This window comes from Anguilla anguilla, chromosome 12, assembly GCF_013347855.1.
Source record: "Anguilla anguilla isolate fAngAng1 chromosome 12, fAngAng1.pri, whole genome shotgun sequence".
In the NCBI taxonomy this organism is placed as follows: domain Eukaryota; kingdom Metazoa; phylum Chordata; class Actinopteri; order Anguilliformes; family Anguillidae; genus Anguilla; species Anguilla anguilla.
The window spans coordinates 15961320-16231319 of record NC_049212.1 but is presented as its reverse complement, the minus strand read 5'-3'; the positions used below and the strand labels follow the sequence as shown (position 1 = coordinate 16231319).

General features: G+C 44.4%; 18 protein-coding genes and 1 long non-coding RNA gene across 45 annotated transcripts in view; 10 read left to right on the top strand and 9 right to left on the bottom strand.

The window, feature by feature from the left end:
* LOC118210202 (diacylglycerol kinase delta-like) overlaps positions 1–2763 on the top strand; it is a 27719-nt gene extending 24956 nt beyond the window's left edge. For all 3 annotated transcript variants that reach the window (XM_035386192.1, XM_035386191.1, XM_035386193.1), the window contains 4 exons: positions 149–265; positions 352–469; positions 1525–1655; positions 2143–2763. In XM_035386192.1, the coding sequence (XP_035242083.1) occupies positions 149–265; positions 352–469; positions 1525–1655; positions 2143–2232 (456 nt within the window). In that variant the 3' untranslated portion in view covers positions 2233–2763. The remainder of the gene's footprint in view (positions 1–148; positions 266–351; positions 470–1524; positions 1656–2142) is intronic.
* A 1415-nt stretch (positions 2764–4178) lies between these two features.
* Positions 4179–9214, top strand: LOC118210210 (coagulation factor VII). 3 transcript variants are annotated; one of them, XM_035386211.1, is made up of 9 exons: positions 4179–4305; positions 4687–4800; positions 5108–5265; positions 5619–5643; positions 5942–6055; positions 6326–6460; positions 6686–6975; positions 7748–7862; positions 8155–9214. In XM_035386211.1, the coding sequence occupies exons 2-9, from the start codon at positions 4728–4730 to the stop codon at positions 8727–8729; spliced, it is 1485 nt and encodes a 494-aa protein (XP_035242102.1). In that variant the 5' UTR covers positions 4179–4305; positions 4687–4727; the 3' UTR covers positions 8730–9214. The 3 variants fall into 3 exon arrangements, with proteins under 3 accessions (XP_035242102.1, XP_035242103.1, XP_035242104.1); XM_035386212.1 differs by having other exon boundaries at positions 4185–4305; positions 4684–4800; XM_035386213.1 differs by lacking the exon at positions 4179–4305 and adding an exon at positions 4480–4597.
* Positions 9215–9348: 134 nt separating this feature from the next.
* On the bottom strand, positions 9349–18900 carry LOC118210206 (protein IWS1 homolog). Its single transcript, XM_035386201.1, has 15 exons — positions 18631–18900; positions 18040–18128; positions 16906–17560; positions 16500–16562; positions 16207–16408; positions 15681–15738; positions 15471–15583; positions 14704–14854; positions 14433–14515; positions 14183–14312; positions 13951–14068; positions 13637–13748; positions 12158–12214; positions 11560–11671; positions 9349–9752 (listed from the first exon to the last, which is right to left on the bottom strand). Exons 1-15 carry the CDS (start codon positions 18671–18673, stop codon positions 9627–9629), a joined length of 2112 nt encoding a protein of 703 aa, XP_035242092.1. The 5' UTR covers positions 18674–18900; the 3' UTR covers positions 9349–9626.
* A 605-nt stretch (positions 18901–19505) lies between these two features.
* zgc:162872 (BAR_ACAPs and ArfGap_ACAP domain-containing protein) lies at positions 19506–33030 on the bottom strand. 5 transcript variants are annotated; one of them, XM_035386197.1, is made up of 23 exons: positions 32342–33029; positions 32073–32220; positions 31841–31898; positions 31630–31749; positions 31335–31388; positions 30224–30282; positions 28651–28834; positions 28110–28154; positions 27577–27672; positions 27270–27344; positions 26718–26821; positions 26283–26334; positions 25406–25506; positions 24787–24898; positions 24467–24660; positions 24135–24204; positions 23774–23868; positions 23187–23263; positions 22347–22531; positions 21518–21627; positions 20562–20672; positions 20295–20356; positions 19506–20153 (listed from the first exon to the last, which is right to left on the bottom strand). In XM_035386197.1, the coding sequence occupies exons 2-23, from the start codon at positions 32129–32131 to the stop codon at positions 20026–20028; spliced, it is 2151 nt and encodes a 716-aa protein (XP_035242088.1). In that variant the 5' UTR covers positions 32132–32220; positions 32342–33029; the 3' UTR covers positions 19506–20025. The 5 variants fall into 5 exon arrangements, with proteins under 5 accessions (XP_035242088.1, XP_035242089.1, XP_035242087.1 ...); XM_035386198.1 differs by having other exon boundaries at positions 32073–32164; XM_035386196.1 differs by having other exon boundaries at positions 32749–33029.
* A 225-nt stretch (positions 33031–33255) lies between these two features.
* On the bottom strand, positions 33256–39401 carry ilkap (integrin-linked kinase-associated serine/threonine phosphatase). Of its 4 annotated transcripts, none has more exons than XM_035386220.1 (10): positions 38691–39401; positions 38072–38173; positions 37826–37943; positions 37469–37575; positions 37107–37200; positions 35884–35971; positions 35095–35228; positions 34365–34484; positions 33860–33941; positions 33256–33715 (listed from the first exon to the last, which is right to left on the bottom strand). In XM_035386220.1, the coding sequence occupies exons 1-10, from the start codon at positions 38731–38733 to the stop codon at positions 33575–33577; spliced, it is 1029 nt and encodes a 342-aa protein (XP_035242111.1). In that variant the 5' UTR covers positions 38734–39401; the 3' UTR covers positions 33256–33574. The 4 variants fall into 4 exon arrangements, with proteins under 4 accessions (XP_035242111.1, XP_035242112.1, XP_035242114.1 ...); XM_035386221.1 differs by having other exon boundaries at positions 38082–38173; positions 38691–39400; XM_035386223.1 differs by lacking the exon at positions 38691–39401 and having other exon boundaries at positions 38086–38173.
* Positions 39402–39491: 90 nt separating this feature from the next.
* Positions 39492–42279, top strand: polr2d (RNA polymerase II subunit D). Its single transcript, XM_035386239.1, has 4 exons — positions 39492–39817; positions 41499–41679; positions 41766–41861; positions 41977–42279. Exons 1-4 carry the CDS (start codon positions 39739–39741, stop codon positions 42053–42055), a joined length of 435 nt encoding a protein of 144 aa, XP_035242130.1. The 5' UTR covers positions 39492–39738; the 3' UTR covers positions 42056–42279.
* LOC118210221 (dual specificity protein phosphatase 18-like) lies at positions 42152–44722 on the bottom strand. Of its 2 annotated transcripts, none has more exons than XM_035386238.1 (2): positions 44332–44722; positions 42152–43781 (listed from the first exon to the last, which is right to left on the bottom strand). In XM_035386238.1, exon 2 carries the CDS (start codon positions 43761–43763, stop codon positions 43248–43250), a length of 516 nt encoding a protein of 171 aa, XP_035242129.1. In that variant the 5' UTR covers positions 43764–43781; positions 44332–44722; the 3' UTR covers positions 42152–43247. The 2 variants fall into 2 exon arrangements, with proteins under 2 accessions (XP_035242129.1, XP_035242128.1); XM_035386237.1 differs by having other exon boundaries at positions 42152–43768.
* A 1393-nt stretch (positions 44723–46115) lies between these two features.
* si:ch211-117m20.4 lies at positions 46116–48760 on the bottom strand. Its single transcript, XM_035386650.1, has 5 exons — positions 48412–48760; positions 48068–48214; positions 47584–47751; positions 46678–46878; positions 46116–46331 (listed from the first exon to the last, which is right to left on the bottom strand). The coding sequence occupies exons 1-5, from the start codon at positions 48629–48631 to the stop codon at positions 46318–46320; spliced, it is 750 nt and encodes a 249-aa protein (XP_035242541.1). The 5' UTR covers positions 48632–48760; the 3' UTR covers positions 46116–46317.
* Positions 48761–57868: 9108 nt separating this feature from the next.
* LOC118209003 (transcobalamin-1-like) lies at positions 57869–60820 on the bottom strand. Its single transcript, XM_035384080.1, has 4 exons — positions 60661–60820; positions 60147–60321; positions 58528–58664; positions 57869–58049 (listed from the first exon to the last, which is right to left on the bottom strand). Exons 1-4 carry the CDS (start codon positions 60740–60742, stop codon positions 57988–57990), a joined length of 456 nt encoding a protein of 151 aa, XP_035239971.1. The 5' UTR covers positions 60743–60820; the 3' UTR covers positions 57869–57987.
* A 6439-nt stretch (positions 60821–67259) lies between these two features.
* On the top strand, positions 67260–81967 carry LOC118209001 (ATP-binding cassette sub-family G member 4-like). Its single transcript, XM_035384077.1, has 15 exons — positions 67260–67842; positions 71612–71847; positions 72165–72282; positions 72464–72596; positions 74547–74597; positions 74813–74958; positions 75363–75486; positions 76263–76377; positions 76645–76790; positions 77081–77179; positions 77592–77760; positions 78066–78166; positions 78930–79088; positions 79562–79680; positions 80442–81967. The coding sequence occupies exons 2-15, from the start codon at positions 71622–71624 to the stop codon at positions 80665–80667; spliced, it is 1932 nt and encodes a 643-aa protein (XP_035239968.1). The 5' UTR covers positions 67260–67842; positions 71612–71621; the 3' UTR covers positions 80668–81967.
* A 1512-nt stretch (positions 81968–83479) lies between these two features.
* Positions 83480–93663, top strand: nlrx1 (NLR family member X1). 4 transcript variants are annotated; one of them, XM_035384075.1, is made up of 9 exons: positions 83480–83617; positions 86374–86502; positions 86637–86712; positions 86801–86889; positions 87197–87819; positions 88350–89794; positions 90664–90750; positions 91054–91305; positions 91874–93663. In XM_035384075.1, the coding sequence occupies exons 2-9, from the start codon at positions 86397–86399 to the stop codon at positions 92202–92204; spliced, it is 3009 nt and encodes a 1002-aa protein (XP_035239966.1). In that variant the 5' UTR covers positions 83480–83617; positions 86374–86396; the 3' UTR covers positions 92205–93663. The 4 variants fall into 4 exon arrangements, with proteins under 4 accessions (XP_035239966.1, XP_035239963.1, XP_035239964.1 ...); XM_035384072.1 differs by lacking the exon at positions 83480–83617 and adding an exon at positions 84269–84401; XM_035384073.1 differs by lacking the exon at positions 83480–83617 and adding an exon at positions 84475–85280.
* A 105-nt stretch (positions 93664–93768) lies between these two features.
* LOC118209002 (Na(+)/H(+) exchange regulatory cofactor NHE-RF3-like) lies at positions 93769–101201 on the top strand. 2 transcript variants are annotated; one of them, XM_035384078.1, is made up of 11 exons: positions 93769–94503; positions 95821–95848; positions 96372–96411; positions 97182–97439; positions 97976–98180; positions 98442–98578; positions 98676–98877; positions 99109–99305; positions 99576–99779; positions 99974–100199; positions 100431–101201. In XM_035384078.1, the coding sequence occupies exons 1-10, from the start codon at positions 94488–94490 to the stop codon at positions 100175–100177; spliced, it is 1491 nt and encodes a 496-aa protein (XP_035239969.1). In that variant the 5' UTR covers positions 93769–94487; the 3' UTR covers positions 100178–100199; positions 100431–101201. The 2 variants fall into 2 exon arrangements, with proteins under 2 accessions (XP_035239969.1, XP_035239970.1); XM_035384079.1 differs by having other exon boundaries at positions 96332–96411.
* A 491-nt stretch (positions 101202–101692) lies between these two features.
* LOC118210382 lies at positions 101693–103768 on the bottom strand. Its single transcript, XR_004761846.1, has 3 exons — positions 103688–103768; positions 102251–102293; positions 101693–102139 (listed from the first exon to the last, which is right to left on the bottom strand). It is a non-coding gene; the product is annotated as an uncharacterized LOC118210382 (long non-coding RNA).
* ube4a (ubiquitination factor E4A (UFD2 homolog, yeast)) lies at positions 102645–115343 on the top strand. The gene is made up of 20 exons (XM_035386507.1): positions 102645–102781; positions 104501–104670; positions 104882–105058; positions 106416–106528; positions 107136–107288; positions 107628–107787; positions 108193–108395; positions 108508–108699; positions 108805–109138; positions 109339–109465; positions 109663–109970; positions 110229–110361; positions 110477–110667; positions 110952–111052; positions 111517–111630; positions 112073–112247; positions 112757–112937; positions 113378–113525; positions 113889–114046; positions 115081–115343. Exons 2-20 carry the CDS (start codon positions 104544–104546, stop codon positions 115214–115216), a joined length of 3231 nt encoding a protein of 1076 aa, XP_035242398.1. The 5' UTR covers positions 102645–102781; positions 104501–104543; the 3' UTR covers positions 115217–115343.
* A 4435-nt stretch (positions 115344–119778) lies between these two features.
* On the top strand, positions 119779–148881 carry LOC118209436 (histone-lysine N-methyltransferase 2A-like). Of its 3 annotated transcripts, none has more exons than XM_035384744.1 (35): positions 119779–120315; positions 123175–123247; positions 123453–126253; positions 126565–126730; positions 126964–127189; positions 127274–127338; positions 127432–127809; positions 128155–128228; positions 128984–129214; positions 129826–129972; positions 130295–130393; positions 130500–130620; positions 130757–130870; positions 131105–131289; positions 131446–131619; positions 131710–131820; positions 132200–132273; positions 132712–132905; positions 133161–133249; positions 133697–133834; positions 134068–134226; positions 134466–134583; positions 134680–134758; positions 135124–135224; positions 135479–135616; positions 135807–141573; positions 142300–142365; positions 142545–142579; positions 142749–142859; positions 143018–143092; positions 143189–143363; positions 143471–143569; positions 143666–143749; positions 143901–144030; positions 144577–148881. In XM_035384744.1, the coding sequence occupies exons 1-35, from the start codon at positions 120070–120072 to the stop codon at positions 144850–144852; spliced, it is 13119 nt and encodes a 4372-aa protein (XP_035240635.1). In that variant the 5' UTR covers positions 119779–120069; the 3' UTR covers positions 144853–148881. The 3 variants fall into 3 exon arrangements, with proteins under 3 accessions (XP_035240635.1, XP_035240634.1, XP_035240633.1); XM_035384743.1 differs by having other exon boundaries at positions 119780–120315; positions 130298–130393; positions 132709–132905; XM_035384742.1 differs by having other exon boundaries at positions 119780–120315; positions 132709–132905.
* Positions 148882–150631: 1750 nt separating this feature from the next.
* On the top strand, positions 150632–160215 carry c1qtnf5 (C1q and TNF related 5). Of its 4 annotated transcripts, none has more exons than XM_035384005.1 (6): positions 150632–150861; positions 150998–151057; positions 152534–152767; positions 153290–153828; positions 154034–154102; positions 160016–160215. In XM_035384005.1, the coding sequence occupies exons 3-5, from the start codon at positions 152542–152544 to the stop codon at positions 154097–154099; spliced, it is 831 nt and encodes a 276-aa protein (XP_035239896.1). In that variant the 5' UTR covers positions 150632–150861; positions 150998–151057; positions 152534–152541; the 3' UTR covers positions 154100–154102; positions 160016–160215. The 4 variants fall into 4 exon arrangements, with proteins under 4 accessions (XP_035239896.1, XP_035239897.1, XP_035239895.1 ...); XM_035384006.1 differs by having other exon boundaries at positions 154034–154111; XM_035384004.1 differs by lacking the exon at positions 160016–160215 and having other exon boundaries at positions 154034–154962.
* Positions 160216–160401: 186 nt separating this feature from the next.
* rnf26 (ring finger protein 26) lies at positions 160402–165116 on the bottom strand. The gene is made up of 2 exons (XM_035386603.1): positions 162470–165116; positions 160402–162414 (listed from the first exon to the last, which is right to left on the bottom strand). Exon 1 carries the CDS (start codon positions 164341–164343, stop codon positions 163084–163086), a length of 1260 nt encoding a protein of 419 aa, XP_035242494.1. The 5' UTR covers positions 164344–165116; the 3' UTR covers positions 160402–162414; positions 162470–163083.
* A 15047-nt stretch (positions 165117–180163) lies between these two features.
* On the top strand, positions 180164–215247 carry mcamb (melanoma cell adhesion molecule b). Of its 5 annotated transcripts, none has more exons than XM_035385416.1 (17): positions 180164–180310; positions 203867–203991; positions 204339–204600; positions 204827–204897; positions 204988–205075; positions 205429–205611; positions 206000–206127; positions 206537–206678; positions 206768–206880; positions 207130–207271; positions 207441–207568; positions 207782–207923; positions 208549–208569; positions 209968–210003; positions 211144–211270; positions 211691–211805; positions 212283–215247. In XM_035385416.1, the coding sequence occupies exons 1-17, from the start codon at positions 180247–180249 to the stop codon at positions 212310–212312; spliced, it is 1917 nt and encodes a 638-aa protein (XP_035241307.1). In that variant the 5' UTR covers positions 180164–180246; the 3' UTR covers positions 212313–215247. The 5 variants fall into 5 exon arrangements, with proteins under 5 accessions (XP_035241307.1, XP_035241306.1, XP_035241305.1 ...); XM_035385415.1 differs by having other exon boundaries at positions 209965–210003; positions 211694–211805; XM_035385414.1 differs by having other exon boundaries at positions 209965–210003.
* A 750-nt stretch (positions 215248–215997) lies between these two features.
* cbl (Cbl proto-oncogene, E3 ubiquitin protein ligase) lies at positions 215998–241473 on the bottom strand. Of its 2 annotated transcripts, none has more exons than XM_035385243.1 (16): positions 240637–241473; positions 234561–234808; positions 229881–230027; positions 229234–229390; positions 228673–228794; positions 228030–228167; positions 227449–227536; positions 227225–227356; positions 226821–227033; positions 226507–226638; positions 225104–225430; positions 224520–224641; positions 223601–223762; positions 223399–223505; positions 222414–222611; positions 215998–222026 (listed from the first exon to the last, which is right to left on the bottom strand). In XM_035385243.1, exons 1-16 carry the CDS (start codon positions 240778–240780, stop codon positions 221746–221748), a joined length of 2718 nt encoding a protein of 905 aa, XP_035241134.1. In that variant the 5' UTR covers positions 240781–241473; the 3' UTR covers positions 215998–221745. The 2 variants fall into 2 exon arrangements, with proteins under 2 accessions (XP_035241134.1, XP_035241136.1); XM_035385245.1 differs by having other exon boundaries at positions 224520–224614; positions 240637–240780.
* Between the last annotated feature and the right edge of the window lie 28527 nt (positions 241474–270000).

Below are 270000 nucleotides of genomic sequence, written 5' to 3'. Positions count from 1 at the left end.
GTGTGTCTCTGCAGTTGTATGTGTTGTGGTGCGTGTGTGCAGTTGTATATGTGCTCAGGTGTGTGTGTGCAGTTGTATAGGTGCTGTGGTGTGTGTGTGTGTGTGTGTGCAGTTGTATATGCGCTAAGCTGTGTGTGTGTCTCTGCAGTTGGACCCTCCTCAGAAGGAGCAGCTAAGCGATGCCCTGGGCAGTGTGGGTGTGCAGCTGCGCAGACTGGCAGACATCGCCTGGCTGTGCCAACTCATCGAACCCTCAGACGATGAGGTACCCACTCCAACCCCGCCCCGCCCTAAATAACCCCTGCCCCCCCCAGTCTGAGCTGCGGCTGACCCTGTGACTCGTGTGTGCAGGTGCACCTCGTGGACTTCTCCAAGCGCAACCGCAGTGCCAAATTCCGCCTTGTGCCCAAATTCAAGAAGGACAAGAACAATAAGAACAAGGAAACCAGTGCCAGCCTGGGGCTGCCAGGTACTGTGTTCACAATAAGCCCTCTCTCTTCCTCTGTGCGTCTATCTCTCCTTGCTCTCTCTTTCTTTCCCTCCAGAACTTTGGTCAGATTTCAAAACTGAAATTGTAACTGTACGAAAAGTGTGTCACTGGTTTGATCCTCTTCTAGAATGTACACTATATGACCAAAAGTACCTGGACACCCCTTGATCTGGGGTTGTTTTCATGGTTTTGGCTAGGCCCCTTAGTTTTGGTGAAGGCAAATCTTAATGCTACAGCATACAATCACATTCTAGATGATTTTCTGCTTCCCCAACAGTTTGGGGAAGGCCCTTTCCTGTTTCAGCATGACAGTGAGATCGGGCATACAGCAAGGTCCACTTGGAAATGGTTTTGTCGAGAACGGTGTGGACTAGCCTGCAAAGAGACCTGACCTCAACCCTAGTCGGCAAGCCAACTGTGAGCCAGGCCTAATTGCCAAAACAGTGCCTGACCTCACTAATGCTCTTCTGGCTGAATGGAAGCAAATCCCTGCAGCAATGCCCCAACCTTGTGTATAAAGCCTTCACAGAACAGCGGAGATTGTTATAGCAGCAAAGGGTAGACCAACTCCATATTAATGCCCATAATTTTTGATGAGATGTTAGATGTCAGGTGTCCACATTACTTTTGGCCGTGTAGTGTATGTGGCGGTGAATATGTATGTTTCCTGGATTGACCTCTAGAGATATGGAGTTTGTATCACTAGTGACACTCTTTCCTATAAATGAAATCATTTCTTGTTCCTGATATTTCATGTTGGTGCTGTTTCGTGGTGTGTTGTGCAGGCAGTGGGGTTTGTTTGTGAGGGATGTGTATGAGAGGGATTGTGGGATTACTGTACTCTGTTATGTAACTTAGCTCAGTGTTCGGTTTAGTGCTGAACTCTGTATCCCAGGTGGCCTGGTGCTACTCACCCACTGATTGGTTCAGTTGATGGGATGAATGACTGTAGTAGTGCAGTGTGGTTGTGCTCCAGAGAGTGGCGCTGTGGTGCAGTGTGGCAGCGATATCTATGGTGCTCTTCCTTCCTGCAGTGCACCAGTGGGGCATAGAGGAGGTAGCAGCCTGGCTGGAGCTCATCTGTCTCACAGAGTACAAGGAGATCTTCATCAGCCATGACGTCCGTGGTGCCGAGCTTCTGCAGCTGGAGAGACGCGACCTGAAGGTGAAGGCTCTCTCGCCCTTTATAGGAGTGTGTGCGCGCACGTGTGTGTGTGCGTGCGCACGCGTGCATGTAAGCACATGTGTACATGTAACCCTTCAGTTCTGTTTCTTATGTGTTAATAATATTTGAGCTCTATGTGCATGAATTATATATGGTACAGTCCACAAGTATTCTGACGGTGACAGTTTTTGTTGTTTCTAAAATGGGGGTGTAAAAGGGCTTTAACTCCCACTCAAATCACCCAATATGTATGCAAATAGCCCCAAATTAAAACTGCGTGTTCATTGTTTCCTTTAAAATCCATTGTGCTGGACTGGAATACAGCCAGAGCAACAAGAAATGTATCGCTGTCCAAATACTGAGGACTGCACTGTGTGTTTATAAGTGTGTTTAATCCCTGAGCTGTCTGTATGATTTGTATTTGATTTAGTGTGTTTAATCCTTATTGTGTTTGTATCTGTGTTGTGTTTGTGTTTGTATGGTACAGGATCTGGGGGTGACTAAAGTGGGTCACATGAAGCGGATTCTGCAGGGGATCAGGGAGCTCAGCCGAAACAGCAGCGCCAGCGAGGCCTAGCGCCCTGCTCCCCGGCCCGCCCCGGCCCTGCCCGGGCCCCGTCAGCCCGTCGAACGCACGCAGTGCTGCTGTCCTCACAGGGACCAAACACGTCGCAGACCTCCAGAATCATGAACCTCAGCAAATACTGAGCGAACCAATTAAATCAGTGCCTTTCCTCCCCCCAGCCTGGAGCAAACCAGCCTACACTGCCCCTGACCTCTCACCCAGATTCTCCCTGTAATATGAACTCAGACCCGTTACTCCTGACTCTACCTGGTAGTCTCACCCAAATTCGGTGTCTGCATTTCACTGACTGGTTCCCATTGAACACTGCCACCTGCAGGGAGATCAGGGAGTTGTTGCCTTGATCGGAACTTCTTGATCGGTATTCTGATAGTTGGAATGGGAAGAGGATGTATATTATTATCATTGACTGTAGGGGGTGCTGTAGTTCATTGTGTTCTCATTACACCTACAGACTGAACCTAGAAAATAACTGAAAAAGAACTGACTGAAACGTTTTGTATTAAATATATTTATTTCTGTATGTATTTTTGTACTGTGCCAGTTTGTGACGTTGAACTTCTCCAAAGTCTCAGTATTGGGACTTGTACTCAAGCAGTCATCTTCTCGAGGTGCCTCGTTTATAGAACCAGAAACAAGCAATCAGCCAATCAGCTGCCAGTCACCCTCCAGCACTGCTTGTGCCTCTTATGCATTAGAACTTTACTAGTGCTAAACATGTAGCGGTTGCATTATTGTCATTTAAAGTACTTTGAGTTATTTAAAAACATGCACATAGTCTTTGTTGCCTGACCATTTTGCTGTCTTTATTCCTCCCGTTTTAAATTGTCTTACGTCACCACTGCATGAACCTCCTTTAAGGCACTTGTCCATAAGCCAATGATTATTATGTACCCTGCAGACCACATTGTACTACAGGAGAGAGTTGGCTTCCATTGGAGAAGAGGTGCATCTCTCCCTGACAACTGGTAGCCTGTCTGATGCCCTGGCTCTAGCAGGTTGAGAGTAATTCTCCTGCCACTGTGGTCTTACTGTGTGCCTGCTTGCATAGTGAGCGTCTTTACAGACTGAGCCTCTGGCATCATGCTAACTTCTGCGCTACTACCATTTAAATCTGTTACTTGGGTTGTAGTACATTTCATACATGAAGACCCGCTTCCTGGATTGGTATCAGGTAAGGCAGTGATGTACATATGAAATAGCGAACCGTATACAGGTCTTTGATGAATTTGCGTTTCTAGATTTTTAACTACTCTATAATTAGAAGTTACATTTTTTAATCTTCAGCATTGAATTGCCATTTTAATGCGGGATTATGTAGATAGTTTGGAAATGATCATTATCAACCAAGTCAAAATCCTTTTTATGCCTCTTCCACACCTGTACAATGCACTGAACATATTGCATTCTCTTACCGAAAGCAGTTTGCAACATTTGACGAATATTTAGGTGTAAACCTGAATTGTGAGGCAAGTACTACATTTGTTTTCCCAAGTTGGCCATCAGTTTTTATGCATAAATCTTAGCCAAGATTAAACTGAGGAATACTAATTGGCCACGCTTGCCTGATTTATAAACCACACATTGACAAGGCTTCCTCTTCCCCATGCTGTATTGGATGTAGTATTAATTTACACAAATCATAAAGAAGGATTTCCAAGAGTTCCCAACCTTCCACCCCACAAACAATTCCAGTCATAAACAAGCATTACCCCCCACATACTTCATATCTACCCATCACATTATTAACATGCTTAATTTAAAAAAGACTACATATGTATACGTGTACCAGCAGTGTGTGCCGAATTGGTGAAATGCATTGCAAACCATCCCTTCCCCTGTCCTCTTTCCAATTCACTTTTCTAAAATAGTTGGAAAATCTCTTATGTTCTAGAACTTTCACTCCAGCAATGTAATGTTTAAAACAAAGGATCTTCACAACCCCGCACCCCACTTTACCTCAGTGTGTTTACTATGATGACATTCCTGTGTCAATATTTGAAATACTGGTGAAGGACAACTCGGGAACACAAATCCTAGCGTTTCAACAGACAGCAGAATACAGTGGTAAGAGATTTTATTTTTTTCTTAATTTCAGAATGGTAGAAAACATCAGAAATGGTAGGGGGTGAAAGAGGGTCTGCTGTTTTTTCTTTCTGGTGTGTGTGTGGGAGGGGGAGATGGGTGGGATTTCACATGAAAACATGTGACCCTCTCTAAACCTTTTACGCAAGAGTCCGTACCGGATATTGAACTGGACTGGATTTTTTTCAGTGCCTAGAAAATACAAAAATTTTTAATGTACTGTTGCATAGCATTTGTGATACACGTGGTAACAAGCACTTGAAGTGTGCCTGATGTATGTTCTTTGTGGAATTTCCTCTATTGTGGTTTAAAACTATTTACTTTTTCTGTGGCCGAGTGATCAGTGTTCCCTTCCTCTAGCAGAGCGAAAGGACTCCTGCTTTATCCGCTGCTCCACGTGCAGGATGTCTCCCTATCAATGTGGGATCGTCACGGCTCTGTTCCTGTTCTCTTTCCCAGCAACATTGGGCTCTAAAGGTGAAATATTCTCCACTTTGTTGCATGTGTGTGTGTGTGTGCATGTGGTTATGAAGTATTTTTGGCTGGACCGCAACAGCGGGGCCAGCCCTATAAACGTGAATGTCTGAGTGACTGAGTGAGTGATGAAGTCACACCATTGGTCGGCCCAGTTATGAAGTTACACCATTGGTCGGCCGGGCCAGCCATATACTAGGTTTTGACCTGGTCTTGTTAGTGTTCAATAGAGTTTTGTGTGATTTTGTGTTTTCACTAGTCATATGTTTGAAAAGTGTAATTCAGTAATGAGGAAGTGATCTGCCCTCAGTGTTTCTGGAGCCAGATAAAGCCGTTCAGGTCCTAAGGGCTCGTAGAGCCAACTACTTCCTGGAGGAGATGCTGCCTGGGGACCTGGAGCGAGAGTGTTATGAGGAAACCTGCTCCCAGGAGGAAGCTTCTGAGATATTCCAGAACAAGGAGAAGACGGTACTACTCTTGGCCCAGCCCAGACTGACCCCCTTAACCCTTATTGAGGATCAGCTGTCATATTCTTCACATTAAACCACACTACTATCTCAAACTATGATGGGAATGATTATATATTGGTAAATTGTATGGAATATCTATATATTCTACAATCATGAAAACATTGGTGAAATATTTGTGTGAATTATTACACAAAGGAGTGTAGCATATTTGTCCAGTTTGATATTGTTAAAACAATGCTTCAATATAATATTTGTTGTTGTATTGAAAGTATTTCCGAGGGGGGAATTTTATTCTCCCCACCACCAATTTTGTCTCCTACATGATTTTCATAGTGTTTTCTTTCTTTACAGTTGGAGTTTTGGTTTAGATATAGAAGTGAGTATCTCTTCTGTGATAAAAATGAATAAAATCACGTATGACTTGTCTGTAAAGTGCTGCACTAATTAATGTGGGTTATGCCATATCAGCTTGACATTTGACTGACAAGCTGCACATACGCTGCCCCTGGTTCAGTTTCAGAATAAAGTTTCAGAATAAAATAAATAGTATCCCCTCAGCAGACCATCCAGCCAAAGCATTGGTCATAGAATAAAAAGTGAGAGATGGTCAGATGTTTGTGATGAGATGAGGTCTTCAGCGATGTCATGTGACTGGAGCTCTCTGTTTGAATCAGCCCTGAACCCCTGTGAAGTGAACCCTTGTGTGAACGGAGGGTTCTGCACCATTGTCCGGAATGACTTCGTGTGCCTCTGTCCCCCCCGCTTCGACGGTAAACGCTGTGAGATAGGTAAGACCTGCGTTTGCGGTCACGTGAGCCTGCCTTCTGAAAATGGGACCTTTATTTTTTAGGCCATTCATAGCATTCTCTGCCATCATGTGGCTTTAAAAGAGGGCAAATCATCAGTCAATAAATTGAGCAATTAGCAGCTCCTTATAGTTGGAACAAAAACCAGCATACACAGTAGGTCCTCAGGACCAAGTTTGAGAAACACTGTCCTACGCAATCACACTGTGCCCGCGCTTCCCTTGTGCGCACGTATGTGTGTGTATCTTTCAGAGGTGTTTGAGTGTGAATACAAGAATGGAGGCTGTCTGCAGTACTGCACCAACATGGGGCGAGCCACTGGTGTGCAGTGCAGCTGCGCGGAGGGGTACCAGCTGCAGGAGGATAGCAGGACATGTGACGAAGCAGGTGCTCAGAGGTCACAGTGGTGTCGCGGACAATGTTTCATTCTTCGCTGATGCTAAAATTTGGGAATGGGTTCTTGGCGCTGAAGAACGGCTTGCAGTACTTGGCCATTTCCACGTGCATTACTGCTTTCAGTGTGATGTGAATGCTCGTGTGTTACTGGCGTTGGTATTTGTGCTGAATGGTGGTAACCATAGCGATGTGTTCCCTACTGTGTGGTTTCCAAAGTGCCATTTCCCTGTGGGAAGAGGTGGGCGCAGAATTCTGGATACCGCTCTCTTCTCGACGAGGCCCTCCTCCTCAACGACACCTCGGCTTTTGCCCAAGGAGGTAACTCCACCCAACCAGCAGATAACTCCACCTCTCCGGTGAGCAAATCCATCCATGAAGGGAAGAACTCCACCCATCACAGGGGCAACTCCACTGACCCCGTGCAGCTCGGGCTTCCGGGGGAAGGCGATGACAGCGTGCGCATTGTCGGGGGTCAGTTGGAGAGGCAGGGCGGCAGTCCGTGGCAGGTATGGTGTGGCAGAATCCCCAAAAGCAAAAAAGCACCTAAATGTTTTTGAAGAAGGGGTTCAATGGTAGTCAACGATTAACCCTCAGCCAGAGCTGGACATAGAGGGCAGAAGGAGATCGATGCAGCTGTTCTGTTCCCTCTGTTATGATGATAACCAGAGGTCAATCACATTCTAAAAGGCTTACTGACGTTAGCTGGATTAGATTGAATAGGCATTATTCAACACTACACTAGTTGCTGCCAAATAACCAAGACTTTATTGTAAACTACACAACAACATGATTAATAATTTGACCCATACTTTGTCATCACCAGGATAAATTTCATCAAGTGTGCCCGTATACGTAAGTTAGGGTTACCTGGCGTGACGACATCAAACAGGTTAAAGGAGAAAAACTAAGGTCATTTGACATTGCCTGTTCAGATTTCTTTTACCAAAACGTTTTCTGTATGCATGCTTGTATGAGTTTATGTATATGGTGGACGAAGACCCAGCACTTGTGGATCATGCTGTGGAGTAATTTAAAATAAATTATTGGTTATTTGGGAGCTACTAATGTTGTCTGCAGGCTATATTGGCTTCACTTTGGCTGATGCTCTGCCAAGCACCCTCATCACTTGTTTGGATGTGCCTGCATGCTATGCAGTTTTATCCAACATGCAAATGCTACCAGTTGCTACTTGTAAATTGGTTATCCTGAAGATATCAGCAAAACAAACTGAACAACAGAAGAACGGTGAGCAGTGAGTATTCCCATCTCTCCATGCAGGTTCTGATCCGCAGGAAGAACGGGTACGGGTTCTGTGGGGGCACACTGATTGGCCCACGCTGGGTTCTCAGTGCAGCTCATTGTTTCCAGGAGACGCCTGATCATGTGACCATCGGTGAGATCTTTAGGGCACATCTTACCTAAAGTCTTCAGTTGACAGAACTACAGTATAGAATCCTGGTAGCATATGTGTCTGTGAGGATAATGCTAGCCAAATATTCCAGCTGTGAACCATTATGAGTGAGAAAGCAGAAAAGGAAGTGTGTGTCAGTTTGCATCTGTGATAGGATAGGATGTGATAGAACTCTATGGGCAAACAGAAAACATACACTAAAAATGAAATCATCAGAAAACCCCAGGAAGCGAGCTATCCCTTTAAGAGTGTGCTTGTCTGTTCCTGAGTTCAGGGGACTATGACAAGATGAGGCCAGATCTGGACGAGCAGAAGATCCAGGTGGAGGCGGTGATGGTGCACCCTCACTTTCACGCCTACACCTTCGACAGCGACATCGCGCTCCTCTACCTGGCCGAAGCAGTGCACCTGGGGCCCTACGCCACGCCCATATGCCTCCCCAACGAGCACCTGGCGCGCATCCTCTCCAGGGAGGGCACCATGGGCACGGTGACGGGCTGGGGCGCCACCGAGTACCTGGGCCGGTCGTCCCGCTACCTGCGCAAGGTGGCGCTCCCGGTGGTGGACCACATGAAGTGCGTCCAGTCCACCGAGCAGGTCGTCACCGACAACATGTTCTGCGCCGGCTACCTGCAGGAGAACCTGGACGCCTGCAGCGGCGACAGCGGCGGCCCCTTCGTGGCCAACTATCGGGGGACGTGGTACCTCACCGGGGTGATCAGCTGGGGCGAGGAGTGCGCCGCCAAGGGGAAATACGGCTTCTACACCCGGCTGGGAAACTACCTGCCCTGGATACAGGATACAATCCTGAGGCACGGTCAGAACGCCACAGAGACAGCTCTCACATGAAACCTGTGCTTGCTCTGCCGCCTCAGCACCAGAAACGCCCGGGAAGACACCGTGCAGCCATTTTCTTTCCTTGCATTTTAGGTGTTCGGTAAGCTATGGAGATCGATGTATACTTTTCACACATATCTTTTCAAACTCATTTGTAAACAGGAGTGCTAAAGGGTCTGGCGCGGTGCGTCGATTTTGTGTGGATATTCACATCAAGTTCACTTACGATTGGCAGGTCACAAAACGGCCGCATCACTGATTGGTTAAAATATTTAAAGAAGCATTTGAAATACCAACTTTTTTTAAAAAATTAGCTTAAAATCATATTTGTCTTCTTTGGTTCTCCATTTATGACTATTAAAAGCTATTTTTATTGATCTGAATCTTTAAGGCCTAACCCTTAAGTACAAGCTATTCTGTAATAGATCACAAAATAAATGTTTTAAAGAAAAAGTTGCAGGTAAACTTGACTCAAAAGTACAATAAAAAAATGCTTTTTGGTTGAAAAATACCCGCTACCTACAATATTTACATATTGACCTGCCCACATTCAAGGGAGATGTGTAGTTCCACGCAAATAGTCAAACATACATTCCCACATGCATGGACACATACTTGTGAAATATAGAAATAAAATTGAGAAAACCCTTTATTATGACAGTAGAGACAAACTGCAACTTTTATTTCTGTACAGATTTATCTGAAAAGTAGAATGAACATCACCTGTCTGACCGAAGACCAGAATATACAGCGTTTTGGACTCCGGTTTGAGAAGCTAAACATTATTATTCAACAGATAACAGCGCTGGGTCACAACAGAGCTGACGTGGGGGGTGTGGGGAGACTAGGTAAAAAAAAAAAAAACATTAACAAAAAAAAAAAAAAAAAAAAGACGAGACGTGTTTAAAATCAGAGAGGCATGCGGTTCCCCTCCACACTGATCTTGACTGCGTGGCCGGTCTTCGTCAGTCGCCTGATGTCGGCGAAGCGGCGCATCTGTTTGTCCACCCGAGACATCCCCTTCTTCATGGGCCCCTGGTGGACACAGGGAGAAATGCGGGGAGGTCAGTCCACCTGCACCGGTGTCCACTCACAACACGCTTTCTCCACAGACGCACGCTAGGCTGGCTTCATTGTGCTTAGTATTGTGCACTGTCAGTGCCAATTCAGCATGCCCCATTTCAAAAACAACAAACCAAAAAAAAAGACCAGAAATGCTACCCATAGGGTGCTGGACTATATGCATGAAATGCTCAATTTTTACTTCACATTACCATTTACATTAATACTACATGATTGAACCATACAGGCTGTTAGAGGTCATGCTGTGTTTATCAACAAACAGCAGAAACTCAAGCACACAAACAAATACAGCCAACTGAGCTAAAGCTACCAGTGCTAATCATGGTATCTGCACCACTAAAAACCTGTTCAGCTGTATCCACCATCTATACATGTAACACCAGCAAACACACCCACCATTCGTGTGCGCGATACCCATACCCACACAAACTCTCACACACACGCAAGCTTGATTTCTGCCTCATTCCTCCCTGCAACTCAACGGTCAGCTTTTCTGCTATACACACACACACAAACACACGCGTTACGGTATAGCCTACAGTATATCGCCTTCACACGATTCACTTCCGGGTTAATCTCACGGCCGTTCAGCGCTCGCTCACACGCTGCTGGAACGCTGGTTAATGGCACGCGCGTTTCGGGCGCTCCCAGCATGCCAGTGCATGGGTCCGGGGCGGGGCGCGGGGGCATGCTGGTGGCACTTACGGCCCGGGCACCAGCGTGGCTACTACAGGGGCATGCGGTTGCCCTCCACACTGATCTTCACGGCGCCCTGCAGCCTGCGCAGCTTTCTCTGCTCGGCAATGCGCCGCTTGTGCTTCTCCAATCGGCTCAAGCCCTTCTTCCAGCAGCTCTACGGGGACCAATCAGAGCTCAGCTGTCCAGCTCCGTAGCTACTGCTTTCTCACAGGACTAGCCCAGAATACTCATCCAGACTCTGGCATGAGGAAAAACTCTAATGTGCATTTTTTTTTTTTTTTTTTTTTTTTTAAATAAATGAACCAAAAAAAAAACAATAGCAAACATGCAAACACTACTAAATCAAAAAAAAAAAAAACACTAGTACACTACCCTTTAAGAATAACATGTGTCTAAAGTATGTGGTGCAGCAGTGCACCCATTTCTTCAATCTGGATTTAATGCCTTACAACAATGTTCACACATGGAGAGGGAGAAAGAGGTCATCCCTTCCGGATCTTTGTTTAAGAAAAACACCGGACAAACAAGTTATGTGCATAAACACTGTAATGCAAAACTAGTATGTTCATACGGCTGCACCAGAGGTACACTCAGTTACATTTGAAATCGAAATTCCGAGGCAGCCAATCCTGTTTTCATTTGCCTGCTGAAAACGTTAATGTTATTGCACTAAAAATACACTTTCCAGCTATAAATATAAGGGAACGATGTGATTCATGAAGCTCAATTCCAGCGTGGTTCCACCACAGAGTACTGATCAAAGGTGAAACAAACACAGGATCTATACTGTGAACACGCTGTAGAGCAACTACTGAAAGAGATGGCTAGTTTAATGCATGCAATTCTTATACATGAAATAGACAACTTGCTAATGCTAACAAAAATGCTAATAACTCAACTGAACAAATCTGTTCATGCATCTCTATCCATTCTCACACTGTTAAAATGTCTCAGGGGAACGACGGCAATCATAACTGATGTCACGGGAGGGGGGTCCCATTCCCCCCTCCCCTTTAGCTGCTCCTGAACATGAAGACCGGGGGGCGCACCGCACACTCACCCTGTTTGTGTCCACATCCACGTTCCATTTGGGCCGAACCACGTAGTCCTTGTTAGAGGGCATGGGCACCCTGGCGCGGGCACAAAACCCGGGGTCCCCGGGGCGCAGTGCCCTGAGGGAGACAGAGAGTTAGCCCCGAAGCTGACAGACAGACAGACAGAGAGTTAGCCCCGACGCTGACAGACAGACAGACAGACAGACAGAGAGTTAGCCCCGACGCTGACAGACAGACAGACAGACAGAGAGTTAGCCCCGACGCTGACAGACAGACAGACAGAGAGTTAGCCCCGACGCTGACAGACAGAGAGTTAGCCCCGACGCTGACAGACAGACAGACAGACAGACAGACAGACAGAGAGTTAGCCCCGACGCTGACAGACAGAGAGTTAGCCCCGACGCTGACAGACAGACAGACAGAGTTAGCCCCGACGCTGACAGACAGACAGACAGACAGAGAGTTAGCCCCGACGCTGACAGACAGACAGAGAGTTAGCCTCAGACGCTGACAGACAGACAGAGAGTTAACCCCGACACTGACAGACACAGATAGCCAGACAGTTAGCTAGCTAGACAGACAGACAGACAGACAGACACTTACTTCTCCTCTCCTGTCAGCACCTTCTCCAGGTCTCTGCGGGGAGTCTGGCCTCCAGAGCTGTGGGGTAAACACACCTGAGTCAGTGCCCTGCCGCAGCCGGGGTGACCGTCTCAGCCACACACAAGAGAGGCTTCAATACCGCACGCTGTGATTAGAGCATGCACACACACACACACACACAAGCGCTTAAACACTTACCCCAAAGAGTTCGAAAAAAAATTAAATAAAAAAATTATTTTCTTTTGCCAAACATATCGGACATGTGTCCCGTACAACCCCACCACCCCAACTCCGAAATTCCTCGGACACACTGTGAGACTGTAGTCATGCCTTGAGGATGCCATACCCAGGACACAAAATACACAAAGGGTTAAAGGTCAGGGAGTAGAAAGAGGGGAAGCTGATGGAAACTGCCTGATGACAGGTAAAATTCATCCTCCCCTTCACAGAAATGTGCTCATTTGACACAAACCAAAGCATTGTATCTCCTGACAATGTACACAGGGCTTGAGAACTCAGATGCACTGTGATGCACCACACTGTAACTGACACTAACCACCCTGAAACACACTGGGGAAAGGAAGACTGGAAAAGCAAAGGGAGTCAGACTGAGGGGAAACTGGAGAGAGGAGAGGAAAGACAGAGAGAATGAGAGAGGGACAGAGAGCAAGTGAGAGAGAGTGAGCAAGAGCGAGAGAGAGGGACAGAGAGCAAGCGAGAGAGATTGAGAGCAAGAAAGAGAGTGAGAGTGAGAGAGAACAAGCGATAGTGAGAGAGCAAGAGAGTGAGAGAGAGCAAGAGAGTGAGAGGGAGGGGGAGAGAGAGAGAGAGAGCGAGAGGGAGGGAGAGAGAGAGAGAACGAGGGAGCGAGGGAGAGAGGGAGCGAGGGAGAACTGGCACGGCCGCTGTGGGAAGGCGGAGTGAGTGAGGAACCGAGGCGTCTGACGCACTGAAGCGTGTCACTCAGGCCGATGGGGCAGGTGCCATGCAGTACCACTAAACCTGGTGGGAGGGGAGAAGACGTCGGGCTCCTCAGACCTCTCCACCTTGGGCTGCTCACTTTAAGGAGGGGCACACACCACCGACAGAGAGGGAGGGAGAGGACAGGGCGGAGGAGTGAGACAGATGAACACTGGTCGAAAAATATTAGGAAGAATGAAGGGAAATGAATCAAATCGTGATTTGATCAATTAATGAGGACGAAGCAATAGGGGGAATGTGGTAGCCATGTGGAAATGGGGAAGGACCAGAAATCAGCAGCGCTTCTGCGTGTGTGTCCTGTATGTCATTTGTGCATGCACGACTAGTGTGTGTGTGTTGAGTGAGAGTGAGCAGGTGCATTTATAGAGCGAGGGCATTTACAGGGTGAGGGTAATCTTGGGTGTACCAATAGTGTGTGTGTGTGTGTGTGTGTGTGTGTGTGTGTGAGTGTGTGAGTGTGTGTGAGTGTGTATGTGCGTGTGTAAGTGTGTTTGGTACCTGAGGCGGCGGCGGGGGGGCACTTGCTGGTCCAGGTCTCTCTGCTGCCGCTCCTCCCGGGTCATGCCCTTGTAGTTGGAGGTCAAGCCGAAGATGGGTCGCGACCATTCGTCTGCACACACGACACATGCCAGTCATCTACAGACACGTCAATCATCACAAAACACGGTGCATGGCACATAACCGGCAAGACCCAGAACCAGTCGAAACTACCGAGCGCTTCGCAAACAATTTGTGAAAGCCATCCAGTGGCTGTACACACAGTTAAATAAGAACTGAGCTCCTGGTCAAACAAGAGGTCCTGTGGGCCTTACTGATGAGTTTGAGGGCGACGTCTTTGTTGGGACGGGACTCTTTGGGGTGTTTGTACAGGAACATGACGGCTCGCCCGATGCCGCTGTGCTTCAGAGTCTCCTGACTCACACTGGGGAGCTGAAGGAACACCAGGGAGAACATCAGCATCATCATCACCATCACGCCCTGGAGCCACTCCCCTATCCTCCCGGAGGCCAGAAAGCTCAACCACATCTCACAGCGCAGACTCACTTCCTGTAGAATCCTCAGGAGTTCCTCCCTGATCTTGAGTGCCGGAAGGCTCTTGTCTGGCAACGGGCTTATCCACTCTTTAATGGCCGTCATCACGCCGCTGTCTATGAACGTGTCTTTTAGGTCCTGCCTGCGAAATGAGTCGAGAGTTAAGGGGGTGAGCTCACGGACAGCATCAGAGGAGGAGGTGGGGGTAAGAAGACGGTGGCCGGGAAAATATGAGCTGGACAGGTAAATTAAAGGGGCTCACTTCTTCAGGTGCATTACCACAGTGGGCAACAGAGTCAGTTTTTTCAGGGCGGGCTTCTTCTGGCTGTTCAGGGTTCTGTCCTCCTGTAAGCACACTCAGGGTCAGTACAATGGGGTCCGCCTGCTTCGCTGAACATTTCCAGTGATATCCCAGTAAGCACCAAAGATGGCGACCCTGGACCCATAATGCCCCCGCTCCCTCTGGAACGGCGCGTCCACAGCGCCATCGGTCAGGCCGCTGCCTCCGGTCGGCGGGCAGTCGGGGGACTCACCTCAGCGGCCTCGGTCATCTTGGTGATCATGGCGCTGACCACGTCGTCCGCGTCGCTGATGAAGGTCCCGCCGTCGCGGTTTCTCCGCCGCCTGCCGCCCTGGGCCTTCTTTCGCGCCAGCATCACGTCGAAGTCGGACATGAAGCTGGTGCTGAGGAAACATTCAGACGCGTTCGCGCACTCCGTGTTACAACGCGGGCCCTAGAGGGACGTTCTCCTGAACACTCCTGAACACAGCAGTGTGAACGCCGTTATCAACACTTTTTAATGCAGGGCTCCCGTGTACCAGCAGACCATCACTGACCAAATTTTGAAAGCTTGGACGGGGAAATAATATAAACCATACATCATATTAATAGGAAAAAAACGGCCTGCAGTGGGCTGTGATTTGACTAGTCGGGTTCCTTATCCACCAGCCTCCTTCCTCTGTGACCTATGCATGCTTCACACACTGTCTCACACTTTATCACAAAGGGATGGAATCAGGACAGGTGCTGCAAGTATACTGAGCTACTAACTGTGCAGCAGGCTCATGGTGTTTGTGTAGCCAACAAATGAATTAGCCCCCTGAAAAGTTTGCAGCATTGGGTTGCTTGATAAATTTTCTCATCCAAGCTAAAAGCTGGCAAAGCAGCACTAGGTTGCTTGATAATGAATTTGCTCATCCAAGCTGAAAAGCTGGCAAAGCAAGCACATTTTGCAGAGTTGTTGCAAATTACAATATAGAGCAGAAACGGCAACCCATTGGAAGAATGCCAGACACTCACTCTTTTCCACCCCTGTCGATGTCATCATCGGAGTCGGACTCCTCTGCTACTTGCTTCTTGGCAGAGGACTCTGATTGGTTCCTGTCACCCTCCAGGTCTTCTTGATTGAAACCCTGTAAAATGGCAGCCAGACGATGAGTGTTCTGAAGCTCCACTCCTCACATTAGTATTCCAGAACCAAGCTTTCGAATAGAAGAGCAAACAACTCACCGTGAACTCCTCCTCCTCCTCATCACCCGACTCCCCAAAGATATCAGCAATCATTTTCCTGCGCAAGACAGTTTCACAAAATGTCTGTCAACTGAATTTGACGTCTAATTTTCTATTCTTGTCTTTCAACCAAAGTTCCAAAACTGAAGCATACCCTCCTTTTTGCATACAAAAAAACAGCATTATCAAATATTCAAAATTTCTACAACACCGGTGACTTCCATCCTCAAAACTAAACGGGCATATTTTCAGGACATCTCAGATCAGCGGTTTGCATAAATGGTACTCTTACGTGTGACTGAATGTAAAATCCCACACAAGCTTCTCAACAATGTGCAATAGACTATTGATTTCTCTACCACTCACCAGTTCTTCCAATCTGAACCAATTCATACATCCTACACTGACCACAAGAGAAGTAATCTAAAGATTATGCATGATTCATCTTCTGACAAGACTTAATAAGCCACAATGTTCCACAAAAATTCCAGGAGCCCCAAGATCACCAACAGACTAACAGACTTACTCCTCATCGTCAGAGTCACTGTCACTGCCAAAGAGGTTCTTCTCATCCTTCTTCCCCACATCGCCCTTACTCCTATCCTCCTCTTCCTCGCTGTCTGAGCCCAGCTCTCGTAGTTTAGCGGCCATCGATTTATCAGGAGAATCAGAAGCAGCATCGCTGTCTGAGTTTTCTGCATCCAACAAAGCACGACTCTTCTTTTTCACTGAGGAAGAGAAGACCGGTCAGCTGTCTTCATCATCAGACAGTGCAGAGCAACCACGAGAGCAGTCATATTTCAGACACTGGCGACTTACCCGGTGTGTCATCTTTTTCATCCTCGTCCTCACTGTCCGAGAGAATAGCTTTCTTTCTCTTAACTGAAATGACAAACACTATTTTCTGAGCACAAACTCCAAGGAACTCCACAAACTACTACTGTACTTATTATGCCTGGCTTTCAGTGTGAACACACATCTTTATTTCCATATAGGTTGGCATTATGCTATTAGTAACAAAAAATGTAGCGCCGAGTTTACACTTGCAAACCAGAGAGAATCACATGGAATTGAGGTACACTCCAATGACCTTTGATCTGGTTGACTCAGTTTAACAAGCTACACTGAGAGGCTCCGAAGCTAATCTTCTACTATATGCCTAACTGAGGGACTATCCACTCGGCAGCCAGCTGTTGCACACTAAAACTGTTGCATGGGAGGGTACCTGGTTTCTCCTCATCATCGTCGCTGTCCTCCAGCTGCTGCCGTTTCCCGCCCTCCTGCTCTTGGTCACTGCCGGCTGCTCGTGCCGGGCCTCCCTCCTCCTCCTCGCTGTCAGAGTGCATCACCCCCTTCCAGCTTCCCTGGCCTTTCCCCTGCTCCCCCTCGTCGTCGTCCGAATCTATCTGCCTGTGTTTAGGCGCCTCGTTTTCAGAGTCACTGCCCCCGTCGGAGTGTCCTCTGAGAGGTTTGGCCAGCTCCTCGTTCTCAGAGGCACTCCCTCCCTGCTTGGGCACGGCCTCCTCTTCAGCATCGCTTTCGGCGGGCTTGGGAGCCTCCGGTTCAGAGTCGCTGTTGGCCGGTTTGGGAGCCTCCGGTTCAGAGTCGCTGTGGGCGCGTTTGGGAGCCTCGGTTTCAGAGTCGCTGTCCGCGGGTTTTGGGGCCTCCGGCTCTGAGTCGCTGTCCACGTGTTTCGGAGGCTCCGGCTCAGAGTCGCTGTCGGCGGGCTTGGGAGCCTCCGGCTCAGAGTCGCTATCGTGCCCAACTTCTTTTTCAGAGTCGCTGTCTCCAGGACCTCTGCCGTCTTCATTCTCTGAAGCGCTTCCAATGCCATTGGCCTGCCTTGCTCGAGCTTCTCCTTCACCATCACTCATCCCCTCCTGTAGGACAGCCATATATAAAAATGAATGCTGTCGGAGCTGAAATATGGGTTTTCCAGTTGTGTCGGCTAGACTCGCTACTTTCTTTACACAAATCAGAGGCAATGCCAAAAACATATACTGCAAACAGGCCTATTTTTGATCTCAAAAGAATCATAAGTAGTGACACGTGATCTCATATCTGACAAAACTCAATCCACTCAAACAATCCCTGCAGCACTGAAAAACAAATTCCGACAACGCGACACAAAATCAAGTTGGAAGTATTGGGCGTACTCGGGTGGTTTATAATACCAGTTTAAAGTTTTTTCTCATCAGATTTATCCTTTGGTTGCTCTAAAGTAAAATCTAGACCACACAAAAGGTTGACCCCTGGACACGAATTCGTCCTAAAAAATAATACGAGGTTATTATACTTCGCCCATTTTCACTACCACGTGCAACTGGTATAAAGACGGTTGAAATTAAAACAGCCGGACCTCGGATTGCTGTGCGTCACTTCTAGCATCCTCTTCTCCATCGGATGCCGGTGCGTGTTCGTCTTGTACAGGGGTACCACCGCCATCGTCTGAAAACAGAATAATATTCCTCACCAAGACACATCCGCTATCACCAAGTAACGTTAGCTTCGCGAAGGACACTCGTCGGAATTCTATGTCAGGACATAGTTAGAAATTCCGTTAGCTAGCCAAGTAATGTCAATGGGCATTTCAGTCCTAGTTTGGCAGGTATGTCACGGACAAAACAATCAGAGAATTTGGAAAACTAGACACACAAGTTTCACATTTGTGTACTAGCAAGCATGCATCGCGAGTCCATCAGGTAGATACCTAATTAACATTGGCTAGTAGCTAACCGTTAGCTGGCTAGAACCAGTAGCTAGACGTCAGCTGAAATTCGCTGTCCTAACGCTTGCCGATAGCGAACAAGGCAACAAAGAAGCTCTGATATAGCCAAACCGTACACTCTCATCTATCGAAACAATTCCATGAAATGAATGACTGCATAGCTTGCAACTCCGTGATCTGAAGCTAGCCTGGTAATGTAGAGCAGCTACAGACAATAATTACCAGAGTGATTTCCGGAAAAGAATTCGTCGTCTTCTCCGTCCATTCGCAACAGTCCTGACTTTATATTCAAGACTACGTTACCTTTGGAAAATAAACAAATTGGTTAAATTAAAATTCCTTCAAAATAAATTAAAGAGAACCTCGGGACTAATCTGATCCCTGGTTAAACCGATCTGATGAATTTCTGATAACAAAAAACAAATATTTTCTCGCATCGTTTGTGTACCCAAAATGGTGTCTTATTGCCCCCCTTGTACGCATGCGTGCCTGTTTAGGCGCACTTTGAATGACGTAGGCAGTGAACAACACGCCCGTACTACGGTGGCTCTGAAGTCCTAAATGCAAAAAATCTTTTTAAATTACCAAAATGTGTTTCACAGAATTTTGTTGCTGGCATTGGCAAAAAAATCTGCACTTTATTATTTTTTTTATTTTTTACCGCAAACCCATTGGTAGTATAGCATTTGTGTTACTACTGTGGGGAAGGAGGAGAGATCAAAACAAAATTAATTACTTCTATATGTATTCTCCGCCAACCGATCTTGATTTATTTAGTTGTTATTATCCAGTTTAAATGGTTAGAGACACTCAGCTAATTCTATTAACCCATCCGACATAACCACTTTAGTGCAAAATATAAGATGCAAGAACTTTCTCCTAGTCCTGGAACTAAAAGTATTGTGCTCTTCTCTGTTCCTTTTGACCCTTGTATATTGTACATTGTAACTTTGTTTATTATAGTATGTAGAGGTAGAGATTGAACATGCACTAATTTGATTTTTGATGAGCATGACCACGAACATGGTAGGCCTACTTATTGCTGTTGCTATGAGAATATACACTCGTTGCCTAAAAGTATGTGGTGAATGCAAATGCACAGTTCTGACACAGTATTACTTTATTATCCTTGTTAATACTCAGTAGTATTCTTACACCTTCGATTTTGAAAAAAAAAAAAAACACTGTTAAAAATATAAATTTCACTTTTTTCCTCATGACACTTCTGTTTGCTCATTTATCTGAAAGGCAGGACACACAGTGAAGACTCCGGACATTATCAAACTGCCAGCAGATCTGCTTTCACAAGATTGTTAATAGTTCCACTATAAATATGACTTCTCAAAACCGAGTACTGAGTAAAAATCAAGCAATGGAATTGAATTAAAAGATTAAAACATTAGAGAGATACAGTTCAGTGCATGACAGGCCTGGGGTATGGCACCCTGCCTCAGCCCTGGGATGCAGCACAGTGTTATAGGTTTTGTGGTAAAGCACTCCATAAATTCTTCATAATGCTGACTGCCAGCTATGGCTTCAGCCTACACTGGGCAGTGCACAGAGCAGTCCTCAGCCCCCACAGGGCTCCGAAGCCTCAGCCCCCATAGGGCTCCGACGCTAACTCTGCTCATCAGAGTCTCCTCCACCCTTGTCCCTGCTGAACTTCCGCCTGGACAGCCTCTCTGGGTCATGAGACGCCATGTTGCTGAAGTCACGGAAGATGTCCTGGAATGTCTCGTCATCACCTGTGAAAATCGCAAAGAGGTATGTCTATAGTAGGATGCAGCATGTCGGAAATGCACTACTGAATTAAGAGTGACATTGTGATCTGTAGGGGAAGGGTATAACATGCACTTTAGAAACAGTCTTTGTGTAAATTCTCTTACCCATAGTTCCAAAAAATCCTTCTGAGTCTCGCATTTCCTCATTCATGCGAGCCATCCGCAGTCTGTTTAGAAAAACAGTGAATATGATCTCCTATGTACGCACACAAACACACATTTCCATGTGCGCATACACACACAGACACAATACCACACACACATGCACACGCACACAAACCACACACACACACACACACACACACACCAAGTCATAGAACCAACACCTTTAAGTAATGCCACCTGTTCCAGAAAACCCAGAGGGGCACTTACAATGTAACAATGTCAGCATGGGCTGTGTCCATGGCAATGCTGAGCGCGTCCTGTCCCCTCTCATCAACTGCATATTGATTGGCTCCTCTCTTCAGTAGTAAACATACTTGCCTGTAGGGGCAGGAGTGAACTTATGTCACAGCTGCATTAAGTATTTTAAAGCAGAAAGAGTGCTGAATTGATTTGTAGTTGCTTTATCATTAAAACTACTACTGCTTCCTCTACAGGGTGTTGCTCAAAGTAGCAAATACTCCGACGAGGACGGAGTGTAGCACAGTGGGTAAGGAGTTGGGCTTGTAACCGAAAGGTCGCAGGTTCGATTCCCGGGTAGGACACTGCCATTGTACCCTTGAGCAAGATACTTAACCTGCATTGCTTCAGTATATATCCAGCTGTATAAATGGATACAATGTAAAAAAAAAAAAAAAAGTTGTGTAAGTCGCTCTGGATAAGAGCGTCTGCTAAATGCCTGTAATGTAATGTAATGTAGTTTTGAATGAACTGCTCATTCTAGGGAAGGTAAGGAAAGGCCTGGACTGTACCACAGCAATAGCTAGACGGAGGTGAAACATGATCTTATAACACTGTTTTTAGAAATATCCTCATGTATATTATATAGTGTATTTGGTTGTTTGTTCAGAAAGTGGACTTGTACGAAGGCTGTAGGTTTAATTCCAAGGTGGAAATTATAACCTGTTTACCCTTGAGAAAGTGAATTAATCAGAATTGCTTCTGTAAATATCCAGCCGCATAAATGGATTACATGTAAAAAGAATGTAAGCTGTGTACGTTATTGTGGATAAGAGCATCTGCCAAATGGCTAAAGTGTAAATGTATTACTCATTTACATATCAAGGTATTTACTATAAATTTGTTCAACTTAGTGAAGAGTTCAATGGCAGCACATATATTTTCACCATCCAGCCATAATGCAGTCCCACGAACGTGACTCTTACCCTGTGTGGCCACAGGTGGCAGCAGCGTGCAATGCCCCATGTCCTCGCTGGTCCCGATAGTTGACATTTGCCCCATTTTGCAGCAGGTACTCACAGGCCTGCAGTGAGCCCTACAGACAAAAAACCCAGACTCTCAATCATCAAGGCAGAATTCTAGCCCTCGCAGTGGAGTGAAAGAAATGGCTCTTCTGATTAAGCATCTATCCTGGATATTTATACCTTTCCTTAATGAGATTAAACAAGGGAAAGCCAGATAAACTAATAAACTGATTTATGATAATGGTTATAATAATGCCATTATATTACCACTAGCACTGATACTTATTACATCTATTTAAAATTGTTACGATAACATTATATGCAGTACTATTCTAAATAAAGCTGCAAGCAGTCATTAAACAAGGGTAAAGAAAAATGGCAACAGTACATTTCATTTTTCATAAGGGATGCATGCAACGTATGGACACCCAGTAATTTTTGTGAATGTCATCAGAATGTTTTCCCCATTAACAATGAAAACCATCAGGAAAACAAAGATGTTATTTTAGAATCAGAATTAGGATGGAAATGGAATATAATTATTATGTGGTTAAAATGAGATTTTGGCTATGTCCGAGTGATAATTACAATGTGGCTCGAAAGGAAACTGGAATATGATAACATGAATAGAATATAGCAGTAGTATTAGAACGGTGATTAAAATATTAAAAAGTATTACTACTTGTAGTACTACATTAGTTATAGCTACTAATACTGTTGAAAACATGTAAAACAGTCATGGAATTAAAGTATTACAGTAATGTTTAAGGACAGTGGGTGTGCCACTCACCCCACGGGCTGCCCCAATCAGAGCAGTGCGGCCCTCCTCCTCCGGGTGACTCCAGTTCACCTCCGCCCCCTGAGCAAGCGCCGTTGCCATGGAGACGAGGTCCCCAGACTGTGCAGCTTGGTAAATGCGCCGTCCGGCAGCATCCTTCCCTCTGTCTGAGGCGTCTGTGTCCGTCTCTTCGGCTTCTGTGACATAAGAGCAATGATGGGGCTCTCAGCTCACAGAGGTCTGAGGGAGGACTCTGAGGTCACAGAGGTCTGAGGGAGGACTCCGAGGTCACAGAGGTCTGAGGGAGGACTCCGAGGTCACAGAGGTCTGAGGGAGGACTCTGAGGTCACAGAGGTCTGAGGGAGGACTCCGAGGTCACAGAGGTCTGAGGGAGGACTCTGAGGTCACAGAGGTCTGAGGGAGGACTCCGAGGTCACAGAGGTCTGAGGGAGGACTCTGAGGTCACAGAGGTCTGAGGGAGGACTCTGAGGTCACAGAACACCTAGAGCCGGGTTCTCCTGGCTAGTTCCAGTCTGCCACAGGAGTGGATTTTACTAGATACCAAGTCTCCCTGAGGGGTCTGAGCTGATACTGAAGCAGTACATGCTGGCTAAATAGCATGATTCTCAGTTTTCCTCCAGACATATTTTAGCAATACATCCAAATTTTACTAAAGGGTGCATTTAACTAGTTTAGAGCACACTCACACCTGTACAGTGAAGTACACAAAAGCTCAAACAAACACGCACATGCGCGCACGCACACACACACACACACAAGCATGCGCACATGCACATGCACACACACACACACACACACACACACACACACACAAACGCATACGCATAATACCTGTGTGCGTTAAGGCAGCTTCCTTTACAAATTTCTTTTCCACATATTTTTCCTTGATCCACAGTTCCTTCTCCTGGCTGAAAAAAGTGACATTGTAATTGCAGGACATGAGATCATCTGCTCTGTAAACACAGGAAGCAGGTGCAGTATAGATACCTGTGAGAGACGTGATGCAACATAAAATCTACCACACCCACCAGTCCAGACAAACATCTTATCAGTGGCCCTGACCATATCCCACATGCACATTGCACCACTGGTTTTTCATAAAATATATTATTAATGTTTGCTACAGCATTATGCATCTAATTTTTTAGATATAAAAAATTTATGACATCCTTGTCTCAGAAAATATATGAATAACTGCACTTTCTTAGGATAAATTAATGACAATAAATGCTGAATGAAAATAACCAAGAACTAATTTCTATTTGATTTGAATAATTGTCCCACATGACCTTTAGCGTTAAAAATCTTCTGTGACAGCAAAACATTGAATTAAATTAAATTTTAAATTTAATAATATCAAATTATTTCATAGTAATACAGAGTTGGACTGAGAATCACCCAATATAAAATAAAATTACCGCGGAGACTGCGCATGGGGCTTTATCCTGCCCTGGTCCGCACACTGCGCCTCGTAGATCCCGTTGATGACATCATTACCCAGAATGCACAGCAGCTACAAAGTTGGAGATAAGGCCAGACATCACAGTCATGACAAAGATGGACAGCGGAACCCATATACTCTCACTGGAATGTAGAAACACGCAGGTGGCTCAAAAATCATTAAACTTTGATTTCTGGGCAGAATCTCCCATTAAAAGTCAAATCAGTGACTGTGCTTCTGGCTCGGTCTCAGTTTACTCTTCTGACACGTACAGAGACCTCTAAATTCACACTGTACTGCTGCCCCACAGACACGGTGTGACGAGAGAGCTCCAGTACCTTAAGCTGCTCTGGGTCCCAGGAGTCCAGGGTGAGGGATCGAACTTTGGAGAGATGAACTCCAAGACTCCTGTCAACAGTCACGACATAGTCACCGTGGCGTTTTTAAAGCCCAATTCACCACATACTGCATCACGGCATTACAAAAAAAAAACTGTAATGTTCAAAAAGAAATTAATCCCTCCTGTGTGTGATGCTAGTCCCCCCCCCCTCCCCAGGGCCAAACCATGCCATGTGCATCCTGACCTCATAGTAACAGGGCTCAGAAGGAAGGCATTACCTGCTGATGTCAGAGCACTGGGGGCACACACGGCTCAGAGGGAAGGTTGTACCTGTGGATGCCGGAGCACTCGATGCACATGGTGATGCCCAGGTTGATGCTAGCCCAGCGGGGCTCCTTCTCTCCGCAGTCGCAGCACTGCCAGTTCCCGGACACCTGCAGGGCCACGCCCAGGGTGGCGGACTGAGGGGTGGGGGGCGACGGCTGAGGGTCGGGGCACGCAGGATTCGGTGGCTTCTCAGCAGTCTGGGAAGCCGAGACATTATAGTGTTTCAGCACCAGTGTGTAACTCCAAGTGAACACTGGTGCTGAGTCTGTGATTGTGCCTCAGCCATAGTGTGCCTCAGTCTGAGTATCTTTGGTTCCTCTTACAACTAACTGCTGGGATTCCACCTTCTGGCGGTAGGCCATGTCGATGCTGCCCAGTACAGCACTGATCCAGGCCTGCCTCAGCCCTTCAGAGTCCGCCTGCAGGGAGCAGCTCCTGAGAGGGGAGGTTTACATGCAGCCTGTGAGTCACATCCAATACACCATTTAATGTAATTGTTTACATGTAAAATCATTGCACCAGTCATTTTTTCCAACCACAAAACACTTGGTCCTCATTTTTTCCCCTGTAAAAAGTCCTGGACTCAACAAAAATATCTTTTTACATTAAATTTAATATTATTTTGATTTGGGTTTGCTTTCTTTTATCTTTACTCATGTTTTTTTTATTAGTCTTAAGTTTAACCCAGTTTTATTTCTGATCCTTTTAGTATTTTTAATTTAATATGTTAAGCATTTCCTTTTTTATGGTATTGCATTTTCTTTGGAATATATATTTTATAGTGGTCTAGCTTGGTTCTAAAGAACCCCCATTCCTTAGATTCTAGGGGTTAACTTGCATTCTGGGGAACCTTTGGAATCCAGATGTACACCAAGATCTTACTTATAAATCACAATCACTACAGATGCTGATGCTGACGTCTACAAATTTAAGGCTTCTTACTTCTGAACAGACACAATCTCGAAACAGAAGCGACGATCAATGCTGTCCAGAGATTTCACAGCACACAGTCTGAGGTCATCAAACAAGACCTTAGCCTCCTCCTGTAGAGAAATCTCAATGAACTTATGTGCACACCAACTGAAATATTATACAGTACTGTGCAAAAGTCTTAGGCACCTGTAAAAAAAAATGCTGTACAGCTAAGATGCTTACAAAAATAATGAAATGAAAGGTTATAAATATCAAAAAAAATAATAATAAAAAGAGCAGTAAATACTTAAAAAACTAAATAAAATCAATGTTTGGTGTGACCACCCTTCGCCTTTAAAACAACATCAATTCTCTTAGGTACACTGTCCGGCAGTTTTATAAGAAAATCGGCTGGTAAGTTGTTCCAAGCATTTTGGAGAACTTGCCACAGTTCTTCTGCAGATTTTGGCTGTTTCGCTTGCTTCTGGCTCTCCAGGTAATCCCAGAGACCCTTGATCAAGTTTTTATCTGAAAAGTTGTCTATTACTTAAAATATTACTTTGTTTAACAAAATACAAAAATGTACTCGTAAAATTTCATTTTTTTTGGAAAATTCATGTTTGGAAATCTCACATTTGCTCTTTTCAACTGACACACTAATGCAGAAAACAAAAAATAAACATCTAATACCAAATATATACTATATATTATATTTAAAAATCTAGGGTGCCAAAGACTTTTGCACAGTACTGTACATAAGAGTGAGAGAAACATACACACCCAAACCCACAAGCTCTCTCTCCCTCTCTCTCACACACATACACACACGCGTTCACACTCTCACACACAAATCAAGACAAATCAAGAAAGAATTATTTAACTGTCCCAGTAATTGGCCTGGACCTACCTTGTGTGATTTGGAATATACCAGTTGATTGTTTTCTATTGAAAACCAGCATCTTAAGCAACGAGAAAGAAAATACAGCACAACAGTGAGAAGGGCTGGAACAATGAAAGGAATACAAATCCAATCTCAAAGAAGAACCATCAAAGCAGTTATAATTTGAAAATACATGCTAACATTCACACCATATATTGGACACAATTGTACATAATAAAAACAAACAGGAAAAAGAAAATGGGGACAAAGGTGGGAGATGAAAAAGAGCAAAATGGAAATTCATTTTTCAAAACCGATTTAAAAAAGAACAGAAACCTCTTATTAAAAACAGAAAAGCAGGGGCCCTGTAAGCAGGACTGCTTCATCCTGAAAGGGCTGAAGCACAGCCCCTGATTTCTTCTTCAGGGATTCTGATTGACGGCATGCTCCCCTCCCACATACCTCTTCCAGGTTTTGTTTTTTCTGCGGGAGCGCTTGAACAGATAGCCTTCAATAGCTGCACTGTCTCCAGGGCGGGCAGTAACAATCGGCTCCCCTGTAGCATCCTGAAACAGCACAGCAACAATTTAGAGAGAAATAATCATCTAATGATCATTCACTGGATCCACCCACACAAAAAACCCACACAAAACAATAACAATGTACAAACGCTCACTGATTAATACTGATAATTCACCTTCTACTTGTCAAGGTGAATTCTGGTACTCAAAACACTCACTGTAAATTTTTCTTTTACAATTAAAGAAAACTATAATGTTACTGTCAGCAACCAATGATAATGATCACAATATCAGAGATCAATCCTAATTTCCAAACTCTGGGTTGAATTCCACCATAAACAAACAGTTCTACTGATCAAACTCTTTCATTGGTTCATACAGGACTGTTAATACTGAAAGTAGAATAAAAAAAAATAAGGTTTCAATGTTTACACACTGTATAGAGGTAAGCACCAAACAGTGCTGACTGAAGGCAGTCGGTGTTGAAACTCACTCTCTGTTGGACCAGCAGATGGGTATTCTCCATTTCTTTCTTTTTGGCTTTGCAGTCCGTGGACAGTAAGGCAAGCTGTACAGGACAAACATTCTCAGTTGTGGGAACTGTCCAACCCAAGAGCACCCCTGTGTGAGTGTCAACCACCCACATACTACAGCACAGCTACATCCAAATTTAGGCATCACTCATCCAACTAGTGTTCCTTTAATCTTATTGGTCAATATGGTTTTTGCTGTGATGGACCAAAGGGCAGAGAACACTGGTGTCAAAGAGAAGTGGAAGGTGCCTCTGAAACTGGCCTTACCCGAGAGGCCATGATTTTCATGGTGGGCTCCAGGTCCTTCAGCAGGTCATAACCCTGATGGAAGAAGGTATACTGGGCATGGAAGTAGGAGAAAATCTGAAACGACAAAGGAGAATATCCTCCTATATACTCCACCTCAGCGAATGTCACCTCGTGTGCTTGCAAAATGGTCAGAAGAGCTTAGAGGCCTCTTGCATAAATGACACATAAAGGCAAATATTAATCTAATCATGCATAAGCACAAATTCTATGGAAGGCTGTGAGTACTATTTCCACCACAGATTCAAAGAAACCCTTTTTTAAAGAAGATTTATTGACAATTACCACCCAGGCAATACAGAATTATGCAGATCAGCTACCTTTTTTTGTTTATACCAGAATGTCCAGCATAGTACAGTAAAATCAAATAGTTCATAGTTCCATGGACAAGTTGTGAATTAAATGGTCAGGTACATTTACAAAAAACTTAAGTCAAAGAATATGTAAAGCACAGAAATTCCAAGTAGATGATCAGTTTTAGTCACAATACTCACAGAGTTGAGGATATCAATCTTCTGTTGAGCTTTGAAATTATTCAGCTGTATGGCATAAACATTGAGGATTTTCATTAACACATGTGTACAAGTTTTAGAGTTGTACATGGCATACAGGAAATACATAACATTCGTGAAAATAATGTGCAAATAACCAGATTCCAGCAGATAAGATTATCAATACATCAGTCCAGAAATTCATACAACTTCATAAAAAAAATGTATGGATTCAAGACGGACTCAACAACTGGAGATGCTCCCAAATGCCTGGCTGAGTTTAATAATGTGGCTTAATCACTGTAGAAAAGAGCACTAAACCTGTGTGGACCCCTGGGCATGACCAGCTGACACAGAAAGTCTGCAGGAATACTGCCAACTGGCCAGTCATCTCCTTAAGGGAGAATCCTACTTATAACATGGAAAGAATGTTCTGGTTAAATGCAAGAATGTAACCCCTTCCACTAGACGGCAGCAGTACCGTCTTCATGTACCTGCGAACGATTGTTGGTGTAGGCTACAGTTGCATTTAGGCCGCAGGTACCTGTAGGCAGTAATCAAGGGCAAAATGCTGGTGGCACTTGCGCGTAGCTAGCAGCAGGTGACTGGCTCTCTCCGCATCAGTGGTTTTGTGGCGGGGAGTCTGACCATTTTTGAGCGCAGCCATCTCCAGGTCCTCCCCGATCCTCACAAACTCCTTCCTTGTCTCTCGAATCTGAGGCAGGAACCTGAAAAGGCACAGGTTGTCATTTGCATGGCTTACCCCAGGCTAGTTAATATCACTGTACTTTCCATAAAATCACTTGCCACAAATTATCATCACACAAATATAAACAGAAATTTATACTGAATGTTATATATTTAGTATGGCAGACATGAATTTTTGTGTTTCGCGTAGCTGTATCTGCATGCTCGCCAACCACTTTTTTATTTCAATGCAGAACATGAATTTAAACACAAAACCAGTTACGCAACGAGCAGAAACAATGCATACGTGAATACAAATGTTACTGCACTGCAACAGACCATAGTCTGCACACTTCCCAATTCCGGGAAAACTGCTGGCCAGTGGGTCTGGACACTTTCAAATACTGAAATAAAGGCAATATGGCATGCACCAGTCTAACATTATGAAACAGAGAGGTGCTCTCAGTATGGGACAGTGCGCATAACTAAAAATCTATCCTCAGGCTCTACAAAGAGACTACCCGGAGTGAAACACCGCAGAACGCGTAAAATCAAGCACACTTGTTAACTAACAGACTGACGTCTCGACTTGGCGTCCATTACAGTCTCCATCTGCACATGCTGCACCTCACTGCTCTGTCTGCTTTTCTCATTGATCCTGCGATCCTCCACTGTGTTTTCTGACTGAATAATGCACACCCTGAATCAAAACATACAAAGATGGAGAGGGGTGCTGTCAATGCAGACCCCTCTCCACCCCCCCCCTCCCCCCCGCCCCCCAAATTAAAGAGAAAACAGTCTTTCCTTTCGCCAGCTCAAAAGGACATGGCTAAACCAGGATAGCAAGCTAAACCTGTGTATCCCGTGCAGTGGGGTTGTTGCATGAACACCCCTGGGGGGCAACAGAACATTCCAAATTAGGGTGGGAATTGGATGTGTGCAGCCCCGCACTGGGCGCCAAATTATTTTTTGAAAAAGAATAAAAAATGATGGCAGGATATACAGCATATTTAACAAATAAACATTAGCTTACATGTAAGACATTTGTGAAATACAGACATACACTATACAGTCAGTACGTGGACACCTGAACATCACCTCCATATGTGCTTGTTGAACATCTCATTCCAAAACCATGAGCATTAATATGGATTTGTTCCCCCAAAGATTTCCCTTCACTGGAACTAAGGGGCCTAGCCCAAACCATGAAACACTGCCTCAGCCCATTATTCCTCCATATTACACTGGTGATGAGTAGCTGAGTTGCACAAGCATTGGTAACTGTTTCCACAGTAATATTGGTCATAGCAGTATCACAGGAAACAGAAGATTCAGTTGGTATACTGCAACAACAATGCTAAATGACGAAACATGGGTGGTGTGTGTGTGTGCATTTATGCAAATGTGGTATGTGCAAGTGAATAACATACTGTGTGAGCAGATTGTTCAGCTGTTGGGTGATGGCTCTTTGAGTCTGGTCAAACAGCATCTGCAGTCAAAAAGGGAAGATGAGAACAAAGAAAAGGCAACTTAACAAAACTACATCTGTGCAAATACAAGGTAACAACTTAAAATAATAATTACATTTTGTTAAGATCACGCTCATTGATGAGTCATTTAAATGTAAAATAAACATTTCCATGCAAGTTTAATACACCTATAGACCTTTTTTGTTCAAAAATTGTAAAATAGGCCATGGCACCGTAGAAAGTTTGGAATTTTTTAATCAGGGTACACTTTAGCCTAGACCAGTTAACAACACTGCTTTCCAACAAAATTTACATCAAGATTTAGGATTCATACATATGCAACTACCTCTCCCCACTCCTTCAACTTATTGTTTAAACACATTTTTATGTATGCCTATACATTTTAGTTTTGCCTTGGTCAAGCAAATACGTTTTTCAACCATGAATTAAAAAATTCAAATACAAAGAACATAAATAAAAGCAACTGTGAATATGACTCCACTACAACAGATTGCAGTTTGCATATTTCCATGTTCAGCTTGTAAGTCACATTGGTAGATGGGCTTTGATATCTCACCATTTCCAAGTACTGCCTGGAGGCATGTACAGAAACACTGGATACATAAATACTAATAAAACATTTATAATTGCATTACAGAACAGGCATGGCTGAACAGGACAATGCCCATAGTGGTCAAGGGTTTGAGGGGGGACAGGGCGGTAATGGTTTTGAGAGTGCACATAGTGGTTTAGAATTTGAGGGGGCACAGGGTGGTTTAGGATTTGAGGGGGTACAGGGTGGTAATGATTTGAGGCGCTTATGGTGGTAATGGTTTTGAGTGTGCACATAGTGGTTTAGGGTTTGAGGGGGTACATGGTGGTAAGGGTTTTGAGAGTGCACATAGTGGTTTAGGATTTGAGGGGGCACAGGGTGGTTTAGGATTTGAGGGGGTACAGGGTGGTTTAGGATTTGAGGGGGTACAGGGTGGTAAGGGTTTGAGGGGGTACAGGGTGGTAAAGGTTTGGGGAGTGCACATAGCGGTTGCGGCTCAAGAGGACTGGCTGTACTCACAGTGTGGAAGTGAATCATCTCCTGGAGCCCCTGATTAAACTGACCCAAGCAGCTCTAAGCAAACAGGGAGAGAGGGATGGAGGTGAGAGAGAGAAAGATTGTAAGTGTTATAGAGACCACAAGCACATACAATGGACTGGATTGGCTAGGATGTCCAACCTGACAGGTATTAAATAAAATATTCACTCCCACGGCCCTTTCCCCTACTTTAATAACCTGTCTCCTCTCTGGTTCTATGCTCCATGCCCACCTCTTTACCCCAACTGCATCAATCCCCCACACAGTCCTCCCCTACCATTATGCTGCTGTCCTGTCGATGGTATGCAGAGAACTCCATCAGCCCAGTGAGAAACTGCTCATTGGCTTTGTTGTATGCCTGCCCTGCCTCCACCATCCTACTACACAACTTCATCACCTGAAAGACAAGCCACACCCATTAATACACAGCGTCCCATTAGAATTATCTAACATCCTTATCACCCGGTCTTCCCGCATCCGCCCCTCACCTTCTCCACCCGACCCTCCAGATCCGTCACTTCACTTTCACACTGGTCCACGTCCAATCTGTGAAACAGGCCCAAGAGATCTGACACATATTCCCAGAATATAAACTAAACTGGAATTGCCTTTCGAGGAAGTCAAGAAGACCTCTTCCACGACATTGATCACACGAGTTAAATTAGAAAATTAGCTTGTCATTTTAGGAGCGAGCTAGCCGTCATGTTTATTCATACAAACCTGAACGTCGGCGAGTCTCTGATGCATTCTTCAAAGTCCAGAAAATAATCCATCTCCATACTGCACTGTAGTGTGACTGTGGATTACTGTATCTGTACAATATGAAGTAAGTGTCCTGATGCTCGCCGTGTTTATCAAGTAATAGCAGCTAGATAGGAACACACGGTTAAAAAGCGATAAATGTACAAGCCAATGTTAAATGAACACGGTAGCTTGTTACTTTAGCAAAATAATAACAAAAACGCACATGGATCGTTATAAGAACATACCTGACGTTACATAATTTAACGTTCTTGGCTAGCCAGCTAGCTAGAATATTTGTTCGAAAGCAGCGATTTCTTATGGAACGTTAGCCCATTCCTAGATGAGCAAGCTAGAACTCGCTAGCCTGCTTTATTCTCGCTACTTATACAAATAGTCTAATAAACAGCTGGCAAAGCAACTCAAGCAGGTGAATTAAGAACGAGTCGACTGACATATTGCGTGTAACGGAATCCCAAATGTGACAGCCAGAATGACGTAGCTACCGTTTCCTAGATAACTAACGCTAATTACCACTGCCATACGGTTAGCTGGCCCGAAGTAATGCAATATTCGCACCCGACAAAAGTTCGCTAAGTAGTAACGTTAGCAAATTGTATAACTTATGTTTTGACTGTTATTTCCATATACGTACCCGCAAATATATACTAGTTTCAGGTGTAACGTTAGTTCAAAACTGAACGATGACGGCAGTTTATTATGTATACTTAAGGTGGCGGATGACTTCATTGAAATGTACGGATATGTCAAGCAATGAATCCCCAAATCGTTTGCTCGGAACAGGAAAAAACAACGCATTCACTCTATCGCCGCCAATCTGTCGTCTTATCCACCGGTCGTAGTTTCTGAACCAGCAAAATTAGAATCGGAAAGCTGGCTGGGCACATTCAACAACCACTAAAATAAACTTCCGGTAGAAAAGTTTCAAAATAAAAGTGGTGCTGCTTGTTCGCTGAGGACGTGTTATATTACATTACATTACATTACAGGCATTTAGCAGACGCTCTTATCCAGAGCGACTTACACAACTTTTTACATAGCATTGTTATAGTTCGAACATCATTGTAACGCATTGATAAATAGCAGGTACGGTACACTGAAGGAGGGATATCATTTTCTTCAAATAAAGTAATCTCAAAGAGAAGATAGAAAAGTACTCTTTTATTTTTGAAGAGTAAAGAATCCTATTAAACATGAGGCAATTAAGAAATCGTTCACATATAGTCTTTTTCCTGTTCAAGTTCAGAAATGTGGTAAAAATTCACAAATTGTTCCCTATTCTGTTCACATATCATTAGGTTTGGCAATGCAGGCATCTCTTTTATGCCTCCAGGAAATCCACCATGTAGTAGAAAAATGTCAACAGGTGGACCAATGGACTGCATTATTAACAAGTGGATAGGAGGAGGCATGGACATACAGACAAAGACAGGTAAAGAAGTGGACAGACGAGTAGTTCTTCAGAACTGGATGGACACCAGGATGACAGTAACGTTATCGGCACAGCCGCGTCGCACCGCCTCATTGGCCAGTCGTTGACATGCTGCTTCAAAGCGCCCCTCCTCTGCAGTCTGTCCTTCCTTCGCCTCCACAGTCACATCCTGTGTGTAAGGAGCAGTGTGACACAGAATCAACGTCACGGTCTTTCACACACACACAGACACACACACACATTAACAAACACACAAACAAAAACACACACACATCAACACACACTGCACTAAACGCTGAAGGGCACATCCTACCTGCAGGACAGAGTGGACGAACCTTACAGTTTCCTCTGCTGTAAAGACTTTGAAGAGCCCATCACATGCCAGAATGACAAACCTGATGAAATAACATGAATCCCTCATTGACATCCACTGTTAACCTCCCCAGACAAGTGTTTACTTTATGTGCCAGTCTTATCAGCAGTTTAAGGAATAGATTAAAGAAATATTAAACGAATGTTGTGAACTGTTGATGAGTGTGAAAATAAGCTAAAGCAATTAAATGACCTGTTAATATTACATTTCATTAATGTAAAAAACAGGATGGCCACAAGGATTTAACTTGATCCTTCCATGGCTACAGGCCTTTAAAGTAATTTCTTTTTTGTATTAACCAAACAATGCTGAAGTGGGGTCATCAAATAAAGCTTATGAAAATGAAAATGCGAGAAATCCCACCTTATCCAAGTCTTTAACCCTTTGTCTTAAAAAGACTTGCTCCTGTGTGAAGGCCTAACTGAACAGACACATGGTGCTATACCTGTCATTGTGTGTGAGCTGACACCGCCGAAGGTCAGGTGTAGAGATCACCCCACAGCGCTTATACTGCCCATCACCCAGGGAACGGGACACCTCCAGCACACCCAGAACTCGACCATCCCTGTGGCAACACGCAGACACAGCAAAGCACGCCCTAAATTTTCTCAATATGGTGCAGGCTCTTAGCTGTTCCGAATGATAAACAACATTTATCTGAAAAATACTGTGTTTACTAGGGGAATACAGGACGGTATATACAATTATAACTTTAGCTTTGGCAAGTTAATGACTCGCGCTGGTAACCAGATGATAGAAACTTCATAATGTAATCAGGTGAACAAGCAGACATAAAGCAATATTTTGATGTTTATGTGTGACACTGTTATATACTTCAAATCCAATGTGCTAAAGTACAGAGCCAGAACAACAAAAATTGTATCACTGTCTTAATACTTGAACTGCATTGTATACCTTCCTATGTTGTGTCATTTATAACACCAACTGAGAACTAACAAAATCATATGAAAAGAACAATGATACTTAGTATTTTCATAACTAAATCCACTATTGCACCACAATTACCAACACTGCATTTGCCAGATTTTAAATATGTACAGGAACTATCACATATCTTCTAATGACAAGCTGATGACTTCATTACTTAAGTGTGGCTTTTACGACTAATAGGTGGTTTTACAACTTCTTATTGCTCGACTGCTTTCCCCACCAACCTGACAGTACCACCAGCCTTCTGTATCCTCATTCGCTCTTCATAACAAGTGGGATTGTGCTCTTTACTGAGAGACAGAGTGACGCACTTCTGGCAGTCATCCTCCCCTTCCTGCTCCATCCGACACAGCAAAGCCTTGGGACAACACAGGGTTTAGATTAGATTAGATTAGATTACGCTTTATTAGATACTTTACAGAAGAAAACAGGCATGCAACCCAACAGTGCAGTCAAGAAGGCAACATTTCCCAACAACAATCGTTTATATATATATATATATATATATATATAGTACAAGGCAACTGGCACAAATTGCTTTTGCACATTTCATTGGAGCAAGAGAACTGATTAAGTCTTACTGAAAACTAGCAATTTACAGAGCAAAAATTTTTCAAATTTTGTTTCGTTTATCAAAGGCATTTAACAGAAGGCACAGGTTGCTTTACCTTGTTTCATTATGTATATAACGACAAAGACGAGAAACCTGCAACTTTTAAGATGGCAGAAGACAGAGGATAAAGAAGCACTGAGCTAATGATTGAACATGCTGAATTTCATCAGAAATGTATTTTTGGCTAGTTCATTCCTAGAGCTGAGTGGAACATAAGCAGAGGTGATCACAAGAGCGGGAAACTTGTGTAAGACAGAAGTGGTGTTAGGGCAGAGTACAAATTATCAAGTGTAGGTTACTCGCCCTCCTTGATGTTGATCCGCAACATCAATCTTGCAATATCACAACACATCAACAGTAGAGCAACATGACCATTTCATCTCCCTTCCCCAGTACTCACCCGGCTATCCCCCAAGTTAGCTACGTACACCGAATCATCAACCACCAGCATACAGGTAGCAGTGGTGCCATCCTTCCAGGCTGGCTTCCTATGGAGCCAAGCACAACCCAGAAGTAACAATGTAACAACCCTGTTTCCATTCCATTAAGTAGTCTTTTAAACTGCAGCTGTGATACACATCTGCGTTCTTCCTTAACATATAACCTGTCTGAGCTGGTCCTCCATGATGTTAAAAGTATCATAAGCATAGCACACTCCGTGAAGGGGGTAAGAGACTGGAAGGTCAGCAAGTGAGTGAGAAATTAGATGACGAATCACCGGGCACATATAGAGTTCAAAATAAAAGCCTAACGATGGTTCATGAACAAATGAAACCATTAAGTGACTGGACCGGTCAGCTGAGGCAATTCATTCATTCATTGAGGAACAATTCCCGATTGTTCCATATTATATTATTTTACATATACTTCACACAAAGTCAGCCAGAGATTTCCCGTCAGAGCAGACGTGTGAGGACATCTCAGAACTTGGGCAACAAGGACCAGGAGCACAGCATATGTATTTACCAATGCAAATGGGAAAACAATGTGTGGGGTGGCACTGCCTTAATGTTTTCACAGTTAAGTAAATACACTGATCCACCCAGTTCTACTTTCTCACTCCAACAAGCCTATGTGCAGATCAGTGATTGGTCATCTGTATCAGAGAGGCGGGGTATACTGAAAATCCAACAGGCTTCTGTAAATGTACTCACAAACCACACTGACATCAACATGATGAAAGGTCAGAAATAATTTACAATTTGTGTCTCCTAATTAAACATGAAACTTGAAAACACCCTCATCTTCTGTTGTTCTATAAACATGAAGACATTTTTGACAGCATGGGGAATTAAGCATGGGGAACTGCATCATCTTGAGGTTGTAGCTCTTTATCATATCTCTTGTAATGACACCTCACTTCTAGTGTGACTTGCCGTAACTTCAATGACTTAGCCTATGCTTACTGCGTGAACTAGACTTGTTTTTCATGACTATGAATAACTGATACTTCATGAGAATTGTACCGTATCGGACCTGTGTTCTGTAGTTGTTCCAATGACCCTTGGTATGCGCTCGTAGTATGTCGCTTTGGCTAAAAGCATTTGCCAAATAAATGTCATGTAATGTAGTGTAATGATGGAGTGTCATATGGGTGGCACAATGGTAATGCTCAGTACTTACTGGCTTGAGGCTTGCTTAAGGAAATCCTCATCTGTCTGTTTGAAAGTGTCCAGCAGACACTTTTTCACCAGTTTGTCCAAGTTCTCCACCTCACCTGTGAAGAATAATAATTTGCACATTTTGAGTGTACAATAAAAATTAAAAGTGGGTCTACTGTATTAAAAAGTAGGGGAAATCGCCTAAAAATTCCATTTGGCTTATTAACCTTGGTTGTATGCTTCATGTCTAGACCTATTTTTCCCACAGTCTTTCGTCTAGACTAGAGCATAGTACCTGCATGTAAGCATGAAACAGTAATGTGAAGACGACCAGCTGCTCCCTCTAGCCCAGACAGTCTGTAGTGACATTCTCAGTACGCTCACCTTTGGGAAACTTTAGGGCCAAAGTACGATGCAGATTCTCTGCAGCAAAGCGTGAGGCACGAGACCCCCCATGACCGTCAAACACAGCAAAATAAGCCAGACGAGAGCTGAAACACACACACTGTGATTGTTAAAAATAACTAAATACACATTTCTATAATTACAGGTACAATTATAAGCATGCCACTAAAAACCCTCAGAACCACAAAGAGTTTTGGTTGTGTCTGGCTTTTCTATTTTAGAGACAAACATACAGCAATATTATACATATTCCACAATGTTCACACGTATAGCCAAGTACACACAGCACATGGGTCTATTTTGTGACCCTACACACAGCCATCCGTAGTAACTCACACTTGAGGGGGCAGTGATTGAAGGCATGGGCTTAGGTCAGGTAGAAGGACGTGGGCATCCTGCATCTCCTCTCTCTCTCCTCGGCGGGCAGCAACATATCCCTTTAGCCTGGCCAGGCCTATTGGACGCACAAGGTCATAAACCCATCCCAAACAAACATGACACTCAAGTGGTACAAGTCAGTGTGGATGTATCCGAAAATCTTTACATGTGATACATATATACTGGTGTGGAATGTCTGAAAACCTTTACAAACTTTCTTTTCCTCCTGCTCCTCTGTCACCTCGCATTTTCTCTTCTCTCCCCGGTCCACTGCGGATGGCTCTGGGGGTTTCTCCATACGTCCACCTGCAAGATACGGGAAAATGTTAAGGACTTCTGGAAAACAAAATACTCCAACACAGAACCCGTTAGTGCATTTCCTCCTGTGCCAAGGAGTACATGCTGTTAACCAAGCTACAAAATTAACGTATTGGCCTATTCTCGTTTACCCATTTACCCGCAATTGTTAACTGGCAAGTTGCAGAGGTGTGTTGAGGCCTGCTACTACTAGTTAGGCATCTTGATAGCTAACGTTAGCGAAGTTCATTCGAAACTGGAAGCTACCACAAGCCATCAAATCACTAAGTAATATATAGCTCGAAAAAATGGCTAACGATGCAATGCAACATTTTGATAACATATACATTAAAATAAGTTGTTTAATAAACGCTAGCTAAACCAAACCATTTGTTTAGCTGAGAGATTATATCATACCTGTCACCTAAGCTTAGCTAGTTATGAATATAGCTAGTTAAGTCCAAAGAGGTGCAGTTGGCTATCTAAACAACAAAGCACGAGAATCAAAATCGAATCTCGTCATTACCTGCTGTTTGTGTTGGTTCGGGAAGATCGCCAAATAAATCCATTTTGAGCGACCCCAATTAGCTTTTGTAGCTAATTCTAGCTAACGTTGGCAGTTAGCTAGCAGTCTAATGCTGAATAGTAATTAACATTTAAAGCGATAAAGAATTTTAATCCAACACGTAAACGTGGCCTATATTGTCAACCTAGCAGTACAATAAAATTAGTATGTTAAGTTATTCACGATCGAGAGTGGACCCAGCTCCAGCCCTAAACGGTCCCACGGTGCTAGTTAGCTGCTACTGCTAGTAGGTCTTAGACTACAACCGTGGGAGACGGTGTCCAGAAAGGGATGTTTGCTAACGGTAGCTTAAATTGATCGCCGTTTTCTAACAGTATTTTATTTAATATTAGTTGTTAATATCAAAACTTAATTACAGAACAAAGTTTGCTAGTAAACGTATAGTATTTGAAGTGTAGAACCTTAACGGGTAGCTAGCTATCGTTTATCTTGTATTGCTAATTTGCAGTAACAATGGATAAGGCGCGTGATGACGCCAAGCCACTTCCAGCTTGAGACAATATGTCAACGTTACGCGAAAGCAAACAAGGGGTGCAAGCTTATCAGCGCTATCAATGTTAACGAATTTGATCAAACAGTGTAAAACTGAAATGTTGGTAAGAGCAAGCTGTTGTATTGTGAAGTGAGCTAGCTGTCAATTGGTTTTACAGTTGTACAGTGAGTAGTGAATACACATTGCACAGATGCACTCGAGTGATGTCTACCTCCAACCAACAGGGGGCACTGTCGCATAATGTACGTTACACAATGACTGTCTTGGAAACACAGAACTGTGTTGAATACTTTTTTTTAAGGGAAAAAGGTTCATCGTCTGTTAGGCCACCACATTCGTATTGGACATTGTATTAAATGGGAAATATGAATGTTTTGTAGGTATTCACTAATATTAGTGACTAGACTACTTCGTGGACTGGACGAGTCCTTTTAAATCTCAGCGTTCATAATATTTGTAGGTTGAGAAAGTGGCATAAAGCCACCCGCTATAAGTATGGCGGCCGGAGGCGCTTCTGGAGCATCGCATGTCGGCGACATTGAAGAGGATGCATCGCAACTTAATTTCCCTAAAGGTTGGCCCATATTTTCCCTAACGTTACATGATATAGCCATGGAGTCGTACATCGATTTAGTCATTTTCGACCAAGTACCTTTACCGAGAAGTTAAGCATGTTTGCAATGTACAGTACAGCATAAACTGCCTGGCTAATGCTAGCCATATTGCAGGAGCGTTAACGGCTCACAGAACAGCCCAATTCAAGTACGCAATGGACAAAACTAGCGATTTATTACCTAGTTCGGTAGTGATTGCAGTTTGTGAGAGTCAGTTTTTGGTACAACCGAATGGTCTGTGTTGAATAATATCATGGAGTATTTTCCAGTTCCTGCGACATTTGTTCTACTGCAAACTACGGATGTGCATGGTGCCTGAACACGGGTTTTCCGTTTTCCACGGTTACATTTTATAACTAATTTATTCATACAAAGGACAACAACTATAGCCACATCACATATTGTCTACATCACTATTTATGCGTTTTGTTTTTAGAAATTCGAAAAATTACTTCGAATTGTTGCTTAACTTGTGTACTACAACTGTCGTTTGTAATTCGGCGGCATGTATAGCCCAATTTCTCTTTCAGTTAATGCTACGGTATATTTGTTTAGTGATTCTAAAGTGAAAAATCAAATACAACTCAGTAAATGTGTTAATGTTGATCTACAGCTATATCTGTGGTTGTGGTAAAAAGATTAGATGATACTTTAAAAATTTGTCTAGCGTCACCAGCCATACTCCCTTTCACATACAGGGCGACAGACACATTGGTACAGTAAAATAGGACAAACGGTGCAAACAGTTTTTCGCACTTTTAATTAATAGATCATTGTAAAACATACACCTGTAGCTATCTTAATTGCACTGACCCTCATTGCTCCAGCCCCAAAATCCATTTCCACACTTCCATTGCATTTTCCAACCCACTGCACTTACCCATGGACCCGGAGCCATTTGTTAGATGCCATAAGATGATATTCGCCAAATAAAACATGGGAGGGGTCGGACAAAATGGCACCAGCTTGACTTAACACTGGCTCAGTGTTCAGCCTACAGTCTTCATAAGTGTGTACAGCCTAATTTTAAGTTACACAGAAAGACAGTTGTACCCAACAGTGATCCCATATTGCATGACACTGGATTATGGATATAAAAAACAAAAACACCTGGCCGTTTGAGCCAAATCACCCGTAACCTTGAGAAAATAGATGTGCTGCTGTACCTAGCTGCAGATGTAATCTATGTTCATATTACAAGACAAGGTAACATCCTCATATATTCTGAGATTTTTGGGCAGTAATTTGTTTTATCTGCATATTATGGACTCTGACTGGGGGAGGATAAGACGTGAACGGGACACTGAAAATGGATCTCCTATTTTCTTTGAATGAATAAGATTATTCTTACGTGACTCCACTAATGTGAACACCATGCTGGAGAATGGGATCATCTTTAGACTCTGGCAGGACAGTAACATGGTATTATTTGAGAACTTTCATATGAATGTGTTGTAATATTGATTGTGCAGTCATCTGTATCTAGTGTAAAGATCAGAGATGAATTGGCACAACCCTGGGGCACCTGAGTTGGTAATAATGTGGGCTGAGAATGTTTGGTTGACCCTGACCACCTGTACTCTATTTGTGAGTAGGTGTCATTGATTAGTTCAGCTTGCTAACAGACCACCTTTCTCCCAGAATTTGAGAACGCAGAGACGCTGTTGAACTCTGAGGTTCACATGCTTCTGGAACATCGGAAGCAGCAGAACGAGAGTGCAGAGGACGAGCAGGAGCTGTCGGAGGTTTTCATGAAGACGCTCAACTACACGGCCCGTTTCAGCCGATTCAAAAACAGAGAAACTATTGCGAGTGTCCGCAGGTCAGTAGCACCATGCGTGTATTCTTAAATCTTTCTAATGCTTTCTCACCATTATTTCTTTGCTGACATTTTACCGTCCCTGGCAGCTTGCTTCTCCAGAAGAAGCTCCACAAGTTTGAATTGGCTAGTCTGGCGAATCTGTGTCCAGAGGCTGCAGAAGAGGCAAAGGCGCTCACGCCAAGGTCAGCCAGTGTACTTTTGCAACACTTATTCTAGATCTTCCTGGTCCACATATGACTGTGGGATTGATAAGGTGCTGTTAGATTGCTTCTTGTTTATCTCTTCTTTGCCCTGCAGCTTGGAGGGGCGATTTGAGGATGAGGAGCTTCAGCAGATTCTTGATGACATTCAGACCAAGAGAAGCTTCCAGTATTGAGGAGACCACACAGTCCTTGCCCACTGCCCCTTAGCTTGTACATTACTCCCATGTTGTGATGACAGCAACAGTGAAAATAGAGTGGACACCTCAATCTTTTTATACACAAAATACTGTCCGGGTGTTCTCATGATTTCCTGTGTCAGCCATGTTGGATATCAGAGCAAGTGTGGACAATTATGCATTCCTGTACATAGCAAATAAATTTGTGACAAGTTTGTTTACTTGAGTGATTCTTTTTTCTGAGTTTGTTTTGGCTGAATGAGAATCCACCCACTCAAAAGTACAACACTTCAACACTTCTGCCCCACTACTTCATTTAAGGGCCTCTTTGAACATTAATATAAAATGTTCACCCTTAGTTAGCCACCACTTTACATGTATGTTGCTGCTATTGTAAACCTCTGGGAGAATGCACAAGCATACTTTCTGCTGGAAAAAATGTTCATGTGGCAGATTACCACTCAGATTTTTGTGTTGTACTGGCTGGATTGTTCTAAAAAGATTGTGCATGCATATTGTTTCATACATACGCAATTTTATAATCCTCAAAACTTTTCCAACAGTTAATCTTTGTATAGACACAGTTATTAGGTATCCAGCCAGTCATTCCCACCTGAAGAATCCACAAAGACTCATAACCATGAAGTGCAGAAAAGTGAATCAGTGATTTAAAACACAGATGGTAGATGTTATTGAAAAGAGCATAGACCCAGATACATACTGAATGGCAATATTCCAAGGAAAATGTCATGGCTGAACAATGGTGCTGCTGCTGAGATGTATTGCTATTACTGGGGTGGCCTGAATAGATTACATACCAGTATGCCAATCCAAAACCCATTATCAGAAAAGGATAACATTCAGGGTGCTGTCCAAGGTAGGATGGTCCAGTGGTCTGCTTATGTAAGGTGAGGTGGCTCAAGGAGTCTGTAGATCCATCATCGTAAATGAGAGCAGGAGCCTCTCCAGCTGGATCCTTAAGTGAACATTTGTAGTCCATGAACATGGAATTCATTTGTGAACACTTTGGTTTTATGTTATTTTATTTACAGTGATGGTAGATCTCGCTTCTTCCAGCCATGAGGTAGGGTGTACATTGGGTTACACAGCCAACAATGTATTCAGGGTTGAACATTATACTTTCTTGGGAAATCAGGTGTGGAACACGCCTGTGCAAACCATCGGTCTGTCACCAGCTCAGGCAGTACTGGGGGTCCCCTTCTGAGGCCGTTGCCTCGGGCAGCACTCCAAGGGGCGTGGCTGTCATTTTTACTGTGTTCCTGCCGTACAGCTCCTTTTCGTACTCCAGGAGCTGGCGCCAGAATCCAGCATTGGGCCGGATGTACGGACGACAGTCGCGAACCCAGTCGTGGGCCTGGCGCAGTGTCACCCCTCTGTACCTCATGAGGTAAGCCATGACCAAAGCAGGAGAACGGCTCATGCCCGCAGCGCAGTGAACCAGCGTGCTGCCCGTCTGGTTGCCGTGGATGCGTTCTGCCACGTTCTCAAAGTGATCACAGAGTCGGGCATGTGGTTGGTCAGAGACTGGCACTTGCAGACATTCCACCCCTTGGTACGAGGGGGATGTGTGTTCTGGGGTAACGTTGATGATGAGGGTGATGCCCCTGTTAAAGATCAATGCCTTGTTCATGGCAGCATCTTTTCCACTCAGGAACAGAGTGGGGGTGATCTGGGAGACTGACATCGTGGCTGTAGGGAGATACTGTCATTAGGACAAAAATAAAGAAACCACTAATGGAAGGAAAGAGTTTGGAAATATTTAGCATGTACAGTCGAACTCTGTATAACCTTTTGAAGGGACATCAAGTTGTAGCAATGTAATTCTTAAATGAAAAATGTACAAAGGGTACACACAAAAGTTATGTATGAAAGAAAGTATCATGAATGAACATTACTGACAGGACTATGATGTTCAAAAATGCGTAGCAATTAGCTCCTAACATGAGGCAAGATATTTTCCATGGCTATAACCAACGAACAATTCAGTGGATATAACCGAAACCTGTTCTCTCTAATTCGCCACAATAGCACAGGAAGCGTGAGCCACCGATGAATGAACCACGGCAGATTTAAAGACGTCCTCTCGTTTTCCTCTACTTTTTTTCTCACAGTAGACCACCTAACATTAGTTAGATAACTTTATCAGCACCCTGCCAAATTTAAGTTGCGGCTTGTATTTTCGTTGCAGAAAGTATTAGGTCTAACGGAATTAGATTTTTGGAAAAACATTTTAAATTATCATCAGTACTTACCACATGCAGGCAAGTAGCCTAGGTCTTTAATGTTCAGAATTAGTTTTTGTTTTCACCTATTGTTATGAAAGGTTTATCTTGTACGTAAATTAACTAGTCTAGCTAGCTAATCTTTTTACGCCATACGAAAGAATTAGGTTTTCTTCAACCAGCTGTCAGTGTTTACAATGTCAAAGCAGGATAGCAACTAATGCTAGCTGCTGTAGAATTGACAGAGGAGAGAAACGCACGTCCTTAATTTTGTTGAAATAAATGCAGAAGACATAATTTAAGCTTCTAGAAGACTTCACAGTAACGTTTTATCTGTATTATGAACATGGGAAAATGTTCGCTACTTATTGGACGTTCCAGATTGTCTAGCTATAGCCCGTGTACGGAACAGCAAAAGGGACAAAACTACAGGAAATACATTTGCAAAATAAGATTTTTTCTTTTTATCCTTTAACACAAATCAAAATAACAGTTAAACTAATTTTAATATTAGCATAGACAGGAAACTACCCAGATGACTGAGACGTCAAGCCAAATTTAGGAAAATTAAAGTAGCTTAACTGTCATTTAAAAATTAAAATAAAAAATAGGAACTCCAAAAGATGAAGGAGTCTTTCAATAATTTTGCCATTGCCTTCCCAAGGGTGAAGATGGGCCTGTGTGTGTTCAGCTTGACCATGCTACAGCTGAGATCCTTTTATGTCCAAGAGCATTTTTGCTTTGCTGAAATTCCCCATGAATATCATGTTATATCTGAGGACAAATAAGTCCATGTGTTTCCTGAGGAGTATCCTGGACTCAAACATTATTTGCAGAAATCTCACTCAGATCCCAAAAATTCTCACTTTTGCCTGATAATCTGGAACTGGCCTTGTTCCAGACCTCAGCCCAGTACAGTATTCATTCAGTTCACAAACACATCACAAGTGCAGCATACGTTCTGCTGGAAGTTCTATTGTATAAAGTCAAAAAAGGATGCACAAACATTGAGTGCAAGAGTCTTTAATGCATTGAACAACGTTTTTGTTGTTGCTGAGAATACTGAATCATTTGTAGGCTTTAGCATAATTCTGTACAGTGGTTTTGGTGTTGTGTTTGCACATATGTATGTGGTCTGGCAGAGATGCTCTGAACAAGAGTGTCTAGTAAATGGATGTAATGTAATGCAATATTACAGTATTATATTTTTACAATTTTCATCATCATGCAAAACAAGTAGCCCACTGTGCTCAGTAAGTGTTCCGAACAAGAATAAAGCAAAGCACTGCCCTGGTCTTTTATAGTTAGCCATTTCAAGTGAATTGTTTCATGGTTGAAAGTGAAGCATTTTGTAAATAAATATTGGTACTGAATACCTAACCCACCTCTGGTTAATATTCTGTTATTGGCTGACTGTCTGTTTCTCACTGCGGACAAAAACTGCATGTCATCCCTGTATTTGACCAGCAGCTGTGCCACCCTGTGTTTTTTTTCCTAATGGAATCAATTCTATATAATACTACCTGTGCACCTGTCTTGCCTAATGGCTTCAATAGTAAATTATACCACCTTGTATTCCTGTACATTTCTCCTTCCTTATAGGTGAATCAAAGCAGGCTGGGTTTTGTTAGTAGTACTATGGGAGACCTCTTGGGCTAATCATATTGCTGCTGGAAATTGTTCCAGTGCAAATAGGGGAGATAATGTCCTCATTCGGCAAAAAAACACACTACTCCAGACGAAGACTGTATTATGCTGTCAGAGATAGATGCTATATTTGCATTTAATATATCCAAGCATAAAGCAGTGAAATATACAGCAATGGTATGAAATACTTCACAGCATGGAGTGATGTCTCTTGCACATAATTCTTTACGGACATATAATGATAATGAATTTGAGTTGAAAGAAGGAATTTGGTTTCAGTTGTGTAAGCAAGCTTCCATTAGTATCTTCTTGGAGCTTGATGGTTTTTACAATGTCCCAAATCCCAATGTACCACCGAAACACATTTCTTCATCCTGAAGATACTGAGATAAAGAAAGATGAACATTAAATGAAATTGACACAGAAAAGACAAGGAAGCATGCCCCAGGGGTACATGGTTGATGATTCCAGACATTTACAGAAATGACTTCCATAGCAGAACCGTGAGCCCTAAACTGAGTGATCCAATGTTTGATGATACATAAGCTGCAATATGATTTATAAAAATAAAAAAAATGTTGCCTTGTAATTCAGTGCCTTACAATTCCAGAATTGAATGCAATAATAACCTAATTTTCTACTGATGTATCTTTCACTGGTATCCATGTTTGCACATTGCTTTCATCCTCAGAACTGAAATAGTTGAAAATGTTAGCATGGGACACTCACTGCAGGATGCATAGCAGTCGCACACGCAGTTGTCGCATGCCGTGAACCAGCGCTTCCAGCCTGGCTCCTTGGACTGACAGTTGTCAATCTTAACACAGCCACGCTTGGGCAAACCGGCATAGGCTTTCATGGAGCAGGTAGAGGAACAGTTTCCGTCGATGTCCCTCTCGTTAATCTCCAGGCGATTCTGCTGGCATATACCTTACAAGGTAAAGGGTGGGGTGGGTGGGTCATGGTTTTTTTTTCTTTCTTATTTGTGAGTCCAGGATGAAATTCAGGATACTACAATTAACCCCATATTAACAGACACCTATTGACAGGCACCTTGATAAAAAACTGAAATTTAAATTCAATGCACATCTGGTATTCTGTATGCATACAGTATGTGTATAGTCCAGCACCATGGCAAAGCTTTGGCATATATATATATATATATAGGGTTGTAACTAGGCAGCTGTTTCATAGGTGACTTAGGCGCATCAACTGTCTTAACGACTACTTGTATTTTTATTTATTTTTATTTTTCCATAGATTGCGTTGTTGCCGTTCTCGTTGTTAGTGTTAATCAGTTTAACCATCAGGGTCCAAGTTGAACTATGCGGTTGTTCCCTGTACTTGGACCGGTACTTCTCTCTAGGGGTTTCGTCATACTTATTCCTGGTTATGGTTATACACTTTGTTGTACGTCTCTCTGGATAAGAGCGTCTGCCAAATGCCTGTAATGTAATGTAATGTAATGTATATATATATATATATATATATATATAATATCCATTCTGATCCCAAACCTGCATGTTGGCCAGTGAGAGGCAGTACTGGGTTCCCGTAGGGTAGGGTCAGGCAGTACCCTGGCAGTACCCCATACTTAATGGTAGAGTGAGGCCAAAAGATGCAGAGTGTACTCACGAAGACAAGTGGGTTTGGGGGTCCATTTGCCATTGGGCTGGCAGGTGCTGGATGAATTTCCTATGAGCAGGAAGCCAGGACGACAGGTGTGTCTCACAACTGAGCCCACCCACCAGCTGCTCCCAGAGACCACAGCATTGAAGTCAGCATCCGGTTTCCCACAGGTCACTGTCTCACAGCACAGAGCAGGTGCGCAGAAATTACAGACGATGCAAAGGCTCATGGGCACTCCTGCTCAAAGACACACAGACTCACATGCTCACAGACACATGTGTTCACAGACACAGCAAGCTGGGAGAAATAGCACAGTTTAAGAATAAGTCATGTGTCATGTAATATTCCAAAGCAGGTTACTGATGATGCTCTGTTGAGTAGGACTCTCTCCTTGGTTTCTTTCTGTTGTGGAAACATACATGTGTCTCCAAAAATTGTGAAAAGTGAGTGTGCAGGGTACAGGGTGATACAGGCAAAACTTCGAGCCTACCTCTGCAGAGGGACTTGTACCCCACCCAGCAGCAGCTGGAATCCCCGCATGGATCTCTCCTGAGCTCTGTGTGTTTCCCCATACAACCCCCCATGCAGAGAGGGGCTGTCCCAGACCAGTATGTTTCCACCCCCGCCTCCATCCACCCTGGGACACACATTCCATTATAGAGGCTTTATGTAATCAGTGTAGAGCAACTGCAGAAACAAGGTTGCCTTTACAAACATATTCCACCGTTATTGGGATAGCGAGTGATGTAACTGACTTGACTTGAAAATCTTGAATACATTTTATGCGTACATACAGAAGAGCATGTGTGACTGATGATTCATAATTCACCTTACCTGTGCTGGCGTCTTCCTCTTGCAGCTCTAGCACAGGTGTGGGTGTGAACACCGTCTCCTCCTCCACCTCTTGCAGAGGTGTGTCTGTGAACTCGGCTTCCCCCTCCACTGGTTGCACGGGTGTGGGTGCGATCACTTCGAGGGCTGGAGCCAGCAGAAGCAGGAGAGTGGCCAGCCTCATGCTGCGTTTCTCTCTGTCCAACCGGAGGACATTAAACATAATTTCTAATTCCACTCCACATCCGGGACTTAAAGGCACCCTCTGCTCTCACCTCTCCAAACTCACCGTCTCAATTTAGATTCTTCTTTTCCGCTTCAGCTACTATCCTTCGACAGCAAAATCAGCAAGTGTGTGCCTTTTGCCATAAACTATCATCCCAGTGCCGTTTTTAGCTTCGGATCAAAAGACCACGCTAACAAAACTACGACTGTGAAACACATGCCTCTCTATCACACACAGGCATCAAGCCTCTTCTAATTCCATCAGTACTTGCTGTCCAATTTCATGTGCTAAATAATTTCAGCAGTGTAAAAGATATCCAGGATGTTGGCTGTGTACTCTCCTGATAACCAGCAGGTCTCCAAAGGACACAGCAAGAGTTTCTTCTCAAAAATACTCCCAGCAAGGGCTTCTAGTACCAGAGCTGCTGCAGTAATTGATGAAAAGTAGATTGTGCGAGGCAACATAGTACTGCTTGCACTAAGCCCTACGGCTGCTAATCGTTTTAACGTGCATAATTTCCCTGAACCTTCACAGAGACGAGAAGAGGCAGGTAGAGAAGCTGTTCAATTAAATACACATTAGGGAATCTATAATTGTACTGTTATTTTATTGTTTCACATTGGACCACATTTTATTTGAATATTTTTCTGAGAATTTTGATATTTCTGTGCAATTGAATCACCACCAGTGTGCAATTTATCATTGTCTGCTAATCAGTGTATGTTACATGTTTCTCTGGCTTTGCTAAGTTGTAGGGTTTTGCACAAAGTGTAATGATTTTGGCACATAACCAATGTAAGCTCCTCCTCGTGCTGGGGGGGGGATCCATCAGATGTTCTTTTAGGGTTAGTGATGCACTAAGCAGATTATCCGCTCTGTCAGGACTTACGAGCCTCACACCTGTCTGTTTACAGTGGGTATGCATCTGAAAGACATGAGCAGCAAAGAAAAGGAACCAAAACAAAACCAAAACATTTTGGAGTAATTAATCATCCATGTGAGTTGATATAGGAAGCTTATTGGTGAACCTTTATACAGCTCTTCTGTACTGCAGCCATAATGTGGCCATTTAAACCATGACCATGAGTTGGATATGCCTGGTCACCTGATTGCCTTTATTCATTTAAACGTGAGACAGTAATCTCAGAGTAAAATTTAGAGGCTCTTAGCAAATTCTTTTTCAATGGATGACGCAATCTAAGGATTATATTACATTACATTACATTACAGGCATTTGGCAGACGCTCTTATCCAGAGCGACGTACAACAAAGTGTATAACCATAACCAGGAACAAGTATGACGAAAACCCTAGAGAGAAGTACCGGTCCAAGTACAGGGAACAACCGCATAGTTCAACTTGGACCCTGATGGTTAAACTGATTAACACTAACAACGAGAACGGCAACAACGCAATCTATGGAAAAATAAAAATAAATAAAAATACAATTAGTCGTTAAGACAGGCGCATCAACTAAGTCACCTATGAAACAGCTGCCTAGTTACAACCCTAAGTTTAGTCATTTACAGGGGGGAAGGGAGGGATGGGGAGAGGTGCAGCCTGAAGAGGTGGGTCTTCAGTCGTCGTTTGAAATGGGTCACAGTCTCAGCTGTTCTGACCTCCACAGGGAGGTCATTCCACCATCGTGGGGCCAGAACAGACAGGAGACGTGTTCTGGAAGTGCAGGTGCGAAGAGGGGGAGGTGCTAGGCGTCCTGAGGTAGCAGAACGGAGGGATCTGGCTGGCATGTAGGGTTTGAATATCTATTGAATAGGATGCTGGAGTTTTACTTAATATATACCAGATTAAAATAAGGAATTAAAAATAGATTAGGTGCATGGTGCAGTCTGTTGGGTGACTGACTCTTGAAATACATTTCTCCTTTGATCATGAATGTGATGTCTGTCTGACCTGTGTTTCCCAGGAGCCACTTCTTCCTCGCCAGTTCTGGACAGTGAACCTGAACACATTTCTAGTTCTGTGCCAAATTTAATTATGATGTAAGCCTTACAGTGCTGTGTAATGATTCAAAAATGTAATCACATCACACACATACACAGTCATGACAGCTAATCCTGGGGCTCATAAAACTAATGTGACAAACACAAAGTGGTATTCATCTGACCAGAAAAAAATAATCAGGTTTGGCTTTCTGCTTGGCAGAGAGGGAAGACTACCACCTGAACCACAGCCATCACTTCCAGCACCATTGTTCTCCCAGGCCTCATATCCAAGTGCTTTAATATCCAAACCCAGCCGCCAGGGTAGAGAAAGGCACAGGGCAGATTCATGACTGCTCCTCAAATTATACAAACAGACACTTTGGTGTTTTTCTTTCCATTTTATTAGATTTGTTCATGTTTTCATCAAACACTGGGCCATTCACAAAGTCATAAAATGGCCCAGTGTGAATATTGCTTTGCTCTTGTCTGTGACTGCACAGACTCACCATTTGGTGAATTTCAGGACAACGTGTTCATTGTTTTCGGGGAGGTAGCAGCCAATACCTGCAAGGGAGAAAACATCAGCTTATCTCTCTGTATTCCAAAGTGTTGGACTTGAGTGGTGAACATCTCTCACCATAACTGTGAATTATCTAGTTGCATTGCTATTTTATCTCATTTAAAAATATTTTTTAAAAAAGGTTTAAGTATGATAGATCCCTAATTTCATTGGTGTGTTCTGTTTAAGCTACAAGGTTTAGTAAACTGATAAAGGATAAATTAAGCAACATTTCTGTTTTGTATGATAAAATGTAATTTTCTGTCTTAATAAATCATATATAAGGCCTTCAGTGAAGACACCTCTGTTCCCAAGCCAGGGAGAGAGACCTGAAGCTGATTAAAACATCAGCAGTCATGACTCACCCACATTAGTCCTGATTATAGTTCCATTCTTATACTCAACCAGGATCTCCCAGTAGACATTGTCATGTGCTTCCAGGCCATTGACAATCACTAGGTATGGGCCGTAGTCAAAGTTTTCTGTGGTCACATTAAACCTGTGAAGATGAGGGGGACATCAGAGACTGGCCACTGACATGGGCTCACGGTCACACCTGTCACCTCCTCTTGGAGTGTGATGGGCTTTAATTACCTCTGTCCAGCAGAGGGCTGCCTCAAGCAGCGATAAACAGGCTCACTTCCTGGTCTTGTTGAGAGATGTTGTTAACTAATGTCAAAGCAGTTGGTTCCAGTATAGTTCTTTCAGACACCCATTTTGATATAAGTTAATGGTACCAATATGGTCAAAATACTGAGTCAACATATTTGTCTGTGTTTTTTCAACAGTGTTCCAACAGAGGGCAATACAAATAAGTGTGTTTTTTTCTTTGTCTAATATCTTCCCCTGTGAAGTTATTGTGTAAATTGTAAATAGGACAATAATTTGATGTTTTGTATGTGAATCAGGGACAGTGAGTCAGTGCAGAGTCACTGGGCATCAGTGGGGAGGTGGGGGGGGGGGCATCCCAGACACAGCATGGACTTCATGACCATATTAGGGTCCACCCTTTTCCTTATTGTGCAATTTCTGGTTCTCATTTGTATAACATAGCAGCATGAAAACTGCACTTTCAAAACGCTTTTCACAGGCTAAATAATATCACAGTCCATATTCTGTCTACAGGACTACCCTTGTCTGGCATGGTGCAGTGATTGCTATCTCTTTCCAACAGAGGGCAGTGACTCTCTGTCCAGCAGGGTGCAGTGACTGTTTGTCTGGCAGGGTGCAGTAAATGTGTTTAATGGTTTATAATCAGGAGGAATCTGATGTACAGTCCAAATTCTGTGGACATCCTTTGAATTGAATTGAATTGAATTGAATTGAATATATATAATTTCGAACATGTAACAAATAACAAGTAAGAAAAAAAAACACACACACAAAAAAGAATGGCCAATAAAATGGAAGTACATTGATAAATTGGCATACTTAAATTGAAATATTTTATTATTATAGAGCAAAACATCTCTACAGCTAATTCCTCTTGTTGAATCCACAGTATTAAATATCTTCCTTTTGAAAAGGCAAATTAAGCATGTTGAACAATGTCTACACTAACATGATTACAACTCCCATTTGCAAGTAGTACCTGTTAAAAATACCCCAAAATAATATGATCTGTGATATCTAACTATTCTACATTGAAGTGTGTAATAACAGGAACTGTTGCATTGATAAATAGGTGTCAGTGCATTAAAATGATAAACCTACGTGAAAGAAGGATCAGCGGCCTGGAGCCTCTTCATGGCTCCCAGCAGGCTCCCCCTGTATGCAGTGTGGGCGGGGTAAGTCCTGTTGAAGTTTGTGAAGCTGTCAAACACGGTCAGTGTGATGTTTGAGCCCTGATCGTGACCTGGATGAAATACAGAGAGCTGCATAAAGGACAGATACCTGAATAAATCAGACACTTGGGTTAAATAGTGAGATCTGTATAAAACAGTGAGACCTGTACATATTACCACATTGAAAATACCTTGATTGGCACCCCATACTTAATACCAACGTCCAATACCACAGGCGATCCTTTCTTTAAAAGAAATATAGGATTTCATCTTTTAAATATGTAACTTTATGAAACAGGAGTGTATATGAATATTGTGCAATGTTAGTATTATATAAAAAATGATAATCAATATGCCAGTGTGTATTTCCCATAGAATGTTATGCAGTCCATATATTTATTTCATATCTATACAGTACTAAATATATTACATACACTGTATTATACCATCCATCAGATATATTACTCTTTGTTATGGGTTCACTCACTTCCATTGGAGAGGGTCCCTGTGACTAGCAGCAGCAGCTGAGCTGTGGTGAGAAGAGCAGTCGCAATCACAGTCACAGTCACAGTCATCCTGTCTTTAGATTCAGACTGAAACTTCACCCTCGCTCATCACTCATACTTATAGTAGCCCTTTGGTCCAACCCACCATTCTGCATTTATTTTTTTTATTTGGCATTTCTAATGTGCGATATATAGCCAATAGAGTGCAAGGAGTACCAGGAGTGCCGTTATTTTGAAACAACGGAAAAACCTTTACAGGAACTAAAAAAGATTGCAAGAGGTGCTGTTTATGAACCTTAAGTAACTGTGAAAACAAATAACTGAAAGTAGTTTTTCTGCCCTAATATGGTAAAGAGGATGATAGGGTAGCAGGGCTGGAAGTGTATAAAGATCTGACCTACCCCACTCAAGGGCAGAGCCATCCTCCAAGCCATAGTCCAGGTACTTGACTATAAAAACACTGTGCCGCCCTTTTTATTGACCTTTATAAGGCCTTTGGTACAGCGGACTGTTCCATATTAATTGATAGATTAAGGGACGTTGGTTTTGGGTCTGCAGCATTAAATTGGTTTAAAAATGACCTTTCTAATAGAATCCAATGTGTATCTGTTGATGGCCATAAATCCTCTGTATTTGGAATAAAAAAGGAGTGCCCCAAGGCTCCATCCAGGTTCCTGTGTTATTTACAATTTATAATAATAATCTTTCATATGCTTTAATCAACTCAAATTGTAATATCCACTTGTGTGCTGATGATACAGTTCTTTATTGTCATGCCCCCACCCTTGCCCAAGTCTTTCAAATACTTCAGAATGCTTTTAATTATATTCAGTCAGCTCTTTTTGATGTACAGCTGGTCCTTAATGCTGGCAAAACTAACTGCCTAGTGTTTTCACGGTCTCATTCTCAGTCCATAGTTGAATTGAAAATCACCACTCTTGACGGTAAATGCATTGAAAGTGTATCTTGTTATACCTTCAGATCTGACTTGATAATAAGTTTAGTTTTAAATTGCATATAAATAAATTAATTAAAAAACTGAGGACAAAGATTCTATTCAGGAATAAATCTTGTTTTATTTACAAAATCAAGAGGAAACGTATTTAAGCAAAAAAAAAAACTGTTTTAGACTACAGAGACATGCTTTACATACATGGGTGAATGAGAGGCATCAATTGTAAAGCACTTTGGATAAAAGCACTATATAAATGCAGTCCATTTACCATCCTCTAATTTACATGCCTTGGACACAGTTTACCATAGTGTCTTATGCTTCATTTCAGGCGCCATATCATTAACCCGTCATTGTCTTCTATATAAATGGTCTGGTTTGACTTCATTACATCTGCGTAGATTGATGTTCATTTATAAAACAATAATTGGTCCATTTCCTTCCTCCCTCAGCTGTCAACTAAATAGAAATACACATAATTATCACCTCCGCTTCAGTGATATGATACACTTTAAAGTCTCTCATTCTTCAACTGTATTTGGAAAGCTGGGTTTCAGATATTTTGCAACTTACAGTTGGAACAATCAACAAAATATTTTTAAACTTGACGAATTACTTTCAATTCCTGAATTCAAACATGTAATATATGAACCTTGTGACTGAAATATACTTCTGTGTCTTTCACCATTTGATGACCGTAATTTGTTTGTCTACTGCCTTGTGTAACTTTGGAACTTTGTGTTTTATGTCAGGGCCCCCCCCTGCAAAAGAGATTTCAATCTCAATTAGATTTTTTCCAATTTAAAAAATATATATAAATAAATGAACCACTGGCGCCAAGAACACACTGAAAACCAGCAGACACTACGGCCCTCCAGGACTGAAGTTTGACACCTGCGATGTACAATCTAGTGAACGTCTTACCAGGGCCTGTTCTGTCAACTTGAGAACAGTCAACACACATAAATAAGAATATCTGTACAGCCATATCGCTTTGTAAAACCCAGGGTCACAGCTAATTGTGTACAGCTAAACCCATTTTACCTTCAGTCTTTTATTTTATATAGTGTCTATAACTTTAAGCATATATTTATGTGATTAAGTGGTACAAAATTTATCAAACACTCTACAGTCACTTTCTGTATAACAGTACATAACTAGGCATCATTCTTATATGTACTGCAGTCTGTTAACATCAGTCTGACAGATACATGCTGTACATTGTAAACACTGCATAAGTCACAGAAATGAAGCATAAAGTGTTGATTCAATCACATTTGTAAATACATAAATATTGCATTTTTGCTCTCCCAGAGTGACAACAGAGGGTGTAGGAACAAGTCTTCATAAAAATTAAAAAAGAAAAAATAGAATGGCAGCGCCCATACAGTTCTGGTGAATTTAATTTGTCTTGCGCTGCTTTTTATTAAGAAGTCCTCAGTGATTCATTTAAAAAAAAGAACCTGTCCTATTGACCCCGGATGACAATACACATTGAATAACTTCCTTATTTCTTAATGCAGGATGGTTTTCTTTTCTTTTTCTTTTTTGATATGCCATGTAGACTATGTTATGCCATCTTGAATCAACAACAATATTTCTTAATGCAGGATGGTTTTCTTTTTATTATACCGTGGATACTTGCCAATTTCAAATATGTCAAATCAACCGGCAATGAAACCAAATTTGCATTTGAAAATCATGACTACATTTCGCAAAATTTTGGTTGTTTCGTCATCAACAGTACTAGCTGCTGAAGGCACACAAGAAGCACAGAGCATGCAACGCTGCAGTTGTGATACTTCAGAAATATTGGTCAGAAATAAACCTTAATAACTGACACTTCCTGCCATACTTCATTCCAATAACAAACACGATGGTTCAGTTGGTGAAAGTGTAGCTACATACTGGGAATGAGGATGTTCATTTTCACTACGACGTGCAAATGAGGACATGCTGTTTTTACTGTTCCTGTAATGAAATACAAACACTCCTATGTATACCCTATATTCTACTTCTATGTTGACCAGGCCTGGGTCAAATACGTATTTGTTTTGGATTCAAATACTTTTCTATGCTTTACTGATCTTTTCTGGTGTATTGGAACCAATGAAATACTCTCAAAAAGTGCAATCCTTCTGGTCATATTGACAGGCTCAATTACACCAGGCAATATAAATAGAGCACAGAAAATTATTTGAATCCAAAACAAATACGTATTTTACCCAGGTCTGATGTTGACTATTATAACTATAGGACTATAACTATTGTTTCACAGGCATTACAAAACCTATAGTTTTCCCCAACCTGAGTTTCATACAATGGGATTCATGTCACTTTTGTAGGCTGTTTGTCACCTGCTTCAATCGCCATATCGTGTAGTTCATGGCAAAAAATATGATTAGCAGTTGTATGCATAGTTATTTATAAAGGTATTTATTTTTGTTTTATCTCTATGTTACGACCCCAATAGTCAAGGGGAATATGAGAAGGGGTATTTAACATAAAAGGATTATTGTGATGTAATCTGGGGTGGGTGAACCGATGGGAGGAAAATGAAAGTGAAAATGTTTACAAGAAGGTAGAATTTACAATGGGTATTTACACTATTTACAAAGATGCTCTGCTGGTTGCATTCACACTCACATTCAAAGGAACCGGATGAGTGATGCCAAAAGAAAGAACAAAGTAAACTCAAACCAAGCTGACTCAATAGGTGTAAACTGCCTAACTATCTAATAAAAGTAAAGTTCAAACAAAAAGACCCTACTTTTTACCAACTACCCTAACTACCCAAAACTAAACATACAGGAGCTGGCATCCACTCCTAACCTAGGGTGCTTAGACAATCAAATACCTACATGTAGCAAAATGTGTAGGGCCCCTTACCTAGTCCAGTTCCACATACCTTTGAATTAGTTGCAGAGTCATCACAATGAAAGAATGCAGTTTTATTTAACCATTTCAGTATTCTCAGCATATTTCAGCCAGGTACCCTGAAAAAGTGAGGGTAGTGAAAAAATGTCAAAATCACCTTATGATTCAAAGGGTTAAATGGTGTCTGTCTGACCTCTGTTTCCCAGGAGCCACTGCTTCCTGGCCTATTCTGGACAGTGAACATGAACACATTTCTAGTTCTGAGCTCAATTTTCTTCATGAACATTGTAAGCCTAACAGTGCTGTAAAGTGATAAAAAATATGTAATCATATTACACGTGTGCACACTCATGACAACTAACCCTGGGGCTCATAAAACTAATGTGACAAACACAAAGTGATAATTATCAGACCAGAAAAAAATAATCAGGTTTGGCTTTCTGCTTGGCAGAGAGGGAAGACTACCACCTGCACCACAGCCATCACTTCCAGCACCATTGTTCTCCCAGGCCTCACATCCAAGTGCTTCAATAACCAAACCCAGCCGCCAGGGTAGAGAAAGGCACAGGGCAGATTCATGACTGCTCCTCAAATTACACAGACAGACACTTTGGTGTTTTTCATTCCATTTTATTAAATTTATTCATGTTTTCATCAAATACTGGGCCATTCACAAAGTCATAAAATGGCCCAGTGTGAATATTGCTTTGCTCTTGTCTGTGACTGCACAGATTCACCATTTGGTGAATTTCAGGATGATGCGCTCATTGGGATTGGGGATGTAGCAGCCAATACCTGCAAAGGAGAAAACATTAGCTTATCTCTCTGTAACCCAAAGCATTGGACTTGAGTGGTGAATATCCCTCGCTATAACTGAATTATCTAGTTGCATTGCTGTTTTATCCATTTTTTATTTAAAAAAAATCCTATTGGCATAAGTATGGTGGATCCCTTAGTTCATTGGTGTGTTCTGTTCAAGTGACTAGTTAATTGATAGGATAAATCAATGAACAAATCTATTTTGTAAGAGAAAATAACATTTTTTGAATTAATAAATAATATTTAAAGGTACAGGAAACTTAAATCTGTTTGTGTTTTTTAAACACCTTTTTTGCATTCACAAATGACCAAAAAATATTCAAAAGTTAAGAAGACAATAAATTGTCATTTCTGAGGAGTATAACCACAGTTTGGTTAACCTTTAAAGCCTTCGGTAGAGAAGCCACTGTTCCGAGGCCTGGAGGTGAATAAAACATTGGCAGTCATGACTCACCCACATCAAGGCTGATTATGGTGCCGTTCGCATGCTGACTCAGCAGCTCCCAGTAGGTGCGGTCGCACGTCTTTCCTACCACCCCATTCACACTCTCTAGGTATGGGCCATAGTTGATGTTTTCTGTGGTCGTAAACCTGTGAAGATGAGGGGGACATCAGAGGCTGGCCACTGACATGGGCTCACAGTCACACCTGTCACCTCCTCTCTGAGTGTGATGGGCTTTAATTACCTCTGTCCAGCAGAGAGAAGAGACCGCCTGTGTCCTCAAAATACATACTGTCTACTAACCGCACTGCGTGTTTAGTACGTATTTTAGTACATGATGTGCAGTATGCAAAAAAAATACAGTTCATACTATGTTCCAATGGTGCTGCAGAAGTGCTGTAAAACGGCCAACCCTTGTAGTAAAAAGTCACTCCACTTCCTCTCTGCTTTATGGGACCCAAAGATGGCTTTGCCTCTTCCTCTCTGTGCCACCTAAAAAGTATGGTTTGCTTCCTGATAAATGTGCTTCCAAATGCACTCTGGGAAACCCCAGAAATAAGTATATCATCCGGTGATTTTAAGTACACTACATTTAGAGAGAATTTAACCGACTTAACTTTCTCATTCAGTTAGTACAAATTAGCTGGATGCCCAAAACACATCCCCAACTTCATAAATCTTGAGAAGAGCAACAAATTGCCAATAGTCCTGGGTGAGGCACCATGTCATAGCAAAATATGTGTTTGACTATCATCCAGTGAGTGACAAAACAAACATGATCAGACAGTACTACAGTTCACAAATACACATGCACACACGCACACGCACACTCTCTCTCACACACACACATGCAGTGACATACATGCATGCACACATGTGCAGTACATGCGCAAATCAAACACACACACATTCTTAAAATCAACACACTGTTATTACCTTGGCTATTGTTATTGTGTTAATATTGTATTATTATTGTTTATGTGTATGTATATTTTTGTACCTGTATGTGTATATGAATATATACAATCACATTATTCTGTTATTATTATTATTTTCGTTATCTGATGTTCCTCATGTTCCTTCCCTTGCTTTGGCAATACTAATGGAAATTATGTCATGCCTATAAAGCACTTTGAATTTGAATTTGACTGTCTCTGTCCTGCAGGGTGCAGTGACTGCTTCTGTCCAGCAGATGGGTGGCAGGGTGCAATAACTGTTCAGTGGTTTATATTCAGGAGGAGTCTGATGTAGTGTTCAAATTCTGTGGACAAGCTGGAAATACATTGATAAATTGTTATATAAATATTGGAATATTCTATTATACAGCAAAACTATTTCCTCCGAAGTCACTGACTTCCATCAATGGCCAACATCTCTACAGTTAATTCCCTTTGTTGTATCCACAGTATTAATAAATATCTTTCTTTTAAAAAGGCAACTTTAGCATGTTTTACAACCTGTGACATTAATACAAATCCTATTTAGCAGTAGAGCTGTTATAAAACAAAATGCAGCAGGTCATGCGTCAAAATATTATGATCTGCAATATGTAACTATTTTATGTTAAAGTGTGTAATAACAGAAACTTGCATTGATAAATAGGTGTCAGTGCATTAAAATGATACACCTACGTGAAAGAACAATCTGCCTCCTGCAGCCCCCTCATGGCTCCCAGCAGGCTCCCCCTGAATGCAGTGCGGGCGGAGTAGGTCAGGTTGATCTGGTTGGTGTTTGGCATGTTGTTAATCACGGTCAGTGTGATGTTTGAGCCCTGCTCCAGACCTGAGCTGCGTAGTCCACAGGAACCTGAACAAATCAGAGACTTGTGTTAAATAGTGAAGCCCGTACCACAGAGCAAACACCCTGATTGTCACCTCTCACTTAACATCAATGGTTCACAGGCAATATATCCAGGTATCCAGGATTTCATCTTTTAAATATGTAACTTTATGAAACAGGAGTGTATATGAATATTGTGCAATGTTAGTATTATATAAAAAATGATAATCAATATGCCAATGTGTATTTCCCATAGAAAGTTATGCAGTCCATATATTTATTTCATATCTATACAGTACTAAATATATTACATACACTGTATTATACCATCTATCAGATATTACTCTTTGTTATGGGTTTACTCACTTCCATCGGAGAGAGTCCCTGTGACCAGCAGCAGCAGCTGAGCTGTGGTGAGAAGAGCAGTCACAGTCACAGTCACAGTCATCCTGTCTTTAGCTTCAGACTGAAACTTCACCCTCGCTCATCACTCATACTTATAGCAGCCCTTTGTTCCGACCCACCACTCTGCATTTCTTTTCTTTATTTGGCATTTCTAATGTGCGAAATATAGCCAATAGAGTGCAAGGAGTTTTTTTCTCTTGTGCATTTGTTATGTGGGGAAAGCAGCCAAAAAATAGTAAATATTTCCTTTTAAAGTGCCGGGAATCCTGTAAAAATCCTGACGGGGGGGTTTGGTGACAAAGAACTTTTCTGTTCTTTGTTTTTCATATGTAGCTTTTATCATTCTTGTATGCAATCTATTTGTGATTTGTAAGCACAAAAATATTCCACAAGGGTAGAACAAGTGCACAGTATGCAGAAAGACTGATAGACTGTGTACAGTCTAGTGAATTATCTTGCCTGAGAAAAGTCAACACACGTCCTAATATCTAAAAAATCTACTGCAATATCCAATATTTGTAAAACCCATATTCACAGCTTCTTGTGTTCAGCTAAACTTATTTTACTTTAAGTATTATTTATTATTTTATATACTATCTCTAACTTTAAACATGCATTTATGTGATTAAGTGGTACCAGCCAACTCACTGTGGCCACATTTTCGATATAACAGTACATAATTAGGAAACATTCTTCCACACTCCACCAGTCTGATACATATGCTGTACATTGTAAGCATTGCATAAGTCATGGGAATGGAGTATAAAGTGTTGATCTAATCACATTTGTTAATGCAAAAATATTGATTTTTTGCATTTCCAGATTTACAACAGAGGTTGCAACAAACACATGCTCATTTTTATAAGATCCCAAATTGGGGAAAGCAGATATTGGATAATACTAAGATGGTAAATAATAAATTGCACATAGCCAATAGGTAGGAATGTACACTGAGGTTGTGGGCCATCATATCATCAAGTTCAACACTTTTGAGTCTGAATTATGAAATTCTTTTACTGGAACTGCTACTAACAATGATGCAAAGATAAGGACCTTGTTCTCAATACTTATTTGTTTGCGGAGATTCTATCAATATGTTGTGGCTGCAATTCAAGAAACATGTTAACATGTTATGTTTTTGCCATGAGATATTCATTCGTCGTCAGGACGTATGTTTCTCTCTATGTCACATCACAAGTATAGACCTCATCACCCATTTTATCTGGTTTAAGTTGGATGGAAACAAAGCTAATGGTGCCCCGCTAAACTCAGAAGAGGACCCTCACTGTGTCAAAGCAAAAGCAGACAAACAAAAGTTTTGCAGCTTGCATATTAATTCACATCCAGACTTTCAATGTCCTGCTCAGGATCTCACACCTGCATAGCAGCTATTCATTTTATCAAATAAGCCAAGTTACCACAGAAATATACATACATCCGGAAAGTCTTTGTGAAAGTGCTAAACTGTTTGCTTCCTTGTACTTTGTTTTGATGGAAATAACAAAGTAGAGGAGGAGCTATTGCTGAATGGAGCCATTCAGGCAGCCAAGATGGGACAACCTGCCCCATGAAGGACTGCAACAGTGGGGATGAACAAATATGCCTTTTATATATTTTTTCTGACTCCTTCCTTGAAGCAATTCACACATTTGGTATCAGGATCACCTTCTGCATGTACATAGAGCATATCAATTTCTTCCCCCTCATGTCAGTCAAACACTTCCTCATTCTTTTCCAAGAGTCCCATTTGCAGATTCATGTTGACATTCTCATTTTCTGTTTTTTTTAAGCCTGTTCTTGCCTGTCCTCTTCCTCGTCCTGCCTTACATTGACTCTTTGTTTTTAAACTTCCCCATATTTGTTCATCCCCACTGTCACAGTCCCCGTCTGTGACCTTGGCCCATCGAGATATACTTGGCCCGTGAATGGCTCCTAGCCACTACCCTAGATAAAATCTTACAAGGACTTATAGGTCTATAGGAGCCACATATATAATCAGGTTTGTTTTTCTTTAGTATAAACATAATATTAGCCAGATTAAGTGTAGGTGGAAGAAGTCCCTTTTCATATGAGTGTGCATACATTCTAGTTAATGGGCCCACAATTAATTTCCCAAGATGTTTAAAGATTTCTGGGCCAAAACCATCAGGGCCTGGTGATTTTCCATTTTTAAGGGAGTTAATCATTTTTAAGCCTCAGCATCTGTATGTGGTCTAGAAGAAATAATACATTGCTCTTGGGAGTATACATCTATTAAGAAAAAACTGCCGTTGAGCAGCGGTGCTCAAACTATCCAATCTATAAAGATTTTGAGAAAACGTTTTCATAATCAAACTGACTTTTTTTGTCTCAAACTATTTAATTCCATTACCGTCTATTAAAGAAGAGATTAACTTTGGTTCCTCTCTTCCTTTAAGTAATTGAGCAAGAAATGTGCCAGATTTGTTACCATATTCAAATAGTTTCCGTTTTGTCAAAAAGAATTAGCATGTTCTGCTTTCTGGGTTAAATGCTGATTAAGGGCCGATCGAGCAGCAGCAAGTTGTAAAAGAACGTTGTTACTCCTGTTTCGCTTAAAATGGCACTCTAGATTTCTTATCCTTAATTCCAGCTGCAACTGGATTTCAAAAAATGTATTTGTCCATGCTGAAGTATATGATAGTATAGCCCCCCTCACATGCCTTTGCAGCGTCCCAAATACAGATGGATTAGTATCAAGAGTCATTTGTAAGAGGAAAGAATTTCCACTGGTCTTCACAATACTTTATTAAAAGAGGGCTGCTAAATAAAGTGGTTTAATCGCCAATGGAAAGAGGAGGGGTCGCAAAAAGTTGGGTTAATCTCAGTGGATACAATAGAGTGATCAGATATAGTCCATATGTTCATTTTACGTGATTTGGTCCTACCAATAATCGCCGTGCATGCCAAAAATAGATCAATCCTTGAAAATGACTGGCGAGAGTAAAACGTAAAGTCTTGCTCCGTTGGATTAACAATTCTCCACACATCAGAAAGATTCAACTCACACTTTTGAAAGGAACCTGGTTCAAACTCAGGGCTCATTTTTACCATGACAACTTGGATTTGCACTGGATTTGAATGATGTGCTGAGCATCAGTTGTGCTGGCCAGAGCTGCTGTGAGACTGACAAGATACTTTGGCTCCACCTGCTGGAAGCATCACACCACTATGCACTTTCTTTCACATCTTTGGACCTGTCCATCTATATATCCACTCCTGGACTGAGGCAGCAAGATTCCTCTCATTATGAGCACCTATCGTAAGAGAGCATTGCCAATAAATGTGGTAAACAGAGATCCACCAGTATTACGAATGGAAGAGGCTTTTATTTCCCTGGAAGGGAGGGTGAATGGGAATAACAAAATCAAACATGCCCCCATTGGACAGTATGTATTTACTGTAAACATACCCTCACCCACAGAGCCCACAGTGATCCCCTGGTGCCATGTTTGTGGGGCTTTCACTAGCTACCCCTTTCTATTCTCTCTGCTGACCATTTATTAGTCTTACCTCTTGCTGACTCCTGTATGATTTCACAGATACTGCATATATAGTTATGTTCCCTGCTTAAAAAGATACTGACTCCATCTAGTGATCTCTCACTGCTTTAGCCAACAGGAGGCATTTTCTCAAATTAGTGCATCAAAACACCATCCTGAGACTGTCAGTAACAACAAGCATTGTACGCAAAATCACATGCACCCAATTGGCAACTTTATCGTTTATCTTTAATACAGGCCAACATATCTGCAGGAAGAATGATGTCACATGTCACTGTGATATTTGCTTTAAATTGGCCTCACACCATGCTAATAGATGATAAAACTGCTGTGCATTTAAGGTTTTTGACCTTATTCTCATTGGTTGATCTCCCACAGTTATCCTTTCACATATAAGTATATTTTTTGGAGAGAATTATGTCCACATTAAAACATTTTAGGGATTAATTCAGAATACTGAATAACCCATTTTGTTATATTTATATAGGTTTATTTACAGTACATATAATTCCCATAATTCATAAATGGCGGGAAAATTATCCAGCAGTTACAAGATGACAAAGAGACATTGTTTTAATGTAGCCTTACAATGACTGCATGGAACAGACAGGCTGACATAGCAGCAGCCACAGTTAATGACTGCGTTAGTGCTCACAGCTGATGCAGCACTGAACGTGAGTAACCTCTAGACTTCGACCGACAGTAAACCCAGCACTGCAGCATTAGCATCCTTTGAGGAATCATACGCATTGGTACACATAAGTGCAAACTTTAAAGAAGCAACAAGGCCCTAAACACTATGCAAAGGCTTTCAGCCCTCGATGCTGTTCGGTTTTTTGTCGTAGCTGCCTTCGCTGAACCCATAACTTTACACACAATACGAGTATGCCGAGAATACAGTGAGTGCTATTTCCCACCAGATTGAGACATGGGCAAGGCGACTAGGATCAAACATGATCAATGAGCACAAACAGGAAAGAGACTAAAACGATGCCACTGCTTTACTCTGCACCACTGGAATCATTGTGGCCCACAGGTGGAGTACAGACCCTGTTCCCATGCTTAAGCAAAAAATAAACATGTAAATGTAATGAAATGTCACGACTGCTCAGTACAATAGAAATCCCAGAAATCCCCGTTCTCTTTAATGTACAAACACAGTGTCAACACCTTTAGCCAAAAGTTAATGTATGACAAAACAGCGTGATTTCCATCTCCAAAGGCCTAGTGTGTAAAGAAAGGGAGGAAAAGAGTTCCTTTTGTACTGGGACCCTCTTTCCCCTTGGGGGGTTATATGGGGCTTATTACCCACCCTGCATTCCCTGCCAGTGGCTAGGGTTTAATTAGGGCTGGCCTGAAGCAGGTCAGAACACAGTCCCCCTGGTCCCTCAGTGCCCCACCCACCCCTGCCCCCAACCAGCAATGCGCTCAGGTAAGCCAGAACTCTACTATCCATAAAACCATAAAATCTACTATCATCAATAACAATGAATGTGTTTTCAAAAACTTGTTACATTGCATCATCTTACTTACGATCTGATCCTTAATAAGATCTGTTCCTTACTTAAGATCTGTTCCTTAATAATAGATAAGGTGCTTTTCAAAGGGATTACCTCCTTTGCTATTCATTTCAGTTCTGCATTCTACTGGAATTAGACCTAGATCTTTATCAATACAGTTCAATTCACTACAATTAAGTGCTTTACTGTTTGGTACAACAAGCATGGTGCCACCTGTCTGACTCTGCAAACCTCTATTCACAAGTGCAGTCCTCTCAATACTCCGCACTCTGCTCTACCAATAAGACACCCCCCTACATGTAAACACATGCATACAAATGTAAATGGTAAATGGACTGTATATATATATATATATATATATATATATATATATATATATATATATATATGTATTTCCAGCAACAGCTGCACAAAGCAGTTGCCAGACGACCACTCTACCTCAGGAGCTAATGTCACATTCTGATGCGTTTCATTTGCAATGTGTTTCCTCTGCATTGCCTCAAATTTGCATTGCTGTACTTTAATTATAACCCGGATGCTCGAAACAAAAAAGTAAATAAGAAAATTATGTCCAAAATGCATTAAGCAACGCTGGCATCTCTCGACAGAAACACCACAAGACTCCAGACAGGTGAAACATTGTTTTCCCAGCACTTGTCTGAACGTGCATGTTTTTGTGGATCAGTGGTCCTGTCTCAGTCTGTCACATTCTTCACATCACTCTCTCACAGTGCCCCGGCTGGGTGTGTGAAAGACGCTCAGGCGTGCTTCTGTTTAGAGAGCAATGGTGTATGTAGCATTTGACATCTGTGAGGCTCGCAGTGAAATGAGAGGATGTTTCTCCGAGCGCTCATGCTCAGACTTGCCCAGTTATGTTTAGGAGAGGCTGAACAATTCCCTCAGCAACGCAGTGCTGACAATCAGTTATGGCACATTGTCATCACATCCCTTCCTTTTTCATAGGAGCATGCAATGAGCCGGTGATGCAGGCTGCCTTTTCTTATTAGGCTAAATACACCCCTAATAAATTAAATCACTAAATGTTTCAATGTGTAAGAAAAAACTATTGATAAAATACAGATACATTGCACAACCTTTTACAATTAAGCTCTATCCTATGCTCAACATTTTCAGAGAACTCAGTCGCAATAGGTAATGGTGGACTTTTAATGTCTGGAATTTAATACTTCAGAAAGCATAAAGTAAATAAACTGGATGAAGATAATATAGCCGAGCCTTCCTAGCTCAGGCGATTGTGGAATCGTGAAATGTGTTTTATAAACTGTTCCCTTTAATCCTACAACGGTCTTCAAAAAACATCGTAAAAAGGAAATAACTGCCATTCTGCTTTATATAATATAGCCGATTTGTATTGTACACTGTTTAATTAGAAAATATACATCGCCCGTTAATAGTTCGTAAAAAGCCACTGGCTCTTTAACAAACTGCCTTAGAATAAGATTCCCGCAGACATATCGCCACAGAAACCCCACCAGTAACGCCCTAGACCCGACCTGGGTGGATGAGATAGATGCCTGGGGCTGTCCAGATAAGGCGACTGTGTACTGATTAAGTCTTGCGGTACATAAATTTAAGATCAAATTGTAATTACGGGAAACGACGCCACATACAAGCAAACACAGGCACACGGGCACAGATGCACACTAGCTGCTATCTGAAAGGAGTTCATTTCTCTTAACAACAAGTTACTTTTTACGTGTGACCCTGGTTTGTTAGATGGTACACTGGGGTTGGATGGCACACATGTAGCATTTGCGATTAAGTCTCTTATTTTATTATTTGCACAGTCCACGATAGTTGTGTCTGGACAGAAGCGTCATTTCGATTTAATTACAATATATTACCCCCGGCATCGCAGAGCTCCAAGGGCAGACGACCGTATTTCCATCACTTCCGAGCGGAAAGCGTAGATCGGAGTATCGTTGCATTGGAGACCTGCCACTCGGTCGCGCCCCTGAAATCTTTTTTTGCCTTATTGTAGGTTCATTCGCGACCTACAGCGTCCCTGGCACGTGCAGAGGAATGAGTAGTTTTTTGCCTCATTTGTAAGGACAACAGAAGGCTCGTTCATCACGATACAGGTAGGTAATTATTGTCAATTTAAGTTTATTATTATTATTATTATTATTATTATTATTATTATTATTATTATTATTATTTACCTTCATAGTCTTTGCAAAAATGATAGGCCTACATACAGTAGGTCCTAATTCTGAAAGTATTTTATCACGTTTAGCAACTATTTTTTTAATCTGATGTGTTGTAATAGCCTATAACCTATTTTTTATATGTGCGATTACTAATAGCTTACTCTCTATGAAACAGACAACTACCATATCTGTTCAACTTGAGAAATATGGGCTGTGTTTTAAATATGTTTGTCCCGGTTTATTGTTACTGCTGAAAGTCATACTTTTTGGGATTCGACAGCTTGCGGGCTGTACTTCCACAGCAAACGTGTTTGTATTGAAATTCAATTCATGCGAGGCTGTAGACACTAAATAGGTTGACAATGGGATTTTATTTATTCACGTGACCTGAAGTGAAAATCCGGCCTGTACTTGGTCTGCAAGAAGCAATTTAATGCAATGGTGTCTTTTTACTCGCCTGTTCTGCCTCACACATATATATTTTTTAACCTATGTGTACACTTACAACCTGTTTAATAGGGAATTACATTTTGACCTGGAACAGATGGCACCAGTGACACATGAACTGTGCTCCGGAGTTCTATAAGAATATTATAAGAGTTTGCTTGTCCTCAGTTGCCCGCTTGGGTCAGATTCATGGTAGCTGAATTGAAAAACTGGATATGTTTGGAAAAAGAGGGGCTGAAAAAATCAGCTTTCTGAAGAGGCTTTCTGAAACCAAACTAAAGTCATTGAGCGTAAACATTAATGCATTTTTTTTTACAAAGCAAATCAGACTGTTATATAGCACTTTTCAGAATATGCCGCTCAGCTTTTCTAACCAACAGAAAAAAGAGGATAAAATAAACCAAAGTTCAAGGTAAAATTAGGGCAACAAAACGTCAACAACATTTATAAGACAATATTGAAAAACACAATAAAATTAAAATGACAATAACATTGAATTAATTCATAATTCACCCAAAGGTTAATCTGAAAAAACTGCGTTTGTGAAAAGGAAGTGACTTAAAACTGTCAATCATCTCTGCCCACAGGGAGGGAATTCCAGAGCTAGGGAGCCCTCACAGAGAGAGATCTATCACCTTCAGTTTTTAGTCTGGAGCTCAGGACAGTCAGGAGATCACTCTGTGAGGACCTGAGCAATCTCCCAGAACTAAAAGCTCTGAAATATGGGTTGGATGCTAGGCCATGCCAAGCTTTAAAGGTAGCTGATAAAATTTTTAGATCGATTCTAAAAATAACAGGAAGCCAGTAGAGTTTGGCAAGGATTGGGGTGCTATGTGTCCTTTTACTGCTCGTAAACAAAACACTTGCTGCTGAATTTTGGACAAGCTGGAGCCAGGATAATGCATAATTACTTAAGCCGAGATAGAGAGAGCTGCAGTAATCTAATCGAGATGAAAAACAAAATAATAATAAAAGCCTACGACGAGAGTACAATAATGGAATAAAATTTGGCGATCTCAACCTCACAAGGCTAACCACGACAGGGTTAGGCCTGCAGTACAGCTGGGTCAAAGGCCACAAAGTGTCACAAAGTGCTTCACAATACAGGTAAAAGAAAGCAAATTAAAAATGAAATAAACAAATAAAAACAGATGTAAGTAATTATAATTATTATGTAATGAATCATTAAGAAAATAAATAATCTGCTGTGGCTATGCTCTGTGCGGTAATGCTCTTTATTGGACACTGCAGCACTCAGTGCACTTAGGCATTATTCAGCTCCAGGAGCATCCAGTCCTGTGCACTGTGTGTGATACAGCAGAGATACACAGGCTCCCGGGGAGCCCTCTGGAGAATGTGAGACTTCCTCTCCCCCACATTACCTCATTATCTGTAGCTGCCATTACAGGGATCGTAGGTATAGAAGCAGACACCAGTGATTCTGAACTCAACATGACAGTTTCCTAAAAACATACAAATACCAGTAGGCTCTCGTCTGGTTGTGATATAAGGACTGTTGTGATAGAGTATTGGCATTGTACTTGCAAATGATAAAACAATTACATTCCAGAAATAAGTGGACCTAAACAAACTGCATCATCAGATGTGGTTTTAAGCTGATCACCACTTTGCTGGAAGGCTTTTGCTGGCACTGCAAAAATAATAGGTATTATAGCTCATAGTTTGGATATGTAAGCTCATTGGAATTGAAACGTAGGTGAGAGTAATAACGTATTGCCAAGTGAAAAACATTTAATTCAATTACGTGACAATGAGCTTGTAAAATCAACTCTACTGTGCTCCCAACCAATAAATCGAGAAAAGAAATTGAACTCAGACCTTGTTCTGAGCTATATGTTGGAATAATAGTGGAAGAGAGAACTGTGTGTTGCAGAAGGCTACTGTATGAATGTATTTAAAATAAAAAACACACAGAAGTTAAAAATAAAACAGCCAAATCTGAAAGCAAAGCCAGCTGTAGACCAAAGAACATCCTGTGTGGTTTGGGATGTTTTGAGTGCTGAGAAAGTGATGCTGACACAGAAAAAAGAGTGGAAAAGTGGATGAAGTGATGGAGAAGTAGATGATGACCCGACATGAAATGAAAGGATGAAGAGATAGAGGAAAGGATGTTAATAGCCTTTATTTGAAGAGCTGTGATGGGCAGCTCATTTTGCTTGTTAGAACACGTTACAATTTTGTAACATGTTACTTTGTTACTCAAATCACGGCCCCCAAGGACAAATAACTGCTGGTTTTCCGCCCTCCCTTTACCTGGGAGTCAGGTGTGAAGACAGTCTGGCCAATCAGTAGCACTAATTGCTCAGCAAATTACCTGGGGGGAAAGAATTTTCCCCTAGGGCCGGATTTGGATTTGAGGTCCAGATTTGCGTTATCCACATTGGGTCTACGCAGTGAAAATGAAATTTGCGCACTTTCCTATGTCAGGTAGGAATAAATCAAAGAAGGGATGTGCATGGGAAAGGAGATCAAGCATATAGATCCAAAAGTCCAAGCGCAGGCAACTTTCAGATTGATTATTTTTATTTATTTTTATTTTTCCATAGATTGCGTTGTTGCCGTTCTCGTTGTTAGTGTTAATCAGTTTAACCATCAGGGTCCAAGTTGAACTATGTGGTTGTTCCCTGTACTTGGACCGGTACTTCTCTCTAGGGGTTTCCTGGTTATGGTTATACACTTTGTTGTACGTCGCTCTGGATAAGAGCGTCTGCCAAATGCCTGTAATGTAATGTAATGTAATGATTATACCATTGTCGCCAAAACAGTTGGTAGTCAGATTGAATTATTTTAATGCTTTGGATTGGTAGGGTTTTATTATAAATTGGGTTAGATGAATAAATAAATAAATTAATTAATTAATTGATACATTTTGCTGTGAATCAAGTTTTAATGAACATTGAATTTTATTTTTAAGATTTAAGAATTTAAAAAAAAATTAATAATATATTATCATTATCTTATCAGTTGGACTAATATGCCATAGTTACAGTACAGGTCTTTTCAGAATTTTTGCCGCTTTCAAAAAGTGTTGAAATGACTTTAGTGTGTAGAATATTTTCAATATATTTTTGTATAAATTCTATGAAAATCAAATTTGATGAGCTCAGTATAATGTTAAGAGTGAAGCTTTGACCATAAATGAAAGACTTCACACACCCAAACTTCTCTCAGATATCAGTGGAATGAAGAGATCTGTGACCTGGTTTGTAAAATCAGTGTGCCTCTATTGCAGCACACTGGTAATGGCGGGGAAGTGCTTGGATCCCGGGTCTGTGGGGATCTCTGTGGAAGACACCGTGTGCAATGGTGCTGCGCAGGAGGTGCCCTTGCTTGCGCGCCTGAAGAAGGTAGAGAACGACATCACGGAGGCCCAGCGCTTCTCCCACCTTCCCAAGCGCTCCGCTGTGGACGTGGAGTTCACCGAACTCTCTTACACCATTCGCGAGGGCCCCTGCTGGAGAAAGAGAGGTATAGCAGTAATCAGCCCTGTCTTCCATAGTAATTAGTAATGTCCGTAGTATTCAGCCCAGTTCTAGTCTGTATGTGTGATGTTCTCTCTATGGAGCATCTGGAAGTTACAGTTTATGAAATTAGCTCCCTACAAACTGATTGGCTCTGACTGGAAAGTTTAACCATCACTATGTTAGGTCAACGGGTGAGTCAGCTGGAATTTAACCTCCAATTGTTAATACTTTATTGGGTAGTACTGTGTGTTAATGTATGTTCAGTATGCTAATATTTCTACTGTGCAGTCTTAACAGATCTGATGTTCTCTCATGCTATAGGTTACAAGGCCTTGCTGAAATGCCTTTCTGGCAAGTTCTGCAACCAGGAGCTGATTGGTATTATGGGGCCCTCAGGGGCAGGAAAGTCAACCTTGATGAACATCCTCGCTGGCTACAGGTGAGACCACATTATCTAGTGACACAGGTTACTATCCATTGATGAAGCAGGTTTAGAGTACAGTACCAGAGTTGTAATATTGTCTAAATATTATTTTATAAAATAGGTATTGTGTAACTATAGTTTGTATGCAAGATATTAAAATGGAAAGGTATTCAAATCGGCCCGCTCTCTCTCGCAGGGAATCTGGAATGAAGGGACAGATTTTAGTGAACGGGAAACCGCGAGACCTGCGGACTTTCCGCAAGATGTCCTGTTACATCATGCAGGACGACATGCTGCTGCCACACCTCACTACACAAGAGGCCATGATGGTGAGGTCACAGACACTGATTCTGGCTTATTTTAGTGTTTAACTTAATTGTTGATGTGAAGATGATTATTATGGAAGAGAGAGGCTGGAAGCACCAGCATTCATGCACGTGCTCTTTGCAAGGCTGTCAACTGGACCAAAATATTACATTTAAATATTGTATTTCAAAATATAGCAGTTATTCATTTATATACATTGCACAATTTGCATAATTATTTAATGGCCTTAAAATGTATAGGGCGCTTTTATGCACCGCCTGTTATGTGTAATATGTCCACAAGGGTGTGCAGTAAATGCAAAATGGCAAAGAACAATGAGTGAGCAAAAAGCTAGACTATCATGTCAAAACATAAAAAGCATAGATCTTAAGCACTGAACCACAATTTAACCCTTATTTTAAAATTAACACAAAATATTTTTTATTTAAGAATGACAAAATATGCTACACTGAAAAATAGTTTTAGTTTGGCAACCTGAATGAGCACAATTCTTATAGAGATTATTTTTATAAAAACACAAGGTGAATCACTTGTTTAGAGGCAAGTGCTGCCAGTTTATTATTATTATTATTATTATTATTATTATTATTATTATTATTATTATTATTATTATTATTATTATTATTATTATTATTTGCCAGCAGCCATACCACCACGCACTCTGCTCCTGCCGACTGGCTGAAGCTAAGCAGGTGTGGGCTTGGTTAGTACTTGGATGGGAGACCACCAGGGAATACTGAGTTGCTGCTGGAAGTGGTGTTGGTGGGCCAGCAGGGGGCAATCTTCCCTCTGGTCAAATAAACCCCAATGCCCCAGTGCAGTGACGGGGACACTGTGCTGTAGGAGATGCCGTCTTTCGGATGAGATGTTAAACCGAGGCCCTGACTCACTGTGGTCATTAAAGATCCCATGACACTATTCGCAAAGAGTAGGGGGTTCCCCGGTGTCCTGGCTAAAGTCCCAGATCTGGCTCTCGCAACAACTTGCCACCTAATCATCCCCTGATTTAATTGGCTAAAAAAATGTTCTCTCCCTCCCGTGAAGCTGCTCAGTGGCCAACAATAGAGGATTGCGGTTGTACCTTGCAGCTCCCAGTTATAAATGTGTGAAGCAGGGCATTGCTGCAAAAGAGCATCCGTGCTCGGCGAACCTACCCTGGGTAAATAAAGGTTAAATTAAAAATAATAATAATTATTATTATTATGGGTGACATAGCCCAGGAGGTAAGAGCGATTGTCTGGCAGTCGGAGGGTTGCCGGTTTGATCCCCCACCCTGGGTGTGTCAAAGTGTCCCTGAGCAAGACACCTAACCCCTAATTGCTGCCAGCGAGCTGATTGGTACCTTGCATGGCAGCCTTTCACCGTTGGTGTGTGTGAATGGGTGACTGAGAGGCAACAATTGTAAAGTGCTTTGGATAAAAGCATTATATAAAATCCATTTACCATTATTATTAATTATTTATGTATTTATTTATTTACAATGTTCCCTTCTGAAGAAAAAACTCACTCCACTTGAATAGAAGAATGAGCACATATAATACAAAAAAATACACATTAGAGAGTTAATTGTAACAATATATATTTTTTTTCCTTTTTAGGAATTAAATTTATGTGAATCTGATACTGCAACTCAGTTCTAAATTACTCTGAGGTCCTGTGAGGGTCACTGTTTCATGAAGTGTGTCTGACTGCCCTCTGCTTTTCAATAGAAGTACACATTGCAGTGCAGTAGTATAATTACTGCTGAGAGTTAGACATTTCTGTTCCATTCTTTGATAGGATAACACAGCTTTCTTTTTACTTTGCTTGGTCAGTCAACAAAATGTATTATTTTCATGTCTTGTTTTTAAATGGATTAACATTTATTTTTTAGCCTACCTCAACTCAGCTCAATTTGTGTTACCGCCGCATACAAATATGACATTTTCACATTGACTGTTTTTCCAATTCAGGTCTCTGCCAACTTGAAACTCCATGAAAATATTGATGTGAAAAAAGAGTTGGTAAGTCTGCGAGAACCTAGAGTATAGTAGGCTATGGTAATCTGAAAGTGCTGTTAACGGCAATATGTGCATGCCTGTCAAATACGTGTTCACTCACACCAGCTAAGCAGTCTAAATGTTCCAGGTAGTAAATTGGTGAGTTTATTACACACACTAATCCTCTCTCCGCTCCAAAATAAAGTCAACCTGTTTGCACACCTGTCTGACTCTGCCAGGTAAATGAAATCCTGATTGCCCTGGGACTGCAGGAATGCGCTCACACTCGCACCATCTCCCTGTCGGGGGGGCAGTGTAAACGCTTGGCCATCGCCCTGGAGCTTGTCAACAACCCCCCCGTCATGTTCTTTGATGAGCCCACCAGGTGAGATTCCATCGGGCGTGGCGTGGTCTCGGCTCACGGTAGGACTGAGATGTTAATCTCTGGTGTGGAGAACAAATGCTTTTGATTGATGTAAACTGGGTATGCAATGTTACACCCTTACCCCAAGCCATTTGGAATATTCAAATATGCTCAAACGTGAAGTACTTTAATGAATCCCTCTCTCACCCTATCTTTTTCTCCCTTTCTCTGCCCTGCTAAGATCTTAACATGTTTATATGTGTCGACTACTGTGTGTTTTCTGATGTTGGTATCATCATACATTCCACTGTTTTACACTATGTACACTATATCATTGTTGTATTTATATTGGAGTCAGAATTGTTATTATTATTATTATTTCTTCTTGTGTAACTGCTCCCCCCCACCTCTCCTGGGCGTGGCAGTGGCCTCGACAGTGCCTCCTGTTTCCAGGTGGTGTCACTCATGAAGTCACTGGCACAGGGTGGGCGGACGATCATCTGCACCATCCACCAACCCAGCGCCAAGCTCTTTGAGATGTTTGATAAGGTGCCTGACCCTAACTGTAACCCAGCACCAAGCTCTTTGAGATGTTTGATAAGGTGCCTGACCCTAACTCTAACCCAGCACCAAGCTCTTTGAGATGTTTGATAAGGTGCCTGACCCTAACTGTAACCCAGCGCCAAGCTCTTTGAGATGTTTGATAAGGTGCCTGACCCTAACTGTAACCCAGCACCAAGCTCTTTGAGATGTTTGATAAGGTGCCTGACCCTAACTCTAACCCAGCACCAAGCTCTTTGAGATGTTTGATAAGGTGCCTGACCCTAACTCTAACCCAGCACCAAGCTCTTTGAGATGTTTGATAAGGTGCCTGACCCTAACTCTAACCCAGCACCAAGCTCTTTGAGATGTTTGATAAGGTGGCTGACCTTAACTCTAACCCAGCGCCAAGCTCTTTGAGATGTTTGACAATGTGCCTGACCCCAACTAACCCAGCGCCAAGCTCTTTGGGATGTTTGATAAGGTGCCTGACCCTAACTAACCCAGCACAAAGCTCTTTGGGATGTTTGACTGGCCTTTATTTAAGGTGCCTAAAATAAAATATTCTGTCATTCCAAATGAAGATGACAAAGTTAATCTCATCGCCATAAATATAGCATTTCTATGGCATTTCTATAAGCTTAGACAATCTTTGATGTGAATACATTAGGATAGACTCCTAAGGTGCAATGAATTACAAGAAGATTAGCATATAAATGCATTGATGAGCAATGTTGAGTTGTGGGAGCTGCTGTTGTAACACCTGAAGCCATTTGTTTCCCCAGCTGTACATCCTAAGTCAGGGCCAGTGCATATACAAAGGGAAGGTGCCACACCTCATCCCTTACCTGAAGAACCTGGGCCTGCACTGTCCCACCTACCACAACCCTGCAGATTTCAGTGAGTGACCACACACCCATGCAAGAACACAGATAACTGTGGAAATGCACTTTGCAGACAATTGCAATGAACCAGAAACTGTAGCTTCAGTATATAGTATGTTCCTAATTATTTTCCCCTAGGTAATGAATGTAGATCGCACCTGCCAATGTGGACATTCAGTTAATGAATTGGTGTATATATGTACGTATGTATGTATGTCTGTATGGATATATATTTTTATGCATGTATGCTGTGTTAATTTCTCCCTGTTTGCATCTGGTGCAGTTATTGAAGTAGCATCAGGGGAATATGGAGACCTGAACCCTGTCCTGTTTGAGGCAGTGCAGGGGGGAAAGTGTGCTGTGGCGGAGGAAAACTCCTGTGATAAACCTGACCCTGCTTCCCAAACCTGCACCTCTCAGAACCTCGGTGTGAGTCTCCCACACTCACACACACACATACGCACACACGCTCACACATACACACACGCGCACAGACACACTCACGCACGTGCTTGGACACACACACACACACACACACATATACGCAGGCATGGACACATACGCATGCATGCATGTCCGTTTGGACACACACACACACACGCACACATGTGTGCATGTGCAACGCACACACACGCACACACACACACAAACACACATGCACAGACACAATGCTTACTCAAGTTGCCTGCATAAGTTGTTTAATTTTTTTATCTGCACAGGAACCTGGACAAACTGAGACGCACACATTTGCAACAAGCTCCTTGACACAGTTTTGCATTCTCTTCAAAAGGACCTTCATCATAATATGCAGAGATTCGGTATGCTATGAAAAATACACATTCTTTTTTATGAAGTCTCACCAACTGCCTTATTGTGTATGTAAATATAAGCAATCACATATTGGAACAGAAGTGAGTTTTGTTATTGAGGGCCAATAAAATAGAAAAAGAATCTGAAAGGAGTCTGAATCGAATCTTGAATAGAATCTGAAAAGAATCTGAACAGAATCTTGAATATAATTTGAAAAGGCATAACAGATAATAATTCTGCAATGCTAGTATTTAATTACTGAAGCAATGAATGGATTATGAAATGTATTAATAACTATAAAAATAACAACAACAATGCTAATAATAATAATGCTAATAATTATAATAATAATAATAATAATACCAGTTCTTTGAGGAATGTATGTATTAACCATTTGATGATCTTGCTGTCTCCTCTCAGGTGTTGACACATCTCAGAGTGATGTCACACATCTCCATTGGTGTCCTGATTGGCCTGCTTTACCTAAATATTGGCAATGATGCCAGCAAAGTCTTCAACAACACCGGCTTTCTCTTCTTCTCTATGCTGTTCATCATGTTTGCTGCTCTGATGCCTACTGTGCTTACATGTAAGAGGATTGACTGGGTGGCTGGGGTGGGGTGGTGTGGGGTGGGGGGTAGACACTAGACAGCTGCGCCCTTGGGTATTTCCATATTGAATTGAAATTCATCACTTTAGCAAATGTAGGTTTCAGTACATTCTCCATTCAAAACCTGTTATCTTTTGATTTGCAGGATATCATACAGATTATCATTACTATGTGTGTGCGTGTGTGTGTGTGTGTGTGTGTGTGTGTGAGAGAGAGAGAGTACGTGTGTGTGTTTCTCATGTAATGGTGTTTCATTTTGTTTCATTTTTATGAATGCCCTGAAGTTCCACTGGAGATGTCAGTGTTTCTTAGAGAACATCTGAACTACTGGTACAGCCTGAAAGCCTACTATCTTGCCAAAACAATGGCTGACATTCCATTCCAGGTGAGTGGTTCTGCACCTGTATGGAATGAGCACAGAATCTGTTTGGTAAATGCACAGAAAAGGCCAATGGTGATGATCGGTGACCTTATTTCATAAATATTTACCATGAGACTTGGAAGGAATCCCAGATCTGTCCTCTGGGACAAATATTAGCTGCTGCACAAATAATCACCTTACCTTACCATTTACAAGTATTATTATTACCTTTTTGTATATTATGTGTATTTGAACCACAGGGGAAGTCAATGAATCTAATAATGGCCATTTAAAATGACTTAGTATGAGCAACCATTAACCTTCCCTGGGGTTATTTTCTCTCATAGATGCCAAAATACCAAATGCCCATTTTTATTCAAATTTTTCTTATATTATCATAAAGAATATCATCAGGTTTAGTGGATTCTAATAATAGCACCATACATTTACTGTAACAAAGTGTGATTTATGAACATCAGTCGCAAATCTGCTTCCAAATTATTTGATACAGTTCAGAAGTGCACAGATGAGCATTTGTGTCTTCTGAAACATACTAGCCAGTTTCTTGTTCTTTTAGTAGACCACAGTCAGCACAGTCGGTGTGTCAGTGGTTTATTATTCTAAATTAGCATTAAATATAAAAGTGGGCACTGGAAGCATTGGAATTAGAACTAATGATGTGCTCAGCACAAGGCATCCTAACAATAGCCACAGATGCCTAGGCCTCAATCTCAACTGGTTTAAGAATTCCCTGGTGGACATGAGTGGTACTGCATCTCCTCTGCAGATCATCTGCCCGATCATGTACTGCAGTATAGTGTACTGGATGACGGAGCAGCCTCCCGAGGCCAGCCGCTATCTGCTCTTCATGGCCCTGTCCACCTGCACCGCCCTCGTGGCACAGTCACTGGGGCTCCTGGTTGGCGCTGCATCCACGTCCCTGCAGGTACTAATCATTAGCCTTTATTTTCACCAGCTACATTGTACATCATTTTAAACACAAATATATAAGATGTTATGGGGAAACTTCTCAAAATACATCAACGTAAAAGAGCATAATTCTGAAAACTGCGTACGCATAGTGCACATATACTGAGAGCTGATATTCTGAGATTAACATGCAGATTGTCCAGTAATGATCTAAGTGAGAAGCATTACGTTATCATTGTGTCTACATCATGTCAAACAATGACTCAGAAGAACATACAGTAAGAACCTTGTATCCGACTACCATATTTCTGCTGCGTACCTGTGATCTGAAATCATAACAACCAAGCTGATTAAGGGGTGGGATACTCTGTTCTAAATCTTGTGTGATTCCAGTATGAAAATGGAAATATATATTTTTTTAAACAATGTTGAGCTTTTTGTGTTGTTTGGGTGGAATGTCAGTACTTTTCCTCTTGTTGGTTTTTGCAGGTGGCCACTTTTGTTGGTCCCGTAACCGCTATTCCTGTCCTACTATTCTCTGGCTTCTTTGTCAACTTTGACACCATTCCTAAATATCTACAATGGAGCTCCTACCTGTCCTATGTCAGGTATGTCTCCCACAGTGAAACATGATTACACACTGACACAAAAGCCACAGAGATATGAGCTATATGATACAATAAGGATACAGAGTATCAGAGTTGAAAAGAGATGCTTTGTGTGTTAACTGCCCTTTGGAAAGCAAGGTGTCTCGCAATGTTTCATTGCAGAGGTATGCCCCTGCCCCAGAAAGCATCCGTGTTTTTTCATGTAGGAACACATTGTTGACCATTTTAATTAAAAGGGGTTGTTGGGTGGCTTATCCTGCTAAGACACTGGGTTCCAATGACAATGCTGTGCCCCATGGTCCAGTATATGCCCAGAAGCCTTGCATATAGTAATTAATCAAACTCCTGCCTGTGCCAGCTGTGCATAAAGTACTTTGGAGGACAGCATCTGCACATCTGCACTCCGTTGAACTGATACAGAATGTTGTAGCAAAAATGCTAATATACTAGATAACGAGCAATGCTAGTGGCCATGCATACACATTTTTCTGGTTTATAATGACATGCCATTTCCAAATTCACAAGTGCCAACTGTAAAAAATCTTTCACTATGAAGAGATCATATATTTTAGCACATGTTTAGGCTTAAAGTGCTTAAAGGCTCAAGGACAGTTCTTGGAAATGAAAAAGAATCATTAGCCATAAATGCTTGTGCCTAAAAATCACAAATCAAGAAAATGAGTGATTCTAAGATGAATAAGAAATGTGCCTTGAGAAATGTGTGTGCAGTATAGTCTTCAGCCATTCTTCACCTCCCATAGGTATGGCTTTGAGGGTGTGATTCTCTCCATCTATGGAATGAACCGCACAGAGCTGGAGTGTCCAGGGAAGGTGTGCAAATTCCAGAAGCCAGAGGAGGTTCTCCAGTTGCTGGATGTGGAGGATGCTAAGCTCTACGTGGACTTCATTGCGCTGGGTGTTTTCTTCTTCATTCTGCGATTGGCCACTTACCTGGTCCTGCGCTACAAGGTCAAGTCTGAGCGATAGGCCTCTTCCTGGACACCTCACATCCGCTGAAAAACCAACAAATGCGTAACGCTTCCAAATCCTTTTCCCACTTGTATTTTTTATCTTGCTATTCTTCTGAACTGCAGTACAGTTCGTCGCTAAGGCAACGTGATCCTCAGAAACTAAGAGTGGTTAGTTATAAAGCCTTCGGGTTTCACTAATGAAGGAAGCGCAGAAGCTGTGGAACTTGCTGGAAGAATGCACTGAAAATGGAAAAGTTTGCAGCTTACACATGCTATGAACTCTGCAAAGGCTGTCTAAGTGCCTGTGGGTCACATTTAAAGAGAAATTAATTCCACTTATAAACTGTGAATTGTTCCTTTTGTAAGGAGATGAATATTCTTTATTTTTTACATTTTGAATGTATTAGTTATTGTATAGATGCATTTTGTTTTTTTAATAGTTGTATTTTATACTTCATCGCATATTGTCTATCTGTCATGTCCTTGTCACACCTGTCAAGATGGTAAATTATGTTAACAAGAGCCCTATTCTGACTATTATTCTAAGATTATTTTTACACAAGGATGTCCTGTAATTGTAATTATTACCTATTACTCTGGTGATTTTAGCCCCTTCAGACTCTGCCATGTTGGTAATTTTTACCTGGCTGCAAAGTAAATTTCCCATCCTGAATTACCTACCATTTTTTTTTGAGGGGGGAAAGTAGATAACCAAGGTCTTCTGGTAATACTATTCTTGTGTAATATGCAGCAAAACATGTGGAACACAGTCACTAATTGGAGTGGGGTTACTGTGGATTTTTAAAATCTTGTCAGAATGCTCTGCTGGAATTACCCACATAATAAATAAAAAATACATTACAGAACCTCCTTGGTTCAAACTTAACCCATCAGTACAGGCCTAAAGACATCTACAGGAAAATTATTATTATTATAGTAAAATTAATCTGGTTATTATTAAATACCATATAATAAACAGAGCATGTCCTTGCAGATGACCTATCTGATTTGTGCAATCCTTTAATTATTCTTCTCTTCCAAAAGAGCTGTGACCTTGGTCCTTCCATGTGGTTGAATCTGAAAATGTGCTTGTTCTCTATTCAGATTAACCCATATATGAGCTAGACATTGCTAGTTTGAATCTGGGCTATGTCACTAGCCAACTATGATTATGGAGTCTACAGGCGGATATGTTCAGCTGCTGTGGTGGAGTAGGTGGCATATATATGATTCAAGAGCACAGTACCTTTGGCTAGACCAAACAAATGTGGCCAAACAAAATTATAAAATAAAATAAAACAAAAAACAAAAAAAAACCAAAAGCTTAAATAAGTTCATTCTATATTTACAGAGAATTATTTATGATCAGAAAGGTTTATAGAGTTTACTCACAATTATGAATGATAATATCCGTTTTTATATTGCTCCAATACATCTTTCCTTGAACCCACTGATCTCAGTTTGCATACACCATAGGAAATAGTCCGAGCCTAAATTAATATTGAATGCAATTTTTTGAGGAATGCTCCAAAAAACAATATGGATACAGTGCCCTCCACAATCGTGGGAATGGTAGAGTGAAATTACTTATTTTTGTTACATACTTAAGGCAGTTAGATTTGAAATCAGAAAATGAATGTGAGACAAAAGTACAGACAATACGCTTTTATTTCATGGTCTTTAATTGTGTATATGTTTTACCATTTCACAGAAACAGCTGTTTTTGTGTTGAGTCCACCCATTTTCAACTGTGCAAAAGCAAATTAATGGATGACTGACATGTGTTAACTACTGCTCAGACATTTCCTTTTGCATGGATTATTCACACATACAATAGCAGTGAGTGTCTAGTCTTGGTTTTAGTCTTTGTTTTTCTCTGTGGAGACTGCTTTTGGAGTCAGAGGCATACACCACCACGAGGACCAGAGAACTACCCATGACTGTAAAACAACTAATCTGTAAGGTGAGGGGGCAGGAGAATTCATTAAGAAGGACAGCACAGAAACTGGGTATTTAAAGTACAGCAGTTTGGAAAGTATTGAATAAGAAAGAAACCACTGATGGAAATAAAAAATGTACAGGTTGGCAAAGGAAGACAAGTGTAGTTGATGACAGACAAATCCTAAGAGCTGTGAAGAAAAACCAAAAAAACAACAGTCAGTAACATCACCAGCACAGTCTCCAGGGGCTGGGGTAAAAATGTCATAAGCCACCATACAGAGCACTTTGAAAACAAAATTATAGAGGCTACACTGCAAGATGCAAACCGCACAGCAGCAGCAGCAGAGAAAGGCCAGATAAGAAATCGCCAAAAAATACAGAGATGAGCCAGAAGAGTTCAAATATTAGACTTCATTGCTTTCACATTAATCCATTAACAAGTTGGTTTTAAAAAAAATCTATTGATAGGCTAACTTGCACCTTCCTGTCTACATGTTTAACTGTCAAGTTTACTGTATTAAATAGGCAGTTAAGTGTTTTAACTTACTGAAGGGAAGATTCCCACTCTGTTGAAGGGACAGTGCTCTGCCTCGGTGGTCTATGGGAAGCCCTTACGAAGATGTTTACCTCTGTAAATGTAGTCCTAATTTCCTACAGCAAGGACACCTATTTGAGTGTGGACTAGGCCTGTATACATGTTAATTAACACATCTATAGTTTAGATGTATGATCCAAAGTATATTTAACTCCAACTGTATTTATCTAGAGGTGATCCGACTGCAAGGCTTGGCTAGTGGCTACATAAATACCAACACAAGCTTGGATGGACATCGGATGGCCTATATTGTCATTGTGGCTGATATTTGATGTGATTTATCGAAGATGATATATCATCTTATATATCATCATACGAAGATTCTCCCACGCTATAAGAAAGAAAGAAAAAAGTTGTCGTGAATTGCGGAAGTAGGTTTATAGAATGAGTAGAGGCATTCCGTTTTACCAGCACAGACGTTATGTTTAAGGTAACGTGGATTAATTATTGAATATAATATTGGTTCAAAAGGTGCTTTTGGCTATAGCCTATGTCTGTGACGTTTTGTGTTGTTAGTTAATCAGTGAACGTTTAGCCTAAAGACTTAATTTCACAAACACATTGCATTTGTTTGGCATCGTACTACTCAGCTCAGTTTTGCGATGTTTTCCTTTAGGCTTTATTTTTCATAATCAAGCTTTTAGAATACGTGTTTAGCGTGTAAAAGCACGCATAATTGCTTTAGTCTAGTGTTTTGACGCTTTAGCTAGCTAACAGTAGCTTACGTTAGACTAGAAGCCGATGCTCAATGTGTATATGGAATTGACAGCTAACGTTAGCTATAGCCTGACAGCTTTCATTATCGAGATTGAAAATCTATTGTTGTTATTAGATCAGTATCCAAAGTAACCCGTGGAGTTAGGTAGTCTAACTAGTTTAGTCAAAAGCTAGTCACCAATATAGCCTTGTGCGAATGTTATTTCTGGTGCCAATTGCAAAATCTGCACACGATTTCATTTTCGTTTATCCGTCACAATTAACTCTTCCGCCGGCTTGAAATCTTCTGCGGGGCTAGTTATTACATGCGAAGTAAAAAAAAAAAAAAAGAAAGAAAAAAAAAACATTAAATAGCATGTTTACGGTTGTGAACGTTTTTTTATTTGCAGCCACAATTTCTAAAGTAGAAGTGTTATGCTACGGTATAGCCTAACGTATGTAACGATGTTGATTTGACGGGCATGCTTTAATGCTTAAACTGAGTCATCTAATGCAGGGTAGGCTACGTGTTTTTGCATGCATTTAAACCTTAAAACCTATTGTTCTTTTGCAGGTTTAACTCTGTAACTTACTGTAACGCTATTTATAGGCCTGCCTCTTAGAAGTAGGGTAGTGCGTGATTGTTGCCTTGGTAATCTAAAATGTGCTTTTGTTTGCAGAAAAAAACTTTTCCGTTGTACAGCTCCGTGAAAACATATCAATGCCAGCTTTAACGTAAAATTTGTCTTTTCTTATATGAATCGTGTGTATACTAGTATTCATGGTAGTGGTTTTTTGAAACAGGCTGTTGCTGTGCTTACATGCGTTTATTGAATTGCTCTGTCACAGTAGTTTTTTTACGGATCACTGAGGTTCCCTGAACGCTCCAACGCACTGCTGTAAATGTTTGTGACAAGTACAGAATATTTCCTAATTTTTTTATTTTATTTTAATTTTAAATCTGGTTCATTCTGCCTTTTCTACCGAATTTGATGCCTAGGGAGCATTGTGATGCAAAATGGCTTCTGTGGATCATCAAGTTTGACCTAACAACAACAACAACAATAATAATAATAAGAAGAAGAATGTTGTAACATCTGTTAAGACCTTGAACACTCATGACAAATGCTTTATAAATGTTATTATTTTGTGATTGTTTCATAATACCGTGAATTAATATGCAGTATTTCTAAATCTGAGAATGACCTTACTTGTGTAGGCCTACATTCTTACTTCTTTGTGTAGCATTTGTGCTACTTTTTACTACTGTGTGTTATTTCTTATAGGATTATTTATTGTATCTCATTTTTTGCAATCTTCATATCCTTGTCACTTGACTTTCAGTACTCCTATCAAGAAAGAGAAAGTGTTGTCAATAATGCTTTGTTTGAATAAAGGTAAATCATGTACTTTTTACAAACTATTATGCAAACAGATGGAATGTTAAAACAAACCACCAACAGCAAATGGGCTTAGTCACTTTTATGTTCATAGTTGACCAGCTTCATCTGACGGCACAGCACAGGCCCTCTCTAAAATTCACACAAACGCAGAAGCATTGCTGTCCTGTAAATAGAAAGCAGCCCTGTGCTCTTCTCCCTGGAAAGGGGCCAAGGTACATTCATATGCAATGGAAGTATGGGCTTCCATACAGGAGGAGTGGAGGGGGAGGAGCTGGTGAAACTTGTGCAGAGCATTGGCCACTAAGATTAGCAGGAGGAGGGATTAGTGCCATGCAAACGTAGCGATTGGTCAGAACGGGAGGGAAGGCCGCCGGGTCTCCATGTCCTGTGTCTGGGTAGTTTTGGAGGTCAATGTTACTAATGGGCTTTGGGGTGTGTTCTTGTGATCACTGGAGTGCGTGTTGCACTGTTGTCAGAATTGGGCTGTTCTTACACTGTGGTAATAGAATCTGAACACGACAGACAGGGTAAGGAAGAACTTTGGTGGACTGTGCTCATTAGTTTTTGAGTGTATGTTCACTTTCTTTCTGTGCGTCTGTGTTCATTTGAACATAAGACTTTTATCTAGAAGACCTGCTTTGGCTGTACGATAAACTAACAGTCACGCCCCGTACCAGTTGGTTGAACAAAGAAATTCTGAAAATTACACGTCATATTACATGGTAATGTTGTAATTATGCTAACACGACAAAGCTTTTATGTGATCTGAGACACGCATTCAGTAAGAAATGCCATAGGCCAGGGAGTGTCATATCGGTTGTGATAGGTATACCTGTTTTAGCATGGAGGCGGGAGGTATTGTTTTTATAAATTATACGCTTTATGCTCTTCTGAAAAGCTTTGGAGGAGCGGCATGTGTATCTTTCTAGTTTAGTTTCATTTTGAAAATAATAAATAAGAAAACATTGTTTATATGTAGTTTAATTGTTTGAAGTGCAAATGGTTTGGCCACAGCAGCTTAAATGGTTCTCTTACCCACATACTTTATTTTAGGGAAGTTAAAGAAGGAATGTGCTTGCTGTTTTAGGGGGTGCTAGTGGGAGCTACAGGATGTTGAAGTGCTCCAGGTGTCCAGGTGCAAGAGCTGTGATGGGATGGCAGGGGACACAGCGTGGCCTTCTCTACAGAACTCAGACCCTGGTCACCTGGAAGCAGAGTAAGGCTCCTTCTCCTGAACTCTGTGGTTAATGTTTAGGAAGCTGTGCGGTTATCTCTGTTTTTATCTGTGTTTGTCTTGTTTGTGTTGGAACAGAGGGTTCTGCCTGTGATGGTCACTGCTTTTATTTTTAGATTTGAAATTCAGCCATGTGTCCAGTAAAGTCAACAACCACACCATTCTCAGGGGGGTGAAATATTCCTTGGACAGGTAAGCCTTCTGGTATTAATAGATTTGTATGGGCGTTTCGTATAGATGTTTTGAAAGTGCACACACCACAGGTGCAATCTCCTCCCAGACAGCCCTTTCTCAGTGGAGCACTATGGAGCCTGCAGAGACCAGTTCAGAGCTCAGTCAGACCCCAGAGCACCACTGCAGATGGGACAGGTGAGCAAGGTATTTTTAAGGTTGGATTTTGTGAAGGTGTGTGCATTTTTGTAGCTTGCAATCAGACCTTATAATATTGCGTTAATTACAGAATTCAGTAAATTTGCCAATTTTCTGTTAAGGCATTAAGAAAAAGTTGTTATAGGCGTGTCTATGGGCACGGATGGGCAGAAACACTGCTTTCGTACTGCGCATTACTCTGAATAAATATGATAAGATGTAAATAAAACACCATGAGCATAGATGTGAGGTGAGACACAGCATGATTTTATTGGAAATTTTATCTTCAGTATGCGATTTCCCTCAGATCCCATCCAGGTGCACAAACAGAAGCTGAGCCTGTGGTTCAGCCACCTGCCCCAGGAGGAGCTGCATTTCGGGGACTTCAGCGCGGGGAGCATGTACGTGGACCCCCTGATTGTGGAGAGGAAGCCGGAGGAGAGCCGGGGGGTCCTCCAGGGGTCCTTGGTGGTGCACCAGCACCCCGCCCTGGACGTGGGCCAGCTCTTCGACGCGGCCTGCTGTGACGGCGGATGCGGGGTTGGCAGAGGGGTCAACGTGCTGCTGTACGGGGCGGTGGGCACGGGAAAGAGCACCGTGGTGCGCAAGCTGGTGCTGGACTGGTGCGCCGGGGCCACACTGGCCCAGTTCAGCCTGGTCATCCCCTTCTCCTGCGAGGACCTGTCCCAGATGACCCGGCCCGTCTCCCTGCGCGACCTGGTGGGCCGAAAGTACATGCACCTGCGGCGGACGCCCCTGCTGAGCGGGGAGGGCAGCCAGGCCGGGAACGTGCTCTTCATCTTCAACGGTATGGAGAAGATGGGCCTGGACTTCCGCATCGCCTCCACCGAGCTGTGCAGCGACCCCAACGAGCCCCTGCCCCCCGCCACCATCGTGGTCAACCTGCTGAGAAAGTACCTCCTGCCTGAGGTAAGAGTCGCGCTGCTCCCTGTGCGGATTGGGGAAGGACACTCCCTGGGTTGTGTGCTGTTTGGGAAGTCAAACCTTTTAAACTGGGTTGAATGAATGAATGAATAAATGAATGAATTTATTTGACAATTTAAAAGACTGCATAGCTGACAGCAATCCTTTCAAAAAGTTGTTGAGGATAGAAACACAAGAAAGCTAGCAGGCTTATTTACATTGTGGTCCTCTAACATTCAAACAGACATGACAAAACATCCAGTGCAATACAGTTAATGAAATACAAATTGATATGACAGAACAATACATTCACCACAGTACAGAACGCATACTGGCAGATTGTTTCATAAAAAACAATGATGGTTCACAGTTTGTTTCAGCGTCTTGTTGTCGGCTTTCACAGGTACATTTTTATTTTTGTGGTTACCAGGATATCACATCACATCTAGACAGAATGTTATTCTGCGCCATTCTGCCTAGTTGTTCCAGGCAGCGCCTGCTGCAGGTGTTCATAACCGTCTTCCTGTCTCCTGCAGGCCAGCATTTTGGTCAGCACCAGACTGTCTGCCGTGGATCGCGTGCCCCAGAAGTACGTGGCGCGCTTCGTGCAGATCTGCGGCTTCAGCGACCCCGACAGGCAGCGGGCGTACTTCACCAGCAGGCTGCTCCAGCAGACCACGGCCAGGCCCAGCGCCGAGGCCCAGTCCCTGATGGAGCTGCTGTACCTCAACCTGCAGCGCGAGGGCCAGCTGGCCACCGCCTGCTTCCTGCCCTCCTACTGCTGGCTCACCTGCGCCACGCTGCACCTGCTGCACTTCACCAGCGGCTCCTCGGCCACCCGCACCCTCAGCGGCATCTACACCAGCTTCCTCCGCCTCGTCTTCGGCGGGGAGGTGCTGGAGGCGGCCGAGGGCGGGGGCAGGGGCGGTGGCGGCGACCGGGAGCTGCCGGAGTCCCTGATGAGGCATGTGGTGCGCACCGTGGGAAAGCTGGCCTTCGACGGGGTCACCCGGAAGCGCACCTCCTTCTCGGAGGACGAGCTGGAGCAGTGGGTCGGCGGGAAGACCAAGACGGACGAGGAGCTGCGGCAACTGGCCGTGTTCCGCACCGACGTGCTGGACTTCTTCCTGGTGCCCAGCGGCGAGAACCACGGCTCGGCCGAGGCGGGGGAGGCGGAGAAGCGCTACGTGTTCACCGTGCCCGCCATGCAGGAGTACCTGGCTGCCCTGTACGTGGTGCTGGGCGAGAACAAGTCGGCCCTGGAGAAGGTGAGCCAGCAGCTCTCCTCCGCCATCGGCCAGGCCGGGGAGGACGTCACCACCCTCATGACCATCTTGGCTAAGTTCATCCCCTTGAGGATCTTCGCCATCTTCAACCTGATCAAGCTGTTCCCCAAGCTGTACGAGAAGATCTCCGTCCACAGCAAGGGCCGCATCGCCCGCACCTTGGCGGCCGAGATGTTCCGCTCGGAGGACAGCTTCAACGAGGACGTGCTGGACCAGGTGGAGCAGAGCCTGCTGGGGGTGCAGGGACCCCAGCCCCAGCAGATGATGGACAGCAAGGCCTTCGAGCTGTACCCCATATTCATGGGGGGGCTGCTGCACTACAACAACCGGGTGCTGCTGGAGCAGCTGGGCTGCGGCATTAAGAGCTCGGCGGTGTCCCAGATCACCAGCACCCTGCGGAGGCACCTGGTGCGGGAGATCCGGCGCGAGCAGCCCCCCGAGGAGCTGATGGACATCCTGGTGCTGCTGTACGAGTTCCAGAACCCGCGGCTGTCGGCCGAGGTGCTGGGCTCCCTCCGGACCATCCGCCTCTCCACCGTGCGTATGACGCCCCTCAAGTGCTTCATCCTGAGCTCCGTGCTCAGCTGCGCCCCCTCCAGGCACCTGCTGGACGAGCTGGACCTCTCCGACTGCCACCTGACCCAGGACCTGCTGGAGATGCTGCAGCCGGCCTTCCTCCACACGCGCAGTCTGAAGTGAGGCCAAAGACCGCGCCTTGTTACCCGCCTGCCATTCAGTCACCCGCGCGCGGCTCACTGCGCATGTTCAGTGACTGTCCGCGCTAGGTGGTGCTTCCTGCCCTTTCACTGTCCGTGTTAAGTACAGTCTACTGTGTTAATTGCATTTTACTCTCCGTAAAATGCTATTTTTGCTGTCTTTGTTAGGTGCATTTATCCAGTAAGATGTGTTCTCATGCACTAAATACTTAACAAATTCTAAAAGCATGAGATGTGGTGATAAATGAAGTCACTCAGTTGGTTCACCCTCTTGCCATGGAGAGGTGTACTACAATTATTTCTGACTCACTCCTGTTTGTGTTGGTTAAGTTGGGGGTGCCCTGATAACATTACATGATGTTTTTATGATGCTATCAGAATCCAGTGCACTGCCAAAAAATGTCTGTCTTAACAAGGGTTTTTGTCTTGTAATTACACTTAAAATCTAATTGTATTTCTCTCAAGTGGACAATATAAGCTTGTTTAAAGTTATTGCTTGACAGGTGAAATTGTCCCCACTAGAAATTATCCCCCTGGAAAATCTTGAAATGAGTCACTCTCTCCTCATTGGCAATCGTTTTGTCTTACGTAGCAAAAAAAGTAATAATAAAAAAGGAATAATAATCAAAATAATAAGACTAAAATACTTGTTAAGATATTTTTTTTTGTTTTGCAGTGTGGTTATGGTGACTTGTCATGGGACATAACTTGATGGGAATGTGTTTAACTTAATGTGTCAGCTTGGCCCGTGCAGGTTTCCTGTGTGAAATGTCAGCTGATAGCATGGAAGCCCCTGGTATCAGACCACTAACGGCATGTGTGTGTGTGTGATACCCGTGTGTCCACAGTCTGCAGTTTAACAGGTTGGGTTCTGAGTCCTGCGTAATCCTCAAAGATGTGCTACTTCACCCCAGCTGTGCACTTAGATCCTTACAGTAAGATGCTCTCTGTCTGACTCTTCTTAATGCTCTTCATTTTATTTGACTTGTTAAATTTTGAAAGGTAGGCAACAACACAGCTGATGTAAAGTCCATGGATAATTGGTTAACAGCATTCCTTGCTGTCAGTTAAGCAGGAACACTTGTTTTTTTCTTTTATGTAATTTATTACATCATCCATTTTTAATGAATTATTTTCTGAGAGTATCATATTTTGAAAACGCAGTTTGTAATTGAGGTGTGTAAACAGCAGGAGTGTGACTCTGGTAGTGTCTGACTGTGCGCTGTGTGACGCTCCAGGCTGTGTGATAACTCCCTGCTGGAGTCGGGGGTGGCCCACCTGCTGGAGGCCTTCCCGGGGAACCACTCTCTGCGGCGGCTGTCCCTGATGCACACGGGCCTGGGAGACGCGGGCGCGGCCCTCCTGGCACAGGGCCTGGTGCAGCACCACGAGCTGGAGGAGCTCAACGTGGCCTACAACAACATCGGGGACAGCGCTGCCCTCACGCTGGTGGACGCCTGCAGAGAGCACCCCACTATCCACACAGTACAGTGAGTTTCACCTCTGATCCTCGACCCCTGACCCCTTCTTCAGCACCCCACCGTCCACACAGTGCAGTGAGTTTCACCTCTGACCCTCGACCCCTGACCCCTGCTTCAGCACCTCAACATTCATACAGTACAGTGAGGTCCACCTCTGACCCTCAACCCCTGGCCCCTGGTCCAGCACCCCACCATCCACACAGTGCAGTGAGTTTCACCTCTGACCCTCAACCCCTGACCCCTGCTTCAGCACCTCGACATTCATACAGTACAGTGAGGTCCACCTCTGACCCTCAACCCCTGACCCCTGGTCCAGCACCCCTGCACTGCTCCTTAGTTCTGACCGCAAGCTATTTGATTAGAAGGTGGTCTGTAATTCATCCACAGTGCAGATCCCTGCAAAGCCAAGTTGAGCAAACTTATGCAGGGGACATGAGAAAACCTGGCACTACGATCTGAATAACTTCAGATGTCTATAATTAGCCTGAAATAACTGAGGCCTGAAGTTTATAACTCACCCTGTATAGTAATTTGTATGTATATTTCTGTTGTGATACCGTGTTGTGTTTCTCCACAGCCTCTACCTGAACCGCCTGAGCGAGGCGGGCAAGCAGTCGCTGTACGTGCGCGGGGTCCCGCAGAAGACCACTGGCCGCCACGTGAAGGTGCTGGCCTCGGTGACCGAGGGCTCGGACGTGTCGGAGGACTGGCACCCCATCCTCAGCGTCATCCAGCAGAACTCGGCCTCCTGGGAGATGAGCCGCGTGCGCCAGCAGCTGCAGGTCTTCCTGCGCGACCTGGAGTCGGGCCGGCGGCGGCAGCACAGCCTGTGGAAGAGGCTGCACTTCCGCCGGGTGGAGAGGGGCGTGAGGGAGACGCTGCGCATGCTGGAGAAGGGCTCCCCGTAGAGATGAACCACTGCAGCGGTGTCTGGGCCAGACAGGGCTGGACAGTCCTGCTCTCTTCACTCAATAGAATACATTGGGGCTGAGCAGGCTAGCATCTTGCAAAATGTAGCCTTCACCCTCAAAATGTCCTTTATGATGTGGTCACTCAGCGGCAATAGCGAGTTCACATATTAAAGAGGAAGGCAGTGAGATGCAATTAAAGCCATATCAATTAATCAGCTTCCAAGCCTATGCTTTACATTTCAGAATCTAACAAAAATATTAATCTCAAAATTTCTGGTACATTTCAGTATTTTTAATGGAAATTTTCCATGTGAATTTTGTCTTGGCCACTTTGGGAATTTCTGTTTTTTTATCCTCCTTAACATGATTGCACCTGTATTCTCAGTATTGTCAGTATTCTCTGTTTTAATCAATTCTAACTTAAAAATTACTAATAGGAGGGTTACTCCCAATCTTCAAACATTTCCCTAATGACTGGAGCATAGCTTTAGCTTAATGCAATGATTGTTTTCAGTCACAAAGTTTCGCGAACAAACGTGTCTTGTTTTCCAACATCTTGGATAGGCAGTGATGGACCATCATTTCACTGAGCAGAATTTCATCGCTTGTACACTGGGAAAACAAAATCTTCCAACTGTCTTCCTGTAACTGATGTTCAACTCAGGAGCTTTCATGAATGAGGTACATGTAGCGTTAATGTGTAAAATAATCTAAGTATGACATTGTGATGATATTTGTAAGAGTATCATGTTAACATGTTCCGTGTTGCACATTTTTAAATATTATGGGATAAGAGAACAGCTAGTTTGTTTACAGTTTGACATTTGACATAATTACTAATCAGTGTTAGCTAGCTAACATGAAAGGTGTATTGAAGCTAGACTTGTTGCTGCCTTTGTGTGGATTGCTGTTATGCTACGCACTTTGCTATTTCAGTATTTACTTATAATAGCAGAGTGCGGAAACTGGGGGCTTTTGGAACAAACCTGAAATTGTCTGAATCAAGTGCTGAGGAATCCAGCATGCAGCTAAACTGTTACACAGAGGAGAAAAGAGTCAAGAATGCAACTATATTTTGAACAGACAGGGACAGAATGCGATATGCAGCTGCCGGGATTAACTATATTTAATTTTGAATAGTAAGTGAAAAATGTTTCATAATGTTCAGGGTTACAGAGCTATTACCCAAAAGAAACCTTTAAGCATGTTTTTTGCATTGAGAAGCATAATATTATTAATGTTCAAGTGAACAAAACGGATAAAAGCAAAAAAGCAATTATAAAAACTATTCATTCCAATAAAATCTTGAAAATTGCTGAAATTTAGCATTCATAAATATTGAGAAAGTGTAAGAAGAAAGGCTGCATGTTGCTCATTTTGTGCCTGTCTTGATATACTTGATATGATGTTGAATTACAAGCTGAGAATTTGATGCAATAAACTGTTATGCAAAGAATACCTGACCATTGTGAATACTTTATGGCTTAAAGACTCACAGACAAAGTGCTAATGACTTAAGAGTGTTTGTTATATCAATATTAATATGATGTTTGCCCGTTTTCATGCAGTAATATTGGTTTTTTTGATTTAGTAATTTCTTTTTTTATTTAATTCCGGTCCAAACTGATCTTAGACTCATTAAAACTCATCTAAGAGTAAAGTACAGAGGAGCATTGAGTCTTGACTGTGTTTCTAATAGATATGCCTGAAATAGTTTGTTTTTTGTTTTCATTTTGAACGAAGTGATCAGGGCTTCAGAAGAGCTCATTTTATCAGCTGTGTCCTTTCATTCGCAAATTTGATCACTTTTTTGACATTTTGATTAGCTGGTTACTGAAATTTAGCCAAAATGGAGAAAAAATGTATGCAACTGAAATTTACTATGCACATCTGTAAGAATTCTGGGTATTCTGGGAAGGGAAGAGTGTATGCAATCCTTGGTGGAGCTCTGAGTGCATTGTCTACCTTGTCTATGTGAGAAAAAAACAGCATGGTCTTTCTCCCTGGGGTCTTTTTAGTCCAGTGTCTTATTACACACTCGTGATCATTTCCTTCTGTCTTGCACAAAGGGGTAGACAGGTTTCTTTAGAATCAGTGTTTTATAAGGACAATGGGATTGTTTGAGAACAAGGACAAGGAAAGTTTCTCCAGATGCAGATTAAACATTAATCCAGACACATTTCCCTTTGGAGGAGTTGGGAGGAGTCTGTGACGGACTCAAAACAGTCTCTCTTGGTGCACCTTGCACCTCAGCATTGCTGAGGACCCAACCACAGAGCCATGGAGCAGGCCACAGGTAACCAGCCATTTCTTTAAAACAGCCTTCCTCTTTCTTTCTTACACATCTATTCCCTTTTTATTTTAGTTGATCATTTTCCAACGTGCTCTAACAGTGGACTGTTTAACTCAGTCTTGCAGATCTGTACATGTCATATTATTTGTCTCCCCAGTTCTTCAGAGAAGGATCAGGTTTCCTGGTTTTATTCTCTCCAGTCACAACTTTCATTTTGACAATCTGTTAATATTTCATGGTGATTTAAGTTTCCAGACAGATGTAGAGAACAACAAAAGTGTGCTTTTCTGATTGAGAGAAAGAGACTATCTTTAAAATGTGTGTCAGTGTGCTAAACTAATATCTTGAAAAATGCTGACAGTTTTAACGGTATTCAGTGAGCAACTGTACAGGAAAATATAAGAAGTGAATCAAGGGTAAATGATTAATATAGTGGCGATGAAGAATGTTTTATAATAGATTTTTATACATTGTTTATTACCTTATAATGGCTTGGCTGTAAAAGCATGAGCATGATGTCAGAGTTGTGATTGAAAGTAGTTTTTGCCTCAGCAGTAATACATACACTTTTAGCACTTTGAGCTACATTTTATGTATGAAAGGTGCTATATAAATAAAGCTTATTATTATTATACAGAATATGGATAAACAAGCAGTGCATACTGTGTATGGTTCTAATGAGTTGAGGTGACTAAGCAACTCATTTTAAGTTTTATCCTTCCCATCACTCCTGTACAGATAGCAGATATACAGAGAAGTATGAGGTTATCTTTGGGTGTCACTCAACAGTAAACATCCACACAAAATAACTCCACTCTAAACCGCCCCAACTCCAGAATGTTAGACCATCTCATTTTCACCTTTCCACATACTTCTCCACTGGTTACTGCTTGCAGCCAGTATCAGGTGTACAAAGAAATTGCTCTTCTTTGAACCTATGCAATATTAACAGGTTTAGTTTCCCTACTGAAAACAGTCCTGTCCTGGTTTTTAAAAAGAAATGCTATTGCCATTCAAACATAGCTACTCAAACACTTTGCTCATCGACAAACAGGTTTGGCCTGAATTCCTGCATATTGAGTGTTTCAACCGTGGATTACTGTTTACTGCCCATCAAAACTTCACAAGATGGGATGTTTTAAGTTAATGATAATCTCCAGCTCAGCTAGTATCTAGTGAGGTTGCAGTTCTACAGAACCACAGTTAATGTGTCCAGTACTGTTAGAGATGAATAAACTTGTTCTTCAGCCAGCCCCCAGAAAGCAGCCTATCACATGTCACCAGTATGCTGTTCTCTAAGCATTTCTCTTACTGTTTTAGGACTGGGGAATGCCATGGTCTTAACACAGTAAGTCTCTCTCCCTCTTAATTATATACAAATTAATGCAATTACTTTAATTTATATAAAATTATATACAAATATAATTATATATAAATAAATTAATAACATGCCAATTTTTTAATTTTACAACTTTAGGTTGAGCACCTAATAACCAAAAATATGCCCCTTTAAAAGGACAGTTAGTTCTGGAGTTTTAAAAATATATAATTTCAGTTCTACAGTATATTTTTGATTGACCCACAGTTCTGCATTGAATGATATTTTAGACACTTAGATGGAATATATGATAGATATATCAAATGATTCACTACTATGGTCATGTATGAATTTTGTTTATTGTACTACTTGTTTTCCAACATACCAGAACATGGTTTAAAGTGCAATGATCTAAAAGCTTTCATCATGTGTTTACATATAATCAAATTTAATGTTTGTATATTTATCACTTACTTTCATTATTTATGTATGTCCGTTATCTGTTAATTACAGTGGATTTAATCACCGGAGGTTCACTTTCAATCCCAAACAGGGGATTGACAATCCGGCTCTGGCCATTGCAGAAGATGCAGGTACAGTACAGTGATTTCCCATCATTCTCCCATACTGTCCACTGCCCTAACCTGCCAATCAATCCCTCAGTCAATGTTGTGCACAGCAGCTTTTACAAACAGGTTGTCACGTACGATTTCAAAAACCCCATTTGATTTGTCGTGGGAAAAAAGTGTAAAATGATGACATATCAAAAAGAGTATCATATTTAAACACTATGCCAGGTTTGTTAAGTGTTATCTATGAAAGCTTTTATCCCTGCACTAAAACACCTGCATCAACTAATTAAATAATCATGACCTTGGAACAACAGTCCGAACCCATACCAGCCCTTCTCAGATAAATTTGGAAAACTCAGCACTAAAAACAAGCAGATTGGAAAAATAGACCAGCATTTTAAAGGGTGAGAGGGAAACTCAGATCCTTTGATGGCTAGTGCTGCATATAATTTACAAGAATAACACTTACAGGTGATTAACATGCTATCTACACTTGAAGACAATTAACATGCTATTCAGGGAAAAGATGGGATTATTGAGTACAATACAAAGCCTTCAAGGCACTTGTTTATACACATATAAAACTCCAAACTTAAATATAGAAAATTAAAATAAATCTGTTTTTCCTAATTTCTATATTGTGTTTGTTTGCTCAACAGTGTAATTTATATAAAATAAGTAACTCAAAAATATTGAAAATATTAATATTAATAATATAATGCAACTGCATTCAAGTAAAGTAATACAAGGATATGTTTTTAATATGTTTTTTTTTCTATAACACACATAAGATCAATTACAATGCAATACATGCCCACCCCCCCCTTTCCCCAACGGAACCAGACGGGTGGTTCGTACCACGTACTTGCATGTTGAATCGGAGGCAGGAGGAGAGTTTTGGGTTCTACCTGCAAATGGAGAAAGGCCAGCGAGGTCACCTGATCGGGCAGGTGGAGCCGTGGAGCTGGGCGGAGCGAGGTGGCTTGAGGAACGGGGACCGGCTGCTGGAGGTGAACGAGGAGTTTGTGGATGATGTTGAGCACCACAAGGTAAGACTCAGAAAAGAACACAGCTGCCCACTGCCTGCCCCTCAGCTCTGCCCCAGTCACTGCCTGCATTTCCAAAGCTGTGCTGACACTGGGTTAGCTAGTGTATGCCAGTGCTTTTTGCTTTTCTCCCAGTTACTTCTGGGCTTTACGCCCTACACCTTCCCAGTCCTTAAATCAATGCTTTTCACCCTTCTAATCCCTTTTGTCCTCATAAGGAGAGTTGGGGTAGAGGGGAATGATCATAGTCAAGGGTGGGGTTGTTCCTGGTAGCTTGTTATCAAAATACAGAAGCTAGCTGTGCTCATTCAATTGGAGTATGGCGATATCATCAGGGAGCTGTTGGGTGGGATTTGCAGTGACAGTTGTAACCCCAGCAGACAAACAAATGGACAAGCAGCGAGAATCTTTCAAACTTAATATCTTGCTCTGCCCTGCATTCCCCCTGTCTGTGACTGTACTGAACACTCCTCTATCTGTACCCATGGGTCTGTGTGTGTGTGTGTGTGTGTGTGTGTGTGTGTGCATGTATGTGTCAGGTGGTGCAGAGGATTGAGGCCTGTGGGCTGCAGCTGTGTTTCCTGGTCCTGGGAGGGGAGGAGTATGCGCAGGCGGTGAGGGCGGGGGTTGACCTGCAGAGTGTGGCCAGGTCCCATCGAGGGGAGAACTGCTCCCGCCCACAGCTCTGCCACATCCGCAGGGACCCCAGTGCTGGCTACGGGTTCAGCATCATCCCTGTCCCAGGTGCAGTCAGTCAGTCAATCACTCAATCAACCAATCAGTCAACCAATCAGTCAGTCAAACAACCAATTATTACAGCATTAAGCCGTTTTACACACCACCTGTTATTAGATCTGCTTATATTACTACCTGCAAGTTTATCCACTGCCAGTTTCACTTATTTTAGCTTCATTAGACTGATTTCATAATGATCTGGGGGATATGATACACTGAAGGATGTAACACACTGGGGGGTTTGACATGCTGTGTGACCTTTGTGTCCAGGGGAGAAGGGGAAGTACTCTGTGTCCACACTGAGTGGCAGTCCAGCAGAATTGGCGGGGCTTCGCAGTGGACAAAGGCTGGTGTGGATCAATGGTGCCATGGTCTCAGGACTCACCCATTCAGCCCTTCTCAAGATGGTACACTCGTAAGCCTACATTTATATGTGCATACATCCACAGTGACTCTGACTGTGTCATAATTATGTATGCATGCTGTCCAACATTTGCCTCATAGGTAAAGAAAAGTGCAGATCATGTGACCGTCCTGGTGATCGACCGTGAGAGTGAAGGGAGCTACACCCGGCGCCGGCTGCCCATCTTACCCACCATGGCCGAAGCCCACAATCTGCCCCTCCCCAGTGATCTGTACCTGCTTCGGGGGCCGGAGGGCTTTGGCTTCGTGCTGCGGCAGGAAATTCTGCCCTCGGGATGCACTGGTGAGGCAATCACTCACACACACACACACACACACACACACACACACACACACACACTCTCCCTCACACACACACGTACACATGCACACACAACCACACGCCGATACACACACACACGCACACATACACACTCGCATACTCACACACACACTCACGAACACATGGACACACACAGTGACTGTCTGTATGTGTGGGCTGATTTTTATCATTCTGTATGTGTGTGCCCTGTAGCTCACCTGCTGCGTGAGGTGGAAGCTGGCAGTCCAGCAGAGCAGGCCGGCATGGAGGATGGGGACCTGCTGTTGGCTGTGAATGGAGATGCAGTGGAAAAGCTAGAGCATGAGGAAATTGTGCGCCGAATCCGATGTAGTGGGGAAAAGGTCACTCTCACCGCCATCCATGCCTATGGGAGAGACCTCTACATACAGGTGTGTGAACGGAGACAGTTAACTGTCGAACTCGATGCCAAAATGCGGCTAGTCACGTTGTTACTGAGAAGGTGTTTTCAGACTCAGAGTAAATGTATCATTTGAGAACATTTTGATTTCTGCTATGCGGTTTAGATCCTATCTATTAAATCTGAAAAAACCTCTTAAATGTATCACATAAGCAGGCGCATACGTGAAGGCCATTGTGAAAAGATTGTTGAATTCATCATGCATCACTTTTCATTCATAAATGCATATTTCCTTTTCCAGTTGGGCCTATCTCCTCTGATTTTCTGTGAACATAAACTCCAAAAAGAGGCCCAAAAGACAACAGCACCACCATCTACTGAACTCCCCGGGGAAGGGCGGGGTGCCCGTCCCTGTCCCCAGATTTGTGTCCTTGTGAGAGGACCTGCTGGTTTTGGTTTCCGTTTAAGCAGTGGTCAGCATGGCAGCGGGACCTTTATTGCCCAGGTACAGTCCTGTCCTCTGCTATCACTCACACCAGCGTCCATTTTGGCTCTGCTGCACTTCTCTCTCCTCTGTAAACCTCTGGGTTTACTGTAGTTCTGATGATTGATTTCATCTGTATTGCTTATTTGCAAACATGAAGGATACATCACAGCTGAAGCTTTTATTGAGTGTGGATATCATCTTTCATTCTGTAGGTGGAGATAGGAGGCTCTGGAGAGCAGGCTGGATTGCGGGAGGGGGATGTGGTCATTGAGGTGAATGGCCAAAATGTGGAGGATGAGGATTTAGAAGATGTGGCGACTCTAATGAAGAAGGGGGGTTGTTATCTAAGACTGGTTGTTGTTGAGAGAAGTGGGTATGAGAGACTGAAGCACAGCACGATACCCATTACCCCATGACTCGTTCTCCGTAACAACTCAGGTAATGGACACATACACCCCAGACATACACACAAACACACAGATACACACATATTAACTCTCATGCAAACACACGCTCACAGTCAGTCGTGTGTGCATACAGACACAAACACACACCATTAACATAGGAACTTGCAAAACATTCTTTATACACAATAACGATAATCATTTTGTTATAATTCTACTGAGGTTTAACAATATTTTTGCTAATAATTCTTTCATTCATTTACAGGTTGAAGAAAGTCAAAATGATTTCTTCCAGTAAAGGACATTGGATGATTCCTCTGCGGTTGATCATGAGCATATACCATGTGGATAATCAAATTTTCAGTGATCTAAGCCAGGCCCAGCACTGCAGCTAGAGAACACATTTTTAGTTGCTCTTCTTGTAATACCAACAGCAAGCCTGTCAAACGCACCCCATGTTCCCATTAAAACTGACTGATGGACTCCAGCACAGGATTGCACACTGGGACAATCACCTGCCATATACTCCAAACAGCTGTGAGCTAGGAGACAGACACTTGGGATTAAAATGGCTGCTAACATGATGGATAAATGAAAAGTAACCAGTATTATTTTCCATAGCAAAGCTTTGATAGAATCATACCAAATATGTGAATCATTTCCAAAAAAGAAGGGAGCATGTATCAGGAAAACTTGTACTGGACTGAATTATATGAAATAACTGTGAATATAAAAGATTATAAGTTACAGAAAGGGTAATCTATTTGTGAGTTACGCACTTTTTCTATACGGAAAACGTTTGGTTTTTTCATATTATTGTTTTACAATTTATTCATTATCAGTTCTATGAATGTCACAGGGGGGAGAATTCATGCATTAACCTGTGCCTCACCAGCAAACAGTGCAGCCCACTCACCCCCTGCATGTCACAGATGTGTTTATATTATGCCATGAATGTGTATGAAAAAGGTTTCAACTCATACTGTGAATGTATTTGCTGTTATTTTAATAAAATGCACTTTAACAAAAGATAAAATGACAAATATAATTTACATTTGTTTAAATAATTCCTGAAGATATCCTGGATGTGTCTACAATCACCCTACCCTTATAATTTTAGCAGACAACAAATTAAGAGAAATGTTCAACCTTAACAGAAGCGCCATTTTCTAGGTTGCAGACAAATATTTGTTCCTTTGTAGAACAAGGAGTGTTATTAGAATAGAGGTCTACAACAGAGGTCTCTATAACTCAGTGATGGGACACAGTGTTTAGTTACAGCAGCATGGTGACATACCTGTGTATCTTCCACACTTCTCACTGTGTTCCACTGGTAACAAAACAATCAAGCCACTAATTTAAATTGAAATATGAATTAAACAGAATCTTATTAAATATAAACTGTTTTCATTTTCATTAAAAGTATTATCTGATAATGCAAAAAACATTCTCACAATCAACATGACACAGAAAGCTGGGCTTTATTATAATTATGAGCATCATAGGCAATAAAAGCACGTAAGTCTTTGTTCTCTGTTTGGAGTGAAAGTAACTGACATTAAATTCCTGTCATATAGGCATGGCAATAATCTTCGGTCTAATTTCTGAACTTAATGGTACTGAAACATACTGTTGCGCAATACTACATTACAATTTGAAATGTGGAATTGAATAACAAATCCAGGTGTTGACTATTTTGAAATTGTAGTTAATCTCCTGCAGTATTATTCTCCACACCCTGTTCTCTGTACACATCTTTGCCTCTATATAATCCACATTAATGAACTAAGGAATTCCAGGTTGGTTCCTGTGCTCATTCATTTGGGACCATAAACCCCCATTGCTCCAGGGCTAGAGGACATTCCAATGGAAAGGGCAAACAAGAGTAAACGTTGGCCATTTAATTAGGTCCAATCCATCATGTTCATCAGCCTGCTGTCACCCTCTTTATCACACCACCAAAATGCAAAGGACCTGATGCAAAGGACATTCATGTTAGTTCAGTTCTTGGAACCATGGTCAGTTTCTCATGAAATATGTCATAATCTAAAAAAAGATGTTTTATTCTTAAATTATATAGCTTACCTACATGCCATACTGCAATAACGGCTGTGGTAGAAGGGACCTTCTACAAGAAGTGTGCAAAAAAAGACATTTAATTTAATGCGTGAACAAGATTAAATATGACAAAACACAAACTTTATCAACACTTACATACAAAAGACTGATTTGACTGCTTGCTAGTTCATATTTCATTAACATATTTAACATAATATATCAATTTCAAATTGAATAACATCCATATCAAAAATGAGCATGGTATATGAACAAGGGGCATGGCCAGTTTGGCTGTTACCTAAATTCCTAACGAAATGCATGCACAGTAAACGTTGCCAGCATGCTCAGACCAATGAACTGTTTAATGGCTCAGTCCCTTTAAGATAGGCCCTTTAATATGATTCCTTTCCCGTCTGGCAATGATGACGTTGATCTCATTTTTGTTGATTCAGGAACTACGAGGACATTTCATCGCTCTAAACAGAGGAATCTAATTAAGCTAAATATACAAACCTGGCCGGATCTATACATATCTATATTGCAACCATACACAAACAGGTAAGATAAACTATATATTTTCTGGAGGAGCTCAAATACAAAGTGATTGCTTTTGTATGACGTGTGTTAGCACGCTAGATCACGAACTTGGTTTAGCTGGTTCACCAACGTCAGTCAGCACTCAGCAGCTAACGTTACATTTGTTAGCTTGCTTGCTAGATAGACATCTACTGCGAGACACACTCGCTCAGACGACCAAATCAGTAGAGCCTAGCTGGCTAGCTAGCTAGCGATCGTGTTTGCTAAACCAGGACTTGCAGCAAGTGTAGTCTATCCCGATTCCCGAATATTAATTATTGCGGCATTCTAGTCGTTTTGCAATAAAATTATAAGTTCAGCTTAATTTTGTTTGGAGTTGTACTTCTGTTAGCAATCCATGGAACGTTAGCCAGCAAGCTTAATAGTCTAACGTTTGTGAGTGACAGATACTAGATAGCATTACTCGTTAGTTGACAGACTTTTAGCTACGTTAGCTACTGCCGATGTTTCAGTAAACATAACTGTTAACTAGTAGCTACGTCAGTAGCAGTGTGCCACATGTGGTCTTATGTTTGGGTTTCTTTTTTGTTGTGTATCTCCTAATTTAGCTTGCGCCACACAATTGTCACGTTGTCAATCAGTGCTAGCTACCAACGGTGACAGAAAATAATTAGGCTAATTCAATTAGCTAAGGATACTAGCTAACATTAGCTAGTTAGCTTCCCCACTGTAGTTTAAACTCTGCCCTGGATCCTGACGCACCCCGCCGGGTCTGCAACGCATAACATGTCACCAACCATTCCATTTCGTGTCAACTTCCGTTAGCTTACGCTAGCTATGTTTTTAATACGTTAATCATCCGGAATTTGCGCGTGTAGAAAAAAATATAGCTAGCTAGCTTGCAGAAAAATAATCAACTTTACCCACATCCGTTTTATTTTTCTTGACAACAGCCACGTTTCTTTTAGTGTCTTCCATACCATATTGAATAGTAACAGCAAACTACCAAACCAAGAATGGCTATCTACGTCAAGGTTAAGTCGCTAACGTACATTATACTGTCGTTACATAAACTGATGGCTGGTCAAATTTCTCTAACGTTCTACACATTGTTGCAGAATTTAAGGACGTTATAACTGACAGTTATTGAATCAGTCTGAATCCGCTAAAGTTGTTGAACAGTAACCGCCTGTACAGTGTACATTCTTTGGCACATTGGCTTCAGTAGGCTACAAGAGTTGAGTTTTGGGTGATTGAACACTGCTATTTAAGACAAAAATGTTCACGGTTATTTTACTACCTTAGTTTTATGTGCATCTGTAGACTTACTTGTGCTTTGATGTAGAATTGACCCCCAACTCAGACTTCACTTTCTTCACTAAAGATGCAGGTGCAGTCTACAGCTAAATGTCAGAACAAATAAATTATTGGGCTAATTAAATAAGTCTTGGCAAAAGAATCCCAAAAGCAGTCAGCCACTTCCCAGGTCTCATTGTTGCGCTTCTTGAAAATATTGCTGTTATCCAGTTCTTAATGACAGAGCTGTGAGACAGACGTCACTGTCTGTCTTGGTCTTTATTCCCTAACTCAGACGTAAACACACTTCCACCTTCCATTCTATTAGACCTGTGGGAATATGCCACAGCCAGACATTCTCATCACAAACCATGTAGTGAGGTGCCTGTCTGCAGAGTAGACAGTACCAGATTAGTGTAGCACGGAGTTTGTCTCTGTGTTCAGGCTGGTGGGCAGTGGCTGTGGATGGAGGAATTGCCCAGGTGAGATGACCGACCAGGGCAACAACAACCAGAACATCTCCCGAAACCCCTTTGCTGCACTCTTCAGCTCCCTCGCCGATGCCAAGCAGTTTGCTTCTGGCCAGAAACAACACCAGCAGCCAGACCCACCATGTGAGTCCAGCAGTGTAGTGCATGCTTGCTGTAAGAGCGCAGTGTAGTTTCTGATTCAGGAGTAGTGTGTGTGCAGCTTTATACTTATATTTGCATGCAGATGTGTTTTTGTTTGGGTGTGTATGTGTACGTTAGTGGTCTTACATTGATTTTGTGGGTATGTGTGTGCGTTCATACATTTGCATGTTTGCGTTTGTGGGATGTGTTACAGCGGATGCATCTGGGGACAGCCAGTCAGATTCAGACAATTCAGTGTCTGACAGCATTGATGACAATGACGACTCGGTGGCAGAGATTAGCCGCTCTTTCCGCTCACGGCAGGAGCTGTGCGAGCAGCTCAATGTCAACCACATGATCCAGCGGATATTCCTCATCACCCTGGACAACAGTGAGTACTAGCCACCTTACACGCATTACCAGTTTTCTTCTAAACAATGTCCAATTGTTGGTGACTCCGGTTCTAGTACCGGAGTCACCAACCATGGTCCTAGAGTTGGTTTATGCTGGTTTTTTTATTTCCAATTTAAAATAAATTTAACAAATTCTGATAAAGAAACAGGTGATGGATTAACTGATTAATCAGCTGCTTTAATTGATCAATTAAGTTGGTACAATGAGAACTAGCACACCATGTGGCCCTCCAGGACTAGGGCTGTGGGCCACTGGTTTAGCTTATGGGTGGATATTTTAATAAAACAGAAGTGATGGCTCTGTGAAGGCCTTCCAGGAGCCCATGAAGTAGACCTGTGTGAGTGGATAATTCAGAGTGAGATGCAGGTGTAGGGTGGTTTACAGAAGTGGGTGCCTTATCAGACCCCCAACGGAATACAGACTGGTGCTGATGGGGAGTGAGCAAGGTTTGATAGGGACATGATGCTATTGCCCTGGTAGCACTGTTGCAATCATTCTGCTGGCTCTGCAGAATGCTCCCAGAACTACTGAATTGAAATACAGTCATGGCTGAAAATATTGGCACCCTTGCACTTTTTTCAAATCCGAAAATGGACTGGACAATATCATTGGCAGCTTTTAGAATTTGTAAGAAATAATTTGTTTTCGAGCCTGTGATTCTTACCGGTGACACCTACAAGTTTTAAGGTTGAACATACTCATAGAACTCAAGATATCTTCACTGCTGAGTCATTTGCCTATACACTAGTGCAAGATACACATGATATGCTTGTAGGCTACAGAAGCAAGAGGCATGTCCACGTCCATCAAGATAGATAGCAATCTGTATAGAGCCACACCACTGGTGGGAAGAGGCTATAGTCCCTCATTTACTGTCTCCCTCTGTGTTTAACTGTTAGCCCAGGGGAAAGGTTCAAACATTTATTTTGGAGTCAGATAAAAGAAATAACATTAAATGAATCCCTTTCTGGTCGCATCAAGTAAGACTACATGCATTCCTTCACCACTGGGATACTTCTGCTGTTTGTTGTGTCTGAGGGGATTCTTACACAGAGGCTTTCTGGAATTCGGATCAGGGTAGCTATGTAATTACTTAGTGTGCTTCTGTCTACGGCAGTGTTATAATTGGTTAGATGGACTCTGTAATTTTAGTTTTTGAGTCTGTGAAGGCATACAAGACCTGCTGATTTTTTAAACCTGCCAGTTAGTAAAGATGATCTCTTCCCATGGTGGGAAAAAGCTAACTCAACTAAGTATAATACCTGTTTCTTTATATATTTTCTGCATAGTACATTGTGACTCTGAGCTGTGTGTATTTGTGTGTGTGTGTACAGGTGACCCCAGTCTGAAAGGAGGCAATGGAACCCCACCTCGTTGTGTGTACCTGGAGGAGATGGCAGCTGACCTTGATGGACAGGACTGGTTGGACATGGATAATATCGAGCAGGTGAGACACAGCTGGACCATGGTGACAAGGTGAACAAAGGTTTTGGACAAAATGTGTCATAACTCCTGGAGGGTCACTTACTCATCACTGTGGGTGCACACTTACACCTGAAGCTATACATGTGCACAGAAAATCTGGTGGGATTCATTATCTTCATACTAATAATACAAATTCTGATGCTGAGTACTAATTCAGGATGTGTGCTTTGATGAGTGAGGGCTTGCTGTCTGTGTGTATCTTCAGGCCCTGACTGATTCAGGGACAGTGAGAGCTTGCTGTCTGTGTGTATCTCCAGGCCCTGACTGATTCAGGGACAGTGAGAGCTTGCTGTCTGTGTGTACCTCCAGGCCCTGACTGATTCAGGGACAGTGAGAGCTTGCTGTCTGTGTGTATCTCCAGGCCCTGACTGATTCAGGGACAGTGAGAGCTTGCTGTCTGTGTGTATCTCCAGGCCCTGACTGATTCAGGGACAGTGAGAGCTTGCTGTCTGTGTGTATCTCCAGGCCCTGACTGATTCAGGGACAGTGAGAGCTTGCTGTCTGTGTGTATCTCCAGGCCCTGACTGATTCAGGGACAGTGAGAGCTTGCTGTCTGTGTGTATCTCCAGGCCCTGTTCAACAGGCTGCTGCTGCTGGAGCCGGGTAACCACCTGATCTACATGACCTCCTGCAGCGTGGCTAACCTGTCCGCTGACCGGCACGCCGGGGAGAAGTGTGCGGTGCCGTACCTGTATGCATGCTACCAGAGAGCCAAGGAGGAGGTCAGTCCTGCTCACCTGTCCACCCCACCTGCCCGTCACCTTAATGCGCTCATTGCTGGGTGGCTTGCAGAGCACATTTGTATGTATGCAGTAACTGACTAAATTAACAGATTACATTTACAAAGGCGTTATTGGGACTGTCTAGTAATCCTCTGAAGGTGCTTTTTATTGGCCAGCTTTATAGCTCAATGTGTGGATTCAAGCCTCCTCAAACACAGATGGACTACCAGGGGAAATAACAGGATTCAAGCAGAGATTTTCTTTGTTTCCTAAATGAGGGCGGGTTGGTGTTTGCCAATAAGATGGTACTTAATGACTAACCCCCTGCGTGTGCCGCAGGTCACTAAAGTGCCCGAGAAGCTGTTGTCGTACGCCGTTCGCTGTAAGAACCTGACTGTGTCCAACGCTCGCACAGTCCTGCTTACCCCAGAGATCTACGTTAGTCAGAATATTTACGAGCAACTGCTGGACCTGCTGCTGGAAGGAGTCAGTGGAGCACGTGAGTGCACCCATTCACTTACTCAAACATTCAGTCACACTCTCACACATTCACTTGCTCACTCTCACTCATCCACTCACTCCCTCTCACTCATCCACTCATATCACACTTCACTCACTCACCAACAATGTCAACACATCTTTTGTGAAATAGATGGTATACCTGCAATATTTGTCAAAAATGCATATATGAACATGACAATAAATTATGTATTTTCAATATATAATTCAAATCCTTATATTCTGATTTTGCATTTAGCTTGTTCATAAGTATTGATTTGGAGGTGATATTTGTATTTGAATTTATTCTTAGATCCTTCCTCTTTCAGTTTCAGCTCTGTTCACTGTATCCTGTACTTGGGTAGCACTTTGAGTGATATATACCCTCCTGTTATGTGTGTGTCAGAGCTGGATGAAGTGGTGGAGTTTATGGAGGAGGTGATCGCCGCCCTGTTGACTGATCAGGAAGTGCGCACCTTTGGGGAGGTGATGGTGCCGGTGCTGGAAATCCTGCATGGCCGTATGAAGGACCTGGACCTGTGCCAGCTGCTGCTGTACTCCTACCTGGACATCCTGCTCTACTTCACCCGTCAGAAGGACATTGCCAAGGTCTGGCTTCATCATTCACAAACACACTTATAACTGCTTTCATATTGGAGCAATTGGCCCTGGATGGAGTTTGTATAACTAAGGAGAGGGCCACTTTTTCCCAACCCCCCAGGTGTTGGTGGAGTACATTCAGCCCAAGGACCCAAACAGTGGCCTGCAGTACCAGAAGACCCTTTTGGGGACAGCGCTGAGCGTCTCCTGCCTGCTGAAGACCCCTGGAGTGGTGGAGAGTCATGGCTTCTTCCTCAACCCCTCTCGCTCCAGTCCACAGGAAATGAAAGTCCAGGAGTCCAACATTCACCAGGTGGGGGCGCTGTGAGCTCTAGGTCTGAGTCTCCGGTCTGAAGCTATGTTGACTGTTTGTGTTGAATGTTAATGGAAAAGCCCCCTGTGTTCCTCCTGCTGGCAGTTCATGGGGCAGTACCACGAGAAGCTGTACCAGATCCTGAGGAACCTCCTGCAGCAGTCCGGCGACACGCGCCACCTGCTGCTCACCTGGCTGGGCGGCTGCCTGCAGGCCAACGCCGGCCGCGCCAAGATCTGGGCCAACCAGATGCCCGAGATCTTCATGCAGACGTACGCGTCCGACGCCCTCTTCCTCAACCTGGGCGCCGCCCTGCTGAAGCTGTGCCAGCCCTTCTGTCGCCCCCGCTCCCCCAAGCTGCTGACCTTTAACCCCACCTACTGCGCCCTGAAGGACCTGAGCGAGGAGGAGAGGCGTAACCGCAACGTGCACGCCAGAGGTGAGCTTCCCCCAAATCCACCCGAACTCGTCCCAGCCCAACACAGCCACGGGATCACTGTCCTCATTAATCCTTCATTTTACTTCTCTACAGAAATGTTATGAAGATGCCATGGATGCATATGTAGGTACATGCAGTATAATGTGGTGTTATTAGATATGATGAATTGTTAGTTAATTGTGGGTGCTTGTGTCTTTCAGGTTTGGATAAAGAGACCTGCCTGATTCCTGCCCCTCCTCAGCATGATGTAGAGTTTGCACAGTCTTACAGCCTCCTCACTGAGAACCTCATCCTTACCCAGCTCACTCTACACCTGGGCTTCCACAGGTAACGTGCACACACACACACACATACACATGCACTCATGCACACACACACGCACATAGACATTCTCTCTCTTATGGTCTGACAGCATCATCCTTACCCAGTTAGCCCTGAACCTGGTCTTCCTCAGGAAGCACACACCACGCCATGGTCAGTACTGTGTTTGTATCTTCGGTCACTGTTGCGTGTGTGTGTCTCAGACTCCATGACCAGATGGTGAAGATGAACCAGTCCCTGCACAGGCTGCAGGGTTCGTGGCGGGACGCAGGGCACGGTGGGGGCGTGGCCGCCGAGCAACTGCGCGAGCAGTTCGAGCGCCTCATGACTGTCTACTTGTCGACCAAAGCGGCCGCCACCCAGCCGGGCATGCTGCAGGGCTGCCTCAACCTCCAGGCCTCCACCGCCGCCCTGCTGGTGCAGCTCAGCCTGAACAACCAGGGCCCCGAGCACGCCCAGCTGTCCTTTCCCCTCCCTCCCCTGCAGCACAGCCTGCTCTGCTACGTTCCAGGTATCCCAACATTCCCTCTGCATGTACTCTGCTATACTCCCCCACCCACTCCTACAGTACTCCCATCTATCTTAATTTCATGTTACTTCTTGTTGTTACTTCATGTTGACTCTTGTTCTGGATAGAAATTACATTGCATTGTAAGGATGTAGTGTAGGTTGGCTAGCTCATATTGCGAGGATAACAGACACATTTTTTTTCATGTTTCAGTGATGACAAATTTTTTTTTGAAAACGTAGTTTTTTTTGTATTTCCCAGAGTTCTTTGCGGAGAACATGGGGGATTTCTTCATTTTCCTGCGGCGGTTTGCGGATGAGGTCTTGGAGTCCTCGGCTGATAGTCTGGAGCAGGTCCTTAACTTCATCACAGTGTTCATGGGAAACGTGGACAGGTGAGAAGACGGGCCTGGTACCGCAGTGCTGTGAATGTGGATGGGTGTGGAGACAGGCCTGGTTCGTCTGCGCTCTTTGTTTCTGTCTGCATGAAGTAAACTTCTGCATTTACAGGATGAAGAACCCACATTTGCGGGCCAAGCTGGCCGAGGTACTGGAAGCAGTGATGCCCCACCTGGAACCCGTGTCACCTGGCTTGACACAGCCAATCATGTTCCAGCGGCACAGGGTCTTCTGCGAATATCCCCACGCCCCTAACCTGGCTGAGGCTCTCATCACTGTGTTTGTGGACATCGAGTTCACTGGTAAACGGGAGCAGGGAGAGTGTGTGTGTGTTTGTGTGCGCACGCTTGTGTGTGTGTTTGTGTGTGCGTGCGCTTGTGTGTGTGTGTATGTGAAAGAGGGGGTTGTGACTGCATTTGTGGGTGGAATCATACGTGTGTTTACGAACCAGAGTAAAACTGTATCATCTGCAGTCCGGTGTAATTGTCACTTGGCCCTGGAGCTGTACAGACGGTGAATGGATGTTTATGCTGAGGTTGTGAGTGCGGAATCTGTCCCACATGCCGTTCTCCTGCTCATTCCCCAGGGGATCCCCACCAGTTTGAGCAGAAGTTTAACTACCGTCGGCCCATGTACCCAATTCTGAAATACATGTGGGGGAAGGATGCCTACAGACAGAGCATCAAGGCAGGAATGGCTTTCACATTACTTACACATCATTACATATGTATATATACACTGCATTCAGCTTTACACACAAAATGCAGTACTACATACCACATTATAAACAACATACCCAACAATTTACTTGACATATACATTATATACAGCATTATACAGCACGTATACCCTACATAATCTACACAACACTGCTCTGTTCATGACACAGGCACTGGCTTTATACATGATGTATACGCCGCATGATGCTTTACACACATGCGCTGATGTGATTGTGTTCTATTACAGTGATGAAGCGGTGTTGTAATGGCGTTTCACATTAGCAAAGCAATGAAGTGGTGATGTGATTGTGGTTTTATTGCAGTGATCAAGTGGTGATATAATGCTGTTTACAATAGCAATGAAGTGCTGCTGTGATGGTGTTGTATTGCAGTGATAAAATGGCGATTTAATGGGGTTTTACATTATCACAGCATTTGGCTGAGGATGCAGCTGAGAATCTGGAGGCCATGAATCCGCCTCTCTTCCTGAGGTTCCTGAACCTGCTGATGAACGATGCCATCTTCCTGCTGGACGAGGCGATTCAGGTAAGGAACAGGAAGCAAGAGGAGTACAACAGATGGAATGAATGATCATTTTTATTTTATTACTTTATTCCTTCATCATTATGAACAGCGATTTCAGGGAAGTGATGTTTTATGGCCAGAAATTTTGCGGTTTCATTTGCACAGAAATGTGCATTTTTACCCAACTTAACCTGGTAAACGTGAGCTGGATTGAGTAGTACCTTAACTGAAACCAATGTTAATTGTGCCACTGCCACTGATTGCAATGCTGTTGTAGTTTACGGCTTGTGAGCATGATCTATGCTTTATTGGAACAAAGCTATGCATAATGGAGATTGTAGTCTTGTAATTGTAACTGCAGTCCTTGCAGTGTGGCACGGTGTAATGTTGGGGTCAGTGTCAGGGAGATCCTGGACGCTAGCTGCATTTTGTGTGGATGTTTGATAGTTCCTGTCCTCTGCAGTACCTCAGTAAGATCAAGCTCCTGCAGCTGGAGAGAGACCGCGGCGAGTGGGAGGGGCTTGCACCAGACGCCCGGCGCGAGAAGGAGTCCAGCCTGCAGATGTTTGGCCAGTTGGGGCGCTTCCACAACATTATGTCCAACGAAACGATAGGCACGCTGGCCTTCCTCACATCTGGTGAGAGGTGTTCTTGTGGAATAAGACTGGCTGCCTTCTGCAGGTGTGAAACATCATTAGTAAGATAGGGTCTCAGTCTCCATTTGATCGATGTGCTGCAGTCTTGTCAGTGATAAGTGATATTTACATACAGTACGTCGGCGCATTATGTAACATTTTTTCCCATGACGATCCAGTCAAAGTATTCTATGGTAAGTCTATACACCAAGTTTTACACATGACCCTTTATATTTCAAAGACCTTTTCATTTTACTTCACCAGATTCACAGAGGAATTTTGGATTGTGGAGAAACTGTAAATTTGTATTGTTAACAGCACTAGGTTTTCAGTAGGCCATACTCATTTTAACTGCATAGCGTGCAAAACTATACAAACCAGTTTTCCAATCGTCTTGTTGGACACAAACTGGTGTTTAGCACAGGATATTACAGTACATCACTCGAATGCTTTCCCTGAAACTCAGTGGGGTTCTTTTTTCTTACGTGCATTGCTATTTTCTGGCATTTCAGAGATTAAGGGGCTGTTTGTCCACCCCTTCCTGGCTGAGAGGATAATCTCCATGCTCAACTACTTCCTGCAGCATCTGGTGGGGCCCAAGATGGGTGCCCTGAAAGTGAAGGACTTCAGCGAGTTTGATTTTAAGCCTCAGCAGCTGGTCTCTGACATCTGCACCATCTACCTCCACCTGGGGTAGGTCCAACTCCCGTTCATGTCTCCATTTTGTCGCAGTTGATGACATCACTGAGTTAGGGGCTTGGTGACTGCAGTTCTTTAAAACATTAATGTGGTGGCTTAAAGCTTTCTCAGGTCCGTGCTATTGCATAATGGTACACAGAGACACATTCTCAACTGGCTCAATTAGCTTATTGGCTCTTATTTTATAAGTCAGTAGTATAAGCTCTTTGCAAAATATTCTTAGCCACAAAATTAAAATCACAAAAAATGTAACAAAAACATAAAACCAGTTTCCTTTCCAAGATCATTAGAGCTTCGTTTTTTATAAAAAATTAAGGTTGGTTTAGCTCATCCAAAAATATCACCAATTTAAGAAAATATCTTTGACCTCACCCTTGTCCCTTGACTGTACCCTTTACCTGTGATTTTCATGAACGCATCTGCACGGTTCTCAGGGATGAGGAGAATTTCTGCGCCACTGTGCCAAAAGATGGCCGCTCCTACTCGCCCACCCTCTTCTCCCAGACCGTGCGTGTACTGAAGAAGATCAACAAGCCGGGAGACATGATTGTGTCCTTCAGTCTCCTGGCAGACAAGATCAAGGTGAGCCCATGCTGCCTTTTCCCCCTGCACTGCCCCTTCTGTCCACATGAGGATATTATGCGAAATGTGAAATGATAGAGAATGGATTTCAGGAATATAAATGACTTCCCACAAGGATTATGCAGTTGCTAAAGCTATAGTTTAAGCAATTATTAGTGAGCAAATGAGCTTGTGTAACAGATTAGAGGTTTGTCTGAGCCTTAGGTGGGATTCGATCCAGGGTCTTGAAGGTCCCAAAAGCAAGTGCGTTACCAACCAGCCACTAGAGAAGTAGCCACAGCAGCTGCTGATTGTGGTATTATTCTGGCAGCCTCGGTCCCAGGCCTCAGTCTTTGTTGATGTGCGGTGCTCCTCTCGATCCAGTCCCTGGCAGATCAGCAGCAGCAGGAAGAGGAGACGTACTCGGACGCTCCAGACGAGTTCCTGGACCCGATCATGTCCACTGTGATGCAGGACCCCGTGCTCCTGCCATCCTCCCATGTCACTGTTGACCGCTCCACCATCGCACGCCACCTGCTCAGGTATCTACTCCATCTTCATCACAATACACACTTCCAAGCTCAAGCATCACTGTTGATTGCTCTACCATTGCATGTTACCTGCTGGGGTACCTAGAGCTCTGCAGGCTCGCATACTGTACTGGTGGACACACCCTCTGTGAGAAAGTCCATACTGGATTCATATTTCCTAGCTAGACCTTGGAGATATGAACATCAGAATTACAGACTGACTCGTCAACCAGACAGTATGAAACCAGCACTAATGAATGCAATTATGCCTTTTATCACTGATAAGGCGATCATTAAACAAAAATGACTTATCAGAAATTATCATTTACACTGATAAAAATATGAAATGCAGTAGAACCTCAAAGATATGAACTTTTTGGCAATGGGGCTGTTACACTGACTTTAATTTGAATCAATTATTGGAATTAATACTTGTGTTCCTCAAGCTGTATTTTAATATGATTTATTTGTTGAGAGACAAATGCATTGTATAATAAGGAGATTGAAGAGGCATTAAATGCTACTTCAGGGCTCACACCCGACTTGGTTAACCGGTCAGTCTGTAACACCAATATTCAACTTTACATTCAGAGTTAAACAAAGAGCTATGTTTTAGCACAAATAGGTTGTCAAAAATGTTGGAGATCACAAAGGGTTAGAATAAAATCAGTTCAGGAAAGATAAAAGCTTTGAAAGCCAATATAGAAATATTTTATGAATTTCTAACGAAATCCTCATTACTGCTAGTCCATTGGTTTTTCAGTTAAAATACGTTTTATAGCTAAAACGTGAGAGTGGCCTATTAAAAGAAATTAAATCAAAATCTGCTGTAATGCAAGTGTACAATTACTGTCTTTAAAGCATTCATATTCTAAAAATTGAATATTAAGTATGTGAATAATGTGGGTGGATGTTGAAAGCGTAAATCCTTCTTTAATCCACTAATTTCACCTGTGTGTTTCCTTAGCAGCACATGTGGCTATTGGGTGTGTTCTATTTGAGGTGAAATTGCAGGCCAGGTCCCAGAATCCCATTCTTCTCCACAGCGATCAGACGGATCCCTTTAACCGCAGCCCGCTCACGATGGACCAGATCCGACCCAACGAGGATCTGAAGCAGCGGATCCTGCAGTGGCTGGCCGAGCGCAAGCAGGAGCGGCTGCAAATGGGACCCAGCGGATAGACGCAAACGGCTTCAGCGCTGCCCCCTGCTGTCCCGTACTATCCCACAATGCCCCCTGCTGTCCCGTACTATCCCACAATGCCCCCTGCTGTCCCGTACTATCCCACAATGCCCCCTGCTGTCCCGTACTAGCCCACAATGCCCCCTGCTGTCCCGTACTAGCCCACAATGCCCCCTGCTGTCCCGTACTATCCCACAATGCCCCCTGCTGTCCCGTACTATCCCACAATGCCCCCTGCTGTCCCGTACTATCCCACAATGCCCCCTGCTGTCTCAAACTATCCCACAATGCCCCCTGCTGTCCCGTACTATCCCACAATGCCCCCTGCTGTCCCGTACTATCCCACAATGCCCCCTGCTGTCCCGTACTATCCCACAATGCCCCCTGCTGTCCCGTACTAGCCCATAATGCCCCCTGCTGTTCCATACCATCCCATAATGCCCCCTGCTGCTCTGTACTATCCCACAATGCCCCCTGCTGTCCCGTACTATCCCACAATGCCCCCTGCTGTTCCACGCGCTCCCATAATGCCCCCTGCTGTCCCACACTATCCCATAATCCCCCCTTGCTGTTCCACGCTCTCCCATAATGCCCCCTGCTGTCCCACACTATCCCATAATGCCCCTTGCTGTCCGAAACTACCCCATAATGCCCCGTGCTGTCTCAAACTATCCCATAATGCCCAATACTGTCCCATAATGTCCCCCTGCTGTCCCACACCATCCCATAATGCCCCACATTACCCAATCCCTCCCCATAGTATATTACCCCACGCCTCCCCATACTACCCAGTATTGTTCCATTCCACCCCATAGTACCCCATACTTCCCCTGTTACACCCCATACTTCTCCTTTCCCCTGGACAGAATCACTTAAGACCCGTCTGTGTGCTCTGAAGTTATCCCCCTATCCTCATCCTCCAGCGGAGAGGGTCAGTGGTCTGAGTGAGTTGGTCTTTGCAGGCCCCGCAGCGTAAAGTGGAAGGCTACAGACATGGGCTACACTATTACTGTACAGAACCGTAACTGAGAAGAGGACATATTCTTATTTGTGTTTTTCTACTATATGCTCTTTGCCTGAATGCCTTTCTCTCTCTAACACATGCAAGCACATACACATGCGCACAAACATTTACACACACTTGAAAAAATTAAGTTGTACCAGGTTGAGAAAAAGTTGTCAATATTACAAATGCAGCAGTAACTGTGTTTCTGATTTGCTTTACGAGTGCCAAAAGTGACATTTCAGAGGCAGGTTTGAGCTTTGACAGATATGTGTTCAGAGGAAGTACCAAAATTATAATTGATTTGATTCATAATTATAGTTTTACTGTACAATAGTTGTACCTGTCATTTGTATAAAGTATCAGAAAGGGATTTATATGTCTCGTTCTGATGTTTTTTTTTTTTTTCAAATATCAATATGTCAAGAGTTGCATAATTCCCTTTAACTGTATATTGTGAGGAAATCATTGGTGTTATAATTCTGGTTCCAGTCCATCTGATGTTTTCAAAATGTTGTCTCGGCAGTCACTGATGAGTCTTACGAGTACACAGTCTGCATGTGTCTAACAGCACAGTTAATACTAATAAGAGTAATCTGAGACAGGCTCTTAGCTAAGTCTGTTCCCAGGCAGCCGGCATCTTAAGAAAAAAGAAACATCCCCTCATTAAATGTGCTGTCCCATTATAAATATCTCGGTATAACATATGTATTTAATACGAGACGCATGTTAGAAAGTATATCAGTCGTTACTGCTTTTACGTACTATCCTATGCGTACAATGGAGGATATACAGTATTGAAAATTGTGCATTGTGAAGCGATGGTTGATATATTTTGTAACGTATGTCTTACTTTTATTTGTTAAAATGTATTGTTTTTATCTAATAATTTCTGCATATTACATATATTGACATATATTTCTTTTTCATAGTTCCATTGAACCCTGTTAATTTTGAAAACGTGATTAAACATCTGAATGAATACTGAAAATATTCACCTTAATGGACCCTAAACAGTGCAACAAAGCAAGTCTGCCTAATGCCCTGAGCCGTTGAACTCAAACCGCCAGTCATTTATCACTCTGCGCTAGTCTGAGAACCTGAAATGTTGTTTAACTTTCGATTTCCTTACAGCGGGGATGTATAACTGAGGGCAAAGCATAAGAGTGACCCTGAGGATGTCTATAGGTGTGAAGGTCTGCAGTGGAGTTGTGCCCTCTGTCAAAAGTCCGGGATGTTGTGAATTTAAATCAGTTGTTCTTTCAGTAGTGAACAGCTTTTCCCAGTAGCATTTTTGTAAAAGTAATTATTTTATAAAATGAGGAAGCCAAATGAACAGGAGAGAATACATACTATTTATATGCATGAATGAGAATTATAAGTAATGATAAAATTACAATAATAAATGGGGAAGCAGCCTCATATCAGTTGTAACTTAAAGAGTGAATTATATATATGTGTTAAATATTTGGGTTCTTTAATGTTAAATGATATTACTTTGTTGGACTATTAACTGCAATCATGATCTTTTACTTCAAATCAAGATGTAAGGAATCATTAGTGTTTTTATTATTTAAGAAATTGTCACTGAGGGCTGCTTTGCAGTTCTGTGTTTTCTTTTGTAATTAATGAGTTCAGATTGGGCTGTGCTGTGCATTTCAGAATGAACCTGGTTTTATCCCACTGTTATATAGCCTGACTTAAGATAAACAGGTTTTCTTTTTTACACATTGCCTCAGCTAATTTTTCCTTAGTGAGGAAAATTTCAATTGCAACATGAAATGTAATACACTTGTGAATAAGTTTGTTTACTGTTGTCCTTATGCTTATGAATGTTATGAATGTTTTCCCCAAGAAATTAAATGAATATCAATGACACGTAAAGCCAATTATAATATGCAAGTGTTTACTGAAGACAAGTGATTATGAAAACTTATAGAAGAAAATGCAGCTGTGTTTTTTTTAGTGTGGGGCATACTCAGCAATGTCTAGTGGTAAAATGTATCCTCTTCTGAAATCAGAAAATAGTCAGTTTTTCCACAGCTGATAGGAGAGAGAGGTTTTGGTCCTGGATTGACAGGGTGAGTTTTTTTATTTGTTATGCTGTGATAAGAAACAACCTGATTAGGCAGTAGATGACATTTATCTGATGTTAAATACTGTACATTGCAGACTTTTGTCTAAAATGTGCTTTAGTTTGGTTGAATCTGTTCATTCAGCCAAATGCACCATTAATGCTGCCTATAGCCTTTGGCATGTTTGTGTAGGGTGACTAAACAAATCAGAGGCTGCAATAGGAGGGATATCAGCCACAAGCGGTGAAAGAACGATTCAATACTTTAATTAAAAATATAATTAAATGAATGAAACTATTGTCATCAAAGCAAAACTGTAAAAATAAACTGTAAAAAAAAACTCATTCTGCATAATGTGTGTATTATAAAATTTTATTAAACCTCATAGTGTTTGCTTCAACTTTGTGTTTTTCTTTTATTACTCACATTTTCTTAATTTTATATTTTATGCTCTAGTGGCTTGATGCCCAGACTCTTAGCCCAGACCACTACTGAGCTAGGAATGGCTAAAGGATCCTTAAAAATCCTTAAAAATGTTTGGTGTGCAGTGTCAATAAAGAAGGGATGGGGCTTTTCATAATGAAAAGGCATGACTATCCTTTTTTCTGACACGACCAAGACCGCACACCCTTATTTCTTTTTGGCGAGAACCTCAAAATATATCCCAACCAGAATGTTTGATGTAGGCTGTGATGAATAAAATTACATACTGGCAATTTTCTTCACTCCAGGGTACTCTCAGAAAATGACTCTGCAGCGATTTTGTACAACAGGCTTTTTGCCATTTAGTGAAATTAGGTGCAATTGTTCTGCACACCAGCATGCCCTGACAGTGTATGAGTTTGCATGGAAAAGATAGGGATATCCACAGACGTGTTTGCCACCAAGGGGGTACACCAGCTTGTAAATCCAATGTACTGACCGACTGGATTTGAACTACATATATCAGAAGACACTGCAGCCCTCCAGGACTTGAGTTTGACACCCTTAGGGTTATTAGATAGATTCAGGACTGGAAGCCCTGCTAGTGTTGGGCAAAGCTCTGGGCAAACGGATGACCTGTTCCCATGGTCCAGAGATGAATAGATGCTAGATGAAAGGCGAAACCAGCTTTCCTTCCAGCCAGCCAAGAAGAATGCTATTAGTATTTGTATGAAACTAACCACTAGGATACGCAAGTCAAATTTGTGTGCAAATGATGTAATTTTTAATTCATGTAATTTATGTAAAGTGTACAACTATTGAATTAGGGGACCAAACCTGTCTAATATACTAATCCACATTCGGACAGCAGCTTTTTATCAAATGACTTCAGGAACTAAATACAATGGAAATGCAATTTTAGGCATAGTTAATTCCATTGTTTATGCGGAGAAATGTGAATGCAAAAACCAAGCAAAACTGTTCACTTGTTTTGCACGGCAAGGCTTCTTGGACTGAACTGGCAAACAAACATTAAGACCCACATGGACCAGTCAGCCACGTGCTGACATCCCTTGAAACTAGAGAGGAAGGAAGAACGTACCCAGAATAAGTGGAATCATAGCTTTGGTCCGGAGAACAACCCAGCAAACTGTTTAAGAAAGAAATAAAACTCGCTGTATTTGAATGATGTAAAAACGCACAGTTTTGGCAAGTATTGCCCCTAGGTATACCCCGTAACATGGATGCGTCATACCTTAGTCATGTTAGTATGATGGTTGTTTGTTGAAAATACAGGATTCGGGCTGCGTCCACACTACCCCGATCTTGGGGCAAGCAGTTAGACTGTAAAATGGCGCACAGCTGTCGGTGGCGATTCCCTGCTCGGCCCGGTGGAAATAGCATCTCGGGCAGCTGGAGGAGAGCGGGACGGGTCCGGGTCACTGCTGCTCTACGAACTGTTACTGATACTCATCCGAACACGAATGGGCTTGGGTTGGGCTTTGATGCTGCGCTGCAAGTCTCTGCTGCTATCGGCAACAACCTGCAGAAATTTCGGGCTATTTTAGGGGAGACGAGTGGCTCAAGCAGTGGGGAGGTAAGAACTGGTAGTTGAGAGAGAACATCTCTGATTATCCAGCACTGAGAGTTCGACATGGGGCTTCGCTTGTTAATATCTGCAGTGATGCTGAAATCAAGAATTTGATGTGCTAGAGATAACTAACATGCGAACTAGCTAACTTTATTGCCATAGCGTATTGGCTAGCTGAAGTTAGCTACATCTGTACCGTTTTCTTTTATCTCAATCATTGGCACTTGGCTACATTACTTACTTATTTAATCACACAATTAGTTAGGTACGTTAGATTTCATATTATTTCAGATCGGTTTGTTTGTTAGTTTTCTTATCGAGGTTAGATTTTTTAATACGAAATCGTTAAATCTTCCAAGCTATTTTGATGGGAACCAGATGAACTGTAAGCCAGTTGTTGATGATGTGCTGTAAATGTTTAAGTTATCCATCCCTGGGCGCTTATGGTAATTAACGAGAAAACTGAACCGTAGCTGGTCAGGTAAGATAGTTAGCTAACTTTGTTCTTAACACTTGCAGCTTTCTAGTTGTCATTAGACTAGCTAGCTAATACGCTATTGTCGCAGCTTTACCGGGGTTTTATTACCTGTATGTAAAAAGTAACAAATACATATTAGCTTGCAAGCTGACCAACTCAATATGAACGGAGACTAAACACAACTTCTTCCTCGCCTGCAAACTAAGTGGGTGGATAACGTATATAACCAGCCTTAGCTATGTTCTTTGTATAGTCGCTGTGTGAGGTCCTTACTGCATTGGGACGGAAGCACTCAAAAACAAAACACGTCAACTTGGATTTTGTAGCTTGTGGACACCGAGGCTTATGAATCACGATCCTAGTACAGAGTATGCTTTAATAAATTGTGCTTTAGAGGTTACGCATGCACACAAAGTGCTAACTGATAATTGTTTGAACTGCTTACTAGTATGCTGAAAACAACAGCTATGAAATCATGGGGTGTTTGTGCAAGTCTATTCTGTACATTTGGAGCGCATTCTATGAAAATATAATTTTTCTTCCAAGCGTCTTTTTGCCTTCAAGTAATTTTGATTACCCTTAGTAAAATACGTTATTTTTGACTGTTTTGTAGCCTCTAATTTTACGGAGCAAATGGCATTATGTAGTAAAGATCATACGTAAAACACCAACACCCCTCGTTCCAGAGGCACGCCTACTTCCATCTTTCACTACTACTACGGCTACCAGCTAATGCTGATGCATAGCAAAATGGGAGGTGGACATGTTTTTTCACAATGACAAAGGTAGTGCGTAGTACGAACGCTAATTTAGAAATGTGGTTATCTATGTCGAATTAGGTAAATAACGATTCGAAAAAACGACAGACCCACACTCAAAACAGGAAAACAGTTAACATTCGCTAAAAATACACCTGCTTGAGACCAAAATACAAAAGCCACGCGCTCCTTGACAGACCCTGACTGCAGGGGGGTGTGTTATTGTAACTCGCGATGCCTCTCCCCTTTCACCAACTGCACGTGATTACGAGACATTGGACTGAGAACGTGCTGCAGTTTTCCCGTTATTTTCAGTTTAATAAAACTGGTAGTGATACTAACGGTGATGCTATTTTGTTTATATATGTATTTTAGTTTGAGAAGTTTGAAGCTTGTATTTAAACTAAAAATATGTTGTAATCCCCGTAAGTTTTCATTATTACGCGAGATACTCAAACTAGGCGGGGCTGCTTGTGTTCACTCACACTTACACACGTACACGTGCAAGCATCACTGCCGATTTTGAGTATACGAGCCATGCAGCCATTCTGTTGTCGATGAATCGCATGGAAGCCCATAACAAGGTTTTTCTCTGTTCTTCATAGTTTTCCTTTTTTATTCTAATATGGTAGAAGTAGGCTGAAAAGAATAAAGCACACCGCGAAATGCATAAAACAGGTCTCCATTCTGATTCCTATACCGACGCCTCAGTCCTATACAGTTAAAATAAAAGGCCTTTGATGTAACAAAATTAGGTTTATGATCTCAGTGTTTAGGCTACTTCACGTGAGCTGAGCAATCGAGTAGATCTTTATCCACATTCTATCATCTCGTATTTGTAGTGCTAGGAGCATTCATCACTGCAGTGGTACTGCTATCTTGTCTTTCAGGTCAATGAAAGGACCTTGTTTGACCACAAGGGTGCATGCATAATATCTGATTCCTCATTCCTGCCTTTCTGTTGCAAGACAAAATATGAAGAAACATATGCTGTTATTAAAATAGGATGTGAAACTGATTCTGTCACATTTAGTCTTCAGTTTCCTTCAGATCTGTAAGGAATCTGCCACACATAAAGCATCAGTAGCATCTGCATTATGAAACAGTTTTGTGCAGAAGTTGACTGATCCCATTATGCCTGAGAAAAAATGGAGCTAGATTTAGAAAAGGAATACTTTGCCTCAAGTTTTTAACAAAGTGTTTATCAGAAGATAGTCAGGTGGTAGCAGGTGTTAGCAGTGTTTTCGTAGGGTCCAGACAGCGTGTAGTCATAACAGGAAGCTTTGTGTCTACTTTTTACTCTGCTTTCATGGTGGCTCAGCAGGGGATGTTTGGGAGAGGCTTGGGTGCCAGTGTAGCATGACTGTTAGAGAACTGGGCTGGTATCTCGAACGTCATCGGTGTGATTCCCAGGTGGGGCACTGCAGTTGTACTCTTGAGCGAAAGTACTTGACCCAGATTGGTCTTTCAGCTCTCGGTGCTCTGGGCAGTAGCTCTCCTCTTGAGGGATACAGCTGCTGCCTAAGACCAGGAACGGTGGCTACTGTGGGCTCTTTGAATGCTGCTGGCACTATCAGTGACAGGTGTGCAGACTGCTGAGATTACAGTTGTTTTGTTTCCTTCCTTTAGGAAGAGGAATTTTGTGGATTTGGCACGATCGATGAACACAGAAGAAAAGAGAGCTCACTGAGACCTCCTGCAGGTGTGATATTACCAACATATCAAGCGCTCACGAGTGTAAATTTACACAGTGAATCTAAAATGGAATGAATTTAAGAACTTCAGTTCTGCTTTGCAGCTAACTATTTAAAATGATCAAAATCAAAGTATTCATATTACAAATGCAATTGCAATATTCTTGCTCTTCCTTCTTACTTATTAAATAATTATTTTGTCTTTTGTAACAGACAAGACCCCCCTTGAGAAAAAGCCCAGAGGGCGGCCCCGTCGGTCCCCGGTGGTTCCTCAGCTCACTTCTCATGAAAAGCCCCAGGAAAGCTACCGGCCACAAGAGAGGCCCTCAGGGAAGGCGAATAGGTCCCCAGAAAGGCCCCTGGTTTCCAGAGAAAAGAGGAGAGGCCGACCCCCTAGGTCTGCCCAGAGGGGTGATGCAGGTGCAGGGGAGCACCAAGGTGGGGGGCAGCAGGCCAGCAGGGGGTGGGTTTGTGGCCAAAATGTGTCTGAGGGTGAGAGGGAGAGGCAGTGGGGCGCTCCCAGGGATCGGCGTTTCCACAGGACCAAAGTGAAGCTCAAGTCCAGCCTCAGGGTGGTTGGGAGGAAGGGCGTGGCCATTCCCGTGGCGCCGCGGCGAAAACGGGGGCGGCCCCCCTCCGCAGAACGCCTCAGAGCGGGGGCCCCCACTCCCTCAGGCCACCAGGGTCCCCACGTGGAAGTAGGTCCCAAACAAAAGACCCCTGGGGATTTAGACCCTCGTACTCCTCAGCATTTAAAACTCAGGACAACACAGACTACTGACGCCACCGCAGACCCCTCCTCCAACAGGTCCCCAGCGCCCGCCACACTGAGGAGGGTGCTGGGGGTCCGGCAGAGCCCGCGTCTGCTAAAACCGCCGCGCATAGTTCCGCCTTCCCGGCGCAGCGATGCTGCCATCGCCAAGCAGCTGCTGCAGCGTGCCAAAAAGGGGGTGGCAGTGAGGGGGTGTCCGGGCGGGGCCGGCCGGGACAGGGCCATGAGGAGGAGGTGGACACAGCTGAAGAATATTCGGCAGTTCCGCATGCCTGTGGTCAGCACCATCTCCATGCGCGTCATTAAGACCCCAAAGCGCTTCATTGAGGATGAGAGCGGTTTCCGGGTTCCACCACCCCATGCCAAGATGGCCCGTCTGGATGCCGCCCCCTCTGCCTCCCTGCCTACCGCCCCTGCCTCTGCCATCACTGCGGCCCCTGCTCCTGCTGGGACTGTAGTCTCCATCGTCTCCCTGGCCCCACCCCTCACTGGCCCCGAGTTCGGCAGTACGGTTTCCCAGCATTCCTCCCGCTCCAGCAGCCCCAGCCTCGACTCCTCCAGCGAGGCCCAGTCCCCACCCCCCCCAGTGCATCCCCCGCCCCCAAGCTCCGAGCGAGGGCGGATGGTGACGTTTGGGCGGGGCAGGAGGGGGAGGAGGAAATGCCTCATCAGTCCAGCCACGGGCCTCCTGCGCTCTTCCTCATCCCAGCAGGCCTCCCCCGCAGCCTCGTCATCCTCCCTGCCCCCTCTCCCCCTCCTTGCGCCGCCCCACCCCCTGCAGTCCTCGTCCCCCACCTCTGCTGTTGGGGAACATCACCCCCACCACCACCCTGCCTGGGTCATGCCCCACCCCATGGCCTCCTTCCTGCCTCCCCCGCCCGTGCTCTCGCCCCTGCAGGACCAGCAGCGTTCCATCCTGCGCCAACCCACCTTCCGCTGGTCCTCTGCCCTCGCCTCACGCCAGTGCTTCTCCTCCGCCAAGTACGCCAAGGAGGGGCTTATCCGCAAGCCGGTGTTCGACAACTTCCAGCCTCCTCCGCTCACCGCTCGAGACGTTGGACTGCTGCCCCCGTGCGCCGGCGTGGGGGTGGGAGCACCCTTCGCCGCTCCGAGCAGGGGCACCGCGATAGGGGGGTTCTTCCCACCATTGCCCGCCCACCACCACCTACAACCCTCCTCCCGCTTTGGGGTCCCGCTTCACAAGCTCCGCCCCCCACTCCACAAGCTCCGCCCCCTCCTCCGAGCCCCCCGTTTCACTCCCAGCGAGGCGCACTCCCGCATCTTTGAGTCCGTCACCATCCCAAAGCCCAGGTCAGCCTCGCTGTCCGAGCTGCGCGCCCCATCTCTTATTGGCCAAGGAGTGCGCCGCAGGAGGAGGGGTCAGCCCCGGTCTCCCTCACATTCCATGACAACCCGGAGCAGCCAATCAGGTGCACAGGCGGGAAAAGGCCCCTTGCAACAAGGAAGCTCTGTTGCCAGCCCCCTCCTCACATGTGCCTTAACCTCTGCATCTTTCAGCACCTTTACAGCACAACCCACCAGCCTGCCAGCTGAGCCCACGATCCACAGGCCCTCTTCCACATCATCTTCCTCTTCGCTCCTCATGTTTGCATCCAGCCTTCAGCTGGCTGGCCGAGGGCCAGGGATGGGAGGGAAGGAGAAGGTGTCCTCATTGCCCCAGGAAAACCTTACCAAGGAGAAAGACACAGAGGAGCGAAATGAAGAAGAGAACAAAAGGGAGGTAGAGAAAGAGTGCGAGAGGAGAGGGATGGCTGTTGCTGCAGGGGGCATTTCGGGGGTGGTACCCTGTCCTCTCGTTGCAGGGGGGAATGCCACCGAGGATCCTCCTCTGTGTTCCACCCCCAAAAATGGTTCTGTCGACACCGCAGAAGACCCGCCCACCATGGGGCCTGGACACAGGGCATTCCCCGAAACTTCTCCTGCTTGCCCCACACTCAGGGTGCAGTTGTCCAAAAATGACACGGCTGCAGACGGGGCTGAGGAGGAAGAGGAGAAGGTGGTAGAAGAAGAGGAGGGGGAGGAGGAGGAAGCAGAAGAGGAGGAGGATAAAGAAGAGAGTGTGAATCCCCCGTCCCAGCAGCCCCCCGCCCCTTCTCTTGACCCTGCTCTGGCTCCTGAGGGCAGGCAGCAGGTTGCAGGGATGCTGAAGAAGGGCAAAGCTCAGCCCTGTAAAATGGAGAAGAGCAGGCCTCTGAAGTCTACAGAGCCACCTAAAGCACAGGTGAGCGGACTGGTGAGGCATTGAGTGTGTTGGAGGGTTGTTGGTACTCCGTTTACATCTTGCCAAATGGCAGCCCCTAGCCATGTGTAATAAAATGAGTTCTCCTATATTGATTTATTGTTGACCATGTTTTTTTGACTGTGTGTTTTTGATCGTAATAACTTTGGGTATTGTTGACTGTGCATTGTTGACTTTGTGGTGTGGATTGTGTAATGCACATTCCACATATTCCATATGTTCTTGACCTGTGCCATGCTACTGGTTGCTGTGTGTATGTTGTTGACTTTGTGTGATGTCGATTGTGTGAGCAGGACTTTTCAGACACCCCAGGCCGGGGGCCACGCATTAAGCACGTGTGTCGCCGTGCCGCTGTGGCGCTGGGCCGAAACCGCGCTGTTTTCCCCGACGACCTGCCCACCCTGAGTGCCTTGCCCTGGGAGGAGAGGGAGAACATCCTGTCTTCCATGGGGAACGATGGTGAGAACCCTGCACTTTCCTCGTCTGGCCCGCGTCCTTCCTGCATTATCCTCCAAATTCATTTTTGTCCAACCTACACTCCAAGGGTAGTAATGATATTTTTGAAAATATTTTCACTGCAACATGTTTTTGTCATGCAAGACACGTGTTATGTTAAAAATAAGGGTACTGCTCCCCTTGCTCAGGCCTGTTCTCTCTCTATTTTCACGTTCCTCCCCCTCTATTTTTCGTAGATAAATCCTCGGTGGCGGGCTCAGAAGAGGCGGAGCGTCCCGTCCCTCCCGTGAGGCCAGCCATGAGGCCCAGGGTGGTGCCCGACTCCCCGGCGCGGGCGGGACGGCGCTCGCGCCGCTGCGGGCAGTGCGCCGGCTGCCAGGTCCCGGATGACTGTGGCGTCTGCGCAAACTGCCTGGACAAGCCCAAATTCGGGGGGCGCAACATTAAGAAGCAGTGCTGCAAGTGAGTCCCACGCGCAACGACCGCGCTCGTCATCAAAAACGCGCTTGACATGGTGTGAGTACGTATATGTCTTCTGTCTCACAGAGAGAGGAAATGCCAGAATCTCCAGTGGATGCCTGCGAAGATGTTCCTCCAGAAACCAGGGAAAGGTGAATGATTTGTTTCCATATTCCAATAGGAAGCACTGCCTGCAGGGGAGGATGTATTTGCTAATTTGTTCTTTCTGTTTAATTTTTTTGCAGTCAAGAAAGATAAAAAAGAGAAGCAGATGTTTGAGAGAAAGGACTGCCGTCAACCTGTGAAGACTCCCCCTTCAGAGGGCAATCCCAAACCAGTCCCACTCACTTTAAAGGAGGAGCCTGCTCACAGTGAAACTCCTCCCCTAAAACTCAGCGAGGAGCAACAACCACAACAGCCCCCCTCCACCCCCAACCCAGCTGCAGCTCCCGAGACTAAGCAACGTTCACCCCCCCTCCAGCAGGCTCCCCCACCTCAGTCCCAGCTACCCCCCCAGCCAAATCAGACGCCTCCACAGAAAGGAAGTGTCACCAGCCCTTCTCCCACAGAACCCAAAGAAAAGCCCCAGCAGTCAAACATGGGCCCGCCCCCAACTGAATCAGGTCAGAGTTCACAGTGCTCAGTGTGTGTGAGACACATATAGTCCTGGTGTAACTTTGCTTGGCCTTAACTCTCAGACACACTCTGGACTGCACACTGTTATGTCTGTCTGTGCTACATTCACATTGTAGTGTTTTGGTTCAGGCTGTGTGAGTGATGAAAACATTGATACATTTGCTTTAGCCAGTTAAACTGGAGGTTTGAGTTTGATGGAGGTGTTTCTTGTCAAAAGTTTATACTTGGTGTCAAAAAATAATCTGGTATTACACCATTTTGCTAGTGAGCAAGAGCCGGTGTAATGTCAATCTTGCCTTTGAAATTGATGCTTATTTATCACATTCTTTCAGCTTCCGAAGTAAAGCTGATGAGAAAACTGACTCCTGGATTTCCTCTCCCTGATAAAAACAAAGCAAAAGAGAAGGTACATGTCCCAACATGAACTCCCCAGCTATCTGTTTCCAACCCATACAAGAACAGTGAAATTTTGTGTCTTGCTATGTTTGTTAGCACTGATCATGTTCAACAACATTGGAAGGTATTTATGATGTGATACCACTCCAGATAAGTAATGATATCTCAGCAACGATTTGAAAACCCAAGACCAAATTTTCTCGAGGTGTTGATGACATTATAACCTAACTTTGGTGAAAATTTGATTCAGTTTGAAGTATACGTTTTTTTGCAGATAAACTTTCAAGATTAAAATCACTCATAACTCTGTTACCTTTCATTTTGGGGTGAACACAGTACATATACTTATATATGTGTATGTAGCTGGAAAAGACCTTTAAAGGCATACAATGCAGGATTTCTTAGCCTTACTCCTCCGTCTTCAACCCCACCCACTCATGGGTAAATTACCCCATCTGACGTAGATTGATGGATAGCTAGAAGTAACGTTAGTACTGTGAAATGAGTGACTGTAAGCAGTAAGAAAGCAGATTCAATTATAGCTTAATGCCATTATATTGAAAGTAATAGTGGTTTAATTGTTGCGCAAGTATTATTGTCACCAGCTTCACACTGCCAGTAATGTTACTTATAGGCCCAACAGAAAACAAGCCAACTCCACATCGCTTTTAATCCCCTTAGCACCATCACATCGTCCTTCTCTCTGTGACCTCATCCCTGTCACTGATTCCCCACGGTTTGGGGTCTCTCTCCCTTTGTGCACAGGAGAAGCAGACCCCCACGAGCAGGTCTTTAAACTCGCTGAGCACTCCCTCGACAGGGGGCGCTGCTGCGCCCAGAGTACCCTGCGACGGAGTGCATGGCCTGCCGGGGGAATTCAAGGAGGACTGTGACGTGGAGAATGTGTGGGAGGCAGGCGGCCTCAGCATCCTCACCTCTGTGCCCGTCAAACCGCTCACACTCTGCCTGCTGTGTGCCAGCAGCGGGAACGTGGAGGTGAGCTACACCTTCTCTTCCTGCACGTTTACTCGGAGAAATGTACCTTTACATACCTTTGCATATGTACCCAAGCATACGCGTGTACCTTCATCTCACAGAGATGTATTGAAGACTGAATGACAGGGAGCCTCAGTGAGTTTATTTTTGGCTTTTAAATCGCAGCTGCAAATTCGTGCTAAAATGATTAGACACGCAGGCAACACATTTAGAAAAGTCTTTAGTGAAGTACGTTTTCAGAGGAAGTTAATGGAAAGTGGTCTACAGCGCAGGCATGCATGTGAAGTATGATTAAAATGAGTACTCCTGTCTGTAATGGCAATTTACAGACAGGACCCTTTTTTGGGCATTTTTGGCCCTGTAGCTACCTCCTTTAAGACCTTCTTTTCAAGAAAGTTGCATGCTTTCATACCAGTTTCAAAAGTCAAGGTGCAGGTGAAAGTTTACTCAAAGAGCAAGGAATCCCATTATGTCAGCATTGCTTTTGTGCAATTATGCTAGCAGAATTTTGTTTTTCACATTCACAGGGAATTTCCCAGTTGACTGTGATTACTGCACTGAGAAGCCATGGTTATTCTGAGAGGTTACAGATGACAGTTTTTGCTGTGCAGTTTGTGTTCTGTCAGGTATGCTGTGAGCCCTTTCACCTTTTCTGCCTGGGGGAGGCAGAGCGCCCCCTGCAGCAGCAGCGGGAGAACTGGTGCTGTAGGCGTTGCCGTTTCTGTCAGGCATGCGGCCAGCAGGACCCCAGGAGCAAGGTGACTCTACGCTTTATACTCTGTAGTCTACACTTAGCACCCTACGCCGTGCATTCTGTACCCTACACCCTACATTTTATACAGTACATTCGAAACCCTACACTCTATGCCCTACACCCTACACCCTGGATCCTACACTCCGAAACTAGCACTCTGCACCCTGTACCCCACATAAGCTCTACACACCATACCCTGCACAATCCACCCTTCACTCTCTACATCCTATACTCTCAACCCAATGCCACAGTATGCACGCTAATCTGTCTCATATTGTTTGTATTATTTTGCTATGGCCTTAACTCTGCCCCCACCTCCATTTCAGCAGCAGCTACTGGAATGTGAGAAGTGTGGAAACAGCTATCACCCTGAGTGTTTGGGGCCCAAGCACCCTCGCAGACCCACCAAAAAGAACAGAGTCTGGGTCAGTACAACACCCCTCTCCTCCCTGTGATCCATCTCTCCTCCATGGGCCACGCCACTTTAATGTGCATCCTTATTTTATTAATCCCTTCTCTCTTTCTGCCCAGATCTGCACCAGGTGTGTGTGCTGCAAGAGCTGTGGGTCCACCTCTCCGGGGAAGGCTGCCGATGCCCAGTGGTCACATGACTTCTCCATGTGTCAAGATTGTGCTAAACTCTTTGTTAAAGGTGTGCAGAAAGGGCTGTTGTGACGGGAGTGCATTGTGGGAAGGACCGGGTGTGCTTCTATTTTCAGTATCAGGCCCAGTGGGTGTGGTCTCAGTAGGAGGACTCTCTTCATTGTTACGTGTGACTGTTTTTCCAGGTAACTTCTGCCCGCTCTGTGACAAGTGCTATGACGATGACGACTATGAGAGTAAGATGATGCAGTGTGGCAGCTGTGCACGCTGGGTGCATGCCAGGTGTGAGAATCTCACAGGTCAGTGCTTTTGCCCGCTGTCAGTATGTTCCTGTTTATGTTTGACGTGTCCTGGCACTTTTACTTTCCTCAGCAATTGCACCCCCTCCATTAGGTTTGGACAGCTTTGCAGATATCAGTTGTTTTGTCAGCTGTTCCTCAGTGAGTAATACCCACAGTCTACTGTTATTCCCTCAGACTTATAATTAAATGAAATGATCTGAGATCTGTGCCTTTTTGCCTGTCTGTCTGTAGATGAGATGTATGAGATCCTGTCCAAACTGCCTGAGAGCGTGGTCTACACCTGCACTAGCTGCACACGGCACCCCCCAGCAGAGTGGAGGACTGCCCTGGAGAAAGAGCTGCAGAGCTCGGTACGCCGTGTCCTGAATGCACTGCTCAACTCCCGAACTTCTGCACATCTCCTGCACTGCACACCGGTGAGTCACCTCTGCACTCCTGCTATCACAGTACTGGTTCTCATGGTTTACTGTTTTTGTGTGCATTCTGCTTTCTATGGTAATAGTGCCTATCTATAATAGTGGTCATCTATGGTAATGGTGCTTATCCATGGTAACAGTAATGATTTCTCTTAGGCTGTAATGAAGCTGTCAGAGCTGAACCCAAAGTCGGAGGGGAGCCTACCGTCTCGCCGCTCCCCTGAGGGTCCCAACCCTCTTCTCCTAAGGGGGGCGCCCCACTCTAACAAGTCCCCCCCAGACCTGGAGTCTGTGAAGACAAAGATGGAGAGTGGTGGCTATAGGTCTGTGGTGAGTAGCCCTGTTTCCTTTCATCAGTAATCAGTGTAAATACACAGCCGGAACACCGTAGAGCAACACTAAAGTTTTGATTTGTTTCAGCTGGAGTTCAGCGATGACGTGGTGAAAATTATCCAGACTGCCATCAGCTCTGATGGAGGACAGCCAGAGAACAAGAAGGCTAACAGCATGGTGAAGGCCTTCTTCAGCCGGGTCAGTATCGGGAAACGGCGCCTGTGCTAAGCTCAAAAAACTGGAGAAGATAGGAGATAATCATAACCACTGGCACAAATGGGCTGAGCTGAGCTTAAATGTAGATGGTCATTATAAAGCTGGATGGGATGGTGGTTAAATGGAAGCAGTGCATAGCAGAATCAGGTGATGTGTGGAGTGGGAATTGGCTTTAGTGGGGCATGTACTCTATGTGGTGTGCAGTGTGTTGTGTGTGGTAATTTTCTTGTGTGCTTATTAGTTTGTTCTATGAGATGGGTAGTGTGGATTGTGCTGAAAGCAGTGTGAGGTGTGTAGTGTCAGAGGTGTGACGTTCATAGTATGATGTGTGTAGGTAACCTTATGTTTGCCTTGGCTGCAGCAAATGGAGCGGGTCTTTCCCTGGTTCCAGGTGAAGGAGTCCAGGTTCTGGCAGCCCCACAAAGTGTCACCCAGGTGAGCCCCACAAAGTTAGCCTGCAGGACTCTTCCTTTAATACACCATGCAATGTTAGGAACGTTGGGTAACACACCCTAGATAAATTCCCATGCCCCTCTGGGAGTTCTTGCCTCATCATTGCTTGTTAAAATGAAGACAGTTTGGTGTTCTACCTGAAAATAGAATTTTCCCCCCATTTACAGTATTTAGTAAGCAATATGAATATTTATGCCCTAGGAACGCAATGTTTACACAGTCTCCCATGTGCTTCACCTCTTACATTAACATGAATCGTGACCAGAATGCGCACTACTGCAGCGACCTTGAGCAGAGTACCTGACAGTTTCATTTCGTTGACCTGTACTGAGACTGGTAGATATAATGCAGTAGGCCTGTACTGGGTTTGCAGCGGCACACTGGTAAGTGCTGTCATCCTGCTGTCACTCACTGCAGCAGTGAGTTGCTTCCAGATGCAGTTCTGCCTCCTTCCCTGGACCACAACTATGCGCAGTGTCAGGAGAGGGATGGGAGCCCCCCGGCAGAGCAGTCTCTCCTCATGAAGAAGATCATCCCTGCACCCTGGCCCCAGACCCTTGGGGAGTCTGACCCCCCAATCACCCCCTCACCTGCCCCATCCCAAAACCTGCGAGGTGAAGCTGCTCACAGACATGGAGCTCGGTTATTGTCACTGTAATCTGCATTATAAATTTGAATGATTTCTACCAATCCTGCACAAATAGGCATTCATTGGTTCTTTTAGTTCAGGCGTATGGTTTTCATACACCACTCCTAAGAGTATTTGCTGTTCTCAGATTACACACTCAATTGACTTTCTTTAGGGTTGACTTCTGCTTTTGGTTTATTACAGGTCCTAATACAGGGTTATTGTTTTTTTTGGGTTTCAGAGGACAGTCCTGAAGTGGTCCCACCCCCTGGTTTGAGTGACAGCCGGCAGTGTGTACTCTGTCTGAAGTTTGGAGATGATAACATTAATGTAAGTGACAATTTTCCACGGATTATACAGGTTATCACTTTAACTTAACCCTCAATGTAACACTCTGGGTTAAACTATGAAGACCAAGGAGCTCCCAAAACAACTCTGGGAAGGAGCAGTAAAAAGCTGGTAGGTCCATTCTTCCCCATAGGTCAGTGCCTAGATCTCTCCAAACTGTGCCGCCAGGCAAGGACGAAACTGGCTTTGTCTACTGTACGCTACACAATTGATACTTGCTGTGATTTAGACAAGGCTGCCATTAAATGTGAGAGAGTATCCAACTTTAATCATTTGAAACAGAATCTGAAACATGGGACACATTAGTGAAACTACTGACCAATGGCAACTTCGAAAGAGCTAAAGAGATGTTGGGGGAAATTCCCATGAGCCAACAATGTCTTGGTCAATCCACTTACCTGCACTGAGCACGTGTGATGTGTATTTCAGGATGGTGGCAGACTTCTGTACATTGGGCAGAATGAGTGGGCCCATGTGAACTGTGCGCTGTGGTCAGCTGAGGTGTTTGAGGATGATGATGGTACCCTGAAGAATGTTCACACGGCAGTTGCACGTGGGAAGCAGTTGGTAAGTGAAGGGGGGCCAGCGTTGTGGGTGTGGTTAGAGTACTGACGGGACATGATTACAGTACAGGGTGGGTGGGGTTGAGTTAGGCACTTGGGGTTAGCAGTTAATAACCTGAAAGTGAATAAAAATGGATGGTTGATTAAACATTGAAAATTAAAACAGATCAAATGTATGATGTAATATGTGTGTGTGTGTGTGTCCGTGTGTCTGTGTGTTGTGCGTTTCTCCCACAGCGCTGTGAGTTGTGTAAGAGGTCGGGGGCATCAGTGTGCTGCTGTGTTTCTGGCTGCAGCAGTAAATTCCACTTCATGTGCGCACGGCGGCAACGTTGTGTCTTCCTGGAGGACAAGAGGGTGTACTGCCCACGGCACCACAACCTCAGCAAGGGTGAGGTAAGGACTTTCTCTAGAGCCCCCAGCCTATCACAGCCGGATCAGTCCTCCTAAACCAAGTACAATGTTTGAAGGAATCACACACAAACACCTGGTCTCCAGTAGAACTGGAGGAGAAGGGGTGATGTTTTAAAAATCTCAAACCTACTGCTGGGGTCTCCGTACTACAAAGCCATAATAAAGGATTATGGCTGCGCAGTTCTGTACCTTTTAGCCTGATTAGCTGTCTATCTGTACAGGTGGTATCAGAATCTGGGTTTGGCGTGGCACGGAGGATCCTTGTGGATTTCGAGGGGGTAAGCCTGCGGAGGAAGTTCCTGAGCTGTGCGGATACAGAGAGTATCCAAATTATGATTGGTGCGTATGTTCCCTAGGACCTGTCCCCATTTGCTGGGCGAAGCCTGGCTGTTCCTCCAGAGATAGAGCTGTGATCCCGTGTCTGTATCACTGCAGGTTCCATGACCGTTGACTGCTTGGGAATACTGACAGAGCTGTCTGACTTTGAGCACCATCTATTTCCCATCGGATACCAGTAAGTGCATTTCTTATCTTTGTGTGCCATCACTTTATGTTTTGTTTGAACAGAAGTATGTAATTTTTGATTTTTCTAAGTAATAGGTGTTCTCTTGTTGATTAAGAAAGCGGCGGTTGTTCATGCTGTACATTGTAAGGGTGTAAGGATGTTCTTTCAGGTGGCTTTTGATGACATGCACCTGTAATTAGTTGTTGTTTTTGTGATATTTAATTTGGGCATGACAATGAGATCAGGGGCCCTTACTGTACAGAACACTGCACTACACCTGTTTGTCTGGTATTCATAGCTGAAAGACACCTGGAATGAGTTTTCTCTGCCAGTCAGGGCAGAATCACCAGTGTAACGTGTGGATATTTCTCCAGGTGTTCGAGAGTGTACTGGAGCACTGTAGATGCCCGAAGGCGCTGTGTGTACACCTTCAGGATTCTGGCATGTGGTCCTCTGTTAGGAGATCCTGTCTCAGGTGGGAACCGCTTCATTTATCCACTGTGCACATTCACAGATTCCAACCGAAATAGTCAAAAAGCAAGTTTAGTGACAAAGATCTTCACGGATGTTTCAGATGGCTTTTGTTTGGCATCAGTCATGACAGCATGTTGAAATGAATTTTTTCCATGCCAAAATTCAAATCTGTGTTGAAGTTCTTGTTTTACAGTGATAATTTCTATATCTTAGCGATCAAAAATTGGAATCAAATCATTCTTGTTTCTATTGCAGAAATGGAACTTTCACCTCAGGTGGACCCAGTGAAGTCCTTCTCCATTCCCACAACAAAACCAAAGGCTAACATGCGGAATGGAGAACACAACCAAACCCTGGGCCAGTCTCCTTGCTGCAGTCCCCTTCCTTCTCCAGGTAACCTGTCCCATTCGGCCTTGGACATAACATTCCCATTTCTTTGTTCTTACAGAACTTATCCTATGTAGTTGTACATGTCTGAAAGAAAAATGAGTGTATGTATATGGAGTTTAGTGAGTAGGTCATTATCAGAGATGTATCTGTATAATATGAGTGCATCTAATAACAGATGTGTTGTTCCGTTTAGGAGCCCTGGTTGATTCTCATCATGGAATTGTAAAGGTGGATGATGCCCCTCTAAGCTCTGGACTGCAGTGCAGTGCCCAACAGTGCCACACTTCCTCCCCCTCTCCTTATCTTTCAAAACAGAGAGTCACCTCCACTGTATACGGTGGTGGTATACTGAGCCAACTAGGGACCATCTCGACTGCACTCTCCCTCTCCATCACCCCCCAACATCCAGGGGCAAAGGAGGTGGAACGGGAGAGATACCCTGCTGTGGACAGCCTGAGTGGTGAGACGATGACTTTAATCCCAAGGACCCAGAGTAAATGGCGTGATGGTGTGCCAAAGAAGAGAGAAAATAGCAGAAGGGCACATGATGGTAAGCTGCCTGGGCCAGAACATGTTGTGGCTGGCTCACTCAAGGAACGAGCTGCATTACCTCCTGATACTGTGGTGCTAACTGGGCTGTCGAAGAGCAGCAGCTGTAAGCTGGAAAAGGGGGAGCAGTGCAGGAGAGGCACAGAAGGGCTGCCTTCCCCACATTCTCCTGCAACCCTTCCTAGGAGTAACCTTGGGAAAGATACTATTAGGAGCAACTCAGCAAACAATGCTAGTAGGGGTAACTCAGTTAAGGACACTAGTAGGGGTAACTCAGTTAAGGATGCTATTCGGAGTAACCTGGGGAAAGATACTAGAAGGAGCAAATCAGAGCAGGACACTAGTAGGGGTTATTCGGTGCAGGATGCTAGTAGGAATAACTCAGTGAAGGAAACTAGTAGGAGTAACTCAGTGAAGGATGCTCGCAGGAACAGCTCTGAGAAGGATGGTAGTAGGAGTAACTCAGTGAAGGATGCTTGCAGGAACAGCTCTAAGAAGGATGGTAGTAGGAGTAACTCAGTGAAGGATGCTCGCAGGAACAGCTCTGAGAAGGATGGTAGTAGGAGTAACTCAGTGAAGGGTGCGCATAGGAACAACTCTGAGAAGGATGATAGTAGGAATAACTCAGTGAAGGATGCTCGTAGGAACAACTCTGAGAAGGACGCTAGTAGAGGTAACTTGGTGAAGGACAGTAGTTGGGGTAACTCGGTGAAGGATGCTAGTAGGAGTCACTCAGTGAAGGATGCTACTAGTGGGAGTAACTCAGAGAAGGATGTTAGTAGGAACAGCTCTGAGAAGGACGCTAACAGGGGTAACTCGGTGAAGGACACTAGTAGGGGTAACTCAGTGAGGGATGCTAGTAGGAGTAACTCAGTGAAGGATACTAGTAGGAGCAACTCAATGAAGGATGCTAGTAGGAGCAACTCGAAGAAGGACACTAGTAGGAGTAACTCAGTGAATGATGCTAGTGGGAGTAACTTGGTGAAGGATGGTAGTAGGAACAGCTCTGAGAAGGATGCTAGTAGGAGTAACTTGGTGAAGGATGGTAGTAGGAACAGCTCTGAGAAGGATGCTAGTAGGAGTAACTTGGTGAAGGATGCTAATAGGAGTAAAGCAGAGAAGGATGTTAGTAGAGGTAACTCAGTGAAGGATACTAGTAGGAGTAACACAGTGAAGGAAGCTAGTCGAAGTAGCATAGTGAAACATAATAGTAGAAGTTACTCAGTGGAGAGTACTAATAGGAGTAACTCAGTAAAGGATACCAGTTGTAGTTACTCAGTGAGGAGTAGTTCAGTGAATTGTGCCCGCACTAATACCTCTGTGAAGGATCCTTGTAGGGATAACTCCACAAAGGATGCTGGTAGGAGTAACTCAGTAAAGCGTGCTAGTTCGAGCAACAGAGTAAAGGATACCAGTAGTTGTAACTCAGGGAAGGACGCTGGTAGAAGTAATTCTGTAAAGGATACTAGTAGGAGTAATTTGGTTAAAGATACTAATAGGAGTAACTCAATAAAAGATAGTAGTAGGGGTATATCAGTAAAGGATGCTAGTCGGAGTACCTCAGTAAAGGAAAATAGTATGAGTAAGTCAGTAAAGGATGCTGGCAGGAGTAATTTAATGAAGGATACCAGTCAGCATAACCCAGTGAAGGATATGACTAGCAGTAATCTGGTGAGAGATACGATTATGAGTAACCTGGGGAAGAAGAGGAATTCAGCCCAGGCTACTGCAGGTACCATGAAACCAGGACCTCAGCCACAGTACCACAGGGCTGCAGTAAATATTTCCCATGGGCATCTGCCAGGGCCAGCTTCAACAGCCTCCTGCAAGCCCTTGTGGTCCCTGGAAGCCACAGCAGGAGATGCTGTCACCCACAGTGCATCCAACAGCCGAGAAAGGAGCTCCAAAGTGAGAGCCACGGGTAGTGTGACAGTGAGAGATGGACACAGGAACAGGGAGGAACTCACACTGAAAGGTGAATCCAGGAGCAGTGGGGAGGCAGTAGTGAGAGAGAGAGACAAAAAGAACACTGCAGGCATCAGAAGCAAAGCATCTGGGACAAAGGGAAAGGAAAAGCATCCAGACCAAGCGGGGTCTTCCAGTTGTGATCAGAGAAACTGCGCTAATGTAGAGGAACTGAAGCTAAGGTGTGAATTGGAAAGAGGCCTTAAGGCTTCGCAGGTTGACACGCCGAAGTTAGGGAAGGAATTGTCCCCAAAGGAAAGGAAGCAGTGGGACCAGGTAAAAACGACACATCTGAGAACAGATCCGAATGAGACTCACACTGTCAGCACCTCCTGCTCCACAGTTACATCACCCTCCTGTTCCTCATCTGCTGCTGCTCAGAGTCTCCATACAAGATCCTCAAGCCTGCTGGTCTTCTCCTCTACATCCACAAGTCCAGATAGTTCAGAATCAGAATCTGAGCGTCACCTCCCTGCTCATCACTGTGAGGATGATAAGGATGGCCCTGAGGAAGGTGAGGAGGATGGTAGTGCTGCAGATGAGAACCAAGAGGACGACAGTGATGAATCTGGTTCTGCAAAGCGGCGCTACCCACGGCGCAGTGCTCGTGCACGCTCCAACACGTTCTTTGGCCTCACGCCTTTTTATGGTGTGCGTTCTTATGGAGAGGAAGATGTGCCATTTCACTGCGATGGAGAAGCCTGTGAGCAGAAGAGGGCTGGGGGTAGGAGCAGCAAGCTGTCACCAGAAGGGCAGGTGGACAGGGCAGACAATGTGTGCTCCTCTTCTTCAGCGGAGAGTGAGGAAGATGAGGAGGGTAGTAGTGAATGCCCAAAAAAAGATGCATTCTATTATAATTTCACCCGCACTGTCCTCAGCCCTGGTATTGAGCAGTCTGTGGGCAGGATTCCAGAGCTTCACAGCTTCCTGAAGAAAGAAGCAGGAGCTAAGGAGACAAAAAGGGAAGAGGCAGGAAGCTCAGTAAAGAGCCTAGGCCAGCCAAGGATCGGCCAACTGGATGGAGTTGATGATGGCTCTGAAAGTGATGCTAGTCTGAGTGCTGCCGGCATGAACACCACATCCACCACGTCTACATCAACAAAGACCACTCGCAAGAAGAAGGCCAAGGAGGGCCGGGTGGAACAGGACCGGCCAGAAAAGCAGGATGAAAGCAGCAGCAGCGGGTGTGGAAATAGCGGTGGCCGTGGAAATAATGGAAGCCGTAGCCGTAGCAGAAAGAATCAGAAGGAGAGCTCTCTCTCGCTGGGCAGTGGGAAGTCACAGGGACAGGGTCCCCTGGATGCTCAGCTGTCCCTTAGCACGGACCTTCTGAAGTCAGATTCTGACAACACCAACAGTGATGACTGTGGGAACATCCTACCCTCTGACATCATGGAATTTGTGCTCAATACACCATCCATGCAGGCCTTGGACCAGCAGCCTGAATCCTCCTCCTCTCAACTGCTGTCCCTAGATGAGGGATTTAGCCTTGATGGAAACCGGGGGAAAGACATGAGCCTCTTTGAAGATTTCCCTCAGCAGCTGCCCAGCACCGGGTCAGCTGAGAGGGGAGCCTCTGTGCCAGGGGATGAGCCATTCCTCCCTCTGGAGCTGCCTTCTGACCTGTCTGTGCTCACTACCCGTAGCTCCTCAGTGACCAGCCAGAACCCTCAGCCTGAGCAGCCAGAGCCTAGCAGCCACCCCATCATATCCCTGCCCACTGATGATTCCACTGGGGAGAAAGTAAGCAATAAGACCGGAGGGAACATAGTTGCCAATGAAAACCAGCAAGGTGGCCTTGGAGGTGGAGATCTGCAGTCTGTAGAGGGTCGCATCACCCCTGGTCACATAGACGCCAATCTCATTGCAAGCCCATCCACAGGCGAGGTGATGGAATCGGCCAACCGTGAGGTGACTGACACTTCTGGTACATCTGGATTGCAAGGTCTTCAGAAACACAACTATGTACCTACTCCTGCTGGTAGTTCAGGCTCCACCCAGGTGGCTAGCACTGCAGTTCAGCCCACTCACTTGAAGCCAGGCACTGAAAACCTAATTGTGGTGAATCAGCACCTGCAGCCCCTTTACGTTCTGCAGACATGTCCTGGTGTCACCCAGAAGATCCAGATTGCTCCCTCAGTCACTACAGCTGCAGTTATTGATACCAGGTCCTCCCTTATCAGCTCCATGACAGGAGGTTTGACTCTTACTGCAGGCCTGCACACCGGGGTTCCAGCTCCTCAGTCCATGTTTCCCCCTGGGAGTAAAGGGCCAATACCTATATCCCACCACCCTCAAATCCACACTTTCACTGGTACTGCACACACGGGATGCCAGCCTATGCCCAGCGCGTCATCAAGCCTGCTCATTGGGGTTCACCCTAATGACCCCCACATACTGGTGTCTGAGGCTGGGCAGCACCCTGGTCTTGCCCCCAATTCTGCCATTGTCTCCTGCAATTCATCCATGCCTTCTTCTGTGCAGAATAAGAAGCGGCCTATTTCCCGCCTCCAGCCACGCAGGAGCAGGAAGCTGGCTCGAGCCCAGAGCCAGCCTTCCAATATGACTCTTATCAACTTATCCCCTATGCAGATTACTGCTGGAATCCCAGCACAGCCTGAACTAGTAGAACTAGGCGCCCTGACCTCAGCTGCTCCTGCACCACACCGGAAAGTCCCCAACATTATCAAACGGCCTAAATCAGGGGTCATGTACTTTGAGCCACCAACTCTGCTGTCACATGGAGTGTCAGTTTCCGCTGCACAGCCTGTTGTCCTAGGGCACGAGCCCCCCGCACAGCTGCTGCCCTGTACTGTATCGGGACTGAACCCTAATCAGTCTGTACTGAACGTGCTGTCAGTTCCTCCTGGGGGCACTGGCAGCCTACTGAGCACGTCAGCTCTCACTACGCCCATCAGTGGCTTGCTCCTCAAAGCTAGCCAGCAAAGCATGGGTCTTCCAGACCACCAGATGATCCTACAGTCAGGGACACCCATAATCCCACAGCTGAGCAACACAACCCAGACCCCTGTTGCCAGTAGCATCTGCGTCCTGCCTCCCACTCAGCTGCCCTCCCATCAGACCCTTGGCATTTCAGCAGCTCAGCAGGAGGCTCAGCATCTACAGCATCGCCCAGCCAAGAAACCACAACCTCCTGGTCACAGCACAAGCGTCCAGAACTCCGTCCTGCTCACCTCTGACAGGGTGTCATCCCAGGCGTCACAAACTAAAGACATCTCCAGGACCCCGGACCATCCGCAAGCATGCAAAACCACAAGCACTGCGGGCACAGCTCCACTCTCTGGCAAGGGGAAGCAGAAAGGAAAAAGGACTCTGCACAGCTCTGATGAAGCCGGAGGCAAGAAGGCCAAGGCCTGCCACGCAGACCACCCCCGTGAGCGGCTGGGCGAGCCCAACAAAGGCAGCTGCTCTTCATCCACATCTGGGTCAGTCTGAGTTAGATGGCTATGTATTCTGATCATATTAATTGATGTAATTTGGCCTTATGAGAAAATTCCAGATCTATTGTTATGGAAGTCTGACACTGTGTCGACTGTCTTAAATGAGTAATGGCACAATGCTTAATAGCTTATTTAACTAAACAAAACAAATGAACCAAAACATTCAATAGACAGAATTGCATGCTATTTGGGTTCCTGGGGCCACAAACAACTGTCCTTAAGTACGAGGAGAGCATTGACCCTCCCCTTCTTTAAGCTTTATAAATTTCATTTAAGGAGCATGGTGCTTTTCTTATGATAGCAATCTAGCTAATACTGTAAAACTTAATTTGTTCTTGTAAATGCATTCGTTTTTAAAAGTTCTGTTGTGCTTGACAAAGCCAGTGTTCCAATTTGGCATTGTAATCAGATTCCCATCAAGTGTTTCACCAGCATCTCTTAGACATAGAAAAATACCCATGAACTATAGGAGCTTGAGGCAAGGAAAACATGGAAATGGCTGGGTACACTGTCTTTCAAGATATTTCTGTAAAACAATGCAGTGTTGTATTGATGCACCAGCTCGACATTTGCTTGATTGATGAGGACAAGTACCAGGGCTAATTAACTTTCAGTCACATTCACAAAGTGAACAGTGTTTTCTCCTGAAAAGGATGGGAAGCAATTGACAAGGGAGATAATAAGGATAATAGCTCTTGTGTGTTGCTGCAGGTGGCGGGACCCAGTCTCCCATGATCCCATGGACACGGAGAAACTCAAGGAAAGGGAGGTGAAGAGGTGAGTTAGATACTCTTAGTAAGGTATTGATTTTGATTCTCATCCTGCCCAAGAAGCATGTTAGTTGATAGGTGCTGTTTTTACTGAAATTGGCAGGGCTCATATAACTCTGTTCTCAATCAGTAGCCTAGGCTTTTTCCTGGAATGGTGGCTAAACTTTCTGCTTCAAATTGCAACAGGGCTGAGATACTACAGAAGAACCCCAAGCCCACAGGTGAGTAAGGTATCAAATGGGTGATACTAAGTGTGATGGGAAAATGACTTAGTTGATAGTCGGCATACTCATTTTTATTTAATTATTTAATTGTATATTTATTCCAATACTCCCCCTGTGTAACTGCTGACTGATTGACTCTTTGTGTGGCCTGCCCTGCTTTCGACAGCTCTTGATCCCCATAAGGAAGAAGGGGCCAAATCATCGATCAGTGAACGAAGGCTACTGTTTGAGATTTGCAGTGATGACGGCTTCCAGGTCTGCTGTGAGACCATTGAAGGTACAGCGGGAAACCTCTTTCTCCTTATTTCACAACTCACCTGTTTCTTTATATGCTATTGCCCCAGTACTGCACAGTTGCAGTCTTTTTTCCAAACCCATGAATATGTGTTTATGTGAAAGTTTTGCTTCATCATATACTCTTTGTTATGTTCGCAGAAGCCTGGAAGTCCCTGACAGATAAAGTTCAGGAGGCGCGCTCACATGTCAATCTTAAGGAGCTTTGCTTTCAAGGTCAGTTTGAAGGCACCAATGCTCATATAAAAATGATTCCAAAAGGCCTGTAGACTTCCATACTGAATATTTTGCATTCTCCCCCTGTGAGTTCAGGAGCAAGCGGGCTGAGGATGTTGGGTCTGGTACACAACGCTGTCATCTACTTTGTGGAGCAGTTGCGTGGCGCCCGGCACTGCCGCAACCACCGCTTCCGTTTCCACAAGCCGGAGGGGATGGGCGACCCGCCCGTCAACCCCCACGGCTCCGCCCGTGTTGAACAGCACCACAGGTATGGCCTTCGTCCCCCTCGCAGGTAAAGCCTCCGCCCTTGTCTCCGCGTGGCATACTGTGAAATCCTCCCCACTGTCACACTGTATTTCTGCCTCTCCCTCTCAGGAAGTCATTGGTTGACATGTTTAACTTCCTGGCCTCCAAACACCGTCATCCCCCACCATACCAGCACCGGGAGGAGGAGGCGCATCCAAAGTCTGCTCGGTGGGCCAAGCCGTCACTCCGTCGTCACACAGTCTGTTATTGAGAGGTAGAGGTGTCCTCTTGCTTACTGTGGAAATCCCACTGCTTGCTTTCTAGGCGTGGCTCCAGTGTGGACCTGCCTTTACCAATGAGGCTCAGACGCTTGAAGAAGGCATCCAAGAAAGCTTTAGGGGTCTACAGGTAAGGGTCTACAGCTAGGGGCCTGATTTAGATTAAATATTGAGGGACTCTGGATGATGAGACTCCAAATGAGTTCCCTTCCCAGGGGGAACTCCAATAATGGCCTGTTGGTCTGAATGTAGCCACTGACTATGCTGTCTGTGCCTGACAGATCAGCCATCCATGGCCGGGGTCTATTCTGCCGGAGGAACATTGACGCAGGAGAGATGGTGATTGAGTACTCAGGAACTGTCATTCGCTCCGTCCTTGCTGAAAAACGCCAGAGGTATTATGAGGGCAAGGTGAGACATATGGCAAAATGGCCACAGACGTCAGCTTCAGAGACGCCAGCATCCCAGACATCTATGTCACAGACACCAGCCTCACAGATGGGCCTCTCTGTCATTGCCAGTCACATCAAACACTCCTGCACCAGTCACATTAGCTTACTCGTAAAGCCATTGCTTGGTGCACAATTACCCAGTGAGGGGATGCCATTATATGAACTATCTAAAAGTGGTCCTGGCTGCCATTCTATGCTTCACTAGAATAAAACAGAAGGAACAGCCAGCTAAGGCCAGCTAATGGCATTTGGAACACAGTAGAACATATTACTTTTAGTTGTGGTTGCGATTAGAAAACCCCAACCTCAATAATTAGTAATCTCGACGGCTGACACTTTTATTTTTGCACAGGTAGGGTATTCATGGCGTGTAGATAAGGCCAATTTGAGCTTAAAGCCACTGGGCTCTCATACTCCTGATAGTTGAAAGTGTCTTCCCATATTTTCTTTGTGTGCGTTCACACGGTGATGTAATGATAATAACTGTAATGATCTGGTTCTGCAGGGAGTCGGCAGTTACATGTTCCGCATTGATGACTATGAAGTAGTGGATGCTACCATGCATGGCAACGCGGCTCGCTTCATCAACCATTCCTGCAAGCCCAACTGCTTCTCGCGTGTCATCAACATCCAGGGCCACAAGCGCATCATCATCTTCGCCCTGCGCAACATCTGCAGGGGCGAAGAGATCACTTACGACTACAAGTTCCCCGTCGAAGGGCCGGGCCACAAGCTTCCCTGCAACTGTGGAACAAAGACGTGCCGCAAGTTTCTCAACTGACGCCCCGCCCTCTCTGCGTACTCATGCCAGGTCTCTCACTTCTGTCCCCGCAGTTGTCTGAGCTCTCAGGAAAAGGGGGGTACTGAACCCTGCCTTTCCTGTACCGTACAAGGAGGGGCTTCAAACGGAGTTCACAAGGTAACTGTCCAGCGCACCCTTGCTTTATGGGAAGTGGGTGGAGTTTATACTGTGAGAGGCCTTTGCTTTATGAGGGGACTTCAAGAGGCAAATTCATTTGCAACCAAATTGGGTATTTTTTCATATTTTCACCAAAGTGCGATTTGTAGCAGGGAAGCAAGTTGCTTTTCTTTCAGCAGAAAAGGAATAACCAGCCTTTCCCCTCAGAAGCATCTCCCTGTTTGAATGTATTCACCTTACTGCCCCACACATCTGATCTGGGGTCAGCACAACAAACCCTAATCCTATGGCGAATGATAATGTGAAAAAAAAACCTGAAACTGATCTAGCATCAGCACTTAACGGCAGACTCAGTTTACACCGGAGGAAAAAGGAGCTGTGCTGAGTTTTATTTAAAATATCCGTTGTGTGACTAAAACATTCAAAATATTAATTCATAATTTTACAGGCAAAGTAGTCTTAGACATTAGAGGGAGCCAGCAGTCTTAGAGTTAGACTTGTAACAGGAAGTGCGATGGTTCTCTTTTAAGGTCATAGTGATGTTGTTTATAGTGATATTCATGTGCGTAATTAAACCGTGTAAAAGTCCTTACTAGACAGTACTAGGCGGAGAATAAGGCAGTGGACAAAATCCCGGTTCTGACCACTGACTGACTGCAGACTGAACTAACCTCTGTAGTTCAGGAATGTGTGTGTGTGTTTTTTTTATTTTTTAATTATTTTTAATTTGTGCTGTATATTTCAGTTTCTCCTTTATGCTTGTATGTAAATAATTTAATACACCAAATAATCTGAATCAGTTGCATTACTCCTTAGTTAAAATGGAGACGGAGTGCTTTATACAGTGTTATACAGTTTTGCAGACCTGGCAGCAGAATTATTGGGAAAGACGGGCGATTTTTTGGGCGGGCACATATCGATCAATGTTCTCAAGCGAAATACCAGCTGATCTACACAGGATATTGCGTTTTCCCAAAATTTTGAAACAATTTTTTGTTGTTGTAAAATGCTACTATTCATTTATGTGAAGTATGCGTACTAATACTATTAGTCTATAATAATAATAATAATAATAACAATAATAATAATAATAACAATTAAATAGACAATTTTTGTTGGTCAGCAGCTAGAGAGGAGGGACGGGCCGGGGAGGGGGGCACAGAGGTCATCCAGAGCAGGCCCGACCCAAAAATGCCCACCCATAGCGCCGGGTCTGCAAGTCTGCTTATATATTTGTTGTTATTATGGCCTATTTACTTCCTGGTCTTATTGGTCTATTGAAGCCGTTTGTTACGTTGGCATGTCTTTATTCCCCTGCTGTAAAGGGAACCAAACAACCCCTTTATACCAGCTCTTTAAAGGATTCTGTCAGGAGACTTTACCTCAACGTTGGTTATGTGAGCATGTATTTTATTTTATTTGCAGTCTTTACTGGAGACTGGAGCTGTATTGAAGTCTTATTGTTTGTCCGTATGCCTGTTTTTATGGATAAAGCGAAATCATGCTTTTATTTTTTAAATGTAAGTAATATGTATATTTTTCTATAGGCAAGACAGAAAGGCACTTGCCTGTGAAGAACACTTAATGGTTTTATATTTTTTTAAAGAAAACACTATTTATTTTACTGCGTTTTTTTGTAGGAAATCAGACCGTGTCCATACAGCAGCTTGGTCTTGATGGCTGCTTTTATATGTTTAATTTTGTAGCCTGTATATTAATTTCTATTCCAAAGAATAAAACTCTCTATCGACCAGGTGCTCATACTCACTGTCAGTCTGAGCTCGTCAGGGCATCTTCAAAATACAGCTTTAGTATTTGAGGGAGACATATCAGAATATAAATGTTGACCTAGGACAGTAAGACATGTGCCAGCCTTAATTCCAGAAGAATATGTCAGGATGCCCCCTAGCCACACCCATATTTAAATGATTTGATCTGTGCCATTATTTTGAATTCTTTTTTCTCTTATTGAAAAGCAGGGCTCTTAGTGAAAGGAAATTCATATGTGTTCTGAGTGCAACAGCATCTGTAGTCATACAGGTATATTCATTTTTTAATGAATGATTTAAAAAAAAAAAAAACATATTACATTATCCCAAATTAAAACTGTAGGCACTACCACTAAAGGTGGGTTGGGCAGATTGTGGCTCAGTCGTTCTGTAGCCTGCACTGAATCATGTGAAGCCTGTTGCCTTCAGCATGGCTGGGTGCTGCTATGCTCAGTGGTATTGGGTGTGTTCATGTTTGTTTTTGTGGACAGATGGCTGATACTCCAGCCAGGTAAAGTGCTGCAGTGCATAGCTGTAGCATGTCTTTGTTTCAGTTATAAAGCATCACGCTGTTTCTTTTTCTTCATTTCCGAACGGATCAGCGTTTATACCGTGTATATATTCTATGCTAGCAACACAGCATCAGTCAATATATACACAGATTTCATGTTTCTTTCAAAATGTGGCACATTTTTAGTGAAATGTTTAATTCTGACAAACAAAACATTGTTCTTGTTAGCTAACCCTTGTTGCACTGCCCTTGTTTGAGATTATGCTCTACTTACAATGCAAGCACTTGACACACCTGTCACATTGTCTTAAAGCCAGAGTCACCATGTAAATATTCGTTAAGAGGTCTGCGCTCTGGGGCTGCTGGGTGGCTCACCCTGTTAAGGCGCTGTTCCAGTGCATCGATCGCACGCGCTTGTCTGCACCCTCCCAAATCGACAACAGAGCTTGCAGTGAGCCTTGCAATGTAAGCATGATTGGGAACCTCAAATGGGTGAGACAAAGGGGGGAAAGCATTTTTTAAAAGAGGTCTGTACTCTGTTTTATTGTTGCTGAAAAATGCTTCTTATGACCGTATCGCAACACTGGACATTTATGATTGGATTGTTAAGTTGCGTTTTTAAAAAGATTTTTTTGCCTACATTGTTCTGTGGTAACACATTATCCATTTAATATGTGGAAATGAGTATTTAAAACTGATGTCGAATTGCTTACATCTCAAGTAAGCCTGGCTCTTGTTAGAGACTTTGCATCTGATGGACATTTTATTGTATCTTTTGAAAGATTTGGGTCAGTGATGTATTAGTTGATATGTTAATTGTTAATTAACAAGTGTTCATTTTTATGTTTGCTGAATATATGAATGATTTCAGTGCTTGTGTCCATGTGTGCATGTGTGTATATAATGTGGTTGTAAACATCCTTTTGAAGTCAGGCATTTTTATCTTTGTTTGTTGTAGTGGGGAATGCATTTCTGTTGTAAATTTATAGCAGGGATTTTAGACTGCTTTCTTAATGTGGTATTGTTTAAGGCCTACCAAGTACTCTTCTACACACATCTCCCTTATCGCTTCTCTCCATTTTCTTATACTTTCATTTAGTGTTACATAAACTGGGAATAACAATATTTATTTTGAGAAACATTTAATAACCATCATTGACGTCACAGGTTACAGTAGGTGTCTGGCCTAAACAGGAACAAGCTTTCTTCACAATTGTTCCTTTTGTTTTTTCCTTTGTTCCAAAGGAAGTGTATAGGCGCTGGCTTAAGGGAGACTTGTTGGAGCAGCTTAAAAACACGGTGTCAAAGGGTTCCTGTGGCCTTGCCTTGATGTTTTTGTCATGGACGCCTTTTCATTTTGCCTTTCCTTGAGAATGACGATCATGATGGTGATGATGGTGATGACAGTCCCTGTGAATCGGTTTCTTGTCAGGAAAAACCACTGAACCACAATAATTTCCCAATGTACCGAAACTACTTAAAGACTGAATGTAAGACTAAATGGCTTGTACATAACTGTAAAAAGAAGTGTTTCTAATCATTTTTAATTTCTGTGCACTTTTTTTATTTAAGTGATAGTTTAAATAATAAACATGTCTGTTTTAAACTTCAGGTTGTATGCTTTTGTTGGTCCAAAACAGCTCTACAAAGCTTTGGTGTGTGTTGCAGAAGTATAGTAGGCTACAAAGTATTATACTTCTGAAACATGCTATTGCAGCAGCGGCATTAAAATTATGTTCTGTCTCATGTGTGCACACATTGTAGCTGCAGTAGTTAGGTGATGGGAGAAGCATTTTGTTTTTGTGTACTACAAAAACGTTACTCACATCAAAGAATTATTGACAAGATTCTACCTAAAATTCAATAATATATAGTTACCCGAGTGCATTCCATCAGTGGAATTCAGAAGATCGACTTTTGGCAAGGAGAAAATATAAAAATGGCACAAAATGTTTGCTTTTAAAACATCTCCAAAGATGACCTTGTTCAGAATATAGAAGCCATCAGTTTCGTCGATAGCTTGTAAACTATTATTAGTGGATAGGGTCTATCATTCACATATTTAATGCTTCTTCTTCCTTTTTGGCTTTTTTTTGCAGTACAAAACTACTGCAGCTCTTGGCAGCATTATGATTTTAACTTCATAAATGACTGTATATGCTGGCAAAGTATTCCCTACAATGTACAAGGAGTTGCTGCCTTTCTGCTCAATGCTTGTGATGATGTCATATTTGGTGAGTTTTTAGCATAAGTGTCAGAGGGAGTGTGTAGTACTGGTCATTGACCTAGTGCTTTCCTGAAAAAAACCCCCCGTAAAAGTACTGAGGCTTTTTGGAAAGAAATTAACCCGTGGAGCTACATGCTGTGTTTTTCATCTCTAGCTCACCTCAGTACACTCTGTTTAAGCCCCACAGACAGTGGGGTTCCCTTTGCTGCCTCCCGCTATACAGCACCTCCCATAAAAGGTGACAGCCCTAACCTGGCCCAGGTGTACAATCAAGAGAACTCAGGCAGCTCTAACCTGGCCCAGGTGAACAGTCAAGAGAACTAGGACAACCCTATCCTGTCGCAGGTGTACAGTCAAGAGAACTTGGACAGCCCTAACCTGGCCCAGGTGGACAGTCAGGAGAGCTGTAAAATGTTTTAGGAAACATTTCATTATTTGGCCAAACAAATCCAAACACTAGCAAAATGACATTAATTACAGACTAACTGCAGCCGGTAGTAACAGGGAAAATTAATTGACAGTACAGGAATAATTCTCCCTTTTGCATGCATTTGAACATTCGAAATTTTTTTGAGTGCAGTCATTTAAAAATGAGGAGATTTTTAAGCAAACGTGCAGTTTTTAGAAGCAGCTACACAGGATTCCAGTCTTCCAAAATGTTCACATTTCTCAACCCCCACGCCTCTGGGATACCAGGAGGTGGAGATGGAGTTACTGCCATGTGTTTTGCATTTCATCTGAAATGTTTTCTTAGTGGAAGAAAAACCCTATATTTCTCCAAGTACTAGATGTCACTTTGCTCTTTTAATTTGGTTGCCAGTTATCTGAGAGACAAGGAGCACTTTGATTTTATAGTTGAGTTAAAGTAAAACATCTCCCACCAGGAAAGGTTTTAGCAAAGCCTGTTATCACATTTGTTTTACCTCTTTGGCGAGGCTGAGGTCAAACTCAGATGGTAGCTTTCATGATAATTCACTCAGGTACGCAGAGCCGTGGAACAGAACAGGGGGAGTTCTGAGTCATAGGCACTATACTCCCCACTGCTTACAATCCCAAACTCTGAATTGCTGTCGTTCACTGTGCTCTGAACCCACAACACCCATTTCAGATCAAGGGCTTTTGCTTTTGGTTCACAAATTTATTTGATTAGCACTTCCTGGACAGGCTTCAAACACTCTGTTCCCCCTTCCCCGTATCCCTCTCACCCTCCCTCCCATAACTGGTTGCCCTTGTCGTTTTCTCCTAAGACAGCGAGCTCTCACTTTCTCCCAGACTTTGAACAAGGAAGAAAAGATCCCTCACACTGTTTTATTGCCTCAGTTTCTGAGCTCTGCTGCTTTTTGAAACTACCTTGCGTTTCACTGGTAAGTGTTTCTGTAAATGCTACTTGACGTGCTATTCTTGATTTGTAGCTGTAGTACTGTAGAATGCTCGGACCGCATGTGTGTTTTGTAAAGAGGAAGATAGATTTTATTAAACTCCACCATGTCTTTTATTTAGCACCAGTGTCATTCCCCCAATAAGGGACTAGACGTTTCATCACCTGGCATTCAGTATACAGTGAGTAAACTAACCTGGTAATACTGAGCAGGAGGGCTACCAGTGCTACTTGCTTTTTTTATGCTGGTTTACAGAATCACTAAGAAGGAAGGGAAAGCCATGACAAAAGCAACATAATCTGAAGAACATCATTACACTTCTTACTATTATATACTATTCTTATGAATTACTAAGATACAATAATTATGCTACACAGAATTCCTCTTTGTGTGAAATTAAGACTGATCTGGAAAGAACAACAGTCTGTTTAGACAGGAGATGATAAAAGGATAGAACTTGAGAGCTGTGCATGGACATCTCTGCCACTCTGAAGCAAACAAGTGTGTTTCGCTTTTCTTCCGAATGCATTTATTATGCTTTGTGCCCCAGCAATTACAGCTATGAAAGGTCATTTGTGTATTCATGAAAAGTCATTGCAATAAGAAAATGTCTAAAAATATGATCAGTCTCGGTGGGTTAATGAATCATGTTGCATTGAGGTCACACTGTGGTGCTTTTTTCGGGATTTAATATTCTGCAGGTTCAATTCAAGAATTAAGAATCTTCTGCCTATAGTCAGACATTTTGGTAGGTATTCACATTGTCAAAGATTTTTAGGAAACATTGTTTCCAACACATTAGACGAAAGTTCAAGATGGCATCCATGAGCACAGCCATAGAAATACAGTGCACACTATGGAGTAAAAAACCCAAGCACATCACGCAGTGATCAGAACATAGTGCTGCACTAAAGCCGAGAGAGATTGTCTAAGGGAGAGGGAGAAGGCTGTTTCCTTCTGTCTGGGTCTTGCTGACGCATGGTTCAGACTCTATAGGAATGATTTGAAACATCCGGAGTTCAGACAGTCATGTGACGGATGGAAACTATTATAAACAGTCCTCGTTCCCGGGTGGGCGTGAGCATTGGGGCAGGGAGTGCTAAGGAAAACTAACTGATCTCTCTGTAGCTGCAGTGAACAGAGCATCATTGGCCCGCACACAGAGCGACTGCCTCCTGCCAAAAACTGCATGTAGTCTTCTGCTGCCAGAGCCACTGTCTGAGAATTAAACAGTGAACATTTTGTTTTGTTTTTTAATGGGAAGAGCTGCAGTGGGGCAGGAGTTACACTCATTGAAATCAACAGTTTCTGCTGCTGTTTAAAGGTGGTGAAACCTGCTGGGGTACGGTCATTGTCATATAGGACTGCACTGCTTACACAACTGGTCCAGACAGACAAGTTCCTGATCAACTAGAGCGGTCACTCTTGTGCTCTCAAACCCTCCATCCCTGGGCAATGCTATCTCCAATTATACTCCACCCGCAGGCAGCACTGTCTCAGTCTGGATTCGATTACGTACAGGGGGCTAAGTTGCTGTAGGGAGGCCTATCGTATCATAGCTGGCTACACCTCTCATGAGCCCGAGATTGAGTGTCTGTCCTCTGTGGAGAGCATGTGTTTTTATCCCCCAGAGATCCTGTATGTGCTGTCTCTACAGAACTCACAATGAATGCATTCCAGCCATGGCTACCTTGCATCTTTTTCATCCTACTGATGAAGCTGTCCAATCAGCTTGAAGACAACAAGATTCCTAGTCTGTGCTCCGGACAGCCTGGTATTCCGGGCTCTCCTGGGGTGCACGGCAGTCCTGGTCAGCCTGGGAGAGATGGGCGAGATGGGAGAGATAGTGCACCTGGAGAGAAGGGTGAAAAAGGAGTGAGGGGGGAACCAGGTACGGTCACTTCCACTATTGTCTTCAAATAAGATTAATTAAAATCAGGCTAAGATTAAGCTAAAGACTAACAGTCCCAGCTAAGACTAGCACATAAGCAATCCTAAATAGAGTCTAAAATTACAAACTAAGTCTGAACTAAGACTAATAGAAGACCAAGAGAAAATGAAATTTAGACCAAAATATACTAAACTAGGACTGAAATAAGACCAAATAAGGTTTAAGCTTACTTATATAAGTTTAAAACTAAGCTAGTATGAGTATAGCATGAGAGTAAGTTTATGGTACACAGAATTTCAACCTTTCTATTTCAGAACTCCTTGAAAACTCCTAGGTGCCATTTTCTATCAAGGTGATAGAGGGTCAACAGTCGTTGTTGAGCTGGCTTGGAATTACAAAAATTACTTGTATTTTCAAATGTGTGTACAGATAATTTAACACAACCTGTTTTTTGTATTAGAGATAACATATGCATTAGAGATGCATTGTATTAGAGATAACATATGCCTTGTGCTTACACAGGGGTGTCCGGTGAGAGGGGTGCTGCAGGCGACCAGGGGGATCCAGGAGTGAGAGGGGAGAAGGGGCAGCCGGGGGAATGTGCTGTCGCCCCAAAATCTGCCTTCAGTGCAAAGATGTCTGAGGGGCGTAGCACGCAAATCGTGGGCGAGGCGGTGTGCTTTGATCAGGTGCTGCTGAACGAACAGGGGGATTACAATGCCGAAACCGGGCGCTTCACCTGCAGGGTGCCCGGCGTGTACTACTTCACCGTCCATGCCACCGTGTACCGCACCAGCCTGCAGTTCGATCTGGTGAAGAACGGCCACACGGTCGCCTCCTACTTCCAGTTTTATGGGAACTGGCCCAAGCCGGCTTCTCTGTCTGGGGGCTCCCTGCTGCATCTGGTGCCAGGGGACACAGTCTGGATGCAGATGGCCTTAAGTGAATACAACGGCCTCTACTCCAGCCCCAAAACCGACAGCACGTTCACTGGCTTCCTCATTTACTCAGACTGGAAGAACTCGGCTGTCTTCGTTGAACCTGCTGGAGATATCCCGCGGGTCTGAAAATTATTACAATAAAAACTGAAAAAAAAAAAAAAACACATTCGTACTCTTATGATGCACCATCCAGTATGATAATGATTATTATGAAATAATATTGATTATTATGTTTGTGTAATGTTACTTGAATTCACTCTGTTTAAGTGTTTCTAGCACCTTCTATAGGCCATTATGTGAATGTCACTTATTCCTGTTATTTCAGATCAGAGCCGGTCCTGACCCCCCTGGAGCCCTAAGCAAAATTCTGCTAAGGGGCCCTCCTACCTGACCCGTGAGCCATGTAAACTATTTTCCATTGCCACACAGTCCCACCTGACACCCCAGTGCTCCCACTACAGTCCTCTCTCCTTTAAAACAGTTTGCTCTATCTGTCAGTCTAAGAATAAGAATATTTAATCAGTAGTCAATGTCAATCCATTGCTTTCCATCTTCCATTAGTCCAGAGTTGTAACTGAACCTTGACTGAGAGACTAGATAATCATTGTCTTGTTTTAAAATTATGTGCGCCTATGAGGAGTGCTATCACGCCCATATATTGTCTGGACTGAACCCCACAGAGGTTGCTGCTGGAAAGCGCGAGTTTAATTTCGTGCATGCGCATATGTACGCATGTTCACGCGCAATGCGGTTATCTTTTCTGAGCTGCAGTTTATAAACACAGTTGCCCGTTGGCGTTTATCAGACGTAATAATGAAGCATTATAAAACGGGTAGCTCAATTCAAGCAATCTGATTGGTTCATAGCCGTGGTATATTAACCATACCACGTATGACGTCTAATTCCTTTGCACAATTCAGTATCACTCTGCGTCTGAGGGAAAAAAAAAAAACGTTTTAAAAAATCTAAATCTAAATTGGAGTGTGTCTATTACTTTCATATTTCCATACTTGGTGACCGTTTTATAAAAGCAACAGCTCACTTCAAGCCGTAATTAATTAATTATAAAGGGACAGCTTTTGTTACCCTCCTCTTTTCAATGTCCAATTTCGCGATTGATGGCAATGTTGAATCACGTTTGTAGGCCAGTTACTGGCTTCATTTAGGAATGCCAACCATACCGCAAAATACACAATCGTCCTTTATTTTTACAGTAGAATAGACGTTCCGTATTTAAGTCATGGCTACGGGGCGCATTTTATCTTTGTAAACGATTGCATTAAATATTAACCGCTACTTTGAATACAATTAATAGTTACCTAGCCGGGATAACAATCATGCCGTGAGACCATTCTGACCTAAAACCCAGAATTTTAATATAGGCTAGGTGACAACACTGACAAGTGACGGTGAACCTAAGATAGCTGGCATTCAAACCCGGTTTCAGAGGGTCTTGGAGAAACGCTATGTCTACACTGCGAGACCGCAACATTTTAAAAAGGAAGACAGAGGGAGATTCATTTGATTGAGTTATGGTTTCATGCAGTTTTCCTAAATAATGCAATGCAAAAATTACAAAAAGCTAATTGTAGGCTATGGTATGAAACGAGAAGGAACTATTTTTCTCGACAGAATTGTTGTTTTCATAGAATTAACAACCAGAGTTTTTCCATAACAACGGTCCAAATAAACTATCATCGACAGTTTTGCTTAACAAAGGTAAAATAATACGGGACATCCCGTCGTGGTTTATTCCTTACGTATTTCACTCTCACTATTGTCAGGCACAGAGTCACAGAACACAGCCCTGTAAGTGGCTAGCAAGCAAGCAAGCAATACACAGACAGACCAGATGCACTGCCCAGCTATAGGTTATCAAGACAGACAGAGAGAGATGCACAGCAAGCTAGCACATCAACTTAACGTTACTGTTATTTTCTGACATCAAACTTGGAGAGGAGAGAACGCAAGTTTACCTGATTGCTGTTCCTGCAATTCACTCTCATGGTGTGTTTTTTTTTTTTTTTTTCGTGACCAGAAGGATAGTTTCGCGTCATCCTCTCATCTAAGTTGTAAACATTGATACCTGCTTGGACACGAGGGGGAGGCGGGGCCCTTGCGTAATTTGCGGGTCCCTACGCAATTTGTGAGCGTATAGGGCCGCCCGGCTCTGTCCCTTAGCTACATCCACGGATGCAGAATGTCGTAGCTTGTGTTGTTTCTATTATTGGCTAATAGTTTCTTGAAAGTGCGTACGCGCATTTTCCAAGACACCTTCAGTTTGATGTCATCGGACGAGGACTTTTTTTGAGGCTGGATCTGGGCTAGATGGCAGATGTGGTGTAAAGTTCTGAAGTTGCAGGGACTGTGTTTGCCCAGCGCTGCCGGGGCGAGCGGAATGTCACTGTAACCGATCAGGATGTTTGCTCAGCGGCGAAGATGCTATGGTCCTCTCTCGCATTGGAACTACACTCTGCAGTTCCTGTGGAAAGCTAAAGGGAAAAGAATCAAAGCAATCTTCTCACGCCAAGTATTTCCATTAAATGACGTAAAGTTTCCCCTCGCAGTAATTCAGTACGATTTTCAGATAAACCATTCAATTGGTTTATTTTTTGGTTTGTAATTTCACACAGTCCTGTAACTGTGGGCTAGAGAACATCGAAGCTTATTTTGAGGTAAAACTAGACTTTTTTGCAAGTAGGCTATGACTGTGTGGCTCATCACACGATGTTGTGCAGCAGTATCGTGTAGTATGCTATTTATAGACACAATTACAGTGCAGGGTACTATTGACATAACGTGTATCCTGAAAGTTGGCCATCGGGATTGAATGTTCTGTAGTTACATGTGGACTGCAGGAAACGGTTATTGGGTTACTTGGTAATGTAGTAGAGTTGCGTTCGTGCAGACAATGCTCTTGGTACGTGGGTGAGGTGTTGGAGCGATAATTCGACAAGCACAAGTGATAGGGTATACACCATTATCAAAATACATTGTTATTCACGAGAAAAGGCAGGAACTACAGATTGAATGTAGTTCAGAGTTATACCGCAGGGGAGCGCCAGACGCCCATTACTCCCGCAGTATTTCAGCGTAGTGAGCTATAACTTATTTTGGGAACTGTGATTGTCTGTTCTGCCTCTAAATTGTCCAGCCATCAGAATCCAATAGTAAACTGCGGATGGTTCATAAAACAATTTTTTTTTTAAGAATATCAGCTGCAGAAAGAGGTCTCTTTTGACTAGGATCTGTTTAATTGAGGAAAACTATGAACAACCTATTATTTAATGCACTTTATTAATGTGCATCCTTACACACACACCACTATGTCTTCATTTTGAAGTTCTGTGTCTATTCTGTATCGTTCTTGTGATTCTCTGGGGGTCTAGGAGTGTGCTAATTAATCCGTTCATCTGTGGTGCCGGGGTGCAGCTAGGAATTCTGAGCCCCGTTTTTCCTCCTCTGTTGGTGTCAAAACATTCAGACTGTTCCCTCTGCTTGAATCCCTTCTCACACCCCCGCCAAAGTGTGCCGTCTTAACACACGACTCCACATACGGCTGTGTTTCTGATGGGCGGGGTCAATGGGGACATTCTGCAATGGATGGAAAACTGAGAACGAAGACAGCTAAGAGCAGAATCTCCCTAGAAAGAAAAAAAAAAAACATCTGAGATACTGAAAAAAGAGATGGAGAGAGAAAAAAAGAGATGGAGAGAGGTTTTGAGTTGTGTGAGTTTCCCACAGTCTCCTGTACCAGGGTTGACGGGTCAGAGGCCATTTCTCAGGGGGCATGTTTTTCCTCTTCTACCCACAATTCTCTCAGCTCAGAGGCTTTATGTGGTTTCAGATATCCCAGCGTGGTCCTGGAGGATTTAACGGGAACAAATAAATAATCAAGACATTCCTCTGATTGAGTTGCCAGATATTGCACTGCTGAGAGATCCCTCTGTCATCTTTCTTTGCGTGACTTTGCAACTGGCGTCACGAATGCCTGAGACTTTTGAGCATATGCTTTTAAAAAATCTTTTTGCCGGCTCAATGTAGATCCGCCTCATTAAAACATGCATTTCACCGACTGCGCTTGTCTATTTGTGTTTTGTACTGGACCAGTTACACCGTTGAGCCTCTTTCTGGTATTTGAAAGAGACAAACCAAGAAGTGGACTGTAAGTCTGTACAAGTCAAAAGTACTTTTTTCCAAACACTCCTGTTCCTTTTTTTAAACCGTGCAGTACCAAACACTGAGAACCCAGACTTGAACACTGAAGATGTTTTGTATTAATTGCTCTTATTGATACTATTATTGATATGCCTTTTTATTTCCTTCTTTGGAATGAGAGAGAGACAGATAATTAATATTTTTGGATATCTAGTAATTGTTTCTCATGTTTTCAAAATCCTTGAACATTTCCCTTTTTTAGATGGAAAAGGTGAATGAAAATCTTTTCCAAAACCTTTTATTGCTTTTGTAAAGTGTAGGTATTTTGTTTTAGGTACATATAGAGATATCTGTAAAACATGTGGTACTATCAAAAACAAGAGTTTTTGCAATGTATAGTGAAGGGAACAGATGAGGGAACAAATTAGGGAATATTTTAAAATGATTAATTTAACCTTATATTCAGAGGTCACTTGAGTAGCGAAAGACTGGCACTGGTATCATAAATAAAATGTTTTTATTTCTCATAAAAAAACTAGTCGAGGTGATCTGGTCAATGAGTAGGCACACCACTATATCCTCTACATATCTGACCTTTGGTTTGCAAAATGGAAAACTTATCAATATTATTTTGTCTTCATATTTATTATATTTGGTCACACATTGATAAACAGTCCTTATTTAATGGGGACAGTCCCCTCCCAATGTTCTGCCCTCCTCTTGGTCAATCATGTTAGCTGCCACCTATGTGCCACTAGTTGCTTTTTAATGTTCCCTGAGTGTGCACAGATTTAGAAAAACTACATTTTCTATAATGCAGTTGTAACTGTAATTGTTTTTAGCAAAATGCCTTCTAATGAGATGAGCAAGTCATCATCTCTCTGTGCTGCTGTAAAATAACTATGTGAAAACTTGTATGCATGTGCTATTGCTAACTTGGCCAGGTATTTCTTGAACGAGAAGTTTTATCAAGTAGGATTTCCTTGTTAAATCATGGATAAATAAATAACTATATAATTTCTCAAATTTCAGAAAGGATTTTTTCCATACAGTAGCCTAACCTTGTCCTCGGGTATTTACATCATACAACACAGTCTTTAATTTAAAATGCATGTGGGCAGGATTGTAATTGAATTTAATTTGACTTTTTTCAAGGCATTAAACCTAGAACAATTAATATTTCATATCTGATTAATACCACACTGTGAGCTTGACATTTTATAGCCCTGCGTTCACTTTTCTCACAAATGCAGGCAAGGCTCAAAGTCAGTGTGGAAGTGAGGCTCTAGTGTTGTGTACTGAGGCAGAGCCATCTGAAGTCCTTCCTTGCACAGCACACAGTGCAATGATATTACAGCTGCTCCTCCCTTCAGTATTACACCTGCACTATGTCCTCTCCCATCAGTAATAAACTCACACTTCTCTTGAAGAACTCTCTGTAAGGAGCTCCCACCTCTGCCCTTTAGCAATATAATCATACTGCTACTTTACCTCTGTTGCATTTGTGGCATTAGAGTTTGTACTTCATCAGAAATACAGCAAAATGATTTTATTCAGATTTATTGTAATTAGGTTTTGTAAATATGACAAGGAATCTGAAATGTTCCTCTTGTTTTTTTGTGTTCTTTGGCCTGTACTAATGGACTTGAAATAAAAATAAACAGTAAACTTGCTCTGTTGGATCCCCAAACTAAATGTTTACAGAAGGCTTTAACTCCTCGGACTAACGCATGCTGGAGTCACGGGCCTTAGCCTGTAAGCAGGGTGATTGGGCTTTTGGGATTGGTGTGTGAGGCCGTGTAAAAGATCTCAAACTTCAGCAATACTCACTTCCGGCAGGAAGCGGTCGCTTACATCAACCAATAATAGCACCCAATCTCACGCCCACACCCCCCACCCCCAATATTTCCAGCTGTTTCCCTCTCCCCTCGGGGATATCTCTGTTCAGGAGCAATGGGTTCTCACACTTGGCTGCTTTCATTGAAATAGGCCACATTTTAAAATATTTTTAAACAATATAAAATGTAAGGAATGCATTGCACACTAGATCATTCACCTATTATTTGTTCACTATTGTTTTAAATATATAGATATTTCCTAAATATATACATTCAATTTTGTATTAATATGATCCTACTTTTTCCTCTAGTTTTTATGAGCCAGAATGGGACAGAGATGGATGAGAGAAGAGGAGAGGAGAGGAACAGGCGAGGAACAGGCTGTAGTGTGAAGGGCAGTTTGGAGATATCATCTGTAATTCAAAACACGTTTATTCCTTTTCTGTTAAGGAGTGCAACACCCATTTCTATTAAGGAGTGTCTCCCCTTAATCTCAAAAGGTCCTGAAAATTTGAAATAAAGCACTCTTTCCAAGATAACCTGGTGGTTCCTGTAACTGTGAACACTGAAACGGTGCAGGAAAGCAGAGTGTCTGCTGTTCATCATGTGCCAGTATGACGCTTCACTGCAATCCCTCCTCCCATTCCCACACTGTTCCTCATACATTTACATTTATAATAATTAGTCAAACTCAGACTTAGAAAGTAGTCATTTATTCAATTTTTGCAAAACGCTGAGTGATTCACTCAATAATCATTCCCATTTACCAGTATGCCAAGATATAAAAACATTTTTAAAAAATAAAAAAATTTGCTTCAAATTTATGATATTCACTGGCACTTAAAAAAAAAAAAATAAACTCCAGGGCTAGGAATTTCATATTTTTGTTTAAAAAAGGTTGCACATACAAAAATAAAATCAGAATCCATGCTTTTAAAAAAAAATATCCCTCTTCAAATTTGGAATGTGGATGGAAGTGTCACAATGATTCAGCAAAATCCCTCAAGTAGATGAAAATATAATACCAATGGCATGATCTGTATTTATACACATTTTTAAAAATTTTTTGTCAATTAATATTATCCTTGCGCACCATGGCTGCATAATGGCAAAACGGAAATATCATCAATCAACCCAGAAATGCTTGGTCCTGCAGTTTTTTATGACATTATATAAAACATGATGCACAATTACTGATAAACACACCTTATTTCTGTATAACTGTTCAGACAGTAACCCATGCACAGCCAACATGACAGTGATACCACAGAAGTACTGAAGCCTTATTTGGTACATAATAAAGATTTCTCCCCGGAGTATGCCATATAAATTTACTAGGATTATTACGCGGTTACGACTTGGATTGTGCCACAAACACGTACTTAAGACTAGCACATAAAATATGCAGAGCAGAATGTCTTATAATACTAACCATCCAACATTATTATTAGACAGTAAAAATGTTCTTATCTACAGAGTACCATCTGCACAATATAATGGGGTTTATCAACAGTGACAGTGGTTTAATGGTTTACAGGTTTGATCTTGGCTCACGACCAAGTTAAAACCAAACAAAAGGTAAGGTCCAACAAAGGTAAGATCAGCTCAGGACTGAATTTTATATTAGGCCAATTGCTCTAAACAATTAGACCATGTGAGATGCACTTGAAGCACTGTGAGATTTCTGGTAATAATTACTAAATTGACTTTCACACAGTTACTGTTTCTATTATTACATATCTCTGAAATAAGTATATTTAAAATAAAAACAGGAACCGCTGCTGTGCACACAATGAAGATACAAAAAATAAGAACACTGACCAGCCGATGTTTGGCATGTTCAGAGAATAATCCTCAAATATACTTATTTAAGAGTACATTTACATATTGCATTTAAATATTATTTTCTATATTGCTTTTGTTTACATTAAAAAATGACTGGATAAGCCTCCACTGTGAGATTGATTTTGTGGAGATGTAATGCTTTTTCCAACAGATGACATGGTTGAAAACTGACGGCAGCAAGTTTATGCAATTAGCATTTTCCTTCATCTCCATCATGCAAAATTGACACCTGGTGAAGCACTGATTGAGTCACTATAATAAAGACAATGGCAGAGACACAGAAAGACATTAGCAACTCATGCTAAAGCTACAGTCAGGGCAAAAGACAATGTGACTGAGCAGATCTTACGCTGGGGGCTCAAACTAAGAGTGTGAAGCACTCCTGATGCATGCAAATAAATGATTTGTGTTTCCCAGAACATTCAGCTATAGAACTGGGGCCAAAAAAAGGCTTTATCAGAATCCAGAGACACCATTTGCATTCTTATCCACTTAAGCAGAATTCTCAGCCCATAACTGTGACACAATCAAATTACTGGCCCCGACACAGCCATTTCCTACTGTAAAAATGCAACTTTAGACTTCAAAGAGCTCTGGCTCAATACCATTTTGGAGAAGGCACATAATAGATAGGGATTGCAATGCCCTAATAACTTAATGGTGTTTTCCAAAAACAGATCAATACTTGTCCTGGCATTTGATTTGATCAAAGGCAGGGGAACAAAGCCAAACCAGCTAGAATTTCAACCAGCATCAACACTAAGCAATGTTTTGCTGAAAAACAGAATCGGCACAAAAGGGAATCTTAAATGTATATGCATATGTACTCATTTCAATTTTAAACAGCACGGTAAAATGCCTTATACTAATTGCCTCAGATTTACCTGGAAGATTCATCGGCGTACATGGCAACCCTATACCTGGCACACATACATTCTTTGGCTATGTGGTCACTGCAATCAGTTCAATTAAATGTAGTTACACAACCAACAGGATCCCAGCAGGTATCCAGGACAGGCGCGCATACACACACACAAGCTTGTACTAATCATTGGCCTACACATTAAATACCCTTCTCAAAAAAAAGAGAAACTTTTCTTGAATTGCCTACTGATGGATTATCCAAAAAAATTTGATTAGAACAAAAACGTAGATGTTGAATGAACAAGCTTATCAAGTTTCCACGCTGCGCATAATGAGACACTGTGGGGGTGGATTAGCTTGTTGATTAGCCAGAAATGTCCTGTTCTAATGTGTGAACCTATTCACCACCTTTACACATTTTGGCACCAGATGCAACAGTATCACACAAACCAAAATGACAAGTGAACAGAAGTCTAAACATACAGGCTAGTGTTACATAGGGAACAGGCCCTGTGGTTCAGGTTTGCTACTGGTTTCAGCTTTTGGCCCTGTGAAAAAGCAGGCACATTCAGTCACATTCAAAAGTGTGAAAGCGTCATAGCTGTGCTCAGTATCAGAGCTGCAGTGGACTTGGACTCAGCGTAGCTCCTCCCATCCAGCCGACTGGTCCTCAGAGGTAGACATCCATGGTCCGGAGGATCATGTGGCGACACAGGGGGCAGTTGTGCCGGTAGACAGGCAGGGAAAGGAGGAGGTTGGCGCAGTTGCGGCACAGGCAGAGGTGGCGGCAGGGCAGCAGCAGCACAGTCTTTCTGCTGTCCTGGCAGATGACGCATTTCTTCAGGTCCTCCTGCTCCTTGAGAAGGGTCAGCAGGCTGTCCACAGGCTGACCTCTGCAGTCTCCCGCTGAAATGCCAGGCAGCTCTGGAGCCGCCTCCTCCTGCTGGCTCCTCCCTCCAGCTGTGCCGCCGCCCGCAGATGGTCCCTGCTGCACGGTCAGCGCTGGGGGCCTCGTGCCATCGCTGGCCCCCCGGTTTTGGCCCTCGGCAGCCCGCACTCCTCTCTGCAGCCACACGCCCATTTCCAGTACAGTCTGAGCGCGCTCCAGAGCCAGCGGGTACAGGCGGCACAGGGCCCGGCGCAGGCGGCACAGGGCAGGTATGCCGCTAACATAGCGGAGGACGCGGCGGACGCTGCGCCGCGGCAAGTCGGCATTCAGGTAAAGCGTGGCTGCGAGGACAACGCCCACGCTCAGTGCCAGGCCGTAGGCGTTCAGGAGGAAGACGCTGATGAACACATGCGCAAGAGACCAAAGGAACTCCAGGGCAAACTGGCAGGGTGTCCACAGCAGGACAGTAATGCTCAGCACACTGCTGTACAGGATGGTGAACAGGGCGAGGGTCAGCTCCACAGCTTTCTGCAGAGAGCCACACACCGCTACACAAACCCAAACCACTGCACTGTAGCAGCTCTGCATGCCAATCAGCAGCATGTTCACCAAGGTGTTGAGGAGGTACAGACTCAGGCTAAGGGTGATGCCCCAGGCCTCCCAAAGCTGTAGCAGAAAGCAGTGCCCTGACAGCACCCAGCGGTGCAGCAGGTCCTTAGCACGAACCAGTATATAGGAGGACAGGTGACCCACCATCTTGAAGCTCTCTGACGTGCAGCCCACGAGCTGGTGCCAGCCGACTAGCGCACTTTGGGCCGCTGTGGTAATGCCCTCGCTCGCGGTGAACACGCAAAACAGCACCAAGTTCCATAACTCCTCCAGAGAGTTCAGCAGCAGTGCGGGCAGGCTATTAAGAAAGCTAATTAGGACCCCCAGTAGACGGACCAGCGAATTTACAATGCAGAAGTGCAGATCCAGCATGAAGAATAAAATGTCTATCGATTTCCCAATGGTAGAAAACAGAAAGGACACAAGCCCCATGGTGCCTCTTTGTAGAAAAGATTCCGCAAGGCTGCCCTGGAGTCCGTGCGTAGACAGGTCCACTGTTTCGGAATGTGTATAGGTAAGTTAGTCTAGCAAGCAAATATACTGTCTTTAGAGTATTCTACACTACCTGCTATTAAATAGCTCATAATATGCTAGTACAATACAAAGCTGTACTCCTGTTTCTGTATTACTAACAAAAATTGCGTTCAATTGCAAACTTAACATTGCGATTAACTGTGCGTTTGCTAGGCTACATTACAATCCATGCACCGTGCGTGAACTAAATCAGCTAATTTGAACTGCAACCCTCAAACAGTGTACTATTAGACAAATGCTGACTAATATTTAACGTACATTTTAATTAGAGGGTGAAGTACGTCGATACTTCCAAGTACTTATTTTAAATTCATTCTGCAGAGTAACTAGCAAAACAAACACAGCGGCTAACGAGCAAACTTCTTTAAATCCTAAACTCATTTGCGCAATATCCGCACAGTGGAAGGATGTTTACATTCGAACAGCTAACGTTAGCCAACGTTACGGTACGCAAGTAGGTCCACGCTTTCAAAAGTTCGACAATGAAGAGTCGAGTTTACTTTCTCATCTAAGGTTATTTTTGAAGAATTTGGCTAGTAAGCAAAACAAAACTCTAGCCAGAAACAGTGGGCTCTGACTGAAACCACACTTTCAGTTTTCACTCATTAGCTATATACTTTTTGTAGCTAACGACGTTAGCTAGTAACTAACGAACTTGTGTCTGGGATCAGTTCAGCCAGGCAGGAGTAAGCGATGACAGATGCCGACCTACGCCGTTTACGTGCGACGACTGGTATAATAGCCCTGTATAGCCTAGTAAGCGAAGTAGCTCGTGTTCCTGACTGTAATGGGCTTATGTTACCTAGCTTAAACAATGTTTAGTTTGTTATGTGAAAGTGATTAAATTTGATGTTTCAAACTGGTCCATTTGACTAACGCTAAAAACAAATCGATAGTTATTTTACTCTAGTTTCTACTTTCTTGTCTTAGTCCGCACGTTCAACATTATAAACTACTCTGATTGGTGTAAATCCGTAAGCATGATGAGAACGTGGAGTGGTACTATATTGATGTATGTATCGGCACTTTGAACTACTTTATATAAGATAATTTTGTTTCAGTAGTGTTATTAAAATCCAAATGTTTCAAAGAAATGAAGCAAGCACTAGAAAAAAATAGTGCTGCCCGTGTTTTCAAAGAATTGTTCATGTAATTTGGCCGTGTTTCTTTAGACACAACATCCATAGTCATAAATGTAAATACTGACAGTGCTAAAAACCAATGTTGCCAGTGACATGTCTGTAGCCTATACTGATGCAGGAGTAATACAATAGGGATGCCTAAAGCTGCCCAAGTAGGCAGCTGCATTCAAAATGGAACGCAGCTAGTATCTTGCAGTCACTGTTGATGTTGTAACTGTGTGATGTTACCAAGATACTCTGCAATTGGTTGACTTCCTCTGGATTCTGTATGAAAGCCTATCCTTATTATTACTGATACTGATACCAGAACGTCTGCTCTTCTTCCACTTCTGGTTTAATAATGACTGGTGGATATATGACTTAGTGTCTTATCTCTGTTTACTATCAAAGAGCTAGACTTGGTTTTGTTGGGTGATGGCAAGATTGCAGAAGCTGAATATTAAAATATAATAGCCTACAACTTAATATTCTCGTAGCCCAAAGCGCCATATCATGGTTTAGTCTCCAGTGCCATAATGTCACCTAGCATTAAAGCCAAGCAGTACCAAGTGCCGTAGCCCAGACTGCCACCTAGTGCCACATTCCAGACCACTCAGCTACGATGTACGAAATACTAACTTTAAAAAAGTCCTCTTTGATTAGTTTAATTAATTTTGTTTCCAGTAAAAAAAACAAGATGAACTACAGGTGCTAAACTACCTATAACCAACAATTAAACATAATTTAAACAATACAATGAGATTAATATGAGTTTATTATCAAGAACGTGGATTGCGATTTAAACTCCCCAGAAGCTGCGTGTTTTTAATCTATTCTAAGATGGCTGAACCTCAGACAGCATCAGGGCTAACCTGTTTTGAGGAGATTTTAAGGCTGTGTTCTAAAGCCAAGATAGGATATATACGCACAAATGCACGCACACACGCATGCACACACACACAACAGTTTGCCAGTACAGTCCTTTTGAATGTAGTTCTAATGGGAGTTTGTACATGCTCGAGAGTAACAGAAGAATAATTTACTGTAGAATGCCAGCATAACTATGGTCATAAAATGGCAGATCATAGTAACTGGCTAGCAGACATTTTTGAAAGGACTTTCAGCCATCCAGTGAGTTATGTTGAGACACAATTAAAACATTACAAAACTGTCTTCAAAATGCAGACAGGCTGTGTCAGTGTAAAATGTGACATAATTGCCACAGAGCTGAAGGTTTGGGCAGCAAGGTCTTCATAGTGAGAGAGGTCAGAGGTCAAATTCAGGGTCAGAGCATGCAAGCTACGTAATGCTGGCTATGTCTCCATTCAGCTCACTCATGCACGTCCGCTGAATGACTGCAGCATGCTGGGTCCTAGCTTGCTTTTTCTTTTCCATGCCAAAAGAACATTCCGATAATTCAGTCCACACTTCATTTTGAATTTGGTCCGCTGTGAGTGACGGCTAATTGCACATATTGTTACTGAAAAGATAGGCGGGTGTCAATATGAATGATTCATGGCTGTGCCCTTTACATGTGTGATGAAACAGTTAACAACACAACTGATTGAGAACCACACACACTGGCTTCCTGAGGGTTCCTGCAGTCTCTTCCTCTCCTGCGCTTAACATCTTGTGTTTTCATTATACGGAGAGTTTGCTAAACATTTCCAAAGAGGAAGCCGATCCGATATGATCATGGGAAATTTATATTGAGCATCTCGGAAGTGAATACAATCCAAATTTTTTTGTGATGAATTACTAATTTTGTGAACAAGAGCCTAAACTTTATTTAGTATCACGTGTTTTGTTTGCTACTGGGATTCCTTTTAAGGCCACTGGTGCTCATAGTAAAGAGACCACAGTGCTTTCCCCGTTTATCTTACATGGCATGGATTTAAAAGCCAAACCCTCAGATGGTGCTGCTTCTGTGACAGAGATATCAGTGTGACTAAGACCCACATTCTTTCTGCTCCAGATCAGATGGTTCAGTAGCCAACAGAGGATGCCTTTATTTCCTCTTCATTTGCTAAGCTGGCTTTGCCTTGTTTTCCTCTGCCTCCTTAGCCTTTATGAAAAAGCAAGTGTATGTTAGCGTATGAAAAGCAAGGAATCTTATTTTAGCCAATTTCATATTTTCTATTATAATATTTTTTACTTTTTAATAAAAGTAAATTGTAATAACACATTTTATATACATATACTTTATGGGGTCAAAACAGTATACCACAGAGAGAAGCTGCATGGCAGCAACAAAAAAAAAAAAAGTCTGCATAACAGCTATTACATCATTATTATGAATGCTATGTGGGATGGCTTCACCCTCATAGAACATAAGAGAGGGTTTTTCATTCCGACAGCTGTGTGTAATATTTTGGCTCAGATCCCATCCATGGAAACTCTTCAGCGCCTGCTCTTTATCACCCTGTACTCTTTTCCACCTCCTGAAACATTAAGCCTCCATTTTCACTTCATCTGTGGATGAGCTTGTGCTACAGTGTATCCGATATCTCATTACGAGTCCATGAATCATCTTACCATGATGTGCAGAGCCTTAGAGATTTGTGTTCCCTGGGGATGTTGGTAACATGAATTCCAGAACTATCTAAATCCAGCCATGCCTTCAGTCTTGCCACCTCTGATGGAGCCTCTTCAACATGTAAGAGAGGATCTAAATGTGTGACTGTGGGCATGTGAACCATGCCAGTGCTGTCCTCCTGCAGCCTGACTAGCACACAGCCCTGGCAAATGAAAAAGCGCTTTCCAGAGGCAAGGCAATGAAAGCTCATTGCATAGATTCCCAGAGGCATATCAGCAGAACCAATCATCTCACACAGAACTACCCGGCTTCGGGGTGAGAGACATCTGACTTAAGTTCCATCAAAGATCTGATTTATTTGGCATACAATTGTACTCATGTTTATGTATTATTGACCATTTTGTTAAAACAAATACCAAGGTAATTATTCTGAATACACTAGGTGAAACTAACAGGATAACAAAAGGATTCATGAGCAGAACAGGGCAGATTAGACTTGGCCACAATGCAGATGAGTGAAAAGATGTTAAGATCAAAGATTTCAATTTTTCAAACTATAATTTAGGTGAACTATAATTAAATAATAATGCAGGTGACCACTTATCTATTACAGCAATCAACAGTCAAAGCCAAGCATTTGTATTTCACACAGCTCAATGACGGCAACACTGTAGTGGTAAACCAACAGGTAATATTTCACGCAGCTTAACAGTGTATACTAAAACTGGAGCGCTTGTATTGTTCTTCTGCTGTATTTCACATCTGTCCCGTTCACGTCAGGAGGATATTGCGATTAGTGTTTATGCTGGCTTCTGTGCGCTCATCCTATTTCAGGATGAGTAGTCTGCTTAGGTCATCCCAGGTCATCATTGTACAGAGCGGATGTGACCGCGAGATGCTCCTTCTAGGACATTACTCAGCTCAACCCAACAGTAGGACAGTAGGACCAAAACCCCGACCAGTTTTGTGTGGGGGATGAGTTTTACTCATATTTCAAAAGTTCAAATGTCATTTCTCCTTTTAACGTATACAATGCCTCTGTTAGCAAACCCCATCCTCAGGCTGGATCTGAGAGTGTCCTTTCAGTTCCAAACAATGAAATCCTTACTCTGCGCAATGCACATATTAATGAACTTATTCAACAATAGTATTGTAATATTTGTAGTACTATAGCTACTATCATAAACCACAATAATCTTAGAATCAACTAATAAAAAAATAAAAAAAATTATTATTAATAATAATAATAATAATAATAATAATAATAATAATAATAATAATAATAATAATAACAATAATAATAATAATTATTATAACAATAATAATAGTAGTAGTAGTAGTATCAGTAAAACTGAATGGTTCTGTGGAACACTGTTCATTAGGGCATCTGGAATAAACTCTGTCAATCAGGGTGGTCTAACTGCACACCAGCAGTTCAGTAAAGTGACTTTAAAACTTTAAAGGGAATTTATGTTTTCCTCAGGGAACACTGGCAATGTGGGTTATTTCTTTGAGGTGCTCTGCACTTGAAACTTAGGAAAATTCTGCTGTGTGTGAAACTTGAGAAGCTTGAGAATCTATGCATCAGGTTAGCCTTTTACACTGCAGTTCCACTGTTCTCCCTGTTAGCCTTTAGCGGTGTGACATTCTGCCTGCTGTCTCTGCTCTGTGTAATTTCACAGTCCTCTTTCACAGACAGCTGCGCTGTCTCCTCACCCTTCCCCTTCCTCTCCTTTCACAGCTGCTGTTCTCATTCATCTGAGAGAAAAGTGGCTCTCCCCAATCAGCCGTGAAATCTACCCCACCTCTGTGCCATCATCAGATAGCATTACCCCAGACCCCTCAACCCAACCTTTACTACATGCTTAATTTCAGACTTCCCTCCGAACCCTTCAAAAAGCAAATTAGCAAAGGCTTATGGGCAGGAAAGGTCGGCCTGCATTACAGCATCTGATTGAATTTAGTAGTTGTGAGATGGATAAAATGACATTGAGTGTCCTGGTCACAGCCCCTGAGGGAAAATGGTCCATTATGTGCGAAACGCGTTGGTGCCAATGGCAGCGACGTTCGCTCTTCCTCCTCCCAAGCTGGTGACACAGCCTGCTCCTCGGTCCAACACAACACGATTGTCTCCATGTCAAACATTTATTTGTGAAGACAGGTCCAACAATCTTTAACCTCCACTTCCAGGCCGGGCTGGGAAGCCCTTGGGCAAATAAACAAGCGCAGAACCACAGCCCTGATTGGAGGAAAACAGGAGCCCACAGGATCCCGCAGGAATGTCAGCAAACTTCCAGACGTGCTTCCTTAAAGGGGTGGGGGTACTAATACACTGCTATTGATTTTCCAGCCCCACTCAGGTCATTTCCACACACCCAGCTGGCTGCCCCAGGAAGTCTGCATACCTAGCCCCATCCTGTCTTCTGTTAGAGAGAAGGGACTGACCATGCACAGAGAAGTAGGAACCACAACTATAACCCGCACTACCAACAGTTTGACAGTCGGACCACGGGCACAAAAAAGGGTTTACGTTTCAGTCTGGTATTCAGCATGATTCCCAATAAAGAAATGTTATTAGCCTGCATCAGGTTTACAGCTCATCCATTTCATGAGTTAATTTAAATACATTTTGTATTTGGCAGGAATGAATAATTACATATAATTTCAAATTGTTTAAATTTCTCACCGCTGCAAAAGGCTTTAGTATGCTAAACAAATTAACTGAACAAAGTATTTGAAAAAATTTAAAAAAACCTAGCAGCTGTCTGAATCAATTTTGATCCTAAAACAGTAATTCAGCTGTCTGAAATCTTTTGGGTATTTTAATGAGTCCATTAAACTAGATGGGAAGACTCCTGTTTGCGTTCGAGCTGTTTGTTGAAGCATCCATCTGGAGATGATTGTCTTTGGGTGCTTGCCAGGGTCCAGTAACTGGGAGAGATGGCTATTAATACACCCCGATCAAGGGACACAGCCAAGGGGGCAGCCAGTAGACAAGAAACGTCTCTGGGAAAACGCAAACTGTAAATAACTGAATTCACTGGTGCACAGCCTGGTCACAACCTTCCACTGGCTTTCACATACCGCACTGGCCCACCGGCTCCAGCCCCGCCAGCATTGGACGGCCCCAGAGGTCTCTCACACAGTCATTATGAATATCTGCAGCGCAGCATGGAGTGAGGAAGTCCCCAGGGCTGCCATTCCCAGCCTTGTGAGTGCTCCGTTTCCCAGAGTTCTCTGCTCTCATCAGCTACCAAGCTGTCAATCAGAGAAAAGGGACCTATCTGCTCTGGCATGCAGAGTTGGCTAGAGGGTGTGCACCTAGGCAATTCTCAGCTGGACAGAAATACTCAATGTTTGTCATTAAATTCCAATAAAATTCCAATTATTGCTGTGTTATGCCTAGTCACACATATGTAAGTAAGAACAGTAACTAACTATGCAGTTCTAATTGTATAAATTTAACTGTGTGAAAATTGTTCACAATACAGGGTAATCTGCCACTGGTCATTAGTGGATGGTGTAATAGTAATGATATTGGTGTTATGATGATCAGATTGTAGCTTTTTCTCCATTCAGGCTCTGAATGAATTAATCTATGTGTGAATCATAAGTACAGCCCTGGCCAGATTTAATGGCTGCAAATGTACACTGTGTTATGTGAAGGTTAGTTTGTGTCACTTTCTGCTATGCCACCTGCACTTGCTTGCCAGTAGTACTGTAGCTTAATCAGGTACACACCTATGATGCATTCACTTACAGGCAATTTTATACCTTACTGGCAACACTTTCCTGCAGGAGGGCTCATACTGACAATGAATGTCTCTCGGATAAGAAATTCTAACCTGTGGGTGTCTGACTTGTCATTTAAAGAGTAAGCACTATATAACGTCACCCCCAATAATATTAGACCAATTTAGTCTAGAGGTTTTTCATTAAATATAGCTGAACTTCTTTGTTTGGCTACAAATTTGACAAATTGATCAGTCCAGACTGAAACACCTGAAGTCATGCCAGAAAATGACTTCTGTGATGTGTGACTCAATAGGTGGAAGACAAACAGTTCTGCTTATTTTAACTTTAGGTTGAAAAGATGGCAGAAATGGACAAAAACACATTATCAGTCACTTAGATGACTTGATTGATAACATAATCGCTGATTTTGAAAGACAACCGCAAATACAGCCATTCAGGTTTGAGCCAGAGGTGATCGGAGTTAAAGGATTCTTCTCAAAGCCAACAACCACAGCACTTTTTTGGAAATTAGCTTTTCTATCTTGCCCAGATTCATACGAGAAGACTAATACCAATTTTCTGCGTCCCTGTGCAGATATTAGAGGATATTAGACAATACAGGCTGCATGCTATAAGTGCTAGCTCTGTCATTGATGGCAGATGGATGGCACTAGCTAATTAGCTCCTACCTTAGGATCTACTCTAATCCATCTCTAGCCAGCGGATTAGTCTAGCATCATATGTTGATTTAACTTGTTTTTAATTAGCATTATCTCAATAACTTTTGCGCATCAAGCTGTTGCGATATAGGCTAATTCTTTAATGGAGAAGGGGCTAGCTATTTGACAGTATCTCACCTCCTCACTCAATCACATCACAAAATATGACGTTGGCCATTATTCAGAAAATTGTTGAAAAAGGGAGGTGGGGCAAAAAGAGTAATTTGCGATTTGATCCTTTAGGGCTTATTTCTTGTCTTTATTTCAATAAAATTATGTTTATTAACATTGTGAATCATAAAATAGGACAGCTTCTTCCATTTGGCTGTTGTATTTAATTTTGTGTAATATCTGGTGCTTACCGTTTACAATGCTAATGTAACCATAACTCTAGAAAACTGGAATCTCCCCTAAGCTTGATGGGATAAACCCAATGTATGATAGTGTCCAGGCTTTAACCTGTGATACCTGGGCTATAGGACCAGCCTGTGACTGTGGCAGACCTGGGTCAAATACGTATTTGTTTTGGATTCAAATACTTTTCTGTGCTCTGTTGATCTTGCCTGGTGTAATTGAGCCAGCCAATATGACCAGAAGGTGGGATTTGTACTTTTTGAGAGTATTTCATTGGTTCCAATACACCAGACAAGATCAGTGAAGTGTAGAAAAGTATTTGAATCCAAAACAAATACGTATTTGACCCAGGTCTGGGCTGTGGTGAGTGCCTTTCCCAACACAGGAACCCCAAGCCTGAAGTTCTCATGATGATTAATTGCTTAATTATGGTACCATCAGGAATTGCTATGGAAACTGCTACACCCCAAAGTCTGGCCTTGTTGTCGGAGTATCCCCCCAACACAATCCATGTCATTGTGACGGAGTCTCACAGGAATGGGCATCCAACTGCCCCTTTCGGTTAGGGTCCCTCCTCCCTGCCACCCCCTCCCACACACATTCACACACAAACATCCCCCTCCCCAGTGCCTGTACACAATGTCCGCCACTCATTCACTCAGACACACAATGGGATCTTAGGCACTGGAAAGAATGAGTTATTTTCCCTCTTCCTTCCTTTGGTCTATCTTCCGGACTTGTGCTGGAGTTTCTCCCCACTGATAAATCAAGATAACACCAAGACCCCAATCATTATTCATGGGAATGCTAGGTTTACAAAAACACACCTATGGTAACCCCCAGTAATCATGCTAACTGTGGATTTCAATGAACACACTTATCATTTGCACAGAGGCCAAGATAAACCTCTGAGTTGTAAAATGTGGTAATAAATATGAGATTATCAAAAATATGCTTTGATAAATTAACTGTAGTGACCATATTTTATGGAGTTAGGCTGTTATACGTAAGTTTGTTTAATTCTTTCCCAACATTGTCTGTCTCTCTCTATCACATTTTTGATTTATTCAGGTCCTTGGGAATGGAGGGGGGGGGGGGGGGGGGGGGGGTGTGACCGAGTCCCTGATTCCCGGGCCATGTCCGAAACAGCTTACTTGTCTACTAATTGAGTATATAAGTTGAGTACACTTCATGCAAAAGTTGTTAAGTGGGTGAAATTGACTTGAAATGTAGTGTACTTAAAACCCCTGGATGATATACTTCTTTCTGGGGTTTTGCTGAGTGTATGCAGCAGCACACTTTTAAGGAAGTAAACCATACCATACCACCATTTTTAGGAAGAGGGCGAGAAAGGCTTACAATGCTTCTGCAGTACTGTTGGAAATTTTTTTCCTCATACTAAAAAAACATGCACTAAACTGTAAACAGTATGTTTAGTAGACAGTGCATGTTTTGAGGACACAGTAGTTAGGAGGCTGCTTAGTACATGGTCTCACTGCCCATGCTCATCCTGCCTCTGCCACCTAGGGTTGTTATGGCTCTTGGAGTAAAAATTTACTTCATTTGCATATGTTAATGTTTATTGTGGTAATATGATATACCAAATATTTCCACGACATAAGCTCTAACAAATGTTTTCACAGGTCAGTCCTGCTTGGCAACATTAGTCTTCTGAAACAATTCCCATAAACCATCTCAACCTCAACAACAACTCATGCACATCATAGACAAAACTTGCAGTGACCTGTGGAAGCTTGTACCTGCAAGTAGCTGCACACGTACTGTATATGCAATTAATTTTGAAATTGCAATCATCCTGACAAGTGTTCAAGCATAGTAATCCCAATGTAATATGCATGTAATATTAAACTGGAGTGGAGTTCTTCATAACTATGTAATTGAGAGTAATTTGTGAAACCTTCAGGAGCACTAGCTTAGAAGGTAGGGCATTGCATGTGTCATGTGTCACATTATCCCCTGCAGATAGAACAAATATGATTGTTGTTTTTAGTCAAACTGTTCCTTTAAGAAGAGACGTCTCCAAAAGATCAGAACTACTGGGCTGGAATTTGAATCCAGGACCTCCTTGCTGTGAGGCTACCCACTGCACCACTGTGTGACCCTTCTTCACCTGAATGAGGGAATGTGTGAAGCAAAAGAGAGCATTTTGAAGGCTATTGTGTTTTCAACCGGTGACTTCATCCCCTTAACCATAAAAGGACATGGCTGTACTCAATCAGTCATTTAGCCAGCCAAAGATAAAAGTCCCTGGCTTTAACCCCTTTGCAGATGCCAAATCTGGCCAATCCTCGCCCATTTAGGCGGTGTCCTATTTAAGACTTTACAACACTAATTATTTTATATTAATTATTTAGATATAAATGAAGTGTCACAAATGCAATTATCTTGGTGAAAATGCAAATATTTAATTTCTCTTTTAGTTTGAAATGAAATATTGAGAGATCACATATATAAAGCAGATAAAATTTTACATAGTGCATTGAAAAAAAAACTATTATAAGAGAATATTGTGAATTGAGAATATTTTGAATATGCTGATGGGGTGGGGTATTTTACATAAACCTCACTCAATGGACCTCAATCAATGGATTAGTGAACTACATAACGAATGTATTTATTTTCTACAATCTTTTTGACCTGCTGGTGCCAGAGGTTGCATGGGGGGGGGGGGGGGGGTGGGGGGGCAGGGACAGGAAGGGGAAGTGTGACAGGTGGGGTGTGACAAGCCATTAGTTCTTCTGTGAGCATATAGTATAAAGTATATGGCATTTTACACCTCTAATAACCTATAATATCATTTGGTTACCAAGTGTCCTTTTGGAGTCTCCAAATAGCTTTTTGGAAACCTGCCTAGACACAGCTCAGAATAAACAATGCTGAATGCTAATTTTTGATGGTATTGTCATCAAATTTGAACCAGGATTTATCCCGCATTGTGGCTGCATCTGCATTGTGTTTCTAAGCCCACAAGACACAGCCACAAGCATCTGTACCCACTAAAAAAAAAAAGAAAAAAAAAAGAAAAAAAAAAAAACATTACAAAACTAAACTAAAATTAAGAAAAAAACTTGCACTGTACTTCTGTTACTTTGTTTCAGTAATTTATAGTAATTCTGACTCTTGGAAAAACTAACTCCTAAGGGTTACCTTTCAGAAAAGACCAGTAGTCAAAATAATTCAAGAATAGTAACCATTTTATTTTGGGTATATCATTTTCAGTTGTGTGTTAAAAAAGGGGGTGATATATAAGGGGTTAAGCCTGACAAGGAAAAATACCAGTGGATTACACAATAGCAAGATGTATAACTTAGCAAAATAACAAGATTGCAAATGCACACAATCTCAAGAGCAATTATGGAGGCATTGGTGCAACAGCTGATCCAGAGAAATCTAGCTCAGAAAAACCTTAACAAAGAACAGCTGGATGAACAGAGACAACAAGTAGCTTCAGAAAGAGCTGAATCAGAGCACTAGGTGCAATTTAGTTAGGAAAATGGTGAGCAGTGTTGGGTTGAATGGCCTTTTCTTTATGTTATGTCAATTTCAAAATGTGACACACCCACAGGAGAGCTGTAGTTGAAGTCATGAGGATCAAGGCAGAATTGACCCCAAATACTACATTCTAAAACTTAGCAATGCTGATGACATCAAAGCTTATCTCCAGGTGTTTGAGTGGATGCCATTGAGGGAACAATGGCCACGTGAGAACTGGGAAGGTCTAGATTCCCTTCCTGTCAGGAAAAGCACAGTGGGTCTATCAGGACTTCAGAGCAAGGAAAAACCTATAATGTGCTGAAAACTGATATCCTTGCATTCTATGGACTGAATTTGTTTTTGCATGTATAGAAATTCAATGATTTGACTTTTGAGGCCTCTGTTTCCCCTAGAGCTCAAGTGTATGACCTCATAAGATTGGTAAGGGGTTGGCTGAGCCTAGTTTGCTTATGGTATTAGTAAGTGAAATGGTGGACTATTTTCTGTGTGCATTTCATTATACCATGAAAAAGATGGTCAGTCGCTGAGACCTCTATATGCTGAATCAGCTCAGGTGGATCTGGTGGAAAGTCACCACCACTCTGTTAAGAGAAAGAAAGCAAAGTGACTCTTCAAAGTCCTGTAAACTGATGAAATAACCTCAACAGAATGAGAATAATGGAGCTAGCACAACCTGAAAAAGTTTGTGAGGAGGAGACTAATGATGGGCTAAGATCAGTGGTGGAGCGAGGAACGGGTGAGGCTGGCTTGGAGTTTAACAGAAAGGAGGGAATCACTGCCTACTGTAACATCCACTGATGGTAAACAACCAAGGCCCAATGATCTCCTCACTTTATGTTGTGGCCTCACCTGCCATTGTGGTGAAGTAGCACATCCCTCATACTAACGGAGAAGGAATGTGTCATTTGAGTTATTTTATGAACTTTAATTATTGGTTTCTCATCTTGATGCAAGGAGTTTATGGCCATGATCTCAAGCTTAATTTTTGCTTGTAAATGGCCAGTTAGAGTTCCTGTCCTCCCTCCTATAATCCCTCCTCCCTCCCTTTCAACAAAATATTGCAACTGCTGTTGCTGTCAAAGCCCAAAGCAGTGGGCTGTAACACCCTTCATTTGGCCGCAAATGAAATATTAAGCAGTATTCAGTCACAGTTGTCAAAAAAAAAGATTTTTGTGAGAATGTTATGGGAATAAACTTTTCCTGTGTTATTTGTGTGGGGTCTCCACACCCATGGTATACTGGTATACTCTTAAGTAGCCCCTGGCTTATGATTGATGAAGGATGGGATGCCAGGGCAAACTACACTGTTTCTCTGCTATCATCTCACAGCATAGCCGCTGGTGTCAACACCTGCCTCATTATCATCACCACTGCCCTTATCTCTTCCCCCACACACACCCCCACGCACACACACCCAGCTCTACTCTCCTCCCCAGGGATGCTACGATCAACCTGCTACCGTGTGGCTTAAAAAATACACTATAGGCACACAGCTACCACTGAAAAATGTAACAACATGTCTTCATTTAGACTTTCTGTATTTATTTATGTTAATTTTTACATAACAGCTGTAACACTTCCCTACTTTGAAATTACATGACATGCTAATGGGTCACTCTTCTGCACACGTCGACTTTCTATCATACATACAGCTCATTTTCATAAGAGAACAGCTGAGTACCTCAATCACGTGGTGACAGTTGGGAATATAAAGATAAATATTTGCATTGACATTAAAATATTACATCTATGAGCCATTGATTGTGTGGCTTCAGAAGAGGATATGCATGCTGCTGAAGACATTAGAAACAAAGATAATCCTAAAAGGACTATCGTCATCTGGCAGGGCTATATCCATCTTGCTTACGTAATGTGTATGAGTGGGTGGAGTCTGAAACTAAAAGTGAGATCAGAGTTGTACTTGTCTAATGTGTCATTTGTTTGGATCAGCAGCTTAAAAAAAGATTTCAGTGGCCTACCCCTTGCTCTGCCTAAGGGATGTAAAAATGCATTTTATGTATGGGGTACCCTTACAATCTTTCATTAATCTGGCAGTTCACAGTTTATGGGGACCCCCACCAACTGTGAATTTAGCTGAAGATGATAGATAAAAGGATCCAACCACTCTTTAGCACAAATCACCCCGAAGAATCCCAATCAGGCTTTTTCAATCTGGAATCATTAAAATTAGAGGACTAAATGAAATTACCAGCTAATTTTAAAGCAGGTCAGTGCCTTGCGTGTGGTGACACGTGAAGGCATTAAATAGCATGTTTTCTCAGCTCATAGGATCAGCTGACTGCGTGAATGCCAGTCCTGAGGAAATAAGACATCCTTTCAACAATTTACCCTTTAGAACTGTGAAGATAAAACTTCTACAGATGGCCACACAAGGGAACTAATTTTGTAAATTGATGGTAGAATATATACATATATATATATATATATATATATATATATATATATATATATATATATATATGTTGTTATATATATGCAGTTAAGTGCCATTTTGACATTTTAACAGCCTTGTCATTGTGTACTCCTCGTCTCCCTCTTCCTCACACACCCTAAAGTGCAGGTCCATCATCAGTTCTGTGTAATTTCTGGGCAGCAAGGTGTTGCATGTTGTCTGTGCCAGGTGTACAAACACTACATGCAGGCTATGTGGCGAAAGCCACACCCTTTCACACTGAGGCTGTTTGCACTTGCGCAGTCTTCACGTGGCAAACGGGTACTGACTGACCACTCAGAAGCAGCTGGACTTGTTGACATTCTGCATATGTCAGAGCCTTCAGATATAAACATCCCAAACAGTGCTGTTTGCAGTGCTTTATGTGTGCAGTCTCCCAGTACAGAGTTCTGGTGTTTGTGCTCTGCTCTTATAATGGAAACATCGTACCAAGAGCCAGCCTTTCTGGGGATGACTTTATTGGTCTTCTTTGACTGAATGTTTGAACAATCGATACACCTAAACCATTCAGAGTTACAGCTCTAGCGACTCGCTAGGCTGGGTCACTACAGAGTAAAAAACAGTGCAGTTACTTATCGATTGATTGTTTCCACTCCAAAGGTGGGTCTCGAAGGTGGAGAAATTATAGAGGTTTGTATTTATAAAGAAATACTCTGAGAAGATGTGGATACTCATGTGGAGGCGATATCTCGCCAGTCCTGCAGCTCACATGTCATTGCCACAGTCCCTCTTATAACTCTTAGAGAAGGTGACGGTCGCATATTGAAACAATGGGAGTTCTGAACGGCTGGCTGGCTATACTGCTGTTGTGTATTAATACAGCACTGTAGCCATGCCAGAGGTAAGTATGGCCCTGGGAAACACAGGAGCCTCTCATCATATCATGCTCCAAACCAAAAATACTCTTGACCGCAGAGCAATAAAATTTACCATCATTGCCCTTGCAGGACTCTGGCCTTCGTGACATTATTCAGAACCTTGGAAAAGAGCGCATTTCAATAATTCATTAGGGATGTTTTGTGTAATATTTCACTTATATTGATGTAATATTCAGAAGCAGTTGACACATTATTCAAACAGTATATTAAAATTTGAAATGAACAAGGCGATATGACTAGTTACTCTTTATACACCATTTTGTAAGGGATGTGATAACTTATTAGCTGCAAAAAATGTGACTGGGAATGTACTGCCCTCCTACGAGAATTACCGTGGGCTGGTACACATATTCTATGAGAAAAATCCCCCGCCCCTCTCTATCTTGCTGTCCAGCTCGTTATTATCTCTTACAAGGAGTGAGGACCGACCTCTACATTCTCCCATTGCACGGGATAAGGCACGCGGATCATGGCTTTCCGAAAAAAGACTTTCATCTTCGCGGGACTTTACGCGTTCCTCGCGATGTGGCAAGGCAAGTAAAAACAATTTAATGATAACCAAGGAAAGACATCTATCGCACAATTTTTGTCGCGTTTGCCTGTAGTTTATTAGTTGCAAACTTTGTTGTGCATATCGCGAGAGCTGCAGTCATTTGATTATCGGCGCATAAATGATGGACTTGGAACAAATAAGGAACTACATTGAGAAATTAATATGTATTTTTAATCCTGCCTTATAGAAGCGGGTAAGCATCATTTAGCCTTTTATTTTATTTGGTTTTTATTGTGTGTTCTGCAAATGTGACCATTTTAAGCGCTAAATTACCTTTAGTAGCCAATGTAAAATGCATGTATGTAATATTTTAAAGCGTCGGTGAATTAGTGTTGCTTATAAACTTTTCTTTTTGAATATTAGAAATAAAAACAAAGTTGATGACATGACATCAGTGATAAATGGAAAAACTTAATAGCTTACTGCAGCACGCGCATTTCTAAATGAAGGCAGTGTAATAAATGTCCTGCATTGCTTTGGACTCTGCTAATTTATTATTGATTAGAACATGATACATGCACGCTGAGTATACCACCAGGATCAGTTTATTCAAATTTTTACTTTTTCTGACAGTGGCGGTTTTTCAGAATCAGGCTGGGCTGTTTGCTTTCGCTACCATAAATGAACATTTAATAATATAAATGTGTAAGTTCCTAAATTTACAGGTTTGCGCAGTTTGAAAGAAGTACAGAGATGGACACATGATTCAGCTGAGTGGTTAATCCTAAGGTATCTGCAGGGTGTGCATTTCCCATGGTACAGGTGGGAGAGTACAACGTGAAAATTGTAAGCAAAATACAGAGCTTCTTGTGGTCTTCTCTCTATTATTTTTCATGCAGTTTTTCACGGTTGCTCTCCGCTTTTTTAAACACTCAGTGGAGATTAAGAAGCATGGTTCTCTGTGCTGACTGTCTGAACTGAGCCTTATCCTCAGGAGACTGCACTCTTTTGCCTACTGTGCTCTTAGTAGCGCGCAGACCACGAGACCGTGGTTAAATATGATCTGTACCATCAATGCCTTGTACTTGCTTTCATAAATTCTCAGATGACTGTGAATTGTAAGTGTTTATGAGGACTTACACAGCAAAACAGTCTAAGTGTTTATCAGACAGTCTTATGCTACAATCTTGAACCATTTATTTTATTTAAATGCATTTTTATATTGTATTTCTAAGCACTTTCGTTTGATGTGATGGTCAGTCTAAACCCTAAGGAGATGTAATGATAATTAGGTTCAGATTTTCTGTGGCTGAATTAAGGCGGAGATGCAGTAGCTGTGCAGGGTGTGGCACTTTGTCGGGGCTGTTAGTGAACATGTTTGGATAGAGAGATCAGAGTTCCATCTCTTGGCCCGCTCGCACATTCTGTTTCAGGTCATCCGTGTTTGTCTTCCTCCCTCTGTATCCCTTGCTCCATCCCCTGCTCTTACCCTCCTTATCTCTGAGCTCATTCTTTGCTTTTGTCCCTGATCTCACATTTTCCTTCCCTCCCGGCTCTCCATTAGCTGCAGTCCTTCTTCTGCGTGCTTTGGCTTCACTGGGTCATCCCTGTTCTCACCTCACATCCCCTGCTTGCGTCAAGAGTGCTGATGGGAGAAACAAACTGACTGAAAGGGCTTCTGTGGGATGGATTTATTGCTTTGGCCACCAGATATGGAGGCAATAAGTTTCACCAAATTTGTACCTGAGCTGTCTAAATAGAAGACTGACTCTGCAAGCCAGTTTCTGCTATGAAATGTAAACGGGATTGCTGTTAAACACTATTGCACATCAGATCAATTATAGATCAGCTTTGGTTTAGGCCTCTGAGGTTTACCACACTGTTACTATCACACTGTAATGGATATACCCAACACACAGCCACAAGCACACATGTGAACCCTTTGTCTAAATAATCCCAGTCTCTTCTTGTTGGTTTTGAAGTTACAAAAATGAAAATGTTTCAAGATGAAAAATTATCACCTGAGCAAATTATTACCTGGAGTTTTAAGCTACCCAGACAAAAAAGTTTCAGTCCATTGTGTGCAAGTACAATCTGTGTGGGCATACATTTGTTTGAATGGGTACGTTTGTGTTCCTGTGTGAAGTGAATTTGATTCTGCGTTAATGTGTGTTGTGTGTGTAGATGGATATCACTAGTATGTACATCCCCATGATTCATCAAGCTTTCAGTCAGTGACATAATTGACAACCTCTGCTTCTACAATGTCATATAATATTTAAGTCTCTGACGTGATGTGCCAGTTATTAATTATCACTGTGCCTTTTAGATTACTCACTCTGCTTTTCTTTACTGGAATTCAGCGGATGCTCTTACCTAGAGCATGCAAACACAATCACAACGATCCCAGACAGTGGGCAGAAGTTCTCTAGAGGGGGAAAGTATAGTCCCAAGAGAAGAAGCAAATGCAAGAAGTGCACACCTAATTGAAAATTTCACAACTATGCTTCTGAACATTGAATTAAGCTATATGAAAAAGAACAAAATGGCCCTAACAAGTACTAAACTACTTCAAATGAACAACAGCAAAGAACCATTCTGAAAACAAAAAAGTTACACCTTCTCTGGTGGTCTGACTCAGTAAAAGTGCTAGAGAGGGTTGGGGTGGAGGAGCCAAGGTGCAGTCTGAAAAGGTGTGTGTCAGAAGATGGCTAATGACTCTGCTGTTTTTACTGCCATTGGAAGCTCCACCCACCACAGAGGGGCTAGAACAGACAGCAGACATGACCGGCAAGTGCAGACTTGGAGAGGGGGAAATGCCGGATGTCCCAAGGCTGTCAAACAGAAGGGTCTGGTTGGTGTGTACCGTCTGATGATCTTCGGAAGATATGAAGGGGCAGTCCCCTTGCTAGCCTGGTATGCTAGTATCAAGGTTATAAATTTGGTTCAAGTGGTTACAAATGGCCAGGGGAGGGCAGTGGGGGATGATGTGGGAGTGTCTTAGGAGGTCGAAGACCAGGCGAGCAACAGTGTTCTGGATGTGCTGCAGGGAGGCCAGCAGGCAGAGAGCGGCAGTCGTGACAGGGCAGAGGACCAGAGCCTAAACCAGAAGTTGGGTTGAGTCTGGGCTGAGGAAACAGCAGATTCTCCTAATGTTATAGAAAAATCTGCACACCTGTCTTACCACCATAATGTTTGGTGTGTTGTATCCCTTATAGCACCATTGCAGTACCAGTGGTGTCACCTAGGTTGAAAGAGAGGTCATGTAAGGGGGAAGACATGGCAGGGATGTAGGGCATCTCAGTTTTTGTCAGGCTGAGCTTTAGGTGGTGATTTTATTTTCAGCTCAAGATGCCATTTCGGCAGGCTGAGATGCGTGCAGAGACCTGTAGGAAACAAAAAGTGGAGTGCCATCAGAATAACACTGAGATGAGTACAGATGACGGGACCAAGGGGTTTGATGTAGAGGAAGCAGAGAAGAGAACCGAGGGGGAGACCTGGAGGACGACTGTAGAGATGCTGTGGGGTGTTGTATGGCTCACCCCCAGCAACTTGGAAGAACATCTAGCTAGGGAGGACATAGGAAAGGGCAGTGCCGCCGATATCCATTTCAGACAGGGAAGACTGGAGAATGTGGTGGTCAGTAGTGTCAAATGCCCTAATACAACATTAATGAAATGGACATTAATGTAACATTAACCGCACCAAAAATGAATTCCATTTGTAATTGTATAAGACCTCAGTACGCTTTAGCTGAAAATTGCAGCTGCATCTGCAAGGCTCGTACATTTGATAAAGTTCTTAGTTTTCTGTGATATGGGCTGGGTTTACATAGCTCATTTCCTTCCACAACAGACAAGATCTGTGTTTGTCACCTCATTCCAGATAATTCACACAGGGTCTAATCAGCTCCTACATTTACAGTAAATATAGGGATTATTATGGAATCTTAAATTATCTTTTTTTACTGATTATACTATTTAAAGATAATACAAAAGCTTTTTGGATCAAATTGTATAAAGCTGTATAATAGTCTGTCAACACTGAGAGCCAATAAGTTTTCATTTGTAAACAATTGTGGTTGCTCAGGGAAGCGATGGTTGCCTTTTTGACAAACACATTATCTGTAAGCAACAGAAAAATTGTGCCTGTAAAAATCTATATTTTCTCAGTTGACTGCCAAAATTATGCTAATTTGTGTCCTTTTTATATTAAATGTTAGAAATATATAATGCTCAACTTAGACAATGTTTTAAGTTACACAGAAAAATAATAAACTACACTCTAGAAAGCTTAACTTACTGAGGAGTGTACCTGTTTTCACACATGAAAACAGCCTATGGTTTATTTGATTTGTTTTGCTTTAATGTCACTGTTTGACTGTATTGTCTTTTTTATTTTGGTCTTGGGAACTTGTGTCTTGTGTTTTGTATTTGTATTTAGGTCCTCCTTGGAAAAGAGATGTCAGTCTCACTGGGGCCTGGATAAGTAAAACCAAAGGCAGCCTTGTAAATATTCTGCTGAATTAAGTTTAGGAGAATAGAGAAAAACAGAACTATATGCCTGATGGGTAATGGAGTTACTTATGACATCAGAAATGTTTCTGGATGAATAGAAATAACAAAAGGCTTGTATGTATTTTTGATGTTTTAAACTTTTAAACATTTATTTACGTAGCACTCCCCCACTGTGAATCCATGTGTAAGATGTAAATGTAAATGTTCTAATGTGCATTTACACATTAGGCACATATATAAAGTTAATTAGGGAGATAGGAATTTTCTGTCATATGTGAATTTCACTTCTCAGGAAGTTAGAAAAGTCCTGCTGTGATACACAGACCCTCAGATATGCCCGTGTTGGAGTGGGAGAGTCATGTAATAAGAATGTCTAGAGAATGTCGTTCCCCCGACACAGACCAATTACCAATTCAACTTGGCTTTAGAATCCTGCATTGAAGGCTCGCGTGGGCCTTGTCCCACTCCAGCCAGCCGAATCATCTTGCTGTGTGTGTATAGACAGCCTGAGAACAGCTTCTGACCTCTGAGAGTTACACAGAGGCATGCTGTTCCCATTCCTGAAGGCTGCTCTTGAATGATAGCGCAGCAACAAAGAGACCGCGCTTCTCTATCAGAGGGGAACACGTGAATGAGGGCAGTATATCTGCAAAGCTGTGCTTCACATGGGGGCTCTTAAATTCACTGTGCTGCCATTCGAGCCTGGATGCCACAGAGGGGTTTAGGAACTGTAAAGTAATGTACAAACCTTTTAATGGTGTTGCATAAGTCTGCCATTATGAGCCATTCCTGTTGGTGTCTCCTTAATGCCAGTTAAAGTTGGAGATGTGGGTTTTTTCATCCTGTTTACTTAGCACCCGGGTGTCTGTGTCAGTGTAGTACTGCATTCAAATGGCAGGGTCGTGACCTGTTCAAACAGGAAAATACCAAGATTTAATGCTCAGGGGGAAACCTTGCAATTAGTTTGAGTCTCAAACAATAGTGAACTGGATAGATTCTCTATTTTCTGAATGGGTGGTGTCAAGGTTTATATAATGTGTCCAGTTTGTTTATTCATTTTGGAAAAAAAGCTTGTAAGTGTTTCTATTTTTATTAGCACACCGCACAAACATGTCTCTTTCACATGGAATTTAATTATAAACTATTCTTCTTATGAAGATGTGATTGTGTTTTAAACATCTGTAGTTTGTCAGCATAGCCAGGTTTTTATTTTACACCCCTTTGGAAACGAGCTCTCAGTCCATTTAATTTGTTCATCCCTTATTTTGATCAACATGTCATCCTTTCGTGGTTCTGAGATTACATATAACACAAGGATATAACTGTAGATTTGAGATTGCTTTTCCCTTGGGCTGTAGAAGTAGTTGTGAATACTCACTGAGTTTTTGTCTTAACTTGGTTGTGGTAAGCCTTACCACAGTCTGGTTAAACCTGTGTGTGGCGACTGTAGAGTGAGGTGTCTTCGCCTTCATCTGTGAAATACACTAGCTACTGTACTGTTCCTACAGCTGTATGTCAAGACATCTTTTTCTTGTATTTTCATGTGCTGTGGGGTCATAGAGCTGTGGGAATGTAATCTCAATTGGCGTGCAAATATATTTGAATGAAAGAAAACTACTGATCTCTAATACTGACCTCCTGCACTGCTTTTTTCATCCCTTAGTGGCCAGAGCTGGTTATGTGGCCACCACATGGCCCCATTATCTTTACGGAAATCCCCCTCTTAAACCGTCCCCTGGCCCCCCACCCCTTGCATTTCTGGACACACATGCAGTGCATTGTGTTTGAGCTTTCAGTGCTGCAAACACAATCCTCATTGTGATACTCACACGGTAAAAAGATCAGTATTAATTAAACTCTTTATGTGAGTTTATTTGAATCCAAGCAGAATCAAATCTGCTTTATTAGAGTGAAATGTTCTCTATCAGAGTGAATTTAACACTGGACATTTGCTGTGAATTCAGGAATTTTTGAATAGATAAGAAATACTGTACTTGACAGGCTGACCAAAGCAAGGGTTGTAGGTCATCTTTGGACATGAAGCTTATGCGACTAACGTGACTCTTGACAAGACAGTTATTTGACCCCAATGACCACAGACTCTCTATGGAAGTATTCATCTCTATACAGACAACAGTACAAACTATTTCCACATTATGCTAAAGCTACAAAAGATTCCAAAAATCAGCAGTAGTTACCCATAGCATATTGTTTTCAGTAAATAGGATTGATAATTGATCATCAAAAAGCAATTAATAATTAAGTTGCATCCTGATTTCCTTTGTCAGTTCCATTATTTTCTCTCATCTCATTGTAACATTTACACAGTATCATCACATCGGAAACATCTGTGCATAAATATGATAAGTTGTCTGGGCAGCGTTGAGGTAAGACAGTTGGAACCTAGGTGAGGGTATGTTTGACTTCTCTGTGGTGCCGTTTGGCCTCTGAGTGAAACCAACAGACAGTGACCGGTGCTTGTCATCCAAGGAGACCCTGTTTAGAGGCCAGTGCTGTCTGCTTCATGTGTGGGAGTCATTCATAAGGGGCATTCAGATGAAAAATTCCACTCCAGGCCCCATTAACAAAGGATTTTTTTGTGAGGGAGATTTGCTAAATTGAGAAATTACATATTCATTAGAATCACATAAACAGTGTTTTGTTTCCTGCTTGCAAAATGAAAAGCATCTTTTTTTTGTAGTCCTTGTACACTGTGTGCATGCTGTGATTGTTGGAAGATGAACTGGCAGTAGGAGAGTAAACAAATGAATCACAACAAGATCTCTGGTCTTCTGTTTGTCAGTAGGGATTAGTCTTAGTGTTTGTCAGTGAGCACCTATCTTTAACAGCAGGCATTAATCTTGGCACAGTTACAGAGTGTTGGTCTTAGATTTGAAGGTTGAATTTGTATTGATCTGTACATGTGCAAGAGAAGATTGTGTTTATCCTTTATGTTTCTTTGGGAGAGAAGAGAAGGGAAGTTATCCAGGATTTACTTTGTCATTATAGAATTAAAAAATACATCCACCATGTCATTCATTTCATTGTTCCACTTGGTGCAGCCAAGATTTGGAATAATTCAGCATTTCAACAGACCATGCGAACATTGTGTGTTTGCTTAAATTTGTCTTTTATTAAAGTATAGCTTGGAGGCTAGCAACTGAGATTACTTTTTGAGATGATAAATAAAAATTCCTATTCACAGAGGCAGAGGAGGTCCTGGCAGGGAAAGAATCCTTTAAACAATGCTTTCCTTCCTGTGGACTGATACTCTGTGTGGTGCAGAAAGTAAAAAATGACATCAGATGTAGTGTATTGTTCATTAACAATATGTTTAAAAAAAAAAAAACTAATTTAACCAAATAGCATTTGGTTAATCACGTACAGTTTAGTACAGTGTCCTTGCAGCTGTAATCATGAACACAATAACAAAACTGCTTTCACAGTATTTCATTGACTCAGATTGTAGTGTGAAGGAAGTGTGTTGTGCCTGCATAGACTAACAGCAGGGAATATTCAGGCAGTATGTGTGTGTGTGTGTGTGTGTGTGTGTGTGTGTGTGATGATTCCTGTGACTTGGTAGTGCTGGAAACAGGAATTCTGTTACCTATTAGAATTCATACTACAGAGGAAAAACAATTATCTGTTTGAACATGTGCCCAGTCTTCTTCTCTGTAGTCCTCTCTGTGTGTGATTTTTCAATCAAGAATCTAACTCACCAGTTTTGATTTTTGTTCATTTTCTGAGTGGCACCAGACTGACAGTTTGCAGATGACTGTTCACATTTCTGAGGACCAGCTTGTGGGACTCATGGGTCTGTATTGGTGGAGAGAGTTGCCAGTGCCACAGGCTAGAGAAATGGTTCTAAACTACCACTGTTGTTGTTTGTTGCAGACAACTAAAGAGCAATAACTGAAAAAACCCCCCAGCTGCACACACCTGGAGCTTAACCCATTACAGACAGGGTCTTGAATAACTGAAACTTTATAGCAGAGTAACTTCCTGAAACTCAACCACTTCCCCAAACACGCTTTCATGCTTTCTGCTTGCTTTACCTTCCCATCCTAGCCCTCACGGTCACTGAAAATGCCCATGCCTCTCTCCAGACCTGGGTCGAATACAGATGCCAATCAAATACATTTCATTTACAATATATTTTTGTGTGAGTGTGTATTAAAGCTATTTGCAAATAAACCAGGGAAGACCAATTCCTTTTACATCATGTATTTGTAAATAGAACAAATACTTTAATTTAAAATAATTGAAGAAATTCAAATGATTCAAATACCATTATAAAGATATTAATACAAAATTATTAAAATATCTATTTGTTCTGTATACTTACTTCAAAGAGTTTTGGAATATTTTGAATGAAATGTAAAATACAATTCATGAGATATGACAGTGTTTCCAAACTCGCGGTTAGCTCCCCCCTTTCTATATGTATTGATCATGTGACTCCAATCCCACTCTTGAAAATCTGAAACTTTTTGGCCTCCACCCTCTGCCAGTGAAGAGAACAGCATGCCTGGTTACTGAGCACCCCTGATATTAACCAGGCACTTAGTGCAGCTACATAAAGGGCCTGCTTGAGTGGAGCAGTGTGGAATGTTTGGTGCAGTGTTATTGGAAAGCTGTATTTTGTGACGTGTATTTGCCTGTGCAAATCATGCAAATCATGATGGAGCAATAAGATGCTAAAAGCCTTGAAGAGACTAATAACTGTGCTGTGACCCTGTGGATATACCTAAGACAGCTTCCACGACTGTTCAGCGACCCTGTGGATATACCTAAGATGGTTAACGTTAATAAAAGAGCATAACATGTTTATTAATATAACAGATACACAAGGAATTCAGAAAAATACAACAGGTTAAGTTAGACATAAAACAAGTCATGTTTTTTGGGTCAAGGTTAATCAAGGGCAATGAGCAGCTGGTCATCACGTCACCTCTATCTCTGAATTCAGAAAGGTGATAGGTTTGAAAACGGTAAAGCCATTTCTCCCCACACAAAAACTTTCCTAATTCGGTGGGTATCCGCCCAATCTGGCAAAACTGGTTTGGGATTACAGTTAATTTCCAAATTCGATGCAATGGGGTGTAAACAGCAAAAAAAAACTGCAATTTGCCCCCGTGGCTGCTGCAACAAGCAACTTCCTTTCCATTCCCGTCCTCATGGTGATACTGAGAGCGAACTTATCTTCAGCACAGCCTTGTGTATTGTGGATTAATGGAGGAATACGATGACATCACAGAGCCGGAATGCTTCTTTCGATAAGGACCATCAAAGCTGAGCTCTTATCTCTCTCATATTGGAATCTGTTGTTGATGTTTTGATATGTGTGCTTTTTGCTGCCATTAGATGTGTCCTATTATAGCTGGCCATTTTTCCTTATTGTTTTTTTCTTTCTTCTGTCAGTATAAAAAGGTTTTAAATAATTCATTTGTGCACATTTAATCAGTTCAGAGAGCTGGCGGATGGTGGACAACGGGTGGAAATATGGAAATGCAATAGTCTCCTATAAGAGTCAGTCTGTGTATGAGGAATTGCTGGAGGTAGGCAAGGCTGGTGGTATAATGGGGGGTATAACACTACATATTCATAGTCCATTTTTGCACAATTTTATGTAAAACACTGCATATTCTTCTCTTTATAAAAAGTATTGGCTAGTTGAAAATGGTATTAATGCTTCTCTATTAGTTTCCCATGAACTCAAGTGAATGATGACATACAGTACTGTGAAAAAGTCTTAGGCACCCAAGATTTTTAAATATAATATATAGTATATATTTGGTCTTAGATGTTTATTTTTTGTTTTCTGCATTAGTGTGTCAGTAGAAAAGAGCAAATTTGAGATTTCCAAAAAAAATGAAATTTTACAGATACATTTTTGTATTTTGTTAAAGTAATATTTTAAGTAATAGACTACTAAAAACTTGATCAAGGGTCTCTGGGATTACCTGGAGTTCCAGAAGCAAGCGAAACAGCCAAAATCTGCAGAAGAACTGTGGCAAGCTCTCCAAAATGCTTGGAACAACCTACCAGCCAGGGTGGTCACACCAAACATTGATTTTATTTAAAATATAAATTTAGCACACATGACTGTACATGTGGAATGATACACTGTACAGTATGCCCTTTTAAGTTTGATCGTTCTATTATGTTATGTAACATGTAACTAACCTTCTGGAAGCTGACTAATAATTAGAAATTTTGTGAGTTAAAAGGAGCTCAATCAAAAAAGCACATTAAGCCAACTATCTCAGGTATAGCAGGCCAGCTTTGTGCATGGAACATCATGTTGGCAAAGGAAATGTTGGTCCTTTTCTATAAGGGAAAGGCGCAGAGATATTTAGGCAATAAATACGTAAGCAGTACACACTTCATTGCATGCTGCTCGTAGCCGAATGTTAAAAAGAAGGTGCCTCTGTTCTCAATTAAGCAGCAGGCACATGAACCCCTTCTGTAGATTAGAGCAGCGTGACGACCGCAGACAAATCAGATCAGTATTTATAGAGCAGCGGAGATAGTCAGCCGGCCTGGTGCCTGTGCCCCGGTGGCTTCACATCTATCAGGTGAACGGAAAGAGAGGGATTACTGTTTCAGAAGAGCGGCTGGGGAGGGTGAAGAGGAGTTGGGGGATTGTGGAAGATGAGGTGCTGAAGAGAAGAAGAAACAGGTGGGCAGAGATTGAAGAGGAGTTTGGGAGAGATTTAAGAGGAGGCGGGGGAGAGAGGAAGAGGAGGTGGGACTGGGTGGTTGTGCAGAACCAGGAATACCTTGCCCCGCAGGGAAGAGAGGAATTCCAGCCTGATGCCGACACAGGGTTACTGTGAGACACTGCCCCTGGCATTGGTCTGTCTTTTCAGTTGTCTTCTGTGGGTTTGCTATCTAAACAGAAGATTTTCGGGTAAATTTCCAAGCCCCCCACCGCAGGCTGGACAGCCAAGTATGTCAATCTTCCACCACAGACTGAAAACAAGCCTGTTTTCACTGTCTCTTGTCTCAATAAAACTCTGAAATCAGAGCCTTTATTACAGATTTACTGTCCCTATATACATATGCTACATACAACACTATGCTTTCAAATCCGTTTTATACTTAAAGCACAACATCTTCAATCACCCGCTTGTATGGTGCTTAATATTTATGTTGTAAATTTATGTACTGACTGCTACGCTGAGTTGTGATACTGATGTCTTGACATTTTCTCTGGCACCATCTAGAACTTTTTGTGCCCGTATTTTGTAAATCAGTCTGAATGAGAGCGTTTGCCACTAAATGCCTCAACATAAATGCAGTTTTTAGTATAAAATTGTAGTAAATTTCAGTTATTCGGTGCCTTCTTTCTTTTGCTGTCGCTGTAAATATTAAGTATTAAGAGAGAAGCCAACAGAAGCTTAAAAAGTTTAGTTTCTGTTTTGAATTGATCGTTCATCATATCATGAATCCTCACTGATATCACCAAATTTTACATTACATCCAAATTAATGTGGTTTCTAATAAAGTTGTTTCTTGAAAATAGACTGGGTTGCAGTACAAGTCTTGGAAAACCCAAAACAAATGTGTAAATTATGCCCTGAAGCTTGTTAACTGCAGAATTGGTGTAATAAATAGACACGAGCCCCAGATTTATGAGATGATCTCAGGAAGTCATGTACCCACAAAACTACAGCACAACGCATGATAGAGAGTGAGCATATTTGCTGTACACACATGTTCTTCTGTCCGCTGCATATCACCGTTAGTACATAATTCACTGCTCTCTCGACACTCCTGACTGGCTGAAAGATTGTCTGGCGGGGTATCATATTTTTTTGTTTGATTTATGTTGCACTCAACCTCTTAGCCTTTGCTCCCAGTTCAGAAACACACAGGCCCTTTCTCTGTCTCACACGGTCCGGATTTATGAGCTGGGAAAGACTCGTCAGCGTAGGAATCCCCCTGCCCCCCACAGCCCACGCTCTCGTGTTGACGGCACGGCCCATCCACCGGGACAGACGGCCACTCTCCCGCTGTCAGGCCGAATGGACGGCCGCCTCCGGCCCATGTGAATGCCTGATTGTGCGTGGGGGCGGTGGCAGCTCGCGCCCGTGTGCGGTGATTGGCTGGTGGAATGTGATTGTGTGCTGTGTGAAAGGGCTGGGGTGGAGGGCCCTGGCTGCCATGTAGGGCCCGGATGCCAGGCATTCCCCGGAGGGTTCTCCCCCGCTTTGGCTGTGGAGCCTGCCACTCCATGCAGGGACCCTGCTGCTAAACACCGCCTCGGTCTGAATCACAATTAACCTAAAGCCCCCCACCCATGGTAGTCTTTTTTCTGTTGCTGCTGCTGATGATGTTCATAGAGCAGTGTATTGAGTCTGTTTGGAGGGTACTCTGTGAGTGATCAATGTAAATGTGATGGATATGTATACATGTAAGTGTATATATAGTACATAGAATGGGGTAATGCTAGTGTGTAGTATAAAGAATGGGGTAATAATACAGAAGAAAACCCTTAAGTGTTTTACCTGACTTTGCTGCCGGACCTTTTTAGTGTATCTCTCAAAGAATCTGCAAAGTGCTACATGTTATTGCATGCCTGCTGGTGATGCTTACAAATAGCTGGAAGTGTACCAATTCCTAATTCTTATTAAAGTTCAATTAAAACCCCAAACCTTCCTGCATGAGGGCATCTTGGAAGGGATTATCTAATGAATCTCAGTCAATATCCACTTTGACAAAATATGCATTCACAATAATTGTAAACAGTATTACACATAAATTTATATCAATTGTTCTTGTAGCCGAAGAGTCAAAGTATTTTAACCCCCATCTCTACTGACCTAACCAATATAAATAAAAAATAAACAGCAGACTAGGCTCATTCTGAATTTATATACACTACACTACACTGCCCTGTCCAGTTAAATCCTTTACATGTTTTAAAAGATTCTCCTGCCATTATTAGCAAAGTATTTAAGAGCTGAAACAGAGAGAGAAATATTGCTCTTTGCTTTTCTGTGCCACCAAAGGAACTATAGGGATTAATGATGGCCAATTTATTACAACGTTGTCAGGCCCCATCTTACCAGTGATATTATTGTCTGCAGAACAGAGCTGGGTCCTATGTGGACACAGCAAGTCAGAGTGAGGCTTGCGACCCATAATCCAGCTCGTAAATCATCTGCTTCCATTTACACACGCTACCTCATCTTCCCACATTCAGTGTTTACTGTGGAAACACGTGGACTAAAAAATGAAAAGCATGTACTGAGGTACAGTCTTTATGTGGGCTACACTTTGTGTGTGTGCTCTCTATACCAATTCTGTCATCACAAAAGTCATTTTGCAGTGTGTACCTGTAGGCTTCTGGTCTGCCTCATTGATTAAAAAAAAAAAAATTGTGGTTAGCTGTCTATTTTTTCCTCAGCGAGACAAAGGAGATGATCGAATCAAAATAGCCAAAGTCATCATGCACTACAGGGAGCCAACGGGACTCAGTTATTGCCCTTTAAAGGGCTTTTTGGCAACAATAGCATCCATTTACATCTGTGAGCTGGAGCCGTGGAGGAAAGCGCTCGTAAGAGCACATGCTGAGATCCTGATCCTGTCAGAGAGAGTTCCTCTGGGAGGCTACTGTTTGTGTAAGAGTGGAGACTGCTGTGGATGCTGTTCTTGGGATGAAAATGGAAATGTTGATGCGATTGACAGTTTTATGGGGTAGATTTTTGTTAATGCTGTTATTCGTATAAGAAGTGAAATGATTGGGAGGTTTTTTGTGAAAAGCACATTCCTGACTCCATAGTTATTTGCTGGTTAAATAATTGATGTTGTTTCCTGAAGCACTGTAGCCCCCTGCTAATCCCGTGTGCATTAGGAGCCTTTCAACCTAATGTGACTCGGACAGCCCGCCTCCCCCCCCCTCCCCCCAGCCTCCTGCATCAGGTGCACTCAGCACCCCAGTAAAGTAGCACTTTATCCACGGCTGTGTGTCTGTATTCTGCCCCCACCCCCCTATGAAGCTGGTGTTTAGCTTGTCTTCAGTGGTGCACTTCCAGTATGCATTTCCTGTCTTGTTTTTATCCAGCTTTGTAGAGTATTGTATCTATATTGTGGAGTATTTATCTGTATTATGGAGTACAGTTTTAGCCTGTGGGCAATGGCTGCCATTTGAGCGATGGTGCTGTCTCAGTGACAATGTGGTGGGCCCTTATATTAGCCGATGTGGGTTCTAACAGGTTTTCGGGTTTGAAATGGAAAGTGAATTTGGGCCACAGGAGGGTTGGATGGACGCAGTAAATCCCTATCCATATTTGATGGTTGGCAGGTGTGCCCTGTGCCACCACCTGCAGTGTTGGAGGGGAGGATGCAGTGGACTCTTCTGCAGGACATGTACAAAACGCAAGGGGACCACCCATGTTTGCTTGAAACTTCACCCATCCAGGTTGTTTAATTCAGTGTGTTCAGGCACAGAACCCACAGACAATAGAACCAATTATTGGAGACTAATTTGCTGATGTGGAGAATTCAGGGATCTGGTTTGTTTTCCTCAAAGCCAATCAGTGCAACATGAGCATCTGTGCTATCAAGAGTATCTATACCATTAGGTTAATTAAAAATTGCATTATAGCTGTATCATTTTTCATTTTTATTTTGTTGTTTTTAGAATGGTGTTTCCCTATGACAGACAAAATCAAACTTAAATTTTCATCTGAAACCTTTGAGGCTGATTAATAAAGTTGATAAAGCTGATCTGAACGTCTTGAATTTTTTCTGATCTCCGTGCTATCGCCTTTTGTTTCAAGGATTGATCAAGACTAATGTCTTACTTTTCAGTTATGTTGCATTTTATGGAACATTCCTACATTTGTTGTCGCTGATCAAAACATATTGGCGAACAAGAATCCCTGTGTATGTCAAATAATATCAGTATAAATTTTCTCTTTCATATAAACAGTGAATACAAAAATCTGAATATCTCTTGGCTGCTTGTGTAAAAATATTCTGTATTCAATATAATGGTACAATTGAGAAGAGGTCATACATGTATATCTAATGAAGATTATTTAAAAGTGGAAGGCAGCCATTATTACGCAGATTTGGCATAGTGTTAAATGATATAAAATGCTGTTTTGATGTAGCATTTTGGTGTAGCATCAGCACACTGCACACTTTTGTCACTCCACTATAAAGCACGTTGTCTCCTTTTACTTTCCACTACAATGTAATATTCTTGTTAGCTTTGCCCCACTCATACATACATATGTGTACACACACTCCGAAGCGCTCACACTCTTTACCATGTCTCAGTGTCCATCAGCATTGATCCGTTCTAGACTGTGCATTTGCTGCCAGGAAGTCTGGCAAGGGAGTGTCTGTTGAGACTGTTTGACTATTAAGAATAATTTTGTAACTTGAGAAATGACAATATAACATGCACTACATGTATGAATCATTTTTATTCAAGAAAGTAATTCCTCCCAAACATAGTCTACCAGTGCCCATAATTTTACAGGAGGAACACAAATACAAAGACATCCTTTCATGAAAAAGGTGATCAACTCATACGTCGGTGATGGAAGTGGGAAATTCTTTCTCACACGTCATTCCAGAATATCTCATAACTGCTCATTTGGGTTCAAATGTGGTAACAGGAAGGCAAGATATTAACAGTGTCATGTTCCTTAAACCGTTGGGTGAAGACTCTGTGCCTTTTATTGTGTACTACCTCTATTTTTTTGTTAGAAGCTGTAAATCTGAGCAATCAGATGTGTGTCTGCTATGTGAGAGAGTTACTCTTTCTGTTTCCAAGGAGCAACAGAAAAGCTGCGAGCCATTCCGATTTTATCTCACTGGTGAAAGTGGTGGCTTCCAAATATTGCGCATGATGCTATCCATGGAGCTGGAGCCACCACGGCCAGGACTCGCTCCCAGAAATTCCACATTCCCAAAATAGACCCCATGTTCCCATAATAGATCCTGTGTGTCTGAAGGTAATTTATAGGTTACTTTCTTCAAAGTGGTATATTAAAGGGAAAATCCCCGATTTTTATCTATCTCGACTGTTGTTGTTATTCTTTTCCTGAATGTAAAATGCCCCCTCCAGAGACATTTTCTTTAGAAACGTGGGAAATAAATCAGGGGTAAAACTAGCGCTCTGGGAGCAGGAATAGAGGGACATCTCACTGAGGGTGCATGGCCATGTCTCCATTTGTTGTCATTGCGTTTGCTTTTTTAAAAAAACGGCTCGTGTGAGAACTGCGCATGGGAAACTGACTTCATGCCAAGAGCCATTTATTGTAAACTATGACCCACTGAACCGAGCTTAAGAAAGCTGAAATCCAGAATTAAACTAGCAGATATATATCTCACTATAATTATGTGCACTGCAGACACTAATTACAGAAGCTCTGCAGAACTCTAAACTGTGTTTTTTATCTCAGGAGCGGAACTGTGCCTTGTTTGTATTTTGCTAAGGTTTTTAACTGTTCAGCACCCTGGAACACATGGAACACTGCCATATAAAAATAAAATTGATTGATTGATTATGTTGTGGAACGCCACATTGCAGATATTAAACACAGACACTGCAGTTTTGAACTCTGCACTACAGGTGCTTAGCATAGATCACCAGAATGCTTTGGATGGTCGAGCTGCAGTGAGTTCACAGATAAGTTCATGCAAAGCAGGGGTCTCATTTATAAAGTGGTCTTATGATCAAATTGTATCTTAAATTGTGGCTCACACAGAAAACTCTAAGTCATTAAAAAATCTCAGTCTGACGTGGGTATGACTGTATCTCTACATAAAGTTTATACTAGATGTAAGTTAATTAATCCTCAGAGTGGGCTTTGTGCTGTACGAATGCAATTTAATCGATAAAAAATTTTAGGCATGATGAGTGCAAGAAATGTTGAAATGTAACCTTTTTTAGAGGCAAATGACTGTCATTGGCCACATTCACATGACAGGGTAGGCTAATCGTAAAACAGGTTCACAAGTTCAAATTGAAGGTCACTTCAGATTTATATATCATGCGTGCAGAAGACACAGATACGGCACTTTAAACCAACGTAAGCAACTTTCTTTTCGTCCCAGTTATTTTTATAAATCAAACGTAAGCACAGCTTGGGAAATGACCTTAAGACTACATTAATGGTTAAATCCAGAAACATTTTTAAAAATGAGGCGCCAGGTGTCTGAGCCTCACAGACAGCAGTGAGGCAGCATAGAAGCAGCAGACGGATTTTTTTCTTGTGGCCCAAGACTCCAAAGTGACCTTCACATCACCTGACGGATAGCCAGATGACGGACGCCTGTGCGACGGCATGGCAGGTCAGCCTGGGAAGAGGATCAGGTTGTATCGGACGCAGACATTTCAGAGAGTTTGGCGAGGGCCCAGCTGTCTCTGTCCATCGTGGCTCACCTCTTAAACGTCGTCTGTGACCTCATCTGAATCCCAAGCTCTCAGCTTTGCGCTCTCCACACAGCTGGAGGGACCAGGACCCCCCTCACGCTCTGCCTTAGCCTGTCAGAAGCTGCTGTCCCCAGAAGTGACTCTGGAACATTAATCACGGCACAAAGGGTAGACTCGACCACCTGCAAAAAAACAACTGACCTTGTGAAAAGCACCAGAGGCTCACTCACATATATTTCAATGTCAATGTCTTTGACCATGACAAGTTATTCTTATTTAACTATACATTTTAAATGAGAAAAAAAAGAAAATTTATGTTTTTTTTTTTTGGCAAACAGAGATATTGCATTACAGCGCAACTCCTGAATTATGGTGGAAAGAGTTGTAAGAGCTGGTTGAGACTCTGAAGGGGGTGGGGGAACATGGAGGTGGACATTCACAGATAATGGGTATAGGGCAGGGAAGGGGGCATTCACTGATCTCACTGTTTAGCCAGTCTGGCACAGCCTTCCAGCACCAAAACCAAAATACAAAATACCTTGAGCAGAGCACTGTGTAATAGATTAAAAATGGTACCTGCCCTAATCACATATGCCCCCAAGCGCACATGCCCCTATACACACATGCATGCAAATGTGCAAACTTACATAGATGTTTACATTGGCTAATTAAATACAGTCTAGCTCAATTTGACTTTGTAGTTTCTCTTAAGAGGACTGAGTGATTCCAGGTATTGGAGATGTGTGTTTTTTGTTTCTTCGTTTGATGCAGCAGTGTGCAGATGAACCATTAAAGCACCTAAACTGAAGACCAGACCTGTACAATTCTGACTGGGCCACAAAGCTTTAATGGTCACTGTAGAGCAGGTTACATGAAGACCTTTCTGTTAATAAACATGCATGCATTTCCTTCGGGGAAATTCAACATAGATATTTAAATATTAATGGGGGATCGTAATACATTATTGAACTTGTTGGGAAATAGATAATTTGAAAAATCATTTAAAAAATTGCTTACCTGGGAGTGTACTTTATGCACAAGATCCCAGAATGACTCACATTGCAGTGACTAATCTGAGGGAGGAAGAGTGATTTGAGGAATTGTTCTGGTTTTAACACTTGTTCTGGGAATTATCACACAATATCCTTCAACTCCAGTTCAGCCAGTTATGGATAACAAACGGTCTGGAAAAAAAAAGACCAACATCGGTCTTCAGCGATTAGTTCCTTGAGACTTTGCATTGATTGTTACAGCTTTTCTGTTATACCACCACCAGAAGTTTAAATGACTTGCCCTCACCTCACCCTGACCCTAATTACACTCTAGGGTCTGCCATCATTTGTACTAAAGAGCATCTAGAATTTCTACCTACATCAGTGCAGGGCAGTATGTGCCATTAGGGTAGATCAGCACACTCCCTGTGAAGGATCAGTGCTTCCTATTAAACCTGCTGATTCTGGTTCAGCTTCACTTCCTCTCATATAAGTCTTGGGATCAGGTTAGAAATTGGTTTTTCGGATTCAAGGTCAGCCACTGGGAGAAGGAAAAGGGATGTGATGAGGGAGAGCTGTCCGTGCTACTTTTAACCTTGAACATGGCCAGGCCATGGTCTGAGCCAGAACACATTCCCAGAGGTGCAAGGTCCAGGGGCCAGAAGTAAAGGTCCTGTCGTGTGTTTCTGCCAGCCATGAACCCAACCAGCCAATTTCATTAATTATTTCTGCCTCCTGAAAAATTGTGCTAATCAGCAAGTCCACTTGATTGGGACAAAATACAGGGGAAGACTTTTATTTTCTGGATTTTACAACACAGCACATTCCACACTTAGCGAATATGTGTTCCTCACTTATCTAAAATTTGTTCTACATTGAGCTGCAGGAACAGGCCTGTGGGCTTTTGTTATGTTGACTGACTCTGAGCAAAGAGGCAGCAGCAGGGGATGTTATGTATCTACCTTCTGTTTTCTCAGTGTGAACACAAGCTAATGTCTAAACCTCTAACGGTAATTAGAGCGCACTGTGGCAAGACTGAGCATTCACTGCTTAGACTAGTAGGAGTAAGCAACTGACTGCAAGATGGGCAGGAGAAAACAGGCTCTTTTTTACCCTTTTTATACCCCTAACACATAAGGGGCATAAACCATGTTTATATGTGAAAAAATAAAATGAAACCAGGTTTTCATGCGGTAGATATTTATAATTCTGAACTGACATTCTCAATTCTTATATGTCTTATTTTATTTAAAGAAACCATATAGGCAAAAGACAAAAAGAAAATAGTGCAAATGATGAACAACAAACAGAAACACAAAGCAAGAACCAAATTTACCTTGGCTTACTCACTGATTATGAAATTCATCTCTCAAAAATGTATCAAAAAATTCTACCATCTACTATCATTTTGACCCAAACTGCACATAATGGGCCAAACCAAAAGAGTAGAAGTTGGCACAGAATCACAGCCCTGGGTAGTACAAAGGACCTTTCTGTCACTGCTCACAGCTAAAAAGAACAGCCAAAAACCGAAAAATCCCATTAAGAAGTGCCAGAAAAAGAATTGCCAAGTAATGAGGAGAAAAATGACTACAGATCTGGCAGACTTCCACTAGTGCCCATCTTCCATGGGGGATACTCTTGTCATTAAGATTATAAACCGCCCAAAAGTGTGGTGAAATGAAGTGTGAAAGCAAAATTTTAAAGATAATTTGAGATAATTACTTTATTAATTTAAATTCTTAATTAATTAATATTTTTCTCTTTTTATGTTTTGTCAGTGGACCTCTGGTACAAATAATTAAGGCCAAGGTAGTCTGGGTGTTGATGCTAATTTGTGGTAACTGGGTGTGTTAAACTGGATTTACCCTGTAAACTATGTGTGCAGCTTGACAGTGGTGAAAGTTGCACTCCACAAGTCAATCTGCCATCAAGTCAAAACTTTATGGTAAGACCCCCCTGACGTGTCTCATAGCAGCGAGCCTGGTTTCTGCAACAGCGCAAAGACAGCAGTGGCTAACTGCAAAATGTAGTCCATTGTTTCTGGTGAGTAAGAAGGGGTGTTGGTGCCTGAGGTTTAGTGTTTTTATGGACACAGTGTGAGTGGATGTTCTCCCTCTTAACAGATTAATGGAGCATCCACATTCAAGCCTCATCTGGGCCCCCTGACAGCAGTAGTAATACAGCTTACCTGATTTTGAATGAGCCACAGTGGACAGTTATCATCGCAGAATTTGCTTGAGTAATGGTTCTGAATGTGGATCTCAGCGATGACCCCTCCACCCGTAAAGAGTGGGGGGCAGCTGATGTTTTCCATGGTGTGAGTCAGCAGCTCTAAAGTGCAGGAAGTGTCTATGCTGCGAAAAAAGAATCAGATTTCTGTAATGGGAAAGGATCCCTCGTGCCAAATTAGCCTGCAGCAGGGTGAGGACAGGCGGGGGAGAGAGGTGCTGTTTTTGTTTACTGCACTCATGAAATGCAAGGGGGCGGCACAGTGCATGGTTACCTTACAGCAAGACGGTCCTGGGTTCAAAATCCATCCTGGGCCTTTCTGTGTGGAGTTTGCATGTTCTCCCCGTGTCTCCGCGTGGGTTTCCTCTGCGAACTCCGGTCTCCTTCCACAGTTCAAAGAAGTGCAGGTAGGCTAATTGTAGACTAAATTGCCTGTAGGTATGAGTGTGTGAGTGAATGTTGAGTGAATGGTGTGTGTGCCCTGAGATAGATTGGTGGCTTATCCCTGCCTCTCCCCAATGCACACTGGGATAGGTTCCAGTACCCCCCCCCCCCAGGATAAACAGGTATAGATAATGAATGGATGGAAGAAATGTAAGGATCAGTCATAGAGAGCTCTGTACTGCATGCAGTTTAGTAAAGGGTGGACTATGTATAAAACGGGCGGGAGTTCCTACATGGGTCACCCGATATGCGTGTGAATAACTGCAACTAAATGCTGATAGTCTGCACTTTAACCTCACTGTTTTGTTTCTAATCCAGTGTGCTGGAGTACAGAGCCAAAACAACCAAAATGTGCCCCTGTGCAATATATAGTTTAATAGCGCTATTTGGCATTCTTATTTAGGATCTTTAAGATCTTTAGGATTAATATGAAAGATGCAATCTGCATTCATTTGGATTAATACATGTATTCAGAGTAAATGAGAAATGAGAAATGAGAAATCATTGAGTCATGAATGAGAAATCATCCTTATTCCACAATCACAATAAAATAAATAAAAGAAAATGTGTTTGAGGATATTTATGATGAACAATTAATGAACATTTCTCCAAAAACAGCAAGATACACATACATAAAGTCTATATAGATTTCCTTCCAAGAAATGGAAAAAAAAAAAAAAAAACAAGAATTTGAAATCGGCCAGTTTTTGTTCCAAAGGATGTTTTTCAACAACCACCGTGAAATCAGCGAATGAAAATGTGTTGGAAGACATTTACGATGAAAGTCTGTTTCGGCAGAAAAACCACAAACGCACGAGACTATAGTGTCAAAAAGAAACATTTTAAATATGCAATTTTCTCATTCAGATAGATGGGAATTCAACATCCACAGTGAATAAAAATGTATTTCAAGACATTTATGACAAAAAAAAAGCAAAATAAGTAAAACATTTTTGGTAGTTGGTAAAACTATTTGGTCTTTTATCCAAAGAGTTCAAAAATATAAGAAATTTAAATGTGCAATTTTTTTATTCAGATGGACAGGTAGTGATGTTTATTCAATAATCAGAGTGACATAAATGCAAATATATAATGCTATAGTGTTACATCCCACTAGTGAAAAAGATTTTCCTAAATCAAAGACTAATTCTTGCCCTAGCTCTTTCCCATGGTCCTAAACACAAGCCTAATCTTGCCCCACCCTAACAGTTACCATTTTCCTAACTCTAATCTTAACAGTAGCCCTACCTACCCTTAGTGTGAACCATAAAACCTCATTCTAGCCCTAAAAACAACAAAATAAGTCTTATGTAGAAAAAGTGAAGAAATGTGGTATTGAAATATGCCATTTTTTCCATTTAGAAGGATGGGAAATCATGTTTACCAACCAAGGTGAAATAAGTGCATGGAAACCTGTGTGAAGATATGAGGAAAAGTCAGAAAATAAATAAGACTATAGTCTTGCATCCAGAATGGGAATGACAAAACAATTATCTTATCCTCTCAAATCATTGATGACATTTTCTGACATTGCTGTTTTACTACTGAAACCATTTCCCCCATGCCTTCAACCGGCTTTTCATGCAACATTGCTACCGTGATTGAGTGATGATTTGCATTTTCAAAAAAATTTATGTTTGGGAGTATACAGCCAAAGCAACAAAAATCATATCACTGTCCCAAGACGTACAGACTGCACAGTGTATGCATTTTTTACCAGCCCTATTGGAGTTTTTTTCATCATGCTGAATTCTCACAGCTGATTGGGTTTTTTTGTGTTCTCACAGCTGATTGGGTTTCTCTGCGTTCTCACAGCTGATTGGGTTTCTCTGTGTTCTCACAGCTGATTGGGTTTCTCTACCTTCTCACAGCTGATTGGGTTTCTCTGTGTTCTCACAGCTGATTGGGTTTCTCTGCGTTCTCACAGCTGATTGGGTTTCTCTGCGTTCTCACAGCTGATTTGGTTTCTCTGTGTTCTCACAGCTGATTGGGTTTCTCTGTGTTTCCAGTGTGGGCTCACGTTGACATGGTCATGAAGGACAGGGTGGAGGTGAAAAGCGGGAGCAGAGCAGAGATCCCTTGCCGCTGTGTTGTTACCGGTCAGCCCGATGTGGTGATAGTGCAGTTGTTTGTGGTGAGTATGAGCTGTTCACTTTCCATTTTGCTCTGCTTCAGGATCATTAGTGAGGGGAATTAGCTGTCTTCCCACCTTTTACATCAATATGTCTATTTATAGCTCCTCTACAATTCCTGTACATTGGTAATTAGGACTATCAAATTATTAGTTAATAAAATCCTTATCATGGCATAGTATTGCTATTTAGCTTCATTTGACAGAAATGCAAGCTCAGATTTAAGGTTTTGCTGTAGGGTTGTGTGTCAGACTGCATACGGACTCTTGTCTTTGAATAATCAATGCATGAGATTAAAGCTGTGCTGCATGGCTAGCCCCTGTCCGCCTATGTGACCTCTGACCTTCAGGTAACAAAAAAAAGTGGCAGCAGGCAGCGGATCTACTACAGCGACGGCTCAGCCGAGACCATGGATAGCAGCACACATTTTGAGGGCCGGATCAGCGTCAAACGGTCCAGGACCGGCGAAGCCGCGAGCGGCTCAGCTCACATCGAGGACATCTTGCTGGTTGTGGACGACGTGCGACTGGACGATCAAGGGGAATACATCTGCCAGGTCAACGCCATGTCCGCTGGCAACAAGGAGGGCACATCCCAGCTGATGGTTTTTGGTACGCCCCCCCCCCCCCCCGGCTCTCGTGGATTTCCGTGTTTATACTTACGTTTATCGTAACGTCCTGGCTGTGCTGCAAGGTGCTTGAGGTCTGGAGCTCAGCACTGAGCAGGAGCAGGAGATTGACCAATGGGAGCGAATACAGGCTTTGTTCCTGAGAACAGCAGGGAGATCATTCCTCTGGCCCTTCCTTCATAATGTTGGTTTTCTTCCTCCTTTTGCAGTGTCTCCAGAGACTGTAGTCATTCAGGGTGAAACCTCTGTCAACTCTGTCACCAATAAACTGCCCTCTAAGGTAACATTGCTTCTGTTAGTTTGATATTGCTTCTAATAGCTCACGTGATCTCATCTCAGTTTATTTCCTTACCCTCCCTCACTCGTTCAGATTGCTGAGTGTGAAGCCCGGAACAGCTACCCCAAACCCACCATCGTCTGGTACCGTGACCACACCCCTCTGCAGGATGACGAAGACTGTGAGTATTTGGAGGGAACAAGAAAAAAATAATTTAAAAAACCATTAATACTGTTCATTCAGCTTTTTGATCACAATTTTAGTAAGTAATATTTAGCAAAACAAATTTATTTAAAGTCATGTGAACAATGTGGAATATGTGTACGCCGACTCTAAATTTGTGGAGTGTTCAGTGCAGCTAGGCTTTTGCTGATTGCAGAGAATGCTTATGCTGTCAGGTTTCTGAAATCTGACCTCTGACATTTTATATTTTCATTTGGCAGGAACAGCATTCTGCTTATATTCGTTCTTATGCGTTCGTTTGTTTTCTCATCTCAGACCGGGTTGTAATTTATTCCCTGATTTATTCTCTAGTGGTCATCATAAGGCATCGTGAGACACAGGAATCCAGTGGTCTTTTCACCGTGCAGAGTGACCTGCAGCTAAAGGTGGTCAAAGAGGACAAGGATGCCTCCTTCTACTGCGAGGTCAATTACTTTGTTCCTGGTGGTAGGCAGAACATGAAGGAGTCGGAGCGCATCAACATCACTGTGCACTGTGAGTGTCTCAGAGCCCCAAGGCTCTGCATGTGAGCCCATACCTGGCCAAACACACTCAACACACTGACGGTATGGCATGGGTTCTGTGGAGATTCCACCTACTAGCATGTAGTGGGTTCAATGACCAATCAATTGCCTTTGGTATACGCTTATTGTATGTCGCTTTGGATAAAAGTGTCTGCCAATTAAATGTAATGTAATGGTTCAGTCCACCCGTCACTCACACAGATTGGACTCTACAGTGAGTTTCCTTATTTTATAATCTTAAGATTATTGTTTTTTTTAAGATTAATGATGAGTTTCCCTACCTCCATGGCCCCAGTTCCTTTGGTTATAGTGCAGTCTTACAGGAGGACTGAAGCCCAATGTGCTTGGCTGCTCCACAGATCCACCTTCAAGTGTGTCGCTTGTCCAGATCTCTCCAGAAGGCCTGGTGAAAGAGGGGGACACGGTGGAGATCCAGTGCCGCTCTGATGGGTATCCTCCTCCAGATATCACCTTCAGGCGAGAGGGCGTAAGGCACCTCCATTCCTCCAAACAATAATAATAAATAAATGGGACCAATGGCCATTAACTGTAGATGAACATTGAAGATGATGGAGGTATTGGCCAGTGAGAGCTGTGGCACTATACTAAATAATGCAGGTGTCTCTGTGTGGTCCTGTGCTGTCCTTTGCCATTCGGTGTTGCCCTGTGTTTGTGGCCCTGTGCCATTTTGTGTTGCCCTGTGTTCCCCTGTGTGGCTCTGTACCACTTGGTGTGGCCCTGTGTTCCTCTGTGTGGCCCTGTACCATTTGATGTTGGCCTGTGTCTCCCTGTGTGGCCCTGTGTCACTTGGCATTGCCCTGTGTTGCTCTGTGTGGCCCTGTATGATTCTGTGTTGTCCTCTGTTTCTCTGTCTTGCCCTATCTTGCCCACTGCAGAAAGAGGAAGATTTAACCTCGGATCTGGGCCTGCTGGCCTTACACGACGTGACTCGGGCAGACAGTGGCACATATCACTGTCACTCCCTGGATTATGCCAGTTTTGTGGAGGCGGAGGGAAAAATTGATCTCCAAGTACAACGTGAGTGAGACTCCTGTGACTCCACTGACCTCCGACCCCATGCAGGGAATCCACAAGGGGCTTCTCACATTGGCTCTGTGTTTCCTCAGACCTCGATCACGCTGTGATGTACCCCAAAGACATGGTTGTGGAACAAGGTGAGAACATGACGGCCACTTGCAATGCCCAATCCTCCCTGCCTACCGAGACTGTGTGGTACAAGGTAAGGTACACCCCCCTTTCACTCTCTGTGTTCTTTGGCTATAAGCAAGGTCATATTGGTGCTGTAAAATATGCAAAACTATACTTTACAAAGTTCTGTATAGCATGTCTATACTTAATGTACTAATCTTAGTTTGTGCTTTACCTTTCAAAAATTAATATGTTACTGATCTGAACAATGTTATTTATGAGGTTCATACTGTTGCATCATGCAGTGTTCTGACCTTTAAACCTGTTGTGCCTACCCCAGGATGGCGTTCAGGTGGGCGAGGGGCACACGCTGGACCTGCAGAATGCCACGTTCGACAGTGCCGGGGAGTACATCTGCGAGATCTCAGTGCCTTCTTTACCTGGCCTGCAGGTCACTGGTTCCACCCTCATAATAGTACAGGGTGAGTCCCTACAGCTTCCTGTCACACACCCCACAACTGCATTTTACAGCTATACCCCAACTGAGGAAAAGAGCACCGTTACATTAAATGGAGGAATACGTCCCTCTGTGTGGAAGGGCCATGGGGATAGCATTAGATCTGGCTAATGCAGTCCCTTTGCATTATCCAGGAGCCCCAGAGATCAGAGACCCCGAAGCCACAGTCATGGAGGAGAGGGTGAAGAAGTCTGTGAACCTGAGTTGTGAGGCATGGGGGTACCCCAAACCCACCATCACCTGGAAGAAAACTGGTGGCCAGGTACCCCAACTTCACATGGAGAGACAGTTGTGTTTCTGTCTGACCCACGGAGCCATATCTGTCCTCCATGTGTGTCTGTCCAGGACTGCAGAGCAGTTCATCCACAAAGTGCAAATATATGTGTATATATATATATATATATATATATATATATATATACTCAAGGCTTTAAAGATAATGATATAATAATGGAACCCTCTCTGTGTCCATCAGAACTGGCAGGAGGTGTCAAACAAAGAAACTCCAAATGGTGCCCAGAGTGTGGTGACCTTCACAGTAACCTCTGACCTCACAGCTGCCTGCAATGCAACCAATGACATCGGCACAGACACTAAATTATTCAACATCAGAGCCAGTGAGTCATCTCCTTTGGTTCTCCCTCTGCTTCGTACAGACACCACACTGGTTCCCACACTGGTGACTCATTACAAAGAAGCGTTACTTTATTTTAATTACAAGCATTATATTACAACCTCAGTACAAAGTTCAATGCAGCCCAACTAAAGGGAATTGAGAGACACTTTTTAATGGGAAATTACTTCATACTACATGGCTCCGAGTATAAGTACCTACCAGCCATATTATTGGCTCTCTTTACTGGTCATTTAAAAATCAAGGCTTAATAACAGTTTTGCTCAAATCGCTATGAATACGGGATGTTTCCTATCTCTTGAAAATGTTAATATTTTCAAGTTATATACCAGTCACACAGAAAAAAGTAAACAGTCCCACCTTTGTGTACATTTGACATACTCATAGAAAAGTATCCTGCTAAATAAATTTTTTTTTTGTAGATAATGCAATGGCATTAAGCAGTGATGCAATCCTAAGCTAAAGGGCTAAACTGTGTCACTAAATGCTGAGCATGCCGCTGGTGAACATTAGAAACACAGCAAATCACAGTCAAATGGTAGTTAGCATTGCTTCAGAGTGACTCCAGAGTAACAATCCCATACTCCTCTCTCTGCTCTGTTTTACAGTTCCCCTGACCACCTCCAAAGGTAAGTTCTGTCTGTGGTGTAATCTGCTTATAGAGTAATTGAAGTACTGGTTGTAATGCAATTGAGTTTCGGCTGTGATGTAATTGTACTTCTGGTTGTCTAATTGAAGTTCTGACTGTGCATGTGGCATCGACAACCCCCAAAAAAGCCTCTGCAGTACAGCCTTAGGTATATTCTGTTTAATAGGCTCCCCTTCAGGAAAAATTATTTGATCTAGTGGCTAAACTATGGAATCAGAATTTTTGTGAAAAGTGGTGGTAATTCAGCCAAAGGAAAATGCAAGTTCCGAGAAATCCAAAAGCATTTGTGTTACATAGAAATAGTATTTACATCAAATATCAGAAATCACATTATAAAATATTCTGATATAGAAACAGTACTTATGAGGAAAACGTAACTCCTGAAAGTTAATTATTAACACATCTACATAATTCAGTTTATAGATAAGAGATTTGTCGAAGACAAGGTTTGTTTGTCTGATGAAAGCTCTGGATTCTTACTTTTTTAATTGAATTGTTGTGGGAGCCCTCATAAATTCATTCTCTGACTATCTTTTAGTAAAAACTTGTCCTCATTTCATACTGCAAATCGAAGTTAACAAAGAAGTTGAAGAACAGCGCTTGGTAAAGAATTATTTTGCTACAGCCTGTGCCTTTGAACAGAAGGTGGTGTGCTCTGATTCAGTGGGGTGATAATGTTAAAAGCGCTCCTCCTTGTTAGTTAAAATCTCTCCTCCTCATTACCTCTGTTCTCACTGCACCATGTGTCAGAACAGTCTTTTTCCCTGGTGAAATTAGATGAACCAGGTGCTCCTGTTACCAAAAATAATGAAGTCATTTTTGAGAGGGGTCTTCCCAATTCAGGCCACTTCTATCGAGACTTACATTAAAAGTGAAGCATCATCTGGGGCATTCTCAGTGTGTTTCTATGGTGATGCATTACTGAAGTGTGTTTCCATGGTGAGCCAGTTGCTTCCTGTGGTGGGCCAGTTGCTTCCTGTGGTGAGCCTGTTGCTTCCTGTGGTGGGCCTGTTGCTTCCTGTGGTGGGCCTGTTGTTTCCTGTGGTGGGCCTGTTGCTTCCTGTGGTGGCCCAGTTGCTTCCTGTGGTGGGCCTGTTGCTTCCTGTGGTGAGCCAGTTGCTTCCTGTGGTGGGCCTGTTGCTTCCTGTGGTGGGCCTGTTGCTTCCTGTGGTGGGCCTGTTGCTTCCTGTGGTGGGCCTGTTGCTTCCTGTGGTGGGCCAGTTGCTTCCTGTGGTGGGCCTGTTGCTTCCTGTGGTGGGCCTGTTGCTTCCTGTGGTGGGCCAGTTGCTTCCTGTGGTGAGCCTGTTGTTCTCTGATCCCCTGAAAGCAAAGTTCTGTCCCCCGTAACCGTGTCACGTCTGATTTGTCCTCGTAGCAGTAACCAAATCACCATATCCGGAGAAGGTTAAAAAAGGTTTGTACTCTACCTCCGGGCCCTCCCCCACCTCCTTGCTCTCTTTCACCGCAAGCATGCCTGGACACGCCCACCTCAGCCTGCTTGCCCCGCCACTTCCTCCGCAGCATCCGTAAGCTGTAAATGCATCAGGGGAAACCCGTGTTTTCAGAAGGGAGAGGCCATGCAGAATGGGCCCACCGAGAACATGTCCATCAACTGCATCTCTCTCGCCCTCCGCGCTCCAAAACCTTTCCACTCACTCCATTGCTCAGTCTCACTCGCTAATCTCTGACAGCTACCCATGACTACACACGTGCACACTGCTAAAAATACCATTACAGGCACATCCAAACCAACAATGCAGGTGCAGGACAGAGGAACAACTACGACAAAGACAATGGAGTCTGTGGATGGCATTAGTAGCTCCAAAATAACCTAGAATTTAGTTTAAAATTCACCTCTACATGATCAACATTTCAACAACAGCTACGTGCTTGTTAGGATCCTGATGAAGATGCAGCATGACTCAAAACATTGATCATGTTGTGGGATATTTTAAAATAAATTATTGGTTGTTTGGGAGCCAATAATGTGGTGTGTGGACACTACTGCCTTGTACACACACACTGCCCACATACGCACAAAGGCTGATGTCTGCACTGTACACATACACATTCACCATTTGGGCTTTATCAGAAATTAGACACTGACCCCCTTGGCTTTACAAGAAACAATAATGGGTCTTATCAGAGATTAGACAGTCTGTGCTGAAGCTTCATACTCTTAATGTGCACAACCTGCATGGTCCAGACACTTTTGGCAGTACCAGCTCTACTGCCGGTGGGAGTTTTGCAGGTTGATGTGAATTCTCAGTTTCTAATTGATGAGATGCCAAACCACAGATTGCAAAGCTAGTGAGATGCTCATGTGAGGATTTTTCAGAAACATAAGAGACTCCTAAAAGGGCTCTCGTGATCTCCTGTTACACCTCATGCTCCAAGCTTTGCAGGAGTTAAGAGGACATCACCTTCTACCATTCGCCTCCCAGCATTTCTGTGCAGAGTGTCAGACAAATGTTATTTAACACCAGCTGTGGAAGGCTGTGTGTAGGTGGCATTTACCCTAATCTGTGGCTGCACCTCCCCCTTTCTCCATTAGAGGGCAGTGGCGTGATCATTGCAGTCATCATCATTTGCATCCTCCTGCTGGCCATCCTTGGCAGTGTGCTGTACTTCCTGTACAAGAAGGGAAAGCTCCCCTGTGGCCGCTCAGGGAAACAGAACATGTAAGTTATCATTCAGAAAGCAGAGCTATCTCCTTTTTAGGGAGTACCATCATGTAGGAGTCATAGAGAAAGTTCTCTCTCTCTGCGCCTCTTCAGTATCACTGCATCCGTGCCCTGGTACATCCTGCCGTTAAATTGTACTGACCGCCCATTTACGGTACTGAGGAGCAGTCATGAGGTTCATAGTCCTGAAAATCACATCATCATTTCAGTCTGCTGTTACATTGCATTCATTAGAGCTGTATGTATCTGCCCGTGAGATATATTAAATTGTGTAAACTAAACATATCTAAAGTATTTTCTGAAAGCAGGGATATGGTTCTCGTTTGATTTTGGAAAACTGGTGTCAATGAATGGTTGTGGACTAATTATGGTGGATCAGAATCTGGTGCTATGTTGAGCAAAATTGTGTCCCTACAGTAGTTCAGAGAAGTCCAGTAAAGATGACATCATTATGGAGATGAAGAGTGAAAAAAGTGAGGAAGCTGTGCTTCTACAGGGAGTCAATGGGGAGAAAAAGGCCCTTAATGACCAGGTAAGCACAGTCTCACAGAAGCACCCTATTAACCAGATGCATACTGTACACCTTTATAGAAGTCCCCTAACGACCAGGTCCATACACCCTCATGGGAGTCCCCTAACAGCCAGGTACATCCACCTTTACGAAAGCTCAAAGTTCACACACCCTCAATAATATATACATATTGAAACCACCACACCCTTACATATTTCATATTTCCAGATGCAATATATTGCAATATATTATAAACATGTTCAATAATGCAATATTAAATATTATATGTATTATTATATTAAATACATTGTCTTCCTCACTGACCCTGAAGAGTCTTTCATTTCTTGGTGTTCTTATTTTGCATTTGTCTCAGTAGTAAAATGTGAGCAGTAATGTAGAGTATGTTTCTCTGCAGAAAAGGCTGAGTAGTAATGGTGTTTATGTTTCTTTGGAGTAGAATGCGAGTTGTAACGTTGTTTGCGTTTCTCTGGAGTAAAGGGCGAGCAGTACATGGATGTGCAGAAGTGAGGAAGATGAGTGGAAGCTGATCCAGGTTCATTTGCCTAGTAGGATGAAGAACTTCCTGGGATACTCCCCATTGCCCATTGCTTTTGTATTTCTCTAGGGGTGTGGCAGTGCAGCTGCACACACAAACTCCCTGAATACTCCACTGCAGGACTCAAGCAACGTTAGACATCAAAGATTCTTTTTCATCATTTAACCCTGAATGCCATATCCGGCATTATATGGTAATGGTGGTCTGCCATTATCTGTAAATATTATATATTATTATATATTATATATATATTTACAGATAATAATTTACAGATATAGTATATATTTAGTTATTTAAAATAACCCAACAAAAAAACCCCTTTAAAAACACATGCTTTATCCATAGCCATTCTGAGTTTATGTATCTTTTCAGTTTTTTTTTCATGACGTATTAAACTCACCAGAGTGGTAGGTTTAGTTGGATGTGAGGAATGTGAGAGGTATGTGGCAGGTGTGCGTGAGATGCATGGGTGTGAGGTGTGTGACGGACATGTAAAAGGCGCGTGAGGCGCGTGTGAGGGCATGTGGCGTGTAAGCCTGCACTCCCACACGCTCCGCAAGTCTCTACACTGAAACCCAGAGAGCCCCGTCAGGCACCACACATCACAAACCAACAACCCTTACATTTTACACACAGTCCATTAAACTAGCATCTGGATGCGACAGAGCGTCTCTGGTGCATTGGAGGTCACAGAGATGACATGGGAAAGTTGAATGTTGTCGTGGTGTGAAAATGACCAGCATACTGTAGGACACTGGCTTTGCTTCGTAGTATCTCCATTGTGAATGAGCACAGTATATCTGTTTGCCTGTGATTAGAGGGGCTCTTTTTCATATGCAGACTGCATTCTGATTGACTGCAGACAGGCAATGAGTGGCCCAGCATGGGTCAGATGTTTGCTGTGGGTTTTAGGCTTTTGCTGCAATATTTACTTTGTTACTCACAAAGTCTTTTTCTAGAATAAACAAATTGTTAAGCAGGTTTGTTTTTTTGGAATCTCTTGTACCTACGATGACATTCATGCGGTATTCTTTCAGCTAACAAATCAAAATGATGTAAGTTCAGCAGCCATAAACATGGTGGCATCTCACTGCGCTTCTAAAGTAAAGGGACCCTTGAATGCAGACTGGTTTGGGTGTGGTAGTGGTGGTTCTGGCTGAATGCAGGTTTGGTTAGGTGTGGTAGTGATGGTTTTGGGTGACTCCAGGCTGGGTTGGGTGTGGTAGTGGTGGTTCTTGGTGACTACAGGTTGGGTTTGGTGTGATAGTGATGGTTTTGGGTGATTGCAGACTAGGTTGCGTGTGGTAGTGATGGTTTTGGGTGACTGCAGGCTGGGTTGGGTGTGGTAGAGGCGGTTCTTGGTGACTGCAGGTTGGGTTGGGTGTGATAGTGATGGTTTTGGGTGACTGCAGGCTCGGTTGGGTGTGGTAGTGGTGGGTGTGGGGGTATATTGTGGTGGGAGGAGTCATAGTTGTGGTTGGCGCAGTGGCTAGTTGGTGGTGGTCAGGTTTCACTGTCTAGTGCTGTGCAGTTTCTCTCCCATCTTTGAGGTCCCAGGATGTCACTGTCCATTACACTCCCAAGCAGATGGTCAGAGGACTGAATCCCATAACTCCACTGCATTGGGGAGCCAATCTAAACTCACATCAAGTGAGTGAATGAAGAACTCAAGTGTCCAGCTGTACAAAAGACCCACAAACACTGCAGCCCTCTAGCACCAGGGCCTGTGTGTGAAGCAGATCCAGCAAAATCCTCCAACACAGTATGCGAGATTTGTGCAGGGTATGTACAGAGAGTGAGCTCTGTGTGGAAGGGTCTGTGCCGTCTTCTCAAACAGTTTCAAAGTCCCGCTGAATTCAAGCAGCCAATGGAAAAATATTATCCTTCATAAACTACTGTCAAGGTCTCCCACTGTCTGTAAGTATCAGGGTAGATAATCACTGGATAACTGTGGATTCCAGTGTGAGGAGTGAGCTTTACCTTGCCTTTGTGAAATGGCCGTACTACGTAGAAAGCACAAGGCTTGGGGACTTTCGCTTTGTCCATTGTTTTTTTTTTCCCTCATGAAAAAGTGAGGCGCACTGAAATATGTTTGGGTTGTTTATATTAAGCCTGTTTTATGAACCTTGTTTGGTATTACTGCAGAGTGGTTCTCTTACTGCATGGTAGAAAATACCACCAAACATCACATGGCAAAAGTTCTCCTAAGAAAATATTTCTGACATTGTATATATTTAGAGTTCAATAAAACTGTAAATCGGTAACACAAATCAAGTCATTCAGTGGTTAAGCCTCTGACAACGTTTCATTTATGTTTGTTGCCAAACTGCTTTCAATCAACTGATTCATCTACAGTGAAAATACATCAGTTTAAAATTGAGAATCTGAAGTTGGTAGTATTAGAGATATTTGTATTCTTGCAGACCGAAGGGATCATTTGCACCATTTTTATGACCTTTTTTTTTTATTTTTTACAATTTGAAAAAGATCATTATTTTTGTATTACTTAGCGCGGTGTTGTGTGTAGCCCTCTCAGATCGGTTATTGGACATATTTGTGGCCTCATACATTTTTTATTTAGAAGAAAAATGGCAAATTACATATAAGCATCAGTGGGGAAAATTAAGGGAGTAAGGGAGTAAGAAATTCCTGTTGATTAAAAAAAAAAATGTAACTGCTAAAGCACACCAACCTCCTCCTACTGCCCATATTTAGTTGTTTTTCCCCGCTTTAGATCAGGTTTTGAAAATATGTACCTGTATATGTGGGAATGTTGTCTGAATTATTATTTCTAATGTTTTTGATTTAGTGTGTAAATTAAATACTTGTAAACCGATGCTTACATTTTGTTTTCACAATTCTTTTGGAAGTAAACTATGCCAAATAAAAATGACTATTCAACAGAAACCCTGTCTTTCTTTAAACCCATATTCATTTGTGTTTTAAATCATTTAATAGTTTTATTAATAAAAGAAGACTGCTATACATTTAGTAAGCCACTATATTCATTGGCAATTGGAACTATAGGAAAGACCCATTATTTTTGTTGTTCTGTATGTGCTTTCATGCAAGCAATGTATGGATGCATGGACAGAACCCTAATTTTTAAACTCTTGTTTTGGGTGGTATACACATGTATAAAATTGTAGATGACCGTTTTTGTTGTATTGGGAAGGGAATACTCTTCTAATACTTTTTTGGTCATAGTTGTCCTCAGTAGCTTTTCTTACCATACATTACAAAGCCTGTGACAGAGATAAGAAGAATGGAACAGCCACTTATGAGTCTGTCATCTCACTATACAGACATTTTTGTGATACAGCATTACCACAGTTATGTTTTTTGTTCTTTAAGACTGTATTTCATGGGCACTGGAGAGGTTAACCATTTATGTGATGTAAAATTAATAAAACATAGTTACAAATAAGCTGATTATTGTTGAAATGCAACATTGACAAATTTAGTTCAACGCAAACACAAATCTGAGCTACAGTATTGAGCTGCAGCAAACTGAACCAGCTAAAATTAGCATATGCTGGTTTCAGAGCCACAATTACTTAAGCTTGACAGGGCTGATCTGGTTTTTGCCACTTAAGAACCCACTCTCAAACCTTTGATAACACTGTTATTTACTTGAGATAAACAGGAAGGTAATAATACAGGGAAGTATCAAATTTTATTTATAAAGAGAAATCCGTTCTAATAGGACCTAGAGAAATTAATTTAGCAACTAATTAGACTTATTCAAGACGGTCGCCCCAGATTTAAGGGGATGACATTAAGAAAAACACTTATTACCCTTCACATCCAACTACACATTTCACAAACATTTTACAGCAGACCAAATGTAGAAACATGAGATTTTACAGTCAACAAATCTATTGTTAAAGGCTCAGTCTTTAGCCAGCTATACAGTGTGCATGAAGTGACACGGCTGAGAGAATCATACCCAAGACAACCACTTGGACCGCCCTGGTTTGTAACAGAGATTTATAGTTCAATGTTTAATGATTAATAGTAAATAATAAATCAGAAAATCCAAAAAAGTTAAGTAAATGAGGTTGGGTATCTGGTGAACTGTACTTGTGTGGATATGAAATAACAGAAGTGGACTGTGAGTTGATGTGAAAGATGACAATGTTATGTTATGAACAGGCAATGTAAACAAAACAATGAAGGTTTATTTAAAATTGCTTTAATGGTGGATGCATAAATTCCAGAAGGAAAATTAATTTATCTTTATGCAGATCTGGGACTGAAGTACAGCATCGGAAATTAATAAATAACATTAGTATTTATTTCTACACATTAATGAAAAAATATGTAAAAAATAAATTGTGCTGCTCTTAATGAAGACGTGGTCTCCTGGTGGAAACTTCGTATCGGTTTGCTTTCTGTTTCTTTTTTTCTTCTTTTTTACAGACCGCAGAGGATAAAATCCTGATTTTTATACATTTCACACATTTAGTTTTATATTACCGGACCTATTATGCCATTGGATAAACCTCCGTAGATAGTTAACACTGATATATAATTGATATTTCGTTTATCTAAAGAACGATAGCAATTACCATAATTGCAAATCAAATGCTTCTACATTAAAATGCTCACATCCTGTCCTGTCAAAAATGGATCCGAAGTTGGCCGGCTATAGCTTTTTAAAAATAAATAGTTTGAACATACACAGACATGCGCACGCGCACACACGCAAACTCGCGCGCAGTGTGTCGCACAGCCTAAATCTGCGCGGCTGGTTGCGTCACTGCTATTTGAGAGCACACACACTGTACAAAGCCTGCCTCAGAAAGAAGAACCAAAGGAAATCGTGAAGACCGAGAGGAAGAACTCCCCATGATACCAACCTGTCGCTATCGGTAACTGAAGACATATTAGAACAGTTCAGGCCTACTGTACCACAGCTGCTTCCCTAACGTGTCACAGATACTACTGGAAGCACTGGTAAAAACTTAACGGCCATTCTGCGGTAGCCACTGTTACAGGGTTCTGCACCAATTTAATGTAGTTCTGTCACTAAATCTACATTCATGCAGCAATAAAGAGTTTATTCTTAATAATTTATTCATACAAATCAAACATGGTAAAGTCTCCTCTTAGGAGCTCTTTTTTCAGTTCCACTTGTTTCCTAACGTATTTGGCTGTTCAACGAAGGAGGAAATGAGTTTTTGATGCAGTGGGGACAAACGGGAGTTTACCGAACCAGCCTGCATCATGTCTGCCAGTTGGCCTTGTTGCCACTGCTTTCTGCTTTAAACATGAACACTGATCTATTCACAATGTGACCGCAAGAACACAAAATCAAACCTGTAACATGGCAACATGGGGAAAGTACTCCCTCTGGTGGTGAAATAGGAAATCACTTTCTGCAAATACAGCATGAAGACATCTCCACAGACTGCACAGGTAGGCTGGGACAGAGAGAGATCGGGAAAGTTAGATTTCTGAGGGGTGGAATACGAGGAGACTGTTTATATCCAATGGGAAAAGCCTTTTCACAGCATTTTTCACACAAGTAAACAAAACTTTGCAAAAAAAAAAAAAAATTAAATTAAACTGACATATGAAGGAATGCAACATAAACACTGGCATTCCCATGTACTATACAGGTCAGTAACATTTTACACACCGAGTTTTAAAGTGACAGTATCTTAGCACATTGGTACGCTGAGCATAAAGTATATATACTGTACATACATACACATTTACTGGAAATCTTATACTGACAAGCATTTTTACAGTCGAGAACAGTAGTCAGAGACCAGTCATACTTCATGGGGTGCAGTCAAAATGTCCGATCTGAAATTAAGCCTAGTTCGATAAACAGAAACGAAAAGCGACGAGAAACTGCTTATTAAAAGTAGGCGATGAAGACACACGCAAGACTAATGGAGCAGAACGTGGCCCGTTTTAATCTCTTTTTAAAAATAAACCGACATTTCTGCGCATCACCTTAAATCTTTCACACGAACCATTTCTCTTCACGATGAAACCAAAGCGACTTTAAGGCAGCGCTGCCCTGTCAGACATCACAGGACAATGTGTAGGGAACTGCTGTATGTGGCACATCGGGCAATTAAAGCAGAATAATTTAAGAAAGAACACCTGCCTCTGAAATATGTTTTTATGCTCACAAACACAGGCAGGAGTATTCAGTGTCGTTTTTATGACTACACAATTCAGCTATTAAGCAATGAGCAGACTAAAGTTTGAGTATTATTATTATTATTAGCCGCCCGGTGGATGTAATGTAATCTTGAGAGCGCAATCTAGACCAATGAGCCGTGTAAACTTTCATCATAAGATGATCTGTGTTCTGTGAGCAGTAGATGAGCAGTGTTAAAGATAAACGGTGTTAGTGACGCGCAGTGTTAATGACATGCAGTGCTACAGATCAGAAGCGTTTGTGTTAAGGATGTGCAGTGTTTATGACACGCAGCGCTACAGATTAGAAGCGTTTCTGTTAAGGATGTGCAGTGTTAATGACATGCAGTGCTTACAGATCAGAAGCGTTTGTGTTAAGGATGTGCAGTGTTTATGACACGCAGCGCTACAGATTAGAAGCTTTTCTGTTACGGATGTGCAGTGTTAATGACATGCAGTGTTAAAGATGAGTAGTGTTCATGGCATGCACTATTAATGATGTGCAGTTTTACTGATGAGCACTGTTAAAGATAAGCACTGTTCGTGACATGCAGTATTACAGATCAGAAGCGTTTATAGCGAGCAGTGTTAAGGATGTGCAGCATTAATGATAAGCACTGTTAATGATGAGGTGTTAAGTCAGAACAGAACACACAATGTGACTCCTGATCTTTCTGTACCACAATAGGAAAAAAGACTCGGACAGTCTTTGCTGCCGATGTCGAGGGAGGTATATCTGCGGAGTTCCACAAGTTTTACTGCCCTTCTTCAAAGTATGCAGTAAAACATCACACGTTTATAATGAAATACTCTTTCACTTCATTTGCCGTTTCAACAATCATTACCCGCGAGCAACCGAAGAAGAGCAATGAGCCCAGCACGCCTGCAACCGTATGAGCACGTTTAGACCGCCTGTAACCGTACGATCACGTTCCAACCGCCTGTAACCGTACGGTCACGTTCCAACCGTCTGTAACCGTACGGTCACGTTCCAACCGCCTGTAACCGTACGATCACGTTCCAACCGCCTGTAACCGTACGGTCAGGTTCCAACAGTCTAACCGTACAGTCACATTCCAACCGTCTGTAACCGTACGGTCACGTTCCAACCGCCTGTAACCATACGGTCACGTTCCAACCGTCTGTAACCATACGGTCACGTTCCAACCGCCTGTAACCATACGGTCACGTTCCAACCGTCTAACCGTACAGTCACGTTCCAACCGCCTGTAACCGTACGGTCACGTTCCACCCGTCTGTAACCGTACGGTCAGGTTCCAACAGTCTAACCGTACAGTCACATTCCAACCGTCTGTAACCGTACGGTCACGTTCCAACCGCCTGTAACCGTACGGTCACGTTCCAACCGTCTGTAATCGTACGGTCACGTTCCAACCGTCTGTAACCGTACGGTCACGTTCCAACCGTCTGTAACCGTACGGTCACGTTCCAGCAGTCTAACCGTACAGTCACATTCCACCCGTCTAACCGTACAGTCACGTTCCAACCGTCTGTAACCATATGGTCACGTTCCAACCGCCTGTAACCGTACGGTCACGTTCCAACCGTCTGTAATCGTACGGTCACGTTCCAACCGTCTGTAACCGTACGGTCACGTTCCAACCGTCTGTAACCGTACGGTCACGTTCCAGCAGTCTAACCGTACGGTCACGTTCCAACCGCCTGTAACCGTACGGTCTGCTGCACCACCACCCACCTCCGCAGCCTGCCACTCCACTTCAAAAGACAGGCAATGAGACCGAAAGTTCAGGGCGCACCAAACTTCTGGCTTCTTCAGAAACTGGACAGCCGTACACGGTTATGAGCCTGTGGTGCTCTGCAGTCGCCAAAATGCGAGAACGAGTCGGCTGGCATCGCTCAGCTCTCACAAGCCACTTATATTTTCAAGTATGCTACATTACAAAAGAAGGAAAAAAAAAACCGGATACTGTCACTTTAAAAACATTAAACCACAATATTCACAAATGTACATTTAAGGCTTAATTGTTTAGCACTAACAATAGTAGCAGCAGTAAAGCACTTCTGATTTATTATTAATAATAATAACAATAATAACAACATATTATTAAAGTCATCCCCAACAAAGTTTTCATTACACTGAGCTCCCCCCCCCCCCCCCCCCCACTCATTTACACACGTCCACGTTCCCTCAGTCTGTTAACAGTTACAGCTTAGAAAAAACAACCAGAGTTAAAAAGTGTGGTAAATCATCATGTTAAGTCCACATTCATTAGTTCAGGAAGGATAAAGACACGGAGGGGAAAGGGTTAATGCGCAGATCCAGGCAAGGTCCGACAGACCGGAGAGGAGAGCGCAGTGGGAGGCGGAAAGAGCAAGAGGGAGGGGGGGAGGGGGCGGGGCCAGACTGGACCAGGCGTGGCCAACCCCTCCCACAGACGCGCGCGGCCCACCAAAGCCGTGCCCCGGAGGCTCGACGACAGATCCAGGATCAGCCTCCAGAACCCTTAACCCACCCCTGGCCGAAGGGCGAAAACCGGACCGACTGATCTCAGGTCAGCAGGGGGTTGGGTCACAGAGCTTCATGAGGGCGATGCTGGTGGCCAGGGGTTGAGAGACTCACTGCTTGGCCGGCCGAATGCATTGCACTGTAGTGTAAACACGGCAAAACACCGACTGGCTGGTTAAAGGGCGGTGCCGAATGGTCAGAGTAAATCAAAACAGGCAACTAAGTCCCTGACAGTCCCACGATGCCGAGTGAAGAGGAGACACGTAGCCTGTGGGCTGAAGGCCGCTAGCTGCTCCCTGTAAGCTGAAGGGAAGGAGAGGAGGATGACTGCAGCACTGCACACACACCCTGCTATGGGCCAGGCTCACAGCTCTTACACCACGCTACACAAATGCTACACAAGTACCGAAGCCCCCGCGTCACAGGCCGCCCTGCACTACAATCCCCACAATCCTCTCTGTTCCACAGCAGCACCTGCAGGGGGCACTGGGGCCCAGGGCATCCTCACTGTTGGCTCTGAGGGAATACATACGCATTCAGGTAAATATATATGTCCGTAACGAGCGCTTATATGTACACACGCATCTGTGAGGTGTAGTTTGCGATGCCGTGAGAAGGCCTCACAAGCAGCCAAGCTTCCTGCTCGTCGTCTACTGCTTGGCCTCCTGACGGGGGGCAGGGCTGTTGTGACCCGGCCAATGGCTGGTGAGAGGGCCAGGAGACGCCCCCTAGGTGGCGCCCGGTCGGCGCAGGGGTGGCTATGTGAGGATGTGGGCGGTGGACGGGATGGAGACGAACTCGCGCAGGATGTTCTTGGCCATCTCCAGGTTGTTCTGCGCGATCATCAGGGCCTTCTGGATGTCCTGGTAGGAGTAGCCTTGGCTCATCAGGTGCTCGATCTCGGTGCTGATCTGAGGGTTGGCCCCGCCCCCGGCCCCGCCCCCCGCGGGAGGCACAGGGCTGGGCCGACGGTCCGAGTTGATTCGCCGTGGCAGGGGTTTGGGTGGCCGTTCAGGGGCTTCACTGGATTCAGCGAAGGCTGATAGGAGACAGAGAGAAAAGGCCACTCACTCACTTGCTCACTATAAAAATGCTGTCATGCTCCAGGGGTATGATGCTTACAGCGTATTATTACACCATTTCACTCATTGATCGATACTTTCAAACGGTGCATGTCTGTATCTGTATCAAAACTCCGAAAACTTTGCAATACAGGGGAGTGCCATAATGCCCTAAAGCATTAAAGACTGCACTCAACACCCCAACACCCACAAACTGTGGTCAGCCTTAAAATAGAGGGACATGGAGACACACAGTCAGAGGGGAAGTTTACACTGGAGGTAGGTACTACAGGGGATAATTCAGGGTTTAGGAATTGGGGGGGGGGGTACAGGGGTCCAGATGTGGGGGCGCAGTAGGTACTCACAGGATCCTGCAGTGAGCTCGGTTTCCACGGAAACCCTGCTGAAGGATGCGGACGCAGCAGAGATTTCGGAGAGCGTGCGCCGTGAGGTCAGCGCGGGCACCAGCGCTTTGGGGATGTCGTAGCCGTTCTCCTCCTCCTCCTCGCTGCGGGGCTCCCGCGGCCCGTTGCTGCTGGCCATAGGGGGTAGCTCTGAGTAATCTGGGGGTACACGCACAGAGGGGTTCAGCACATCTACCTTCAGTAGAGCAGACAAAGAGCTCAACTAAAACTAGAGCAGTGATGTGGTGTAGAAGCAGCGTTGAGGAGGCGTACAAGCAGCGTTGAGGTGGTGTAGAAGCAGTGATGTGGTGTAGAAGCAGCGTTGAGGTGGTGTAGAAGCAGTGATGTGGTGTAGAAGCAGCGTTGAGGAGGCGTTTAAGCAGCGTTGAGGTGGTGTAGAAGCAGTGATGTGGTGTAGAAGCAGTAGTGATGTGTTGCAGAAGCAGCAGTGATGTGGTGTAGAAGCAGTGATGCGGTGTAGAAGCAGTAGTGATGTGTTGTAGAAGCAGTAATGATGTGGTATAGAAAGAGCAGTGATGTGTACAAGCAGCAGTGATGTGTTGTAGAAGCAGTGATGAGGTGGTGTAGAAGCAGCGGTGATGTGGTGTAGAAGCAGCGGTGATGTGGTGTAGAAGCAGTAGTGATGTGGCGTAGAAGCAGCGGTGATGTGGTGTAGAAGCAGTGATGAGGTGGTGTAGAAGCAGCAGTGATGTGGTGTAGAAGCAGTGATGAGGTGGTGTAGAAGCAGTAGTGATGTGGTGTAGAAGCAGTGATGAGGTGGTGTAGAAGCAGTAGTGATGTGGTGTAGAAGCAGTGATGAGGTGGTGTAGAAGCAGCAGTGATGTGGTATAAAAGCAGCAGTGATGTGGTGTAGAAGCAGTAATGATGTGGTATAAAAGCAGCAGTGATGTGGTGTAGAAGCAGGTGGTGTATATAACGAAAGTACCGGACTCTCGGGCTTGGTGAGGCAGTGTGGCAGTAAGGCCCTGGGAGTGGATGTTGTACATGGCCTCATACATCTGCTGGCCATCGTCCACATCGCTGAGTACAGCCCTGCAGCAGGGAGAGAACCATCAGCACTCATCCAGCATCAGCATGACCAGCCCACAGGGGAGCATGGAGCGGAGCGAAGAGGGAGCAGTTCTCACCGCGAGCTGAGGGCGCTGGCCTGGGGGGGTCGGGGGACGGCGTCCCCTCCGCTGGCTCCCATAGGGGGCAGGGCGGGGCGGGAGGAGGGGGTCATGTACTCGGACTCCTCCTCACTCTCGTGTGCGTCCTCCCCTGCCAGCTGTTTGAGAGCCGGGAGAGGCCTGCCCACGGAGAGGAGCGCCGTGTTAGACTGGGGGAGACGCATCGCCTCCTCACACACACAGATATGCACACACACACATACACGCACACACACAGATACACGCACACACACAGATACACGCACACACACAGATACACGCACACACACAGATACACGCACACACACAGATATGTGCACACACACATACACGCACACACACACACACAGATACACGCACACACACAGATATGTGCACACACACACACACACAGATACGCACGCACACAGATACGCACACACACACACAGATACGCACACACATACAGATACGCACGCACACACACACAGATACGCACACGCACACACAGATACGCACACACACACACACAGATACGCACACGCACACACACAGATACGCGCACACACACACAGATACGCACACACACACACAGATACGCACACACACACACACAGATATGCACGCACACACACAGGTACGCACACACACACACAGATATGCACACACACACACAGATATGCACACACACACACACAGACGCAGACACATGCGCAGAAATAGAGACCCACACAGACGTGTATATGCATACACGTAAGCACACAGACGCACACACATTCACACACAAACAGACTTACACATATAACTACACAAACAAAGACGCACAAGCATACACACAAACAAACACATACATGAGCACATAGACGCACATATATAAGCGCACAAACACACACATACGCACACATCAGTGATCCCATACCTGGCTGCCAGAGCGTAGATGGCATTGGCTGAGGAGGAAGGCTTCACTTTTGGGTTGTCGTACTCCTGACTCCCACAGGCACTCGGCCCAAACGTCTGAGGAACAGCAAAGCCATCAGCCACCAGAAACACAAAAAATACATACAAATATCAAACTACAACTATAAACTAACAACCACTACAATATAAACACAGCACACAAACACACACCAATCAAAGTCTGACACAAAAATGCACCACAATCCACAAACAATGTGCACTACAATCTAGACACACTTCACCATCATCCAAGAACAACATACAACACACAATAATGAAAATACAGCATGCAAACTCTACAATAAACAACACACAAACAAAGCTTTGGGATGTAAATACAAGACACAAACACCACACGGCAATCCAAATACAACCAAAAAAAAAAAAACTACACCAGCGATGATATTTGAGAACGTAAACATCATTAAGCTCCAATAGAGCAGTCTGCATGAATGGCATTCATAGCCGAACTGCATCCTTATTGGGCAGTTTGAGGATGACGATGATGGTGATGAAGTAAAAGAGCGTCTGATAATCTTTGCTCACCGGCGGTTGGTCCAGACTGAGGCTGCTGTTCCGCTGCGCGTCCGTCCGTCCGTCCAGCGCTGAGGGAAGGGCGAGGGGGAGGGAGTGGCGGTTGGACAGGCAGGGGGGCTGCGTGGGGGCTTTGGGCACGGGGCGGGGGTTCCAGTCCGCCAGGCCCCGATTGGGCGGGGCCGGTGGGGGCTTGTCCCCGGGGGTGCTGGGGAGGGGCCGTCTCTGCAGCCGCGCCTCAGGCCCGGCGGTGTGGGGACGGTCAGGGGGAGGGGGCGGGGGCAGGTCCCGCAGGGCTGGGGGCAGGGGGAGGGGCTTATCTTTGTGGTGTGCGGCGACCTGTCGGACAGAAGCACTCACAGTAATCAGTCTGACCACACAATCACGTACCAACCATAACAAAGTTAGACACTTTAATGCACAGCCTTATACACTACATGGACAAAAGTATATGGACACCTGAAATCCAAAATCTCACCAAACATTAACAGCATTAATGTGGAGTTGGTCCACCCTTTGCTGCTATAACAACCTCCACTTTTCTGGGAAGACTTTATACAAGATGTTTCCGCAGTGATTTGCTTCCATTCAGCCAGAAGAGCATTAGGGAGGCCAGGCACTGATTGGGTGAGTAGGCCTGGCTTGCAGTTGGCTTTCTCAAAGGTGTTAGATGCAGTTGAGGTCAGGGCTCTGTGCAGGTCAGTCAAGTTCTTCCACACTGTTCTCAACAAAAACATTTCTACTATATATGGACCTCGCTGTAGTGCAGGGGTAGTACAGGCGTAATATAGGTGCAGTGCAGGCGTAATACGGCTGTAGTGCAGGTGCAGTGCCGGTGTAATATAGGTGCAGTGCAGGCGTAATACGGGTGTAGTGCAGGTGCAGTGCCGGTGTAATATAGGTGCAGTGCAGGCGTAATACGGGTGTAGTGCAGGTGTAATATAGGTGCAGTGCAGGCGTAATACGGGTGTAGTGCAGGTGCAGTGCCGGTGTAATATAGGTGCAGTGCAGGCGTAATACGGGTGTAGTGCAGGTGCAGTGCCGGTGTAATATAGGTGCAGTGCAGGCGTAATACGGGTGTAGTGCAGGTGCAGTGCCGGTGTAATATAGGTGCAGTGCAGGCGTAATACGGGTGTAGTGCAGGTGTAATACGGGTGCAGTACACATATAATACAGGTGTAATATGGGTGTAGTGCAGGTGTAATATAGGTGCAGTGCAGGCGTAATACGGGTGTAGTGCAGGTGCAGTGCCGGTGTAATATAGGTGCAGTGCAGGCGTAATACGGGTGCAGTGCAGGTGTAATATAGGTGCAGTGCAGGCGTAATACGGGTCCAGTGCAGGTGTAATATAGGTGCAGTGCAGGCGTAATACGGGTCCAGTGCAGGTGTAATATAGGTGCAGGGCAGGTGCTTGCCTTGGTTGTGGCCCCTGGACTGGAGGCTCCGGGGGGGTTTGGGGGCCGGTGCTGCAGCAGGTCGAGGCGTGGTGGCACAGGAGGGAGAGATGCCTGGGGAGCCATGGACATGGGCGAGGGGGGCCGCTCCACCTGCGGGTCACCAACAGCACCGCCACTGACTCCACCCATCAACCTAACTTCACTGCCCATTCCTATCACGCTGGCCTTTCTTTTGGGCAGAATATTTAATTTAGAGTGAGTGTGTATGAGCAGTGCGACAGCAGACGGGTGTGTGTGGGTGTGTGTGGGTGTGTGTGTGTGGATTCGCTCACCTTGGCACACGCGAGCTTGCTCATCATGAGGTGGGGATCGTCCAGCCGGTCGTCATCGTCATCGCTGGGGGAGGGCGCTTCCGCCCCAAACATGCCTCTGCAGCCGCCATACAGGCCCCCGCTGTTGTCCTTCGGGTCAAAAGGGTCCACCACTATAGGCTCTGTGCCTTTGATCTCACAGCGACAGAACGGACAGCCCTGACCCTCCGACTCCTGACAGAGAGAGAGAGAGAGAGAGAGAGAGAGAGGGGAGCGGAGAGAGAGAGCAGGGGTGTGAGTACAGCTGCAAACACAAGAGCGGTTTTTAAGCAGGGCTGGGTGGGTACTGGTTTGGAGGCGGGCAAGTGTGGGTGTGGTTTGGAGGCGAGTCTGGGTGGGCGCGGTTTGGAGGGCAGTGCTCTGACCTGCCAGGCGGTGAGGCAGGAGGTGCACATCAGGTGACCACACGGCTCAATCTTCACATCCTTATCGTTCTCCGCACAGATCTTGCACAGCTGGAAGGTGGAGCCCATCTCACAGTACAGCTCGTATTGCTCCTGGGGACAGATGGACAAACAGGCGGACGGATGAGCGCGTGTTGAGGGGTATAGTGGAGGACAGCTGCAGGTGTGAGGGGTGACAGTCTCACCTGCGTGACTTTGATATGGTCCTGAGGGGACGGCTCACACAGCCCAGTGAGGTCCGGGTTCTGCGTCCGTCCGTCCGGGAACAGGTAGCTACAGACAGACAGCAACATTAGACAGGAAGCCCATTCTGTGCCATGCTAAGCAGTTCAAATGGTTCTGTACCAACTGGTCCACTAGCTATGATGAGTTAGTGTATAGCTGTAGCCGCAAACTCATTTCACTTGATACTGTTGCCCCATAGAAAATAAAAAAATAAATAAAGCAGTAAGAACTGGGAGACAAAAGAACAAAAGAATAAAACTTGTGGTAAACAATGTTGCTCGTACTTAAATTTTAATGTCAAATCTAAACTTTCATCAGACATCAAAATATATTTCTTTAAACACTTTACGGTTATCAGCCAACATAGGTGCGTCCAGTATCTTCAAATGTGTAACATGTATTACTAGAACAAGAAAAAAAATTCTTACATTTAATAAGTTAAGACTGTAACACTGTAGAGCACGTGGACATGAGTTGTGAATGATTTATTTCAGCCGAGCTGAACATTAGCAGAAGAGTTGTTTGGGAAGTGGAGACTCACAATCCTTCCCGAAATCCGTCGATGAGCGCTTGGAACAGCGGTTTGTTGTGCGGGATGGTCTGCAGGATGTTCCCGTCGGCGGTGACGTAGCCGATGGCCCACTGGCCCAGCCGCGTGCAGCTGAGCCTGAAGATGTAGCTGCGCAAGAGGTCAGAGGTCAGGAGAACAGGTAAACACCGCATCAGTGCCACGAGAGTGGCACGCCGGGAGTGTGCAAGTGCGTGCCGTTCCTCAACTGTGCGGTGGGAGGGGCGTGGTGCGGTGGGAGGGGCGTGGTACGGTGGGAGGGGCGTGGTGCGGTGGGAGGGGCGTGGTGCGGTGGGAGGGGCGTGGACGTGGTGGGAGGGGCGTGGTACGGTGGGAGGGGCGTGGATGTGGTGGGAGGGGCGTGGTACGGTGGGAGGGGCGTGGATGTGGTGGGAGGGGCGTGATACGGTGGGAGGGGCGTGGACGTGGTGGGAGGGGCGTGGTGCGGTGGGAGGGGCGTGGACGTGGAGGCAGGGGCGTGGTGCGGTGGGAGGGGCGTGGACGCGGTGGGAGGGGCGTGGAGCGGTGGAGTGGGGCGTGGTGCGGTGGGAGGGGCGTGGTGCGGTGGGCGGGGCGTGTGCAGGAGTGTCGATTGGCTGAGCAAGGCCTCTCTCACCTGCCAGGCTTGTGGATGAACTTCTGCAGGCGCGCTTTGACCTCGTCATACGTGAGGAAGGCCATGTACCCTGGGTGTGTGACCGCCAGGCTGTTCCAGTTACGCAGCAGGGACGACCACGGCTGCAGGAAACGCACAACAATGCCCCCACAAGCACAGTGAGTATCACAGGAGGCAGCATGCCTGCGTGCAGGGTACGGCATGGTCAAGCATGACGAATGAACAAGAGCTTTATAGGTGACTGTGATTGTTGGGGAATGGGGCTAGTCAGACTCCCCAAGATTCTGCTTGTACAAGAAAACACCCCCCCCCCCCCCCACTTTTAAAGAGTGAGTGGGATAAAAATCCTTGAGGATGTTAAACAGACCAAACACAGCATTTCACAAACAGAAGCAGCAAACTAAACGCTAAACATGGAGCTCCGTGTAGACATCAACATCAGCAGGGAATGTGAACTGCATGTAGGGTTCGACTGTTACCCTCTCTGGACCAATCAGACATGCACAGTGTATTCTGGACCAATCAGACATGCAGTCTGTAAGAGCTGCGCTCGAGGTGTACCTGGAAGAGCCTGGTGAAGATGTCGAACTCGAAGACGGAGATGTGGTCGTTGCAGGTGAGGTCGATGGTGGACTTGAGGGCCATGGCCTCCAGGCCCGAGCTGATTGGGTGAAACTCGTGCAGCGCCTGACGGAACACTTTCCACGGAACAATGGTCCTGTGGGGAGGGACATTTCCACATTTACATACCACACGCTCTCACACTTAAACCCCACCCACTTACACTCCCAAACAAACTGCCCACTCCCAGCGCCAACTCCTCCAGTCCTCCCGCCCACAAGCCAGGGAACATTTCACACAATGCAGGCCACACAGTACTACAGGAGACCTAGCTCAGGCTGGAGAAGAGGTGTATTCTTCACTGTTGGCAAGTAGCCACTGGGTGCCTGGAACATCTCTGGGAGGAATTAACCCCGCCCGACGCCCCTGGCATAATGAGACTCATTGAGTCCTACAGCTGTGAACTCTGGCACGGGTCATACCAGGCCAATGACATAATCATGACTGAAATCCTCTAAACCTTGACCCAACCAGCTATTCAGACCCAAATCTGTTCAATGGTACCCAGGACAGTTTTTATGAGCTGAACCACATCAATCACAGTGAGAAACGGTGTCAGCAGCACGTCTGAACGAGAAATAACTCACTTGTCCCCAAACGATCTCCTCCAGAACTCAGCGGCGTCCGCTTTGGTGATCCGGAAGTTGTCTCCTTGGAACAGGCCGTTGGGAAATATGGCTTTGAGCTCGGCTAGCATGTGGCTGAATATCAACGACAGCTTCGTCAGGTTCCTCCTGAGCACAGCAGACAGACAGATGAGAAACACAGAGACGGTCAGGCGGACAGTCACCATTCACTTCATTAAAATACCGCCACGCTCCAGGTGTGTGAGTAGGTACACTACAAGGCCAAAAGTATGTGGACACCTGACCTCCAACATCTCATCCAAAATGATGGGCAATAAAATGGAGTTGGTCTACCTGCTGATATAACAACATCCACTCTTCAGAGAAGGCTTTAGACTAGATGATGAAGTATTGCTGCATGGATTTGCTTCCATTCAGCCAGGAGAACATCAGTGAAGTCGGGCACTGTTTGGGTGATTAGGCCTGGCTCCCAGTTGGCTTTCCAATGAATCCCAAAGGTGTTGAATGAAGCTGAGGTCCGGGCTCTATGTAAGCTAGTCCACATCGTTCTCAACAAAACCATTTAAATATGGACCTCGCTGTGTGCTCGGGGGCATTGTTAAGCTGAAACAGGAAAGGGCCTTCCCCAAACTGTTGGGGAAACAAAGAATCGTCTAGAATGTGATTGTATGCTGTAGCATTAAGATTTGCCTTCACTGGAACGAAGGGGCCGAACCCAAACCATGAAAAACAGAAGCAGACCTAGGGGTGTCCAGCTATATATATATATACATATATATATATATATATATATATATATATATATATATATGTGTGTATATAAATATGTACAGATACATATAGTGTATCAGAGTGCAGTTGTGTTTAAGTGTCATGCACCTAACGGGGTGTAAATGTAGCACCGTGCACACTGCATGACAATTTTAAATAACAATTTTTCAGTGTTTTTGTGTACAGTCCATTTTCTGTACACATTCATAGCGTATCAATACACCATGTCACCACAGCAAATGTCAGTATCAGGGAGAGAGGCACACAAAACTCTGCAAGCGTTGCAGTTCTGAGGAGTGCCCTAAAGGCCGAACGCTGGACAAGTGCTCTTTCTGTCAGCATACATAAGAGATAATCACTGCAGCTAATTTAGAACGGAAGCAAGACCCGCTAATTGCCCATGTTTTATATCAGGCAACTGATCAGCCACTACACTAATGACCCTGAAACCCAGCGCTCCTCACTGTACAAAACAGCTGTGTCCTCCATGCTGTCATTTCCCACTGCACTGCAGAGCTGCTGCTGGGTACCTTCCACTCACTCGTAACCATCAGAATGACTCTCTCACTCATACACTCTCATATACTCACTCACTCACTCATACACTCTCATATACTCACTCACTCACTCATACACTCTCATATACTCACTCACTCACTCATACACTCACTCACTCACTCATACACTCTCATATACTCACTCACTCACTCACACGACATGCTGCAGCACATTCTAGCGCGGCGACAGGGGCGGTGGGGGAGGGGCGGGAGAGAAGGGCCGTTTCTCAGGGCAGCACAGTGGGAGATTGTCCAGGCCGTCCGGCGGGGAATTGACATGCAGGGAGAGAGCGACGCAGCTGGCTCTACCGTCCACTCGGCCAGAGAAAGGGCCGTTTCAACCCACAGAGAGAGAGGACGGGGGGGGGGGGGGGGGGGGGGGGGGGGGGGGGGGGGGGGGGGGGAGCAGGAGAAGGGGGGAGAGAGAGCAGAAGTGGGGGGGACAGAGAGCAGGAGAGATGGAGGACAGAGAGAGGGAGAGAGAGCAGGGGAATGGGAGAGAGAGAGAGGAGAGAGGGGGAGAGAGAGAGAGAGAGGGGGAGGGAGAGAGAGAGATAGAGAGGGGGGAGAAGGGAGAGAGAGAGATAGAAAGGGGGAGAGACAGAGGAGGGGAGAAGAGAAAGAGAGAGTGGGAGAACGAGACAGACAGACAGATAGATGGAGGCTAGTGCTTCTGTTCATCTTCTCCCCGTTAATTCCTAGGGCAAATATAATCCTTAAAGTGCGAGGATTCAGCATTTCCTTTCTGCACAGCAAGCCTTGGATGTCATGGATTGTCCTCATCCACTTATGCATTAATCCTCTTTTATGATTGGCTAATCCCACAGCATTTCATAGTTTGATTTTAAAATCTGACAGGCAATGAAAGCCACTTCCCTCCAAATACTGCCAACCACATCAAACGCTTCCTGGCCAGTCCGGACATTATCAGACGGCAGAGTTTCCTGTCTGGTTTTGAGTGGAGTACACGCTCAGAGCTGGACTTCTACCAGTCACACACGCACACGTACGTTTGCCGTTTGTTACTGTCTAACTCAGCACACATCATCTGTTTATGTGATTTTGTGTGAATCTGTAAGTAAACGCATGCATTGGAAAGTATGTGAGTGGGTATCTCAGAGCTTCAGTGTGAGTTTGTAGTGTGTGAGTGTGTAAGTATGAGTGTGCGTATCACAGCGAGTGTCTGAAGAGAGACAAGCAGCGAGCATCAGCAAATGCCATCAGTGCCAGCTCTACTCTTCACTCCCTTCACTCCGTCCTGCAAAGCAAAGCGCTGCATCACCGGAAGAATCAAACCGACACCCAGTCAGACACACCGGGAAAACAAAGCAGGCGAACACGCCTACATGGTCACACACGTTTCATTTGTTTCTTTCCCTTATTACATGATACCTCTTAGCCAAACCTTCACGCAAACCAACACACACACGCAGATGGCCACATACCCTGTGACTAAAAACCTTATAATAATACTACGCGGTACAGACGGACCAATGTAGCGACTCTGCTTTTGTGAAATATCATTTCTCTCTAGATGAGGTATCAGACGTTCTGATAAATTCCCGATTTCTGACGGTGGGTTTTTCCCAGGGCTGGGAGCGAGGATGTGAATCAGCGCGGCACATCAGATAAGACCACAGCCGTAACTCTGCAGAGGCCCACGGAGAGGGAGGAGCCTCCCTCAGTGACTGACAGGATGACTTGCACACAGCTTGCGGCGGGGGCTCGAGCAGCCGCGCTCGTCTCCGAGGGAGACCTGCTTTTTTAAAAAACGCCAAAAAACAGCACCAGTTCGGCCGGACACGGAGGACAGCTCAACACGCCTTCTCCATAAACGGACACACAGACGGAGCGCTGTTAGTCAAAACCCTAAACCACGAAACGGAGGAACTGTAATTTAGGGGTGAGGGAGCCCGGCCGCTGCGCTCTCGCTTCCATTCTGACGCCCCCGGTACCGCTTCCGCCTGCTCGTCATCAGACCGTGAGAACAGAGAAAAGGGGTCAGACTCAGCAATGCGACCGAACGCAGGGGGTCCAGAGTGTGGGAGGGAAGGCCACCTGTTGGGAGGGGGGGTGGGGGTGGGGGGGTTGGAGAGTTTTTAGGAAGGCGGAGTTTCGGTCCCTTAGCCCGTGTCACCGTGAAAACAGAGAAAGGGTGACGAACAAGATGCCCGATCGGCAGGTTCGTGCGACGGAACGTTCCGGATCGCCTGGATTCTGCTCGGTACAGAAAGCGGGGACGTGAGTACCTCACGTGGGCGTAGCCGAAGAACACAGAGCTACGAGCGTGAGCTACAGTAAAACGAGCGTGAGCTACAGTAAAACAGGAACTCCTCTCAAAGCGGTCGCCCGTCTGAAAGAGGAAGACAAAGCGCTCTGTGAACGTGACGGGCCGAGTGTGACTGTGCGTCGCTCTGGATCACGAGCTCGCTCGGCATCGCCACCGGACGGGGTCCCGCTCTCGGACTGTGACTCACGCACTCGTCCGCTCCCTGCGCGGGGCCCAGCGGGCGCTCGGCGCAGGGCTCTACACTGCCCCCATTTTAGGAGCATTCGCTCCAGAGAGCTTACGCGTGCTAACTGGAAAAACGAGTCAGGAGCACATCTACTGATTGGGATGCATTAGCGTGCTCCTACGTTTGTTAACCTGGGAGCGCACGGGCCCTTTGGAAAGCATGCTAGCTCAGAGCCCTGCTGCGCTGCCAGGAAGCATTAGCATCAGCCCAGCGCTGCTGCTCTCAGGAGCTGCAGTAGCGGGGCCGATACCATCATCGCGACCTTTAGCTGAAATACCTGCAGAAGGGTCGGAGCGGGACATTTGCATTTCAGAACTGAAGGCCACTGTGCTGAGGTTCAGAGCCGCGTGTGAATTCAGACACAGCAGGAAGTAAAAGAGCAGGAACAAATACAGCAGAGATAAGACGGGCAGGTCCCGAGCGCCGGGTTTCACTGGACCCAGAGCAGAGAGCTTCCGCTTCCTCTGCCCACACGCTGCCCTTCACAGTGTGAACTGCCCCCTCCGGACGGACAGACAGACAGATGGGAAATCGCCATGGCTGTGTCCCACACGTCCTCTGGTCATCCATGTTTCAGTGTTGCCTTGACAAACGGCAGGCCTACTTTTGCTTCATTCACAAAACCGTGCACTACAGCCAATGTAAATAAGGCCACGTGTTAAAGCCAATATGTACCCTTCACCAAAGCCAAGATACACCCATGTACTACAGTACATACCCCAACAGTGATCTTAAGTTACAATAGTGCACTGGCCTACCGGTGGGCCAAATGACAGTGAGTGTGACTTCCGTGGGCTGAATGGCGCCCAGGCTCCACGGACAGGGTCAAGTCTTACCTGGGCTGAGAGTTCTCCTCATACATGCGCTCCTTGCCCTCTTTGAACAGGCTGATGGTCTGCTTGGTCTTCTTGGTCAGGTTCTCCATGACGACGCGGAAGTACTCATTGTCGCCGAGCGCTTCCATCTTCCCCTCGTAGCGGGACAGGATGGTGCGCAGGTGCTGGTAGGTGTCGGGCAGCAGGTCCAGGATGTAGGGAGGGCTGTTCTTCAGCGCCAGCTTAGGGTTCTGGCAGAGCCGCACCACCTGCAGGGAGAAAAGCATTGACTTTCAGAAGTGCCAAACCTTCAGGTAACACCATTTAGCTTCAGGTGTGCTAACCTTCAGGTAACACCATTTAGCCTCAGCAGTGCCAAACCCGCTGTTTGTGCATTCAGTCTGTATATATGATAACATTAAGCTTGGGCACCTCTATACATGACAACAACAGGCTTGACATTAAATTATAATTCGCCCAATTATTCAAGTTTTATGTAAATTCCCAACTCAATAGCTTTCTGTCCAAAACGGTCAAATGCAGCGGGAGTGTGACACGACATGGGGGAAGGGGGGGGAACAGGGAGCTGCTCAGGTCGTGACGGTGACTGCAGATTTGGTAACAGAGTCAGTTGCGGGGAGAATAAAGGAATCTGATCCCTGTCCCTCCCCCTCCTGCAGGTTTGGGGGGGGGGGGGGGGGGGGGAGTATCTGGGCTCATGTCTCAGGGCTGTGTCAGCTCCTTCTCCTTTAAACCTCCTGCTTTCCCCTCGGGTCACTCCTGCTGCGATTCACAACCAGGCTGCTGTCGCCATGGAAACACGCAACTTCCCCATTGTATCTAAGTGGAAACAGCGCTGACCAGTAGTCACTTGCTTTAACGCATCAGCATGATCCAACCAAATGACTCACCAAAAATGGCACATTCATTGATAAATTTATCATTTACTCAGTGTACTGCTAAATTTTTACAATGACACAAAGTGCAGCACTGATGTAAGTATTAAAGGCATACTATGCAGGATTTTTACCTTTACTAAAAATTAACTATTCTCAGTCATATCCATGTTGCACTGGCAATCTCTGTCTTTGTTAAAACTAGCCAAATCAGTGTTCCTCTGCCTGCATTTAATCTTCTAAAATGTGTTCGGGACATTTCTGGGTGCGACGCCGTTTTCTGTGTGGAGAGGGGTGGGTGTGGCTACAGAGGCTATGGGCTGGGGTCAGGTTTTAGGGGAACGTTAGATAGCTAGCTACTGCAGTGGCAGAGGTGAAGGAGCACAAGTACAGCGAAGCAAAACAAGCTGACAGGGCTCACTGAAAAACCAGAGTCAACCTTGGAATTCCTTTTCATCAATGGTCAGGGAGCAAATGGAGATATAAAAATAAAAACGGATATAAAATGTGAAATTAGAGGAGAGTGTGCCTTTAAATACAGTGAGAGAAACACAAAGGCACACAGACGTGCATAAAAGCAGGTCTCACGGCCACTTCCTGTTTGCGAAACACTTCAGTCTAGATATTACAGGCCTGTTGGCCCATTTGATAGTTCTCATGCAGCCTGGAAGGATAAAATGCAAAACTGAACCGGCAGGTGCGATGTCATTACAGTCAGCAGGATGTTACACTGCAATCTGTGGCAGTATCAGAGCATGTGTGGGTACCAGAGCATGCAAGGACGTGGCTGCAATGATAAATCTGGGTGCCAGATAAGCATTTACCAACATCAGTAAGGTTTGCAGGGGGGGAATTATGCGGCTGGTTACCCAGAGACCTCCCACACCACACAGAACCACACTTTATTAGGCACAACATAAGAGATATTCAGAGGCATTTTAATAATAAAAAAGACATTACAATGGCACAATTAAAATATGAAATATAATACTGCACAGCTCCATAAGAGGTGCAATGGTGTTCAGAAACTCAACAGTAAAATGAGTTTTAACAACATGCAGGTCAGGACATCCACCTGTACTAATGAGGAGATCACAAGTACAGTACAGCAGATGACCAGGACAGCACAGGTATGTCACAGGTACACTACAGATTACTATTTATACTATTAAAAAAAACACCTGTAAAACCATTAGAAATGGTCCATGAATTTACTGGTACAATTCGGTCGTGAATGACACCAAGTTTTGACTGCATTCAAGTTTACATGCAATCTTAGACACACTAAATGAACTTTGGCAGAATCCGCTAAATTGCATGAAAGAATGAGACGGTAAACAGAGAGCTGGCCACCGTGCGTGCCGCTCAGGCGTCTGCCATCAGCGTGATTTTCAACAGAAACCGCCTGCCGTAAATTTCAGCTGTTTTCTGCTTCTATAGGGCAATTGTTGGTTTATTTACGCTGCATCTGCCAAATTTTAATGCATATTTATAGATCATTATGTGATGTAAATGGACATAATTCCACAAAATATCCGAAAGGCGCAATAATGATTTATGCAAATACGCAATCTCTTTACAATGGAATGAAAGCAAAATGTTTCAGGATTTGGCAATTTCGTGCCAATATATGAATTATGTGATAATCTGCAATGAAATTAAGTAGACGTGACTGTATTATCATTAACCTATACTGTTTTGCCTATATGTACACATTAAACTGGAAATAAAATAGTGAAAAGCCTTCAATGTTGAAGACTTTAATGTGGTGCAACCATTCTTTGAGTGAATGTATAAAAATAACAAATAAATTAAGATGACATGTGTGGATTCAATAAGTTAATTCATTAAAAGGTTAATTCATATTGTACCCTAAGCTCAGAGTGACAAAAACAAAATGCATTTCAAGATATTGCAACTCCAAATACAATGTGATAATCTTTCAGTAGCTATAAGCTATACCCCCTCCCCCTCACCCCACAATTCTAGGACTTAAGAAATGTAACCCTTCAATATTAAAATTGTTCTTAATGTTTAATTTTTTTTATTTTTTTTGTCATGTGTTTAATTTTTTATAGCCTACATCTCAATGCATTGTGGTGGTGTCTTTGAAGACCACAACTCTGCATTCTAGATGTAGCTGAACACGGGGTGGCGAAGCGTTCGAGTTCACGGTGGCGGTAAAGCCGTGCTGACCACAGTCGCTGTCACGCGAAGCCACCGCCTAAGCCCTGTTTAGAGCCAGGGACAGCCCTGGAGGAAGGGACCAACACAAGCACTTCACAGGCAGGTGAGTGCACAGGTAATGAGTATCCTGACAGGGGATGTGATGGCTATAGTTTTACACAGGGAGGATGTGGATTGAGCAGAGGCTGCGGTTCCTTCCTGTCCGCAGTCCGGGCCGCGCGTATATTCCAGGGATGATGTTTCTGCGAGAGGCCTACGTTTGATGCGGGGGGGGGCACTGCCAGATCGGAAGCTCTCTCGGTTTTATTGTGCACTCAGCTATTAAGCTGGCAATGAAAAGGTAAGCTATAATGATGCACAGAAATACTCCCGGCCCGGGAAAGCACAGTTTCAGCCGCTGTACTTTTCCTGTTTGTGTGGTTTAGTGTTCAGATGGGCCTGCGAGTACAGAAGTAAGGGAACTGCAGGTGTGTGGGTTTGTTTACAACTGCTATCTTTTCAGGTGCCGCACATGATTACCACATCTTACTCGTGCTCAGGAGGATTTTTCTGGAAAAAAGCCCCTTTTCTTGCTCTAGGGTGACCTTTACAAAGTCACAGATCAAAGATTAAATACGAATGAATAAATAAATAATACACCATAGCCTAATCATTGAATGCAATGCACCTGAAAACTGAATTATTTGTGACACTTTACAAGACGATAATGAAATTGCAATTTCTGAAATGAAGACGAGTAATTGTGTGTGTCCGTGTCTACATGCATTTTTTTTCTGTTTATTGTGGCTGTAATCAATACCAGCTGAATTCACATGTTATAAATCGAACCCTTTTAAAATTCTGTTGTGCTCAGCAAAACCAATTTGGCTCTGTAATACAATTCCCATCAAGCATTTCAGCAAGGGCACCATGGAAATGGCTGTTTAATCTGGGAAGCAAATTCGTTTAAAGTAAAAGTCCCGGTACATGTACGGATGAATGGACACCTGCAGGCATCGGAACCTCTGTAGAGGACCGCCTAAAGCAGCCCCACATCAGCTAATGCAAAATAGGCCACCTCTGCCTCATCTCACCTGAGCTGAAGTGCACTCATCCCAGGCTGGTACTATCAAAAATGACACATCTGTACAGGTATAAGCCTGCATCCTGGCATGAGCAGAAACACCCCTTTGGACGCACACTCGCACACTCCATGCCAGCCCCAGAAGGACTAAATTTAGCTAAACCTTTTCAGGCTGAATGGCCTTTATTTAGATGCATGATGTGAACTGCAGTTTGGGCTGCCTACACTGAAACATAGTTCCTCCCTCAGGTTGCTCACTCACATGCAAGTTCTGCAGTGTGTACGTGCTGGTCAGTGGTAAAGTAGCGTGTACATGCCAATCAGTGGTAAAGCAGTGCGTATGTGCTGGTCAGTGGTAAAGCAGTGTGTATGTGCCGGTCAGAGGTAAAGCAATGCACCAGAACAGCAGTGAAAAAGCAGGGTGTTCATACAGTGTAGCATTCTGTGCGGGAGTTGGGAAGTAGGTTTATTCTAAAAAAAACTGGTTATGCACATTTATGGCTAGTGGTGTGCGCGTGTGTGTGTGTGTATGAACGTCTGTATGTCTTTCTCTCATAGGAAGGGGGTCAGTGCCAGGCAACCACATTTTCCACGAAAATGAGAGGAGCTCTAAATGCAGCACTGTTCCTCCTGCCACCAGAAAGCCTTTCATTCACTTCCATGTCCAACAGCAATTCCACGTTACTCAATTCAGCAGCATCTCTGCCAATATCAGGAGACGAATATATATATATAGCAAAATGGTTGTGAAATGGGTCAATAAAAAAATTTGATTTGAAAAATGTGGAATGAAATTCTCGAATTATTCTAGAAATTACTTATTCATCCTATGAATATCTGCATTAAAATGTTTTTAACCAAACACACATATTGTAAAAAATTAAGATTTTTAAAATGCTTTTTAGGAAGCTCAGTCATATTTGAAATAGCAAAAAAAAAAAAAAAAAAAAACACTCAATACTAACAACAATGGTATTAACAAAATTTATTTGCATGCACTTGTCACATAACCCATAAATCACCAAAACAACGACAGGCTTTATGTGTAGTTTACTTACAATCTACAGATGGTTCTGGCAGAGTCAAAATAGGGAAATTGTTTGAAATGAGACGTGCAATACCAGTGCCAGATATGGCATACTCAAATTTAGATTCAAATTTCAGTTCGCTGACAGCACAGTGACTCCACACAAATGACGAAATACAAACCAGACTCGGTCTAACTGCGTTTTCCAATGATGGCTTAGCATTTATTAGGTTTTGGCTAGCAGTTAACTTGATCAAACTTCCAGCCAGGCCGTTAATGAACTTGTTAGCTAGCTAGCTAGCTTGGAACCATAGTCACGTAAGTGCAAATAAGCAGCTAGCAATAAAATCGTGCACGTTGATAGAACTGCTAACCAGAAAACCACTGAAATGCACTTTGACATAAAAGTTAGTAAGCTAGATACATCATCAAACGTAACACCAACAATGTTCTGGTAGTGGTTGTTCAGCTAACGTAACGTTAGCTGCTCAACTGACAGCTGGTTCTTCTCAATTCGCTTGACCGTAGCTGAACGTACCCAACAGAAATTGAGACGTGAATGTATACTTGATAATTATTTTGACAGCTATGGCCAGCTAAAATGTAACCATATTGCTGGCTAAGTAGCCTTAGGTATTTTTATAGACTTAATCACTTTCCCCCCAAGTCGATTACAATAGACTGTTCCGTTCAGCATGATGATGGATAGCCACTGGCTGAAGTGTCCAGAATAGAGGTCACCATAGAGAGGGGAAGCACCCTGTATTTCCGCAGGGCCAAGCAAGATAGCAATCTTGCTAACGCTAGCAAACTGCCACAATATAAACCGATATCATAAGCTAGCTAGCACCACAGTGCATGGTCCGATTCTGTTGGATGGCTAGCTACCTACTTCACTAACGTTAGCAGGATAATGTCACTCACCTTGTCCATGAGTTTCCAGCATTTTTCCACTGTCTTCTTATCCACGGCTCCTGGTTGATGATGTGCATGCAAGTGGTGATGGTGCGGCTGAAAAGCTTTCATCATCCCGATCAACCCCCCTCCTTTCTTTAAATTTCCTGCCATATTAGGGCTCCCCGGTGCTAACGCCGGTCGGAGCGTCCACCGGGGTTGGAGAGGGTCAACCTTCCTTCCCCGGGCAGAATGACTCTTTGACCGGGCACCCCCCGATATGGACAGCGCCCGAGGAATATTCGAGCGAGGGTCCGCCGGGGGGTGGTACTAAGGAAGTAAAGGACCCATTAAATCCCCGTAGTTACCAATAATTGGAACCGTTAACGGCGCTGCACAAGCTGCAGCGCCAACAGAAAGGACTCGCAGGCTAGGCTAGCTATCTCAAATTGAAATGATCAGCCGTCTAGGACTCCGGAAATGAACAGATGCAGCGTTTCTTTGTCCTGAATCAGGCTTTTTATCCTTCGCGAGGAGAGGATGTGATTTTATCATCGACTGCTATGTCGTTAGCTTTCCCCGTCGGTTTGTGCCCCTATGACGGGAAGTTTCTGTGAGGAGTTAGCTACCGCTAGCTTCCTAGCATGATGACGCCTAGCAAGCCAAGCGGAGGTAGAGGAAGCAAAACCAGAGCTGCCTCCATCGACATAGGAAAGACAGGAGAAAGATGCATAAAATACTAAAAAGCTATTACGAAGAAGAGTACATAAATAAATTAGGAAAAATAAACACCGCCTTCAATCTCCCCCTCCCGTGTGCTCGGCCCAAGCTCTTCCTGTGCAACCCTTTCCGCTTTTGAAACCCCGCCCTTCACGCTTGCCCAGAAACAACCCCCATCCCTCTCCAACCACGCCCTCGACATACACTGACAATGCGCGCTCACGAGGAAGAGAGGAAAATATGGGGGCGCTGAAATAGTGGAGTGCTGCTGAAAGCTGGTCATTTCATTTTTTAAGAGAAAGTTTTTATATATTTTATATTTTATATATTGTGACAATAGATTAACATATCATAGACTAAAATCTAATAGGCACACTATGTTGGTTGTAACCCCCAAAAATATAGCATGATGTTGAGAAAAATTATTTCATATAATAAAGATGGGAATTTCATGACGTGATTGGGATGTAGGCTACTGGTAAGGCTGTGTGTTTGTCATGGAAATCGTGGGTACCATTTCTGCGATTTCTTCCGTTTTTCGTGATTTTTCGGCAGTTTTGGGCGGTAACTGTCAACCTTTACCGTAGACTGTCGTGTTATTCATATAGGCCTAAGCATTTTTAAAAAAGCATATTGCAAAATGCTTGGAACAAAGTAGGACAATGCATATGGTATGAACTGGGAATGTTGATGCAATCAGATGTTCCCAGCACTCCTTCCCCGTTATGTGACATCAGGCAGTCATGAAAGACTCAAATCTGGAAATGTATAGAGCATATAGTCCATCCATCCATCCATTATATAAAGGCATTATTTATATCCTGGGCAGGGTCGCCGGGGATGCTGGAGCTTATGGCAGTGAGCATTGGGCGAGAGGAAGAAATACACCCTGGACAGGCCACCAACCTATTGCAGGGCACACACACCATTTATTCTGATTTATTATCCGTTCACTCACACACTCATACCTATGGGCGATTTAGAGTCTCCAATTGGTCTACCTGCATGTCTTTGGAGTGTGGGAAACCGGAGAAAACCCATGCGGAAACAGTTCAATAGGTCAAAGTTCAATAGCTCCCAGACAATAGGGCCTAGGACCATCAAACCACTGCTAGAGTGTTCACAGACAGCGGCCCCGAGAAGCAGAGCCTATGCTTCGGGCGCTACCACCCCGCGCGATTTTACACGAATATTTCCAACCCTGACTTTAAGCCGCCGACCGGAAAAAAATGCAGCCGGCTAACGCTTTCAAAGTTCAATAGCTCCCAGACAATAGGGCCTAGGACCATCAAACCACTGCTAGAGTGTTCACAGACAGCGGCCCCGAGAAGCAGAGCCTATGCTTCGGGCGCTACCACCCCGCGCGATTTTACACGAATATTTCCAACCCTGACTTTAAGCCGCCGACCGGAAAAAAATGCAGCCGGCTAACGCTTTCAATGTTCAATAGCTCCCAGACAATAGGGCCTAGGACCATCAAACCACTGCTAGAGTGTTCACAGACAGCGGCCCCGAGAAGCAGAGCCTATGCTTCGGGCGCTACCACCCCGCGCGATTTTACACGAATATTTCCAACCCTGACTTTAAGCCGCCGACCGGAAAAAAATGCAGCCGGCTAACGCTTTCAATGTTCAATAGCTCCCAGACAATAGGGCCTAGGACCATCAAACCACTGCTAGAGTGTTCACAGACAGCGGCCCCGAGAAGCAGAGCCTATGCTTTCGGGCGCTACCACCCCGCGCGATTTTACACGAATATTTCCAACCCTGACTTTAAGCCGCCGACCGGAAAAAAATGCAGCCGGCTAACGCTTTCAAAGTTCAATAGCTCCCAGACAATAGGGCCTAGGACCATCAAACCACTGCTAGAGTGTTCACAGACAGCGGCCCCGAGAAGCAGAGCCTATGCTTTCGGGCGCTACCACCCCGCGCGATTTTACACGAATATTTCCAACCCTGACTTTAAGCCGCCGACCGGAAAAAAATGCAGCCGGCTAACGCTTTCAATGTTCAATAGCTCCCAGACAATAGGGCCTAGGACCATCAAACCACTGCTAGAGTGTTCACAGACAGCGGCCCCGAGAAGCAGAGCCTATGCTTTCGGGCGCTACCACCCCGCGCGATTTTACACGAATATTTCCAACCCTGACTTTAAGCCGCCGACCGGAAAAAAATGCAGCCGGCTAACGCTTTCAATGTTCAATAGCTCCCAGACAATAGGGCCTAGGACCATCAAACCACTGCTAGAGTGTTCACAGACAGCGGCCCCGAGAAGCAGAGCCTATGCTTTCGGGCGCTACCACCCCGCGCGATTTTACACGAATATTTCCAACCCTGACTTTAAGCCGCCGACCGGAAAAAAATGCAGCCGGCTAACGCTTTCAATGTTCAATAGCTCCCAGACAATAGGGCCTAGGACCATCAAACCACTGCTAGAGTGTTCACAGACAGCGGCCCCGAGAAGCAGAGCCTATGCTTCGGGCGCTACCACCCCGCGCGATTTTACACGAATATTTCCAACCCTGACTTTAAGCCGCCGACCGGAAAAAAATGCAGCCGGCTAACGCTTTCAATGTTCAATAGCTCCCAGACAATAGGGCCTAGGACCATCAAACCACTGCTAGAGTGTTCACAGACAGCGGCCCCGAGAAGCAGAGCCTATGCTTCGGGCGCTACCACCCCGCGCGATTTTACACGAATATTTCCAACCCTGACTTTAAGCCGCCGACCGGAAAAAAATGCAGCCGGCTAACGCTTTCAATGTTCAATAGCTCCCAGACAATAGGGCCTAGGACCATCAAACCACTGCTAGAGTGTTCACAGACAGCGGCCCCGAGAAGCAGAGCCTATGCTTCGGGCGCTACCACCCCGCGCGATTTTACACGAATATTTCCAACCCTGACTTTAAGCCGCCGACCGGAAAAAAATGCAGCCGGCTAACGCTTTCAATGTTCAATAGCTCCCAGACAATAGGGCCTAGGACCATCAAACCACTGCTAGAGTGTTCACAGACAGCGGCCCCGAGAAGCAGAGCCTATGCTTCGGGCGCTACCACCCCGCGCGATTTTACACGAATATTTCCAACCCTGACTTTAAGCCGCCGACCGGAAAAAAATGCAGCCGGCTAACGCTTTCAATGTTCAATAGCTCCCAGACAATAGGGCCTAGGACCATCAAACCACTGCTAGAGTGTTCACAGACAGCGGCCCCGAGAAGCAGAGCCTATGCTTTCGGGCGCTACCACCCCGCGCGATTTTACACGAATATTTCCAACCCTGACTTTAAGCCGCCGACCGGAAAAAAATGCAGCCGGCTAACGCTTTCAATGTTCAATAGCTCCCAGACAATAGGGCCTAGGACCATCAAACCACTGCTAGAGTGTTCACAGACAGCGGCCCCGAGAAGCAGAGCCTATGCTTCGGGCGCTACCACCCCGCGCGATTTTACACGAATATTTCCAACCCTGACTTTAAGCCGCCGACCGGAAAAAAATGCAGCCGGCTAACGCTTTCAATGTTCAATAGCTCCCAGACAATAGGGCCTAGGACCATCAAACCACTGCTAGAGTGTTCACAGACAGCGGCCCCGAGAAGCAGAGCCTATGCTTTCGGGCGCTACCACCCCGCGCGATTTTACACGAATATTTCCAACCCTGACTTTAAGCCGCCGACCGGAAAAAAATGCAGCCGGCTAACGCTTTCAATGTTCAATAGCTCCCAGACAATAGGGCCTAGGACCATCAAACCACTGCTAGAGTGTTCACAGACAGCGGCCCCGAGAAGCAGAGCCTATGCTTCGGGCGCTACCACCCCGCGCGATTTTACACGAATATTTCCAACCCTGACTTTAAGCCGCCGACCGGAAAAAAATGCAGCCGGCTAACGCTTTCAATGTTCAATAGCTCCCAGACAATAGGGCCTAGGACCATCAAACTACTGCTAGAGTGTTCACAGACAGCGGCCCCGAGAAGCAGAGCCTATGCTTTCGGGCGCTACCACCCCGCGCGATTTTACACGAATATTTCCAACCCTGACTTTAAGCCGCCGACCGGAAAAAAATGCAGCCGGCTAACGCTTTCAATGTTCAATAGCTCCCAGACAATAGGGCCTAGGACCATCAAACCACTGCTAGAGTGTTCACAGACAGCGGCCCCGAGAAGCAGAGCCTATGCTTTCGGGCGCTACCACCCCGCGCGATTTTACACGAATATTTCCAACCCTGACTTTAAGCCGCCGACCGGAAAAAAATGCAGCCGGCTAACGCTTTCAATGTTCAATAGCTCCCAGACAATAGGGCCTAGGACCATCAAACCACTGCTAGAGTGTTCACAGACAGCGGCCCCGAGAAGCAGAGCCTATGCTTCGGGCGCTACCACCCCGCGCGATTTTAAACGAATATTTCCAACCCTGACTTTAAGCCGCCGACCGGAAAAAAATGCAGCCGGCTAACGCTTTCAATGTTCAATAGCTCCCAGACAATAGGGCCTAGGACCATCAAACCACTGCTAGAGTGTTCACAGACAGCGGCCCCGAGAAGCAGAGCCTATGTTTCGGGCGCTACCACCCCGCGCGATTTTACACGAATATTTCCAACCCTGACTTTAAGCCGCCGACCGGAAAAAAATGCAGCCGGCTAACGCTTTCAATGTTCAATAGCTCCCAGACAATAGGGCCTAGGACCATCAAACCACTGCTAGAGTGTTCACAGACAGCGGCCCCGAGAAGCAGAGCCTATGCTTTCGGGCGCTACCACCCCGCGCGATTTTACACGAATATTTCCAACCCTGACTTTAAGCCGCCGACCGGAAAAAAATGCAGCCGGCTAACGCTTTCAATGTTCAATAGCTCCCAGACAATAGGGCCTAGGACCATCAAACCACTGCTAGAGTGTTCACAGACAGCGGCCCCGAGAAGCAGAGCCTATGCTTCCGGGCGCTACCACCCCGCGCGATTTTACACGAATATTTCCAACCCTGACTTTAAGCCGCCGACCGGAAAAAAATGCAGCCGGCTAACGCTTTCAATGTTCAATAGCTCCCAGACAATAGGGCCTAGGACCATCAAACCACTGCTAGAGTGTTCACAGACAGCGGCCCCGAGAAGCAGAGCCTATGTTTCGGGCGCTACCACCCCGCGCGATTTTACACGAATATTTCCAACCCTGACTTTAAGCCGCCGACCGGAAAAAAATGCAGCCGGCTAACGCTTTCAATGTTCAATAGCTCCCAGACAATAGGGCCTAGGACCATCAAACCACTGCTAGAGTGTTCACAGACAGCGGCCCCGAGAAGCAGAGCCTATGCTTCGGGCGCTACCACCCCGCGCGATTTTACACGAATATTTCCAACCCTGACTTTAAGCCGCCGACCGGAAAAAAATGCAGCCGGCTAACGCTTTCAATGTTCAATAGCTCCCAGACAATAGGGCCTAGGACCATCAAACCACTGCTAGAGTGTTCACAGACAGCGGCCCCGAGAAGCAGAGCCTATGTTTCGGGCGCTACCACCCCGCGCGATTTTACACGAATATTTCCAACCCTGACTTTAAGCCGCCGACCGGAAAAAAATGCAGCCGGCTAACGCTTTCAATGTTCAATAGCTCCCAGACAATAGGGCCTAGGACCATCAAACCACTGCTAGAGTGTTCACAGACAGCGGCCCCGAGAAGCAGAGCCTATGCTTCGGGCGCTACCACCCCGCGCGATTTTACACGAATATTTCCAACCCTGACTTTAAGCCGCCGACCGGAAAAAAATGCAGCCGGCTAACGCTTTCAATGTTCAATAGCTCCCAGACAATAGGGCCTAGGACCATCAAACCACTGCTAGAGTGTTCACAGACAGCGGCCCCGAGAAGCAGAGCCTATGCTTCGGGCGCTACCACCCCGCGCGATTTTACACGAATATTTCCAACCCTGACTTTAAGCCGCCGACCGGAAAAAAATGCAGCCGGCTAACGCTTTCAATGTTCAATAGCTCCCAGACAATAGGGCCTAGGACCATCAAACCACTGCTAGAGTGTTCACAGACAGCGGCCCCGAGAAGCAGAGCCTATGCTTTCGGGCGCTACCACCCCGCGCGATTTTACACGAATATTTCCAACCCTGACTTTAAGCCGCCGACCGGAAAAAAATGCAGCCGGCTAACGCTTTCAATGTTCAATAGCTCCCAGACAATAGGGCCTAGGACCATCAAACCACTGCTAGAGTGTTCACAGACAGCGGCCCCGAGAAGCAGAGCCTATGCTTCGGGCGCTACCACCCCGCGCGATTTTACACGAATATTTCCAACCCTGACTTTAAGCCGCCGACCGGAAAAAATGCAGCCGGCTAACGCTTTCAATGTTCAATAGCTCCCAGACAATAGGGCCTAGGACCATCAAACCACTGCTAGAGTGTTCACAGACAGCGGCCCCGAGAAGCAGAGCCTATGCTTCGGGCGCTACCACCCCGCGCGATTTTACACGAATATTTCCAACCCTGACTTTAAGCCGCCGACCGGAAAAAAATGCAGCCGGCTAACGCTTTCAATGTTCAATAGCTCCCAGACAATAGGGCCTAGGACCATCAAACCACTGCTAGAGTGTTCACAGACAGCGGCCCCGAGAAGCAGAGCCTATGCTTTCGGGCGCTACCACCCCGCGCGATTTTACACGAATATTTCCAACCCTGACTTTAAGCCGCCGACCGGAAAAAAATGCAGCCGGCTAACGCTTTCAATGTTCAATAGCTCCCAGACAATAGGGCCTAGGACCATCAAACCACTGCTAGAGTGTTCACAGACAGCGGCCCCGAGAAGCAGAGCCTATGTTTCGGGCGCTACCACCCCGCGCGATTTTACACGAATATTTCCAACCCTGACTTTAAGCCGCCGACCGGAAAAAAATGCAGCCGGCTAACGCTTTCAATGTTCAATAGCTCCCAGACAATAGGGCCTAGGACCATCAAACCACTGCTAGAGAGTTCACAGACAGCGGCCCCGAGAAGCAGAGCCAATGTTTCGGGCGCTACCACCCCGCGCGATTTTACACGAATATTTCCAACCCTGACTTTAAGCCGCCGACCGGAAAAAAATGCAGCCGGCTAACGCTTTCAATGTTCAATAGCTCCCAGACAATAGGGCCTAGGACCATCAAACCACTGCTAGAGTGTTCACAGACAGCGGCCCCGAGAAGCAGAGCCTATGCTTCGGGCGCTACCACCCCGCGCGATTTTACACGAATATTTCCAACCCTGACTTTAAGCCGCCGACCGGAAAAAAATGCAGCCGGCTAACGCTTTCAATGTTCAATAGCTCCCAGACAATAGGGCCTAGGACCATCAAACCACTGCTAGAGTGTTCACAGACAGCGGCCCCGAGAAGCAGAGCCTATGCTTCGGGCGCTACCACCCCGCGCGATTTTACACGAATATTTCCAACCCTGACTTTAAGCCGCCGACCGGAAAAAAATGCAGCCGGCTAACGCTTTCAATGTTCAATAGCTCCCAGACAATAGGGCCTAGGACCATCAAACCACTGCTAGAGTGTTCACAGACAGCGGCCCCGAGAAGCAGAGCCTATGCTTTCGGGCGCTACCACCCCGCGCGATTTTACACGAATATTTCCAACCCTGACTTTAAGCCGCCGACCGGAAAAAAATGCAGCCGGCTAACGCTTTCAATGTTCAATAGCTCCCAGACAATAGGGCCTAGGACCATCAAACCACTGCTAGAGTGTTCACAGACAGCGGCCCCGAGAAGCAGAGCCTATGCTTCGGGCGCTACCACCCCGCGCGATTTTACACGAATATTTCCAACCCTGACTTTAAGCCGCCGACCGGAAAAAAATGCAGCCGGCTAACGCTTTCAATGTTCAATAGCTCCCAGACAATAGGGCCTAGGACCATCAAACCACTGCTAGAGTGTTCACAGACAGCGGCCCCGAGAAGCAGAGCCTATGCTTCGGGCGCTACCACCCCGCGCGATTTTACACGAATATTTCCAACCCTGACTTTAAGCCGCCGACCGGAAAAAAATGCAGCCGGCTAACGCTTTCAATGTTCAATAGCTCCCAGACAATAGGGCCTAGGACCATCAAACCACTGCTAGAGTGTTCACAGACAGCGGCCCCGAGAAGCAGAGCCTATGCTTCGGGCGCTACCACCCCGCGCGATTTTACACGAATATTTCCAACCCTGACTTTAAGCCGCCGACCGGAAAAAAATGCAGCCGGCTAACGCTTTCAATGTTCAATAGCTCCCAGACAATAGGGCCTAGGACCATCAAACCACTGCTAGAGTGTTCACAGACAGCGGCCCCGAGAAGCAGAGCCTATGCTTTCGGGCGCTACCACCCCGCGCGATTTTACACGAATATTTCCAACCCTGACTTTAAGCCGCCGACCGGAAAAAAATGCAGCCGGCTAACGCTTTCAATGTTCAATAGCTCCCAGACAATAGGGCCTAGGACCATCAAACCACTGCTAGAGTGTTCACAGACAGCGGCCCCGAGAAGCAGAGCCTATGCTTCGGGCGCTACCACCCCGCGCGATTTTACACGAATATTTCCAACCCTGACTTTAAGCCGCCGACCGGAAAAAAATGCAGCCGGCTAACGCTTTCAATGTTCAATAGCTCCCAGACAATAGGGCCTAGGACCATCAAACCACTGCTAGAGTGTTCACAGACAGCGGCCCCGAGAAGCAGAGCCTATGCTTCGGGCGCTACCACCCCGCGCGATTTTACACGAATATTTCCAACCCTGACTTTAAGCCGCCGACCGGAAAAAAATGCAGCCGGCTAACGCTTTCAATGTTCAATAGCTCCCAGACAATAGGGCCTAGGACCATCAAACCACTGCTAGAGTGTTCACAGACAGCGGCCCCGAGAAGCAGAGCCTATGCTTTCGGGCGCTACCACCCCGCGCGATTTTACACGAATATTTCCAACCCTGACTTTAAGCCGCCGACCGGAAAAAAATGCAGCCGGCTAACGCTTTCAATGTTCAATAGCTCCCAGACAATAGGGCCTAGGACCATCAAACCACTGCTAGAGTGTTCACAGACAGCGGCCCCGAAGAGCAGAGCCTATGCTTCGGGCGCTACCACCCCGCGCGATTTTACACGAATATTTCCAACCCTGACTTTAAGCCGCCGACCGGAAAAAAATGCAGCCGGCTAACGCTTTCAATGTTCAATAGCTCCCAGACAATAGGGCCTAGGACCATCAAACCACTGCTAGAGTGTTCACAGACAGCGGCCCCGAGAAGCAGAGCCTATGCTTCGGGCGCTACCACCCCGCGCGATTTTACACGAATATTTCCAACCCTGACTTTAAGCCGCCGACCGGAAAAAAATGCAGCCGGCTAACGCTTTCAATGTTCAATAGCTCCCAGACAATAGGGCCTAGGACCATCAAACCACTGCTAGAGTGTTCACAGACAGCGGCCCCGAGAAGCAGAGCCTATGCTTCGGGCGCTACCACCCCGCGCGATTTTACACGAATATTTCCAACCCTGACTTTAAGCCGCCGACCGGAAAAAAATGCAGCCGGCTAACGCTTTCAATGTTCAATAGCTCCCAGACAATAGGGCCTAGGACCATCAAACCACTGCTAGAGTGTTCACAGACAGCGGCCCCGAGAAGCAGAGCCTATGCTTTCGGGCGCTACCACCCCGCGCGATTTTACACGAATATTTCCAACCCTGACTTTAAGCCGCCGACCGGAAAAAAATGCAGCCGGCTAACGCTTTCAATGTTCAATAGCTCCCAGACAATAGGGCCTAGGACCATCAAACCACTGCTAGAGTGTTCACAGACAGCGGCCCCGAGAAGCAGAGCCTATGGTTCGGGCGCTACCACCCCGCGCGATTTTACACGAATATTTCCAACCCTGACTTTAAGCCGCTGACCGGAAAAAAATGCAGCCGGCTAACGCTTTCAATGTTCAATAGCTCCCAGACAATAGGGCCTAGGACCATCAAACCACTGCTAGAGTGTTCACAGACAGCGGCCCCGAGAAGCAGAGCCTATGTTTCGGGCGCTACCACCCCGCGCGATTTTACACGAATATTTCCAACCCTGACTTTAAGCCGCCGACCGGAAAAAAATGCAGCCGGCTAACGCTTTCAATGTTCAATAGCTCCCAGACAATAGGGCCTAGGACCATCAAACCACTGCTAGAGTGTTCACAGACAGCGGCCCCGAGAAGCAGAGCCTATGCTTCGGGCGCTACCACCCCGCGCGATTTTACACGAATATTTCCAACCCTGACTTTAAGCCGCCGACCGGAAAAAAATGCAGCCGGCTAACGCTTTCAATGTTCAATAGCTCCCAGACAATAGGGCCTAGGACCATCAAACCACTGCTAGAGTGTTCACAGACAGCGGCCCCGAGAAGCAGAGCCTATGCTTCGGGCGCTACCACCCCGCGCGATTTTACACGAATATTTCCAACCCTGACTTTAAGCCGCCGACCGGAAAAAAATGCAGCCGGCTAACGCTTTCAATGTTCAATAGCTCCCAGACAATAGGGCCTAGGACCATCAAACCACTGCTAGAGTGTTCACAGACAGCGGCCCCGAGAAGCAGAGCCTATGCTTCGGGCGCTACCACCCCGCGCGATTTTACACGAATATTTCCAACCCTGACTTTAAGCCGCCGACCGGAAAAAAATGCAGCCGGCTAACGCTTTCAATGTTCAATAGCTCCCAGACAATAGGGCCTAGGACCATCAAACCACTGCTAGAGTGTTCACAGACAGCGGCCCCGAGAAGCAGAGCCTATGCTTCGGGCGCTACCACCCCGCGCGATTTTACACGAATATTTCCAACCCTGACTTTAAGCCGCCGACCGGAAAAAAATGCAGCCGGCTAACGCTTTCAATGTTCAATAGCTCCCAGACAATAGGGCCTAGGACCATCAAACCACTGCTAGAGTGTTCACAGACAGCGGCCCCGAGAAGCAGAGCCTATGCTTCGGGCGCTACCACCCCGCGCGATTTTACACGAATATTTCCAACCCTGACTTTAAGCCGCCGACCGGAAAAAAATGCAGCCGGCTAACGCTTTCAATGTTCAATAGCTCCCAGACAATAGGGCCTAGGACCATCAAACCACTGCTAGAGTGTTCACAGACAGCGGCCCCGAGAAGCAGAGCCTATGCTTCGGGCGCTACCACCCCGCGCGATTTTACACGAATATTTCCAACCCTGACTTTAAGCCGCCGACCGGAAAAAAATGCAGCCGGCTAACGCTTTCAATGTTCAATAGCTCCCAGACAATAGGGCCTAGGACCATCAAACCACTGCTAGAGTGTTCACAGACAGCGGCCCCGAGAAGCAGAGCCTATGCTTCGGGCGCTACCACCCCGCGCGATTTTACACGAATATTTCCAACCCTGACTTTAAGCCGCCGACCGGAAAAAAATGCAGCCGGCTAACGCTTTCAATGTTCAATAGCTCCCAGACAATAGGGCCTAGGACCATCAAACCACTGCTAGAGTGTTCACAGACAGCGGCCCCGAGAAGCAGAGCCTATGCTTCGGGCGCTACCACCCCGCGCGATTTTACACGAATATTTCCAACCCTGACTTTAAGCCGCCGACCGGAAAAAAATGCAGCCGGCTAACGCTTTCAATGTTCAATAGCTCCCAGACAATAGGGCCTAGGACCATCAAACCACTGCTAGAGTGTTCACAGACAGCGGCCCCGAGAAGCAGAGCCTATGCTTTCGGGCGCTACCACCCCGCGCGATTTTACACGAATATTTCCAACCCTGACTTTAAGCCGCCGACCGGAAAAAAATGCAGCCGGCTAACGCTTTCAATGTTCAATAGCTCCCAGACAATAGGGCCTAGGACCATCAAACCACTGCTAGAGTGTTCACAGACAGCGGCCCCGAGAAGCAGAGCCTATGCTTTCGGGCGCTACCACCCCGCGCGATTTTACACGAATATTTCCAACCCTGACTTTAAGCCGCCGACCGGAAAAAAATGCAGCCGGCTAACGCTTTCAATGTTCAATAGCTCCCAGACAATAGGGCCTAGGACCATCAAACCACTGCTAGAGTGTTCACAGACAGCGGCCCCGAGAAGCAGAGCCTATGCTTCGGGCGCTACCACCCCGCGCGATTTTACACGAATATTTCCAACCCTGACTTTAAGCCGCCGACCGGAAAAAATGCAGCCGGCTAACGCTTTCAATGTTCAATAGCTCCCAGACAATAGGGCCTAGGACCATCAAACCACTGCTAGAGTGTTCACAGACAGCGGCCCCGAGAAGCAGAGCCTATGCTTTCGGGCGCTACCACCCCGCGCGATTTTACACGAATATTTCCAACCCTGACTTTAAGCCGCCGACCGGAAAAAAATGCAGCCGGCTAACGCTTTCAATGTTCAATAGCTCCCAGACAATAGGGCCTAGGACCATCAAACCACTGCTAGAGTGTTCACAGACAGCGGCCCCGAGAAGCAGAGCCTATGCTTCGGGCGCTACCACCCCGCGCGATTTTACACGAATATTTCCAACCCTGACTTTAAGCCGCCGACCGGAAAAAAATGCAGCCGGCTAACGCTTTCAATGTTCAATAGCTCCCAGACAATAGGGCCTAGGACCATCAAACCACTGCTAGAGTGTTCACAGACAGCGGCCCCGAGAAGCAGAGCCTATGCTTCGGGCGCTACCACCCCGCGCGATTTTACACGAATATTTCCAACCCTGACTTTAAGCCGCCGACCGGAAAAAATGCAGCCGGCTAACGCTTTCAATGTTCAATAGCTCCCAGACAATAGGGCCTAGGACCATCAAACCACTGCTAGAGTGTTCACAGACAGCGGCCCCGAGAAGCAGAGCCTATGCTTTCGGGCGCTACCACCCCGCGCGATTTTACACGAATATTTCCAACCCTGACTTTAAGCCGCCGACCGGAAAAAAATGCAGCCGGCTAACGCTTTCAATGTTCAATAGCTCCCAGACAATAGGGCCTAGGACCATCAAACCACTGCTAGAGTGTTCACAGACAGCGGCCCCGAGAAGCAGAGCCTATGCTTCGGGCGCTACCACCCCGCGCGATTTTACACGAATATTTCCAACCCTGACTTTAAGCCGCCGACCGGAAAAAAATGCAGCCGGCTAACGCTTTCAATGTTCAATAGCTCCCAGACAATAGGGCCTAGGACCATCAAACCACTGCTAGAGTGTTCACAGACAGCGGCCCCGAGAAGCAGAGCCTATGCTTCGGGCGCTACCACCCCGCGCGATTTTACACGAATATTTCCAACCCTGACTTTAAGCCGCCGACCGGAAAAAAATGCAGCCGGCTAACGCTTTCAATGTTCAATAGCTCCCAGACAATAGGGCCTAGGACCATCAAACCACTGCTAGAGTGTTCACAGACAGCGGCCCCGAGAAGCAGAGCCTATGCTTTCGGGCGCTACCACCCCGCGCGATTTTACACGAATATTTCCAACCCTGACTTTAAGCCGCCGACCGGAAAAAATGCAGCCGGCTAACGCTTTCAATGTTCAATTGCTCCCAGACAATAGGGCCTAGGACCATCAAACCACTGCTAGAGTGTTCACAGACAGCGGCCCCGAGAAGCAGAGCCTATGCTTTCGGGCGCTACCACCCCGCGCGATTTTACACGAATATTTCCAACCCTGACTTTAAGCCGCCGACCGGAAAAAATGCAGCCGGCTAACGCTTTCAATGTTCAATAGCTCCCAGACAATAGGGCCTAGGACCATCAAACCACTGCTAGAGTGTTCACAGACAGCGGCCCCGAGAAGCAGAGCCTATGCTTCGGGCGCTACCACCCCGCGCGATTTTACACGAATATTTCCAACCCTGACTTTAAGCCGCCGACCGGAAAAAAATGCAGCCGGCTAACGCTTTCAATGTTCAATAGCTCCCAGACAATAGGGCCTAGGACCATCAAACCACTGCTAGAGTGTTCACAGACAGCGGCCCCGAGAAGCAGAGCCTATGCTTCGGGCGCTACCACCCCGCGCGATTTTACACGAATATTTCCAACCCTGACTTTAAGCCGCCGACCGGAAAAAAATGCAGCCGGCTAACGCTTTCAATGTTCAATAGCTCCCAGACAATAGGGCCTAGGACCATCAAACCACTGCTAGAGTGTTCACAGACAGCGGCCCCGAGAAGCAGAGCCTATGCTTCGGGCGCTACCACCCCGCGCGATTTTACACGAATATTTCCAACCCTGACTTTAAGCCGCCGACCGGAAAAAATGCAGCCGGCTAACGCTTTCAATGTTCAATAGCTCCCAGACAATAGGGCCTAGGACCATCAAACCACTGCTAGAGTGTTCACAGACAGCGGCCCCGAGAAGCAGAGCCTATGCTTTCGGGCGCTACCACCCCGCGCGATTTTACACGAATATTTCCAACCCTGACTTTAAGCCGCCGACCGGAAAAAAATGCAGCCGGCTAACGCTTTCAATGTTCAATAGCTCCCAGACAATAGGGCCTAGGACCATCAAACCACTGCTAGAGTGTTCACAGACAGCGGCCCCGAGAAGCAGAGCCTATGCTTCGGGCGCTACCACCCCGCGCGATTTTACACGAATATTTCCAACCCTGACTTTAAGCCGCCGACCGGAAAAAAATGCAGCCGGCTAACGCTTTCAATGTTCAATAGCTCCCAGACAATAGGGCCTAGGACCATCAAACCACTGCTAGAGTGTTCACAGACAGCGGCCCCGAGAAGCAGAGCCTATGCTTTCGGGCGCTACCACCCCGCGCGATTTTACACGAATATTTCCAACCCTGACTTTAAGCCGCCGACCGGAAAAAAATGCAGCCGGCTAACGCTTTCAATGTTCAATAGCTCCCAGACAATAGGGCCTAGGACCATCAAACCACTGCTAGAGTGTTCACAGACAGCGGCCCCGAGAAGCAGAGCCTATGCTTTCGGGCGCTACCACCCCGCGCGATTTTACACGAATATTTCCAACCCTGACTTTAAGCCGCCGACCGGAAAAAAATGCAGCCGGCTAACGCTTTCAATGTTCAATAGCTCCCAGACAATAGGGCCTAGGACCATCAAACCACTGCTAGAGTGTTCACAGACAGCGGCCCCGAGAAGCAGAGCCTATGCTTTCGGGCGCTACCACCCCGCGCGATTTTACACGAATATTTCCAACCCTGACTTTAAGCCGCCGACCGGAAAAAAATGCAGCCGGCTAACGCTTTCAATGTTCAAAAGCTCCCAGACAATAGGGCCTAGGACCATCAAACCACTGATAGAGTGTTCACAGACAGCGGCCCCGAGAAGCAGAGCCTATGCTTTCGGGCGCTACCACCCCGCGCGATTTTACACGAATATTTCCAACCCTGACTTTAAGCCGCCGACCGGAAAAAATGCAGCCGGCTAACGCTTTCAATGTTCAATAGCTCCCAGACAATAGGGCCTAGGACCATCAAACCACTGCTAGAGTGTTCACAGACAGCGGCCCCGAGAAGCAGAGCCTATGCTTTCGGGCGCTACCACCCCGCGCGATTTTACACGAATATTTCCAACCCTGACTTTAAGCCGCCGACCGGAAAAAAATGCAGCCGGCTAACGCTTTCAATGTTCAATAGCTCCCAGACAATAGGGCCTAGGACCATCAAACCACTGCTAGAGTGTTCACAGACAGCGGCCCCGAGAAGCAGAGCCTATGCTTTCGGGCGCTACCACCCCGAGCGATTTTACACGAATATTTCCAACCCTGACTTTAAGCCGCCGACCGGAAAAAAATGCAGCCGGTTAACGCTTTCAATGTTCAATAGCTCCCAGACAATAGGGCCTAGGACCATCAAACCACTGCTAGAGTGTTCACAGACAGCGGCCCCGAGAAGCAGAGCCTATGCTTCGGGCGCTACCACCCCGCGCGATTTTACACGAATATTTCCAACCCTGACTTTAAGCCGCCGACCGGAAAAAAATGCAGCCGGCTAACGCTTTCAATGTTCAATAGCTCCCAGACAATAGGGCCTAGGACCATCAAACCACTGCTAGAGTGTTCACAGACAGCGGCCCCGAGAAGCAGAGCCTATGCTTCGGGCGCTACCACCCCGCGCGATTTTACACGAATATTTCCAACCCTGACTTTAAGCCGCCGACCGGAAAAAAATGCAGCCGGCTAACGCTTTCAATGTTCAATAGCTCCCAGACAATAGGGCCTAGGACCATCAAACCACTGCTAGAGTGTTCACAGACAGCGGCCCCGAGAAGCAGAGCCTATGCTTCGGGCGCTACCACCCCGCGCGATTTTACACGAATATTTCCAACCCTGACTTTAAGCCGCCGACCGGAAAAAAATGCAGCCGGCTAACGCTTTCAATGTTCAATAGCTCCCAGACAATAGGGCCTAGGACCATCAAACCACTGCTAGAGTGTTCACAGACAGCGGCCCCGAGAAGCAGAGCCTATGCTTCGGGCGCTACCACCCCGCGCGATTTTACACGAATATTTCCAACCCTGACTTTAAGCCGCCGACCGGAAAAAAATGCAGCCGGCTAACGCTTTCAATGTTCAATAGCTCCCAGACAATAGGGCCTAGGACCATCAAACCACTGCTAGAGTGTTCACAGACAGCGGCCCCGAGAAGCAGAGCCTATGCTTTCGGGCGCTACCACCCCGCGCGATTTTACACGAATATTTCCAACCCTGACTTTAAGCCGCCGACCGGAAAAAAATGCAGCCGGCTAACGCTTTCAATGTTCAATAGCTCCCAGACAATAGGGCCTAGGACCATCAAACCACTGCTAGAGTGTTCACAGACAGCGGCCCCGAGAAGCAGAGCCTATGCTTTCGGGCGCTACCACCCCGCGCGATTTTACACGAATATTTCCAACCCTGACTTTAAGCCGCCGACCGGAAAAAATGCAGCCGGCTAACGCTTTCAATGTTCAATAGCTCCCAGACAATAGGGCCTAGGACCATCAAACCACTGCTAGAGTGTTCACAGACAGCGGCCCCGAGAAGCAGAGCCTATGTTTCGGGCGCTACCACCCCGCGCGATTTTACACGAATATTTCCAACCCTGACTTTAAGCCGCCGACCGGAAAAAAATGCAGCCGGCTAACGCTTTCAATGTTCAATAGCTCCCAGACAATAGGGCCTAGGACCATCAAACCACTGCTAGAGTGTTCACAGACAGCGGCCCCGAGAAGCAGAGCCTATGCTTCGGGCGCTACCACCCCGCGCGATTTTACACGAATATTTCCAACCCTGACTTTAAGCCGCCGACCGGAAAAAAATGCAGCCGGCTAACGCTTTCAATGTTCAATAGCTCCCAGACAATAGGGCCTAGGACCATCAAACCACTGCTAGAGTGTTCACAGACAGCGGCCCCGAGAAGCAGAGCCTATGCTTCGGGCGCTACCACCCCGCGCGATTTTACACGAATATTTCCAACCCTGACTTTAAGCCGCCGACCGGAAAAAAATGCAGCCGGCTAACGCTTTCAATGTTCAATAGCTCCCAGACAATAGGGCCTAGGACCATCAAACCACTGCTAGAGTGTTCACAGACAGCGGCCCCGAGAAGCAGAGCCTATGCTTCGGGCGCTACCACCCCGCGCGATTTTACACGAATATTTCCAACCCTGACTTTAAGCCGCCGACCGGAAAAAAATGCAGCCGGCTAACGCTTTCAATGTTCAATAGCTCCCAGACAATAGGGCCTAGGACCATCAAACCACTGCTAGAGTGTTCACAGACAGCGGCCCCGAGAAGCAGAGCCTATGCTTCGGGCGCTACCACCCCGCGCGATTTTACACGAATATTTCCAACCCTGACTTTAAGCCGCCGACCGGAAAAAAATGCAGCCGGCTAACGCTTTCAATGTTCAATAGCTCCCAGACAATAGGGCCTAGGACCATCAAACCACTGCTAGAGTGTTCACAGACAGCGGCCCCGAGAAGCAGAGCCTATGCTTCGGGCGCTACCACCCCGCGCGATTTTACACGAATATTTCCAACCCTGACTTTAAGCCGCCGACCGGAAAAAAATGCAGCCGGCTAACGCTTTCAATGTTCAATAGCTCCCAGACAATAGGGCCTAGGACCATCAAACCACTGCTAGAGTGTTCACAGACAGCGGCCCCGAGAAGCAGAGCCTATGCTTTCGGGCGCTACCACCCCGCGCGATTTTACACGAATATTTCCAACCCTGACTTTAAGCCGCCGACCGGAAAAAATGCAGCCGGCTAACGCTTTCAATGTTCAATAGCTCCCAGACAATAGGGCCTAGGACCATCAAACCACTGCTAGAGTGTTCACAGACAGCGGCCCCGAGAAGCAGAGCCTATGCTTCGGGCGCTACCACCCCGCGCGATTTTACACGAATATTTCCAACCCTGACTTTAAGCCGCCGACCGGAAAAAAATGCAGCCGGCTAACGCTTTCAATGTTCAATAGCTCCCAGACAATAGGGCCTAGGACCATCAAACCACTGCTAGAGTGTTCACAGACAGCGGCCCCGAGAAGCAGAGCCTATGCTTTCGGGCGCTACCACCCCGCGCGATTTTACACGAATATTTCCAACCCTGACTTTAAGCCGCCGACCGGAAAAAAATGCAGCCGGCTAACGCTTTCAATGTTCAATAGCTCCCAGACAATAGGGCCTAGGACCATCAAACCACTGCTAGAGTGTTCACAGACAGCGGCCCCGAGAAGCAGAGCCTATGCTTCGGGCGCTACCACCCCGCGCGATTTTACACGAATATTTCCAACCCTGACTTTAAGCCGCCGACCGGAAAAAATGCAGCCGGCTAACGCTTTCAATGTTCAATAGCTCCCAGACAATAGGGCCTAGGACCATCAAACCACTGCTAGAGTGTTCACAGACAGCGGCCCCGAGAAGCAGAGCCTATGCTTCGGGCGCTACCACCCCGCGCGATTTTACACGAATATTTCCAACCCTGACTTTAAGCCGCCGACCGGAAAAAAATGCAGCCGGCTAACGCTTTCAATGTTCAATAGCTCCCAGACAATAGGGCCTAGGACCATCAAACCACTGCTAGAGTGTTCACAGACAGCGGCCCCGAGAAGCAGAGCCTATGCTTTCGGGCGCTACCACCCCGCGCGATTTTACACGAATATTTCCAACCCTGACTTTAAGCCGCCGACCGGAAAAAAATGCAGCCGGCTAACGCTTTCAATGTTCAATAGCTCCCAGACAATAGGGCCTAGGACCATCAAACCACTGCTAGAGTGTTCACAGACAGCGGCCCCGAGAAGCAGAGCCTATGCTTCGGGCGCTACCACCCCGCGCGATTTTACACGAATATTTCCAACCCTGACTTTAAGCCGCCGACCGGAAAAAAATGCAGCCGGCTAACGCTTTCAATGTTCAATAGCTCCCAGACAATAGGGCCTAGGACCATCAAACCACTGCTAGAGTGTTCACAGACAGCGGCCCCGAGAAGCAGAGCCTATGCTTCGGGCGCTACCACCCCGCGCGATTTTACACGAATATTTCCAACCCTGACTTTAAGCCGCCGACCGGAAAAAAATGCAGCCGGCTAACGCTTTCAATGTTCAATAGCTCCCAGACAATAGGGCCTAGGACCATCAAACCACTGCTAGAGTGTTCACAGACAGCGGCCCCGAGAAGCAGAGCCTATGCTTTCGGGCGCTACCACCCCGCGCGATTTTACACGAATATTTCCAACCCTGACTTTAAGCCGCCGACCGGAAAAAAATGCAGCCGGCTAACGCTTTCAATGTTCAATAGCTCCCAGACAATAGGGCCTAGGACCATCAAACCACTGCTAGAGTGTTCACAGACAGCGGCCCCGAGAAGCAGAGCCTATGCTTCGGGCGCTACCACCCCGCGCGATTTTACACGAATATTTACAACCCTGACTTTAAGCCGCCGACCGGAAAAAATGCAGCCGGCTAACGCTTTCAATGTTCAATAGCTCCCAGACAATAGGGCCTAGGACCATCAAACCACTGCTAGAGTGTTCACAGACAGCGGCCCCGAGAAGCAGAGCCTATGCTTTCGGGCGCTACCACCCCGCGCGATTTTACACGAATATTTCCAACCCTGACTTTAAGCCGCCGACCGGAAAAAAATGCAGCCGGCTAACGCTTTCAATGTTCAATAGCTCCCAGACAATAGGGCCTAGGACCATCAAACCACTGCTAGAGTGTTCACAGACAGCGGCCCCGAGAAGCAGAGCCTATGCTTTCGGGCGCTACCACCCCGCGCGATTTTACACGAATATTTCCAACCCTGACTTTAAGCCGCCGACCGGAAAAAAATGCAGCCGGCTAACGCTTTCAATGTTCAATAGCTCCCAGACAATAGGGCCTAGGACCATCAAACCACTGCTAGAGTGTTCACAGACAGCGGCCCCGAGAAGCAGAGCCTATGCTTCGGGCGCTACCACCCCGCGCGATTTTACACGAATATTTCCAACCCTGACTTTAAGCCGCCGACCGGAAAAAATGCAGCCGGCTAACGCTTTCAATGTTCAATAGCTCCCAGACAATAGGGCCTAGGACCATCAAACCACTGCTAGAGTGTTCACAGACAGCGGCCCCGAGAAGCAGAGCCTATGCTTTCGGGCGCTACCACCCCGCGCGATTTTACACGAATATTTCCAACCCTGACTTTAAGCCGCCGATCGGAAAAAATGCAGCCGGCTAACGCTTTCAATGTTCAATAGCTCCCAGACAATAGGGCCTAGGACCATCAAACCACTGCTAGAGTGTTCACAGACAGCGGCCCCGAGAAGCAGAGCCTATGCTTTCGGGCGCTACCACCCCGCGCGATTTTACACGAATATTTCCAACCCTGACTTTAAGCCGCCGACCGGAAAAAAATGCAGCCGGCTAACGCTTTCAATGTTCAATAGCTCCCAGACAATAGGGCCTAGGACCATCAAACCACTGCTAGAGTGTTCACAGACAGCGGCCCCGAGAAGCAGAGCCTATGCTTCGGGCGCTACCACCCCGCGCGATTTTACACGAATATTTCCAACCCTGACTTTAAGCCGCCGACCGGAAAAAATGCAGCCGGCTAACGCTTTCAATGTTCAATAGCTCCCAGACAATAGGGCCTAGGACCATCAAACCACTGCTAGAGTGTTCACAGACAGCGGCCCCGAGAAGCAGAGCCTATGCTTTCGGGCGCTACCACCCCGCGCGATTTTACACGAATATTTCCAACCCTGACTTTAAGCCGCCGACCGGAAAAAAATGCAGCCGGCTAACGCTTTCAATGTTCAATAGCTCCCAGACAATAGGGCCTAGGACCATCAAACCACTGCTAGAGTGTTCACAGACAGCGGCCCCGAGAAGCAGAGCCTATGCTTCGGGCGCTACCACCCCGCGCGATTTTACACGAATATTTCCAACCCTGACTTTAAGCCGCCGACCGGAAAAAAATGCAGCCGGCTAACGCTTTCAATGTTCAATAGCTCCCAGACAATAGGGCCTAGGACCATCAAACCACTGCTAGAGTGTTCACAGACAGCGGCCCCGAGAAGCAGAGCCTATGCTTCGGGCGCTACCACCCCGCGCGATTTTACACGAATATTTCCAACCCTGACTTTAAGCCGCCGACCGGAAAAAAATGCAGCCGGCTAACGCTTTCAATGTTCAATAGCTCCCAGACAATAGGGCCTAGGACCATCAAACCACTGCTAGAGTGTTCACAGACAGCGGCCCCGAGAAGCAGAGCCTATGTTTCGGGCGCTACCACCCCGCGCGATTTTACACGAATATTTCCAACCCTGACTTTAAGCCGCCGACCGGAAAAAAATGCAGCCGGCTAACGCTTTCAATGTTCAATAGCTCCCAGACAATAGGGCCTAGGACCATCAAACCACTGCTAGAGTGTTCACAGACAGCGGCCCCGAGAAGCAGAGCCTATGCTTCGGGCGCTACCACCCCGCGCGATTTTACACGAATATTTCCAACCCTGACTTTAAGCCGCCGACCGGAAAAAAATGCAGCCGGCTAACGCTTTCAATGTTCAATAGCTCCCAGACAATAGGGCCTAGGACCATCAAACCACTGCTAGAGTGTTCACAGACAGCGGCCCCGAGAAGCAGAGCCTATGCTTTCGGGCGCTACCACCCCGCGCGATTTTACACGAATATTTCCAACCCTGACTTTAAGCCGCCGACCGGAAAAAAATGCAGCCGGCTAACGCTTTCAATGTTCAATAGCTCCCAGACAATAGGGCCTAGGACCATCAAACCACTGCTAGAGTGTTCACAGACAGCGGCCCCGAGAAGCAGAGCCTATGCTTCGGGCGCTACCACCCCGCGCGATTTTACACGAATATTTCCAACCCTGACTTTAAGCCGCCGACCGGAAAAAAATGCAGCCGGCTAACGCTTTCAATGTTCAATAGCTCCCAGACAATAGGGCCTAGGACCATCAAACCACTGCTAGAGTGTTCACAGACAGCGGCCCCGAGAAGCAGAGCCTATGCTTCGGGCGCTACCACCCCGCGCGATTTTACACGAATATTTCCAACCCTGACTTTAAGCCGCCGACCGGAAAAAATGCAGCCGGCTAACGCTTTCAAAGTTCAATAGCTCCCAGACAATAGGGCCTAGGACCATCAAACCACTGCTAGAGTGTTCACAGACAGCGGCCCCGAGAAGCAGAGCCTATGCTTTCGGGCGCTACCACCCCGCGCGATTTTACACGAATATTTCCAACCCTGACTTTAAGCCGCCGACCGGAAAAAAATGCAGCCGGCTAACGCTTTCAATGTTCAATAGCTCCCAGACAATAGGGCCTAGGACCATCAAACCACTGCTAGAGTGTTCACAGACAGCGGCCCCGAGAAGCAGAGCCTATGCTTCGGGCGCTACCACCCCGCGCGATTTTACACGAATATTTCCAACCCTGACTTTAAGCCGCCGACCGGAAAAAAATGCAGCCGGCTAACGCTTTCAATGTTCAATAGCTCCCAGACAATAGGGCCTAGGACCATCAAACCACTGCTAGAGTGTTCACAGACAGCGGCCCCGAGAAGCAGAGCCTATGTTTCGGGCGCTACCACCCCGCGCGATTTTACACGAATATTTCCAACCCTGACTTTAAGCCGCCGACCGGAAAAAAATGCAGCCGGCTAACGCTTTCAATGTTCAATAGCTCCCAGACAATAGGGCCTAGGACCATCAAACCACTGCTAGAGTGTTCACAGACAGCGGCCCCGAGAAGCAGAGCCTATGCTTTCGGGCGCTACCACTCCGCGCGATTTTACACGAATATTTCCAACCCTGACTTTAAGCCGCCGACCGGAAAAAAATGCAGCCGGCTAACGCTTTCAATGTTCAATAGCTCCCAGACAATAGGGCCTAGGACCATCAAACCACTGCTAGAGTGTTCACAGACAGCGGCCCCGAGAAGCAGAGCCTATGTTTCGGGCGCTACCACCCCGCGCGATTTTACACGAATATTTCCAACCCTGACTTTAAGCCGCCGACCGGAAAAAAATGCAGCCGGCTAACGCTTTCAATGTTCAATAGCTCCCAGACAATAGGGCCTAGGACCATCAAACCACTGCTAGAGTGTTCACAGACAGCGGCCCCGATAAGCAGAGCCTATGCTTTCGGGCGCTACCACCCCGCGCGATTTTACACGAATATTTCCAACCCTGACTTTAAGCCGCCGACCGGAAAAAATGCAGCCGGCTAACGCTTTCAAAGTTCAATAGCTCCCAGACAATAGGGCCTAGGACCATCAAACCACTGCTAGAGTGTTCACAGACAGCGGCCCCGAGAAGCAGAGCCTATGCTTTCGGGCGCTACCACCCCGCGCGATTTTACACGAATATTTCCAACCCTGACTTTAAGCCGCCGACCGGAAAAAATGCAGCCGGCTAACGCTTTCAATGTTCAATAGCTCCCAGACAATAGGGCCTAGGACCATCAAACCACTGCTAGAGTGTTCACAGACAGCGGCCCCGAGAAGCAGAGCCTATGCTTTCGGGCGCTACCACCCCGCGCGATTTTACACGAATATTTCCAACCCTGACTTTAAGCCGCCGACCGGAAAAAAATGCAGCCGGCTAACGCTTTCAATGTTCAATAGCTCCCAGACAATAGGGCCTAGGACCATCAAACCACTGCTAGAGTGTTCACAGACAGCGGCCCCGAGAAGCAGAGCCTATGTTTCGGGCGCTACCACCCCGCGCGATTTTACACGAATATTTCCAACCCTGACTTTAAGCCGCCGACCGGAAAAAAATGCAGCCGGCTAACGCTTTCAATGTTCAATAGCTCCCAGACAATAGGGCCTAGGACCATCAAACCACTGCTAGAGTGTTCACAGACAGCGGCCCCGAGAAGCAGAGCCTATGCTTTCGGGCGCTACCACCCCGCGCGATTTTACACGAATATTTCCAACCCTGACTTTAAGCCGCCGACCGGAAAAAAATGCAGCCGGCTAACGCTTTCAATGTTCAATAGCTCCCAGACAATAGGGCCTAGGACCATCAAACCACTGCTAGAGTGTTCACAGACAGCGGCCCCGAGAAGCAGAGCCTATGCTTTCGGGCGCTACCACCCCGCGCGATTTTACACGAATATTTCCAACCCTGACTTTAAGCCGCCGACCGGAAAAAAATGCAGCCGGCTAACGCTTTCAATGTTCAATAGCTCCCAGACAATAGGGCCTAGGACCATCAAACCACTGCTAGAGTGTTCACAGACAGCGGCCCCGAGAAGCAGAGCCTATGCTTTCGGGCGCTACCACCCCGCGCGATTTTACACGAATATTTCCAACCCTGACTTTAAGCCGCCGACCGGAAAAAATGCAGCCGGCTAACGCTTTCAATGTTCAATAGCTCCCAGACAATAGGGCCTAGGACCATCAAACCACTGCTAGAGTGTTCACAGACAGCGGCCCCGAGAAGCAGAGCCTATGCTTCGGGCGCTACCACCCCGCGCGATTTTACACGAATATTTCCAACCCTGACTTTAAGCCGCCGACCGGAAAAAAATGCAGCCGGCTAACGCTTTCAATGTTCAATAGCTCCCAGACAATAGGGCCTAGGACCATCAAACCACTGCTAGAGTGTTCACAGACAGCGGCCCCGATAAGCAGAGCCTATGCTTTCGGGCGCTACCACCCCGCGCGATTTTACACGAATATTTCCAACCCTGACTTTAAGCCGCCGACCGGAAAAAATGCAGCCGGCTAACGCTTTCAATGTTCAATAGCTCCCAGACAATAGGGCCTAGGACCATCAAACCACTGCTAGAGTGTTCACAGACAGCGGCCCCGATAAGCAGAGCCTATGCTTTCGGGCGCTACCACCCCGCGCGATTTTACACGAATATTTCCAACCCTGACTTTAAGCCGCCGACCGGAAAAAAATGCAGCCGGCTAACGCTTTCAATGTTCAATAGCTCCCAGACAATAGGGCCTAGGACCATCAAACCACTGCTAGAGTGTTCACAGACAGCGGCCCCGAGAAGCAGAGCCTATGTTTCGGGCGCTACCACCCCGCGCGATTTTACACGAATATTTCCAACCCTGACTTTAAGCCGCCGACCGGAAAAAAATGCAGCCGGCTAACGCTTTCAATGTTCAATAGCTCCCAGACAATAGGGCCTAGGACCATCAAACCACTGCTAGAGTGTTCACAGACAGCGGCCCCGAGAAGCAGAGCCTATGCTTTCGGGCGCTACCACCCCGCGCGATTTTACACGAATATTTCCAACCCTGACTTTAAGCCGCCGACCGGAAAAAAATGCAGCCGGCTAACGCTTTCAATGTTCAATAGCTCCCAGACAATAGGGCCTAGGACCATCAAACCACTGCTAGAGTGTTCACAGACAGCGGCCCCGAGAAGCAGAGCCTATGCTTTCGGGCGCTACCACCCCGCGCGATTTTACACGAATATTTCCAACCCTGACTTTAAGCCGCCGACCGGAAAAAAATGCAGCCGGCTAACGCTTTCAATGTTCAATAGCTCCCAGACAATAGGGCCTAGGACCATCAAACCACTGCTAGAGTGTTCACAGACAGCGGCCCCGAGAAGCAGAGCCTATGATTCGGGCGCTACCAACCCGCGCGATTTTACACGAATATTTCCAACCCTGACTTTAAGCCGCCGACCGGAAAAAAATGCAGCCGGCTAACGCTTTCAATGTTCAATAGCTCCCAGACAATAGGGCCTAGGACCATCAAACCACTGCTAGAGTGTTCACAGACAGCGGCCCCGAGAAGCAGAGCCTATGTTTCGGGCGCTACCACCCCGCGCGATTTTACACGAATATTTCCAACCCTGACTTTAAGCCGCCGACCGGAAAAAAATGCAGCCGGCTAACGCTTTCAATGTTCAATAGCTCCCAGACAATAGGGCCTAGGACCATCAAACCACTGCTAGAGTGTTCACAGACAGCGGCCCCGAGAAGCAGAGCCTATGCTTCGGGCGCTACCACCCCGCGCGATTTTACACGAATATTTCCAACCCTGACTTTAAGCCGCCGACCGGAAAAAAATGCAGCCGGCTAACGCTTTCAATGTTCAATAGCTCCCAGACAATAGGGCCTAGGACCATCAAACCACTGCTAGAGTGTTCACAGACAGCGGCCCCGAGAAGCAGAGCCTATGTTTCGGGCGCTTCCACCCCGCGCGATTTTACACGAATATTTCCAACCCTGACTTTAAGCCGCCGACCGGAAAAAAATGCAGCCGGCTAACGCTTTCAATGTTCAATAGCTCCCAGACAATAGGGCCTAGGACCATCAAACCACTGCTAGAGTGTTCACAGACAGCGGCCCCGATAAGCAGAGCCTATGCTTCGGGCGCTACCACCCCGCGCGATTTTACACGAATATTTCCAACCCTGACTTTAAGCCGCCGACCGGAAAAAAATGCAGCCGGCTAACGCTTTCAATGTTCAATAGCTCCCAGACAATAGGGCCTAGGACCATCAAACCACTGCTAGAGTGTTCACAGACAGCGGCCCCGAGAAGCAGAGCCTAGATTTTGGGCGCTACCACCCCGCGCGATTTTACACGAATATTTCCAACCCTGACTTTAAGCCGCCGACCGGAAAAAAATGCAGCCGGCTAACGCTTTCAATGTTCAATAGCTCCCAGACAATAGGGCCTAGGACCATCAAACCACTGCTAGAGTGTTCACAGACAGCGGCCCCGAGAAGCAGAGCCTATGCTTTCGGGCGCTACCACCCCGCGCGATTTTACACGAATATTTCCAACCCTGACTTTAAGCCGCCGACCGGAAAAAAATGCAGCCGGCTAACGCTTTCAATGTTCAATAGCTCCCAGACAATAGGGCCTAGGACCATCAAACCACTGCTAGAGTGTTCACAGACAGCGGCCCCGAGAAGCAGAGCCTATGCTTTCGGGCGCTACCACCCCGCGCGATTTTACACGAATATTTCCAACCCTGACTTTAAGCCGCCGACCGGAAAAAATGCAGCCGGCTAACGCTTTCAATGTTCAATAGCTCCCAGACAATAGGGCCTAGGACCATCAAACCACTGCTAGAGTGTTCACAGACAGCGGCCCCGAGAAGCAGAGCCTATGCTTCGGGCGCTACCACCCCGCGCGATTTTACACGAATATTTCCAACCCTGACTTTAAGCCGCCGACCGGAAAAAAATGCAGCCGGCTAACGCTTTCAATGTTCAATAGCTCCCAGACAATAGGGCCTAGGACCATCAAACCACTGCTAGAGTGTTCACAGACAGCGGCCCCGAGAAGCAGAGCCTATGCTTCGGGCGCTACCACCCCGCGCGATTTTACACGAATATTTCCAACCCTGACTTTAAGCCGCCGACCGGAAAAAAATGCAGCCGGCTAACGCTTTCAATGTTCAATAGCTCCCAGACAATAGGGCCTAGGACCATCAAACCACTGCTAGAGTGTTCACAGACAGCGGCCCCGAGAAGCAGAGCCTATGTTTCGGGCGCTACCACCCCGCGCGATTTTACACGAATATTTCCAACCCTGACTTTAAGCCGCCGACCGGAAAAAAATGCAGCCGGCTAACGCTTTCAATGTTCAATAGCTCCCAGACAATAGGGCCTAGGACCATCAAACCACTGCTAGAGTGTTCACAGACAGCGGCCCCGAGAAGCAGAGCCTATGCTTCGGGCGCTACCACCCCGCGCGATTTTACACGAATATTTCCAACCCTGACTTTAAGCCGCCGACCGGAAAAAAATGCAGCCGGCTAACGCTTTCAATGTTCAATAGCTCCCAGACAATAGGGCCTAGGACCATCAAACCACTGCTAGAGTGTTCACAGACAGCGGCCCCGAGAAGCAGAGCCTATGCTTTCGGGCGCTACCACCCCGCGCGATTTTACACGAATATTTCCAACCCTGACTTTAAGCCGCCGACCGGAAAAAAATGCAGCCGGCTAACGCTTTCAATGTTCAATAGCTCCCAGACAATAGGGCCTAGGACCATCAAACCACTGCTAGAGTGTTCACAGACAGCGGCCCCGAGAAGCAGAGCCTATGCTTTCGGGCGCTACCACCCCGCGCGATTTTACACGAATATTTCCAACCCTGACTTTAAGCCGCCGACCGGAAAAAATGCAGCCGGCTAACGCTTTCAATGTTCAATAGCTCCCAGACAATAGGGCCTAGGACCATCAAACCACTGCTAGAGTGTTCACAGACAGCGGCCCCGAGAAGCAGAGCCTATGCTTTCGGGCGCTACCACCCCGCGCGATTTTACACGA

Excerpts from the sequence above, each read along its gene's own strand:
- LOC118210210 (XM_035386211.1), top strand. The coding sequence starts at position 4,728 with ATGTCTCCCTATCAATGTGGGATCGTCACGGCTCTGTTCCTGTTCTCT. Across the intron at positions 6,056-6,325 it reads CGGTAAACGCTGTGAGATAG|AGGTGTTTGAGTGTGAATAC; the intron begins GTAAGACCTGCG and ends TGTATCTTTCAG. Across the intron at positions 6,976-7,747 it reads AGGGCGGCAGTCCGTGGCAG|GTTCTGATCCGCAGGAAGAA; the intron begins GTATGGTGTGGC and ends CTCTCCATGCAG.
- LOC118210206 (XM_035386201.1), bottom strand. The coding sequence starts at position 18,673 with ATGGACGGAGAAGACGACGAATTCTTTTCCGGAAATCACTCTG. Across the intron at positions 18,129-18,630 it reads CTTTTCCGGAAATCACTCTG|ACGATGGCGGTGGTACCCCT; the intron begins GTAATTATTGTC and ends TTCTGTTTTCAG. Across the intron at positions 16,563-16,905 it reads CGATGATGAGGAGAAACCAG|TTAAGAGAAAGAAAGCTATT; the intron begins GTACCCTCCCAT and ends TTGTCATTTCAG.
- zgc:162872 (XM_035386197.1), bottom strand. The coding sequence starts at position 32,131 with ATGGAGATGGATTATTTTCTGGACTTTGAAGAATGCATCAGAGACTCG. Across the intron at positions 27,673-28,109 it reads AGATTGATATCCTCAACTCT|ATTTTCTCCTACTTCCATGC; the intron begins GTGAGTATTGTG and ends TTGTCGTTTCAG. Across the intron at positions 20,357-20,561 it reads CATGCTGACATTGTTACATT|ACTGCGGATGGCTCGCATGA; the intron begins GTAAGTGCCCCT and ends TTTTCTAAACAG.
- ilkap (XM_035386220.1), bottom strand. The coding sequence starts at position 38,733 with ATGGATTTATTTGGCGATCTTCCCGAACCAACACAAACAGCAG. Across the intron at positions 35,972-37,106 it reads CTTAAGCAAGCCTCAAGCCA|GAAGCCAGCCTGGAAGGATG; the intron begins GTAAGTACTGAG and ends TTGGCTCCATAG. Across the intron at positions 33,716-33,859 it reads TCGTCCACTCTGTCCTGCAG|GATGTGACTGTGGAGGCGAA; the intron begins GTAGGATGTGCC and ends CCTTACACACAG.
- polr2d (XM_035386239.1), top strand. The coding sequence starts at position 39,739 with ATGGCGGCCGGAGGCGCTTCTGGAGCATCGCATGTCGGCGACATTGAA. Across the intron at positions 41,680-41,765 it reads ACTATTGCGAGTGTCCGCAG|CTTGCTTCTCCAGAAGAAGC; the intron begins GTCAGTAGCACC and ends CGTCCCTGGCAG. Across the intron at positions 41,862-41,976 it reads GCAAAGGCGCTCACGCCAAG|CTTGGAGGGGCGATTTGAGG; the intron begins GTCAGCCAGTGT and ends TTTGCCCTGCAG.
- LOC118210221 (XM_035386238.1), bottom strand. The coding sequence starts at position 43,763 with ATGTCAGTCTCCCAGATCACCCCCACTCTGTTCCTGAGTGGAAAAGAT.
- si:ch211-117m20.4 (XM_035386650.1), bottom strand. The coding sequence starts at position 48,631 with ATGTTTAATGTCCTCCGGTTGGACAGAGAGAAACGCAGCATGAGGCTG. Across the intron at positions 48,215-48,411 it reads AGAGGAAGACGCCAGCACAG|GGTGGATGGAGGCGGGGGTG; the intron begins GTAAGGTGAATT and ends TGTGTGTCCCAG. Across the intron at positions 47,752-48,067 it reads GTACAAGTCCCTCTGCAGAG|TGACCTGTGGGAAACCGGAT; the intron begins GTAGGCTCGAAG and ends GCTGTGAGACAG.
- LOC118209003 (XM_035384080.1), bottom strand. The coding sequence starts at position 60,742 with ATGACTGTGACTGTGACTGTGACTGCTCTTCTCACCACAGCTCAGCTG. Across the intron at positions 60,322-60,660 it reads AGGGACTCTCTCCGATGGAA|GTTCCTGTGGACTACGCAGC; the intron begins GTGAGTAAACCC and ends TGATTTGTTCAG. Across the intron at positions 58,050-58,527 it reads CATAATCAGCCTTGATGTGG|GTATTGGCTGCTACATCCCC; the intron begins GTGAGTCATGAC and ends TCTCCTTTGCAG.
- LOC118209001 (XM_035384077.1), top strand. The coding sequence starts at position 71,622 with ATGGCGGGGAAGTGCTTGGATCCCGGGTCTGTGGGGATCTCTGTGGAA. Across the intron at positions 77,180-77,591 it reads TCATAATATGCAGAGATTCG|GTGTTGACACATCTCAGAGT; the intron begins GTATGCTATGAA and ends GTCTCCTCTCAG. Across the intron at positions 79,681-80,441 it reads TCCTACCTGTCCTATGTCAG|GTATGGCTTTGAGGGTGTGA; the intron begins GTATGTCTCCCA and ends CACCTCCCATAG.
- nlrx1 (XM_035384072.1), top strand. The coding sequence starts at position 84,374 with ATGCTTAAACTGAGTCATCTAATGCAGG. Across the intron at positions 86,503-86,636 it reads CCTGGTCACCTGGAAGCAGA|ATTTGAAATTCAGCCATGTG; the intron begins GTAAGGCTCCTT and ends TTTTATTTTTAG. Across the intron at positions 87,820-88,349 it reads GAAAGTACCTCCTGCCTGAG|GCCAGCATTTTGGTCAGCAC; the intron begins GTAAGAGTCGCG and ends TGTCTCCTGCAG.
- LOC118209002 (XM_035384078.1), top strand. Across the intron at positions 95,849-96,371 it reads AATGCCATGGTCTTAACACA|GGGATTGACAATCCGGCTCT; the intron begins GTAAGTCTCTCT and ends AATCCCAAACAG. Across the intron at positions 98,181-98,441 it reads CAGCATCATCCCTGTCCCAG|GGGAGAAGGGGAAGTACTCT; the intron begins GTGCAGTCAGTC and ends CTTTGTGTCCAG.
- ube4a (XM_035386507.1), top strand. The coding sequence starts at position 104,544 with ATGACCGACCAGGGCAACAACAACCAGAACATCTCCCGAAACCCCTTT. Across the intron at positions 106,529-107,135 it reads ACATGGATAATATCGAGCAG|GCCCTGTTCAACAGGCTGCT; the intron begins GTGAGACACAGC and ends GTGTATCTCCAG. Across the intron at positions 113,526-113,888 it reads TCCTGGCAGACAAGATCAAG|TCCCTGGCAGATCAGCAGCA; the intron begins GTGAGCCCATGC and ends CTCTCGATCCAG.
- LOC118209436 (XM_035384742.1), top strand. The coding sequence starts at position 120,070 with ATGGCGCACAGCTGTCGGTGGCGATTCCCTGCTCGGCCCGGTGGAAAT. Across the intron at positions 128,229-128,983 it reads AAAACAAAGCAAAAGAGAAG|GAGAAGCAGACCCCCACGAG; the intron begins GTACATGTCCCA and ends CTTTGTGCACAG. Across the intron at positions 133,835-134,067 it reads TTGCACGTGGGAAGCAGTTG|CGCTGTGAGTTGTGTAAGAG; the intron begins GTAAGTGAAGGG and ends TTTCTCCCACAG.
- c1qtnf5 (XM_035384005.1), top strand. The coding sequence starts at position 152,542 with ATGAATGCATTCCAGCCATGGCTACCTTGCATCTTTTTCATCCTACTG. Across the intron at positions 152,768-153,289 it reads AGGAGTGAGGGGGGAACCAG|GGGTGTCCGGTGAGAGGGGT; the intron begins GTACGGTCACTT and ends GTGCTTACACAG. Across the intron at positions 153,829-154,033 it reads CTGCTGGAGATATCCCGCGG|ATCAGAGCCGGTCCTGACCC; the intron begins GTCTGAAAATTA and ends CTGTTATTTCAG.
- rnf26 (XM_035386603.1), bottom strand. The coding sequence starts at position 164,343 with ATGGGGCTTGTGTCCTTTCTGTTTTCTACCATTGGGAAATCGATAGAC.
- mcamb (XM_035385414.1), top strand. The coding sequence starts at position 180,247 with ATGGCTTTCCGAAAAAAGACTTTCATCTTCGCGGGACTTTACGCGTTC. Across the intron at positions 206,128-206,536 it reads TCACCTTCAGGCGAGAGGGC|AAAGAGGAAGATTTAACCTC; the intron begins GTAAGGCACCTC and ends TGCCCACTGCAG. Across the intron at positions 206,881-207,129 it reads CCGAGACTGTGTGGTACAAG|GATGGCGTTCAGGTGGGCGA; the intron begins GTAAGGTACACC and ends TGCCTACCCCAG.
- cbl (XM_035385243.1), bottom strand. The coding sequence starts at position 240,780 with ATGGCAGGAAATTTAAAGAAAGGAGGGGGGTTGATCGGGATGATGAAA. Across the intron at positions 223,763-224,519 it reads ATCTACGCTCTGGCAGCCAG|GCCTCTCCCGGCTCTCAAAC; the intron begins GTATGGGATCAC and ends CTCCGTGGGCAG. Across the intron at positions 222,027-222,413 it reads CGAGCTCACTGCAGGATCCT|CCTTCGCTGAATCCAGTGAA; the intron begins GTGAGTACCTAC and ends GTCTCCTATCAG.